This window comes from Dendropsophus ebraccatus, chromosome 7, assembly GCF_027789765.1.
Source record: "Dendropsophus ebraccatus isolate aDenEbr1 chromosome 7, aDenEbr1.pat, whole genome shotgun sequence".
NCBI lineage: Eukaryota > Metazoa > Chordata > Amphibia > Anura > Hylidae > Dendropsophus > Dendropsophus ebraccatus.
In genome coordinates, this window is record NC_091460.1 from 124,308,522 (window position 1) to 124,540,471 (window position 231,950).

Here is a 231,950-nt window from a genome sequence, read left to right on the forward strand (position 1 = left end):
ACACCATCTCTAAGCAGCCCCTCCAGCCAACATAGCCATCTCCCTGCCTGTCATATATCCAGATACATGTATATCTTCATTGGGCCCTAGTACCCCCCCCCCCCCAACCAAGGTAGATAGTGTGTCCCCATGTTGGGCATCTTCCTTACAATACCCCCCCCCCCCCCACCCCCTGTAAATAGTGTCCTCTACAGTAGGCATTAGTTATTCCACCCACGTGTGAATTTAAAAAATTAGCCATACTGGCCTGACTCAGCAGTCTTCCCTTCCAGTTCTCCAGCGTCTTCTCTCCTAGCTCTGCTCTTCCTCATTGCTGCGGCGGTGCATGAATGACATCACTTGTGCGCTGCCAATGCACTGATGGAGGGAGTGGCCTCTTGTGGCTGGAGGCACAGTGCTACAAGGGCGATTGGCAAGGTTGGGAGCCAATAGTTCCTCATCCTGTCAGCATTGGATTCACCTGCAAGTGCTCCTTCCAAGACCTGAAAAGTCATTTGCAGCACCTGTGAGGTGCCAGCCACGGCCACCGGGTGCTACAAATAATGCAAACTCATGGGGTCTCATCTATTGGAGGAGCCGGCCACAGGGCACCTTGAAGTGCCGGGCCCCACAGCAGTGGCGTGGTCTGCCTTCACTGGTACTGAGAACCGAGCTCAGGAAGTGCAATGCTAAAACCCCAAAACAAATGGATTTTTGGTAGTTTCAGAAGTGGGACAGACAGGTAAGTAATGCTATATCCTTCTGCTGCATGTTTATTCTTTTACCTGATGTAGGAGTACCCCTTAAATGTATTTCTTAAAGAGAACCAATCATGGTTGAAAATATTTTTTTTCCCTCTAATTAGATGTAAATAATTATTTTATTAATATTTGTAAATATAATTAATTTTTTTTACGGCCGCGTTTTTGAGTTATACACTTTTTACTTTCCTGTCTAGTGACGGCTCTTTTCAAAAGAGCCGGCGCAAACCCACAGAGCGGCGAGATAGGATCCCTTGATCCGTTTCCGCCAATCTGTTAATACACTGTGATCTTGCGCTATCCAGCACGAGATCGCTGTGTATTACTGTGTCCCTAATGTGTCTCTATAAGTGTCCCTTAATCTTACTATAAATATACAGACTGCCTTTGCAATCTGTATCTAATACTTTACCCGATCCTCTGTTCCCTGGCTATTCCGGTGGGCGCTGCCATCTTGGTGACGTCACTGAATTCCCGCGGTGCGTTCGCGCAGTGGAATGCAGTGACGTCATCAAGATGGCGGCGCCCGCCGATACAGCCAGGGAACAGAGGATCAGGCAAAGTATTAGATACAGACTGCAAAGGTAGTATATATCTTTATAGTGAGATTTAGGGACTCTTAAAGAGACACATTAGGGACAGTAGATAGATAGGTGATAGGTTCTCTTTACATGTTGGTCAGATGTACAACAGGAAAGGGCTCCTAGCAGCTGACTGTACAGTAATATACCACAGCAGTAATTTTATATTAATAGTAGCTGTAATAAAATATATTATACCAGTAATTTTATATTAATAATAATAGTTGTATAATAATATCCCATGCTAGTTATTTAACCCTTAGGCGACCCTGGATGTACCCGTACGTCCAGGGCCGCCTCCCCGCGTTCAGAGCGGGGCCACGCGGCTGCCACGCTCTGAACCGCCGCGATCCCGGGTGCCACATGTAGCCCGGGATCGCGGCTATTAGCGGGCACGGTGTGATCGCCGTGCCCGCTAATCAGGTAATCAGAGGCAGCTGTCAAAGATGACAGCTGCCTCCGATTACCGGCTGCAGATGATCGGTGGTGGTATAGTGGGGAGATCGCTCCTCCGGGACGTTGTCCAGGAGGAGCGATCTCTGTACCTGATGACGGCCGGGGACCGCTCCAAGATGGCGCCGTCCCGCTGCAGCAGCCGAAAGCAAACGAGTGCCGATCTCATTGATCTTTGCTGTATAACTATACAGCAAAGATCTCAATGACAAATCTGAGTGCATATACTAGAAGTCCCCCAGGGGGGCTTCTAGTATATGTGTAAAAGTAAAAATAAAAGTGATGTTATAAGTAAAAAGCCCCCTCCCCTAATAAAAGTCAAAATCACCCCCCTTTTCCCAGGTTATAAATAAAAATAAACAAATAAATAAATAAATAAACATGTTTGCTATCGCCGCGTCCGTAATCGCCCGAACTATTAATTAATCACATTCCTGATCTCGCACGGTAAATGGCGTAAGCGCAAAAAAATCTCAAAGTGCAAAATTGCGCATTTTTGGTCGCATCAAATCCAGAAAAATTGTAATAAAAAGCGATCAAAAAGTCGTATATGCGCAATCAAGGTATCGATAGAAAGTAAACATCATGGCGCAAAAAATGACACCTGACACAGCCCCATAGACCAAAGGATAAAAGCGCTATAAGCCTGGGAACGGAGCGATTTTATGTGACATATATTTGTTAACAATGGTTTGAGTTTTTTACAGGCCATCAGACACAATAAAAGTTATACATGTTACATATCGTTTTAATCGTATCGACTTGAGGAACATGCATAACAAGTCAGTTTTACCCCAGGGCGAACGGCGTAAAAACACAAACCCCCCAAATAAAAGAAAGCGTTTTTTTTTTTCAATTTCACCACACTTTGAATTTTTTTCTGGGTTCGCAGTAAACTTTATGCAAAAATTCAGCCTGTCATTGCAAAGTACAATTAGTGGCGCAAAAAATAAGGGCTCATGTGGGTTTCTAGATGGAAAAATGCAAGTGCTATGGCCTTTTAAACACAAGAAGGAAAAAAAGAAAATGCAAAAATTTAAATTGGCCTGGTCCTCTAAGGGTTAATATAAATACAAGTAGGTAAATAATAATAATAATACACCATTTTATATTAATTCTAGCATCTGTACAATAATATACTATACTATATATTTATATAGTTATAGTTATATAGTTATTATACTTTAAAAGTAGTTGTACCATTACCTCTTATATTTTATTTGTTCCTTTAAATTCTTTAGCAATTTTCAATATAAAATATTATCTTCCTATTAGTGTGGTAGAGTAAAGAGCAAGTTTCTTGTGTTCCAGTTGACCTTATGTGGCCATCAATGTGAGTGGGGAATATTCCCTGGATAGTCTGGAACAAAAACATGGAACTACTCCAGCCAAAAAGTCATTTGCCAAAACTATTTTCAGGACCATCATTCTGCAAGTATTAAATGATTCACCTTTTGGACCAAACGTCTGCCAGATATTTAATACTTGTGTTTGTAGATGCGTAGGTGTGTTTGTATTGTAATTTAACATGTAGGAAGGGAGGCAAGGTTTCATAAAACACAACGCAAGATCTATTGTAAATGTTATTATAATGATCATCATATAATAAAGTGGGAGGAAGGTTAGTGACAGTATATAACACTTACTGATATTTTAGTGTAATTGTAGCACTAGGAGCAGGACACATAGATATCACACATGTCATGGTCCAATTTCATGCAAAGGGAGACTGGCAAGTTGACAATACAAAGTGAATGCCAACTCTTTACTAAGCCATGTCTGTAATTTAGTTATGTTCAGTGGGGGAGTAAGTTAAGGGATGACCTGGGGTTATTTTTCAGTTAGGATACCTGAATCTTGCACAGTTTGTGTATCTATCTATCTATCTATCTATCTATCTATCTATCTATCTATCTATCTATCTATCTATATGTACCTTGGAGTAACTTGTATTGAGAGCATTTTGCAAGAAGAGCTCACAGTTTGTCAAAATTGTAACTTGGTTTAAGAGCATCGCCTTGGTTTAAGAGCTCCCTGTACTGAGGGGAGTGGGGGAGGGGCATGGTCTGCATAGATGGTCTACAGCACTGTTCTCTGACCTAGGAAGTCTCCCTCACCTTTCTAATCATAGCAGATCCACTTTAGGCTGCGGCTTACATCAGGGGACAGGACTGTGGAGGTAATCTCTTCATAGCTGTAACCCCTCTCTTCCCATACAGGGAGTGCTGTATTTATGTGCCCACATCTGTCCTGCTCATTCCTTCATACTCACTTCAGTCTCTGTCAGCTCTTGTGTTTCCCATCCTCTCCGTTCCTGCTAAAATGTGCATGCACTCACACTCAGCTATACACACTGCTGCTATAATGTGCCTGCACTCAGCTATACACACTGCTGCTATAATATGCCTGCACTCACACACAGCTATACACACTGCTGCTATATTGCGCCTGCACTTACACTCAGCTATACACACTGCTGCTATAATGTGCCTGCACTCACACAAAGCTATACACACTGCTGCTATAATGTGCCTGCTCTCACACTCAGCTATACACACTGCTGCTATAATGTGCCTGCTCTCACACTCAGCTATACACACTGCTGCTATAATGTGCCTGCACTCACACACATCTATACACACTGCTGCTATAATGTGCTTGCACTTACACTCAGCTATACACACTGCGGCTGCTACAATGTTCCTGCACTTGCACTCGGCCATTCACACGGCTGTATAGAAAAAGTTTCTGTCACTGTCCTCCTACACAGCTCTGTGATTCTCACTTCTTGATTACACCCCTTCCCCATTGCTGTCATTTGACCACACAGACCTCTGAGAGCAGCCCTGCTTCTCTACTCTAGCCTGTTGTACTACGCTGCTGCATTGTGGGGATCTGCAGTTCCATCCTGTATCTACAAACTGCTGCTGTATATTCAGGTTTATGCCCTTACTATACATTATACTCCACATGCTGATTGCAATACTGTACAGTAACTTATAATATCACATATTCAGCTGTTTCTAAATGTTTGTTTTATTTGTTTTACATGTTATTCAGAAAAAAACCCATAATTTTTGGGGTGTGGAACCAATTGTCTAATTTCAATGATTTCTTATAAGAAAATTTCCTTTGGTTTAAGAGTGGATTTGGATTACAAGAGCGGCCCTGGAACGAATTATGCTCGTAATCCAAGGCACCACTGTATATATATATATATATATATATATATATATATATATATATATATAGTGAGCTTTACATCTACGGGATCATAGCACAAGTCCTTTTTGCGGCCCAGAGACAGGAGCAGTCTTGGGTGCAGATGCGGGTGTCCCCCGTATTTTGGCTTTATTTCAGCACGAAATTCATACAGGAGTAAAACATGCACAGCATAAAAAAAACCTGCTCATCTGAGCGCTTGCTCCAGTCTTCTTTCTCCCAGGGCCAAACAGGGCTCATTCACACTACGGATTCGGCGTGGAGATTCCGCTGGGGACCTCCGTCTGCGGACTCTGCGCCAAATCCCTCCTGCTATGTCTTTGAATATACGATCGGGTGTTCCTCCCCATTGACTAGCTGATACAGAACAGCTTCTAAGCCCACTTCTGAAGTATCTGTCTGTCCGTAAGTTAGGAGTGATTATTATTGGTCTCTTGTAGAGTTCCTCCTTCAGCTTCTGAAATGCTTGTTGAGCCTCCCGGTTCCACTTTACTATGGTGGACGTTGTCCCTTTGGTGAGGTCTGTAAGAGGGGCAGCTATTGAGGTGAAGCCTGGTACAAACCTCTTATAGTACCCTGTTATCCCCAAGAAGGCTCTGACCTGCTTCTTAGATGTAGGTTGAGGCCAATGTCTAATGGCTTCAATCTTATCTACTTGGGGTTTGATTACCCCCCCCCCCCCCCCGCCCAATGTTGCATCCTCGATAGCGGGCCACCTTTAGCCCTATTGCGCACTTTTTTGGGTTTGCTGTAAGGCCTGCTGCCCCTATTGTGTTTAGAACTGCCTGTACTTTGGCTAAATGGGGCCCCTATTTGGAACTATATATGACCACGTCATCCAGACAAGTGGCTGAGTATTCTTTATGGGGGCGCAGGATGATCTCCATCAACCTCAGGAAATGTATGGATCCCCATGTAAACCAAATGAAAGGACAACATACTGGAAATGTCCCTCTGGAGTGGAAAAGGCTGTTTTTTTAAATTTGCTTCATCTGTGAGAGGAACATGCCAATACCCTTTGGTGAGGTCTAATGTGGTTATATAACAATGTGCTGATTGGTTCCCTTTAGCATATTCATGTATGCGGAGAATTATTATTGTTGCGCCCCTGGATTCTTGCTTTCTCTCTGGTGTACGCCAGCCGTATCCCCCACTCGCCAGATAGCTAATTAACACACATTACAAACTTATATAACTTTGTAATGTGTGTTTATAAGGAAAAATGTAAAACGCCAGAGTCGTCCTTTAATATATCCACTAGGTGGCTCACAAGCAGCTTGTGAACTGATAGAGTACAACATTAAGATAGGGATACTGCTAGAACACATTATATATTGGACTAAGTACACATTCCAAGTTTGCTAATTTGCCCATTTGCTCCTCCATCCCCGCTTGCTGCCGGCGTTATTCCATGCGTTGGCAGTGAGCGAGTGAGTACAGGGGGGCCGCGAGGAGCTGCCCGGATGATCACTTGATCGTCCGGGCAGCCCATAGCAGATAGCAGCGGTCTGTTGCCGCCGCTCCTATTCCACAAAGCGACGGCAACAGATCGCTGCTGTATTAGTCGTTTGTCTTTCCACATGTTTAAAGGCAAATGACAGCACTGATCGGCCGACATTGTTCATGTCGGCTGATCGATGCCTTCTATTAGGGTGGTTTTACACGGGCCGATGGGGGCCCGATAATACCTGTAAACAAGCACCGATTTGCTAGATCGGCGCTCGTTTACTGGGCCTATTACACGGCCTGATAATCGTTTAACAAGGGCTGCATGGACATTGTTACCGATGTCCTTGCAGCCCTTGCTTAAACTATATACTTTACCTATCCAGGTTCCAGGGCTGCTCCTGCGGTCCATTTCTCCCAGGGTCCCGCGCACTCAGCTGACAGGCTGCTCAGCCAATCACAGGCCGGGACCGCCACTGTTAGCTGACAGGCCGCTCTGAAGCCAGAGTGCGTGGGACCCGGGGAGAAGAGGACCGCAGGAGCAGCCCTGGAGCGTGGATAGGTAATGTTTATCGTCAGTCGCCGGCCGCACACTGCTATTACGCGTAGCGGTGCGCGGTCGGCTCCAGACAAATATAGGTTCTAACCTATATCAACGATCAGCCGATGATCGTTATCATCGGCTGATTGTTGTATTTATTACACGGAGTGATAATTGGCCGATTCGGACGCTTATCCTTCTGAGTAATAGTACCCTTACAAAGGACGATTATCAGCTGAACACGGCCGATAATCATTCCGAGTAATAGGGCCTTTAATCACTCTTATTTGCCTGCAGGTGTACCTATTTACTGTAGAAGGACATCACAGAATCTACAAGACAGTTACGGGTACAACCATGAAATAACAAATTCCCTTTAAGGCTATTAAATTGGCAAACAAGTTTGCAACCTTTCATTTCCTCATGCGGCAGTGAATGCCCTAGGCTTACATTCTTACTTTTAACACAGAAAATGTGACAAGAGGATTTGTCCTTCTCAACTAGTACCTTCATTACAAACTAACAACAAACTTGGGGCCCTATTACACCAAATAATTATCGGCCATACTTCCTGTTACGGCCGATATCATTTGGTGTAATAGGTCATGTTAAAAGGCAATGATCAGTCGACATATACGATGTCGTCTGATTGTTGTCTTAAATCTTTTTCTTTCAAATCAACTGGTGTCAGAAAGTTATATATATTTGGAATTTACTTCTATTTTTAAATTTCATGTTTTCTCATACTTGTCAGCTGCTGTAAGTCCTGCAGGAAGTGGTGTATTTTCTTCAGTCTGACACAGTGCTCTCTGCTGCCACCTTTGTCTATTTCAGGAACTGTCTAGAACAGTAGGAAATCCCCATAGAAAACCTTTCCTGCTCTGGACAGTTCCTGTCTCAGTCATGGGTGGCATCAGAGAGCACGGTGTCAGACTGGAAAGAAAACACTACTCATAAACTTGCCTATATGGACTTATATGTCTATTTACTGCCTGCCTATGCTAATGAATATGATTTGACACTACAAACTTATATTTTATGAACTGGCACTAAAAACTAATATTGTTTTATTAATTTATTTTGTTGATTGTTATATACATCTGTCTCATGCAACCTATAAATTACTATGATTGAGCAGTATAATAGCCGTACACTGAGAAAATTGCTGCTATTATGTTAATGCACTGACATAATGATATTTTAAACTGACACCACATAATTGATGGTGCATGAAAACATCAACGGTTCCCTGCATGTATACTTTATAATAACTCAGTGTTAAAGAATTACATAATCAAGATTAATCCTTTGCACAAGGGCCCTGCGGTCATATATAAGCCTGTGACCCTATCAGATTACTGGGTACACAGCTTAGTTGGTATATGAATCGGCAAACTTGTGCTCTGATTGGCTGCTGCATTCTTGCCCTCAATGGTTGAGAACCATGTGGGCCAGGTCAATATTGGATATATATTTCACACTTCTTTTACAACTTTCCCGCCAACAAAAAAACTTTTTTTTTGCAAGGGATTTGGAAAGTACCGTAAACTAGAAGTTTAAAGAGGTTGTCCAGAAAAAAATCGACTTTTCCCTGATCTACAGAATAGGGGAAAAGTAAGAGATCGTGGGGGGTCTGACCTCTGTACCCCCTGCCGGTCTCTGCATCTGGCCCTGTCTTCTGTCTTATGAATAAAGCTGCAGGTACGGCACATGACCCGCAGCTCTATTAATTCCTATGGGGATGCTGGAGAGTACAGCGATGTTTCGGCTAACGCGGCTCTTTCCGGTGGAATGAATAGAGCAGTGGGTCACGTGTCCTACCTGTGTCTCTATTCATAACACACAAGACAGGGCCTGATACAGAGACTGGTGGTGGTGGTGGGAATACGTAGGTCGGATCTCTTCTAGTAGTAGAAAAGTCCAACTACAGATATTATTTCTAAGCATTATGTAGCATAATAATTGTGCTAAACAATGTTGCAATACATTTACTGTACATATTAGGATTTATGGTAATCACTAGCCTCATGTGTCAGGCTATTGGTGAAAAACCATTCAGCAGGGATGGTTGATGCACCCTGTGCCAGTTAGTGCAGCCCCAAGGTAAGGCACAGTTCCAGGTCATATTTTGTAGACTGACTATTGAAGGAGTGGCTAAGCAGGATGTCACCCCGAGACTAGTCCACCTCGGATGTGGAGGCGGGATCGCTCAGCCAGGGACCCGAACATGGTTTAGGAGTACACAAGTTGTTTTCTCACTATGGGAAGCAATATGTGAAAAGTTATGTTATGAGCAGAATACCCCTTGAAAGTGACTGTACCTATTAAACTCCCATGTCTATTTGAGATACACTTGTGTCCGCACAATTTCAATGGGTTGCCAACTCCTACAAGTAATGTACCCACAGGACTGAGCACAGAACACTTCAGTGTTTCACTTTGGGTTTAAAACCTACCACTTACATTAGACATTTCAAGTGTACCTGTTATCATAAAAAAAAATTTTGACATGTCATAGAGACATGTCAAAAGTTTTGATCGGTGTTCAGACCTGTACCAATGTGAGAACGAGCCAGGGGAAGAACACACTAGGCGCAATACTCTGCCGGCTCTGTGTCACCTGATGAGTAGGGTTCCTAATGTAAGTCCAGGGTGCTTGACTTTTTTCACTGACACACAGCGTGGAGCGGACCGGGCTGCTGCACGGTCCTTTCCCAGCTCGTTCTTACAATTACTACAGGTCTGAACACTCAGACCCGGACCAATCAAAACTTTTAACATGTCTCAATGACATCGTAGAAAGGAGTCCAACAGCATCCAATAACTTCAAGATTTTACTCCATCACCAATCCAAATACAGCAATGTTTCGACCCATTGGGTCTTTGTCATGCTTGGCATTTGCTGGTCTTTACTGGGATATCCGACCTTCCAGCGGACATCCCCTCTATCTTACAGCTGTTCATTGGACCTGGTTCCCTGGTTCTGTTGGACTTTCATCCATTATTATGTCTCTATAACATGTCAAATATTTTTTATGTAGACAGGTACAGTTTAAACCTTCGGATGGCAATACTTTTCTGCATATTGCATATGGCGAGCAGTTTATCTTTATTATATGTGAAAAGATTTCTGAAAACGAAGACATAAAAGGTGTTTTCTTCATATTGTAACAGGTATATTCAATTGAGGATCTCGGGATAGGGAACTGAAGCATACACAACTTACAGTACTTCCTTCTTACGGTGCTTGGCCGGACAGTAACAACTGCCAACTAGTGAACCTTAAGAGATCATGTTTTAGATTAATCTCAGATGATCTTTTCAGGTAAGTCTACGCCACTGGAGAGGATCTCTATATATAACCCACGTCCTGATTGGCTGTCAAGTGGAGTGTTAATGTGACAGGGTATTGGTTTTTAGTCTCCCTAGCATGCATGAACTCAAGCTGGAAGGTTAATCAGTGCATTGTCAGTATATTGCTCTATTTATTACAGAAACACATAGCAGCGGCATAGCCACACCTAACTATTGCAAGTCCGAGTGAAATCATTGTGCTTCTTTAAGATGGTTGTGCAAGAGTTAAAAAAAACAAAAAACTTTCATCTGGCAGTAGTCATAAGTCTTTCGGGAAATCCCCAGCATGCCAAACTTTACTAGATACCATATTAGTTTCTATGTCATGACCCACGCACTAATATGCCAGGCTAAATTTATGAGTCACTATCTACTCTTCCATCCTCACATACAGGGAGCTGTCCTGATGGGCGTTACTCCATCTATAGGTGTGTGCACTCATTATAATGAATTAATTATAATATAAATCCGAAGAAAAAGAAGAAAAGAAGAGACGTAGGAGGCTCCAGCCAAGTATGTATGAAAAGGTGCTATGAACCATGTCCAAAAAACATGCATCATTCAAGCCAAAGAAAACAGAACACAAATGTAGTACACCAAAAATAGTTTTGTAAACAGTCAATATACTTTATTTCAACAAATTATAACTACATGAGTAAAAGCTAAAAAGATTTAGGTCAAAGGGAGACCACAATGGGGGAGATTTATCAAACATGGTGTAAAGTGAAACTGGCTCAGTTGCCCCTAGCAACCAATCAGATTCCACTTTTCAATCCTCACAGAGTATTTGGAAAATGAAAGGTGGAATCTGATTGGTTGCTAGGGGCAACTGAGCCAGTTTCATTTTACACCATGTTTGATAAATCTCCCCCAATATGTCCAATAAACACTGAGTCGCTTACTCCGGCTCCACAGCGACGGCATTTTACGTCACTCTCTTGCTTCCCCTGGAAAGTGAATTGTGAGGGAGGGGGTAGTACATTATTTTATGTTTTAACCCCTTGATGACCCCGGTCTCCAACCTTGTGCCATAAAATAACAAGACAATGGAGCCTCTGTTAAGGAATTTAGACATCTAATTCAAAATAGAAGCAATTTAGAAAATGAAAAGTGAGCACAGTGCTGCCTAATAATCATTTTTCATAAAACTTCACAGGTACATGGTAAATATGACATTATCTATCCTGTACTATGAACACCACGCTAGTGCTGCCATAGTTACCGTGGGTTGGGGGGGGGCAGGCTTAGTGAGCAGCCCGGGCCCGATAATAAATGTAAACAAGTGCCGATCTGCTAGATCGGCGCTCGTTTACTGGGCCTATTACATGGCCCGATTATCGTTTAACAAGGGCTGCAGGGACATTGTTACCGATGTCCTTACAGCCCTTGTTTAAACGTTATACATTACCTGTCCATGCTGCAGGGCTCCTCCTCCTCTGTGCTTCTCCCCAGGTCCGTGTGCTCCAGCTTCAGAGTGGCCTGTCTCAGCTGACAGGCCGCTCAGCCAATCACTGGCCACGGCGGTCCCGGCCAGTGATTGGATGTGCGGCCTGTCAGCTGAGACAGGCCACTCTGAAGCTGGAGCGTGCGGGACTACAACTCCCAGCATGGTGCGTAGTAATATACAGGACTACATCTCCTAGCATGGTGTGTGGGGTAATATGCAGGACTACATCTCTCAGCATGGTGTGTGGTAATATACAGGACTGCATCTCCCAGCATGGTGTGGGGTAATATGCAGGACTACATCTCCCAGCATGGTGTGTGGTAAGATGTGTAAAGGGAGTTGTAGTTCTGCAACAGATTACACACAGTACACTAGGGGCCATGTGTGTACATGTGACTCCCCTTATCCACTATAATGCTTCCTACTACTAGAGGGGGTGTGGTTAGCAAAGGGACCACAATTTGTAAACAGCCTGTAACAATCTGTAACTTTATTAAATGCATGTAAAAACCCCTTTTAATTTATTCTATTATGTGAATGCAGGATAACTTTTGATCCTGCAGTAACACTTTTAATCATAAGAGTAATGCTGAGTTTACACGGAACGATTATCGTGGAAATTTGCGCGATAACGATCGAATTCGAACGATAATCGTATGTGTAAACGCAGCGAACGATCGAATGACAAGCGAGAAATTGTTCATTTTGATCTTTTGACTTGTTCTTAAATCGCCGTTGATCGTTCGCCAAAAATTTGCCGAATGTTCCGTGTAAACAGTCGTCGCGCGATAGTCCAGCCGCCCGGCCCCCCGCTCATCAGCAGCCCCCTGCACCGGCTTGATCGCCACCCCAGCCGCCCCGATCGCCACCCCCGTCGTCCCGATCGCCACCCCCGCCGCAGCTCCGATCGCTACCCCCGCCGCTCCCATCGCCACCGCCTCTCTGATCGCCACCGCCGCTCCGATCGCCCCTGCTGCCGCTCCGGTGGCCCCCCCCCTGCCGCCGCTCCGATCGCCCCCGCCGCGAGCATACGTTACCTGCTCCACGTAGCAGGTCTTCGATATCCCCGGCTCCCCTCTTAAGTGCACTGATTGGCTGAAGAGATGAGCCGGGAATTTCAAACTGCTCCTCTTCAGCCAATCAGTGCTCCTCTTCAGCCAATCAGTGCTCCTCTTCAGCACTGATTGGCTGAAGAGGAGCAGTTTGAAATTCCAGGCTCCCCTCTTCAGCCAATTAGTGCAAGGCAGCACTGATTGGCCGTTTGAAATTCCCGCCTCCCCTCTTTAGCCAATCAGTGCTGCCTTGCATTGATTGGCTGAAGAAGGGAGTCGGGAATTTCAAACGGCTCCTCTTCAGCCAATCAGTGCTGAAGAGGAGCACTGATTGGCTGAAGAGGAGCAGTTTGAAATTCCCTGCTCCCCTCTTCAGCCAATCAGTGCACTGAAGAGCGGAGTCGGGGATGTCGAAGACCTGCTATGCGGAGCAGGTAACGTATGCTCGTGGGCGGCCAGGGCGATCGGAGCGGCGGCGGGGGGGGCAATCGGAGCGGCGGCGGGGGGGGGGCAATCGGAGCGGCGGGGGTGGCGATCGGAGCGGCGCAGGGGTCTGCGGTTGAACGTGGGGCCGGGCTGCGGAAAAGCAGGGGGCTGGGCTGCGAGCGGGGGGGCAGGCTGCGGGCGCGCGATCGCAAAACGATCGCAAAACGATTTTTCCGTACAATATATTGTACTGTCTAGACGCTGATCGTTATAAAAAAAAAAATTGTTACTTCGAAATCGTTAATCATGCGATCGGGCCAATTATCGCTCCGTGTAAACTTATTATAAGGGTCCCTTTACACAGAAAGATTATCTGACAGATTATCTGCCAAAGATTTGAAGCCAAAGCCAGGAATGGATTTGAAAAGAGGAGAAATCTCAATCTTTCCTTTATGACCTGATCTCTGTTTCTGGCTTTGGCTTCAAATCTTTGGCAGATAATCTGTCAGATAATCTTTCTGTGTAAATGGACCCTTAAGTTGCGTTTACACGGAACGATTATGGTTCAAATTTTTGCAATAACAATCGCATTTAAGCGATAATCGTTCCGTGTAAACACAGCAAACGATCAAGCGATGAGCGAAAAATCGTTCATTTTGATCTTTCAACATGTTCTCAAATCGTCGTTCATCGTTTGCTAAAAATTCGCAGATCGCTTTGTATAAACAGTCTTTCAAAGATTCACCCTATGTAAAAGATGGGCTAGAAGTGATCTTAAAAACGATCGTATTAAAGATTTACCTTACAATTTTCTTACGATTTTTCTAACGATTTATTCGTCTAAACGCTGATCATTATACAAACCAAATCGTTGCTTCAAAATCGTTAAACTATCGATTGGGCGAATTATCGCTTCGTGTAAATGCAGCATACTGGGTTCACACTACGTATATTTCAGTCAGTATTGTGGTCCTCATATTGCAACCAAAACCAGGAGTGGATTGAAAACACAGAAAGGCTCTGTTCACACAATGTTGAAATTGAGTGGATGGCCGTCATTTAATGGCAAATATTTGCTGTTATTTTAAAACAACGGCTGTTATATTGAAATAATGGCAGTTATTTACTGTTATATGGTGGCCATCCACTCAATTTTAACATTGTGTGGACAGATCCTTTCTGTGTTTTTAATCCACTCCTGGTTTTGGTTGCAATATGAGGACCACAATACTGACTGAAATATACGTAGTGTGAACCCAGTAAGTGTGCATACTTGTATTTACAAGTCTGTTTAATGCTGCATTTACACGAAACGATAATTGGCCCGATCGTACGATTAACGATGTTGGAGTAACGTTTTTTTTTTATAACGATCAGCGTTTAGATGGTTTGATATATCGTACGGAAAATTCGTTTTGCGAACGCTTAAGCCTATCTCACACATTGGTTAAATCGGCGAACGACTGTTCACACGGAACGATCTGCGAATTTTTGGCGAACGATCAACTACGATTTGAGAACATGTTCAAAGATGAAAATGAACGATTTCTCGCTCGTCGTTTGATCGTTCGCTGCGTTTACATGTACGATTATCGTTCGAATTCGATCGTTATCGCGCAAATTCGCACGATAATTGTTATGTGTAAACGCAGCATTACTCTCCGTCTACACAAGGTAATTAAAGGGGTGTTCCAGACCCTAAACATGTATGTTGTAACCTGTGGACAAGGAATACGTTTTAGGAACTGGAATAACTCTAATCTAAAGATAATGTAATGCGCTGACAATGTTACCAGGCTGTGTCCTTATCTACAAGCCACACATGCTGATTGGCCAACTCACTTCCTGCCGGGAGAGTTATAATAGAACTTGCTGCCACTTTGCTTGTGCTACTAGATTTCGCTTCCTCTTTCGGCTTTAATGAACACAGAACTTTCAGAAACATTTCCAAATCTCATGAAAAACGTTAGTTTGTTTTCCTATCCTGATTCTAACGTCAAAATCACAAACATTAGTAAAACATTTATACGCTACACTATACAGTATATAGTTATTCTGTATATATTCCGAGTCTATCCCAACTTTTTATATAGAGTAGAATACATATAGCTGTCACCCCTTTAACAACATAATAAACAGTAAAGTACTAGTAAAACCTTGCATGCTATATGTCCTCCTTGAAATACCAACATGACTTAAAGGGGTTATCCAGCGCTACAAAAACATGGCCACTTTTCCTCCTCTATTGTCTCCAGTTCAGGTGCGGTTTGCAATTAAGCTCCATTTACTTCAATGGAACTCAATTTCAAAACCCCACCCAAACTGGAGACAACAGTAGGGGGAAAGTGGCCATGTTTTTGTAGCGCTGGATAACCCCTTTAATGAGATATCAAGTAAATAGTCTGTACTATAGAAACTGGATAAAATCCAGACCACAGTAAGAAAGCATACACCAGGTATACCCTATGATAAAGCTGGAAATAAGGTCCATGTCATCACTGTCTCAGTCTAGTCACAGAGGTCATTATCCTATGTCACAATTCACTGAAGAAATAATGGGGCAGCTAAGCACTTCAGTTTGTTTCCTTGTTGCTCGTGCCTTACGACATATGGGGAAGGACAGCCTATCGTCTGCTGACATCAGGGGAATAGGGAAAACCTGAGTTATGAACTCCTTCTTTTAAAGGGGTTGTCCAATGAAAATGTTTTTCTTCAAATCAACTGGTGTCAGTAAGTTATATAGATTTTTAATTTACTTCTATTAAAAAAATCTCAAGTCTTCCCATACTCATCAGCTGCTGAATGTCCTGCAGGAAATGTTGTTTTTTATTTTTCAGTCTGACACAGTGCTCTCTGCTGACATCTCTGGCCGAGACAGGAACTGTCCAGAGCAGGAAAGGTTTTCTATGGGGATTCATTTAAAACCGAGACAGAGTTCCTGTCTCGGCCAGAGATGTCAGCAGAGAGCATTGTGTCAGCCTGAAAATAAAACAACATTTCCTGCAGGACTTATAGTATAGTATTAGACATAAGTACGTGAAGGTTTGAGATTTTGTAATAGAAGTAAATTACAAATCTTTATAACTTTCTGATACCAGTTGATTTGAAAGACAAAGATTTTCGCTGGATAACCCCTTTAAGCCCCTATTACGCGGTGTGACGGAGAGGAGCAAACGAGCGATGTCAGTGCTCGCTTGCTCCTCGTTCCCCGCTCGCTGCCGGCGCTATTACATGCGTCGGCAGCAGGCAGGCTGCAGGGAGCTGCAAGGAGGTTGCCTGGGTGATCGCTAGATTTTTCGGGCAGCGGTGTGCTGCCGCTGCTCCTATTCCACGGAGTGATGCCAGCAGATCATGGCTATCTTTGTCGTTTGCCTTTCAACATGATGAAAGACAATGATAGACAACGATCAGCGAACACTGTTCATGTCGGCTGATCGTTGTCTTCTATTATACCAGACGATTATTGGCTGTAACGGCCGAATAAGGCTGATAATTGATTTGTGTAATAACTGATTTGTGCCGCGATGACTGGAGGAGGATCGCGGCACGGATGCCCCATAATGCAGCCCAGCAGCAGAGATAACAGGAGTACAGAAGACAACTACTCGCCTACTCCCCCCGTGCCGGCTCACATGTCTGTGTTGCGATCATCACTATGACATGTCCTACTTTTTCGTGGAGCGGATTGTGGTGGGGATGGTTCCTAAAACTTTACTGGATGTGTGGATGCAGCCTTAGGGCTACTAAAAGCTGCAGGGGATGCCTCTTTGGAATAAAAGCCATTACTTTTTCTGCTGAACTATTCATATTGAAAATAAGTAAAAAAAAATTTAAGAGGCTTCTGTGTGCACTTCAATAGACACCCAAACAAGATAAATCACAATTACTGAACTATGATAGGAGGAGTTAAACATAGTGCTAGTGTTTTCTGGTAAATTCCCAGTTCCTCACCACTGAGCCTCCTTCAGGCTTCCTGCTATCAACAAATACTGAAATATTATAGTTAAAGTGCAAGTCTACAATTTTGAAACAATTGGGGAGATTTATCAAACATGGTGTAAAGTAAAACTGGCTCAGTTGCCCCTAGCAACCAATCAGATTCCACCTCTCATTCCTCACAGGCTCTTTGGAAAATGAAAGGTGGAATCTGATTGGTTGCTAGGGGCAACTGAGCCAGTTTCACTTTACACCATGTTTGCTAAATCTCCCCCATAATAGTCGTAAAATAGAAAAATATTACTAATTTGGCCCTTCACTCCCGGATTATTGCTGGCTGTGTTTACTACTGGTAAAGACATGTCTGGGGATCCTAACTGTAAACTCTTTCAACACTGTGGCTAGTGTCATAAACGAATATAACTGAAGTGAAACTATATAAAAGTGGTATTGATGTAATTATATTTACACAGGGAATTCATTTATTTCTCCTGCATGGTGTAAAATGAGGCCGGGTCCACATGCTGTAAAAACAGCAGCTGCTGTCTGTGATGTTCACCCAGCTGGTACTGCAGTACCGGGCGGATGAACATCACTTTATACGATTTAGAATGCAGGCACATTTGGGTGTGTCACCGCTTCAATTAACCATAGGACACAATGTAAAGTATGGCAGGGATCCACACTTTACATTGTGTGCATGGGCTATTTTGTGCGGCCACTGGGGAAGATTTATCAAACATGGTGTAAAGTGAAACTGGCTCAGTTGCCCCTAGCAACCAATCAGATTCCACCTTTCATTTTCCAAAGCGCCTGTGAGGAATGAGAAGTGGAATCTGATTGGTTGCTAGGGGCAACTGAGCCATTTTCACTTTACACCATGTTTGATAAATCTCCCCCATTGTTCACTTAATAGCGGCCGCACAAAATAGACATGTGAGTTTTATGTGCAGCTGCAGTGTATACAGAGTGTATACACTGCGGCTGTTGTTCTATTGAAACTAATCTTATTTCACATTTCAGTAAATAGCAGATGGTGTTGCAATCTGCAACAACAGACTTTATTTATTGAAAATATACATATACAGTGTGTGAACATGGCATTAAAAGGAAAAAAAAAATAAAATATATATATATATATGCAGCGAGCCGGGGTAATGGGAAGAGAGTGAGGGGAATAAGGAGTGGATGATGGTGATGGTAGTCTCTCCTGAGTGTGGCGCTGAGCTCCTCTGTGAGGGGATGCACTGAGGGCTGCAGGGGGAGAGTGTGCTATACCTGCAGGATGGCTGGAACTTTGCCACGGTCACAGGTGGGCACGAGGGCTTCTGCAGGTACAGGGGGAATCTCTGGAGCTTCCCGGGTATCTCTCTCTCTCTTCTGTGGCTGCTGCAGCGGTTTCTGTAGGGGGGGCTGCACCCGTGTGTAAGGTGGTCGGTAGTGTGGACTTGTAGTTCCCCCGGGGCCAACCCCAAAATACTGCTGCCTGGTAATATGGCCCTTGATGGTGGTGTGGTGCAGGTGGACCAGACAACAGGGAGACAAGGAGGGAGGCAGTGTGACAACAACTTCTTTACTGTAAGACTTGCAGGTGTTATACAGTCCTTTAGCATACAGTGATAAATACTGGCGGCTTTGACTGAGTTACTGTGCTTGTGAGAGCCTGGTGGTGTGTGGAGAGACGACCTGCCTCAGGTCCTGGTCTGCCAGTATGTGTGGGACGCTGGTGGGCACGGTGATCCTGTGGACTTTTCCCAATGGTGCTTGAGTCTGCTTTTCCCTTCCTGTCTGCCAGGGAGCTTCCTGCAAAATTACTGGGCCGGGCCTTAGGCCACAACTTTCGGGTCCCAGAGGATCCAGGGGTCCTAGTCAATCCTCCCTCCTACAGCCAAGTCTCTCCACTGGGTGTCTGTCTTTAGGATTCCCACTGACTGTATACGTGCTGGCCCTTTCCTGAGGGGGCACCTGACAAGCTGTCTCTCAAGGTCTCTCTTTCTCTCACCTCCAGCTGTTTGTTCTCTTGCTGCTCTGTGTAAGATCTTTCTCCTTGTTCCCCTCAGCAGCTTCTCTCTCTGTGGTGATCTCCTGAGGTGATGTTATTCCCTCTACAGCTGGTCACTTGTCTCACTAGTCTCTTGTCTCCTGTCTCAGCTAAGCTCTGCAACAGCCAGCCTTATATAGGGGGCCTATCTGCATAACCACACCCTAGCAACTTCCAAGCTTACCACACTACCTAGAGCAGTTCCCACTAAGGTCAGTAGATGTCGCTGTAGTGTGTTGTGCAGTGTAAGCATGTAACCCATCTCTGCCTGCCAGTTACTGGTACAGAGAAATACAAATAACAGTTGAACATAAGACATGTTACCTCCTAGAATAGACAATAAACTGCTTGTAGACAGGTGCCATCCTCAGCCCAGCCACAGGAACCATGCTCTGGTATACTACATATTCCCCCTCTAAAAATAAGCCGGCCTCGGCGACGGGCTGGGGCAAGGATGAAAGCTGGAAACACAAATAAAAGGCACCATACCTGTGTAAAAGTGTAAAAGTTTGGTTAGGCACATAGGCAAATATAGTGCAAACAATTTTGTAAACATAGTGGGCTCCTGCCCAACAGGGAACTCTTAAAGTCTCTCTATTGGCACTTAGCACAGCGTCCATATTAGAGTGCTTCTTTAGACAAGCAATACACATGGCTGCAATAACAGTGTAGTAGTGCAAATAAAACTCTTTGGCACATGACCTGGGCAGCTTCCATTAGAGTTTCACGGAAAAAAGTGGAACACTGGAGTGGGCAGTCCATGGCATATGTGTGTCTTTTTAACACACTAAACCCCAACAAAAACATAACCCCCCCCAAACAATAGCACTTTAAATGCAATAATGTGAAATAATCACTTTACATGGTGTAAGAACCAGGCACTTCACTTGAACGTTGCAGCACACATAAAACTTTATAAAAGGATACATTTGATCATGGCAGATGCCAGGCACATAGCACTTAAACGTTGCAATAAACAGTTAACTTGTAGTAGTTCCTGAGGTGAACTTGGGCATTCCTGCCATTAATAGGTCAAACAATACCTCAGACGAACTCAGCGCTGCTGCAACTTGTAGAGAGCCAAGATGGCGGCTCTGCCCTTAGCGCTGGATAAGGGTGGTCGCTCTTCACCTGGTGGGATTGGCGGAAACGCTGGTAGCTGTGCTGCTGCTACTCCAGATGGTGTGTGGGTGGAGGACTCGGCCGAGACCCCTGCAGGCACTGCTTTCTCCTCTCCGGTGGATGTGCTAGGACCGCTGAGCACCTTCACTCCTGGCGCTAAGTGCATATGCCAGGTGGCATTCGCCTCCACAATGGTGGTGGTGGCGACGTCCCGGACACCCGGAGGGCTTGTGGACCAGGTTACCGTAGACACAGGTTTTGCAACCACCAGGGTGGCCTCTGTAGTTGCGGGTGGTACCTCTAGGGTGACGGTAGGTACCGCTGGAGCTGTGACAGTGGGGACCGGATCAGGCGGAGCCGCTTCTGCAGCTACTGTTGGGGCTGAAGGGGGAGAAGGCGCTGGTTCAGCCATGCTGGCGCTGGGAGCACTCCCATCAGAGCCTGGGGGCGGTAGCGGCAATAGACGTAGGCCCTCTGGGGTCTCACGGAGGGCTACGGAGGGTCTGTGGGGGTCTTCTGACCAGTCCTCATCTAGGCCGCTATAAGTTGGGGGCGGTACCCTGGTGACACCCGCTGCCCACCACCCTCGGGGTCCCAGCATGGGGGTAAACTCCACCTGTTCTCCTGGGAACAGGGAGTGTAAATGTTCCGGCAGGTCAGGGTGTTTCACCGAAGCCCGGTTTACAAAATACCACTTGGGCCCGTGGTTGTCCTCAATAAACCCATACCCCCGATCCCGGCTGAACTCACGTACTGTCCCTTGCAGCCGTAAGGGGCGTGCGTCCTTCTCGGTGGGCTCCTTCAGCCTCTGGCGGATCTCCCGCTCTCGGTCCATCCTCTCATGATAGAACTGCCGATACTTCATGTCGGTGTCGGTGCTTGGCCGCTGTCGGGGCTGGGTTCCCTGGACTGTGTTGGCTTCCCGGATCTCAGTGAGGATCTGCTGCAGGCAGTCTTCGTCCCCAAAGCACCATTTTGGGATCACAGATTCCTCCGGGCTCGGTGGCCGACCGTCCATCAAACAGGGTTGTATCGCTGCCCCTTCCTCCCAGGGTATGAGGGGAACTTGGCACGGTGGAGCCTCTAGCGCCCCTGCCTCTTCTGGGTCGGCTGTCTCGAGCGCTGTGTCCGGAGGCATACTAATGCAGACCTGCTCCGAGGAGTGAGGGGCAGGCTGCGGCTCAGGCATGCCGTCCGGGTTGGCGGACATGGCGGATGCGGGAACTCTGGTCTCGGGTTGCTGCTTGCTCGCCATGCTGCTCGCTACTGAACCCTCTCCTCTTCCGGGCGGTCCAGGCTCCGCCCACTTCCTGTGTGGGACGGAGGTGCTCTTTTTCCTATGAGGCTGGGACTCACCCAAGATGGCGGCACACAGTGGACTCCGGAAGCGCTGTCTGTGCAGACCTCTAGGAGACTTGGCGGGCGACCGTTGCTGTTGTGGTGCTGCATAGCTGCTCTGAGGTGAGGCGGGACTTACTCTTTCCCGCGCTTCAGCGGAGCTGTAGTTAACCCCTTGAGGGGCGGTGCACTGCGACTGTGACGCAGCAAACAAATCCTTCTTCTTTAGGATAGTAGCAAAGTCTCTGAGAGCACAGTAAAGGTGGCACAGTGAAACAAACATGGTGGCTTGTAAAGTCTCTTTCAATAAAGCAAGGTCCATGCTGTACATCTGTAAATCCACGCACAGGGATATGGGTTCCATCTTCCCCCTCTTTTGAGCAAAGTTTCTCTCAGGCGAAACAGTTCAATAAAACAGTAGCAGAAACACTTTAGCAGTCTTTTCACATAAGCAGCATACAGTCAAAGTCTCTGTGGGTACAGGGTTCCCCCTCTTTTGCGGTTAGCACACACTTGAGGGCAGTTTTCTCACAGCTGAGGTGTTGGTACTTTGTGACAGGCACACAGCCTATCCTGTTCGTGATGCCAATTAGAAACATGCAGCGAGCCGGGGTAATGGGAAGAGAGTGAGGGGATTGAGGAGTGGATGATGGTGATGGTAGTCTCTCCTGAGTGTGGCGCTGAGCTCCTCTGTGAGGGGATGCACTGAGGGCTGCAGGGGGAGAGTGTGCTATACCTGCAGGATGGCTGGAACTTTGCCACGGTCACAGGTGGGCACGAGGGCTTCTGCAGGTACAGGGGGACTCTCTGGCGCTTCCCGGTATCTCTCTCTCTTCTGTGGCTGCTGCAGCGGTTTCTGTAGGGGGGGCTGCACCCGTGTGTAAGGTGGTCGGTAGTGTGGACTTGTAGTTCCCCCGGGGCCAACCCCAAAATACTGCTGCCTGGTAATATGGCCCTTGATGGTGGTGTGGTGCAGGTGGACCAGACAACAGGGAGACAAGGAGGGAGGCAGTGTGACAACAACTCCTTTACTGTAAGACTTGCAGGTGTTATACAGTCCTTTAGCATACAGTGATGAATACTGGCGGCTTTGAATGAGCTACTGTGCTTGTGAGAGCCTGGTGGTGTGAAGAGAGACGACCTGCCTCAGGTCCTGGTCTGCCAGTACGGGTGGGACGCTGGTGAGCACGGTGATCCTGTGGACTTCTCCCCAATGGCGCTTGAGTCTGCTTTTCCCTCCCTGTCTGCCAGGGAGCTTCCTGCTTCTGTTACTGGGCCGGGCCTTAGGCCACAACTTTCGGGTCCCAGAGGTATCCAGGGGTCCTAGTCAATCCTACCCCCCGAATGTCAGGAAGATGGGTGCCGAGGCCTACGTTAACTCAGCTCCCTCTTACAGCCAAGACTCTCCACTGGGTGTCTGTCTTTAGGATTCCCACTGACTGTATATGTGCTGGCCCTTTCCTGAGGGGGCACCTGACAAACTGTCTCTCAAGGTCTCTCTTTCTCTCACCTCCAGCTGTTTGTTCTCTTGCTGCTCTGTGTAAGATCTTTCTCCTTGTTCCCCTCAGCAGCTTCTCTCTCTGTGGTGGTCTCCTGAGGTGATGTTATCCCCTCTACAGCTGGTCACTTGTCTCACTGGTCTCTTGTCTCCTGTCTCTTGTCTCACTTGTCTCCTGTCTCTTGTCTCAGCTAAGCTCTGCAACAGCCAGCCTTATATAGGGGGCCTATCTGCATAACCACACCCCCTTCTAGCAACTTCCAAGCTTACCACACTACCTAGAGCAGTTCCCACTAAGGTCAGTAGATGTCGCTGTAGTGTGTTGTGCAGTGTAAGCATGTAACCCATCTCTGCCTGCCAGTTACTGGTACAGAGAAATACAAATAACAGTTGAACATAAGACATGTTACCTCCTAGAATAGACAATAAACTGCTTGTAGACAGGTGCCATCCTCAGCCCAGCCACAGGAACCATGCTCTGGTATACTATATATATATATATATATATATATATATATATATATATATATATATAATCAGTTTTTTTTTTTATTATGCCTCCCACAAGATTGTCCCACATGATTAAAGATTGTCTGAACTATTTAAAGGGGTACTCCGAAGAATTTTTTTTTTTTTTTAATTAACTGGTGTTATATAGATCTGTAAATTACTTTTATTGAAAACTAAAGTATTCCAGTACTTCAGCTGCTGTATGTCCTGCAGGAAGTGGTGTATTCTTTCCAGTATGACTCTGTCCATGTCAGGAACTGTCTAGAGCATGAGAGGTTTTCTATGAGGATTTGCTACTGCTCAAGACAATTCCTGTCAGGGACAGAGGTGGCAGCAGAGAGCACTGTGTCACACTGGAGAGAATAGAGGACTTCCTGCAGGACATACAGAAGCTGATTAGTACTGGAAGTGATTAGAGATTTAAACAGAAGTAATTTACAAATCTGTATAACTTTTTGACACCAGTCAATTTGAAAACATTCTTTTTTTTATTATTGCCAAACGTTTTGGTCACATTATATCCTAGATTGAAATGAATAAAAGAATACAATTAAAAAGTCTTGTCTCTGCCATATTGGTACCAAGAAGCTAAAGATCACCCTGCATATATGAGCCGCCCAGGTTATGATTGAAAGAAACACTCAGACATAGTTTAACCCCTTAATGATCATGGGCGTACATTTACGCCCCCACTGTCTGGGCCTTAACGCAGGAGGGCATAAATGTACGCCCTGCCGGGGTCCCGGGCTATGGAGCGGGCTCAAGATCTGAGCTCGCTCCATAGCCGGTGAGGACCAGCTGCTATCTGCAGCCAGGCCCTCACCCTCAATGGCAGGCCGCCGCGATTGCCATTGCCATTAACCCCTTAGACGCCGCAAGTATAGGTGACCGGAGCATCTCCAGTCACTTAGCGATCAGGACCCCCGCAGCGTGTCTGTGGGGGTCTCGATCGCATGGCCTGACTGCCGGAGGTCTCTTACCTTCCTCCGTGCAGTCAGGTCTTCAGTCTGCTGATAGAGTCTGCCACAGGCCGATAACACTGATCCCTGCTATGCTATGGCATAGCAGGAATCAGTGAATGTAATCTAGTGCAATAATGTAAAAGTCCCCTAAGGGGACTAAAAAAGTGTAAAAAACAAAATTAATAAAAGTTTTAAAAAATGCCCCAAAGTCCCTCCCCCAATAAAGCTGAAAATTACCCACCCTTCCCATTTTATACATAAAACACATAAAAATAATAAAGTTAACATATAATATACCGAAGCATGCATAATCATCCGATTTATTAAAATAAAACAATACTATTCCTGCAAGGGGAATGGCGTGAACAAAAAGGGGTAAAAAAAAACGCAGGGATTTTTTTTATTAAAAAAATAATAAAAAACAATCAATACGTTTGATCTAGAAATTTTTTTTACTAGATCATTAGAGATAATGATGCAAAAATGACACCCCATACCACCCTGTAGGTGAAAAAATAAATATGCGCTATAGGAGTTACAATGCGGCCATTTTAAAAATGCTTATTTGCAAAAAAAAAGTTTTTACTGCTAATAAAAATAGAAAAACGTTAGAAAACCTAATAAACATGCATATCGCTATGTTCAGACTGACCTATAGCAAAAGAAAAAATGCCAGTTTTACCGTAAAGTGCATTCCGTAAACATGGAACCCCCCAAAATTTGCAGAAACTCATTTTTTGACCCAAGTTCACCTCATAAATGATATTTTGGGGGTTCTGTAATTCATTTTATGGCAGATTGAAAGATGCCATTACAAAGTACGCCTGCTCCTGAAAAAAACAAGACCTCACATGGCCCTGTAGGTGAAAAAATGAAAGCGTTATAGGTCTTAAAAGGAGAGGAGGAAAAAACGAAAACGCAAATTTGGCAATTGGCCCAGTCCTTAAGGCCATTTCAGGCCCGGTCCTTAAGGGGTTAAAGGGGTTATCAAGTGCTACAAAACATGGCCACTTTCTTCCAGAGACAGCCCCACTCTTGTCTCCAGCTTGGGCGGGGTTTTGCTGCTCAGTTCCATTGAAGTGACTGGAGCTTAAAGAGGATGTACCCCCAGGAGGAAAGCCGGTGCCGCGTTCCGTTTTTCAGACCGCGGCCTGGTTCTCGTGCACGGCACCGTTCTATGCATCGGAACCGGACGGTGCTCAAGCACTGGAGGAAGGGAATTCCCTCCCCTCTATGACGCGGCTCCATTCATTCTAAGGGAGCCGCGCTATAGAGTGGAGGGAATTCTCTCCCACTGGGGGCGGCCCTGACGGTTCCGGTGCATAGAACGTCGCCGTGCACGGGAAGCAGGCCGCGGTCCAAAAAACGGACCGCGGCACCGGTTTCCCCATGACGGCGTTGTTCGATCCGTCGGTTCAGATTAAAGACCTCACCTGAACTGGAGACAAGAGTCGTGTTGTCTCTGAAAGAAAGTGCCCATGTTTTTGTAGCACTGGATAATCCCTTTAATCTCTAATCCCAAATGTGTTTGCACTGAGCCTCTGTTCACACATACACACAGTATTTTTGCTCAGTATTTTGGTCAATATTTTAAAACCAAAACCAGTTGTTGATTAAAAACACAGAAAGGCTATGTTCACACACTGAAATCGAGTGGATGGCCGCCACTTACTGGGAAATAATTACCATTATTTTAAAACAACAGCTGTTATTTGCCATTAAATGGCGGCCATCCACTCAATTTCAACAGTGTTTGAACATAGCCTTTATGTGTTTTTAATCCACTTCTGGTTTAAAAAAACTGAGCAAAAATACTGTGTGTGTGAACAGAGCTTTAAAAATGGTACAACGATGAGGGGGAAAAAAATGATTTGATGTTCTTCAGGGGATTTGAACTGCTGGCAGGTCTGTAGACAGGTGAGTTACCTCTAGACAACAGCTCCTACGCATTTGGGATCATATGGTCCTTTTACACGGAATGATAATTCACCCAATCGAACGATTAACGGTTTCGAAGTAACGATGTGTTTTTTATAACAATCAGACGGAATGATATATCGTTAGAAAAATCGTTATTGCGATCGTATTAAGATCGCTTAAGCCTATCTCACACATAGGGTGAATCAGTCAAAGACTGTTTACACGAAGCGATCTGCGAATTTTCAGTGACCAACCAACGATGATTTGAGAACTCGTTGAAAGATCAAAATGAACGATTTCTCGCTCATCGCTTGATCATTCGCTGTGTTTACACGAGCAGATTATCGCTCAAATGTGATCGTTATCGTGAAAATTCGAACGATAATCGTTCAGTGTAATAGGACCAATAGAGTAAGACATAAACTGCCTACAGAGAACTAATCTGCAATCAGAGATACTGGCTAACAGCTGAGTGAGCAGGGGGCCGGGCAGCACGGATTATACATAAAGAAGATGGAAGAGTGGTGAGGTGCGCCAGCGTGAGGCAAAAACAACTTCTCTTTGACTTTTTATTACAGTAGGAGACGTGAGAAGTGCATAATCTACTGCATGGAAAATTACCAAAAGGCACCATGCTCACTAGGGGTCTGCCAGCTACAGCACACTGTCAGCACCTTAGGCAGTACCTGGGAGCTGACAGATTCCCTTTAAGGGTACGTTCACATGTACCGGATCCGCAGCAGATTTCTCGCCACGTATTTGCAGCAAGACCCGCTGCAGATCCATGCCCAATACACCCTATGGGCAGACAAACTTGCAGCACGATGCACAGCCCGCCCCGTTAACCCCCCGCAGCCTATACTTCACCTGGTAACCGCTCCGGCTTGCTTCGTACTGCTTCACGTACTGCTCAGCCAATCAGTGCACTGATTGGCCGAGCGGGACGTGCCGGGAACCCCCGAAGCAAGCCGGAGCGGGTAGCAGGTTATATATACGCTACGGCGGCCGGGGGGTTGTGGATCCGTTATGTGTGAACGTACCCTGAAGGGGAACTATCAGCAGTTTTGACAAATTTAACAAGCTGATAGCCCCCTATTGATTACACTGCTAACAGCACGGGAACGGCACCGAAGAGGAAGGTAAGAGACATACCTTCATACTAGGCATCTCCTGTGCAATAAGGAGCTATCAGCAGGTTAGGTTCATGGACATTTTTACATTGTGTGAACATAGCCTTTAAGCTGTTCTAGTGCTTTGCTGTTTGTAGAGGACTATAGTATTTCTTTCCCTAATCTTAGCTCCCTGATGTCTGTAGTATGATTTGGAGGGCTAATGGTGTGTTTACACAGAAAGATTATCTGACAGATTTTGGAAGCCAAAGCCAGGAATGGATTTGAAAAGAGGATAGATCACAGTCTTCCCTTTATGACCTGATACTTGTTTATAGTCTGTTCCTGGTTTTGGCTTCTAAGATCTGTCAGATAAATCTGTCTGTGTAAATGCACCATTATGGGTGCGTTTACACAGACAGATTTATCTGACAGATTTTTGAAGCCAAAGACAGGAATGGATTTGAAAAGAGAAGAAATATCAGTCTTTCCTTTATGACCTGTTCCCTGTTTATAGTTTGTTCCTGGCTTCGGCTTCTAAGATCTGTCAGATAAATCTCTCTGTGTAAATGCACCATTAGAACCTTGCGCAGCTCTCAATTCTAGGCTTTCATTCGGCCAAGCTGGAGCTAAATAATAAGCCAACTCTCTCACTCACAATTACACACCCTCCCTGAATCCTGTGTGACAAACAAATCCGTCTCTGCTTTTATTATGGGATGGGCCAGGGCAACTTCCTGGTTTGTGTTTCAGGTCTGACTTGCTTGAGTTTCACAAGCCTGAGTGAGTCGCAGGTACTATCACTAACTGACAGATACATGACAGCCAGGCATGACCTACCGGGCACACAGGGCAAGCTGGAGGAACATTATGGAGGAGCAAGAGGATAGGGAAGATGACCAGACCGAAGGGGATGACCTGGAGTCTTTGGGGTAATGTAACAGATGTATATGATGCCATGTTTTGTAACCCAGGCAGTGAAGCTTGTAATACGTATTACACATGTGTGAGAGTATACATTAGGTGTGTACCATGTAATGACTACAAGCTATTACATCTGGTCTTTTTAGAATACCGTCCTTTTCTAACATTATTTTCTGAAAAACGGTAACGATAATGGCCTAAATCATATATATACAGTATATATGCCTTCATATTGATCAGTGCCATGTCTTACAGTACGAATTCACAGCTGAGAATTTGTCTGTATACATCATCTGTAGGGTATGTCCACACTACGTAAATCACATGGATAACTTGACGCCGCTCAGGCAGATTCCGCTGTGCGCCCAAAGAATGAAAAGGTTCATTCTTCGAGCGGACGGCACAATCTGCCTGACCATAGAATGGAGCCTTTGGGACTGGTGGAAATTCAAGGGGGAACCCGGGGGGCGAGCGACGGAATCTGCAGCAAGCTATCCGTGTGTTTTCCGTAGTGTGGACATGTCGTAAAAAAAAAAGCCTAAACAAGTGTATAAAAAAATAAAATAAAAAAAGCTCCAAAAATGTGTGCTTTTCAGCCCCCCATTGACTTTAAAGGGGAGTGTTCCAAACTGCCTGGAGGTGGTGCTGAAAAAAAGCAGTGATGTGGATTGGGAGGAATGAAGAAAAAAAAAAACGCCTGAAAAAAGCATACAGAATGCCTGTACTTTAAAGCAGGTTAGATGATAGCCCCCTATAGCGTATAGCGCCCCCATTATTATCAATGGAGCTAGCAGGCTGGACGACGCTCTGGGGGCGGGGCAGTGTTCCTAAAAGTGCGCCGGCCGAAGATAACTCCGACTAACAGCGCGAGAGCGACGCTGAGGAGGAAAGTAGGACACATACCTTCCTCCTCAGCGTCCCTGGCGCTATAGGGGGCTATCAGCAGGATAGATTCGTCCAGGATAGTTCCCCTTTAAAAACCACGTGTATAAACCAGGCTGCTTTGCATGCTGTTTTGGAGGCTGTTTTTCTAGGTGGTTTATACACGTGGGCCCAGATTTATGAAGTTGCCTGACACCTGCACTGTGGGGTTTTTCCAACAGTGTTTTTTGTTTTAGACAAATAGCAACCACTCATTCTGAGAAATGGATTGCTATCTGAGACACAGATTGATAAGTCTGGGCCACCGCTCATAGTCTAATTGCGCAATAAAGGAATCCTTGGGTGTTCTTTGCCCCCTAAAAATTTGACCACAGTAAGGCTATGTTCACACACTGCTGAAATGACGGCCGATTTTATTGGACAGACGTTATATTTGCTGATAAATGACGTCCGTCCAATAAAAACGTCCGTTGTTACAACGGTGTATGAGCATAGCCTAAAGCATTGCAGAGTGCAAAAGGTAAACATTATTTGTGCAAGAACTACATGGGTCACTTTATTTTACACTTAATATGAGGGGTTTCCTTGGTAAGTTTATAGCAATGGACAGTACATCAAATCTACACATCACATATGATTAAAATTAAAGGAGAAGTCCGGCTTCAGCCGACTTCTTGCAGGCGGCAGGGGAGAAAGTAGCAATGAAGTATTGCTAACCTCTCTCCGTAAAATTATGTTTAGCATTAGGGTAGGTTCACACAGGGCAGATACACTGGATTTTCTGCTGAAAATGAGATTTATCAAACATGGTGTAAAGTGAAACTGGCTCAGTTGCCCCTAGCAACCAATCAGATTCCACCTTTCATTCCTCACAGACTCTTTGGAAAATGAAAGGTGGAATCTGATTGGTTGCTAGGGGCAACTGAGCTAGTTTCACTTTACACCATGTCTGATAAATCTCCCCCATAGAGTTTACAGCAGATTTTCTACTGTGTAACATGAAGTGTTTGCAAAAAAACAACAAACAAGCTACCTGTCCTGACCTGGAAATCATCAGCTGAGCAGGCTTTGTAATACATTACATCATGGTGACATGTGTTAAAAATAATAATGCAGAATGACTAATTGGTATCTACATGTTAGGCCGGTTTCAGAGGCGCCTTGGCTCAAGCCCTGATGCCCAATCACTTTTAGCTTTCAGTTTGGGTCATTAAACCCATATTCAGGCCAAAACTTTTGGTTGTATTACAAATATGAAAATACTATATATTCATATTACACACATCGGAAACTGGCCTTAAAGGGGTACTCCGGAGAAGGAAAAATTATTTTCAGGTTAACTGGTACCAGAATGTTATACAGATTTGTAAATTACTGCTATTTAAAAATCTCAGGTCTTCCAGTACTTATCAGCTGCTGTTAGGCCTGCAGGAAGCTGTGTATTCTTTCCAGTCTGGAGAGCAGAAGAGGTTTTCTATTGGGATTTGCTACTGCTGTGGACAGTTCCTAACATGGACAGCAGAGAGCACTGTGTCAGACTGGAAATAATTCACCACTTTATGCAAGGCACACAGCAACTGATAAGTACTGGAAGATTTGAGATTTTTAGATGGAAGTAAGTTACAAATCTGTATAACTTTCTGACATGAGTTGATTTGAAAACATTTTTTTTCCATCGGAGTTTCCCTTTAAGTGAATGGAAGATGAGCTGCAGTAACCTAGTGCCACCACAGAGCCAATGCTTCCAGCCCCTTTTATTGTGTTCTGTCTATGTAAGAGCTGTGGCCCTGCTGAACAGATGTCCAGAGGGATGCTGAATGTGACATTCATGCCCTATCCTGAGCATAGGGGATAAGTGACTGATCATCGAGGGTCCAACAGATAGGACCTCCAGTGATCTTGAGATTGGGCACCCATGGGGTCTTATTTAGGAATTGAGAGATGAGTCACACATGCCCGGCTCATTCATTCATAGCTGAGTGCTGCCCTTGGCTATCTTTGGCAGTTCTGGGAATTTAGGTGATACCCCTTTAGCTATGAAAGTCTGTTAGGGGTTATCCAGCGCTACAAAAACATGGCCACTTTTCCCCCTACTGTTGTCTCCAGTTTGGGTGGGGTTTTAAAACTCAGTTCCATTGAAGTAAATGGAGCTTAACTGCAAACCGCACCTGACCTGGAGACAAGAGTAGGGGGAAAAGTGGCCATATTTTTGTAGTGCTGGATAACCCCTTTAAACTTTGATCCAATGAGAGTATTATCTGTAGTGAATGAAATTTTCCTTTGGATTTTGCAGAAGTGTTCAAGAATACAAATAAAAGTTCCTTTTTTAAGCGTTTACCGGAAACGTGAACTTAGCGAGGATGACATTTAAAGCTACACCCGGGTGGCATTATTCAAATTTTGACATCTGGAGTATGACATTCTAGTATGTGACTTTTTGCAGAAGTGATACGGATTTGGAAACCAATCATAAAACCATAAAAAGTACATTTAAGATTGGAGATTTATCAAAGGGTTTAAAATATCCAATGGTGTAAACTGCCCACAGCAACCAATCACAGCTCAGCTTTCAGCTCTGGTAAAAGAAAAGAGGAGCTGTGATTGGTCGCTGTGGGCAGTTTACACCATTGGATAATAAAGTTAATACTTAGGGCCGTATTACACGGCCTGATATTTCAGAGCAAGTGAGCGCCGGCCTATCGGGTCCCTGCTTACTGTTGCGGGAAGCTGCACGAGGGGGTCCCATAGGAGAGTCAGTCAGTCTGCTGTAGCTGCTCCTATTACACGGAGTGATGGCCAGCATGGTAACGCTATCGTTATCGGGATTTTATAGCTGATAATTGCTTTATGTAAAAATACCCTTAGGTTTCTCACACTGAAGAGCTGATTTGCCTGCCTGCATATTTGAAAACAATGGCAGCAAGCAAGCGAGTAGAATACATCAGTATAACTTCCCATGAGATTCCATGTAGTTTTCTTGTATAATTTATGTGTTTGCCTGAAGAGTTTTTCTACGTTTATGTATTAATCAACATTCGCATACACTAAGGCCTCATTCACACTTCTGCAAAATTTGTCTGTAATTACGGATCCACAGTTATGGACAAATTTATATCCCATTCAAATTTTATATTTCTATGTGCCTGTTCACACATCCACATATTTTTGTCCTATTTCGGATCATAATTGCAGCACAGACACACCAATAGAAGTCTATGGGATCTGTTTTTTTTTTTTTTGTTTTTTTTTGCCGACATTGTGGATGTTATCTCCATAAAAAGGTAACATAGGAGGGCAGAAGACGTTTTTATTTTTTATTTAGGCCTTATGCACACATCTGGTTACTGTATCCAGATTTCAGGAAAAAAAACTATTTCTGCACCCATAGACTTGTATTGAGCACAGACACCTGTCACTATTTTTTTTGAAAGGTGTCCACTCTGGAAAATAGTTCCGAAAATTATAGATCCTGTCCTATTGTCCTCCAGAATACTGCCACAGATGCCCCCATAGAAATTTATGGGAGCATCCAGAATTCCGGACAGCTTTGGATACTCATCTGGAAATTGGCCATAGGCACCCCGAGCCAGCATCAACACCCGGGCAAGTACCGCCAGGTTCTGCACCTGGCTCTTTAACTGTATGCGCTCCTGATTAGGCGCACATACAGTTAAACGTGGCACTGGGATTGACAAGGCGAGGAGCTATTGGTTCTTCACCCTGTCAATCACTCTTGTGCCCTGAGACAGCATTAAACCTCCAGCCACAAGAGGCCACTCTCTCCCCCAGCGCAGCGGCCCACAAGTGATGCCACTTGTGAGCTCACAGAGCAGAAAAAGAGTGAGAAGCATGAAGAGAGCACCGATGCATGAGGCCTAACAGAAAGGCCTGACAAAAATATTGGTATTTTTCTGTGTCTTGTGGCAGACAGTTTTTGCAAAATTGACATCAGGAAGTTGAATCATAATAATTGCCACCTTAGTTGGCACATCCCATATGGCTGCATTTACTGTTGTCACTTTTGCAAACAATGGCCACCACAAAAAGACAGAAAGAAGTAAATAGTGTTCGGCCATTGTTAACCTGATGTTTGGGAGTCATGGAGATCAGATAGATCACACATTGATAACAATAGGACACTAAAAACTACTAGTACTAGAAAACTACTTTACCTAAGGGCCCTATTCCACGGGACGATTATTGTTCGCATAATCGTTAATGATAAACGATTCAAACGACCGCTATTGCGAAAGACCTGAAATCATTCCCCCATTTACATGGAACGATAATTGTTACTTATGATCGTTCTTGCGGTCGTCTTGTCGATGCTATTGTGTTCGTCACTACTGCGAAAGACCGAATGACGTCTTATTCAATGCGAACGATTTTCAATGCGAACGAGCAACGATAAAAATAGGTCCAGGTCTTATTAAACGATCAACGATTTCTCTATCGGTAGTTAATCGTTAACTGCTATTCAACCGAACGATTATCGCTTAGATTTGAACGACTTAGCGATAATCTGAACGATAATCGTCGCCTGGAATAGGGCCCTTAGTGATAGTCTTAAATAAACTGTGGTCCTTTCAGTAGATGCTTTTACAGATAAGTGGCCGTAACCATTGTTTCACTCCATTGTTTGGTGTTAACAGCACACGCCTAAGGAATTTACATTTAAATTTAGCATAGGATAAAGTGATAAAATTCACAACACACAAACTTTAGGAGTCCAAAAATAAATTCTTAAGAGGATTGTTTGTTCATAGTTGCTATGTTTAGATAAAGATTCCATGAGCGTTCATGAATCCAAGGTGCTAGTAGGATCTACTACTACAGTAACACTTATGGGAATTTTTCTGCAGTATTCACAAGTGTTAGAGAGCCTGACCTTCTGCATTCTTTTTTCAGTGTCCTACTTTTTGGTCCTACTGTTGGCACTTATTTTTCTATAGATTATGCATGTTTCTTAACAGAGAAGTCCAGCGATTTTGATATTGGCTAATGGACAGCCCAATCAGCCAATTAGTGACTGGAGCAGTGTCCTGCCCCGGCCAGTCCATCAGCTGGGTCGTGATGTGTACACCCCAGAGATCCAGGAGCCTGGTGGGCGTCCAGAGGCCGGTCCAGAGGTTTATTGAAGCCGGAACACAGGGAGGGGAAAAGATGATACAGGGGTAGTGATGAGCAAGTACTAAAATGCTTGGGTGCTCGTTACTCGAGACGAATATCTCCCGATACTCGAGTGCTCGTTTCGAGTAACGAACCCCATTGAAGTCAATGGGAAACTCTAGCATTTTTGCAGGGGACCCAAGTTCGGTAGGGGGAAGGTCGTGTGAAAACCTGTCAACCTCAGAAAATGTTGAAAACACAACGGAAATGGACAGGAAACAGCAGGGGCAGCATGTATGCATGCCTCTGAGGCTGCCTAATGGCACCATTATGCCTAATTCTGTGCAACAGCCTGGTTAAAACAGAGGTAGGCATATGGACCACCTAAAAACTCAGCCTGACACAGCATGGCTCCGAGAACACAGGGAACCATTAAAACAGTGGTAGCATATCATGAACCAGTCAAAAATTTCAGCCTGACACAGCATGGCGGTGAGGACAGAGTGAACAAGGTAGAAGAGGTAGGCAGTCAGCCTTCCAAAAATTATACCAGACCTAGCATGGCAGTGAGCACACAGAGAACCATTAAAAGTGAGTGAGGAAGCAAGTGAGCCTCCCAAAAATTAGGCCAAACACTGCATGCCATTAAGCACATAGAGAACTCCCGGGAGCAGCAGTAGCCAACATGGATGCCAGTGAAGGCCCAGCAGTAGTCAACATGGATGCCAGTTAGGGCCCAGCAGTAGCCAACATGGTGGCAAGGGCAGGCCCAGCAGTAGCCAACATGGATGCCAGTTAGGGCCAGCAGTAGCCAACATGGAGGCAAGGGCAGGCACAGCAGTAGTCAACAATGGATGGCAGTAAAGGCCCGGCAGTAGTCAACATGGATGTCCATTACTGCTCTGGTCAATCCTGCCTTAAAAACGGCTACAACATCAAAAAAAGGTAGAAGTACTGGTGAATGAATGGCAGAGGACACCTGTAAGATAAGATGACATCCACAGATAATATGGTTTGAAATGGAGAACACCCCGTCCAACGAGCAGTGAAGTTTTATGCAGGTGTACTACAAATCCCAGCAATACAGTGTAGTACCAACTAGTTTAGAGGGGGGGGGGGGGGCTGTACGGTACAATCTGGTAGTGGCTGGACCTAGACACATTCTCTGACACCCCCGTCCAATGAGCAGTGAAGTTCTATGCAGGTGTACTACTAATATCCCAGTAATCCAATGTAGTACAGCAGGACCACCAGCCCCAAAATCAAAAAAAGAGTACACTGAGCACCTCTTAGGGGTCTGTATGCAACACCTAATGTCCCCTTTCTGCCAGCAGCCGATCACTACAGTGTGCTGCTGAAATCGTGGTAGCAGCACTGCAAGTCCCAGCCAGCAGTCTGTAGTAATACTATTAAAAAACGATTTGAAGCTCTGAAAAGGGCTGTATGTTTGTATTGCTAGTATATTCCCTGCCTACTGGAACGCTAAATCCTACACTAACACTCTCCCTGACCAGCAGCAGCTCTGCCCCTGATCTCTCACAGAATGCGTCTGGAGCGAGCACTGCCGGCGCCGAGTTTTATATGGCAGTGCGATGCCCTGGCCCCTGGGGGCCACTTCCGCAGTGCTGTTGGTATGAGCGGGCAATAACCGGGGCAGCTGCAGGGTGTATACTTGTCACGGTATAGGCCTAAGGGCGGCACAGCTGTAGGGCCGGTCTGTGGAATCTGCGGGTGGTGATGGGCATGCGATTCCTCGCTGCACCTAGTGAGGGCACCAGTTAGTGGACACCAATGCCAGGGTTCAGTAACAGCGGTTTTATTATAGATGAGGTAACTAGTAGCAACAGTTCTGTCCGGTTGCAACCGGGTATATAGCAGGCTTTGACAAACAAGGCAGGAGTGGTGCTGCATAGGCTGTGAGAACACGTGCCGGATGATGGGAGTGGGAGTATGAGAGGAAGTAGCGTTGCTGGGTGGATTAGCTTGAGACTATTACTTGCTGTGAATACTTGAAACGAGGATGAGAAACAACGGAATGACACCCAGATGAGAGAAGGGACTCCGGACACTTGAGCAGGCAGATACAGCCGAAGACTTGAATACAGCAGAGCACCTGATCCACACTTCTAGTGGTGAAGTGGGACCTGCGACTCGTCCAACTCCTCTGAGGAAGGAGAGAGACGACACACACCCTCCTTGCTTGGAAGCAGGGGGAAGACTCACTTGTTAGGAGGAAGTGGGAGGTCACATGGTTGCCCCTGGCCAGAGCTAGTCGGCCATTGGAGGAACCATGGTTACAGGGCACTGGCACAGTCACGTGATCAGCAGCCTTGCATACCACTATACAATGTAATAATACACAGGAATATATAAGAATATGCATGAGAATACACATAAACAGAGAATACCAGGGGAATACTAGCAGCAGTTGCAGTACAAACAATTACCAGAACAGGCATTGACATAGCAATAGAAAAGAGCATAATAGGAGTAGTAGTCTGCATGTTCTGGGACACTGCAGCAGGGTAATCTGATCTGGCCAACCAATCGTTGCTATCGACATGTATGGATCCCACGTCATCGCAGGATGTACCAAAGAGTCTCCTGCATGTTTATTGGCTGAGAAATAGCGCCCAAACTTACAGGAAATGGATGATGAGATTTTCTCGAGTATCGCAAGATGCTCGTCCGAGTAACGAGTACTATCGAGTACCTTAATACTCGATCGAGTACCAAGCTTGGACGAGCATGCTCGCTCATCAGTATACAGGTGCAGGTGCATCTCCTGGGACGGCAGTTTCGAGTTTACACCCTTCTTCCATAGACTGTACTGTACTACAAAGCTTGGTGTCATCTGCAAAGATAGAAACATTGCTGTAAATTCCATCCTCTATATCATTAACAGACATGTTAAAAAAATGTTATTCCACCATATACTAGTGTATTGCCTCAAAACTTGGGGACCTGGATGGGGCCTAATATTTTAAGTACATATATAATGATTTCAGATTGCTTAAAGGGGCCATTTAAAATATATTGCTGCCTTTGCATAGAATATAATAAACATTCTTACCTCACCATGCTCTCCGGAGTTATCCTACGGTGTCTTTGGGTCCTCCCACCGCCACTTCAGAGAAGTGACAGCCTGCTGTAGTCAGTGACTGGCTGAGCAAAGACACTGCATAAAGTACTTAAGTCAGTAAAGCAAATGCACCATCAGGTACATAGCTGCAATTTTTTTTACCTTAATAGATTGCCGCCGGCATGAGGATCCCGGTTGGTCAGTCCTTTTTCTTAATTGTCTCCCGGTTCCTGCGCTTAGCGTTGGGCTTTTCCTGAGCACCGGCCCACCCTGGAGCTTTGGGGGCAGGCCCGCCCCCAAGAAAAAGTGCAGAGATGTACCTGATGGTACATTCGCTTTAAAAACTACAATGTCTCAAGTATGCTAGGTATGTTTAAACTTGTAACAACCAATTGGAGAGTGTACTGGGCTGGCACCTCAGCAAATCCACCTGGGAGCACTACAAGCTAGGATGTAATGATTTACAGACAGTTCAGCAAACAGATCAAGTACGCTATGTAGTTACACCGTCAAGGCAGGTAAGTAAATGTGAATACGAACAGAGAAAGTACTGTGCCTAGGCCAGAAGAAGCGTCATTGGACGCGAAAACAGTCGTTTGCCTGGACGCACCTGCACACATCTCCCTCCTCATGTGAACTTTGTTCTACAATAAATTGGATCGCTTGCTTCAGCTAATTTGGTGAGTGCACAGTACTTTCTCCGTTCGTATTCACATATTTAAACTTTTATTGCCTACCTGGCAGCTTTAGTGGTTTGAATTGGCTAAGCTGGTGACAGAATCCCTGTGCAATTACCACCGCAGCGTGGGCCTCCCACTCGTTTATATAGATAGTTGTTCTAATGGTCATCTGCAGGGAACAGATATTTGCTCTTTCGTGGTACACATCCATCAATCCTTTAGCACCGTCAGGGGCCACACAGGGTAATCTGTATCAGCATCAGCGTTCATTGGGGTTTTCCCACAATCCCACATGGGTTTTGTTAATCCTCTCATCCCTGGTAGGATGTAGAGTATTTTTAGTCTCTACCAAGAACCTGCACTGGAACTAATCCTCTGCTTTGATATGGATATGTGACCTTCAACTATTAATTAACCTGGCTCCTAGAAAGCCATTTTTTGCCAGTAGATGTTTTAACAGTGGTTCTTTGACCTTTTCACTGGTAATATATATTATTTTAAGTGTAATTGTGTATTTGTGTAATTGGTTAAAGATTTAAAAGTGAAAAAAAAACACATTATGGGCCCTATTACACGGGCCGATTATCGTGCGAAAAATCGTTATATCGTTCAAATTTAAATGATAATCGTTCTGTCTAATTGCAGGCAACGATCGAAAAACGGTTCATGCGTTGGTGTGTTCCTGATTTATATCTATTTATCGGTAATAGTTTGCTGTATTTCCACATTCGTTCGCTCAAGTTCCGCATTTTTCACTTATTGTTCAGTTTAATTGCACATTGTTCATTGTTTTGCTGGGATCAGAAGGAATAAACGATTATAGAAACGATCGTAACTAACGACCATTGTTCTGTGTAATATGGTCAACGATTTCAGGTTAACGATAAACAATCTTGTTTGCGATCGTTTATTGTTAATTGTTAAAAATCGTTCCGTGTAATAGAACCCTAATATTAGGGAGACAATCCCTTTTAATAGTGGAGGACGATGATATTCATCTTCAGAGTCCAGTAGCGGACTATCATTCAATTTAATCCTAATCCATTGCTGGGATGGTTTCTTGAAAGATGAGCTGTGATTGGTTATTTTGGGCAGGTTTTTGAAATTTTTACCCATCCTTCCTTGCAAAAGTCTTCCAGTTCTGGGCCGTCTTGTATACACTTCCCTTACTCAGCTTTTGCATTTCGAGGTAGTAGTTTGTGAAATTTGAGATATGTTTAGGATTGGACTCCCCGAACTGTTTGGGTTCAGCAACGTTCTCCGAACTTGAGCGCTCGACATTTGACTCCTGGAGGCTGGGGAAGTTGGATATCCTCCTAGGGCTGCCAGGAAAACATGGATACAGTCTTTGCGAGTCAAATGTTGAGCGTTCAGGTTTGGAGAACAGAGCGTTGAGCAGGTCCGCTCAATGCTAATAATATATTTGTACAAGCCTTTTTACAGTTTATGTAATTTCCTACAGAATATACTGGAAAGTCATTAAATCTGTTCTCTCTACCCATGAAATGTTCCCTGTGCCACTGGCTGCAAAACAACCCCAAAGCAGTATTGATCCATGCTCATGCTTGGAGATGATTGGAGAGTTTTTCATATTGGTGACCTTTTTTTCTCCAAAGCTATATATGTTATACATGCTATATATGTGACCCTTTGCTGACTGTAAGGTCATTAAATATTACAAAATATACATTAAGTGGAACGATCCCCAGTGGGCAACCTTTCTTTCCCCAGTAGGGAATGAAATGTTATTTTTATTGGTATGTCTTAACAATATCATGTGAATACCAGTAGCCAAAAAGTGTGATTTAAAGAAATCCCCTTAGTAATGTAAGAATTGTACCAGATTTATTCAGATAGCTTAGGCTAAGTAGTGAGTACTGTAGGTATGCAAGCAAGTGGGATTGTGGGCAAGTGTGTACTGTGTTGCAGGAAATGATCAGATTCATGGGGGAGAAGAACAGCCCAGTGGTGTAGATTATTTTACCTAGGAAAAAAACTACCTACATCTATGTAGTATACCTCTGATTTTACCAACTTGGCCACCAGCTTTGCTTCTTGGAAAACCCCCTTTAAACTGTGTTAATTGAAGCACTTTCTGTTCAAACTCAAGTGTTGTTTGCATGTACGTAATATACCAACATCTTTGACTGGTCAGATTCATTCTGAAAACGCTGCTCTGCTGATAATGCCTCCATGAGTCATACTGTGGTAGGGGAAGCCCCCCTAACAATAGCTGTTCAGACAAAAGCCATAAGTCGTTTTGGCTGTGTCAGGAACCCTGGAAGAGATGTGGTGTGGTGCCCTGTCTACCAGTCCACTCTATGGGCCCTTATCCACAAGATGATCATCGAAAATCGTTAGATTGTTCGGAATTGAACGATATTCGTTTCATGTAATAGCAGACAACGCTTAAAAGGGCAACGAGAAATCGTTGATCGCTTGATAGAATTTGGACCTATTTTTATCGTTGATCGTTTACAAATCGCACATTGTTCAGTGTAAGGGTGGGTTCACACTACGGAATCCGCGCGGATAAGTTCCGGCGGATTCCGGCGTTCGTACCTGCTCACGGCAGCGCGTATATCCGCCCGTGCCATGGACACCATGCGAATTCTGTCGTCCACCGAAAGAAATAACATGACAAATCTTTTGGCGGACGGCAGAATCCGCTTGGCCATAGAATAGTGTCTATGCCATGGGCGGATATGCGCACCGCCGCGAGCAGGTACGAGTGACTGAATCCGCTGGAACTTATCCGCGCGGGTTCCGTAGTGTCAACCCACCCTAATAAGAAGTTAAGCTCTGAAACGAACGCAGTACCGACGACGGAACGACCTCAAGACCTATCACAAGTAATGATCACTGTTCCGTGTAATTGGGTGACCAGTTTCAGGTTATTTGCCATAGTGGTAGTTTGAAATTGTTTACTGTTAATTGTGATCAGGTACTTTCCCCCAGGTAGTCGAAATGAAGTCCGGCGGCTATTAGAGAACTAGTGATGTGGCACTGCGGGGAACAGGGATGGGTAAGTATACATTCTTTATTATGTTCCCCCACCACCTGCCTGTATTAGATTCCTAGTTGTGGCCGGAGTTCTCCTTTAACTAGATTAGATAACAAATTCATGACAAGCAGGATACAAAATTAAATATGGAAAAGCAGCAGATCTAAGACAATAAATAAATAAATTGCCAGGTATTAAGTGTCTGCAGTTTTCATCTGTCACCACAGGATAAAACTCGTAATAGAGCAAGTACAAAGTGAGCTCCATATAGCTTACAGTCTTCTGCACAATGTTATAGGCCACATCCAAATGAACCTGCTCAGCTGTGGAGGCCGTGTTACTCGAAGTCTTTCGGCATGTGTCTATCATCAGGGTTTTCTTGCTAGAGGTCATTCCCATGTGTTCAAGCTCTAAGACTATGGCCTAACAATATGGTTAATCAGGTGTTTTTCAGTTGCTCGATAGAAGATGATGATGATGATGCTATTAAATATCGACAATAAATACCTAGTTGAGTGCAAGCCAACCTGCTGAGCTTAAATCATATTAAATAGATGTTCTCATGGTGGACGGACATTCTCTAATGACAAGATGTCCACAACTAAGTCAGCCAATCTGCTTGGTGCTTGGGGGCCACAGCTGTGTGTTTTACAATATGTGCCAAATCTCATGGTGGTGCTTGACTGTGGATTATCACATAAGCTTTAGGTGCAAGCAGATCCCTTTCACCAGAACACTGTGGCCAGGGCTTTGTTCCCTCAATATGGCACATTGTACTTTCATGGGATGTTATACTGTAAATGATCTTATAAGACATAAATAACTTGGCATGGTGTCCATGTTGGAAAAGAGTGTTTTACACAACATAAAACTATGACATTGCTTGAAACGATAAAAAACTTTCTTTTCTAAATATACCTTTTGCAAGTTGTCATACAGAAACCTGGTATGTATGATTTAGGCTTCCCTCGGATACACATTTTGCATAGCAGTTTTTGGCCGGAAAAAAAAAGGCTGAAAAAGCTTCCAGCAGTTTTTCCAGCAGTCATGTCAATGATGGATGGGAGAGTGAAGGCCCTATTTCACGGGCCGACAGTGAAGCGCAAACAAGCGATATCAGCACTCGCTTGCTCCTCGTTCCTTGCTCGCTGCTGCCGCAATTCCACGCGGCTGCAGCAAACCGGTGAGTGCCGGGGCGTCCGCAGGGAGCTGCTGGGGTGGGGGGCTGCCCGGGTGATCACTAGATCGTCTGGGCAGCCCATAGAGGATAGTGGCGGTTTGCTGCCGCCGCTTCTTTTCCACGGGGCGACGGCAGCAGATCGCTGCTATCCTGGTCGTTTGTTTATCAACATGTTTTAAAAACAAAAGATGCAACCATCAGCCGAGATAAACAATGTTGGCTGATCAAGTAAGGTGGATATACTGTATAGACAAGAGCAAATTGATTTTATGTGTTTTAAAGACTTGTAGTTTTGTAAAAAAAAAATATATATATATTTTTACCAGGTGGTTCCATGAGAATCTGTCCCGACATGCCGCTGAGGCTCTTTTGCTTACGAACGGGCAGGATGGAAGCTACCTCCTGAGGAACAGTGACTCGAAGGAAAATGTGTACTCATTATCAGTGAGGTAGGTACAAGCTTGAATGCATTTTTTCATTCGGTTGTATATATTTAAAGGCTATGGGCACCTTTTCCACTTATTTTTTTAATAATTTGTTTTCTTAATACAAAATAAAGCAGCTTTCTAAAGCTCTTCAATAAAGTCTTTATTAAACATTTTCTGTCATTTAGCTGTTGTAGAGTTTAAAAACCATACGCCAGAAGTTCAAAATTCACATGCCAGAACAAATGGATTGAAAAGCGATCGAAAAAAATTACATGTGGTACTGATAAGAATCACAGATCACGTTGCAAAAAATATGTCCTCCCACAGCCCCATAGATTTAAAAATAATTATTTTTTTTTTACTCTGACCCTTAAATTATTTTTATACATTGCTATCCTTGTATAGAACATTATAAAAAGCCTATTCTTACCTAACCACGCTCCCCTTGGGTCCTTCTGCGGTATCTTGGAGTCCCTCCCCTGAACTCTCCAGCCTCTACTTAAATGATGAACTCTTCTCGGCCATGAAAGCCCGCTCTGCCAATAACCGACTGTAACGGGACTTCTTCCAGTCACAACTTTTTCATAATTTGCCAAAAAATCACCTTAAGCCCTGCACTTTTCTAACACCCATCCAATTACTACACAATTTAGAATTTGTAAATTTGCTGGATATTAGCCTAGTTTCCCCCTAGCATTTCCAGCATGCTCCCTGTTTGTTCTATGCTTAGTGCTCCTTATACCTCTGCTAGCTGTGTTGAATTGACCTTCAGCTCTGTTCCTTGACTCTTCTTGTTATCTGCCTGCCCTGACCATTTTTGCCTGGCTTTTGACTACGTTGTTGCTTGCTGATTTTGTACTTTGGTTGCCTACCTATTGTCACCTTGGACTGTCGACTATTCTTTATTGTGTTTGTTCACCTGTCTGGGTGTGGTGTCAGACTTGCCCAGGTAAGGGACTGTCACCCAGTTACCCTCTGCCACTTAGGGCAGCCTGTGGTAAGTAGGCAGGGACAGTGGGCGGGGCTCAGGTTAGGGTTCACTGTCTCTGTCCTATCTGTGTGTGTTCTATACGACTGGTCTGTGACACCATCATTGTGTAGCCAACACAATATTCCGATGAGATTTATTTGTGATGAACACAGGTAATATTATCTGAGCAGATGTCCAACATTGCTTATAGTGTCGTCATATCAGGAATAAGAACGAAAGTTTTACATCTCTAAAATTAGAAAATGTAATTTTATGCTTCATTAACCAAGCACAGATCCAAGTCTATGGGCAAATACCCAGCCTGTGTTTAGCATACTCCCACATTCAAGGTGATGGCTATATGGTTACCTTTTCTATTAGCACCATAAAACAGACTTGTCTCAATCTAAAGGCCATGGTAAGTAATGGGTTATGGAGAATGACTTATATTGGGTAACTTTTATTGTAAAAAGTACAAAACAAAACTTAAGCTTTTGCTTAGAATCTTTGTATGAATATTGAGCAATAAGATTGGCCGATGTTTTGCAAGTTATTTTGCCTTCCTCTAGATCAGTGGAGGAAACATGGTGTAAAGTGAAACTGGCTCAGTTGCCCCTAGCAACCAATCAGATTCCACCTTTCATTCCTCACAGACTCTTTGGAAAATGGAAGGTGGAATCTGATTGGTTGCTAGGGGCAACTAAGCCAGTTTCACTTTACAGCACATTTGATAAATCTCCCCCAATGTTCTCGGGTTCACCCCTCCTGCTTTATTTTCTTCATTCTCTTATTTTATTGGATGAATGTAATAGAGAAGTTTTTTTATCTTAATATAGAGATACTTAATAATCAGTGAATTCTGTCAAAACTGATGACAAATCAAATGGCAAATTAGTAAGTGTTTTATATTTCAGCATTCGGGGTGCAGACCCATTTATGTGTCTTCTATTACCTTCTTAGGGGTACTCCAGCGAAAATATCTTTCTTTTAAATTACCTCGTTTTAGAAAGTTATATAGATTTGTAATTTACTTCTATTTAAAAAGTCTCCAGTTTTCCCATACTTATCAGATGCTGTATGTCCTGCAGGAAATAGTGTTTTCTTTTCAGTCTTGACACAGTGCTCCCTGCTGCCAACTCTGTCCGAGTAAGGAACTGTCCAGAGCAGCAGCAAATCCCCATAGAAAGCCTTACTGCTTTGGACAGTTCCTGTCTCGGACAGATTCCCGTGCAGTTAGTAGTTTGCTCCACGGTCGGGTAAGACTGTTAGGAGCACTGGGGCACCCGCTAGGAGCACTGCCCGCCACCATAGCACCATTTTGGTTCCCCCCAACCCCCCGGTGGATTAGCACTATGGGGGGGTAGTACTCCTAACAGTCTCATCGGCCCCTGGAGCACATGTCTAACTGCACCGAAACAGCCCTAAGGAGGAAGGTAAGAGACATACCTTAATCCTCGGCTTCTCCTGTGCAATAGGGACACATCAGCAGGTAAGATTTGTCTCCCCTCTAACGATTTGAAGGGGTATTAGCAATGATATCTGATCAGTTACTTATCACTTGAAAGAGTTTGGCAGCATCTAAAATACTGCAAATCTATATTGAGTGTCCAGGTACATACATTTTATGTTTAGACCCAACCATGTCTTTGTCAAGTCTGATATTACATATCGGTGCTGTTGGACATGTCACAAATTAATTGAAATAACAGTATTTGCTTTAGGAATGCCGTCCCAAAACACCATTCACGATAGCCGCAGCTTAGAACTCGTTCTCCATTTCCTTGTAGAAAGATCGTTACACAGGTCACAGAGCATGCCTAGAAAATGCTCCCATTCTAGTGAATAAGATCTGCTCCTGTGCATTGTGCCTATGTCCATGGGGCTTGTTATAAAGCACATTTCTAACGCAGGGTTGCTTTTGTTTCAGAGCCAAGGACTCTGTTAAACACTTCCAAGTCTATCAGATTGGGACATCGATCAAGTTTGGATTCAATGAATTTATATCTGTGAAGGATTTTACTCAACATTTTGCTAATCGGCCTCTGATTGGAAGCGAATCAGGTAGGTTACGGTGGATCTGGTAGTGGATTGCTTTGCATTCTTTGCTTCTGTCTTGATTCTCAAGACAACAGTGTGATCGGTTCGGTCTACATGAATTCATCTACTGTAGGAAGGCTCAGAAATAGAGATGAGCAAATTTGCAGTAAGGCCCAGTTCACACTGAGCAAAAATGGCAGAATCCCGCCGTGCTCTGTGTCCTGCAGTGAGTGAATGGGACAGCGCGCGTCCGCTCCTGCCGCTCTCCGCTCAAAGAAATTACATGTCAATTCTTTGAGGGGAAAAAGAAGCGCGTGCGCCCTCCCCTTCACTCACTGCAGGACAGAGTACGGTGGGATTCTGCCATTTTTGCTCACTGTAAACTGGGCCTTACTGTAAATTCGCTCATTTCTACTTCTCAGCCTCCTTACAGTTGATGTAGTCTACGCTGTTTTTGCTCAGTGTGAACAGGGCCTAATAACAAAGCTAATCTCTTTTGTTAGCTCGGCAATTGGCTCGGAGAAATTTCCCAGGACTGGATCCAACTTTTCCAGGCACCCGGAGTGCCACTGACTTTAAAGGCAGACGGCGATTCTCTTCATTATTGCTGTAAATTCGCTCATCTGTACTGAGACGTAGAAATCTAATAATGAAAATAGATTGAACCTTGGTTGTTATGGTTCTGTCACAGGCCGTAGCCATGTTTTCCTGTCAGCCCTAAGGTGGCATCCATCTTCTGCAGCCGCGGCAAATCAAACACAGATCATTCCGGTTCGGATAATATTGTTGAACCTGAACATTTTGACAGGTTCGCTCAACACTACTTGATACTAGAAATCAACTTGGTCTGCTAGTTCCTTACTATTCACAGACCAATGGCCAAGCAGAATGAGTGGACCAGACTGGTTCACTTAGTCTCACTCCACTGTGTGGCCGCTCTAATGGGATTTAAAGGGGTAGTGCGGTGGTAAACAATTATTCACAGAATAACACACATTACAAAGTTATACAACATTGTAATATATGTTATGTCTGTGAATCGCCCCCTTCCCGTGTCCCACCACCCCCACACGTATACCGGGAAGTGTGGTGTATTATACATACATGATCCGTGTCGCGTCCGTCCTTTGTAATGTGTGTTATTCTGTGAATAATTTCTTAGCGCTGCACTACCCCTTTAAGGGGCCACCACTAATTCTGTTCCGTCTGCATCTATTTAAAGGGGTTATCCAGCCCTACAAAAAACATGGCCACTTTCTTCCAGAGACAGCCCCACTCTTGTCTCCAGCTTGGGCGGGTTTTTTTCTGCTCAGTTCCATTGAAGTGAATGGCGCTTAATTGCAAACCGCACCTAAACTGTAAACAAGAGTCATGTTGTCTCTGAAAGAAAGTGGCCATGTTTTTGTAGCACTGGATAACCCCTTTAAAGTTTCTTTGCCTGTTCTTCCTTGTTGAGCTCTGATGGGGGCTTTCTATTGAGACATACCTCAGGGAATACTCTTGATGTATACCTCCGATTGAAGCAAACAAACTAGAAATGAAAAGAGCCTAACTAGTGTTATGTCTCTTTATGATAGATTCAGGTATAATGATCTATTGAGACATTAGTCTAAACTGGATCAACAAGTAAAACTATACATTTACTCAGAACTAAAATTCTTTATAACTCTTGTCACCGCCCTATTATCCACAATTATGGAACCTGATTCACCTGTCATCATAAAGGATCTGAGCAGTCTTGATGGCTTCATCACACACTTAGGAGAAAGGAGGAAACTGTTAAAAGGGGTTTATCCAAGATTAAGTATTAACCCTTTCACGACCATGGGTCATTGATTCCTCAATGCCCATGTCGTTTTTGGACATCAGCTTATCATAATGATCCCATTAGCTGATGTCCTTATGTCTGCCCTCTCTCCTCTGTCCCCTGCCGCTGTCACAATCTTGTGACAGCGGCAGGGGAGAGAGAGGAGGGGGCAGAGCGCATGATGCGCGCCCTGCAGCGATGTTAATTTACTGTGCAGCGGCGGGAGGCGGTTAATTTTCTTTAAGATCATGTAAAACAAAACAGGTTTTCAATTGGAATAATTTTAAAGAAACGCACCTATATCTAGCTATTACTCTTAGTACAGAATCGGTGCCGAAATTCCGCGCGGAACCCCCGCACGCGGACTCCGTGCCGAATCCTGCCCGCTATCTGTTAGAATTGGAGGGCTCACGACTCTCCGCTCGAAGAATTGACATGCTGGTGTCTAAGAAGTTGTTTATTTTTAGGTAGTCAGTTATCCTTGCCAGATTTAAAAAAAAAAAGTTTTTATCACAGAGCCACAACTATTAAAGCGTCTACCAGTCCTCAGATTTCTAGTAATTTGGGTTATTTCATTCCTGAGAAAAGGGAAGCCATGTAGATTTGTTAGAGCAGCGTTACACAATGCTGTAAATCTTTCTGTATAATAGGGAAGAGAATGAGATTAACAGTATTTTTTTTGTTTAATTTTTTAATTTCTTATTCTGCTTTTATATAATTTTTTTTTTTTTTTTGCAAATATCTATTTCTTAGTACATTGTAAGAAATTTTCACATCATCAAGGGATCACTACAGGAAACTGTCCAAGCAGCAGACCCTGGCCCCTGACCCATGCGGGTTTTCTGTCTTATAGTGTATGCATAGGGAAAATTGATGAAGCACAGGACAGGACAGGTGCCTGCCACGCCCTGCACCCTGCACAGTGACGGGCACTGCAGTCCAAAGTTGGCCCCTCAGCTCTGTCACAACTGCAACCACTATGCCACAAGTAATATCCCTTTAGGGTCCCTTTACACGTACTGTATCACAGTGGACTTTGCACTGATACAATAAAGACACCATGCTTACCTGTCTGCGCTCCCCCAACAACCACCTGCTTGCTCCTTCAGGTTCCCTGCTCAGTAATGGCCTGCTCAGCCAATCACTGGGACAGCGCAGTGATTGGCTGAGCAGGCTGTCAGTGTGCAGGGGCCCAGAGAAGCAAGCGACAGCTCACGGGGGGAGTGCGGACAGGTGAGCATGGTGTGTTTATTTTAATGTCTCGGGAGCTGGGTAGTTAGCTTTTACTATGGATATGGCTCTATGTAGTCTTGCTGTGAGATGAAAATCCGCTGCCATAATGGAGGGCCATAGACTTTAATAGAAATCAATACCGTGGCGTATTTTACTGCGAAACTGTTGCAATACTGCATGTGCGAATAGACCCTCAAGACGTAAAAAGTACCTAAATCTCTGTTTATTGTTCTGCATTGACTTTCTACTTTCTAAATAGAGGATGATAAGAGGAGTAATATAAAGTAGCATTGTGAGCCAATGATAAAACCAAGTATGAACAATAGCAAAGATAGGCTATGCACTACCTGATAATCCTGGGTGCACAACCCAAACATACTAAGTAAATATAATACAGAGAGAAAGAAGTATGTTATAAAAAGAGCCAATATACCAACCATATGTATAGAAATATGCTTTATTAAAGGGGTACTCCGGAGAAAATATTTTTCTTTCAAATCAACTGGTTTTAGAAAGTTACTTCTATTTTAAAACCCTCAGGTTTTCCAGTACTTATCAGCTGCTGTATGTCCTGCAGAATGTGGTGTATTCTTTCCAGTCGGACACAGTGCTCTCTGCTGCCACCTCTGTCCTAGATAGGAACTGTCCAGAGCAGGAGAGGTTTTCTATGACAATTTTTTTACTGCTCGGGACAGTTCCTGACACAGACAGAGGTGGCAGCAAAGAGCACCATGTCAGACTGGAAAGAATACACTATTTCCTGCACGACAAACAGCAGCTGATAAGTACTGGAAGACAGGAGATTTTTTTAAACAAAGGTAAATTACAAATTTGTATAACTTTCTAAAACCAGATGATTTGAAAGAAAAAGATTTTTGCTCTAGCACCCCTTTAATACATAGATATACAGTGTATGACAACAAATCTCTACCCAGGAGTTAAACACAATAAAATCAAATCTAACCACCAGGGGCCAAGTATGTGATCTCAGCCCCCAAGGTCCAGCTATCTGTTCCAATATACGATATTCACTAAAGATGCAATAATGTAACAACTAGGCCTATATCCAAAAGTTATAAACCATGAAAACAGAGACAAAGATGATAAAGTGCAACAACAGAACCAACAGTACTAACATAAAGTGCAACAACAGAACCAACAGTACTAACATAAAGTGCAACAACAGAACCAACATAAACTGTAATAAAGTGCAACAACAGAACCAACAGTACTAACATAAAGTGCAATAAAGTGCAACAACAGAACCAACAGTACTAACATAAAGTGCAATAAAGTGCAACAACAGAACCAACAGTACTAACATAAAGTGCAACAACAGAACCAACAGTACTAACATAAAGTGCAATAAAGTGCAACATCAGAACCAACAGTACTAACATAAAGTGCAATAAATTGATGAAGAGTCAAATGTATCACCAATTCAGCAGAATGATAGTAGCCGACCACTGGACACTACGCATTTGTCTCAAAGACTCTCTGAGACATCTTTTTTTTTTTTTTATTAAAAGCCAAGTTTGGCAATTTACAGTATAAGTGAGCTGAGGCTGTATGTAAATAACCCAAGGGATACTGGGATGTTTGCTTGGGGTTCGGTATTTGGTGCCCATAGTATTACATTTCACCCTGAGAATACATTTGCCTGCTATCTCCCTCAGTACACCGTGCTTCTCTGCTGAAATGCCGCTTTAAAGAGGATCAACACCGGCTTTGAGCGAGTGGTTTAACTTACAAGCCCTATTGAGCCGATGCGAGTCGGAGGCTGCCAGCACAGATAGTGTTTTTGTGAGCTGTAGACACCTGTTGGATGAGGACTGGACTGCTACCACAAACCCATTGCACACAGGTCACAAAACAGCTGTCAGCCGCTACTAATTTTGTACTGTACTTAAGAAGGTTCAAATCCGAAGGCGATTCCTAGAGGTGAAAGTTGGTTTCTCCATCTGCCCGGGTGTTAACCCTTACAGGTGCGGGAACGACTAATGTCAAAAAATCTACAAGAGTTAAAAATATGATAATGTTAAATTAATTGAATAGTTCTTGAGTGTCCTCCCTAATACAGGCGACTAAGAGAGTCTTTAGTGCAGGTGCAGACATATGATATGAGTGACATTTACATGGACGTGCATTATTTGAATTTTGTCACTTTTTAGCATTTTTTTGTTATTTTTTGGTCTGGTCTTTCTGTGCCGTAATTGTTGGGAAGTGGGTGTGTGGTTTGTTGGGCATGCCTGTTTCTGCTTGATGCGCCTTTTATGACTTTTAGGCTTTTTTATATTCACACTGTGTATAAACAACGGCCGCTGTTTGACACCTTTCTGCGGCCGATATTACCATATCAGTTGCAGGAACATCATTTTATTGTAATTGAAATGCAGGCATTTTATTTGTAACTGCTCTCTAAATAAAGGGGTTGTCCAGCGAAAATCTTTTTTCTTTCAAATCAACTGATATCAGAAAGTTATATAGATTTGTAATTTACTTCTATTAAAAAATCTCAAGTCTTCCCATACTTATTAGCTGCTGTATGTCCTGCAGGAAATGTTGTTTTATTTTCAGTCTAACACTGCTCTCTGCTGACATCTCTGGCCGAGACAGGAACTGTGTCTCGGTTTTCTAAGAATTCCCATAGAAAACCTCTCCTGCTCTGGACAGATCCTGTCTCGGCCAGAGATGTCAGCAGAGAGCATTGTGTCAGAACAACACTTCCTGCAGGACATACAGCAGCTGATAAGTATGGGAAGAATTGAGATTTTTTTTAATAGAAGTAAATTACAAATCTATATAACTTTCTGACACCAGTTGACTTGAAAAAAAAAAAAAGATTTTCGCTGGAGTACCCCTTTAACCATAGAAGTCTATACAATGTACCGGCATACATTGTGTGGATAAAGCGAGAACAACGGCCTTTGCTCCTGCATTACTGGTCACACATAATTGACTAGTCAATTATTTGTGCGGCCGTAGGGGAACAATGGCCGTTGTTCAATACAGTGTGTGAACAACAGTTGTTGTCATGCAGTGCATTATTTTAAGGCTAGAACGGTCATTGTTTTAATCGCTAACAATGGCCGTTCTTGTCTTTAAAAAAAAATACACTATGCGAACATTGCCTTAAGCAGAATTTTTTTGCTTAGTGGGAAATCAATTGATAATTCTGATGTTATACCCTGACCGTGCTTTTACAACCCACATGCAACATACAACAACAAAAGTTTTATATGTAACTGACCCAATAATTCAAAGGATGTTGTTGTCAAGTTTAAAATGTGGTTAAAAGATGGTACTAAAATAGCTCTGGTGGGTAGCATGTGCGGTAGTATGTAAGCTGTAAATGTTGGCATCAGTAAAATGTGATACGTCACTGTATATACTAAATGAACAAAGACTTGGCTGCCACCTAGTGGAGACATTTGGATTGCAGCAAATATCAAATCCACATGGAGTTTCTGTATGTTAGAAGCAGAAGAATTAGCACATAATCATATGGGATTCATAATGGAAAATCTACATGTGGGTAAATGTAGTATAAAATCTGGGATCTCACAAAACTGAACAAAAAAAAATTAGAATCTCACTGTGCCCTTTAGTATCCAATATACAGAAGTTAGTAATGGTTCTTTTTCATGTTACGAATGATATTACAGTGAAACAAATTGACAATGCGGTTTATATTAAATTATACGTCAACAAATCGGCGTATAGAGAGAATAAAGATTATACTGCTCAGAGCTGAAATGCTAAAGGTCAAGAGGAACAATAACTGTATCTCCTGTTCTGTCACTGCAGGCACTTTAATCCTATTGAAACACCCCTATCCTCGAACAGTAGAAGAGCCGTCAATATATGAATCTGTCAGAGTTCACACTGCCATGCAGTCTGGACGCTCGGAGAATGACCTGGTGCCTGTGGCCCCTTCAGTAAGTACATGCCATCACTTGTTCCGTCATATGTTTTACACATACAGCCTGACAGATTCATGAGCCCTAGCTGTATTTGTTTGTTGCATTTACATTGGTTACTGGGAGACTATGGATTTTACAGCTTTATCTTAACCCTTTAAGGACGTGGCCCATTTTCGTTTTTACGTTTTCGTTTTTTCCTCCTTGTGTTTAAAAGGTCATAGCACTTGCATTTTTCCACCTAGAAACCCACATGACCCCTTATTTTTTGCGTCACTAATTGTACTTTGCAATTACAGGCTGAATTTTTGCATAAAATACACTGCGAAACCAGAAAAAAATTCAAAGTGTGGTGAAATTGAAAAAAAAAAACGCATTTCTTTTATTTGGGGGAAATGTGTTTTTACGCCATTCGCCCTGGGGTAAAACTGACTTGTTATGCATGTTCCTCAAGTTGTTACGATTAAAACGATATGTAACATGTATAACTTATATTGTATCTGATGGCCTGTAAAAAATTCAAACCGTTGTTAACCAATATACGTTCCTTAAAATCGCTCCATTCCCAGGCTTATAGCGCTTTTATCCTTTGGTCTATGGGGCTGTGCGAGGTGTCATTTTTTGCGCCATGATGTGTTCTTTCTATCGGTACCTTGATTTCCCATATACAACTTTTTGATTGCTTTTTATTACATTTTTTCTGGATTTGATGCGACCAAAAATGCGCAATTTTGCACTTTGGGATTTTTTTGCGCTGACGCCGTTTACCGTACGAGATCAGGAATGTGATTAATTAATAGTTCGGGCGATTACGCACGCGGCGATACCAAACATGTTTATTTATTTATTTATTTATTTATTTGTTTACTTTTATTTAAAACCTGGGAAAAGGGGGGTGATTCAGACTTTCATTAGGGGAGGGGGCTTTTTACTATAAACAACACTTTATTTTTTTTTTTTACACATATACTAGAAGCCCCCCTGGGGGACTTCTAGTATATACACTTGGATCTCTCATTGAGATCTCTGCAGCATAGATATGCTGCAAAGATCCATGAGATCGGCACTCGTTTGCTTTCGGCTGCTGCAGCCGAAAACGAACGAGTGCCGAGCCGAGGACGGCGCCATCTTGGACGCGTCCCCGGCCGGCATCAGTAACGGAGATCGCTCCTCCGGGACAAGGTCCCGGAGGAGCGATCTCCCCCACTAGACCCCAGGGAAACAATGCCTCCGGAAATCGGAGGCAGCTGTCAACTTTGACAGCTGCCTCCAATTAGCTAATTAGCGGGCACGGCGATCAGACCGTGCCCGCTAATAGCAGCGGTCCCGGGCTACTCGCGGCACCCGGGATCGCGGCACTTCAAAGCGGGGCCGCGCGTGCAAGTGCGGACATATGACGTACCGGTACGTCATATGTCCTTAAGAGGTTAAAGGGATACTCTGGAGAAATAAAAATGTTTTCAAATCAAGTTATACAGATTTGTAATTTTACATCTATTTCAAAATCTCCAGTCTTCCAGTACTTATCAACTGCTGTACGTCCTGCAGAGAGTGGTGTATTCCTTCCAGTATAAGATAGTGCTCTCTGCTGCCACCTCTGTCCATGACAGGAACTGTGCAAAGCAGTAGCAAATCCCCAATAAAAACTTCTCCTGCTCTGGACAGTTCCTGTCATGGAAAGAGGTGGCAGCAGAGAGCACTGTCTTAGGGTGCGTGCACACTAGGTAATTCCTGCATAATTCTGTCGCTCATACCCGCACGCGGTGGCGCACATCTCCGCCCGTGCCATGGACACTATTCTTCCGCCCGTGCATAGAATAGTGTATATGGCACAGGCGGAGATGCGCGCCGCCGCGTGCGGGTACGAGTGTCGGAATCCGCTGCGGGTCATACGCGGGAATTCCGTAGTGTGCACGCACCCTTATACTGGAAGGAATACACCACGTCCTACAGGATATACAGAAGCTGATGGGTACTGAAAGACTGGAGATTTTTAAATAAAAGTAATTTACAAATCTGTATAACTTTATGACTTAAATATAATTTAAGCCCTTTAATCTCTACTGATAAGAAGACAGGTGCTATACAGATGTAGCAGAGCTAAATTTGTTATTAAATTCCTATTTTTGTGCACTTCACTGCAATGTAAAGTAAAATGGTAACCAGTATCAACCAAATGCATTAACCGTCTAAGTTGTAAAAAGGCCTCTACAAAATTAGAGCTGAAAAATTCTCTTTTCCACTAGTTTTTATTTTTTTATTTGTTTATTTTTATTATTATCAATTAACACATTTCATTTATGTTTTTGTTTTCAGTTGGGCACAAAGGAAGGTTATCTCACAAAACAAGGAGGACGTGTAAAGGTAATAATCTTGATGCTAATTGGTCTACAATGTATGAAAGGGTTTTCCAAAAATCAAAAACCAAAACTCATTTAGGGTTCATTCACACCTACAGGATCTGCAGCAGATTTGAAGTTGCAGATTCAAAGCAAGCCTGCAGTTTCAAATTTGCGCCATCAAATCTGCTGCAGATCCTGTATATGTGACCGCGCGCTTAAAGGGATTGTATGAGATTCGAAAACGGGGAAAAGTGTCGGAGCTGCAGTACCAGACATAGCTCATAGGCAAGAGTTGAGCTGTTTCTAGAATAGGACATTCTATCAGGTCGCAACCTCTTAACATATTAAGGTTTATATAAAGGAAAACTTTCAGCTAGAAAAGACGCCTCAAACTGCTCACATAGCTATGTAAGTAGTGAGACCATCTATATATATCTATCCTGTATTGTAGAATATGTAGGAGACCGCACTTCCAAAAAGAATATCCACTTTATTCACACCAAGCATTGGAAATGCGGTCTCCTACATCATCTTGGATATTTCATACAAACCTGGGTCCGGTTTGGTGAGACTTGCACCCACAATCTTTTTTTCTTGTGCTGCTGAAAACCTGTTTTTTTGCATATCCTAAATTAGTTGTCTGAGGTGCAATCTTCCAAAAAAACAAAAAAACTTTTATTGCACCTCTTAAGTGTCATAGGGGCATGGCCTGAGCATTTTAGTGTATTTTGGTGCCCTGGCCATGCCTCTATGAAAGGTCAGAGCAGCAGTATGGTTTTGTTTTTTCTTCTTCACTTTAGGTGATTACAGCCTTAAAGTCCGGTGAATTTTTTTATTAAAGTATTGTATTGCCCCCCAAAAGTTCTACAAATCACCAATATACACTTATTATGGGAAATGCTTATAAAGTAGTTTTTTCCCTGCACTTACTACTGCATCAAGGCTTCACTTCCTGGATAACATAGTGATGTCACTTCTTGGATAACATGGTGATGTCACAACCCGACTTCCAGAGCTGTGCGGTCTGTGGCTGCTGGAGAGGATGATGGCAGGGGGATGGTCAGTGTCCCTCCAGTGCCCTGTATGCCTCAGTTTCCCCCTCCCATCATCCTCTCCAGCAGCCACAGCCCGCACAGCTCTGGGAGTCGGGTCGTGACATCACCATGTTATCCAGGAAGTGACATCACCATGTTATCCAGGAAGTGACATCACCATGTTATCCAGGAAGTGAAGCCTTGATGCAGTAGTAAATGCAGGGAAAAAAAGCACTTTATAATCATTTCCCGTAATAAGTGTATATTGGTGATTTGTATAACTTTTGGGGGGCGATACAATACTTTAATAAAATTCTTTGCCGGACTTCTCCTTTAACCAGCTACAATAAAGGTACGGTATGGATAGTCTTGCTGCTTAGATAGATATGTAGCCGTAGAAGTAGTTAGGAACGTCTTATCTAGCTGACAGTTTCCCTTTAAAATCTGTCTTAAAAATAAAGGATACTCACCAATCAGATCCTTTGCCACTGCTGTTCCATCAGTGCACGAGTCCCCTCTGCTCATCGCTCTCTGTTAATATATCAGCATGCAGGAAATATACTTCTATACTTATGCTTATACAATCACTGGCTGAGGCAGGTCACTGCTGCTGTTAGTGATTGGCTGAGGGGGCAGTTTGCAGGATCTGCAGGAAAAAAAGCAGACAGCACTCTGGACTGGGAACAGTTGGGTAGACAGGACAGGTGAGTATGCTTTTTTTTTTTTCTATGTTTGTAGCACTAGTGTCCTTTCCAAAAAGAAAAAAAAGTGTCCCCATACAACCCTTTTTAGTCGCTGTATAAGAAGTGACAGTATAATAGTAGTGATGAAAGAGTATAACTGCTGGCCAGCATCATTAGAGGAGTCTTTCACACGGTGATATTTCTGCACCAGGTCATCAGCCGTTGTGAGTGTTGTTTTCCTTCTGCTGAAATGCTTTTTTCTCGGTGATAAATCTAGACCCTGGAATAGCACTTGTATCCATTAACAATGTGACAATGTTCTTCTTGTGTCTGATAGAGCTGGAAAACCAGGTGGTTTATACTGACACGTAATGAGCTGAAATATTATAAGGACCAGCTGGTAAGTTGTATCACTTGTGTAGACCGCATACTCGTTAAAATGGAATAGGGATCAGTGGCGGGAGAGGTAGATGGTTTGTGCACTTTCAAAAGTGCCCTGTGGATTTATAATAAGATTCCTCAGTGTCCTATTATATGGCCCTATTAAGGCCCGATCAATATTGTAGACAAGTGCCAATCTGCTAGATCAGTGCTCGTTTACTGAGCCTATTATGCCGCGTTTACGCGAAACGATAATTGGCCCGATCGTACGATTAACGATGTTGGAGTAATGATTTTTTTTTCATAACGATTAGCAGCGTTTAGACTGTACGATATATCGTACGGAAAATTCGTTTTGCGATCGGTTAAGCCTATCTCACACATTGGTTAAATCGGCGAACGACTGTTTACACGGAACAATCTGCAAATTTTTAGCGAACGACGATTTTAGAACATGTTGTAAGATCAAAGTGAACGATTTCTCGTTCGTCGTTTGATCGTTTGCCACGTTTACACGTACGATTATCGTTCAAATTCGAACGTTATCGCGCATATTCGCACGATAATCGTTACGTGTAAACGCAGCATTACATGGCCCCATGATTGTTTCATTGGCTGACTGTTGTTTCTATTACACAGAAGGATAATCTGACGAATCGGGTCGATTATCGCTCCGTCTAATAGTGCCCTTACAGCTAAGCTTTTCACAGCCTGCTAATTTTTTAAAATTGAAGCTTTAATAAAGAATTAGGGAAATGAAGAATTTGTTTAATTAAAATGTAAGTTCAGTTTTTAGCTGGTCCAAAGGAAAGCTACACCCTGTATATGTACTACTTTCTTTGTCAGTGGTGTATATCTGTTTCACCAGTATCTAATTTACTAGTATTTTCCTGCAAATCCGTCAGCAGAATTCACATTGTTAAAACATACTATACAGTTTTGCACAAATCACTGTAAATTCATGGTGTTTTCTAAAATGGGTATAATAGGTCATTAGAAATGAGCGAACCTGGAGCATGCTGGAGTCCATCCGAACCCGAACGTTCGGCATTTGATTAGCGGTGGCTGCTGAACTTGGATAAAGCCTTAAGGCTATGTGGAAATTATGGATATAGCCATTGGCTGTATCCATGTTTTCCAGACAACTTTAGAGCTTTATCCAAGTTCAGCAGCCCCAGCTAATCAAATGCCGATCGTTCGGGTTCGGATGAACTTGAACCCGAACCCGGTTTGCTCTTCTCTACAGGTCATATTTCCCTGGTACTGTAGGCTGGGACCCTTAATCAATTCTACTGGTGAACCCTTGGCACCCCAGTCTGTGGGTATGGGTACACTACGGAATCCCGATGGAAAAACTGCAGCTCACACCCGCTTGCAAACTCTGGCAGCCGCGCACATCCCCGTGGCTCCCATAGGCTTCATTCTATGGTTTGCCAGATTCCACCATCCGCCCAAAGAATGATCGGGTTAATTCATAGAGTCTATGGGAGCTGCAGAGATGCACGTGGCTGCCAGAGTCCGCGAGCAAAGGAATCCGTGACAGGTGTTCCTTAGGGATTCCGTAGTGTGCACATACCCGAATACCGAAGCAGAGAATTAACCATTTGTTTTTCTTCCCTGTATTTGCACCCCTCCTTATAATAAAGGGGGGTATTCTAGCAATAGAGGAATATTAGGACATTGCTGTATAGGCCATGCCCTAGAATAGAGGCATGGCTTCCTCATCTTCAATTTTAACAAAACTGCACTCAGTGAAACAAAAAACAGTTAAAAATTTTTTTTTCCTATTTTGCTCTTTCTGCAGTCCCAGGAGCCAATAAAGACTCTGGACCTCAATGAGTGCAGTGCTGTACAGTTTGACTACTCACAGGAGAGAGTCAATTGCTTCTGGTATGTGATTTGTACATTTTTAGTCTTACTATAACACTTTGTCACTTTGTCAATAAAAGTTGACCTGCACATCTGATACAACTATTTTTACTACACAGGTGTACGCTGCAACCAGGGGCGTAGCTAATGTCTCTTGGGCCCTGGTGCAAGAGGTCAACTTGGGCCCCCCCTTACCACATACTGACTAATAACACCACATAATGACTAACACCACCGCTGCTACTGACTAATACCACCACATACTGACTAACACCACCGCTGCTATTGATTAACACTACCGCTGCTACTGAATAAAATCCTCTGTACATAGACCAATATCACTTCATACAGTCAGATAGAGGTGGACGCACTGTACACAGGCTCTATACGCCATATACATTACAGTGCAGTTATATGAAGTGATTCACAGGGGACGTCTTCTCTGATCAGAGTTCTTCCCTTTTCATCTTCTCCATCTGCCCTGGGCCATTATGAGAATTTCTCCGAGCCACAAATCTACAGAATCTGCCAGACAGACATATTAGGCTCCTCGCTCCTCACATCCTCATCTCTATACACACTGCACATCTGTAATGGCCCCTTTACAATCTCATTTAGTGGGTAGGCTGACACTGTGACCCGCTTATAGTACATATCCCCCTATTGTATACACCCCCCGTGTAGTCCACCTTATAGATGGCCCCCCAATGTTTCCCCCTTATAGATGGCCCCCTGTGTTGTCCCTATTATAGATGCCCCCTGTTATCCCCCATATAGATGGCCCCCCATTTTATCCCCCTTACAGATGCCCCCCATGTTATCCCCTCCTCCTGCCCCTCCATCATACTACTACCCCTTTCATCCTCCTGCCCCTCCATCATCATACTACTACCCCTTTCATCCTCCTGCCCCTCCATCATCATACTACAACCACCTCCATCATAATACTATTACCCCTTCATCCTCCTGCCCTTTCATCATCATACCACTACACCCCTCATCATCCTCTTGTTCCATCATCATACCACTACTCCTCTCATCATCCTCTTGTTCCTTCATCATCATAACACTACACCCCTCATCATCCTCTTGTTCCTTCATCATCATACCACTACACCCCTCATCATCCTCTTGTTTCTTCATCATCATACCACTACACCCCTCATCATCCTCTTGTTCCTTCATCATCATACCACTACACCCCTCATCATCCTCTTGTTCCTTCATCATATCATTACACCCCTCATCATCCTCTTGTTCCTTCATCATATCATTACACCCCTCATCATCCTCTTGTCCCTTCATCATCATACCACTACACCCCATCATCGTCTTGTTCCATCATCATACCACTACACTCCCATCATCCTCTTGTTCCATCATCATACCACTACATCCCTCATCATCCTCTTGTTCCCTCATCATCCCCTTTAAAACAAAAAAATCTATACTCACCTGAATGATTCCTCTAGTCCCCTAGTCATACGCTGGAGGGGCTTCCCGCGAAAGGAGGGCGGAGCTTCGTTGGACCTGTTTTTTTTTTCAACACTGTTTTTTTTTTCGCTCCCTGCGCCGGAAGTACTTCCCCCCCGGCGCACACAGAGCTCCCTGGGGAGCCGCAACACAGCCGGGGGCCCGTCCCAGCCTGCCTCTTGTGATCGCAAGCAAAACATTGCTTGCAGTCACAAGAGGGAGTGAGAGGCGGGCAGTGCAGTGGCATGGGGGGGGCCTCGCGGGCCGCCCCTTTCTAGCGCCCTGGTCACAGCGGCGACCGCTGTGACCATGGTCGCTACGCCACTGGCTGCGACGGCTGAAATATAGACACAAAAACATAAAAGTGAAACAGTATGCTGCCTGCAAATTTCTGCTTTTGTATTTGATGTTGTGCAGACATGTCAAAAATTTTGATTTTGGGTTGGATTATTAGTGCAGAGACCCCCATAGATGTCTAGATATAGGGTGAGGCTTCCCTGACTCGATGCTTACTCTAACTTGTATTGTGAGTCTATGGAGCCAGTCTCCTGCAATAAGAAGACTTTATGGTAAAGAGGACCAGGGCGATTTTATTATTTTTGTGATTTTTTTTTTTATTATATAGACGAGGAATGATGAAAATTCTAAAGCCCGCAGTGTCATTCCTAGTCTAATCTGAGGAAATACAAGAGAAGTGGAGATTCAGAGACAAGAGACTGTGGGAGTTCCCAGGGATCCCCTAGTAGTGCATCCAGCATCTTTCAGGCCTATAGATTTTGTGTCAAAGAACATGTACCGCACAGTAGGCATTGCAGCTTGAATCGATAAGCACAAGTGTCTGCTGGGAACCAACCAATGTTCACCCTTCAGTGATGGAGCAGAGAACTATTGTGATAACCTTGGAAGGCTTAGGGCCCTATTCCACCAGACGATTATCGTTCAGATTATCGTTAAATCGTTCAAATCTAAACGATAATCGTTTGGTTGAAATGCAGTTAACGATTAACGACCGAACGAGAAATCGTTGATCGCTTTATAAGACCTGGACCTATTTTTATCGTTGGTCGTTCGCAAATCGTTCGCATTGAATAAGACGTCGTTTGGTCGTTCGCAGTAGATACGAATACACTAGCGAAGAAATAGCGAAGAAAAAAACTATGGCAAATACGATCATAAGTAACGATTATCGTTCCATGGAAATGAGGGAACGTTTTCAGGTCTTTCGCAATAGCGGTCGTTTGAGATTGTTAATCGTTAACGATTATGCGAACGATAATCGTCCGGTGGAATAGGGCCCTTAGAGTGCAGCATAGACTTTTTCAGGGACCCTTCATATCCTACCTCCTATTTGGAGAGGCTTCTCCACCCACTCCATTCAGTACTTAAAGGGGTTGTCCAGTGGAAATCTCTTTCTTTCTGGCACCCTTACCATTGGCACACAATGAAAGTGGTGTTTTACTCTTTACCTTTTATATAGTTCATACGGTCGGATCCTGGTCCCTAATCAAAAATATTTGTAACCTCCTTCCATGTGCTATTTCCAATACTGGTGTTTTCTTATATACCAGAGAGACATCAGCAGATATTGTACATATAATTCCACAATATTCTGTATTATAAACTCACAGCTGACTATACACTCTCCCTCTACAGTTTAGTGTTTCCTCTGAGGACATACTACCTATGTGCAAAGACTGGGGCAGAAGCAGACGAATGGATAAAAATTTTAAGGTGGAAAATGGTAAGAAACCACGTTCCCTTTACTAATGGCTTTTGGCCTTTTAGATGTTGCTGTTGTATTTTACTGTAAATGCGTCACTTGATGAAATTTTGTAGCCATGGAGACCCGAGCTTCACCACTGATCCGATAGCAGCCCTCATGACAGCTATTCCACTCAAACATAACTTTTCATACGTTGCTGCCCATGGTGAGACAATTAATTCCATACTTATCTATTCAGTCTCCTTCCCCCAGTTCTGAGCTGCTGCTTTCTGCTGAAGACTGTGTGTAAGCTTTTCTCTTCATCTCCCCCTCCCTTCCCAGATGGCTGATGTAAACAGGTCCCTGGTTAGGCTGTATCTGCAACTTTGTAGTTTCTAATGTAATGTCGGGAAGGTTAATCTGAGGCCAAGTTGCTGAACTCACTATGATTATCCCTCCCGGGAATTACAAAGAAGCTACAAGGTTGCAGATAGACTTTTTTTTACATCAGCCTTCTCTAAAGGGAGGAGGGGGGATGGAGAGACAAGTTCACACAGTTTTTTTATGTCTTCAGCAGATAGCAGCAGCTCAGAACTGGGGGAAGGAGACTGAATAGATAAGTATGGAATGAATTGTCAGCAACATATGAAAAGTTATGTTTGAGTGGAATATCCGTCTAAAGGAAGCCTGTCCTGAGTTATATGCCTTGAAATAGGGATAGGCTTCCTTATTATAACAGCTATGATCCACTCTAAGATGCCGCAGCATTCCAGAGAAATGTCTTGGGGAAGAGGTAAAAAACAATTAGCAGGGTAGCCCCAGCCCCGCTGCACTCTATTGATAAATCTGGCTATATACAGATTGGGATAGACCTGTCAATCAGATCTAACCAGGAGAGAAGCCGCTAGATAAGTGCTAAACTATGATTTCTCTGAAATGCCACAGTATGGGAGTGAATCATTGATGGTTTATTGGGGATGCCCGAATGCCCATGCCTGTTTCATTTGGTTTGGGCAGAAAGAAACTGATGACAGGTCCCCTATACAAATGGGGCCTATTTTAAGTAATCATGATATCCCATAACATTATAATCGGTATTGATCTGAGCTCTGGGATCCCTCCTGATCCTTAAAATAATGGGGCAGGAAATGGGACATTTACCCTAAGGGTTCAAACCCACTTGGCGGATCTGCAGCGAGTCTCCTTGCTGCGTTTTTGCAGCGAGACTCGCTGCAGATCCCAGCCCTATACTTTCATTAGCAGAGAAACTCGCAGCAGGGATGTACATCCCTGCTGCGATTTTGCCTGCAGCCCTCCCCATTAACCCCCTTAGCCACCGGACATTATACATTACCAAGTCCCCGCTCCTGCTTGCTTCGGGGCTCCCGGTGTCTTCACGGCCTGCCCGGCCAATCAGTGCGCTGCGGCGGGGCAGCGCACTGATTGGCCGGGCGGAACGTTCCGGGAGCCACCGAAGCAAGCAGTAATGTATATCCTGCCCGCCCCCCTGCAGCCCCGATCGCCCCCCGCAGCCCCTGGCCGCACGATGTACATCCCTGCTGCGATTTTGTCTGCAGCCCGCCCCATTAACCCCCCAGCCGCCGGACATTATACATTACCGGGTCCCCGCTCCTGCTTGCTTCGGGACCCGGTAATGTATAGTCTGGCCGCCCCCCTGCTGCCCCGATCACCCCCTCAGCAGCACTGATTGCCCCCTGCAGCCCCCGACCACACGATCGCCCCCGGCCGCACAATCGCACCGCACCCCACACCCCGCGATCGGAGCTGCAGGGGAGCAATCAGTGCTGGGGGGGGGGGGGGGAAGGTGGCGATCGTGCGGCCGGGGGCTGCGGGGGGCGATCGTGCGGCCGGGGGCTGCGGGGGGCAATCGTGCGGCCAGGGGCTGCGGGGGGCGATCGGGGCTGCAGGGGGGCGGGCAGGATATACATTACTGCTTGCTTCGGTGGCTCCCGGAACGTTCCGCCCGGCCAATCAGTGCGCTGCCCCGCCGCAGCGCACTGATTGGCCGGGCAGGCCGTGAAGACACCGGGAGCCCCGAAGCAAGCAGGAGCGGGGACTTGGTAATGTATAATGTCCGGTGGCTAAGGGGGTTAATGGGGAGGGCTGCAGGCAAAATCGCAGCAGGGATGTACATCCCTGCTGCGAGTTTCTCTGCTAATGAAAGTACAGGGCTGGGATCTGCAGCGAGTCTCGCTGCAAAAATGCAGCAAGGAGACTCGCTGCAGATCCGGCAAGTGGGTTTGAACCCTAAAGACATATTTTAAGAAGGCTCATTACTGACATCTAGTGGCAGATAATAGACTCCTACATTGTTTTCTGTAACAGCACATATTAAAGTCTTGGTAAGACCTGCTGTGATGCATCTGAATACAGGAAAAGAAACTCTCATCCAGTCTGATGAATTCCCTTTTCTATGATGATTTTATATCCAGCCTGGTTTAATGCCTGATGAAGAGGAGGGTTGCCTCCTCGAAACACGCTGCCATTAAAGAATTGTTCTTAAAGGGGAACTCCAGGTAGAGGTTAAAAAAATAAAACTTCTGCAGAAGCATATAGCATTACTTACTTATCTATCCCAGTTTTGGAACTTCCAAAAATCCATTTGTTTTCGGGGGTTTTGTTCTGTATTGTGTTTCTGTACTTCCTGGTGGAGCAGTTCCCAGAATGCAGTACTGGTACCGGAATGCAATGCTTTCCCTTAGCTGTTCATCACAGTCCTCCACCCTGCACATTCTCCACCCAAATCTGTTGCAGAACATCTAGGCTGTGTTTACACATTGCAGTTTCATTGTGTTACTGAAATATTTGCAGGACTTTGTCATTTCATTGTGGTCCCACCCGCACAACACAAAGTTGCTACGTGTAACACCACACAGCACTGTATTCTCTACCTGTAACACCACACAGCACACTGTATTCTCTACCTGTAACACCACACAGCACACTGTATTCTCTACCTGTAACACCACACAGCACGCTGTATTCTCTACCTGTAACACCAATCAGCACACTGTATTCTCTACCTGTAACACCGCACAGCATGTTGTATTCTCTACCTGTAACACCACACAGCACACTGTATTCTCTACCTGTAACAACACACAGCGCACTGTATTCTCTACCTGTAACACCACACAGCACACTGTATTCTCTACCTGTAACACCACACAGCACACTGTATTCTCTACCTGTAACACCACACAGCACTGTATTCTCTACCTGTAACACCACACAGCACACTGTATTCTCTACCTGTAACACCACACAGCACACTGTATTCTCTACCTGTAACACCACACAGCACGTTGTATTCTCTACCTGTAACACCACACAGCACGCTGTATTCTCTACCTGTAACACCACACAGCACACTGTATTCTCTACCTGTAACACCACACAGCACGTTGTATTCTCTACCTGTAACACCACACAGCACACTGTATTCTCTACCTGTAACACCACACAGCAGGCTGTATTCTCTACCTGTAACACCACACAGCACTGTATTCTCTACCTGTAACACCACACAGCACTGTATTCTCTATCTGTAACACCACACAGCGCCCTGTATTCTCTATCTGTAACACCACACAGCACACTGTATTCTCTACCTGTAATGCTGATATTGGAATAAAGTAAAGAATTCTTTAAAAAAAATGTTCTTGTCATTTCCACGCACATATAATGATTAAGCATCTTTTATCTTTGAAGTTGAGCCCCACAATAAGGACTTCATCCGATATTATGTTACATGGGATATAGTGTTTATGCCTCGTTTTCTCCAGGTGGGATAGGCAGTGCCGGCTCTGATCCTCTCTGCCATTTAGCATCGTTTACTTGTGTTACTGCAGCATTTTTGTGAATACGCTGCAGTACTACAATGAAACTCCAACATGTGTGAACACAGTCTTAATTTTTAGGAACACTTCTGCACAATCAGCAAAATTGCAGCAGCTGCTTCTGGCTGGTCAGAGATGGTGAATCACTCAGAGAATTGGGGGATCCAGCCAAGCCTCCTGGGACATCACGCCCTGCTCCCTGTCCGCATTATCAGCTTGTGCTCAGCAAACACACACAATGTGAGACAGAGGCGTGGAATATTTGTCTCCTAAGGTGGGAGAGCAGTGGGAGCAGGAGACTATGTGGATTGGCCTTATGTGGAGTTCCCCTTTAAGCATCAGTGTGGAGTCTGTGTCTGTGTCCTTTGGGGAACTACGAGGTCAGGACATTGGGCTCTTGCTGAAGGGAGTGTGCCAGGACAGATCCACCAATTTTCTATTGTCTCCTTGCCCAGCCTGGTTCATGTACTCATGTCTATTCTTTCCCTGCACAATATAAGCGGCCTACCAGTGTCATCCATAACATTAGCTTGAGTAAAGTTTGTTTATCTTGTTGCTACTTTGAAAATACCTTAAAGGAGAAGTTCGGCGAAACTTTTTATGAAAGTATTGTCTTGTCCCCCCAAAAGTTATACAAATCACCAATATAGACTTATTACGGGAAATGCACATAAAGTGCTTTTTCCCTGCACTTCCTACTGCATCAAAGCTTCACTTCCTGGATAACATGGTGATGTCACGACCTGACTCCCAGAGCTGTGTGGGCTGTGGCTGCTGGAGAGGATGATGGCAGAGGGACATTGAGGAACACTGAGCATTCCTCTGCCATCATCCTCTCCAGCAGCCACAGCCCACACAGCTCTGGGAGTCAGTGTGACATCACCATTTTATCCAGGAAGTGACATCACCATTTTATCCAGGAAGTGAAGCCTTGATGCAGTAGTAAGTGCAGGGAAAAAAGCACTTTATAAGCATTTCCACTAATAAGTGTATATTGGTGATTTGTATAACTTTTGGGGGGCAATAAAATACTTTAATAAATTTTTTTGCTGGACTTCTCCTTTAATTGTTAGCAGTGCAGCTATAGCTACATGTATCTTTGGGTGACCGCCCAGGCTTTTGTAATGTGTGCTGTTTCTTTGTTCTAGTCTCAAATAAGAAGACAAACCATGAGACGATGAAGGCGACTGCAAACTATCTGCACTGGGCAAGATTCGCTCAGAGGACGTCATTGCTCAGATACACTGGACATTTACATTATCAATATGTGTAATAACCGATTTATACAGAGAAATCACATTATTCCTGGAGGGTTGTTAGTATTATTAACTGACAGATATAATGGAAATCCTAAGAAACATGACAGGTTTTCATAGATATAGAACTAGGCCCAAGTACTGGACATAGAATGCAGACTCTTGTTTTCCTATGACATATGACATGTAAAGTTTTTTTATTTTGTCAGATGAGATGAGATTTTGACCTATTCAAAGCAGCATGTTCATATGGGAAAAACTAGTCTGATAATTTAGCATAAAAACAAGCTCCTATTGGTTTAAAGGGATATTAAAGTTGTTGTTTTTTTTGTTTTTTTTAATCATACATTGCTGGAGCCAAGTAAAAAATTTTTGGAAAAAAAATCGTTACCATCCCTATGTCCCTTGCAACTCCTGTTGGTCCCCTGCCATTGGTCTCCTTTGCCTGACGAGAGCTCGCTCCTGCTCTGTCATACATGTGAAAGGGGTGGTAAGAATAGCTATGGAACTGGGTACCTTTACATAGTTTTTTTTACATACATTTTTTGAAAGTAAAGACATATACACTGTGTTTTGTGAACTCAGGAGTGAAGATGGCCATAGCTGGCCAATAGTGAAGTCTACGGGGGAATTCGGTAGAAATGGTGTCACTAGAGATGAGCGAACCGGGTTCGGGTCCATCCGAACCCGAACGATCGGCATTTGATTAGCGGGGGCTGCTGAACTTGGATAAAGCTCTAAGGTTGTCTGGAAAACATGGATACAGCCAATGACTATATCCATGTTTTCCACATAGCCTTAGGGCTTTATCCAAGTTCAGCAGCCACCGCTAATCAAATGCCGAAAGTTCGGGTTAGGATCGACTCGAGCATGCTCCAGGTTTGCTCAACTCTAGGTGTCACAAATTTGTCACATCATTTTTGCATACATTTTGTTAACTCTGCTGGAGGCAAAGAAGAGTCTTGGTGTATCACTCATGTTGCCTTTTAGCACGCTTCACCACTCCATCCTCTCCTTCTCCATCAATATTATAAATTGCCCAGTCTGATGCATGATCACGCCATCGTCCTGGTCTGCGCATGCGCCAATGAAGTCACAGGCTGTGCGCCTCCTGCATTGGCCGTCACCAGAAACGCCTATCCCATGGGTAGGTGACAAATGATTACAGTGGGAAAACCCCTTTAACTGTTACAATCATTTTAAGTTGTTGACATTTGTTTGTACAGTGTAATATTTAAGTATCCTTATTATAGAATGGAGTCTTGACATGTTAAGTGTATTGTTTACAATTTATTACGTAGAGTAAGAGAAATAAAATATATTTGTACTTTTCACATATTTACTTGTTATTCTGTACTTTCTGCTGTGATGGAAAAATGTCCGATAACGCAGGTTACTACTCTTTAGGGCTATGTTCACACGCTGTGAACAACCGGCCATTCCGTGACCCGGCCGGGTCACGGAACGGCCGGTCTTAGCCCAGATCATCCCGGCCAGAACTTAAGTACCGGCCGGGTGATCCTTCTGGCCGCGGAGCTCTGATGCGGGCGCATCAGCGTGCGCCCGCATCAGAGCTTCCCATAGTCCACAGTGAAGCAAGCGGACGGAGCCGCTTGCTTCACTGTGTGCACTGACAGGTCTTTCTGCGGCCGGAATTCACTGAATTCCAGCCGCAGAAAACTGACATGTCAGTTTCTTCCGGCGCCGCACGGGATCCCGTCCGGAGAGTATACGATGTGTGTACGCTCCGGCCGGGATCCCATTAAAAATAAAGCTATGTCCCACCCCGCAAAACTACGGCCGTAGTTCTGCGGCGAGAACTACGGTCGTAGTTTTACGTAGTGTGAACATAGCCTAAAGGTGTAGTGCAGCGCTGACTTTTTCAAAAAAATCTAAAACCACATGACAAAGTTGGCTTCTATTACGCAAGACGATTATCGGCCGTATTGGCAATTTGGGGGCTGGACCTTGACTCGTTAATCCAACCCCCAGCTCTGCCCCTGTCAGTGACGTGGGTGACGGTGGTCACATGATCTACAAGAGCATTACTGTCACACAAAAAAATGGACATGTCACACAGACCCTCACTGATCACTGAGTATAGCTTGGAGAAGCCTGTGCCTGTGAGCTTCACTTCCCATTCATAGCTCGTTCTGACATGTTGCAGGATCCAGGTTCTATAGACGTGTATTGTTTTCCTGGCTATATTTAGCGATTGGTGGGATAGTAATGTTTTGAAGAGGACCTATTGGCTTAGAAAATGTTAGCCAGCATAAAATGATCTGTATTATAAGGCCATGTTCACACAACGTGTGAGACCGGCCATTTTGTGACCCGGGCGAGTGACAAAACGGCCGATCTATGAAAAGATCATCCCTGCAGTACTGGCCTTATGATCTATCGGGTCGCAGTGTTCTGATGTGGGCGCATCTGTGCGTGCCCACATCAGAACTTTACACTGCACACTATGGAGTGTATGGCCAAATCCGCTCGCTTCACAGTGTGCACTGACATTGTTTTCTGTGGCCGCTATTCACTGAATAGCGGCCACAGAAAACTGACATGTCAGTTGTTTGCGGTGCCGCGAGGGATATGTGTATACGCTCCGGCCGGGGTCCCATAGACAGCAATGCAACGTATATTCTCATAATAATCATGCCCGCTGTACAACGGCCATGATTTTACGAAAATATATGTTGTGTGAACAGAGCCTAAAAGTGAATGTCTGTCTATCCGTCCTCTATAGGCAACTTAACCGCTCAACTGTTTGACCTCAAATTTGGCACCAAGGTACATTGGATGCCCACAAATGTTCGTGTAAAGGTACCACCAACCTTTGCCGGACATACACTGCAAACCCTGGTTCTCTTATCAGCCATTATCACAGCCTGTCCTATATAGGCATCCTGTAGCCTTAGATTTGGCAGGTAAGTACATGAGGTGTCCAGAAAGGTTTTCATAAAGTCCCTGACCTTGCTGAGTATACAGCGCTCATTTACCACTCTGCTTTGTTATCGGCCTTTTTCACAGGATTGAGTCCAGAGGATATATATACGCTGTTATCTATTATCCATCATTATCAGAAATTGCTGGCCTAATTGCTGGGTTATCCAGGATTAGAAAAAAAAACTGCTTTCATCCAAAAATCTAGCACCACACCTGGAGGGGAAGGGGGTCGTCCATGCGCCTACGCTCAGAGAACTGACATGTCAATTCTTTGAGCAAAGAGTGGTGGAGAACAAGACATCACGTTGAGACAGTGAGGCAGGCGGGATAACGAGCAAAGTCCGCGGCGCAGGTTCTGCTCGGAATTTCTGTTTTGCTCAGTGTGAACGGGCCCTAATAAAATAAACTTGAAATAAATTATGATTTATAAGTATAATAAATTATACTGCCATGTGCTGTGCCCCCTGAATATTATACTGCCACACACTGTACCCCCTGATTATTATACTGCCAGACACTGTGCCCCCTGAATATTATACTGCCACACACTGTGCCCCCTGAATATTATACTGCCACACACTGTGCCCCCTGAATATTATACTGCCACACACTGTGCCCCCTGAATATTATACTGCCACACACTGTGCCCCCTGACTATTATACTGCCATACACTGCACCCCTGAATATTATACTGCCACACACTGTGCCCCCTAACTATTATACTGCCATACTGTGCCCCCTAACTATTATACTGCCATACACTGTGCCCCCTGAATATACTGCCACACACTGTGCCCCCTGAATATTATACTGCCACACACTGTGCCCCCTGAATATTATACTGCCACACACTGTGCTCCCTGAATATTATACTGCCAGACAGTGCTCCCTGAATATTATACTGCCACACACTGTGCCCCCTTAATGCTATACTGCCAGACAGTGCTCCCTGAATATTATACTGCCACAAACTGCGCCCCCTGACTATTATACTGCCACACACTGTGCCCCTGAATATTATACTGCCAGACAGTGCTCCCTGAATATTATACTGCCACACACTGTGCCCCCTGACTATTATACTGCCAGACACTGTGCCCCTGAATATTATACTGCCACACACTGTGCCCCCTTAATGCTATACTGCCACACACTGCGCCCCCTGAATATTATACTGCCAGACACTGTGCCCCTGAATATTATACTGCCACACACTGTGCCCCTGAATATTATACTGCCAGACACTGTGCCCCTGAATATTATGCTGCCACACACTGTGCCCCCTTAATGCTATACTGCCAGACACTGCGCCCCCTGAATATTATACTGCCACACACTGTGCCCCCTTAATGCTATACTGCCACACACTGCGCCCCCTGAATATTATACTGCCACACACTGTGCTCCCTGAATATTATACTGCCAGACACTGTGCCCCTGAATATTATACTGCCACACACTGTGCCCCCTGAATGCTATACTGCCACACACTGTGCCCCCTGAATATTATACTGCCACACACTGTGCCCCCTGAATGCTATACTGCCACACACTGTGCTCCCTGAATATTATACTGCCAGACACTGTGCCCCTGAATATTATACTGCCACACACTGTGCCCCCTGAATGCTATACTGCCAGACACTGCGCCCCCGGAATATTATACTGCCAGACACTGTGCCCCCTGAATATTATACTGCCAGACACTGTGCGCCCTGAATATTATACTGCCAGACACTGTGCCCCTGAATATTATACTGCCACACACTGTGCTCCCTGAATATTATACTGCCAGACAGTGCTCCCTGAATATTATACTGCCACACACTGTGCCCCCTGAATGCTATACTGCCACACACTGTGCCCCCTGAATATTATACTGCCACACACTGTGCCCCCTGAATGCTATACTGCCAGACACTGTTGTGCCCCCTGAATATTATACTGCCAGACACTGTGCCCCTGAATATTATACTGCCACACACTGTGCCCCCTGAATGCTATACTGCCAGACACTGTGCCCCCTGAATATTATACTGCCAGACACTGTGCGCCCTGAATATTATACTGCCAGACACTGTGCCCCTGAATATTATACTGCCACACACTGTGCCCCCTGAATATTATACTGCCAGACACTGTGCCCCCTGAATATTATACTGCCACACTGTATATACCGGGCACACTGCAGCACAGACTCTGTGAGGAGCTGTATATACCGGGCACACTGCAGCACAGACTCTGTGAGGAGCTGTATATACCGGGCACACTGCAGCATACTCTGTGAGGAGCTGTATATACCGGGCACACTGCAGCACAGACTCTGTACGAGCTGTATATACCGGGCACACTGCAGCATACTCTGTGAGGAGCTGTATATACCGGGCACACTGCAGCACAGACTCTGTGAGGAGCTGTATATACCGGGCACACTGCAGCACAGACTCTGTAGGAGCCGCTTATCTCTCCTCAGACACAGGACGCGCTCGGGTCCTTCTGTGCAGCAGGGGGCGCTCACGGTACCGCAGCGTGTAAGTACATGGAGTGCAGGGCGCCTACGTCCAGTAAGAAGAAGAAGAAGAGGGAGCGGAGCGCGCAGACTGAGTGCAGAGTGTGAGAGAGCGGCGTGCACCATGGACACAGCTGGGAAGGTGAGCTCCGTGCGGGCTGCTATGGCGGCCTGCGCTCTTCTCATTGTCTGCACTTGAACTTGTGGCTTCTTGTATTGTGTAACCAGCAGATGAGATGAGGGCTCGGGTCCTGTATACTATATACTGGCGGCCATAGTCTGGAGGGGAGGCTGCCCACAAGTATATACGATACCTGCCCTGTCACCTGACTGGGGCTGATAGAGGGGGGTGCACTGTAGTCACGATCCTGCACCTGATGTTCCCCTCTAAGTAAAGAACAAGTCAGGAAATACCCCAAAATACACAGTCTTCATCTCCAATTAACTCCAATGGCAAATGTTCCAAAGATCACATGGATTACAAAGAACAGTGCTGAAATATGAGCTTGAATAGAAATGCATGTAAAGCCAGGTATTGTTCTCCAGCCAGGGATTCAAAGGCCGAGCATTTAGGTCTGTGTGAACATGAACTTAGGGCCGTATTACACAGGACAGTTATCGTGTGAAAAATTGTTATATTGTTCAAATTTAAACGATAATCGTTCTGTGTAATTGCAGGTAACGATCGAAAAATCGTATGTCGTTGGTCGTTTAAGATCGGAACCTAAAATTATCGCTAATCGTTCGCTGTAATTCCACATTCGTTCGCTCAAGTTCCGCATTTGTTCACTAATCGTTCAGTGTAATTGCACATTGTTCATTGTTTTGCTGGGATCCATTTACACAGAAAGATTATCTGCCAAAGATTTGAAGCCAAAGCCAGGAATGGATTTGAAAAGAGGAGAAATCTCAGGCTTTCCTTTATGACCTGATCTCTGGTTATAGTCTGTTTCTGACTTTGGCTTCAAATCTTTGGTAGATAATCTTTCTGTGTAAACGTTGTAACGATCGTGACTAACAACCATTGTTCTGTGTAATATGGTGAATGTCTTCAGGCTAACAATAAACAATCTCGTTTGCGATCGTTAAAAATTGCTCTGTGTAATAGGACCCTTATGGTCCTTTTACACGGAACGATAATTCGCCCGATCTCACGATTAACGATTTTGAATGAATGATGTTTTTTTTTTTATAACGATCAGCGTTTAGACGGAACGATACATCGTACGGAAAAAACGTTTTGCGATCGTTTAAGCCTATAGGGGAAATCGTTGAAAGACTGTTTACACTGAACGATCTGCGAATTTTTTGCAAACGACCAACGATAATTTGAGAACGTGTTGAAAGATCAAAATGAACGATTTCTCGCTCGTCGTTTGATCGTTTGCTGCATTTACATGTACGATTATCGTTTGAATTCGATTGTTATCGTGCAAAAACGAACGATAAATCGTTCCGTGTAAAAGGACCATTACTGTTTAAAGGATAGGTCATCAGTCACAGAAGATTTACACAGGTGGTTATCATCCAGGAGCATCTCTAGAAATGCTCCTGCGGCGGGTAATTGGACCGTGTAAAGGTGACATCGATCAGCTGATCACACTAAAGCCCCTATTCCACGGGCCAACTGTGAGGAGCAAACGAGCGCTGTCAGCACTCTTTTGCTGCTTGTTCCCCATTCGCTGCCACGACTATTATACACGGCGGCAGCGCGCGGGTGAGTACTGGAGAGGCCATGGGGCGCTGCGGGGGGGCGGGGGGAGATAGTGGGGGTCCGCTGACGCTGCTCCTGTTCCACGGAGAGACGGCAGCAGATCGCTGCTATCACAATCGCTTGTCTTTCAACATGTTTGAAACACAAATGACTGCAACGATCAGCCGACATGAACAATGTTGGCTGATCGTTGCCTTCTATTCCACGGACCGATTATCGACCGTAACGGCCAATAATCGTTCCGTGGAATAGGGCTTTAACCGTATTGTCATCCCACTGCGAGTATGTCATAGTCAGCGCCCTTAACCCCCCTCCCCCCCCCCGCATTGCACTGATTGGCTGAGCGTCGGAAGATGCCGGGAGCCCTCAAAGCAAGCCAGAGCCGGGACCTGGTAAAGTATGTATCCGGGCCACGGGGGTTTATCTGCTGCACGTCTCTGTGGGTAAACAGGGGTTTGTGCAGCGGAGGAAGATAAAGGAAAATATATAGCACAGATATGTTTATAGGATGTATATATCCTTGCTTTCAGTTTCCAGCTCACATGCAGCAGTCTATACTTACCAGCCACGTTGCTTGTGATCTGGCATGTGGTTCTTCGGCTGTAACTTCAGGCCCCGCCTCCAGAACCAGACACCAGATCACAAGCAGCATGGCTGGTAAGTATAGACTGCTGCTTGTGTTCTGGAAACTGACTGCACGGATATATACATATCCGAGACCCCAGTATATACCTATCTGTGCTGTCAGTTTCCAGAACTTCATTAGCAATACAAGGAACGTTCACGCAGCCCATCTGCTTGATTTCTTGTGCTGTGTAAAGGCACCACAAACAAGACGCTGATCTCGATTGGCGCTCGTTTGCCGACGAGACCCTAAGGGCCCTATTACACAGGATGATTATCACGCAAAAAATCGTGTTATCGTTCGAATTTTGTGTAATTGCAGGCAACAATGATCATTGATTTAGATCTGACCCTAAAATCATCGTTAACCGTTCGCTGTAATTCCACATTTGTTCACTTATCATTCAGTGTAATTGCACATTGTTCATTCTTATGCTGGGATCAGAAGGAGTAAACCATCGTCGTTCTGTGTAATATGGGTAACGATAAACAATCTTGTTTGCTATTGTTTATTGCTAATCATTAAAAATCACTAATGGTGTGTTTACACAGGCAGATTTATCTGACCGATTTTTGAAGCCAAATCCAGGAACGGGTTTGAATTAGAGATGAGCGAACCGGGTTCGGGTTCGTGGCGATCCGAACCCGAACGATCGGCATTTGATTAGCGGGGGCTGCTGAACTTGGATAAAGCTTTTAGGTTGTCTGGAAAACATGGATACAGCCAATGACTATATCCATGATTTCCATATAGCCTTAGGGCTTTATCCAAGTTCAGCAGCCACCGCTAATCAAATGCCGAAAGTTCGGGTTCAGATGGACTCGAGCATGCTCCAGGTTCGCTCATCTCTAGTTTGAATGGATTAGATTCATCTGATTATAGTCTGTTCCTGGTTTTGGCTTTAAAAAATCTGACCGATAAATCTGTCTGTGTAAACGCACCATTAGGGTCCTATTACATGGGGCGATTTTTAACGACTAATGATAAACGATCGCAAACGAGATTGTCTATCGTTAACCTGAAATCGTTCACCAAATTACACAAAATGATGATCGCGAGTTACGATCGCTATTACGATCATTTAGGGTCCGCTTACACACACAGATTATCTGACAGATTTTTGCAGCCAAAGCCAAGAATGGACTATAAACAGGGAACAGGTCATAAAGGAAAGACTGAGATTTCTGTTTTTTCAAATCCATTTCTGGTTTTGGCTGCAAAAATGTGGCAGATATGTCAGATAATCTTTCTGTGTAAATGGGCCCTTATTCCTTCTGATTCCAGCTAAACAATGGACAATGTGCAATTACACTGAATGACTAGTGAAAAAATGCGGAACTTGAGTGAACGAATGTGGAATTACAGCGAATGATTAACGATTATTTTAGGTCCAGATCTAAAGCAATGACATACGAACGATTTTTCAATCGTTGCCTGCAATTACACAAAACGATTATCGTTTGAATTTAAACAATTTTTTGCACAATAAAATCGTCCCGTGTAATAGGGCCCTTAGTCTAAGGGTTCATTTACACTGAAAGATTATCTGTCAAAGGTTTGAAGCCAAAGCCAGGAATGGATTCTAAAAAGAGGAGAAATCTCAGGCTTTCCTTTATGACCTGTTCCCTGTTTATAGTCTGTTCCTGGTTTTGGCTTCAAATCTTTGGCAAATAATCTGTCCGATTTTTCTGTGTAAATGGACCCTTACTCGTTTATCAGCATGCAGTCCAGGTGCATTTGATTCACAAAGAACAACATATAGGGATCTGTATCATCCATCTCTGCTCATCTTTACACCTTATGCTGCGTTTCCACGAAACGATAATTGGCCCGATCATACGATTAACGATGGAGTAATTTTTTTGCTTTTTTTCAAAACGATCAGCGTTTAGACGGTACGATATATCGTACGGAAAATTCGTTTTGCGATCGCTTAAGCCTTTCTCACACATTGGTTAAATCGGCGAACGACTGTTCACATGGAACGGTCTGCAAATTTTTTGAGAACGATCAACGACGATTTGGAACCTGTTCAAAGATCAAAATGAACGATTTTTTTTTCGTTAGTCGTTTGATCGTTCGCTGCGTTTACACGTACGATTATCGTTCGAATTCGATCGTTATCGCTCAAATTCACACGATAATAGTTATGTGTAAACGCAGCATTAGTTTGGTCATTATCTAAAATGTATTCTTTTTCCCTAGGTGATTACATGCAAAGCTGCAGTAGCCTGGGAGGCAGGAAAGCCACTGACTATTGAAGAAGTGGAGGTGGCAGCGCCCAAAGCTCACGAAGTGCGCATTAAGGTAACCTTTTGTATAGTGCCCTTGGCCTTTATAGAAATATGACAGGTTTCATGTGTTTTGTAGGGACAGGAATACAGTGCCATAAATGTTATAGTCCTGCCTGCCAAATAAGACTCAGTCTGAACTATTCCCTTTAAGCTGCTGCCACTACTAAGATCTTCATTGCCAATAATGAGTTTCTAAAGAACTAAACTAATGTTTTTCCAGAAATAATGTATAGAGATTTTTATTTTAGACAATTTCCTTGGAACGTCATGTGAAAAGCATTAGTGACAGTCACAGTCCTGTGATTGTTTATAGATCGTCTCCACAGCCGTCTGCCACACCGATGCCTATACTTTAAGTGGTGCTGACCCTGAAGGATGCTTCCCGGTGATTCTTGGCCATGAAGGAGCTGGAATTGTAGAAAGTGTAGGTGAAGGTGTTACCAGGGTTAAAGCCGGTAAGTGGAAATCAATAACGATAAGGGATGGTACGTGCGCAGTTATGAAGCTGTCATTCGTTTATTGAGTTAACTGCCAGGATCAGGTCACATGTTATGTCGCTAAGGCTGGAACCACACACAGCAGTTTTATCGGAAACTACCAAGAAGCAGAAGTCTTAGGGTCCATTTACACAGAATATCTGACAGATTTTCTGCCAAAGATTTGAAGCCAAAGCTAGAAACAGAGATCAGGTCGTAAAGAAAAGCCTGAGATTTCTCCTATTTTCAAGTCCATTTCTGGCTTTGGCTTCAAATCTTTGGCAGATAATCTGTCAGATAATCTTTCTGTGTAAATTGACCCTTAGGGCCCTATTACACAAAAGATTATCGTGCAAAAAACGTTATGAAGTTTGAATTTAAGCGCTAATCTTTCAGTGTGTGTATGCAGGCAACGATCAAATGACCAATGAAAACTTGTTTGTGTGTCGTTGATCACGTCTTCTGAGCTGACATGAAATCATTGTTAATCGTTTGCTAATCGTTCGGTGTGTGTACACATCGTTCATTCGTTTTTCCAATCATTTGTAACTAATGACTATGGTTCCATGTATTATAGTGAACGGTTTTGGATCATTAGCAAAAGCACTTGTTTATCGTTAATCAGAGAAAACAAAAAATCAATTTGTCCAATAGGACCGTAAGTCCTTCCATTTTACTCCACATCTGGCTTTGGCACAAAAGTGGCCAGTTTACAAAAAACTGCTCTGTGTGAAATCAGCATCAGTGTAAGGCTGGGTTCACGCTATGTTTTTACAATCATTTTTTTTTTTATCCGTTTTTGCAAAAAAAGGATGGAAAAACAGATGCATTTGTGTGCATCTGTTAGTTTTTTATGTTTTGTGTGTACGTTAAAAAAACAGATGTGGTTTGATCCTTTTTTTTTTTTTTAATTTATAATGGAAATCAACGGTAAAATTAATGCAAACAAATGCATTAGTTTTTCTATCCTTCCCCCCCCCCCCCCCAAAATAGATGATAAAAACTGATTGCAGTAATGTAATGTGAACCCAGCCTAAGAACAGATTAGAATGTACAAAAAAAAGTAGGATTTAGTAAATGATCAGTTTTTCCTACAAGCTTGTTTAAAGGGGTTATCCAGCGCTACAATAACATGGCCACTGTTGTCTCCAGTTTGGGTGAGGTTTTGAAACTCTATTCCATTGAAGTAAATGGAGCTTAATTGCAAACTGCACATGAACTGGAGACAACAGTAGGGGGAAAGTGACCATGTTTTTGTAGCGCTGGATAACCCCTTTAACTGCATATCATCTAGATGCAGAGATATAAGGGGTGAGCAGTAAAACTTGGTAGTGTATATATACTATATAGAAAAGCCCTTTCTGGTTTTGTATTTTTAAGGAGACAGAGTTATTCCACTTTATATTCCTCAGTGCGGGGAATGCAAGTTTTGCCTGAACCCCAAAACCAACTTGTGTCAGAAGATCAGGTAATATAAATTCATTTTGCCTTTGAATCCCTGTGAATATTGGTTATGCTATTAAAGGAGAAGTCCGGCTAAAAATTTTAATAAAGTATTGTATTGCCCCCCAAAAGTTATACAAATCACCAATATACACTTTTTACGGGAAATGCTTACAAAGTGCTTTTTTCCCTGTACTTACTACTGCATCAAGGCTTCACTTCCTGGATAACATGGTGATGTCACTTCCTGGATAACATGGTGATGTCATGACCCGACTCCCAGAGCTGTGTGGGCTGTGGCTGCTGGAGAGGATGATGGCAGGGGGACACTGAGGGACACAGGGCACTGGAGAGACACTGAGCATCCCCCTGCCATCATCCTCTCCAGCAGCCACAGCCCGCACAGCTCTGGGAGTCGGGTCGTGACATCACCATGTTATCCAGGAAGTAACATCACCATGTTATCCAGGAAGTGAAGCCTTGATGCAGTAGTAAGTGCAGGGAAAAAGCACTTTATAAGCATTTCCCGTAATAAGTGTATATTGGTGATTTGTATAACTTTTGGGGGGCAATACAATACTTTAGTAAAAAAATTTCACTGGACTTCTCCTTTAAATTACACGCTGTATGGATAAAAGAATGTGGGAACTTCTCTTATTTTTACTTATTTCACTGACAATCATTTTAAAATAAAATTTACAACGAGCTCATAATAGTGTGAATGGTCGGATAGCCTTACACTTACACTGAATACTTTCAACTCCTTTGATAAGCAGATTTATGTAGCCGGTTGCTCCAGTGACGTCATGTAGGTATCTTAGTTTTTTAGATACATGCAAAATGGGTCAGTAGTGCAGGAGAAAGGAATAACCCATAAATACTTTAAAGGAGGCACTCCAGGTAACCAGGATTGCAGTAAAAGTATTTTTTTGGTCAATAGACCTTCATCCGACTCTGTAGGAATAGAATAATCCTAATCAGTACACAAATATGTTACAAGGCGTATGTAGAAGAAAAAGGTACAAAACACAGAATACAGGTCAATACAGCACTTAGTAGCAGGTACCATTTAGATGTATATGTATGCTCACCTAGGACTGTTACCATTTTTAATAAATCTAATAAGCATTGTCTCTTCTGTTCAGAGTTCCTCCTTCAAGCTATGTTCCCACTCTGTAAGACACCAACCGTTCCGTGACCCGGCCGGTGTCAGAAAAGATAATCCTGATGATTATCCGGATGATCTTTACTACCGCTGAATTCGGATGTGGGTGCATCCGTGCGCACCCACATCCGTATTCCCCGCTGCACACAATGGAGCGTGCAGCCGGAGCTGCCATTGTGTGCACTGACAGGTTTTCTGTGGCCGCTATTCATTGAATAGCGGCCGAAGAAAACTGACATGGCAGTTTCTTGCGGCACCGCTAGGGATCCTGGCCGGAGCGTATACTATGTATTCACTCCCGCCGGGATTCCTTAGAAGGCAGCACTACGTAAGTTCCATAGTAATCACGGGCGTTTTTACAACAGCCGTGATTATTACGAAACTTACGCTGTGGGAACATGGCCTCAAACTGTAAGTATCTGGTTTTCATGGTCTGATAATAGAATTACATAATTCTTCCTTGTGTCACAGGATTACTCAAGGACGTGGTTTTATGCCTGATGGTACCAGCAGGTTTACCTGCAAAGGAAAGCAGATTTTCCACTTCATGGGCACCAGCACCTTCTCTGAATACACAGTTGTTGCTGACATCTCTGTTGCTAAAATAGAGGACTCTGCTCCTCTGGACAAAGTCTGCCTGCTGGGCTGCGGCGTGTCAACTGGATACGGTGCAGCTCTGAACACTGCCAAGGTAATCAGCTTCATGTTGGCTTTTCCAGTCCTTCTTTTTTTCTTTTTTTTTTTTCTTTTGGATCTGTTTCCTAAACTGAAAAACTTTTTGTGAACCACATTCACTTCCAACGTAATTGATTACGACCATCCAAATAATAAACATGCTCATTATTTATGAGCAAGCTGGTCTCCTGAACCCAGATTAGTTCTGAACTTTGCAAAAAATGTGATTCGCTACCGAACTTTTTGCAATGTTTAGGAAGATGGCAGCTGCTCATCTGGGGGAAAAAAGATATTCCTACCTGTCCGTGCTCCCCTGGTGTCCTCTTATGGCTTTCTGGTGTCTTAGCCACACCTGTAGAGTGATATTCAACTCAGCCAATCACAGGCTGACCGGGACGAGACAACACCGCATCCAATAATTGGCTATCGCTCTAGAGAAAAGAGTGACCGCTTACTCAGCCAATCACTGGCCGTGGTGCTGTCCTGTCCCAGTCAGCCTGTGATTGGCTAAGCAGGCTGTCACTATTGTTTCAGGAGTGACAGCCCGCTCAGCCAGTCATAAGCTGACTGGGGCGGGACAGCACCACGGCCAGTGATTGGCTGATAGGGCTGTCATTGGAGAAGACTGACATTAGGGGACCGAAAGAAGGTAAGTAAAAACAGCTGCAAGCGTTAAGACGTTTAGTGTGGTTTGTTAGTTTGGCGAACCTGCTGAGCTTTGTAAAAGTTCACTCTCCGCTATTTGCAACCTGCTTTTGCGAAATATGTCTGTACGATATTTGGCTTTTATTTTACTGAGTGGGAACCTAGCCTCAACCTTTTTAGTGTCTGCCATTTCTCAGGGAATCACTAACATTTTGTTTATGCCAGGTGGAACCAGGTTCTACATGTGCCGTCTTCGGTTTAGGTGGTGTTGGCCTCGCCGTCATCATGGGATGTAAAGTAGCAGGTGCCAAGCGCATTATCGGAATTGACCTGAACAAGGAAAAGTTTGAAAAAGCCAAAGAGTTTGGAGCTTCTGAATGCATCAGCCCCTCGGACTTCAGCAAGCCAATCCAGGAGGTGCTGGTGGAAATGACTGATGGAGGCGTGGATTATTCCTTCGAGTGTATAGGAAATGTTGGCGTTATGGTAATTAAAAAAAAAAAAAAATGTTTTGCTTTCTGTTCAATCTAGTGTAAAAGTTAAACCTGTGTGTGAACTTAGGCCAAGTTAATAAGTCATCTGCTGCATTTTGCAGCTGGTCACTGAGCAAAACCCTCTGTTATAAACTCATTGGCTGAAATCTATTAATAATGTAATATTTCAGTTGAGTTAAAGTGGAGCAGATGGCTATTTGCACAGGTTTAATAAATTAAATTGTACACTCACGGGCAATAAGATCCTGCTAAGAACAAATCCAAACAATGTCTCTAGTGAAACCACTCCTGCTTTTGCCATCACTTTTAAAGGAACCCTGTCACTGGTTTGATGCTGCCCTAACTGTGGGTAAGATGGAATAGTGAGGCCCCTATATTACAGTCCATAACTTACTCCAAAACACTGCTGTTGTGTTATTTTTCATAAATCAATTTTTTTCAAAAATCCATTTGATTAAACTATTCTGACCCCCCTGTAACTATTTTTTCTGTATATGGGCATTGTTTTTTGGACCGTGTAGTTTTTGCTGAAAGATATTTTTTGATCACTTTGTATTCTATTAGCACTTTTGGATTTCGCTATTTTTTATTTTTTTATTTAACCCATTGACCTGTATGGCTTTTTTTTTTTTTTTTTTTTTAAATACTTTTCAATTCCTCCTTGGGTCATGATTGCTTAAACTGATGACTGCTATGCATTTGCATAGCATTGATCGGTTACATCAGTGCTCTTCTGGCCTAGTCCAGTCCTATGGCAGCCATAGTAGCCGATTGCGGAGGTACCAATTGGGCTTTGAACCAGAGGGTCACTGTCTCAGTGAGCCATTTAAATGGTGTGACCCCTATTGATCACAACAGTTTTTAAAAGGGATTATCCAGCATTTGGAAAACATGGCTATGCGATTTCTAAAAGCTGTCAGCCTGCTGTGGGAGGGGGGAAATTGATCACAAGTAACAATTTACCTCTCTGCCTGCCTGTGGTGAGCAGCCGCCATGATCTCTGGGGTGTACGTGTCACAACCCGGCTGATGGACTGGCAGGACGCCGATCCAGTTGCTGAGTGGCCAGTCAGTCAGCCAGGACAGGCCCAGCCCCCCGAGTCGTGACTAGAGATGAGCGAACCGTCGGACATCTGAAGAACCTGCCCGTAGATTCCCAGGAGTGCAACTACGCTCCCGGGATCGCAGGCATCGCACTGGAGTGAGCGGCTTTCGGACTGAAAGTCCGAAAGTTCCGCTCATATCTAGTCGTGGCGTCATCACAATTTGGGGGGGGAGTGTTTGAATGACTTCCGGCAGTCCTGCCACTCGCCGCAGAAAGGGAGAGGTAAGTTCCTAACTGAAATCTCCAGACTCCGGCATTTTATGGCTATGATGTGAGCTCAACTCCTAAGCTCGCATCATATTGCCCCAAAGCTCCTGTGCCATATAGGCAACAAATGGTTAGAAACAGTATGGGAACATGGCTTCAGGTCACCGGGGCAGTCCCGGGCAGCTGCTTCATGTCCCACTAAAACCCTATACAGGAAGAAATAGCTTGTACATAATAACACCATGTACATTAAATGGCCACTGTATAGTATGTAGAACTGGGTATAAGGATGTGATCCTATTACTCTCTTACTCTTGTCTTTTGTACTTTAGAGAGCCGCATTGGAAGCTTGTCACAAAGGCTGGGGTGTGAGCGTCATTGTTGGAGTGGCAGCATCTGGGCAAGAAATAGCAACTCGACCATTCCAGCTGGTCACTGGGCGCACATGGAAAGGAACAGCCTTTGGAGGTGGGAATAACTGATCTCTTGTCGCCTCCAAAAGAAGCAGAAGATTGCCTGACTGTCTAATAATTGTGTTGTATGAAAGATATTACAGCTTTGTTTCTTCCTTTAGTTAATTTTAGATTTGTTTATAACCAAGTAGTTTTGTGACTTGAAGTAATCTCTCAGGTTGAGGTCTCTGGGGCTGGCCAAGTCTGTAAACATACTGGTAGACGTCACTGTTGCTATGAATTATCGTGTGTGTGTGTGTGTGTGTGTGTTTTTTTTGTTTTTTTTTACAATTTATGGGCATGGGGGAGCAACCAACCAACATTAAAGGGGTTTTCTAGGTAGGACTCTTCTAGGGGGTGATTGAAAAAACGAACACGTACTTACCTCCCTGGCTCCTGTGCTGTTATCTTTGTTTTTTTTGGGACGCATTGTGCTTTATGCTAGTGGTAAATTTTGGCTGATACATTGAAAAATTAGCATTTTAAAAAATTTTACATTTTGTTTGTTGCTAAGAAAGTATGTCGGCGTCACTTTTATAATGTCCCCTTATTTTATTTTTTATTTTTGAATTTTACAAGGCTTAGACCAGGGGTGGGAAACCTTTTCCCTGTTGAGGGACAATTGGGCGTTTATAAAATCATTAAAGGGCCATACACTACACAAACGCTGCACTCAACTACTGTACACGGCAGTGACCTAGTGTGGGTTGGCAGCAGCCGCAGCAAAGTATTGTGCCCGCTGGAATGGATTAACGCTACACTAAATTGCATAAGGGGTTATCAGGGCTTTTAAAAGTTGGTCTATCCTTAGCAGTAAGGGAATTGTGTGTCAATTTATAAGAAATGTTTACTTTTTTATTTTAATGCTTTTTCCTGTCTTACAGGTTGGAAGAGTGTAGACAGTGTCCCCAAGCTGGTTTCTGAATACATGGCTAAAAAAATAAAAGTTGATGAGTTTGTGACTCACACTTTGCCCTTTAGTTCAATAAATGAAGCTTTTGAACTGATGCATTCTGGGAAGAGGTAGGTTGAAATTTGAAACAACTTTTATACCTAATAGTTGTAGGTTTATGGCCATTATAAATGTAAAAAACATTAACAACAGACGACAATAGACAGACTCTCTCTCCTTGAGATGAATGTGAAACATCATTGAGGATACTGTGACCTGTAAAGAGGTCCTTCCACAGGGAACTCCTATTGTCTCCTCTATCTACCGGTGTCACGTGTTGCTGCAATGCTGTACAGATCACTTTACAGCAGCCTCCACTAATCACTTCAGACACAACAGGAAGTCTCAGCTTAGGGCCCCATTACACGGGACAATTATTGTGCGAAAAATTATCGTTCGAATTTAAACGATAATCGTCCTATGTAATTGCAGGCAACAATTGAAAAATCGTTTGTGTGTCGTTAACCGTTTGTTTAGATCTATAATTCCACATTTGTTCGCTGTAGTTCCGCATTTGTTCACTAATAATTCAGTGTAATTGCACATTGTTCATTGTTTTGCTGGGATCAGATGGAGGAAACGATCATAGTAACGATGATCGTAACTGACTATCGTTCTGTGTAATATGGTGAATGATTTCAGGTTAACAATAAGTAAACTCGTTTGCGATCATTTATTGTTTGTCGTTAAAAATTGCTTCGTATAATAGGACCCTTAGTTTTAGCTCCAGGATCTCAAGATTATTTTATAATATTGTTAGATTGGGATAGAATAGATAGAAATGGAAAATTTTGAAAAATTGTCGCAACAATTTCTTAAAAAATAAGTTTAACATAAAATCATTAACAGACAGCAGTAATCATGTTGCAGCCTGTCATTAAAGTGAATGTAACATCAGGCCCAGGCTAAAGCGCTGGAGGCAGCCCAACCCACCCCCAGTGGGAGGAAACCCCAGCCCCTCTATGATACGGCTCCATTAGAATCAACAAAGCTGTATCGTATAGGGGTGGGGGTTTACTCCCACTAGGGGTAGGTCGGCCAGCCTCCAGTGCTTCAGCCCGGGCCTGATGTTACAGTCACTTTAACCTCAGATGCCCCTGTCTCTTAACAAGTGTTTTCCCTTATCGCCGAGGTGTTCCGCTTACCTCTGTGCACCCTGCCAGCATGCCAGGCTGTGTGTAAAGATCCCGGATGGCAATGACATAGCATTAACCAGTGTAACATGCAATCTTATGATTCCATGTAAAAGTTCCACGGTGAATGGCGTAAATGAAAAAAGCACCAGGATTGCAGATTTTTTTTGTTTCATTATGTAGCATGACAAAAAATTATTGAAGAGCGATTATAATTATTTGCAAAAAAGTTATACTTTAAATAGTAAAACAGAAAAGCCATGAAAACATGCATATCATTGTGTTCGGACTGAGCTATAGAGTAAAGATACCCTGTCAGTTTTACCATAAAGTGCATTATGTAGACACAGGAACCCCCCAGAAATTACAAAATTGCATTTTATTTTTCCCTCTTTCACCCCATAAATAATTTTGGGGGTACCGTCATACAGTTTATGGTAAATTGAAAGGCGCATTACAAAGTACACTTGTTCCTGGGGGAAAAAAAGCCCTTAAAAGACCCTGTAGATGGAATATTAAAAGCGCTGTAGCTCTTTTAGCTCTGTAGCTAAAAAAATGCAAAAATGAATTTTGGGCTGGGTCATTAAGGGGCTAAAGGTGCCGCGATACTTGGGCTTTATCTCTTCAGTGTTTACTGCTGCTCGTGAATGCCATTGCCTACAAGCAGCAGTAAGCATTGAAGAAGTTGTCACTTGAACATGAACAGCTGATCGGTGATGTTGTTCACATTTAGACACCTAAGCTGATTTAAAATTGATGGCCTATCCTCCAAATAAGCCAATAATATAAGACTGAATAACCCCACTAAATTACATCCATTCTTAAATGGTGCCCACAAAATCTATAGTTAGGGTAGCTTCACACTTACCAGATCAGCAGCGGATTTCACGCTGCGAGTTTGAATTTTCATTCCTCTGCCAGTATGTGACCCGGCCCCTTTAACCCACCGCAGTCCTGGCCTGGAGCATACAATACCTGCTCAGCGCCACGGCTGTGTGTGAGGCTCCCGGCTCCCCACAGCCAATCAGTGCTGCCGTGTACTAATTGGCCAATGGGTAGCCGGGAGCCTCACACCCAGCCGTGGTGCAGAGCAGGTAATCTATGCTCCGGGTCGGGGGCTGCGGGATGCGGGGAGTTAAAGCGGCCAGGTCACATACTGACAGCGGAATGAAAATTCTGCTGCGGGTATGTAACCCATTCACTTCACACTACCAGGATCCGTAGCCGGTTTCGCTGTAAACTTGCAGTGTGAAATCCACTGTGGATCCGGTACGTGTGAAGCTACCCTAAATCTAAAAAAAAAAAAAGGATCAGCAGTTTGGAATATAAATTGCCTCTAACTGACTTTGAGAGTTGATGTGTCTGTTTTATCACAATTTACTCTGTATCTGTTCACATTACTATTTTGTTTTCATCACAGCATTCGTAGTGTTCTAAACTATTGAAGGATCCCGACCAACAAGACTACAGCACTAGACGATCAAGGCAATAGTTGGAGACCATAATTTTAGATACAGCAACAAGAAAACAACCTGTTTTTAGTCTTCACTGTTATCTTCATGTCAAACAGCAGCTCTTTTGTTCAGGCTGATATTTCTAATAAATATATTATGTTCTGTTGATTGGGCTTTTTTTCTATGGTTTTGGAAATAACTAATAACTGTCGCTATGAGAGGGCCTTTTTATTTTAAGCTAAAAAGAATCTGGTTGAAACACAGACCCTAATATAACTTGAGACAAAACCATATACTGGAAAGTAAATCCAAAAGGCTTGGGTAAAATTCACTGAAAAGAGATCAAGCCCCAGTTTAATGCTCTTGTAGGGTGACCAGATACTTTTCTATAACTTGTTCCTTCCCGGAGGAAGGTCTGGCTAGTTCACTGACGTTGAGACACGTCATGGTGTCTCTGAAGTGTTCTTTTGCATGTTTGATTTTCCAGGGGGCAATGTTCTAGAATACACTGGCGTCGATACACATGATGGTGTCTCTGCGGTGTTCTGGTTTATCTCCCTGAGGTCAACCAGCATCCTTTTGCATGCACTTAATAAGCATGTGCTCCCACTAGCCAGAAACCTACTCCACACTGATGAGGGGCTGATACCCGAAACAGCTGTCTGTGGATGCATACCTTGCTTAGGTGGTTCCCTTGATTGGAGACCTTCCTTGGCTTGGTTGTTTCTTTCCGGAGGAAGGTCTGGCTAGTTGACTGACGTCGAGACACGTGATGGTGTCTCTGCAGTAGTGTTTTGCACTTTTCTGTAACTGACAGTGATCCGTACAAACTAGTGACCATAATACACAGCCAAGTGATAAATTTATTAAAAGCTGGTGTAGTCCAGAGACACATGCTGGGAAAAGATAAGGTCCAATAAAGGACAGGGATAAGATACAGATACCATAACCTCATGCCAGGATGAAAGGAAGTAGACAATCCATGGAGTATGAACCGAGATCAAACATGTCCATAGTACTGAGGTCCGTACTGGAAGTGGCTTAGCGTAAGTGCCAGGCAATGTAACATGATGTACATAGAAGATCCTGAGAATGTCATGTACATGTTACTATACACAGGTTTGGCTGTCCAGGCATGATGCCAATTGTAGTTTTGCAACAGCTGGAGAGCTGAAGGTTCCCCATCCCTGATATAGATGCTAGGGTATTACTGGGGCCAGGTAAATGTAGTAGCCCAAGTGTATTTGCAGAATAAATACAGTAACACCTACCCAGAGTTTATGCACCAGACAGTGCTTAAAGGAGAGCTCCTGTAACCAGATGGAAGGTAGATGCACAGGTAAAGGAGAATCATGCAGCTCTATTATCCTGATTTGTTGCACTAGGCTTCTGGCTCTATTATCTGAGTAGTGTGTCGGAACACCTGTTGCATCTACAATAGGGCTGCAGCCGTAATATCTGACTGGAAAGCTGTATACTGCAGCCCCTCCTCATTACAACTTGTCTTAAGAGATCTGGGCTTTTGCTACCATCTTGGCCTTGTTTTTATCCCGCTGAGACTGAGGTAGAGGTAGCACCAGCTCCCTGCTTTGATGCAGAAACTCCATCTGCCCTTCTGTACAATGGAAAGATGAGGAGGGGCTGTGTGCCCAAATTTGACTGGCATGAGTAGCTGGGAAGTAGCAGAAGCTAGCACTGATTTGAGTCCCAGAAATCCTTACATGTGCCAGCCGTAACTGGAAAGCCTTTGTTAGAACACAATAGGCCTCATTTATTGACTATGCGTCAATTATAAGCTGTTATAGCTGTTGTTTTCGTTCATTAATGTGGCACACGCCCTATGTAGATCTGGAAGGTTTTTCAAAGGTGAAAATTAAAGCCCGACCATCCCACCACACTAGAAGTGGATGGTTTTTTAGAATATGACCTTTTGTAAATTCTTCGCTGCCTTCCTGTTCCGTGGGGAAGGTGGAGACAGCCTGAGTACCGTCTGGAAAACAGGGATACAGCCTAGGTAATAGGCTGTATCCCTGTTTTCCAGGCGGTACTCGGGCTGTCTCCACCTTCCCCACGGAACAGGAAGGGATCAGGAATCGAAATTACTAAGGTTCAAGTTTGATCTAATTTGAAAATTCCCGATGTTCGATCTCTAGTGGTGGGTTTTGAAGGACACATCCATGGTGTGCCCATTTGGCGGGTTTTTGGGCAAAAATGATGGGTTTGTCTGGTTTTTGGAAAAATTGTGTTGCACACCTTAAGTAAATCAGTCACAATGATTCTGTGTAATTTCTTTGTTTAAAAATACTGATCCTGTATCTTTCTCATAACCAGCCAAGTTTATGTGCAGAGTCTTCATGTCTGTCATTTGTGATCTGTGGTCTGTATGGTGTTTCTTCCATTCTTTTTCTTTTTTTTTGTTTTAATTCAGTTGTCTCCGGTTCGGTTGGATATGAATTTGTATAGTAATCTTAAAGTTTTTGTCTTAGTGTCATAGATTTAGATTTATCATATCTTGGCTTACATATGTTTCCAATTATGAGCAGTTAAAGGAGAAGTCCGGCAAAATTTTTTATTAGAGTATTGTATTGCCCCCCAAAAGTACAAATCACCAATATACACTTATTATGGGAAATGCACATAAAGTGCTTTTTTCCCTGCACTTACTACTGCATCAAGGCTTCACTTCCTGGATAACTTGGTGATGTCACTTCCTGGATAACATGGTGATGTCACGACCCGACTCCCAGAGCTGTGCGGGTTGTGGCTGCTGGAGAGGATGATGGCAGGGGGACACTGAGGGACACAGGGCACTGGAGAGACACTGAGCATCCCTCTGCCATCATCCTCTCCAGCAGCCACAGCCCCCACAGCTCTGTGAGTCGGGTCGTGACATCACCATGTTATCCAGCAAGTGGCATCACCATGTTATCCAGGAAGTGAAGCCTTGATGCAGTAGTAAGTGCAGGGGAAAAAAGCACTTTATGTGCATTTCCCGTAATAAGTGTATATTAGGGATTTGTATAACTTTTAGGGGGCAATACAATACTTTAATAAAAATTTTTAGCCGGACTTCTCCTTTAACCTCTTAAGGACATATGACGTACCGGTACGTCATATGTCCTCACTTGCACTTCAAAGCGGGGCCGCGAGGCGGCCCCGCTTTGAAGTGCCGCGATCCCGGGTGCCGCGAGTAGCCCGGGACCGCTGCTATTAGCGGGCACGGTCGGATCGCCGTGCCCGCTAATTAGCTAATCGGAGGCAGCTGTCAAAGTTGACAGCTGCCTCTGATAACCGGAGGCAACGTTTCCCTGGTGTCTAGTGGGGGAGATCGCTCCTCCGGGACCTTGTCCCGGAGGAGCGATCTCCGTTACTGAAGCCGGCCGGGGACGCGTCCAAGATGGCGCCGTCCTCGGCTCGGCACTCGTTCGTTTTCGGCTGCAGCAGCCGAAAGCAAACGAGTGCCGATCTCATGGATCTCTGCAGCATATCTATGCTGCAGAGATCTCAATGAGAGATCACAGTGTATATACTAGAAGTCCCCCAGGGGGGCTTCTAGTATATGTGTAAAAAAAAAAAAATAAAGTGTTGTTTATAGTAAAAAGCCCCCTCCCCTAATAAAAGTCTGAATCACCCCCCTTTTCCCAGGTTTTAAATAAAAGTAAACAAATAAATAAATAAACATGTTTGGTATCGCCGCGTGCGTAATCGCCCGAACTATTAATTAATCACATTCCTGATCTCGTACGGTAAACGGCGTTAGCGCAAAAAAATCCCAAAGTGCAAAATTGCGCATTTTTGGTCGCATCAAATCCAGAAAAAATGTAATAAAAAGCGATCAAAAAGACGTATATGGGCAATCAAGGTACCGATAGAAAGATCACATCATGGCGCAAAAAATGACACTTAGCACAGCCCCATAGACCAAAGGATAAAAGCGCTATAAGCCTGGGAATGGAGCGGTTTTAAGGAACGTATATTGGTTAACAACGGTTTGAATTTTTTACAGGCCATCAGATACAATATAAGTTATACATGTTATATATCGTTTTAATCGTAACAACTTGAGGAACATGCATAACAAGTCAGTTTTACCCCAGGGCGAATGGCGTAAAAACACATTTCCCCCAAATAAAAGAAATGCGGTTTTTTTTTTCAATTTCACCACACTTTGAATTTTTTTCTGGTTTCGCAGTGTACTTTATGCAAAAATTCAGCCTGTAATTGCAAAGTACAATTAGTGACGCAAAAAATAAGGGCTCATGTGGGTTTCTAGGTGGAAAAATGCAAGTGCTATGACCTTTTATGCACAAGGAGGAAAAACCGAAAACGTAAAAACGAAAATGGGCCATGTCCTTAAAGGGTTAAGCATATAATACTCAGTTTAACTCATTATTATTTTTTTTTAACATATGCAATAAATTCAACAGAGACTTGTTTTTTGTATCCTAGTGTGGTTGTGTGTTCCAGAGGATGGTTTAGTATGGATTGTAATGGAGTTGTGGCTATTTGTTGTTGAAACCAGGACTAACAGCATTACCAGTTATTGTAGTTCTAGGCTATGGGAACTCCGCTCTTTTCTGCTTCTGACAATATACAGAATTGGTGGTGACAGCAATTGTGTAAAGGCACTATTGTAGGCAAAGAGACGGCCTTGATTTGGGTGGAAGAACACATGGGTTACAGTGGTGCATAAATTGATAGGGGAGATTTATCAAACATGGTGTAAAGTGAGACTGGCTCAGTTGCCCCTAGCAACCAATCAGATTCCACCTTTCATTCCTCACAGACTCTTTGGAAAATGAAAGGTGGAATCTGATTGGTTGCTAGGGGCAACAGAGCCAGTTTCACTTTACACCATGTTTGATAGATCTCCTCCATAATGTGTTTTTTTTTTTTAATCAAGTAACCCATGCAGGGTATTAACAGACTGGAAAGAAAATGGAGAGCTTTTCATTCAGTAACATTTTGTACTAAAAATCAGTTATTTTAATGAAATAATAAAAAATAGAAAAAACCCTGTGTAGTGGGAATTAAGTACTACATCCCTTTTCCTTCATGGTTTCTGAAAACTTGTTTAAGGTATCATCCCCTTCTGGCCAAACAAGTAAAAAAGTTTTGCTGCTAAACATGTAAGTTTCCCTGCAGATAAGAGAGAGACAACACATGGGTAACAAACAGATTGTAGGTTTCAACAAGTGATAAATTCAGATGGTTAGATTATATTAAAATAAATTCTATTGCATTAATTGACTTGAAAAATTTGTCTCCTAATGAATCTTTAAAGAGGTACTCTGGCGATCCTCCCCCCCGAATGAATTGGTCCTGGAAAGTTATATAGATTTGTAAATTACTTCGATTTAAAACATCTCAAACCTTCCAGTACTTATCAGCTGCTGCATGTCCTGCAGGAAATGGTGTATTCTTTCCAGTTTGACACAGCACTCTCTGCTGACACCTCTGTCCATGTCTGGAACTGTCTAGAGTAGTAGCAAATCCCTATAGAAAACCTCTCTTGCTCTGGACAGTTCCTGTCTCGGACAGAGATTGCAGCAGAGAGCACTGTCAGACTGAAAATAATACACCGCTTATCAGAACGTACAGCATTTGATAAGTACTGGAAGGCTTGATATTTTTAAATGGAAATAATTAACAAATCTGGTAGCAGTTGATTTGATTTTTCACCAGACTATCCCTTTAAATTTTAAACTATTACTTGTATTTGCAAACGTTTAGATTTTATGATACTTACACTGAAAATCCTTCCCATACATTAGAATGGTGATTTATTATAAGGTATTTCATGTTGGTTTGCAGGGTAAGTGACTGGCTACAAGCCTTGTGATTCAGGAACTGTCTGTGGTCATGGATGGTTGAACGCATAATGTTTGCTCCTGCAAAGCAATGGACAAAACTCAACACCGCTACAATGGGATAGCTTATGTACGCATCAGTATATATGATGTACAAAGGTTTACACATCTGCATGGCCATAACTATGTTATTGCGGCACATCTTTTAACTTAGGTCCCGACTTGGTTTAAAGGTGTTGGCCACTTTATAGTAAAATTGCTCAGTGTACAGTATTAGTAGGTGTACTCACTGTATATACTGACAGCAGCTCCCTGTGTACCCCATAGAGCTAATATCAGACTCCCCTCCTCCAGGCTGGGCTGCCCTGCTCTGTGGTGTTTTGGTCCATAAGATGGCTGACATGGAGGAGCATGTGACCGTGACCGCCCCCCAGTGTCCACCACTGAGCCTGTATATGTCTATGGAGAACACAGTGGACAGGGCCTGGTCACATGCTCCTCCATGTCGGCCATTTTATGGACAGAGACAAAACAGAGCAGGGCACCACAGCCTGGAGGAGGGGAGTCTGATTTTAGCTCTATGAGGTACACAGGGAGCTGCTGTCAGTATATACAGTGAGTACACTTACTAATACTTTGTACTAACCTATTATATTATAAAGTGGCCAACCCCTTTAATCAAGGGGATCCCAACACAGTGGGCATGTTAGTCAACAGCGTGAACTGAAACTAGACTACGAACATGGCAAATTTATCACAGTGGCTCATCCTGTCTGATATGTTTGGTACAGCCTCATCATGTTTTCTTGTCTAACTTTTATGCCAAATTGATGTTGGTTTAAAAAAAAAAAAAAATTACGAACTTCTATCAGTATCGACTAAACTTTTTAGTGCAGCAGTGTGTTAAAGCGTACCAGTCACTACAAATAACATTTGACATGTCAAAAGGTATTGATCACAGCGGGTCTCACTGCTGTGTAGAGATGATCGAACAGCGCTAATGTTTAGGTTCGTACGAACTTGAACCATTGGTATTTGACTCCCGCAGTCTCCCTGTTCCGTGGAGAAGGTGGAGACAGCCGAGTCCCGCCTGGAAAACAGGAATACAGCCTAGACCATAGGTTGTATTCCTGTTTTCCAGGCGGGACTCGGGCTGTCTCCACCTTCTCCACGGAACAGGAAGACTGCGGGAGTCAAATACCAATGGTTCGAGTGCGTACGAACCTAAACATTAGCGCTGTTCGATCATCTCTACTGCTGAGATCCACTCCCCGGCTGGCCGCTCATTCCGTTAATATAAGTCAATGTTAGTCTATAATAAAATAATAATATAATGAGCGGCCGGCCAGGGAGTGGATCTCGGCAGTGAGACCCGCTGTGATCAGTAACTTTTGACATGTATGATATGTCAGAAGTTATTTGTAGTGAGATACAAACATACATATTCACTGTCTTTGTTAAGCAACACCTACTGTTCAGTAAGGCGTCTAAAACAAATAATGGATGTGTTTTAAATGAGAACTGTAGTAAAGAAACCCAGCACCACCCTATTGTGCCCCCCCAAAAACCCTAAATAATCCATGAAAGCCATATCCGAAACCGAAATCAAAAAACATATTAAAACATCCATCTTACAGAGGCTTTTCTGACTGACCTTCTTTGATTACATCCAAGATGGTAAAATTGTGGAAGTCATAGTAGTTGGCTTCTTCGCTCGAGTGTGTCAGCTGAGCCTTTACAGCTAAATAATAAGAAATAACATGTAAAACATGCACACAGACCACCACAGCAAATGGCATATATGGACGGGCAGGTAGCATAGACAGCTCACACAGAAACGCTGTGTACCCTTTCCCGCTGCCTGTATATACCTTTTTAGTAAATTAAAGCGACCCACAATCTGCCCCCCAAAACCGCTTGTACCGTCAGCTGCTTTTATTCCAAGATCTGTCCTGGGGTTTGTTCAGCAGGTGATGCAGTTGTTAGGGGAGATTTATCAAACTGGTGTAAAGTAGAACTGGCCCAGTTGCCCCTAGCAACCAATCAGATTCCACTTTTCATTTTCCAAAGAGTCTGTGAGGAATGAAAGGTGGAATCTGATTGGTTGCTAAGGGCAACTGGGCCAGTTCTACTTTACACCAGTTTGATAAATCTCACCCAATGTCCTTAAAAAAAAAAATTTAAACTTGCAGCCCTGTGTCAAACTGGTGAGGCAGGATTTTTCCTATTCATCACTTGTCTAAAACACTGCACATGTGCCTTAATGATCTAGCACATGTGCTATGTTCAGACAGGTGATGAATAGGGAAAATCCTGCCTGGGGCATTCCTAATAATGAAGAGGGCGAGAAGGAGGGACGGAGAGGCGGTGCAAGCCTAGGGCATAGACACTGTAGGCCATGCCAATTTGACATAGGGCTGCAAGTTTAAAAGTAGTTTTTTAGGACAATAACTGGTGCATCAGCTATAAGAAGGTACAAGTGATTTGGGGGGATGGGGTGGTGGTCAGATAGTGGGCACAGAGTCGCTTTAAAGACTACTTGAGCAGTATCTGTGATTGGTATGTGGATTGCCAGGATCCTGATGATCCACATACTGCTCACCGAGACTTTGGCTTAATAAAGTAGGAACGAAACGTTGCTCACTACAAAAGTTGTCTCTTTTTTCTGTGTTGTCTGGTTGGAACTTACATTTTCGTCATGATAAATTTCACTTTATCTGCAAATTAACAAGAGTGCCTTGGGTTTTCTTCTTGTAGGGTGTACGACAGCCACATGTAAATACATACCAAAGTCTACGCCTACTGTACAGGCCTTTTCTTGTAACGACTCTGCATCAGTCATTTGGCCTAGAGATGCACATTTTTCTGAAGAAAAAAAAAAATAGCAAACTCAGAACATAAAGTCATGCATCGAAACGAGTGCTAGATATAGTAGTTGTAGTATATAGGATTACATATTGCACTCAGTACCACATCATGAGAATGGGGAAATAGAATTATAGAATATTTTTTTTCCCTAGGTTGAACCTGATGGGCTCTTGTCTTCTTTCAACCTTATTAACTACGTCCATGGACGTAAATATTCAGGCCCTTTGCTATGACACTTTTAGTTTAGCTCTGGGGCCTCTAAGCTCATGGGCTTAAGAGCCTGTTCGTACTAGAATTGACATTCAATTCTTTGAGCAGAGAAGTGCGGAGGCAAGCGAGCCCTCCCATTCAAACATAGCAGGCATGATTCGGCGCTAGCACGTACAGGGTGTCCGCACAGAATTTTGCGCCGATTCTGTAGTGTGTATGGGCCCTAATCGTGTATAGAATTGAAGGAGTTAAAGGGAAACTATCAGCAGGTTTGTGCATACGAACCTGCTGAAATCTCCCACTAGCTGCCTACCTCCTCTTTCCAGCGCCACTTTTCTTATAGTTTCTTATAGTGATATGTTGTCACTTTAATAGGATCACGCTTGGTACATTTCCCTGCCTTGTGTGGGGCAGATCTCTCTAATGGTTCAGTGCATAAAAAGTGCATATTTTAAGATGCCTGAAGAGTTGAAGTTTTATGATATCGGACCTGTGGAACTATTTTCTTTCTGCTGGGAGGAAGGGCCAATTCTATTGCTACCAGACTGACCCACCAGAGGACTGGAGAATCCTCCGGTGGGCCCCCTGCTTTAGAACCTGCACTAACATTGACTGACAAGTCATTTCTTACTGGTTCTTTATTGGTGGGCCCCCAGAATCATTTCCTCTGGTGGGTCCCAGATACCCCAGTCCGACACTGATTGCTACACATGGGTTACAATTGCAAAGGCAATGGGATGGGGGAAGTGAAGCGCAGGGATGTGACTCTCAGCACCCTCGCCTAATTATGGTCATCTATTTTCTAAGGCTGGAAAACTCCTTTAATTTTTGCATAAAACTGATAAATCGTTTGCATTTGATAATGGGGTTGTTTTGGTTATTCATCCTGTTAGCCAATCAGAGGCAGGAGGCTACCTATGATGTATGTGTAGATTCAGAAGCACTTTGATTCTTCAGATACATTAAAAAAAGTAAATAAAACCTTAAAAAAAATCTTAACATTGCAGTTTATTTACCTGTAGCACATTTGCATGAAGACCCTTTGCAGATTTTTCTTAAATGGCCACTCTCTTTAGGAAGGTTATAAAATGTACTGCATTTTTTATCTGTATATAAAAAATTGATAATACACATAGTAAAGTCAAATGTCTTATGGATATTTATATTTATGAGGTTGGGTTTTCAAATACAGTGGTGCCTTGGATTACGAGCATAATTCATTCCGGGACCGTGCTTGATATCCAAATCCACTCTTACTTCAAAGCAAGTTTTTCCATAAGGAATCATTGAAATGCAGATAAATGGTTCTACACCCCCAAAATAATGATTTTTTAAATTCTGAATAACAGGAAAAACACGTTTAGAAAGTTGGATATGTCATATTATACGTTACTGTAGAGTATAGCCAAGCAGCATGTGGTGTATAATGTATAGTAACTGCATAAGAATGAAAAAACAGCAGCAGTTTGTAAATACAGAATGGAGCTGCAGATCCCCATAATGCAGTAGTGTAGTACAACAGGCTGGAATAGAGAAGCAGGGCTGCTGTCAGAGGTCTGTGTCGTCACATGAGAGCAATGGGGCGGGGAGAGGGGGGTTTAGAATGAACCAATCAGGAAGTGAAAATCAGAGAGCTGTGCAGGAGGACAGGGGCAGAAGCTTTTCTATACAGCAGTCTGAATGGCTGAGTGTCAATGCAGGCACATTATAGCATCAGTGTGTATAGCTGAGTGTGAGTGCAGGCACATTATGGCAACAGTGTGTATATAATCACTGATGAATAGGAAATGTAAAATATACCTTTTATTTCTTTTTCTTTAAAAACCAACGTGCCAAGAAAAATTGTATATTTGTAGATAATAAAAAACAACAACAACAACAAAAAAACACAAAAGAAAGGCAAATAAACAAGAGTTCATATGTACTCTATGTTGTCTTCACGGCCATCATCTCGCTGCCCATGGTTATTGTTATCATCCGTATTTATTAAAGCATTCCCATCTGACACACTTTATTGTACCAAAAAGTATTGCTAAATGTCTCTATTGCACTAATATTATTATTGCGGCCCTCATCAGAGCTGTTCACATGGAGATCCTGGCATGAAAGTCCCATCAGATGAAGAGCGAAACTAGCCCCTGAAGATTTATCATATAAGAAACGCGTAGGGCTACCAACAACTAATCTGAATGGATGCCGACAAACCAAAAAGGGAAGTTATTTATTCACCTTTATAATAATGTATGCATTTAAGAAAAGATTTGACATAAAAAGATGGACTGTGCACTTTATTAAATACCTGTTGCAGTAAAAGAAGAGGTTATGTGCAATATGAAACAAAGTAAAAAAATTGCAATAACTTTATGTGCAATAGTAAAACAAAGTAAATAAGTGCAAGAATATTAGTGCAATAGAGACATTTAGCAATACTTTTTAGTACAATAATATATGATAAAGTGTGCCAGATGGGAATGCTTTAATAAATGCGGATGATAACAATAATCATGGGCAGCGAGATGATGGCCGTGAAGACAACATAGAGTACATATGAACTCTTGTTTATTTGCCTTTCTTTTGTGTTTTTTTTTTTTGATTATGTACAAATATACAATTTTTTTTGGCACGTTGTTAAAGAAAAAGAAATAAAAGGTATATTTTACATTTCCTATTCATCAGGGATTATATTAATACAAGGAAAGAAGAGAATAGATATTATTCAGTATATACAACAGTTTGTATAGCTGAGTGTAAGTGCAGGCACATTATAGCAGCAGTTTGTATAGCTAAGTGTGAGTGCAGGCACATTGTAGCAGGAATGGAGAGGATGGGAAACAGAAGGGCTGGCAGGGAGCATGAAGGAATGAGCAGGACATGTGTGGGCACATAAATACAACACTCTCAGGCTGGGGAGAGAGGTTACAGCTATGAAGAGATTATCCCCATAGTCTGGTCCCCTGATGCAAACGCAAGCCTAAAGTGGATCTGCTATGATTTGGAAGGTGAGGGAGACTTCCTGGGTCAGAGTACAGTGCTGTAGACCCCGATATGCAGACCGTGCCCCTAACAAGAGATACAGGTGGATTACAAGACTAAGAGTTATATTATGTCTAATTTAGGCTTACTGTAATTAACCCGCTTTATCCATTCTGAAAATAAAAGGGCTCGCCATGTGTAATTGCCAGAACAAAAGCAAAAATTGAATATTTAGTTCTAGAACACCAGCTGCTCCCAATAAGGGAAAGGTGGAGGTCACCAAGATGAACATTTAAAGGAGACCTGTCACCCCCCGTGCCGTGGTGACAGGCTCCCGAACCCCATCTAGATCCCCTTATACGTACCTGATCCCGCCAAGTCCCGCTGCCGGAGCTGGTCCCGGGACGGAGATATCCCGGTCAGAAGCCGGCGCGCGCGCTCTGGAGAGGGGTCCGGCGTCCATAGAGAATGAATGGAGCCTTGCGCGCGCATCAGAGATGATGGCTTCTGACCGGGATATCTCGAGCAGCAGGACTCGGCGGGATGAGGTACGTATAAGGGGATCTAGCTGGGGGTCGGGAGCCTGTCACCCCGGCACAGGGGGTGACAGGTCCTCTTTAAAAGAGCTGTACACCTTTACACCTACACGATCCATTGTCATGTGGCTGACAAATTGATATATATGTTTCCCTCCTGCTCCGACCACCCATGATCACCTAATCTCACTTGAGTTTTTTACTGCATGACATCTGCACATTGTAAAGTCACTTCTTCAAAGCAAAAGTTGCTTTTTGCAATGGCTCTTTGCTCTGGACAAATTAATGCAAATCAGGCGGAGTAAAAAAATTTTCCCCACTCTCCTGTTGGCGCTTTTTTCAAAACGCCACCCAGTTCCCACACTCTGCGCCATTCTTGGGCACTGGCCCTCTATGCAATGGAGGTGCGCCTGGTACCCCCAGTGTAACGATGTCCCCTCCCCTTAGTGTTGCGCCTTTATTAGAATCAAGCAGAGCCGTGTCACCAAGGGGAGAAGATATCGTCACAGAGGGGACGCCGGGCCAACTTCCAGTGCATAGAGCGGGGCCATGCACAAGATCTTCACACTGTTGCCTGATAGGGCAGTGAAATTTTTTTTCACTTGGTACATTTACTTTAAGAAAATCCACTTTCAGCTGTCGCCAGTGCATGATGTCTTCAGTGCACGATATCAGAGAGGCTTCTGCTGCATTTACAAGGAGCAATAATTCGCCCAATCAATCATTTAACGATTTTGAAGCAACGATTTTTTTTTTTTATCGATCAGCGTTTATACAAATAAATCGTTAGTAAATTTGTTAGAAAAATCGTTATTATCGTTAAGATTGCTTAAGCCTATCTCATACCTAGGGTAAATCTGTTTACACAAAGCGATCTGTTAATTTTTAGCGAACGACCAACGACGATTTGAGAACATGTTGAAAGATCAAAATGAACGATTTATCGCTCGTCGCTTGATTGTTCGATGTGTTTACACAAGCTGATTATCTCTCAAATTCGATCGTTATTGCGAAAATTTGACCGTTAATCGTTCCGTGTAAACGCAGCATTTCTCAAGCTCCTAATATGCTGCACCTGGACCTGACCCTGCTTGATTGACAAACAAAGCTCCAAGAAGGGTAAGGGTCCTATTTCACGGGCTGAGGAGGGCCCGATCAACGATGTAAGCGAGCGGCGATCTGCTAGATCGCCGCTCGTTTACTGGGCCTATTCCACGGCCCGATGATCGTTGAGCGAGGGCTGCAAGGACATCGTTACCGATGTCCTTGCAGCCCTTGCAGCAATACATTACCTGGCGGCAGGGCTTGTCCTCCGCTCCATCTCCTCCCGGGGTCCCCCACGCTCTATCTTCTGAATGGCCGGTCAGCTGACAGGCCCCACTCAGCCAATCACAGGCCGCGGCGGTCCTGGTCTGTGATTGGCTGAGCGCTCTGTCAGCTGACCAGCCATTCAGAAGATAGAGCGCGCGGGACCCGGGGATGAAGACAGCGCAGAGAAGAAGCCTGGACAGGTAATGTATGAAGCTGCTGCTTCTTCTCAAATCGTTGGTTGCCCGCCGTGCACCGCTTTTCAACTGTAGCGATGCGCGGTGGGGGAACGATGATTTTAGGTCTGGCCCTAAATGAACGATCAGCCGATGACACGATCATCGGCTGATCGTTCTCTCTATTTCACCGAACGATAATCGGCCAAATGGGGCCGATCCGGCCGATTATCGTTACTGTGGAATAGGGCCCTAAGGGATGGTAGAGGAGGAGGTTTTATAATCCTTAGAAGATCAGAAACTTGTAAAAGCCCCTCCTCTTCCCCCGACATTATGCACTGGGAAATAAAAGCATTTTTCTATGTTCTGTAAGCACAGACTGATATATGAAAGGTATCATATGTCCCCTTGACCTAACATCTATCTAACATCTATCAGATTGATTTTAATATGCCTTAATAGAATGCATTGAAAGTGGGAAATTTCTTCATGTTTTACTATACCTAGTACCAACAGTTGTTGCAGTAACTAGACTCGGAGACTGTTTACAGGCACATAGGGAAAGTTCATTACCAGGATCATAATACTCATATATGGAAATGTCAGCCGGCTGGAGAAGTCCTATTTCAAAGTTTTTACGAATTCCGAATCCAATTTCAAAATCTTCATTATTTGGAACCTGTGATAAAATTATTAGGTAACATGGATGAGCATAAGAAACAGATATAGTAATGGTAAATAATAATAAGAAGTTACCTTGGTCAGGTACAGTACAACTGTTCCGTTAGATCCGGAGGTTTGTGTTTCAAACTTCATTATGTAATTTTCCACCTTATTTTCCAACTAAAACCAAAAGAGCGCAACAAATTAAATATTGAATCTTTCCCTTTAGATTTTTGAGAATTACAGTATTGTTGGCTTAGGGGGTATTCACACACTCCATAGATCACAGAAGCTACGGAGTGTGAAGCTGGGGGCTATCATCAAGAACTCCCGCGGTCATGGATTTTTATGATGCCGGGAAGTGAAAGTGTTAAAAGAATAGACAGAATTTTCCAGTTTTTTTTTTTAAACAGCACCTTGATGGATCTATTTTTTTTGTACAATACAAATCTATAGCAACAGTATATATATATATATATATATATATATATATATATATATATATATATATATATAGTATGTATATAGTACAGTCCCAGTTTTGCTACCATTTTCATTTAATAAATTTTGCATTTGACTCAAAGGGAACCAATCACCACAAAATCGGGCAAGCGGCTAGTAAGATAGCCTACTACAGTCAGTAGCAGTTTTCCCAGACATATAAATACTCTGTTACCATGTTACACATATCCTTGAAAATTAAGTTTGAATAATTCCAACAATATTTGTAAATTACTGATATCTAGTCATGTGGGCGGTCCTCTGTCTGCAAGTAGTCACTGATGGTGCAAAAATTCATCTGTAAACACGCCTCTCTGGGTATAATTCAAAACCTAATTCTAGATAACCTCAAGGCGTTGGAGATGTAGATAGATAGTTTTTATAAAATTCATTCCATGGTTCCCACAAGGTGAAGAATTTATCATGGGATCCCATATCCTACCTACACAGCTCTTCAAGACGTGCTATTTGCTGTACTTTGTTAATCCACTCACTTAAAGTAGGTGGGGAATCTTCCCTCCAGTGTAGTGGGATAAGCAGTTTCGCTGCCGATATTAGTATGGTTAGTAATTGATTTTTGGCTGGTGAGAATGAAGGAGAGGGAGCCCACAACAGAATGAGGGAAGGGTCTAATGGGACTGTACTACTGTGGTAGACAATATATGTTGAGTAGGCGTGTTTAAAGATGAATGTTTTTGCCATTGGTGACCCACATGACTAGATAGTGGTAATTTACATACAGCGCAGGAAGTTTTCAAACTTGATTTTGGGGGGGGGGGGGGGGGGGGGGGGCGGTGGATGTGTAACATGGAAACAAGAGTATTTATATTTCTAGCAACACTGCTCCTGGCTGTAATATGCTTTGACACTAGCTTTTGGCCTAATTTTGTGGTGATTGGTCCCCTTTAAAACATGTAGGCTATCAAGATTTTTATTGTACTTTTATTGGCTAATGTCAATGGTGTTATTAGGGGCATAACCAAACATAGAAAATGTGGCGCTGCATGCCGCTAGTTTATGTCAGGTAGCTAATTTTCTAGTAAATCTAAAAAAAGAAAAAAACAAACAAATTAGTATTTTGTGCTTTTATGTTTTACTGCTCTGCACTCTACCTTTTTTAGATCTTCAATGTTTGCTGTGAAGCCAGAAAGCATGGTTATTTCAATGAGTGTCATGGTAGCAGGTAAATCACCTTTGTACCTGTGTTGAAAAAAAAAATAAAATTCAAATTAGTACAACTTCTTAGCCTGAGGGAACTTTCACACATACAGTTTTATTACTTTTGTTATATGTACAGGATCTGCAGCAGATTTGAAGTTGCAGATTTGCTTTAAATCTAATCTGGGCCATCAAATCTGCTGCAGATCCTGTACGTGTGAACGCACCCTTAAAAATGTAGAACTGGTGATCTGTGTGGGTGAGGGTACTTCCAAACATGTCAAGGTAGCAACCAACATCTTAAAAGGCCACCCCGAATTGCAGGCATTCACTACTAGTGAACGCATAGGGACATGGTTTAGCTACATGTGTTTATCACTATGTGGGACCACCAAACAATTATCGGCTGATTAACGGCCGTTTCGGCCAGTAATAGTTTGGTTAAATAGGTCATGTTTAAAGGCAATGATTAGCTGACTTGCACAATGTTGGCTGATCGTTGTTTTTCAACACAGCCATTGTTTGCTTCATTGCTGTCTTCAATAGGCCAACCGAATGATCTAATGATTGTTTGGGCAGCCCCTCCAGCTGCTCCCTACGACCCCCTCCTATTCCTCCTTGCTTGATGTCTGTGCGTGTAATAGCACAGACATCGATAATATGCCCTTACACAACAGGGCAGCATAAATCACTTATATATTGATACCTTTATTAAGATTTGAAGGAAAGAACAAGTACCTAGTTCGCAGGTGAAGAGTATATGTATCAGCCTTTGTTTCTGTTGTAAAAAGCATTGAGTGTGAGAAAAGCAGAAATTATTAAAATAAGTATAAACTATTCACTTTTGAACAGTTTATATACATTTATAATAACCTACATGAAAAGTTACTTGAAGGGGTATTCCCATTTCAACTCTTCCCATTTCAACTAAAAGGCTAAAGGGGTTAGCCACTTTATAGTTAAATTGTTCAACTTACTGCCAATATCTCCCTGTTTGCCTCACAATGCTGATATTAGGAACTCCACCTCCAGGCTGTGCTGTCCCAATCTGTATGCTGAATCTGTCCGTAAGATGGCTGAGCATGGAGAAGCATGTGACCATGCCCCTTCCTTTGTGTCCTCCATAGGGATATACAGGTTCAGTGGCGGACACTGAGGGAGGGGCATGGTCACATGCTTCTCCATGCTCAGCCATCTTATGGACAGAATCACCATTTAGCATACAGACTAGGACAGCACAGCCTGTAGGGGGAGGGTCTGATATCAGCACCTGCTGTTAGCTACTATCAGGTCATAGTAATACTGAATTATGGGAAAGTTGTTATATTGGAGCATACCATGTGGTTTCACCTCTGCTTCTAGTGTGAATCCGTTGCACTGCTTTTCTGCATTTAGTAATGCTTGGTAAACTGTCATTACCTAAGGGACAAGCACATCTCAATGAAATACTGATACAAAGGTTTGGGCAAAATATCATCTTTAATATTAAGTGATATTCCAGAGAAAAAAAATGTTTTTAACTCTTTAATTTGGCGTTTTCAACCCTTGGATTTTGTCCTTAAGGACAGAGGCAATTTTCATCTTTGCCTTTTCGCTTATTCCTCTTCGTTCCTATTCCTAGTATCATTTTTTCATATTTTTAAAATATTTTTCTTACTATTAATTTTCTTCTGATAAATAATGGGACAAAAAAAAATTCTTAACAAATCTGCCAATTGCAAATGCTACGATATCAAATATGTTTATTTGAACATGTTTTATTTATTTGTATAATGGGAAAGGGGGGGATTTAAACTTATTGGGAGAGGGGCTATGTCATAAAAACTTTTTTTTTATAAGATATATGTGTGTGTGTATATATATATATATATATATATATATATATATATATATATATATATATATAAATTTTTTTTTTTAAGTGCCCCTAGGGGACTATTACATGCAATAATTTGATACACTGCATAGCATTGACAGTGTTATTGGTGCTTTGCGCATAGAGTCTGCCAGAGTAAAGCATTAGACCTCTGGCTGTTGGGAAAAACGGACAGTGACAGGAACGCAATCTGTGATATTTGAGGAGTTATTCTGTCCTGTCATTTTGGGGTTTTATGTCTTTTTTCCCCCATGAATAATAAGTACAAAAAACCCCCACCCCTTTAATTATGTACAACAGCACTTCAAAGTAAATCATAGGAAACTTACTGTTATGGTACCTTCTCCAGTTCCTGCCACCTCAATAGTGAGATTTTTATTAGCTGGAACCTGAGGGAAGTTAAGAATAGTTTTAACTGACAATGATACTTCATCTAACAATATAAAAAAAAAAATCGACAGGGGTTGTGATTTCAATCAGTTTTGCAATATACTATTTTTTATAATGAAAGTTCATAATGACTGCGGCTGTTAGACAAACTTTCATTATATGTGCTTAGCCTTTACATGTAGTATACAGTATGTGCTTATGGTTTTATGGGATTCATTTATGTTACCACAAGGGCCCTGGGGTTTATGCATTGATTTATTGCCATTACCCTCTGATTCATCAGGTTTATATATTTACATGTTTTACTGATCTGTCATAGTGTTTCAGTTTTATTATTTTACTTAAAAAATTCACTTTAACTTTACCTTTATATCTTACATTTTTTGAACTGATACTTTTTCCTCTCTTTTCTTTTGACCCATAGTGCAACACATGGGGCACATCAGTTAACCTCTGCATACCTCTCCCTTACTGGTGAGCTACACCTTTTCTTTTTTCTTCTCTATTTTATACTATAGATAGAATAATGAAAAAAATTGAATAAATTCTATAAAAAGAAATTGAATAAAAAATTCTTTAAAAAATGTCATTTTCTTATGACACATTCCCTATAAACATAGGGAATAGAGAGTAAAATTGCTTATGATCACAACCCTTATTGATTACTTAAAGTGTCACTGTCGTTCTAGCTTTTAAGATCTACATCAGCAGTTAACATTATTTTTTTTTTATTTATCATGGAGAACACGGCACTTCCTGTTTTCTGACTCTTTTTTTCAAAAAACATGAAAGTTAGAAAACAAGAAGTCCTGTGTATCCTGGGCCATCTGAGCACTCACATAGAGTAGACAGTCATGTGACTGATGGACACATTGAGCCGTGACTCTCTACTGGCCGGAATTCCTGTGTTTAATCTTTAAATCTTTAAACCAGCACAAGTCAGAAAATCTGCCTTCAGGAGACTGGACCTGGATTTCTGGTAAGTACAGCTTTGTTTAACATCATGACAACAAACAAACAAAAATAATGACTGTATATGGAAAACTTGCTTTATATCACCTCTACTGTTGATTAAGATTTTGAAAGTTATAACGACACTTAAAAAATGCCTCTTTAGGCTATGTTCACACTGCGTATATGTCCGGCCGCATATTTTCGCGGCCGGACATATACGCGGTAAACTCCGGCTGGAGATTTACGCTACTTGCGGCCGGCTACGTACGGACCGTGAACTTACGCCCGAAGTCTACTTACGCTTCCCGAGCTCCCTACGTAGCGATCTGACAGCGGTCTTTTACTTGGAAAGCTTCGCCTAGCCCCGGACACCCCACAGAGCATTTAGGATAGGCACAAAAAGCTGCAAAAATGAAGAAATCACCACTACGTACGGGACCGCATGTAACGCTATGGGCGTAAGTTACGGCATTTTCGTCCGCAAACAATGGTATGGGTCATTTTTTACGGTGCCGCATACTATCCGGACGTAAGTTCGTACGTAGTGTGAACTGTGCGGCCGTAGATCGTATACTTTCCATTGTACGCAAACTACGTAAGTCTCCGGCCGCTAATAAACGTTAATACGTTAATAAATCTGGGAAAGAATATTTTATATGGTGTGTATGTGTCAATGTAATGACAAGGGAAAAAACCAAGGCCAGGTATCAATCCACAGACAGCTGTTTCAGGGTGTTGCCCCTCATCAGTGTGGAGCATAAGAGAAACAGATCACTGATCTGAGGGAGACCAGCCAAAGAGAGCACTGCCGGCTGCGGGTTAAAGCACTCAATGCAGTGAAATCCTAGGTGCATTGCTCATCTGTTTCTCCTACAGAATGTGAATGTCTGTCTCAGCTGCTTTTCTTCTTCGTATCTACCACTACTACCATCACAATGTAATGGCGCATTAGTTTGTCACTACATGAGTATAAATAAATATCCACTACTTACCTTAACTGTCCTTTCCAAATACAAATCTTCATTTCTTATAGAATACTCCAATGGTCTTTGCCTTCCTTCTACATTAAGTTGGACATCTAAGCTTACAGTATGAGGGCTGCTTGTATCAATCTGGTATTGTGCCAAAGCCTGAAGTGCAACTACTGTGGCCTAAAATGTAAAACTGAAATGTGCATCTAAAATAAATTAGTCATCACATGATACATTTTGTTCCTTTATGTTTATTAGGTTTATTATGTTTAAGTAGGGTTAACGGGGTATTCTAGGAGAAAGGATATTTATAACTTTTGATATGTTGGTTTCCATGGTGAGACTAACAATTCCTACCATCCTTGTTATTATCTTTTCAGTCTCCTTCCCCCAGTTCTAGGCTGCTGCTTTCTGCTGAAGACACAAAATCTGTGTGTGAGTCTTTCTCTCTGTCCCTTCTGATGTATCTAAGTCCCTGCTGGCTGTATCTTCAACATTGCAGCTTCTTTGTAATGTTGAGAGGATTTATCACAGTAAGTTCATCAGCAACTTGACCGCAGAATAACCCTCCCAGTATTACAAATAAGCTAAAATGTTGCAGATACAGCCTTCCAGAGGCTTGTTTACATCAGCTGTCTCAGATGGGGGGGGGGGGGAGAGGGAGAAAAGCTCACCCACAGATTTTTGTGTCTTCAGCAGAAATCAGCAGCTGAGAACTGGGGGAAGGAGACTGAATAGATAATAACATGTACTGTAGGAATTATTAGTCTCACCACGGGCAGCAACATTTTAAAAGTTATGTTTGAGTGGAGTACCCCTTTAAAAATGTCAAGCCTTCCATTACTTATCAGTTGCTGTATGCCCTGGATAAAGTTGTGAAGTTCTTTCTAATCTGACACAGAGCTCTCTGCTGCCACCTCTGTCTGTGTCAGGAACTGTCCATAACAGGAGAGATTTGCCCAGGGGGTTTGCTACTGCTCTGGACAGTTCCTGATATGGCAGAGGTGGCTGTAGAGAGCACTGTGTTGGATTAAAGGAGAAGTCTGTGGATTATATAATGCAGCAGCCGGCAGGGGGGAAATTGATTACAAGTATTAACTTACCTCTTCCCGTGCCCGCAGTGAGCAGTGCGACCGGCCTCAGGACTCTCGTCGGAAAGGGATTTTCCTCCGAGTCGCGAAAAGGCCTGTCCTGACTGTCCATCAGCCGGGTCATGATGTGTCAGCGCCGGAGACCCTGGAGCCCGGCGGGGGTCCCGAAGCCGGTCCCGATACTCACCATGGGCACAGGGAGAGGTAAGTGAGTACTTGTAATCAATTTCCCCCCGCCTCTGCCAGCTGCCACATTTTATAATCCGCCAGACTTCTCCTCAACAACTTTCTACTCAACAACTTTTTGTATGGACTGTAATGATATGTCTATTACAGTAAATTATTTAATAAAAAGTTTTGAAGCACAAGAGGAATTTGTGCACAGCAGATCAGAGTATGATGAGGGGAGAAAGCATCCAAGTTATCCTACAATTTGCAGAAAGAAGAGGAAGTGGATCTCTGTGCTAGCGGCACAGAGCGATCACCTGTCCTGATGTTACTTTGTAAAAGTTAAGATTGTTATGATAAAGCAGTTTCATTTGCTAAGATGCAGTCTGGGTTATAATACACTAGAAAATAAAAATTACCTGCGTTGACCTGTATCCTCCTCCAAAACCTCTTACTCTCACCAGCCATTCTGCAATTTTATGAGCTTCTTCAAATTTTCGGAGCTTTAACTTTTGAAGAAGGGCATAGCCAGTGGCCTCCACAGTGTACAGGGACCTCCCAACTGGCCAGTAAGTCCCAGCTTCAGAAACAGAACAGACATCAATTATACAGACACACAGAAATGTAAAAGCTAAAACTGCCTTTCAAATAGAACAATAGGTAACGTTCACATATACATTGTGGCATAAGACATATGGGTTCATAGCGTAAGGTGTGACACTGTTGTAGATGCTTTATATGACTGATCTATGCAATATAACTGGTAATATGTCTGCGCATTCAAATCTGAGGGTGCCAGTTGAAACAAATATCAAAAGTAGAAGAATATCAACTGAACATCATTTGTCAAGTTGACAATCATTTTTTTGTGTGTTTTATTTATGCAATTTAAAAAACTTTCACAGTTTCCAACAAGGGAAATTTTAGTATACCATATCACTGCTGGACGTTTTGGTCACTCAAGACCTTTATTGACAGGGTATACTGCGTGCATGAATAGTAAGGACATTGTGTATAGGAACTGGATCTATGTGGATGATGGCTGCCGGTAACCTTCTAAGTCACCAGAAAAAAAAAATAAAGTCAGAAGTCAGGGAAAGGGTGATACAGCTACAGTTTCTCAGTCAGGGATATATAATACTATGTCCTATATTGTTACTATATTGTGTGGCTGTGTTGGTATATGAGGTCTTAAATTTTGTAGTTATTTGGGCACCATATTGAGAAACATAGAGGTCGATTAACTGGAGGAGGGCTAACTAACAGGGGGATGCCTAAAGTGGGGTCCCTACTACATTGCGGGATACAATATGCTAAAGGAAACTATCTGCTGGGGGGGATTATCTACAGGTGATGGCTACTGGAGAGGGGAGCTGACTACCAAGAGCAATTACCTACAGGGGATGCCTACATGGGGAAAACTACATATTGGGGGTGACTACATACCAGGAACACTACCTACAGGGTATTCAAGAGGTATTGGCTAAAGAGGTGGTGTCCTATGCAACATGGTATAAATATACTAGCAACAACACAAAGAGGGCAGCACTCCAGTATGTGTGAATAAAGTGATAAAATTATTCACCCATTATGTGCTATACAAGGTTTCAATCTCTCAATTAGATTTTTTTTCAAGTGTTGCTTGAAAAAGCTCTCATTGAGAGATTGAAACGTTGTATAGCACATAATGGGTGAATAATTTTATCACTTTATTTACACATACTGGAGTGCCGCCTTCTTTGTTTTATTGCTGGTGTGAAGTTAGAGACGGGGTCTGGCTGCTGGAGGTTGTGCACCCACCTGAGCTATTTGCCACACAGTGCCATTCAGCAGACGTTGTATACATTGTAAGGCTAAGTTCACAAACTTATAAATTCATTAAAAAACGGCAGTTATTTAATGACAGCGGGCAATTGCTTTCATTATTATGGAATCCCGGCCAGAGTGTATACACACTGTATATACTCTGGCCCGGATTCCATGTGGCCGTAAAAAAAAAAACTGACATGTCAATTTTGTGCAGCCGCTATTTACTGAATTCAGTGAATAGCGGCTGCACAAAATTGACTGTGTAGACAATGTAAAATATGGCTCCCAGCCGCACTTTACATTATCAGCTATAGTTAATTGGAGCACGGGCACACCTGAATGTGCCTGCATTCCAATTCAAAAGAAGTGATGTTCATCCATCCAGTACTGCAGTAACGGCCAGGTGAACTTCACAGACAGCGGCCGTTCTGTAACATGGCCGTGTTACAGAACAGCCGCTGTCTTACAGCATGTGAACAAGGCCTATAAATGTACTATATATTGTTATTTTAAATAAAGAATATATTCATCCAATGGAATATTAGAATAGAACCTTACGTTGTCAAGAAAATACTTACATTCACTTGCAAATGAATTAATAATATCTTCATTTTTAGTGTTTCCTACTAAAGAAAGAGCATAAGAGGTTATAGCAGCACTATATGCGTCTTTTAACTTTGGAAGTCCAGCTGCAAGATAATTTTCGGCTTTCTTTATTGCTTCTTCAATTTTCTAAAAAAAAAAATTAATGGAAATGATTGTTATGTATATTTAAATAAAAAAATAAATAATAATAATAATACTATAACACTATAACAACAATAATAACACTATAATAATAGTAATAACAGTAATAACACTATAACACCAAAATAGCAATAAAAACACTATAACACTATAACAATTATAACACTATAACACTATAACAATTATAACACTATAACACCATAATAACAATAACACTATAACACAATAATAATAATAATAACACCACTATAACACCATAATAACAATAATAACACTATAACACCATAATAACAATAATAACAATATAACACCATAATAACACTATAACACCATAATAACAATAATAACACTATAACACCATAACAATAATAACACTATAGGCCTGTGCAGGATGGACCACTTCATGAAAGGTCAAAAAAAAAAAAAAAGGTTTCGTGAGAGGTTTGCTTCAACATTCATAGTTGCTGGTTTATGGTTACATTAAGTTCCCCCCAATGGGTGCCGGATGGGTGGGTGTGTGGGAGGGAAGTTGGGTTCCAATGAGATTGCAGAATGTCGGGTTGCTGCTTCGTCAAGGGTAGTTTTGAAGCTCTCATAGTAATGATTATTGGCCAGACTTGGACAGAACAGGAAAGAGATCAATGACAGTGAAGAGTATCTATAAGTCAGCAGTTTCATCTATTATTCAAAAATAATGGCATCAGAATGAACATTTAATAAAAGCTATATAGTTTAAAGATGGAGTTTTTTTGGGGGGGTGGGGGGTGGGGGGGGATGAGGGATAAGGAGTCACTTTTTCTGTCTCCTGTTAAGGATCACATATTATATACCAGTTCCATATTACAAAACATAATTTGTACTTACTGGATGACCACATGTGTTTCCTAATTCAGCTAGTGCAATAAGTACAAATGCTGTAAGGGAGGATTTTGACTCTGCATATCCACCCTAGAAAGACAATAACACAAAAAGCTTTTGTTATAGCGTGTTACTTAACTCTGCAGTAGAATTTAAAGGGGTTATCCATATTATTAAAATAAATGGCCTATGCTTAGAGAAGACAATTAATATTAGATCACACAGATGGTCATCACCATGGTCATGTCAGGACAAAATGTTTTAGATTTATTGTCTAGGAGCATCTCTATAGATGTAGATGTATACTAATAAGAAGGCGAAAAAAGTCTATTCCTACAATATTTACTTTTCCAGCGATACATCGACTATTACCATGAAAAGACTGGCGCCACTGGGAAGCCGGTGCCGTGGTCCTTTTTTTTTTTTGAACCGTGGCCTGGTTCCACGCATGGCACAGGTCTATGACTGAGCACCAGCCCAGCCTAGGACTAAAGTGCAAAAGTTTTACACTGACAGACACAATACACTGCACTTTGATAAAATAAGCACATAGGGGAGATTTATCAAACATGGTGTAAAGAGAAACTGGCTCAGTTACCCCTAGCAACCAATCAGATTCCACTTTTCATTCCTCACAGACTCTTTGGAAAATGAAAGGTGGAATCTGATTGGTTGCTAGGGGCAACTGGGCCAGTTTCACTTTACACCATGTTTGATTAATCTCCCCCATAGAGTGGTGTATGCCAGCTGTATTCCCTGCTCTGCTGATGGGCAGGCAGAAGGGTGTGACAAGGTGGGCAGGAGTAGTGGCCTGCTCCCGCACCTGATTTATTAATTTTTACATCTGAAAAGAGGCGTTAGCCAGACAAAAATCTACACCCGCTTTAGCAGGGGGGTAAGGGACGACCAGCTGTCCTAAGAGGCGTGCACCTCTTAGTAAATCTGAGGGGTGGGGCTTTATGTACTCTTACTCCAGTCTTGCTAAATGTCCTATACAATATTTATTAAGAAATTAGTTTTTAGTAATCCTCCACCAGTGCACAGGCCCGCTGTAGATGCACACCTGAACTACGTTGTCTGTGCTCAGTCACTGAAATCTGCCAGCTCCAATCTCTTCCAAACATGTAAAACGTTTGTATCGCCCCTTGTCTCAGTCCTGACAATATCAGGAGAGGGTCCAAAACACAGAAAAAGTCTTTCCATTATAAGGGCCCGGTCACACTATGGGCAGATTCTGTGTGATCGCCCCCACCTGTGCTCCCGCTTGAACATCTGGCTGTCCCATAGGCTCCATTCTATGGTCAGGCGGATTCCGCCAGAATGTGCCTGAATAGAATGGAGCCTATGGGACAGGCAGATCTTCAAGCGGGAGCACAGGTGGGGGCGATTGCATGGAATCCACTGGATCTTATCCGCGACAGAGGCCCTAATTTTTATCTGTGTTCTACTACTGATTTTAGCCAAAAATACCCAACGAATACTGACCAAGATATTGATATATGTGAATCCAGCTATGTGCGAGCCCCAATTATCTTACCTGCATGGGTTTTGCATACACAGTTCCAAGCTCCTCAAATTCACCATTGTCCTTTTGTGTATTAACCAGCCACATAGAGCTATTACAGAGCATGTCTCTGTTAACATACAGTAAGTCTGCCTTAAAAGCCATTGAAAATATCTTCACTACATATGCAGTTAACCTGGATGAGAATAAGTTTTGTTAGTAAAACTGTAACTTTAAAGGGAAGCAATTGGCACATTTGTGCTGACCGGGAGCCCAGAACGGCGGCCCAAACCTCGCAGCCGAGGCTCTTGTGGTGTTGGGGGTTGATTGACAAGCAAGGGGACCTGTTAGAGCCCGCTAAAGGGCCTCCTTGCCTGTCAATCACCCTGCAGAGCGCACTGACAGGACAGAGAACCATGACTAGTCACAACCCAGATGACTAGTTCACGGCTCTCCTGCTTCACGCTGGATTACAAAGCATTTTACCCGACATGAAGCCTATGGAGCCAGGAACCCCCCCACACCATAAGAGATTCGGCTGCGAATCCGTTCTGGGTGCCCAGCACAAGTGTGCTGATTGGTTCCCTTAAAAAGGTAATTTCTGTGTTAGGCCATTTTCACACACTGTCTTTTGTGATTCCCATTGAAGTCTATGGAAACAACGGTCGTTAGTTCACACAATGCATTGAATAATGGCCGGCTGTCAAATAATGTTCTTGTCATTAATTTGCAGCCATTATTTAGCAAATAGTGGCCGTTATTTCATGTTGTTCACATATAGATTTTTTTTCACCATCCTTTCATTGTCTTTTCAATTAAATTCAATGAACCTTTTAAAATTAGCCCCATCCAAAAGGGCCATCATCAACCTGAAATAGAATAACGTATAAACGGCCATCACTGTAATGACAGTTGACAAAGTATGTTAATTAACCGCCGTAATTTGATGCTTACAACAGAGGCCGTTATTTTGAGCATCAAATAACGGCCATTGAAAATCGTTGTGTAAACACAGAACAGAGAAAGAGATTTTCCATGAAAAAAAAAAATCTATTGTTAGAATAGTTGATTGGCAGGATGCTGATCTCCACTGATCAGTTGTGAAATTGTGTTGGTATACAGAGCAGTGCTAAGGTGTGTAATCCCTTAACCCCTTAAAGAAGCAGTTCACTTTTTATTTTTTTCGCCCCCCCGGGTAGCCGCTGTCATGTATACTTACAGAAGATGATCGGTGTCCCGTTCCCGTCGGTCAGTTCCGTCCCGCGGTGCCGTTCACATCGGGCGCGCGCTCACTTCCGCCGGCTGCTGCGAGTCCTCTTCTCTGCCCAGTGATTATATGCCGGAAGTCACTCGCTTCCATGCATTCTCTATGGAAGCGCGTGACTTCCGGCGTTCAAATGACAAGGGAGAGAAGAGGAGTCACAGCACCGGCGGAAGTGAGCGCGCGCCCGATGTGAACGGCACCGCGGGACGGAACTGACCGACGGGAACGGGACACCGATCAACTTCTGTAAGTATACTTGACAGCGGCTACCCGGGGGGGAGAAAAAAATAAAAAGTGAACTGCTTCTTTAAGGACAGAGCCAATTTAGATTTTTGCGTTTTCGTTTTTTCCTCCTTGTGCTTAAAAGGCCATAGCACTTGCATTTTTCCACTTAGAAACCCACATGAGCCCTTATTTTTTGCGTCACTAATTGTACTTTGCAATGAAAGGCTGAATTTTTGCATAAAGTACACTGCGAATCCAGAAAAAAAATAAATGTGTGGTGAAATTGAAAAAAAAAACACATTTTGTTTATTTGGGGGAAATGTGTTTTTACGCCATTCGCCCTGGGGTAAAACTGACTTGTTATATATGTTCCTCAAGTCGTTACGATTAAAACGATATATAACATGTATAACTTACATTGTATCTGATGGCCTGTAAAAAATTCAAACCATTGTCAGCAAATATACGTCACTTAAAACCGCTCCGTTCCCAGGCTTATAGCGCTTTTATCCTTGGGTCTATGGAGCTGTCTGAGGTGTCATTTTTTGCGCCATGATGTGTTCTTTCTATCGGTACCTTGATTGCGCATATATGACTTTTTGATCGCTTTTTATTACAATTTTTCTGGATTTGATGCGACCAAAAATACGCAATTTTGCACTTTGGGATTTTTTTGCGCTGACGCCGTTTACCGTGCGAGATCAGGAAAGTGATTAATTAATAGTTCGGGCGATTACGCACGCGGCGATACCAAACATGTTTATTTATTTATTTACTTTTATTTATAACCTGGGAAAAGGGGGGTGATTCAGACTTTTATTAGGGGAGGGGGATTTTTACTAATAACACTTTTTTTTTTACTTTTACACATATACTAGAAGCCCCCCTGGGGTTAGGGTTATTCCCCCTGGGGGACTTCTAGTATAAGTGCTTTGATCTCTCATTGAGATCTCTGCAGCATAGATATGCTGCAGAGATCCATGAGATAGGCACTCGTTTACTTCCGGCTGCTGCAGCTGGAAGTAAACGAGTGCCGAGCCGGGGACGGCGCCATCTTGGAGCGGTCCCCGGCTGGCTTCAGTTACGGAGATGTTATCCCGGAGGAGCGATCTCCCCACTAGACACCAGGGATGACGCTACGTCCGGTAATCGGATGCAGCTGTCATGTTTGACAGCTGCATCTGATTACTGTATTAGCGGACATGGCGATCGGACCGTGCCCGCTAATACCTGCGGTCCCGGGCTACAAGCGGCACCCGGGACCCCCGCGGTTCAGAGCGGGGTCGCCGCGCGGCCCCGCTCTGAACGTCCTTAACGGCATCAGGGCTTAAATATACGCCCTGTCGTTAAGGGGTTAAAGTGGTTATCCAGTTAAGAAAAGTCAGTTTATGGCTATGTTCACACAACTATTCAACTCAAAATACTCAAAATAACGGCTGTTATCTAACATACTGCATATTGCAGTGACGGCCGTTGCTACATTATTCAAGTTTAGTTTAGTAGTTGTGTGAGCAACATAAAATAATGATCATTGTTCATTAACTAACGGCCACCAATAAATGTCCTGAATAGAGATGAGCAAATTTACAGTAATAATGAAGTGAACATTCTCATCAGCCGGCTGCCTTTTAACTCAGTGCCGCTCCTTCCTGGGTGCCTGGAAAAGCTGGATCCAGTCCCGAGAAATTTCTCCCAGTTTCCCAGGACTGTATCCGGCTTTTCCAGGCATCCAGGAAAGAGTGTCACGGATTGTCAGTTAAAAGGCAGCAGGCTGAGGAGCAGATTGCAGAGCACTGTGCTTAATTAGGGTATGTTCACACTGAGCAAATACGGCGGAATCCCCCGTGCTCAGTTTCCCGCTGTGAGTGAATGAGAGGACGCGTGCTCCTTCGCTGCCGCCGTCCTCTGCTCGAAGAAGTGACATATCACTTCATTTAGCAGAGAGCAGCGGTTGCGGAGGAGCGCGCACTCTCTTATAGACGTTAACCCACAAAGAGACAAAGAGCTAGACAAATATTAAGTGCACTCCACCATATAATAAGTACATAAAGATATATGTCCAGAAAAATATATATGTAATTTTTATTAGTTGAAAGTACTCATGTAAAACACTCACAAAAAACACCACTACACAATACACTTAAAAACATTTAAAAATTCCAATAAGGAACATGCAAGTCTACGGTCTACCCACACAATCAATAAAGGGTATCAGACCTACGGGGGGTAGCAAACAAATAATATTGTCAACATGACCCAAAAATAAATCAAAAATATCGGCAAAGCAACAAACCAAAATGCCAAACCATAAAAGATATATAGATGTATGAGGCTAAGAAATTTTGTAAAATATATGTCACCCAGCACTACACAGGCAGAAAATGTATATATTTCGGTGCCTGGATGGATACAGGGTCATGGAGCTGCTACCCCCGGCAAAGAACCCCACGCGTATCGTCACCCACGCGTCCTGACGAAGTCACCGGAGGGTGACGATACGCGTGGGGTTCTTTGCCGGGGGTAGCAGCTCCATGACCCTGTATCCATCCAGGCACCGAAATATATACATTTTCTGCCTGTGTAGTGCTGGGTGACATATATTTTACAAAATTTCTTAGCCTCATACATCTATATATCTTTTATGGTTTGGCATTTTGGTTTGTTGCTTTGCCGATATTTTTGATTTATTTTTGGGTCATGTTGACAATATTATTTGTTTGCTACCCCCCGTAGGTCTGATACCCTTTATTGATTGTGTGGGTAGACCGTAGACTTGCATGTTCCTTATTGGAATTTTTAAATGTTTTTAAGTGTATTGTGTAGTGGTGTTTTTTGTGAGTGTTTTACATGAGTACTTTCAACTAATAAAAATTACATATATATTTTTCTGGACATATATCTTTATGTACTTATTATATGGTGGAGTGCACTTAATATTTGTCTAGCTCTTTGTCTCTTTGTGGGTTAACATTATTGCTATCTAGACATTGAGTGGCACCCCCGTGATTTCACACAGTATTTGGTTGAGCCACCTGTTGTTTCTTATGCTTCACTCTCTTATAGACGGGCTATGGGACACTGAGACAGCCTGGATTCCACTGCGGAATTCCGCCTGTTTTACTCAGTGTGAACATACCCTGACTGTAAATTTGATCATTTCTGGTCCCAAACATTATTTTGGCAGCTGTTGTGAACTAAAACTGCAAAACCACTCCCAAAACAAGAACAAGCTAGGAGTGAATAGCTCATTGGGGGACTACGACTACCCACATAACTATTATTGGGTAACTTACATAAAGTGTGCACAGTATTTTGAGTTCTTAATGCTCAAACAGACATTGTGGCCTGGAAATGTGCACAAATCTATTCCCCAGCAGTATAGCTAAATAGTGGTGGTTTAGTGGCTGATCTGGTGACAGGTTCCTATTAAGAGTGATGATGCAAAAAAAAAAAAAAATCAGCTCTTACCATGTGCTTCCCTGAAAAGAGTCACCAGAGAAATGTGATATTTGGTTCTGATATCCTGTATGAAAAAGAACAAAACAGCTTTCTCATCAAGCTTACCATACTATATTAGATCAACATGCATACTGTTTTAGGCTATGTTCACACGCAGTATTTTTGCTCAGTATTTGGTTCAGTATTTTACAACCAAACCCAGGAGTTGATTGAAAACACAGAAAGGCTATGTTCACACACTGATGAAATTTAGTGGATGGACGTCGTTTAAATGGTGGCTATCCACTAAATTTCATTAGTGTGTGAAAACATAGCCTTTCTGTTTTCATTCAACTCCTGGTTTTGGTTGCAAAATACTGACCAAAAACACTCTGGGGAAGATTTGTCAAACATGGTGTAAAGTGAAACTGGCTCAGTTGCCCCTAGCAACCAATCAGATTCCACCTTTCATTTTCAAAAGAGTCTGTGAGGAATGAAAGGTGGAATCTGATTGGTTGCTAGGGGCAACTGAGCCAGTTTCACTTTACGCCATGTTTGATAAATCTCCTCCTGTGTTGAGGCTCATGGGAATATGTAGAGACAGCTAGATAAATAGCGCAGGTCGGAAAAAAGTGCAACATTGGTTTCGGTACGTAGCAAGTGAGAGGTCATTTGTCAAGAGAAAAAAAACAGCAATTTTTGCCTAACACAGCTCTAATGGAGAGCTTTTCTTTCTCCAAACATAATGTTTTTAATTTTAATAAAAAAGCTCTGTTTTCGTCTAATCTGTCCAAAAGACATTGGGGGAAATTTATCAAATTTATGAACCAGTATTCGACGGGTGAATATTTTTTTTTTATTCGGCCTGTTTTGATTATACACTCAAAAGTTCCCATAATCTGGGATTAGTGCCCAATTTATCATTTGCGACTTTTTAAAAAGCTGCACAAACAGGTGCGGGCGTACGTCTGGTCAGTACCAGGTGAATATGCATGCGCAATTTTTTAATTTGTGCAACATTTCTGCGACTTTTCGCCATGTGGTCAGACTGACACAGTATCTATATTCTTCAAATCAGTGAGATTACAACCCAATTTATATAACTTTTATTTTATTTTTCTTCTTTTAAAAATATTTAACTTTTTTTTTAAATAAATGTGTATAAAATTGCTTTATTCTGGCACTTATAATTGTTCATACTTTTTTTTGTCAAATCTGTTTTTATTGTGTGTGAGACTTATCCTTTGCACCATGATCTGTAGTTTCTAACGGTACCAGACATGCATATATTTGACTTTTTGATCACTTTTTATTCTATTTTTTCTGTGATGTGACATGACCAAAAATTATAAATTTTGCACTTTCTTCACTTATGTCGTTTACTTTGCAAGATCAGGAAAGTGATCATTTAGAAGATTGGGTGATCCCACATGTGGCAAATTTTTATTTATTTATATATTTTTTTATTTAAAAAATAGGAAAAAGGGGGGTGGTTTAAACTTTTATTATGGGATGGATTTTTTTTATATTACACTTTTTTGCTCCTCTAGGGGACTTCTATTAGCAATACTTTGATTGCTCATAGAGATTAATGCAGTACCTATGTATTGCATTGATCAATGTTTTCAGCTCCTTGTAGGAAGCCTTTAGCAATCGCCGATCCGACGCAGAATCTGAGGAATCCAAGCAGAAGCATAATGCCCCTATTCCACTGGTCGTTAAGAGGAGCAAACGAGCGCTCTTAGCGCTCGTTCCCCGCTCGCTGCCGCCGCTATTCAGCGCGGCTGCAGCGAGCGGGTGAGTGCGGGCGGGGCGGCGGGGAGTTGCGGGGGGGGGGGGGGCTGCTCGGAGTATCGATGATTGTCCGGGCAGCCCATAGGATACAGCAGCGTCTGCTGCCGATGCTCCTATTCAACGGAGCGACAGCAGCAGATCGTTGCTGTATCAGTCGCTTGTTTTTCAACATGTTGAAAAACAAGCGACTGCAACGATCAGCCGACATGAACGATGTCGGCTGATCATTGCACTCTATTCCACGGGACGATTATCGTTCGTAGCGGCCGATATCGGCCGAATACGAACGACATTCGTTCCGTGGAATAGGGCCTTCAGGCTGCCTCTACAAGGCATCTGCTCCCTGTGACTGTATCGATTGTATAGCCGAGCCGACCCCTGGACCACCAATGACAGGTTTTTCTGCTTTTAAAATGTCGCTGTCAGAACTTGAGCCCTCTGTATACCCCTTTACCTGGAATACAACGCAACTGTACGCCGTGGTGGATATGGAGGTTAAGGGGAGTCTGTCAGCGGGGTTTTCAAAGTTACAGTAACTAAAGCCCAGGCAGAGGTCTAAAGTGTCCATGGCTTATATCCTCAGAGAGGCCAGCGTTAGGAACCATTTCCTATTGAGGTCACCTTAACGTGGTCACATGGTACACTCTTTTTGTTAAAATGGTTTGCTAAGAACCTCATTTGAAAAAATCTTTAGAACAGTTTTTTTGTGTGTATGATGGAGGGAGTATATGCTGTAAGTCCTGACACTTGCAGGTTGCTGTCACAAAAACATGTCAAAAGTTTTGATAAGAACAACATAGGAGAAGCATGTGGCTGTGCGCTTCACCCCTCATCTCACAGCAATCTCTAGCCAGTTGCAGTAGCCGGCCAATCCACTTAAGAGAAATACATAGCTGTATGACGGGTAAAACACGATACCTTTATAAATATTATTAACAGCCGCTCTCCTTTTTTCAGCTCCAACAGCATCCCACCTTTTAGTGGCATCCAAATACTTAGTTAAAATGACATTTGGAGTCGTAGTGATCATGTTCTGTTCTGGGCAGCCAAACGGAACGTATATAAGTGATCCAAGATAGTTAGGATCTAGGATACCTAATAGAGTCTCTCCCATGATATCGCCTGAAACGACACAAAATTTTAAACTGAGTCGTATGAAAGCAAACAAATGTTGGTAATATTGTTTCTGTCTCAGTGTATATGCACTTTACAGAATATATATCTGAGACCGAGGTAAAATTTTTTTATAAATGTCTAAAAAAAAAAATTACTCAGGCTGGTTTCACGCTACGTTTTTTTTTTTTTTCATCCGTTTTTACAAAAAGCAGATGAAAAAAACGGGTGCATTTGTGTGCATGTTTGTGTACGCAAAAAAAAAAATGATGCGTTTTGATCCTTTTTTTTTTATAATGGAAGTCAATGGAAAAACGTATCAAAATGGAGGCACACAAATGCATCCGTTTTTTGTAAAAACAGATGAAAAACAATGTAGTGTGAACCCAGCCTAACCTTCGTATAGTTTTTCTTTAATAGAGAATATAATTATTTCTCCATTATTACTAATATAAATTATACCTTGTATACTAATGAAGTTTGAAGCATCGCTGTCCGGCACCATTTCTTCTAAAGCTTCGGTTTTGATGTATATCCGCTGGCGGCTTCCTGTTAATCACAATGCTCCAGTTAATCCATACAGTCTAGTTTCAATAGACATCTATGAGCCAGACATAATGTATGCAGCAGCCAGACCCCCACCAATAGCTAGAATTGGAGGATAATTATGGCAAGGAGCAATTTAAATGGTCCCTAGTTTTAGGAGGAAACAGTGGGGGTTTCACTAAATACTGTAACTGTTTAAGGCCTAGTTCACACCCTGTGTTTCTGGATTAAACAATGGCCGTTGTTTAATCACAGCGGCCAATCGCATTCGGCTGTATATACCACGTAGACACTCCGATCGGGGTTCCATGCGGCCGCAGAGAAAACTGCCATGTCTATTCGTGCGGCCGCTATTCATTGAACAGCGGCCACACAATATAGACTGTGTAGGCAATGTAAAGTGTGTCTCCGGACGTACTTTACATTGTCTGCTATGGCTAATTAGAGTGCAGGCACACCCGAATGTGCTCGGATTCTAATTACAAAGAAGTGATGTTCACCCGGCTGGTACTGCAGTACCGGCCGGGTTGAACATCTCAGACAGCGGTAGTTCTATGACACGGCCTTTTCATAGAACGGCCGCTCTTTTACAGCATGTGAACATGGCCCAAGGCTGGAATGGCTCTTCAAAATAAGACACCACATTTAAATATTCTAAGACAGTAGGAATCTAACCTTTAGGGTTTATTGTTAGGCTTTTAGCTTGTTTTCTCACAAGTTTCCCTTCTGGCTGAAAAATGAAAGACAGAAAATGGTTAAAAGTAATCAAAATTAAGAAATAAATCGGTTAGCAAAATTATACTTCCCCAACTTAGAGCTCTGGAGGGAGTTCTGCTGCTCCAAATAAGCCAAAAATTAGATAACAAGCACTTTAGACAATGATTGTGCCATTTATTAAAGCGACTCTGTATCCACCACCCCACCAAACTGCTAGTACCTTCCGTTTGATGAGTAAATCTTTACCGGTTGTGTCTTTTAAAATGTGCCCGGTCTCTTGGTTAGAGCAAAAAATTATCTTTTAGGGTACGTTCACATGTACCGATTCGCAGTGGAAATCCCACTGCAAGTTTTGCAGCAAGATCTGATACGAGTCAAAGTCCTGGCAGGTCCCTGTCACTACATACTTGCAGCAGTCTGAAAGACCGCAGCGAGTATGTAATGCAGCCGCCCCCTTTACCACTTTGGCTGCTGCTCGGCTCCTGCGCTGTCTGTTTATACATTAACTCTCTCCTTGCTTCACGGGGTCCGTCGCTTTAAATATATATATATTTTTTTAAGTGAAAACCAACTGCCTGTACTAATCAGACAGATCATGTGACAGATATTGAACGGCGCATGAGCGTTCCAAGAAAGTGGATGCCTGACGGTCCGTAACCATGGGCAACAGGTTATTACTCTAATCAGCACATAGGGGGATTAGTCAGTCTATATCTCTTAAACTATACATTTTAAGAAATGTTAGTAAATATGTTTCATTTAACACAATACAACCCCATAGAACTAGTTTTCTTTGTGACACCACCCCTTTAAGGGTTTTAATTTAGTGAATTTATTCCGAATAACGGATTAAATAATCACGGCACCTGCTGCTCAAATCCCTTGCCTTGGCTCAGTGTATTTACTACAGTGATTGGTTTCATTATAGCAGTAGATTAGTCATTCTATAATATAGTCATTTATAGCAGTAGAAATACATACGTTCATACCAAAACATGAAGCGTTTTTCTAACTCGGTCAAATGTTCGTTCACCGGTCACGGCAGCCAAAACGTCTATGTAAATTTCTGTTGCTTTGAGTGGGATTACAACAAAGTACACCACCTTGGATGAGTCTCCTGGTACTCTAACTGTTTCCTGGTATCCTCTTGATTTTGTAGCCAAACTGCATATATTTTCATTATAAAAGAATTTCACGTTGACCTGGAAATGTAGAGAAAAAGTAATAGAGATAAAGAGATAAAAAAAATCTTGGTCAAACGCAGAATCTTCCAGTTGTATAAGTAAAACCCCCATAATGGCGATCAGTTGTTTTAAGTGACTAATCATCTTTATCACATGAAGCGATAATCTGCCGAATTGGCCTGATTGCAGATTATAGCTCCGTGTATTAGGGCCCTAAGTGTAATAGACTAGTGTATTGAAAGTGCAATTTATTAATAAGTGAAAGGCTGGTCTAATTTTGGAGCCTGAGGCTTCTTGCTGCATGCAAAATTGTTGTATTGAGTGCTGGGGAGGGTTTAAAGTTAATATACCACTAGTACATCACACTGGAGGCTATCTCCCCTCTTCTCTGTGATGCGAATCCATTGATTCTAATAGAGCCACGTCACAGAGGGGAGGGCAGATTGTCACAGTTCATGCCCGTCAAACTGTGTGTGACCATAGCCCAAGAAGTCTCAAATCATATCATTGTATAATGTCATACGTGACAGGATCGGTTACTGAAACACAAAAAAAACTAACCTTAACTTCATATGGCCTATAGTTGTGAACCACTGCTCGAATCTGGACTTGTTCATTTTTTACGACACTATAAGGCATTCTCAGGTCAACAAAAAAATCTTTGAAGGTGGTCACTTCATAAGGTTCTGATACACATATGCCTGAAAAAAAAATTTCAACCGTCACTTACGTTACTTTTGTTATCTCATTTTATTCCTGAACATTGAACGTGTATTCCTCATCATGTTCTGAAATCAGTCCAAATGTTTTTATTATGTTAAATGTACAAAGTATTTTGTTCTGTACATGAGATTTAAATTTGACTGGTCAAAATTATCATATTACACAGCAATCAGGGAAGAAATAAATAACTTGCTGTATGTACTAAATAACATATTTCTAAAGTTCCTACTGGACCTGAACGGCACATGTAGAAAAGACAGTTGTGACGTGTAGCTACTGGGTACTAACTTTGACTTGTGCTGACAAAAGTTAGGAAACTCAAGAAAGTCCTTGGAGATCTGTTACCTATACTAGTCAATTTTGAAACAGGTGGTGAGTAAAACTTTCCTCTCAGGGTAGATTGTAGGCAGTCTTATGTGAAACCAGGATTCCCTAGCTCCAGTCCTCAAGAACCACCAACAGGTTAGAATGTGAAGCTATCCCATTTAAATAACACCTGTTATGTTACCTGGTGCACTGACTATAATTATATCGGCTTTGAAATACTAAGGAAATCCTCAAAACATGACCTGTTGGTGGTCCTTGAGGACTGAAGTTGAGGAACACTGCTCTACACAATGCCTTTGTCACTGAGCCCAGCCCAACTAGAACTTGTTGTAGGGCAACCATCTAACAGCAGGGTGACTGATTCTGAATTAGGTTCAGGGGCTTCAAAAGGCAAAATCTTCTCTTCACGTCAGGCTTGACCTTCTTGCTGGTACTGAAGACTTTAGTAGTTTGAATTTAGAGGCCTTAAGGGGAAAATATGTCTTTCTGTGGCTTGACCCAATCTCACACCTGATCTGTAGTGTAATACTGTAGCTTAGTTACTAACTTTAGCAGATTTAGGAGGACCAAGAAACATTTGTCGAATATATATTAGGAATGGACGGTAGGCACAGTAGCTGATGGTGCCTGAGACTTTTTTTTCCTTTCCAATTAGTAAAATGTTGGTGATCATAGCATTGTTTAGTCTTAATCCACATTACCTTTGTCCTTTCTAATACTGATTGCTTGTATTACCCAAGTGGTGATGGAATCTGGTAGGCTGAGAGGTAATGGTACATCGACAGTCCTAAAAATGAAAGAGATAAATGAGCTTACACAAAGACATTTTTGAATAAATTTATTCATCTATATAAATATCTTGTCCCACTCTGGCATTGTATATTGGTTGTCCCATCGTCAGATCTGTGAAAATGTGTTTTTCTGGCTCCAAGCTCTGCTATGGGTGAAGTGACCCAAACTGTGAGCCAAGCATCTTATAGTCTGCACAAGGAAGAATGCAACCAGGACTAGTTCCAAGGACTATAATAAAGAAAGATTAAAGGGGGAGTTCATCTATTTTTTTTCTTTCAAATCAACTGGTGTCAGAAAGTGCCAGAGATTTGTAATGTACTTCTGTTAAAAAGTCTCAAGTCTTCCAGTACTTATTAGCTGCTGTATGTCCTGCAGGAAGTGGTGTATTCTTTCCAGTCTGGACAGCATGAGAGGTTTCTATTGGTATTTGCAACTGCCCTGTACAATTTCTTTCACAGACAGAGGTGTCAGCAGAGAGCACTGTTTTAGACTGGAAAGAATCTTGTATTGTAAAGGAGACGGCACTTTTGCGATGGTGGTGCTCGTAGCGGGATGGCGTCCCAGAAGTAGTGGTTAAGAAAATCCCGGCACTCACCTAATAAATTTATGCTTTTTTATTACTTGCAAAACATCATAAAGCACAGGAGGACGCGTTTCGGCATATACCCTTCATCAGCTTATTATGTTTTGCACATAATTACCAAGCTTAACTTTATTAGGTGAGTGCCGTGATTTTCTTAACCGCAGACTAGAAAGAATAGCAGTAAATTAAAAACCTCTGGCACTTGCTGGGACCAGTAAATTTGAAAGAATTTTTTTGGGGGGTGAATTAACCCTTTAAGCTCCATAAACCCTAAGAAAGACATACTGTATACAACTTGGGCTTAGCCTACTCAAGTGTAAAGCCAGGCCTGCCTAACTGTTTAAGTACTATGCCTCCACCTCGTATACATTAGATTTGAATCTTCAGTAATGTGAATTTTAAGTTGTTTACAAGTTATCTCTTGTTATCTAAATTAATCACGAAATGAAAACCCCTTTAAACATTTAGGGGGGGGGGGGATATTTCAAACCTCTGCCCATAGGGAACTCCACGGAGAAGGCGCAGATACTTACCTACTCTGTGGCACACGCCTGCCGTATTCCCCGGTGGGTGGGCGGAAGGTTGTGGGGAGGTGGGAAGGAGTCGCGGCCTCCTCCCATGCCAGACTTACAGTAACATGATTTACGCATACTCGCAGGAGTAAATCATGGCAGAAATCTATACCTGCTCAGGAGCAGGTGTAGATTTCTGCACCCGCTGTATGGCAGACGCGGGTCAAGCCAGTTTCGCACGCTTCTTAGTGAGTCCGGCAGGGTAATGGAGACGGGGCCTAATATAAAAGTACGGGTTCACTGGTCTTCATAAATGTCCCCTTTAGAATTAAAATATAACACACAATACTATATATACAGTGTGTACTGTCTTTGTGTTATTTCATTCTTTATGCTCTTCTCACTTACTCATCTTTTGAATCAGATTGAAGGTGCAGAATAGTCCAGCGCCAGCTCTCAGGGAAATTGCTTCGAGGTGCATTGTCATATTCCAGATCTTCCTCACTGTCCTCATCAATAGCTAAAAAAAATAATAAATAACCTGCATTATTCCTGTAGGTTACCAAACATCTTTCTTTTCATAAACACTTTAGCCCTGGAAATGTCAGCAGTACCGTAGAGAGAAATAGTAGCGGCACTCACCGACTGAATTGAAATAATGCCTTATTTAGACCAAAAATACAAGGCATACACGTACTTCCCTAGACATACAGGTCCCCAGTGTACCCCGCTGATTGCAGGCATCGCCTTTTTTTAACTTTAGGATTGGCATCATTTTCTATTCTTCACCATCCAAGGTATACCAGTTGACAAAGGTCTGTGGACCAAGATATCCCTCCTGTGGTATACCTACCGTCATACAAGATATGGATCTATCTATCTTATGATCTACATGTGCTGTAAATTGAAGTCTATATGCATATATACAAGTAGATCTTTGAGTACTGAATAATTTTGAATGCAATTGATATTTATTTTTCAAGGTTCCCTAATGTTATATGATACAATGCAGTCTGAGGGTCTGATACTATACATAAGGCTATCTTATAGGGCTATAGTAGGGCCTAATAGCTAACAGCTCACCTTCTTTGCTCAAGACCACTTATAGTCCAGAATAGACATAAATCTTGTTAGAGGCATCTACTAAACAGACACTCTTTATAAAAAAAAAAATGTTTTCATGTTGGTAAAATAAAATACAACCTAACAGAATTACCTTCTTAGAGAAAGTAAAGACTTACACCTGTCCATCCCTAAGTCACCAGTAACTTGTTTCTTTAGCTCCTCCACATGTAGGCAGCACTCAAGGAACATGGCCACACATTCCTCGCCCTGCTCAACTTGTCTTCTTCTCTTACTACATGAAAGTCCTATAGGATTCTCATGCAATCCAGCCAAACAGCATGGTCTCAGGTGTGCAGGAGCCGCACTTGCTGTAAAACAATAAAATAATAAAGAGGTAAACCTGCATATTTTGTATGGGCACCAACAGACAACCACGTCATCTATCATCGTATTTTTCAGGGAATATTAGTTAATTATGATTAAACATTAATATAACTTTTAATATAACATTTCAAATAAAATGAACTCTATATTTAAGGTAGTTAAAACAATCACCTTTCTTTTGTTTTGCTTCCACTATTTCTATTGAACGACGACTACGTCTATGTGGGCTTGTAGAGCAGGAGAAATCTGGAAAACATACAAATTAGGTGTAAACCATGATAAATTAGGCATGGAAGGAGGCCACTCCTGGGATGGGGGGGGGGGGGGGGGGGGATGAAGAAATTAATTTGATGTCATGTTTTTAATAGAATTTAGCATGTGAAATAAATACCTTTACTTAAGGTCAATTCACTTGTGACTATATATATATGTATCAATGAATTAATGGAGCCGCATCACAGAGGGTACGGAGATTGTCACACTGGGGGTCGGGTGGCTCGCCTACAGTGCTTGATGCACGGGAACCAGGCCACGGTTCAAAAAAAAGGACCATGACATTGGCATCCCCGCACTAGCACTGGTCTATTCATGTAAAAGTCAAAAAAGTGATGTCCTAGTGGTACATTCGCTTTACAGTTTCAACATAAATTTAAAATTTTTGGTTGGCCTTAAATTAAAAATGGATCAAACTGAAGTGCTCCAGCCTATTACATCTGGTATTTAACACTGATGCCAAATCAGGACTGTAAGAACTGCCATCAATCTCTGCGCTGGATTGCTTGTTAATTCATTATTGTTAACAACACTATTGCGTAGGGCAGTGCTTCTCTATTCCAGCCCTCACGGCCCACCAACAGGCCATGTTTTGAGGATATCCCATACAAAGAACACTTGTGACAATACCTGATGCACCTGATGAGTATAATTATATCACCTGTGAAATCTTCAAAACATGACCTGTTGGTGGGGAATGAGGACAGGAATTGGGAAGCACTGGAGTAGGAGGTATGTGAAGCTATGAGGTGTCCAAATGTTGTTTCTAGGTGCTGTGGTTGCCACCGAATGTGTCATCTGACTGAGGGGTTAAGTGGCAGGATACTTAACCCTAATCCTGGCTATAACAGCAGAGCTGGCAGCCTCTATGCCTGTGTGCAGTGTCCCAGAACTGAGTTCCTTCTCTTGTTGTTTCCTCCAAAGTGTATCTTTATATCTGAGTCAGTCAATATGTTATTGCCTCTATTCTGGAAAACTATGGTCCACTGCAAACTGTATGGTGTCACCCCTCGCAGTATTCAGGTCTGCTGTTTTACTCATTTTCATGTATATTTGGTTCTATATGTCCTAATGGTGTGATGATGCAATGGTTTGGTGTCACGTGACTGTCCCCTGCTTCCATGGTAACCCCAATGGCCATCGAGCTTTGGCTGGGAATACCATGTGACTTCCTGTCCTACCTCAGTCTTCTCTCCATCTTTAGGGGAGAAGGGTGTGTTGCTCTGTTGTTCCTGAGTCCTATCTCTTACCTTCAAGGGGACAGGTTGTGTGTGTCCTCTCTCCACTGCCAGGAGAGAGACATGTGTGCTCTGCTGCTCCAGTGTTACTAGAAGTGTCCCGGTCCAGTTGGGACCTGGCTGTGTCTTCCTTCTAAAGTCCTAAAGATTCTCATCTTGGGTGCCAATTCTTTAGTCATTCCTCTCATCATCTCCCATCATCATTCACAGCAAGTATTTGTCTCAGCTTCATTCCTCCCAGTATCTTATCCTCAGTACTACTACTCCCATCATTCAGTACGCTACCATCACAGCCTATTGCAGCATCACCCATTGCTTTGCCTTATTCAAGTCTGCCTTATTCCCGGTTGCATCCGGAGAGACTGTTGCCACTAGTTACTACTGTTTCAATAAATGCACAACTACAGTTGTTTCTGAACCCTGGCATTGGTTTAATTATTGGTACCCTGACTAAGGACAACGAAGAATTGCTCGGCCTCTGCTTGGTCAGGTTCCCGGTTTACAGCTGCTATCCCTTGTGCCCATACCGTGACATACCATCAGGCAAGTGGCTAACCGGGTCCCTACACAGTACTACCACCTACTACTACTCTCAGCGGAGTGGCCCAGCGCATGTGTAGTGAGGTACAATTATAGGTGTTGTGTAAGCTCAGCCAAAGAGGTGCTTTGTTTATGTGGCTGTCTGTGTTCCCTAATGATTGGTGACCTGCCAATTTTTTTGTCGGTCCCTTGGGCTCTTGTCACAGTAGTCCTGAGTGACAACTGACCCACCCGGACTATCGGTACTGCCACTCACAGAAAGGGGAAAAATTAACCAAGCTGTACTGTTGGTGTGTATGGGTGCTGGTGTGTACGAAGTATGACCCGTATGAGTCCCAGTAGGAGTTCCAGTGTTGTAAAAATAGAACAGCTTTACTGCAGAGTTCTTTAGTACAATACACTTTTACAATATAGATAAATCTTTGACACAGACTTTAGTGCTGGAACTTGTGCTTGATGAGGTGCTTAGAGAAGTAGAGTAGGAGAGAGGTAGCTGTTGCGGTGCTTGAAGAGTTGAGTAGTGGAGAAGAGTTTGTTAAAGAAGCCCCAACCCATGGTAGCTATGTACTTTGCCAGAACAGGAAGAAATATACTTTGTAATGAGATACTATACTTGTAGTTGTGTTTATACTGTGTCTGACCACCTTGTGCCCTACGGTGTCGAGGGACCCATCCTGTCAGGGTACTACAAGCCCCAGCCATGGTTATCTGGGCTTAGCTAAGTGTCCAGGGGTGTCCTAGTTACCTGCACTGCGAGATAGGATACGTAGACCTTCTTTACGGTAGCTTTGCCTATCCAGGCTAGTTCCTCTTTTGTTCAGGATACTGCCCTGTGCTTTTTAGACGTGTTCTCACAGTGGGTTAGAGTGTTCCTGGACTCCTCCCTTTAAAGTGCTTAGCACTGCATACTGAACGTAGTGGTAGTAGGTAAAAGGGAGAGTGTGTGTGGAGAGCATAGATAGGTTGAGAACAAGAGAGCACCTCCTATAGGTTAGCACAGAACACATGGTACAATAACATTAACCCATCACTGACTTCAGCTGTGCAAGCAAGAATATAAGCATATAAAAGATACTGACATCTAGTGGCTAAACTGTAGACTACTTCATCACCACCTAACCCGGAGTCAGAACTTTGCAACAGGTGCATAAGGCACTTAACAGTGGGACACCACACCTACGCTATACAGTTATGCCTCTTGAAAGTAACTACAGTACATAGCACTAAAACTATACAGTAGATATAAGTGGTGCATGGTGTACATAGGTGTATTCCATTGTGCACAGGGCTGCATGATTGCTTTTTTATACTTACCACTTCTTGGTAAAGTTTTTATATCTAAACTGGTTGTAAAATCTATGCCAGCATCTTGAAATACACCCAAAGGGTTGGCTCCACTTCCGGCTGTGCACCCAAGGTCATTTTGCTGTACATCATCCCATATCTAGGTTTAAGAAAAGAAGTGTCACAATTATAAACCCTACTACTACTATTCTGTTCTTACACATGTATCTACAGCAGCAGAACAAGGGTCTGACAACCCCAGATCAGCAAGATCTGAAATAATTGTGTGCTGACTGACCATGCTGACTTGTGGCACTTCAGCTGTTACAAAATTACAATTGCCATGTATGGAACTACCAAAGAGACAGTGATTGGCTGAGCAGACTGTCACTCTCGAGATGAGTTCGTCTTGCAAGTGGAGGCAGCTGCGATCAGCGTAGCACACCATAGACCCATAGGAGAACACCGGGGGAGCTTAGACAGGTAAGTAGTCATAAATGAACTTGCAGAACCTCACTAAAACAGCTAAATGCCTGCAATCGTTACGCTGCTTTAGTTTGGTTAATCTTTGGTTAAGACAAACCCGAACTTTGCTTCAAGGTTCGTCAAACTTGTCAAACCAAACTTTTGAAGAGTTTGCTCATCTCTAACCAGGAGATATAACTCCCCTGGGCTGCAAAAGCCCAGCAATGTTCAGACCTTTCTAGCAAATACCCCTATCAATAAATATTCAAATAATTTGCTTAAAGGGGACCTATCAGCAGGTTAGACAAATCAATTTTTAAGCATCTGCTGACTTGTCTACTCCAAAGTGAGGCTGCACTTTAAACTTGCAAATATTATATCAGTACAGTACGGACTTTGTTCTGGATCTCCTATAACCTTAGTTAACTGATTTTAAAGCAAAACTATATACATTGATATTGCTTTGTGTCAAATGGTATAGCTATGTTCAGTACAAACCTTGTCCTGGGTGAGCCTGGATTTGTTATTTAGGACATATACTCCTTTGTCTACAGCGACTAAACCCACATATGCCCCTTTGTCTCCAATCAGATGGGGTTCTATCTTCTCCTGAGGTTTGTAATCACTACTTCTTTGCCTTGAAGGTGGGTTTATTTTTAGCTGTAAAGACAGGAAACAAAGTTAAACAAATTTTCTGGGAGACACCAAACTCACAGTAATTTCTCTGTGAGCTGAGACGTGCGTTGGGGTGTTCCTTGGGTAAGATCACCGCGCAGCATTCTCTGCACTTTAAATAACTACTTGTTCACCTCCAGCTTTATTTTCCTTTTGTATGCTAACATTTTTCTACATGCTGCATGTTTAGCTATGTCTAGAGATCTTTCCTTGATGTAATCTGCACTTGCCATTATTGGGATACTCTATCTTGATTGCTACCCATGCATCTGTATTTTTCTTTGTTTTTATGACCAGTGCTGTACTATGTAGGACATGTTCTACACACACTGCCTGTGAGCATTTTTATTTTTGCACTAAGCTATTGCATTTTGTTTATATGAATCTCATTGGCTTAAGTGTGTACAGGATAGGTTTCTATTCAGATGCCATGCAGTTCCTCTTCCCTTGCTGTGTGTTTTGTCCTACCTCCATATTTTACTATTAAGTATGTGTATTTATGTAACAATAATTTTTGTCTTCAATAAACTTTGATATATTTTTAACAAATTGTTTATGTGGCTCATGTGTTTGATTTTTTGGGGTTAATATCTGCTGTGGTAACGCATTTTGGAGCTATATTGTTCAGGATCCGTTGGGGTCATTTAGCAGAGGTTTTGGTAGATGTTAATTTGGTTGGTGACTGGTTTGCGCACCCCTTTTGTTTCCAACAGCAACACTGGAATGAAAACACGCTGTCATAAGTAAATATGGACAAAACAAGTTGGCGGGGGACACCGGGGATCTGTAGGAGGACACCGGGGACCTGTAAGAGGACACCGGGCGAGTGCAGACTGGTGAGCATAGGCTCTTTTTCATGTGTATTACATTGTGCGTATTTCATTTTATGTAGTTCGGTTCACTCATCTCTAATCCTATTAGATTGAGTATAATGAACTGAGTTATTTTTTATTTTATTTTATTTATTAAAGCATTACTGCCATTTGCAGTCCACTAATATTTTTTATATTTTCACTAACTCACCGCAAGTCATTTTTCATCTTTTACTGCCTTTTGTACTTTAGCAATAGACTTGTCCACACACTATGTACCTGATGAATTTCCAATTACTAGTGCTAATTATTGTTGGAAAGGAGAGAAGAGGGGTGGGGGCTCCTCCTGGTGCAATAAAAGATGATAAGAGTAACAAACACACAAGAAGAGAGTGTTGCACTCACCTAGTGGAGTTGTGCTGAATTATAGGCACAACTCTATGTCAGGCATAGTAGGTAGAACACCGCAGCTCCTGCCGGGGTACGTCCAAGGGAGTCGTACAAACAGTGATGAGGTATATCAGCCACAACAGGCTTTAGGACCATGTAGAATCCCGGCTTGTGTAGGGCGCAGGTGTCCAAATAAGTCACAGATTAGGGCAGTTGTTTCATAAAAAGGGATATTTATTAGGATCACGACGCGTTTCGGCCGCCAAATATAAGGTGGCCTTTCTCAAGTTTTAAAACTTGAGAAAGGCCACCTTATATTTGGTGGCCGAAACGCGTCGTGATCCTAATAAATATCCCTTTTTATGAAACAACTGCCCTAATCTGTGGCTTATTTGGACACCTGCGCCCTACACAAGCCGGGATTCTACATGGTCCTAAAGCCTGTTGTGGCTGATATACCTCATCAATTATTGTTGGAGATATAACAATGAGAAGAATACTCTATAATAAGGAGGATGATGTGATGATGATGTGCAAGGGGCACATATACTGTTCTTGCACTGAGGACCTCAGATGTCCTCTCCTGCTACTTTGTATTCATTTCTATAGGAAAAATGATAAGCATCACTGGAAATTGCTTTACATTGCTTTAGCCTAACAGATTTGTTCCACATATGGTCAGTTTATTATTGTGATACATAAGAAACAATTGTGGATCTCAAAGATATTGAATAGCATTCATTGCACTTAGCTTAGGGATCTTCACATCTTCACATTTGAGAGCCTCATCTCTCAGATATCACTGATGCAGGGGCGTAGCTACCATAGAGGCAGGGTAGGCAGTTGCTATGGGGCCCTTGCAGGAGGGGGGCCTGGGGGAGAAGGTAAGAGTGTGTGTCTTTCTGCTTAACCCATATGTACTGCAGTGTGTAAGTCACCCAATGTTTACTTACATGCTGCAACACAAAAAAAAGGTTAACAAGCAGAAGACAGAGATCTTTGCTTCACTGCACAGATAACGACCTCTGTTCTCCAGCTGCCAATCAAGTAGGAAAATGTGCAGAGCTGCATGCAGAGGTCATGGGTTATCAGTGCACCAGCAGTAAAGCATACTGTATATATATATATATATATATATATATATATATATAGTGCTTTGTGTTGTGCGTAGAGGAGGGGGGCACTTAAAAGATTTTGCTATGGGGCTCCTAGCTATGCCACCTATTGGTGCGTCTGTATGATATGTCACAACTAGAGATGAGCTGGAGGAGACGGATGCAGCCCTAGTGAGTTATGGAAAACGTGGATACAGCCATAGGATGGCTCCATGTTTTCCTAGACTCCCTTGGGCTGCATCCAACTTCCTCAGCAAAGCATTCGGCATGGAGCGAACCCGAACTTACTATAAGTTGGCTCTTCTCTATACACAATGTATTAGAACCTAAGGCGTCTGCACTACAGTATTGTGAATCGGATTCATACAATCTTTGACATCTCAGGGAGGTATCCGATTTTGATGCAATAACATGGTTACATATAATGATAGAAAACTGCTTTAATTCGCTCAGCATACATTTACTCAGTATAGTATAGTCTCTGAATTTGCAGTTCACCAACATATTACTTACAGTGCCCTTGCAGGTTCTTTTCATATTAAGCCAGACAGAATCAGAGACTAATTCAAAAAGTTTTCCTTCATGAAATAGATAGTAATAAGCCACAATTCTGAAAGAAGGTAGCATGTCTGGTGTCACAGCCATCCTTACTGCAGAGACAACTTCTCCTTCACCCCTCTCATGAAATATCGTCTGCAAAAATCTTCCTCTACTTGTAACCTTGTAGATGAAAAATGTCAGATTAGAAATTGCCGCCATCTTTGTTTATAAATATAGACATAATGAAATAGTATGTTTTTGTACTGAAAACTGTAAATATTTCTATTTGTTAAGATGAATAAAAACGTAAATATACCAATATACCAATATTTTCCATTGTTTATATTTGTTTGACCAATGTTAAATTATAAACGTTTAGAGAGATTTATCAAGCTGCCAAGTTTTCATACCTTATTTTATATCATATTTCTTGGTGCTTGTACCAGTAAAAAGTGATCTTTTATCATCTGTGGGAATTGTGCTACCTGGGCTGGGCTTCGCGGGCAAAGAGCCACTTAGCCCCACCCACAGCATCACCGTAGCCTGCCCCCCTCCATGACATAATCGCAGCCACTGGCGTGGGCCGACCTAGTGGCGCCTAGACCTTTAGGCCGGTCCTTCCAATGGCCGCTGAGGGTCAGGGCCGTTAATGGCACAGAGAGGTCGGGGCTATGGTGGCGCAAAATTTACCCTTTACACTTGTGTAGAGAAGTCATAATGCTAAAAGGGGGTAACAGTGTCACTTTAAAAAGAGAGTATATAGCAAAATTGCTTGCAATCACAACCCCTGTTGATTTAAAAAAAATTGTGACAGTAGTGACTATGCACACAAAATTATTGTTAACTAAATCTTTTTCTTTATTTTCCACAGACTAATAAGAAAAAAGGCCTGTCCTCCTCAGGAGCGCTCACTGTGAAAAGGCCCCTGTCAGTAACCGCTGGCAGCTCCCCATGCTGACACTGCTGACGGACACATAGGGGCTGTCTCAAGATCACCCCAAAATCAGGACTGTCCCGCCGGTGCTGTCTGATAATCATTTTTTAGAAAACTTCATAGGTACTTTGTAAACATGACATTATCTATCCCATAATTTGAGCATCATGCTAGTGCTGCCATAGTTACAGTGGGGTGGGGCGGGCACAAGCTTGGTTAATATCACAAGGCCTATGGAAACGTTAATCCGCTCCTGATTTCACAGTGTGTGAATGTAGCCCAAGCGTTTTGGGTATCGCATTCTAAAGAACTGGTGCAGTAAAGCATAGTCTTTGGAGATGGGAATGAGAAGTTCGGATTATGGAAAATTAATTTTAAATTGTTAGAAGAACATAGAGACCGTGTAGGATGGTAGACAGAGATGAGAAAGAAGGTGCAGAGGGGTATAGCACTCTAGGGAGCTTTGTGATTGAGTGTAAGGATTTTGTACTGTAGTGTGAATTTCATGGGTAACCCTTGTAGTGACTGACAGAAGGAGGAGGCATCAGTGAAATGGTTGGAGAGGAAGATGAGCATGCCTGCTGCAGTTAGGATGGACTGGAGAGGGAGAGCTTAGAGAAGGGAAGGACCATTAGTAAAGAGTTGAGGTAATCATGATAAGAAAAAAATCATAGTAACGGTGAGTGTAAGGGCCAGTTCACACGGAGTAAAATCAGTGGAATCCCACCAGCCTCCATGTCATACAGGCAGTCTATGGGAGGCTCATGCGACTCCTCTCTCCGTGCCTCTCCGCTCAGAAGAATTGACATGTCAATTCTTCCGAACAGAGAGGTGGGGAGAGAGGAGGCGCGCGAGCCATTTCGTAGACTGCCTGTATGACATGGAGGCTGGCGGGATTCCAACGGTTTTACATGAGTGGAGACAATGGCGTGTGAACTAGCCCTAGGTATAAGGAAAGGAGATGTTTATAAGGTGCACATGATAAGAGTGCAAGTGACTGGATATAGGGTATTAAAGAAAAATCTAGCATAACTCCAAAACAGCAGACACCCTGCTTAGAGGTTGTAGCAGTGCCAGAAACAGAGATGGAAATGTCAGGTTTAGGTCTGTTAGCAGAATATCAGAGAATTTCCTTACCAGAATGGTGAAGTATTTCACTTTTTCTTTTAAACTGTCTTCTGCTTTTATGTTTAAATTAATACTGACGCCATCATCCGCAATCTCACTATCTATATGGAGGTAGTTTTGTTTCCACATAGGTTGATATGCTTTTGCAGTCATTGTTACATTAGCCTGTTGTTCATCTTCAAGGTCTTTATCAGCAGTTTTGACCTAAAATAAATAAATAAATATTTTGTACAAATAGGTTAAAATGTCGATAAAAAAAACCCTTACATTAAAGGGGTAGTGCGACGCTAAAAAAATTATTCACAGAATAGCACACATTCCAAAGTTATACAAGATGACGTTTCGCACAAGATGGCGGACGGCCCTCGACACGGATGAGGTAATGTATAATGCACCACACACTTCCGGGTACACGGGCGGGGGTGGTGGGACACGGGGAAGGGGGCGATTCACAGACATAACATACATTACAAAGTTGTATAACTTTGTAATGTGTGTTATTCTGTGAATAATTTTTTAGCGCCGCACTACCCCTTTAAATAGTCATAATAATAATATTAATAATAATAATAAAAATAATCATTACTTAACAGTATGCAGTAGTATGCAGCATTAATCATGTAACTTTTGAGGGTGCGTTCACAGATACAGGATCTGCAGCAGATTTGAAGTTGCAGATCTGGGCCATCAAATCTGTTGTGGATCTGCTGCAGATTCAAATCTGCGCCATCAAATCTGCTGCAGATCCTGTACGTGTGACCGCACCCTCAATTAAACTACTGTTTATAGTGTTGTGGACACATGGGTTCTTATGTAAGGGTGCATTCACACTGCGGAAAACAAGTGGAAATTCTGAGCGGAATCCCCACCGTGGACTCAGCTTGGAATCCCACCTGCCTCACTGTCTTAATGTTATGTATAGGGCGTGGGGATTTCCTTCCTCAGTGTAAATGTAACCTAAATCTGACAGGAAACATAACAATAACATAAAAGACTATGAACACCTTTGCATTGAATGTTAATCTTTTATTTCTTAAAAAAAAAGAAGCAAAGTCTGATTGTAGATCTGGCTGTATACTTAATATCATAGCTATAATCAAAGGGGCTGTCCACTTTCCAATAAAAGCTAATAAATTCCTGTACAATGAGAGCCAATGTGAAGGACCACCTGCCTTGCTCCCCCAGTTCTGTCAGTGCACCTCGAACAGCGATTCCTTCTATATGATGGCTACATATGGAGGAATACGACATTCATGTCACTAAAGGGGACATTTATGAATGTTCCGCCTGAGGCGTATGCCAGGGAGAAGGTGCAGATTCGCCCCTTCTCCCTGGCATACGCCTGCCGTACACCTCACTCGCCCCATGGGTGGGCTGGGGGAGCTTGGGGGGGGGCTGACAAGGCTGGGAGGAGGCGTGGGTCCGCTGGTGCATCATTTATCATGATCCAAATCTACACCTGCTGGAAGCAGTACGCTGGGTGCAGATTCGGGTGCCCGGCTGGCGGGATTCAAATCCTGCCGGGGAAAACAGGGGGGGCCTTATATGAGACCGGTACTTGTACGCCGGTCTTCATAACCCCCCCCCCCCAAGTGTCCTCCATGCTCCATGCCATTGCAGTGTATTAAAAGAGTGGAATTTTAGTCTGAAACTCTGACCTTAAGATTTTTCACCAAAAATAATGGAGGGGTGTTAAAAATCACAATGATTCATATGTTTAATAGCTCTAAATAATAAAACTTACAGTTAGTGTTAACTCTTTTTGGCTGCCTTGTGTATTAATGTTCAGCTGTGCCAATCCTTCCTGCGTTGAACGTCCTTTATCTTTTCCACAAAGTACAGGAACATTTGCTGCCGGAGTCATGTCAGGGTTTTTAACAGAAACCTGTTGAATAAAATTATAGTCAGTGTCACGGCCCAGAGATATATATATATATATATATATATATATATATATATATGTGTGTGTGTGTATGGAGATTTATCAAACCTTGTGTAAAAGACCAGCGGAGTAGTTGCCCATAGCAACCAATCACACAGTTACATCCATTTTTAACCCTTAGGGGACACAGCCAGTTTTCATTTTTGCGTTTTCGTTTTTCCCTCCTCGTGTATATAAGGCCATAGCGCCTGCATTTTTCCACCTAGAGACCCAAATGAGCCCTTATTTTTTGCGCAACTAATTGTACTTTGCTATGGCAGATGTAATTTTTGCCTAAAATGTGCCGGGAAACCTGACTCGTTATATATGTTTCTTAAGTTGTTACGATTACAACGATATGTAACATGTATAACTTTTATTTGATTTGATGGCTTGTAAAAAATTAAAACCTTTTAAAGAAAATATATGTTCCTTAAAATAGCTCCATTCCCAGGCTTATAGCGCTTTTATCCTTTGGTCTATGGGGCTGTGTGAGGTGTCATTTTTTGCGCCATGATGTGATCTTTCTATCGGTACCTTGATTGTGCATATATGACTTTTTGATCGCTTTTTATTACAATTATTCTGGATTTGAAGCGACCAAAAATGCGCAATTTACCGTGTGAGATCAGGAATGTGATTAATTAATAGTTCGGGCGATTACGCACGCGGCGATAGCAAACATTTTTGTTTATTAATTTATTTATTTATTTTTATTTATAAAATGGGGAAAGGGGGTGATTCAGACTTTTATTAGGGGAGGGGATTTTGTGTTATTAAAAATACATTTTTCTTTTACTTTACACATATACTAGAAGCCCCCCTGGGGGACTTCTAGTATATGCACTCTGCAGCCAAAAGCAATAGAATACCGAGCCGGGATCAGCGCCATTACGGCGCAGACCCCGGCCCGGGATGGATGCGAGGATCGCCCCCCCCGCGCAATCGCGCCGCAGGGGGGCGATCCCCCCACTAGACCACCAGGTATGGAGATTAGCAAGTATTTAGAAGCAGCTGTCAACTTTGACAGCTGCTTCTAAGTACTTAATTAGCGGGCACGGCGATCGGACAGTGCCCGCTAATAGCCGCGATCCCGAGCTACATGTGGCACCCGGGATCGCGGCAGTTCAGAGGGGGGTCGCCGCGCGACCCCCCTCTGAACTCCCATAGCGGCACGAGGACGTTCAGTAACGTCCTGGTGCAGCTATGGGTTAAAAAGGCCGCTGTACCACCGCTAATAATGGCGTAAGCCACACCAGGGAGCGGAGTCTAAGCGGCCACTGGTCTTCACCAGTGCCCGCTGCAAGGCAGGATGGACATGCTGCGGCAGGCCCCAGGTAGCTAACCCTGGCTAGGCTTGCTAACAGTGGAGGGATAGGTGCAGCTGGAGAAACTTAGGTAGCCAGGTCCACAGCAGGACTCCCGTCAGGAACCACAGGCAACTGGGACACAGCAGGACTCACGGCTGGAACTGTAGACGGCAGGAGTCACGGGCAGGGGTCATGGAAAGCTGGATCCATACACTGTGGGAAGCATGCAGAGGCTCCAACACTAGGGTCAGGGCAGGGCTGGAATTTATAGGGAGGTGTTTGGTGCACACTAACAATCAGGATGCACTGTCCCTTTAAATCACAGAGGAGTGGCACATGAGCCGGCAGCAAGGACGCAGGAGCGCAGACACGTGAGGCACCTTGCGGGGCTGAAGAAACAGCAGCGCCAGCCCCCTGCATGTGGGGGCCAGTGTCCACTTGAGACCAGGAGCGTCAGGACTGGGAGGAGCGTCAGGACTGGGCGGAGCGTCAGGGGCGGCGGCCCAGAGAATTGTGGAAAGACAATTGATTCTGATAGCAGCCATATGCTGCCGCTGCTCCATGGAGTGGGAGTGGGGGCAGCAGAACTCCGCTATCCTCTATAGGCTGCCCGGACAATCTAGCGATCACCCGGGCAGCCCCCCGCAGTTCCCTCCGGCTCCACCTGTACTCACCTGCTTGCTGCCAATGCGTGTAATAGCGCCGGCAGTGAGCGGGGAAAGAAGAGCTTGTTTGCTCCTCTCAGTCAGCGACTAAAGCCCTGTGTAATAGGGGCATAAGATTGCCAAAGATAGCGAAGTAAAGCACTCAGCTATCTTGAGCAGTTCCTTAGTAAGGCTGGGTTCACACGGCATATGACACCGGCCGTTCTGTTCTGTGACATATACTGTGTGTATACACTCCGGCCGGGATTCCCTCAGAATGCAGTGCATGTAAGTTTTATACTAATCACGGCCGTTGTTGCAAATCAGCAACAACGGCCGTAATTAATACAAAATTTAAGTTGTGTGAACATGGCCTAAATAAGGGTGCGTTCAAACAAACAAGATCCGCAGCAGATTAGATGCTGTGTTCAGTTATTCAGTCAAATGTGCTACGGATCCTGTATGTGTGAGCGCACCCTAAGGGCCCTATTACACAGAAAGATTATCTGACAGATTATCTGCCAAAGATTTGAAGCCAAAACCAGGAACAGACTATAAACAAAGATCAGGTCATACATGAAAGCCTGAGATTTCTCCTCTTTTCAAATCCATTTCTGGCTTTGGCTTCAAATCTTTGGCAGATAATCTGTCAGATAATCTTTCTGTGTAAATGGACCCTAATGCTAAGTTTACACGAGACGATTATTGGCCGATCGCACGATTAACGATTTCGAAGTAACTATTTTTTTTTATAACGATCAGCGTTTAGACGGCATGATATATCATATGGAAAAATCATTTTGCGATCATTTTGTGATCGCGCGCCCGCAGACCGGCCTACCCGCAGCCCGCCCCCCCCCGCTCAACCGCAGCCCTCTGCGCCTCCCCGATCGGCACCCCCGCCGCTGCCGTCCCGATCGCCACTCCCGCCGCTCCGATCGGCACCCCCGCCGCTGCCGCCCCGATCGCCACCCCCGCCGCTCTGATCAGCACCCCCTCCGCCGCCGCCCCCACCGATCGCCACCTCCGCTCCGATCGCCACCCTTCCGCTTCCGCTCCGATCGCCACCCCCACCGCTGCTCCAATTGTCACCCCCGCCGCCGCTCCGATCGCCACCGCCGCCGCTCCGATCGTCACCCCCCCCCCATGTAAAGCCAACATAAGAGAATCAGTATGCATACAGAACCACCATTTATTCAAAAACTCAGAATACGATTCTCATGATTGGCGGGGGTTCCAGCAGTCGTACTCTTATTTATTATCACATAAAAACATAAACCAGCACCTGAATCTGAAGCTAAATCAATACACAATATTATTATTATTTCCTCCATTACAAATTCTTACCGTTAATTTAAATGGATTGCCAGGTTTGAAATAAGAAGGGGTCCTAGTAAATGCAATAATATACGGTGAGGACACAATCTTGATGTTGGTTTTGTGTGCTGTAACATAATCACCATCTGGAAAAAAATTAATCAAGGACTTAATATGGTTTTATAGACATTTGGGGGGAGATTTATCAAACATGGTGTAAAGTGAAACTGGCTCAGTTGCCCCTAGCAACCAATCAGATTCCACCTTTTATTTTCCAAAGAGTCCGTGAGGAATGAAAGGTGGAATCTAATTGGTTGCTAGGGGCAACTGAGCCAGTTTCACTTTACGCCATGTTTGATAAATCTCCCCTTTGGTATTTTTCTCAAGAAAGAAGGCTGTGCCACAAACAGCCATTTTTATGGTTAAAAACAGAAAGTTATACAGATTTGTAATTTTCTTCTATTTGCGGCGGGTCCCGCATCTCGGCGCTCTGGTGCCCGGTTCCCGGCAGCTTCCAGGTGTCTGACGCGGGCCCGAGACGTGACATCTCAGGTCCCCTCAGCCACTCAGTGAAGGAGGCGGGATCCGTTTCAAATACACTCAGATCCCGCCTCCTTCACTGACTGGCTGAGCGGACCTGAGACGTCCTGAGTGGACGGGAGCCAGGCATGGGAGCGCCGCAATGCGGGACCCGCCGCTGGAACCGGGGAGGTGAGTCTACGTCTTTTCCCTTGGCCCCTTCCTCCCCGGTCCCAGCAAAAAAGTGCCCCCCTGCTGGAGTACCCCTATAACACCACATGTTTCTCCAAATGCCCTTCCCGCTCCTGCCGCTGCTATTAACACATTCCCTACAGGATAAACAGTATACTTAAGGTTGGGCGGGCAAATTGCACTGTCCAGCTCCACACTGACCACCTGTATCTTAGCTCCACCTTATATCCTTCACATAGTTCTCCCACTGCACCACGCCATTTGCCCTACTTCTCCTGATATCTCTTGCCAGTGCTCATTAACCCCTTATATGCTTCTCATACTAGCCCAGTTATGGGCTCCCTTCGCTACACCTGGGGGCTTGCTTTCCAGCCTGAGACAATGCTCTCTGCTGCCAACTGTTTCGTGGCCAGGAATTGTCCAGAGCAGAAGAGAATTTCTATGAGGTTTGCCACTCATTTGGACAAAGGTGGCAGCAGAGAGCGCTGTGTCAGACTGGAAAGAATACACCACTTTCTGCAGAACATTTAGCAGCTAATAAGTAATGGTAGTCTTCCAGTTTTTTAAAAAAAAAGTAAATTACAAATTTATATAAGCTTTCTGGCACCAGTTTATTTGAAAACAGCTTTTCCCCTCTTGAGTACTCCTTTAAACAGTTCTCATTGAAATCAGCCATTCAAAGTTATGCAGGTACATGACAAGTCCTCCAGACTAAAAAAAAAGCTCTTTGTAAACTGCTCTTTGCCCTAAGGTGTAACTGTTGTTAAAACAACTTTTTGAAAACTTTCAAAATCAAAAGTAAACCAACAGTAGATATATATATATATATATATATATATATATATATATATATATATTATCGAGCTGTAAAACAAAGCTATACTTAGGTCAAGTCTCCTGAAGGCAGCTTTATAGTCTTGTGCTGGTTGGACTAAGCACATGAAGTCCCAGTCAGTACAGAGCTCAAGGTGTCCATCAATCACATGACTGACTTTTCTGTGAGCGTGCAGATGACCAGGACTTCCTGTGACTTGGAGTCTTTGAAAAAAAAAAAAAAAAGAGACCAAACACAGGAAGTGCCGTATTCTTCATCTGCCAATGATCATCTCTCTGCTTGATTTCATCATTATCCATAAACCAGTGGCCTCATACATATACACCAAGGGTTCTGACTTATACGATTAGATGTAGATGTATTTGTACTGAGAATACAAATCATTACGCTAATATCAATGGATTACTGGATGAAAATGTTTACCTGATGAAAAGACTGTCACATTTGCATAAATGTATTGTCCCAGGAGCTCATTTTCATTTGTGACGGCTTCCAAGAGCTGTTCTCTTTCAAGAGCGACGCTTCCTTTTCCATCATTTATCTGCAAGAAAAAAAAAGGAAATCCTCATAGTACCAAGTGAAGCGGGGGGGGGCCATGGTTTTGGGAGGTGCAACCCTAAAACTTATGTAGTATTTATTGTCATTATAAATGAATAGATTTAGGTTAAAGTGGTTCCTATTTTAGAAGTAGGAGTCTGTGAGAAAGGTATTTTGGTATGGGGGGAAGGTGGGAAGGGGGGGGGGGGGTATGAATAGATGTGTCTCCCTGCCGAACTATTGCTTCCTTTTTTTTCTCACCAGAAAAAAACTAACAAAAAAATCCTCAAAAACAATGAAGGCGTATTCAGGGCCGGCTCCAAGTTTTTGCCTCAGCAGGCCCCCCCCATCTATCCACTATGCACCCATCGTCCACACACTATGCACAATCACTTGAGACATCACTTACATACACAATCACACATTATTGACAGACACTGACTGTCTGAAACTTGACTGATTGACTGACTGACACACTGACTGACTGACACAGACTGATTGACACTGACAGCACTTACAGCTCAGTCTTCTCCCTCTTCCTCTCTGTTGGATTGCTCTCCACACTCTAAGGTTGAGGACCTTCGTATCATGTGATCAGGTCCTTCACCCTTTTCTCTCTCTCTCTCTCTGCAGGTCCTGCTCTATCTCCTGTGTCTTCTGATGTTCAGCCTGCTCACCCTGCACTACAGTGAGGGGGCTGAACATTAGAACACCTGGCTCCTCTCCCTCTCAGGGCCCCTAGAAGCGTTGTGGGCCCCGGCACTTGCCCTGGTAAGCTATGTGTCGAGATAAAGTAACTTGTCCTTTATTCACAGGATAGGGGACAAGTAAGAGATCATGGGAAGTCCGACCTCTGTACCCCCTGGCAATGTATTGGCCCGTGGCTCTTTTGTTTTGCATAGAGCCCTATTAGTGCTGTACTCGCATCACTCTGCTCTTTCCAGTGGCTCCATAGGAACGAAAAGAGCCGCGGGTCACGTGCGGTACCTGCAGCTCTATTAAAAACAAAGAAGATCGTCTGGGGGTACGGAGGTTGGACCCCTGCGATCTGTTACTTGTCTCCTGTCCTGTTGATAGGGGACAAGTTATTCTTTATCTTTAAAAACCTCTTTAATTCACTGTACCTCCACTCTTTTCGTAGATCCATGTAAGGTCTTCAATGTGTCTTTGAACAATACAAATGTGACAATAGCATAACCATTTACATTCTGACCGAACAGATACCTAAAGTAAGGTAAAAAAAAAGATAGGAAATGATTTACACAGCACATACCCCCAGAAATAATCATAATAATAATAATGATGATGATGATGATGATGATGAAAGCCATTCTTACCTGGCTTTAATATTTACAACCAGTTTATTCTCCCTGTAATAAAAAAACTTTTTTTCTGTTTCTAGCTCAACATTGAAAGTTGGAATCACTAAAACATAAAAAAAAAAAAACTATTAATATGGTAAAAAAAAAAATCAGCAAACAATTTAAAAAGCAAGTTTTATACAAGCTTATCTAGGCCCCAAACCCGCATACATTCATGCTTTCACTGGCCAACTATGCATGTTTATTTCAGTAAGAAGAAGGCCATAAGCTACTTAAAGGGGGACTCCAGCATTCTTTTTTTCTTTCAAATCAACTGGCATCAGAAAGTTATACAGATTTGAAATTTACTTCTATTTAAAAATCTCCAGTCTTCCAGTACTTATTAGTTGCAGCAGTAAGTGATATATTCTTTCCAGACTGACACAGTGCTCTCTGCTGCTACCTCTATCCAGGAACAGGAACTGCCCAATTCAGGAGAGGTTTTCTATGGGGATTTGCTCTGGACAGTTCCTGTCACGGACAGAGGTGGCAGCACAGAGCACTGTGTCAGGCTGGAAAGAATACACCACTTCCTGCAGCTTCCTTACAACAGCAGATAAGAACTGGAAGACTTGAGAAGTAAATTAAAATTTATATAAATTTCCGAAACCAGTTGATTTGAAAGAAAAAAAAAATAACCCCTTTAAGGGTAGCACTTATCTCAGCAAGTATCAGACAAGCTAAAACACAATTGACTTAGGGTTCTATTAGACAGGCCTGATAGGGGCCGGATAACAACTGAAAACGAGTGCCGATCTGCTACTGTAGATCGGTGCTCGTTTACTGGGCCTATTACACAGCCCGATAGTCGTTTAACTTGCAGCCCTTGCTTAAACTGTATACTTTACCTATCTACGCTCCAGGGCTGCTCCTGCTGTCCGCTTCTCCCCAGGTCCGGCGCGCTCTAGCTTCAGAGCAGCCTGTCAGCTGACAGGCCGCTTTGAAGCTAGTGCGCGCGGGACTTGGGGAGAAGCTGACCGCAGTCGGCTGATGGTTGTATTTATTACATGGAGCGATAATCGGCAATAGTACCCTTACCCCTACAGACATTATGGAGGAGATTTATCAAACATGGTGTAAAGTGACACTGGCTCAGTTGCCCCTAGCAACCAATCAGATTCCACCTTTCATTCCTCACAGACTCTTTGGAAAATGAAAGGTGGAATCTGATTGGTTGCTAGGGGCAACTGAGCCAGTTTCACTTTACACCATGTTTGATAAATCTCCCCCTATATTTCCAGCCAAATTCAATAGCCACAGCTGGCAGAATAGCGCACTGATTGGCTGAGCATCGTCTTTGACCAGGGAGCCGGAGAAGCAAGCTGGAGGGCGGGCAGGTGAGGTATGAATTTCTTCAAACGTCCGGTAGATGGTTAGTTAACAATGCAGAGGCCATAGGGAATAACTGTACCGCATATTCCAGTGTGAAAATTCGCTGCGGAAGTGGTATCTGTGGATGCACACTAAAAACAGTTTACGAAAGCAAAAAATATACATTTCAGCTGGTCGAGTCATGCTTTATTACCGAACAACTTGATAAAAGCTCACCATATTCTTGCACTTCGAACTGTGTGGTATATTCTTTCTGTTGTGCATGGCTAAATTTTGCAATAATTTTCCATGTCCCAAAGCTGAAAATAGAAATAATAGTAATAAAAAAATAATAAATAAATACATACCATATTTTCCGGCGTATAAGACGACTTTTAAGAAGATTTTTAAGGGGCTCGTCTTATACGCAGAAAATGTTAACCCCTGCCTGACCGCAGCAGGATTTACTAGCTGGAGCCCTGCTGCGGTCAGGCAGGGATTAACTGCAGTTGAAAAAAACAACAACAACAATCAACTCACCTGTCACCCGTTTCTGGCAGCCGTGCGTCTCCCATCATGTTCCTGGCACAGGCAGTGTGATGCAGAGACACTGCCTGTGGTGGAGGTCCCCGAGGCTCCCGGCAGCCGAGCATCTCATCGGAGAAGCTTAGAGACGCCTGTCTGCCAGGTGAGCTTCAGGAGAATGACAAAGGCTTCGGGGACTTCCGGCACCTCTGTCATTCTCCCGAAGCTCTCACGGCAGCCGAGCGTCTCTGAGCTTCTCCGATGAGACGCTTGACTGCCAGAAGAGCTTCGGAGATCTCCGGCACAGGCAGTGTCTCTGCATCACACTGCCTACGCCAGAAACATGACGGAAGACACGCAGCTGCCGGGAACAGGTCACAGGTGAATTGATTTTTATTTATTTCTAATAGTGGTCGCCGCATATGGTGGGGATGTGGCCGTTTTTTGAGCTCCCCCACTGTATAAGGTGACCATACCCAACGTATGTATGACAACATGTATGACAAACTATGCATTGTGCATGTCACTGCTGCTGTCATATAAACACCAACAGTGGAACAGGATTGTAACATAAAAAAGGTCTTGCAGGTCAAATTGTATATTGTAATAGATTTCATAACTACAGAATTTGAACATAAATTGGTTATATGCTTCATGTTTTGACACTTTTATCACATATATTTCCACTTGGTGCAAAGTTGCTAAAAATAGCAAAGAAACTTACGTGACCAATTCTGGAATCTTCCACATGACTGCTACTATCCCTTTAAAAATCCTCTTGTCTTCCCTATGAACAATTACTCCATTGGGGTTCTATAAATGAGTGAAAAACTACTTATAACGTGTTAATAATAACATTTTAGGCAGAAGATATAGTCCACCAATCGGTAGGACTGAGTTTAGCCCACACAATACTGAACACGCTACCTACCCTCTGATTAAATAGATGGACGCTAATAAAGAACATGATCATTATTAGCGGACGTCCATTTAACAAGATGGCTGGATTCCCCCACCCCATATGTTTCCGAAGTGGCAACATAGCCTGTTTTTTAATTTAAAATTAACTTTGCTTAACCCCTCCCCTCCCGGGCCACTTTTCGTTTTTGCATTTTTGTTTTTATCTCCTCGTGTTTAAAAGACCATAGCACTTGTATTTTTTGACCTACATACTCACATGAGCTCTTATTTTTGAAATTTGCAGTGACAGACTTGATCGTTCCATAAAATATGCCGTGAAACGGGTAATCAGCAGTGAAGTTGTAAAGAAAAGAAGCACTGATCAATTAGATCAGTGGTGGATTACAATGAGCTGCTGGAGCCGGTATCAACGTCATTGCCAAGCTGCGGCCCGGCCGGGTAAGATGAAAGTACCACCCCTCCATGATTGCATCGCTTTGACAGCTGCATCTAAATAGTTAATTAGCCGGGTGCGGCTGATAGCAGCCAGGAACCTTGTGCTACAGAGCAGCTCCCCCTCTTTGAACTCCCCTCACCCGCCGCAGGACATGCCGGCACGTCCTTATGCAGGAAGAAATTAAAGGACGGTGAAATAACTGTTGATCAAACTGTGTGTGAACAACTCAAATATTGGCCGTTGTTTGCTAAATAACGGCGGCGAATAAAATGCCCTGAACCACTAATTTGACAGCCGCTAAGAACAATGGCTGGTATTGAATACAAATGTTTGATCTGTCGGCAGTTCTTTGCATTAACTTCAATGGGGTTCACTGAACTCCGTTATTTTAAATTAATTTTGCAACCGTTATTTTACGAATAAAATTGTTGTGCGAACATAGCCTACAGGTGGTGAGATTATTATTTGGTTTCCTTTTTCCATTGTAGGTGCATTCATATGCAAGATGTTAACAAATGTCCTTAATCAATTCCCTAATCAATAGTCATTTCCTACTTTGCTTTGCCCTACTCTATTTTACTTGCCCCTTCCCTCTCTAACACAGGCCTGTCCTACACCCCCCATCATGTGGTCATACACCTATAGCCTACATCACCCAGTTCTGGGCCCTGGGACCCACCGTTCTTTTGGTTTTTACAATTTCTCATACCTGAAATAACGTGATGACTTCTTGTTCCATTGGATCCAAATTTTGGTCGGTGGAGAAAATCCTGTAGTTTACTAAAAACAATTCGTAAAGAAAGCCTCATTCTAGATTTTGTCTTGGAAAGACGACTTCTGTTATTAAAGACCACAACCATTTGATATAAATGCAGCCTGATATATCTCTACATAGTGATCAGTAAGGCTCTGTTCACATTAGTGTTGAGTGCACTTCTTGAAAGTGTAAGGGTTTCATAGGGGTTTTATGCCTTCCTCTGGATCAACACAGCAGGGTTTCCCTAGGTTGAACTCTTGTCTTCTTTCAACCTTATTAACTATGTTACTATCAACCCAAACACTCTGCATTTACCTCTCCGCATCTGAGGAAGGTGGATGCAGCCCAAGGTCTGCCTTGAAAACATGGATAAAGCCTATGGCATCCAACTTCTCCAGAGACGGGGAGTTAAATGCTGAGTGTTCGAGTTCAGAGAAGCTGCCAAACCCAGACACTTTCATGTCCACACTATACAGCCTCTCATACCAGAAGATATTAATATTGTATACAGTGAACACATACAGAACATAGGCTATGTTCCCACGAGATCTTTTTTTGGTGGTTTCAGTTTAAATAACAGCTGTTATATCAAAATGACGTCCATCATTTATACAAAAGTGATCGTCATTTTGAAATAACCGACGTTATTTAGACTCAAACGGACGAAAAAAAAGATGTGGGAACACGGCCATAGAATGTCTTGTCATTCACCATGCAGATAGTCTTGTCATTGAGTGTCTTGTCATTCGCCATGCAGATATATTTGGAATTACATTTTGTTTTTTGTTTTTTTTTACTATATGGGAAAGTGCTCACATAACGATTTTGAGGTAAAAATACGGCCATAGTTTTGATAATAACGGGGATGAATATCGAGCATGGTCATTATTTACAGCCAGAATTATGAAAAAACGTCTGTATTTTTACTTAAAAAATGTTGTGTGAACATACCCTAGAATGGATCCTTCAAAGCTGTCCCAACAATCCCTATTATCTGAACTCTTTACGTTATACGAATAAATTAGAAAATGTATACGACAGCTCTTATATTTTTATAATATTTATATTATATTTTTGTACAATCATAAATAACTCCATAAATAATTAAATTACCATTTTGGTTTGGTGTATAGATGGTTTTGTCTGTTTGGATGAAGATATACCCGGTGTGAGGGGAAACAAGGATGACTTTTTCTATTTCAAATTGTTGTGGTGAACTGGCGCGAACAATGACGTATTGTTTTTCATTGCTGTCAGAAGAAAGGTAATCATAAGGAATCTGAAAAATAGATAAAAAAAAGTCTTTAAGGCAACCCCTTAAAGCGTAACTCTCATTTTTCAGAAATCAATAAACATCACATAGTATAAAAGATTTTAATAAAGTCTAATAGTTTTTTTTAAAGGGGTTGTCAAGTGAAAAACTTTTTCTTTCAAATCAACTGGTGTCAGAAAGTTACATAGATTTGTAATTTACTTCTATTAAAAATTCTTAAGTCTTCCCATACTTATTAGCCACTGTATGTCATGCAGGAAATGTTTTATTTTCAGTCTCAAACAGTGCTCTCTGCTGACATCTCTGGCCGAGACAGGAACTGTCCAGAGCAGGGGAGGATTTCTGAGAAAACTGAGACAGAGTTCCTGTCTCGGCCAGAGATGTCAGCAGAGAGCACTGTGTCAGACTGAAAAAAAAAAAACATTTCCTGCATGACATACAGCAGCTAATAGGTATAGGAAGACTTTTTTAATGGAAGTAAATAAAAATCTATATAACGTTCTGTCAGCAGTTGATTTGAAAGAAAAAGATTTTCGCTGGACAACCCCTTTAAGCAAAAGAGTTTCCTTCTGTACTCAAAAAGCTGTTTTCCTACCCCTCCCCCCCTCACAAAGGAAGAATCAAGATTTCTGTGTCCATTAATGTCTTACTTTTAGTTTTGGAAATTGTGTTATCAGTTGTGCTGCAGGTTAAGGCTATGCTCACACAGCGTTAGAACAAAGGTCATTATTGCACTGACTAACTGCATTGAAATCGATGCAGAACGGCCGGAAATGATTGACATGTCAATTATTTCCATGGCCGTATCAAACAATGGCCGCAGTTCAATACATTATGTGAACGGCCTCTGCTTGCATTGACTTCAATGCAACATATTTTTTATGACAAACGGCTGTTGTCATAAAAAAAGTTGCGTGAACATAGCCTAAGAATGAAAAAAGGGACAGTATAATATACAGTATAGAGGAATAAAGGTCTATACTATCTATTTCATACTTTGATCTTTGCTGTTGCCAGATAGTTGTTGGAAGCCTTTAGCGTAGTATCTGTCTGGTTGAGGCTTTTATCATCCTTAGGAAAACTGTTCACCATGATGTTCACTGACAAATCCTTTTCAGGTGGACATTCGTGACACTGGATGATAATTTTCTCCTCATTTCCAGCATGAAGGATATTGGGAGCAATCAATACAAAGCTGAAAAAAAAAATTCAAGAAAGGTTAAAGATGTCGTGCACATCTTGTCGACCACTCTTAGGGGGCAGCCGCACAGGGGGCCATCTATTATAGGGTGCAGCAGCAGCACAGGGGGTCATCTGTTATAGGGGGAAGCAGCACAGGGGCCAAGTACAATCGGGGGACCACTCACAGGCGTCCATGTACTATAGGGGAACCACTCAAAGGGCGCCACGTAATATAGGGGGACCACTCACAGGGGGCTATGTAATATAGGGGGACCACTTACAGGGTGACATTTACTATAGGGGGACCACTCACAGGGGGCCATGTAATACAGGGGGGCCACTCACAGGGGAGAGGGGAGGGTGGAGGAGGGAGATCAGTCGCCAGCAGAGAGCAGAGAACAAAGGATTACACAGTGAGAGCTGTGTGAAAGCCGGTATTCAGAGGTCAGAAAGGTCAGTGCCGACTTCAGAGGAGTTAGCCCGGTGATGTAGTTGTAAATGAACTCTTTGTTGTCTTGTTTTGGTGCCTCATCTCCCTCCACCCCTCCCCTCTCCATAAGAGAACCATGAAGACAGGGGGGAGAGCTTTAAGCTGCTTCTTCATTATAAAAATGCATTTTTCTGCTAATGAACCCAATGACAAAGTTTCTTAAAACTACCTGTACTATTGATTTCTGCGACAAAAAGGGGCAGTTTATATGTTTATTTTTAATCCCCCCCCCCCCCATTTAAATGCACTGGAACAAAACAAGAAAGATATCCTTTAATCTCAGCAGGTATAGGTGATCCTGATTTTAAATTATACTGTATATTTACTTGTATTACTGTACAGCAAGATGAAGAATAGAATATAGTACTCACAACTTTTCAGCTGTAGATAGAGTAACACATAACTGGACTATCAGCAGAATCGGCACCACTGAGAGTGGCAGATTTTGGCCCATGATACTATTAGGTATCCCGATCAGTTGCTACTGAGTTAAAATTCTTGCTTTTATATGAATTCCTGATAAAAACAAATAAACTGAAAGTGCAAAAGTCAAAAGGTTGTTTACTTTTAACGTAACAACATTCGAAACCACGTGATTTCTTGTCTGCATGAGAATCGTTAACTAAGGTCTGGTTAAATAGAGCTATTTTCCTATGAGCATAATATGGGCACTCTTGAGAGAAGTGTGACAGCCTGTTCAGCCAATCACTGGCCGCGGCACTGTCCTTTTTCAGTCAGTGATTGGCAGAATGGGATTTTGGCCTCTACGGGGACTTTGGAGACCTAGAGTAGGATACCGGAGGAGCGTGGACAGGTAAGTATAGATGAGCAAATTTTTGAACTGCACTAAAACAGCTACACTCTTGCAATTGTTTGCAATCACGTTGTTCATTTAAGGTTCGGGTCTGAAATTTAGGTTCAAGTTTGGCAAACCTTCCAAAACGAACTTAAAAAGCTTTCTCATTTCTAATGCTAATCCCAGCATGGTCACCGAAATAATTGATCATAAATATTTACATAGTCAATATTTTTCTGTATTAATTTCAAAGAGTTTTTTGTTGCATTTTTGTATCTAGTAATTCTAAACTCATGGGCTCAGATGTACTAATGTGCCTGCTCCAGAATTCTTTCCAAAAATTGCCCACTGAACTTTTCCTCACATATGTTGTGCATTTTAGACACTTTACAGACACTTTTCTTAAAAAAAAAAAAAAAAGGACATGTCCTCTGCAAATCAGAGGTGTTCAGCCTAGAGTGTGACACTGCACTAAAAAATGCACTAAAATCTGGTTCAAAATTCTGGTATCTTTTAAAAGTTGGTCTAAATGCCATGACCCGTGGTGCTGGTACTGATGTTGGGCCTGCTGGTGGGTTTGTTGTTTTGGAGGCTTTTGTCACGTTGGCCAGCAGCGGTAACACCCACCTCCAGACACACGCCAACTGGACCTTGGTTTGGACAGATGTGTGGTGCAGAGTGTAGGTGCAGGTGTGACGGTAGAGATGACCACTTTAAACAACTGGTGGACTTTACTTGAAAAGGGGATCTTAGTGCAAACAGTTAGAAAACATTGCTCATGTACTTAGTGCAAAAATAGTCAATACCAATGCTTCAACAGGTGGATAGATAAGTTGATAGAAGAAGATAACAACAACAACAGGAGATAGAGACCAGATAGGAGGGCCTTTGCCTAATATACTTTGTACTCAGCCGCGATGTGGTAAAGTGTTGAGAAGTGTTTGAAGAAATCCTCATACTCATGTATGGACGAGTCTAGTTATCTCACCTAACCGCCTTCTGCCCCACAGTGTCTGGTGACCCGTCCTCTGGGGTAGTACCAGTCCCAGGTCTCCGGTCTGGGTGGAGCTGGCTTGTAGTGTCCTTCCTACAAAGCTGAGCACTTGTCAGTAGAGAGCAGCTGAACTTGCAGTGTGCTCTACTGTAGTATCAGCTAGTGTCAGGAACAGCTATACACACGTCCCGCCTGGCCTGTAGCCTGGCACTAACTGAGCTTAAGGAAATAGTTAGTATAAAAGGAAGCTTTTACTACAGAAAAGAAGTGTAAGTGTAGTTAGGCCTAAGTGATGTCTGCAGCTGTGCTGTGTGAGAGTGACATCTAGTGGTTGAAGTAAGGAACAGCGGCCAACCTGTCTTAACCTGTGACACTAGAAAGAAACAGCTTTGCAAGGTGTAATAAGAGAAAAGAAAACACGTAGTGGCACACTACATAAACACAAGTCCTTATTTCACGGCCCGATGACTTAGTGTAGGGAGCAAGCTGAAGCTTGGCGGACAACAGGAAGCACAGAGAGGTGAGTATAGGTTTTTTTTCACACAGTCATCAGCCGATGATTTTAGGTCAAGACCTAAAGACATGACCAGTCAACGATCATTGTCATCGATTGATTGTTGTCTTTATTACATGATGATCTGCCGAATTGGCCTGATTTGGCAGATTATCCCTCTGTGTGATAGGGCCCTCAGAGTGCACAGTCTTCAGAGATGACAGACTGTCTATGCTAAGTTTGCACATAGAAAGGTTTAGTACATCTGAGCTATTATAATGCACAATAACTGTGTTCAAAAATTTGCCATACAAGGGAGTTTTTTTTTTTTTAATAACAATTTTTTAAAATTTACCATTACATGTTAGGTCTTATCTTGTTCACATGTTCATCATTTGGCATATTTACCCTCAGTCATGATTATTTTAACCATCTTAAAAACAAAGAACAAAAGAAGAAAGTATTTTAATAAACAAGGCTCATTATTAAAAGGGTTATCCAGGGCTACAAAAACATGGCCACTTCCTTCCAGAGACAGCACTCTTGTCTCCAGTTCAGGTGCAGTTTGCCATTAAAGGGGTTATCCAGGGCTACAAAAACATGGCCACTTTCCCCCTACTGTTGTCTCCAGTTTGGGTGGGGTTTTGAAACTCAGTTCCATTGAAGTAAATGGAGCTTATTTGCAAACCACACCTGAACTGGAGACAAGAGAGGGGGAAAAGTGGCCATGTTTTTGTAGCCCTGGATAACCCCTTTAATGGCAAACTGCACCTGAACTGGAGACAACAGTAGGGGGAAAAGTGGCCATGTTTTTGTAGCACTGGATAACCCCTTTAAGCTCCATTCACATCAATGGAACTGACTTACAAAACCTGCACCCAAACTGGAGACAAGAGAGGCGCTGTCTCTTAAAGAAAGTGGCCATGTTTTTGTAGCATTGGATAACCCCTTTACTATGTTCAATGCAAAGGAAATCTGAACAATCTGGGAAGCGATAGCTAGAAATAGACAATCCCACCCGTCACTTTGCACAAACAGACATCCTTAAGCACCACTGAGGTTCTCAACACAATACCATGTGGTGTACTATAAAGCTTCCATTAGAGAATATCAGAGAATAGAACTTGATCAACTTCGACAAAATAAGAATTTTAGAAATAATTGCCGGAAGAAAAGACCACCTAGTCCAACTAGTCCGCCCTTATATTATTTTCTTTTTTTTAATCTTAGGATAATTAGATATATGTTTATCCGGGCAGGTTTAAATTCAGTTACTGCTGAAAGTTCATTTCAAGCATCTCCTCCTCTTCCAGTAACTAGCCTTAGATTGTATGCCCTTGTTCTTTTGTTCAGTTTCTTATGAAAAAGTGTTCAGGCCTTATTTAGGCCATTAAAATATATTAAAGTTTCAATCATGTCCCTGTCCCTTTTAATCCAAGATCTGTCCTGGGGTTCGTTCGGCAGGTGATGCAGTTATTGTCCTAAAAAACTACTTTTAAACTTGCAGCCCTGTGTCAAACTGGCTTGGCCTAGAGTATCTGTGCCCTCCCTCCTTATCATAAGGAATGCTCCAGCCACAGATTCTCCTATTCATCAGCTGTGTGAACACTGCACATGGGCTGGATTGTGAAGGCACCTGTGCAGTGTTCACTGCAGAGGAATAGGAAAAATCCTGCCAGTGGCATTCCTAATGATGAAGAGGGTGGGGAGAAGGGACTAGGGGTGGTGCAAAGTTGTGGGGCACAGATACTCTAGGACTAGGCCATGGCAGTTTGAAACAGGGCTGCAAGTTTAAAAGTTGTTTTTTAGGGCAATAACTGCATCATCTGCCGAACGGACCCCAGGACAGATTGTGGATTAAAAGCAGCTATCCAAAGGTACAAATGGTTTGGGGGGGGGGGGGGGACAGATTGTGGGTACAGAGTCGCTTTAAGGAGGACCTATGCAGACAATAAGGCTACAAAGAGCTCTAACCACTTTGGTTCAGTGGTGATAGACTTAAGGAGAAGTACCTGTGTCCACAGCTAAGAGGATTCGCCTTTTGCTGATAGAGGGCACTGAGTGACACAATCCAGAAACACGGGAACCACTGAAGGGTGAGCTAGCTATTGGGGTGACCCTATAGGTCCTAGCGAATTGCAGCAGAGTAATTCAGCTTTTCCTGCACTTTCCAAACTGCTGCGTGTTTGAGGCTCCTGGTGAACATTGCAGGGCTTTTAGAAGAGAAGCCAGCCCTGGCTGGCTGGTCCGGCCCTGGAAAGTCTCTCAGGAGGTAAGACTTATTTTGGCTCTGACTAGTATTAAAAACTGACTGACTGAAATAGTCTACACTTGGCCTGCTCCAGCTTCTCTATATATACCCCAGAAAGATAACTCATTGGTGTAGAGGACACAGGGAGACTGTGAGACTGACCTCTAATAGGTTTGCTATAGAGAAGAGGGACTTTTGTTAAGTACCCTTGACAGGGACTGGTTAACTAGCCAACTATCATTTGGTGGCAAACAAACAGGAGGGAAACATGAGTCTATGCAAGTACATTGTTAACCCTTAACATTTAGATGTTTAGCTGTGCTATGCAGTTAAAGAGAATACAGTGAGACACCTAGTGGTGGGAGTGCAGAAGACACCTAACTATCCACAGAACACTTATCCTATGGTTCATTTCAGTGTCGACCCACATAGAGACAGAACAGCAATGGTACAGTGGTTCTGGGACTGGGACATTGCACCTCTTGCAATTTTGCAATTCCTCGCATAATACTAAACAAGCATCTGGAATTTAAAGGATTTTAAGAATCTCTTGTAGTAAAACCAAGCAGTCAGGGTTGTTGAGGCATTGCTTATGGGAGGAGAGGAAACCAGACATTCCTCTCACCTCCTTCCTCAATGTAATGTATGTAGTGCTTTATAAGGACCTTAGTCATCACTAGTTTATATCACTAGGTGGCAGCATAATACCATGTTACACAGGGTCAGAACATAAAATAAGACAAATGGAATAACACAGTGAATAGAACACAATGCAATGGCAATGACACAAAGTAATGGCATTGCAGCTATATGGCAACAAATTTGTTATATGTAGTTGGATCAGTACCTTACCTTCATTCTAAGCACCATTTTCACTAATCTTCAATTAATTTATAAATTAGGTGGTTTGGTGCACTGAGGATGGGACTACCCTCTTCATGAATATTCTTCCGGCGATCACTGCACAGTGCTGTATTAATATTCATGAAGAGGGAGGACAGCTGGGTGGATCAGTGCACTAAGAGTGGTCTCCTAATGCTCGATTCACTTGCGATCTGTAAGACCTGCTGCTAGAGCAGGGGTGGAACAACTGTAGGGCTTAATGTGGTTTGTTGGTAGGAGATTAGTTTACAAAAACACCCAATAGTCCTCTTCAGGACTAGTAGTCTGTCAGCGGGACTGAATAAAACATATTCCATACACTTGTGGTCTGTTAGCTTACAGGGAGAGCTGCTGGAGAAGGGACAGAGCAAGTGGAGGGCTTGGTGTGCTTAGCTGGGTTCGGGTTGATTAGCTTTAAAAAACAAATAAACATAAAAAAACCCACAATAGTCCCTTTCAGGACAAGTAGTCTTGTCAGTGTGACTGGAAAAAAACTGGACTTTGGGTCCGCTTAATTTATCATTTTTCACGCTGAAAAATGATAAGGAGACCCACTCCACCTCTGAACTGGCATAGGTTTCCTCGGCGCACACACTTGTGTGCACAGGATTTATCTAGAGGCAGTGCTCCTCTGCATAAATCAGCGAAGCGTTGGGGATGCGAGGACATTTTTAGGCCTGGAGCAGAAAACGCCCGATTTAGTAAATGTCCCCCATTGTGTCTTCTGATACCTCTGTTTACCTATAAACACCTGAAGGTATCTATCATCAAGGGATAATTTTTTCTTTCATTGAACATGATATTTGCTGCACCAAAAACCCAAAACGTAATACAGTGGTGCCTTGGGTTATGAGCATAATTCGTTCCGTGCTTGTAATCCAAATCCTCTCTTAAACCAAAGCAAATTTTTCCATAAGAAATTACTGAAATGCAGACAGTTGGTTCCACACCCCCAAAATAATGATTTTTAAATTCTAAATAACATGTAACACAAATGAAACAAACAATGAGAAACAGCTAAATATGTGATATTATAAGTTACTGTACAGTATAGTAATCAGCATGTGGAGTATAATGTATAGTAAGTGCATAAAACTGGAAAAAAAAACAGCAGCAGTTTGTAGATACAGGATGGAAGTGCAGATCCCCATAATGCAGGAGCGTAGTACAACAGGCTAGAATAGAGAAGCAGGGCTGCTGTCAGAGGTCTGTGTGGTCACATGACAGCAATGGTGAAGGGGCGTGTGTTCAGCATGGACCAATCAGGAAGTGAGAATCACAGAGCTGTGAAGGAGGACGGTGACAGAAACTTCTCTATACAGCAGTTTGAATGACTGAGTGTGAGTGCAGGCACATTATAGCAGCAGTGTGTATAGCTGAGTGTGAGTGCAGGCACATTATAGCAGCAGTGTGTGTAGCTGAGTGTAAGTGAAGGCACATTATAGCAGCATTGTGTGTAGCTGAGTCTAAGTGCAGGCGCATTATAGCAGGAATGGAGAGGATGTGAAACACAAGGGCTGATAGAAACTGCGGGGAGCATGAAGGAATGAGCAGGGCAGATGTGGGCACATACATGCAGCACTCTCTGTCCGGGGAGAGAGGGATTACAGCTATAGAGAGATTACGTCCACAGTCCGGTCCTCTGATGTAAGCTTCAGCCTGAAGTGGATCTGCTATGATTTGGAAGGTGAGGGAGACTTCCTGGGTCTGTGTACAGGGCTGTAGACCCCGTTATGGAGACCATGCCCCTCCCCCACTCCACCTACCACCCAGTACAGGGAGCTCTTAAACCAAAGCAATGTTCTTAAACCAAGTTACAATTTTGAAAAACTACGAGCTCTTCCTGCAAAACTCTCTTAATCCAAGTTACTCTTAAACCAAGGTACCACTGTAATTTCAAATAATTCAAACAACGTGATGCAATTGATGACTGTCAGACAGTGACAGGCACCTCAATAAGTATCATTATGGGAAGAGTTCAGGTATAATTGCACTGTATATTTCAATCACCATAATTATGATATTTTATCTTATATACCTGACCTTGTCATCTGTTTATGACTTTTGAAGGTAAAGACAATAAAAGATAATCTATGTAAGTCAACATTTTTATTGATAATACTATACTATAGATAATGCAGATGTGTAATCAGCCGATTACAGGACCAAGAGTCGAATCCACACCAGCCATAATAAGCGCAGGAGTATTCAGATTTGCACACAGCGGTGCAACCAGGGATCATCCAGAGGTAGATGGCATAGTAAACATATACTCTTTATTGCAACGCGTTTCGGCCCTATATTGTCTAACGTGGGCCTTTATCAAGCTGTTGCATGAAAAATTAAAATAAATTAAAATACATGAATATATCCAATTAAGTACTTAAAGTGATTGTCCTTGCTTACAAAAACATGACTGGTTTCTTCCAGCACATTTCCTGTTCTAATTTTAGCTGTGATATTGCAGTTTCTTTCTATTAAAGTTAATGGAGATGAATTGTATGTGGAGCAAGAAGGGGTTATTGCTGCACTGGCTTTACATGTGTGGTGGTGAGATCACACTGCAGAACTGTGTACATTCTGCAGTAGATACACTGGTCTTTACACATGGGACAGCTGCACAGAGTTTATTGGTAGTGAGAGACAAAGGGAAGACTTGATTTACCCTTCGGCAGTGGCGTAGCTACCATAGAGGCAGGGTAGGCAGTTGCTATGGGACCCGTGCAAGAGGGGGGCCCAGGGGAGAAGGTAAGAGCTGTGTTCTTCTGCTTAACCCCTTATGTACTGCAGTGTGTAAGTGACCGAATGTTTACTTACATGCAGCAACACAAATATATATATATATATATATATATATATATATATATATATATATATATATATATGAATACGCGCGCAGTGCTTTGTGTTGTGCGTAGGGGAGCCCCTAATAAATTTTTGCTATGGGTCCCCATGAATCCTAGCTACGCCCCTGCCCTTCAGCAATAGTGTCAACCATCCAGACTCTCTCCCTCCCTCCTAAACATAGCCCATGCTAAGTCCTGACCTCACTTGCTGTGTCCTTTCCTGGTTTAGCTGTTACTAGAGACAGAAAAGCAGCAGCTTACATGGAAGACAGCTAATTGCTTTTTTCAGGACAGTAAGTTATTTTTGGTAAATAAAGTGGCAAATAAAAATGTTACGGATCACAGTCATAGGCTATCAAATGGAGGGAAGTTTAATGACAGTAACAATTTTAGGTATCACCTCTCCCACCCTACAAGATGTCACCACAACTTTCTTTAAACGGTTTCGCCAAACAGCATCTGAGTGCACTGCACATCCTTTTAGGATAATGCTGGAGGTCAGAATGAGCAACTTACCAGCCTGCTCCTTTAAAATATTTATTTGGTGCTCTGCAGTGATGAGTGCCGGAATGATGTCACTGCAGAACGCAGGCCCCACTCCTCATTAGGAAGGGTGGGCCAGATTGGTGCACTAAGGGTGGTACCAATGGTACCAATGTACCAAACCGCCTCATTAGCATATGGATTAAACTACACAGTTCCTGGTAACTATGCCAAAGATCAAGGTAAGAAACTTACCTTCATCTTCGGCACTCCATGGACTATAGGGACATATCAGCAGGTTAGATTCTTCTAACCTGCTAATATTTCCCTTTTATTGATAAGATAGTCAAAGCACTCTCTCATAGACCTCTCTGTACCTAAAATCTAGTGTTCCGACTGCCTCATTTGCTGACTGTGGGCAATAAATATTATATTCTGTGCTGTCTTAGCTTAACATTTAGCCCAATACTAATATATTTTCCTTTTCCTTTGCCTTCCCATAAGCTCAGTAGAAGTACCCTTCAGTCCTTCCCATTCCACCCCATTCTCCTTACGTCCTTTCTTTTCAGAGATATCCTCCTGAATAACATGGACAATAAGTAGTCCTCTTCATTATGTGCGTACGCTTAGTAGTCCTGGATATTCATGAGCGTCACAAAAAAAACCTCCGCCCATCAGCTGTTGATTGGCAGTTATCTATCCATGCTGTGTGTAGGCAGGTTTTTTTTTTTTTCTTACTAAAGAACGACGGTCATAAAAAGACTTTACATTAAGAAGATTGTATCAGAATCCTCCTCAATTTGTCTCTATCATATATTAGTACTGCAGTGTATGATCACCAAAGACAGACCTTCTTATCAACATGCGGGAAAAATGCTGTTTAGCTATTATACGTGAAATTTGAGAAGGTTGAGAAAATTCGATCAAAGGTTTCTTTCTCCCTGCAAGTAGAGATATGTCAGTGTAGAATAATTAACCTAGGGAGCACATATACATACTTATATAGGGCACAGTGTGGCATAAGACGGAATCTTCTGATGAATTCACTTTTTTATTAACTCCCTGACAGCACAGAAACAGAGATGGAGACGACAGGCAAGGTAAATCAAAGATTTTTTTTCTCTAGTACATTTACATTTATTTAACCCCTTAAGGACAGAGCCTGAAATGGCCTTAAGGACAGAGACAAATTTTATGAATATGACCTGTGTCACTTTAGTCATTAATAACTTCGGGATGCTTTTACCTATCCGGCTGATTCTGAGATTGTTTTCTCGTGACATATTGTACTTCACATTTCTGGTAAAATGAAGTCGATACTCATAACGAATCTTTATGAAAAACACCAAAATAACGTGAAAAATTGTGAAAAAATGCATTTTTCCAACTTTGAAACCTTCCTGCTTATACAGAAAATGGTTATGCCACATAAATTATATATTAAATAGCATTAGAAACATGTCTACTTTATGGTGGCAGCATTTATTAAACTATATTTCATTTTTTTTAGACAATAGAAAGCTTAAATCATTAGCAGCAATTTTCCAAATTTTCTGTAAAATTTCAAAATCAGATATTTTCAGGGACCTGTTCAGGTTGAAAGTGTATTTGAGGGGCCTGTATGTTAGAAAGCCCCACAAAGCACCCCATTTCAGAAACTGCACCCCCAAACTCTGCAAAAGCACATCCAGAAAGTGTTTTAACCCTTTAGGGGAGTCACAGAAATAAAAGCCAAGTGTGTAAGAAATTTGAAAATTTTTATTTTCTGTGCAGAGATTTTATTGTAATCCAATATCTTTTATAATGATAAACCTATTACCAGAGAAATGCACCCCAATATTGATTGCCCCGTTTCTGCAGTTTATAGAAATACCCCATATGTGGCCGTATTGCGCTATTTGACGCAACCACAAGCCTCAGATATAAAGGAGCGCCCAGTGAATTTCAACGCCTCCGTTATATTTGGTTATTTTTGACCGTACCACTTCAGGTTGGCAGAGTCTCTGGGGTGCCAAAACATTAAAAACACCCCTAAAGGGACACCATTTAGAAAACTACACCCCTCAAGGAATGTAACAAGGGGTGCGGTGAGCATTTGGACCCCAAAGGGGCTTCACAGATTTTCAGAACAATGTGGTGTAAAAAAGGAAAAATTCTATTTTTTACACTAAAATGTTGTTCTAGCCTTCATTTTTCATTTTTACAAGGGGATAAAAGAAAACAAAAAACACCAAACGTGTAGCGCAGTTTCTCCTGAGTACAGAAATACCCCACATGTGGACATAAAGTGCCAAGCGGGCGCAGGACGAGCCTCCAAAGGGAAGGAGCGTTTGGAAGCTGGATTTTACTGGAATGAATTTCAAGGGTCATGTCGCATTTACAGACCCCTCGTGTTGCCAAGACACTGGAAACCCCCCACAAGTGACCCCATTTTGGAAACTACACCCCTCAAGGAATCTAACAAGGGGTGCAGTGAGCATATGGACCCCACTGGTGACGGGCACAAATGTGGAACAATGTGACGTGAAAGGGAAAATTTTCATTTTTTCACTTTCTCGGCACAAATGTGGCCGTCATCAAGGGGTCCATATCCTCACTGCACCCCTTGATAGATTCCTTGAGTGGTGTAGTTTCCAGAATGGGGTCACTTGTGGGGGGTTTCCAGTGTTTTGGCAGCACGAGGGCTCTGTAAATGCGACATGGCGTTCATCATCCATTCTGGCCAAATCCAGCCTCCAAAATCCAAATGGCGCTCCTTACCTTCGGAGGCTTGCCCTGCACCCACACTGCACTTTATGTCCACATGTGGGGTATTTACGGACTCAGGGGGAATTGCTCTACACATTTTGTGTGTTTTTTTCTCTTTTAACCCCTTGTAAAAATGAAAAATTTAAGGCTAAACCAATATTATAGTGTAAAAAATGTAATATTTAATTTTCACGCCATATTGTTCCACATTTGTGCCCGTCACCAGTGGGGTCCATATGCTCACTACACCCCTTGTTACATTCCCTGAGGGGTGTAGTTTCCATAATGGAGTCAATTGTGGGGGGGTTCAACTGTCTTGGCAACACAGGGGCCTTTTAAATGCAACAAGGCCCTTGGAATCCATTCCAGCCAAATCCAGCCTTCAAAAACCAAATGGCGCTCCTTCCCTTTGGAGGCTTACCCTGCACCCACATGGCGCTTTATGTCCATATGTCGGGTATTTCCATACTCAGGGGAAATTGCGCTACACATTTAGTGTTTTTTTTTTATCTTTTAACCCCTTGTGAAAATGAAAAAATCAAGACAAGATCAATGATTTAGTGTAAAAATTAAACATTTTTTACACTAAATGTTGGTCTAGCCTTGATTTTTTTCCTTTTCCACAAGGGGTTAAAAAATGAAATGAACACAAAACGTGTAGGGTAGTTTCCCCTGAGTACGAAAATACCCCACATGTGGACATAATGTGCCATATGGGCACAGGGCAAGCCACCAAAGGGACAGAGCGCCATTTAGAGGCTGGAATGGAGGATGGAGGCCATGTCGCATTTACAAAGCTCCTGTGCTGCCAGAACAGTAGAAACCCCCCACAAGTGACCCCATTATGGAAACTACACCCCATAAGGAATCCAACAAGGGGTGCAGTGAGCATATGGACCCCACTGGTGATGGGCACTTACGTAGAACATGTGCCGAGAAAAGAAAAAATACCATTTTTTTCATTTTCACGTCCCAAATGTGGCCGTCACCAGGGGGCCATATCCCCGCTGCCCCCCTTGTTAGATTCCTTATGGGGTGTAGTTTCCAGAATGGGGTCACTTGTGGGGGGTTTCTACTGTCCTGGCCGCACAGAGGCTTTGTAATTGCATCATGGCATCCTCTAATGGGAATGGCAGCCATACCTACTTAGCTGGGGAAAAGGGACAATTCTAATTTATTTGGGGGTATTAGGCCAATTATTAGTTTATAAGGTTGGAAATGACAGGTGTCCATCAAATTCAACCTGTGTTGATCCAGAGGAAGGCAAAAAACCCTCGTGAGGCAGACGACAGTAGCCTCATCACTGGGGAAAAATTCCTTCCCGACTCCATATTGGCAATCAGAATAATCCCTGGATCAACGTGACCCCTGAAATAGGAATAAGGGACAGAATTTAGATAATGTAGAACTCCAGTGACGTGTGGTGCGCCTTGGAGCGATCCAGTATGCAGAGGCCGGGGTGATCAGCACAGGCGTCACACTGGAAAATGGTGTCTTTCCTGATCCCCCTGTTACGCCACACTCTGTACTTCTTCTGGGGTCTCCTGTTTTCCAGTGTGGGGGACGTCACCTGGAAAATGTTGTCCTGGTGCGATCCGGGGTCCTTCATATCCAGAAGCGCTGGGTCCGCTCCATGGCTGCTAAATATAAGGGCTGTATTACGGCTTCTGATATTTTTGGATTGTGCCGCAAGCTACAGTAGCTCGGGCAGCGAGGGACCAGAAGAGGGGGGCGCTGGTATAAATGTTATCCCCGTACGGGTGGTAACCTTTATCCAGCAGTGGGAAGATCAGTTCCTTGACGATCTCCCCACTAACTCCGAGGATGGGGGGGGAGGGGGCATCTGGGGGCAGGATTCGGGTGTCCCTTCCTTCATACACTGTAATGGTACATGTACACTGCGGAATGGCGAAGGATAACCCTTTGTGCATTCCGCAGCTGGCACCCGCCGGCGGACTGATGCAGGCGTGCGTCTCCGCTCGTGTCACACTCCATTGTATGCACGGGCGGATTCCGCCCTCTGTCCATAGAATGAACGTGTTTGTTCTTTGGACGGACAACGGAATCCGCCCGTGCATAACATGGAGTCTATGACACGGGCGGAGACGCACGCCTGCATCAGTCCGCCGGCGGGTGCCAGCTGCGGAATGCACAAAGGGTTATCCTTCGCCATTCCGCAGTGTGCACGTACTCTAAATCTGTAAGTGTACCCTGAGGTACTGTCACAGAGTTTGTAGAATTTCACGCCATACCGTCATCTCTTATTGGGACGGTACTGGCGGAAAAGACGTGTCTGGGGGGCAGCGTACGCTACGCTACCCCCAGACACGTCACTTGATGATGATGATGAGGATGAATGGAGGAAAGAAGGATCCCCCCCATTCATTCTCACTGGCTGTTTCGGTGTTGGAGGCAATAATAGCATATGCGTCCGACGCCGAAAACACCCTGGGGGCCATCTTTATACGGGGACTAGTATATGGGGTATGTAAATGTTTATTGTAAAACTTTATTTCATGTAGTGTAGTGTAATGTAGTGTTTTTTAAGTTTTTTTGACAGTAAGAAAATAATATCCCTACGCCAAGAAAGGAGCTGCTGATAAATGCCGCACTTACGTGCGGCACTTATCAGCAGACAGTGGCGGTAGGATATAGGGGGGAAAAACGCTCCTACGCCAAAAAGGAGGAGTTGCTGATCAGTGACGCACTTACGTGCGATGCTGATCAGTACTCAGCGGCGTTAGGGCGCAAAAAAAGTAAAAAAAAAAAAATTGGGGGGGAAAAAAAAAAAAAAATCGTTTTAACCCAAAGCAACTGATCAGTGAATGATATTCACTGATCAGCCGCTAGGGTGCAGTAGAGAGAAGATTGCCGGGGATTACCGAGGCCCGCCGAAAACGAAGACCCGAGTGTTTCCGAAGATTTCCGACGCTGGACGAACGAACCCAGAAGCGACGCAGATCTTCGCTCCGGACGGCCAGATCAGGTGAGTATGGTACACCTGCAGCACACACACCTGTTCTGCACCTCTCAGCTACCTAGCTGAGGGGTGCAGAACTCGGCAACACTGTCTTTTACAGTATGATCGCCGTGATGGGCCGGCCGGTACTGGCCGGCCTATCACGGCGATCGTGGGGGTGGCATCGGCGCCATCTTTGTTGGGGACACTAATGGCGATTGGTGCTATCTCGGACAGCACCAATCGCCATTGCTTTCCTGGCCACCGGGTCACCGATGACCCGGAAAGCTGTTTTCAGCTGCTATATGCTGATCTGTATTGATCAGCATATAGCAGCGATCATCGGCACGGGAGGGGTTAATCACCCCCCGTGCCGACGAGCAGAGATGGCCTGCTATACATTATAGCAGGCCATCTTCCCCGACCACTGTGTGTGAACACACAGCGATCGGGGAAACATCGGGCGTACCTATACGCCCGTTTGCGTTAAAGCCCACCCTGCGGGGGCGTATGGGTATGCCCGATGTCGTTAAGGGGTTAAATAACCTGGACTCAACCAACTGCAAGTGCAAACTAGATTTTAAATAAGAAACAAATCAACACAACAGGTGGTCGGAGCAACCCAGAGTGGCCTATATGCTGGCAATTGCCTAGCCACAACATAAACTATATGGTTATATGGAAAATCTACTTGCTAATTTCTTGATATTAGGGTTTTTTCTTACTTCTTTTTCGCTGCTAGATTGTCAATAATTAATATGACAGTCTGAAGAATTTTTTTAAAGGGAACCTGTCACCCCCCCATGCCTGGGTGACAGGCTCCCGACCCCCCGCTACAGCCCCCTATACTCACCTGATCCCGCCGGGTCCCGCTTCTGGATCCGGTCGGGTCACGGAGATCTCAGCCGCTGCAGCCCGGCGCGTGCGCTGAGCGATAAGTCCAACGCTCATGGAGAATGACGGAGCACTGGACTCTCCGTCATTCACTGATAGCACTGTGCTCATAATAATGGTCATACCTATTCTTCCCCGGTGTTCTCCAGCCTCACTCACCCCTAAAGCTTTTGGCCAAGTCTCTTCAGTTACAGGCGAGTCAGCCAATCACTAGCTGCAGTGGTGTCTCGTCTCGGCCTGTGATTGGTTCAGCAGCCTGTCACTGAAGAGACTGGACCAGAAGCATCAGTGTTGAGTGAGGAAAGGCTGGAGGACACCGGGAGGAAAATAGGTAAGTATGACCTTTATTATTTTTTACGAAAACAGCCAGGGCTGCACGGACATTGCAAACGATGTCTGTGCAGCCCTTGCTGAACGATTATTGACCTTTATATGGGCTTAGTAAGCAAGCAACTATCTAGCAGATTGAAGTAAGTTTACATGGAAATGTCGGCCCGTTTAATATGGCCCTAAGGAGATAAAAGCAAATGCTCCCCATGGCAATTGTATGAAAAAACCAGCAAAGGTAGCCTGTTCATCTATCTGAACAATGTCATATTCCCTGCTTGCTACCAGGGTCGGGCATTTCAAAGTTTTTATAACATTTACTTGTTTGTTCAGGTTTAGGAAACTCACACATCACTATTCCGTGCACGACAAGGTATTTGAAATATACTTGACTAATATTTTATTGTGAACCACAAAGTTCTTACCAATATAATGTGAATAGGACTTCTTTGCTATATACCATCTTTCTTTTTGCATGAAATTTTGAAGCACAACAAAAACACAGAAACCCGCATGTGTGAACATACTCCTAATGTAATTTTTTTTTTATAGGTGATTAAGTGCAAAGCAGCTGTGTCATGGGAAGCGAATACACCATTTTCTATTGAAGAGATTGAAGTGGCTCCACCTATGGCACAAGAGCTAAGAATCAAGGTATTTCTCTTCTCTTTACTCTCTGTAATGATTTACTTCTTTCCTGTGTACTTTAAGGGTGTTGAGTTTATTGCATTATTATTTTTTAGAATATGCATGTACAATAGCTAGGAACTAATGGTGCTTACAATATTGTCCAGGCAGCAATCAATCACTGGGCCAAACACATAGGCCCGGACTTATCAAAAGGTTTAAAATATCCACTGGTGTAAACTGCCCAGAGCAACCAATCACAGCTCAGCTTTAATTTTACCAGAGCTAAAAGCTGAGCTGTGATTGGTTGCTGTGGGCAGTTTACACCAGTGGATATTTTGCACCTTTTGATAAATTTCCCCCATAGTGGTCATGCACTGAATGTAACCTGAGTAACAGGTCTCCCAACACAACATTGAACAGCTGACACTGTCTTCACTTACCTGCATAGTGATATTCTGGAGTGATTAATCAAAAGTCTATCAGTTCTCTTAGGATTCTGTCTGTCTTAGTTTTATACTATTAAAAGGAACCAATCACCATATTTTGACCTCCAAACCTAAAAACGATTGATAATCAAACTCCGTCCATATCATATTCTCCTAACATATATTTCCTCCGTCTGTGCATTCCCGCTATCTGGTGAAAACATACTTTTATTATCTTCCGCGCTAGCATCGGGGCAGTCTTTCCTCCCTAACCAGCCATGGGCTGTGGGCTGTACTGCACTTTAATCACTCCTCTCTGGGCATGAATCCACCAATGAGTTTACCAATTTATTTTTCTTTCAAATCAACTAGTGCCAAAGATTTGTAATTTACTTTTATTTAAAAATCTTTAGTCTTCCAGTATTTATTAGTTACTGTATGTCCTGCAGGAAGTGGTGTATTCTTTCCAGTCTAGAGAGCAAGAGAGGTTTTCTAAAGGGATTTGCTGCTGATCTGGACAGTTCTTGACATGGACAGGGGTGGCAGCAGTAAGCACTGTGTCAGTCTGGAAAGAATACACCACTTCCTGCAGGACATATAGCAGCTGATAAGTACTGGAATACAGCTCCAACATCTACACTCGACTGTTTTCGTCTTCACTCTCCAGGGAATGTTTTGAGGCTATCTGGGGCATGTTCAGTACAGGAAACAGGCAGTGGGGTTTCATACTGCTGGACTGTACATGTCCGGCCAAGTGGAGATGTCGGAGCTGGAACAAACAGATGGGACGGCCTTTCTGTGACGTAAGGAAGCTACTGCACTGGGAATCAGGCCCAGAGAGGTGTGATTACAGTGCAGTACAGTCCACGACCCATCACTAGTTAAGACTGTGCCAATGCCTACTTAGAGAATATTTCCATACAGCGTGGGAGATAATAAAAGAATGTTTTGACTGGATAGCGGGAAGGAAGGAACGGACGGAGGCAATACACGTTACGAGAGTATGGAAGGAGCTTTATTAGCAATCGTTTTTAGGTTTGGAGGTAAAAATATGGGGGGAGATTTATCAAACATGGTGTAAAGCGAAACTGTCTCAGTTGCCCCTAGCAACCAATCAGATTCCACCTTTCATTTCTTACAGATTCTTTGGGAAATAAAAGGAGGAATCTGATTGGTTGCTAGGGGCAACTGAGCCATTTTTCTGGTGATTGGTTCCATCGCTTATGAAACAAAGTGGAGCTAGATGCTTGATCATTTCCAGATCTTAGCGACACCTGCTACTTGATTTGCAGACAGATTAATAAATCTGCGGCATTATGTCCATGTCATCTTCTCTGTTCTATAGACTGTACTTTACCACAAAGCTTGGCATCATCTGCAAAAAATAGAAACAATGGGGAAGATTTATCAAACATGGTGTAAAGTGAAACTGGCTCAGTCGCCCCTAGCAACCAATCAGATTCCACCTTTCATTCCTCACAGACTCTTTGGAAAATGAAAGGTGGAATCTGATTGGTTGCTAGGGGCGACTGAGCCACTTTCACTTTACACCAGGTTTGATAACTCTCTCCCAATATTGTTAATCCCATTCATCCTCTATATCATGAATAAATTAGAGAAAGAAGTTTTCCAGCATTAGAAAACACACAGTTACAGTACTTTACTGCAAGAATAGCACCACCCCTGTCCTCAGGTTGTGTATGGTATTATAATTCAGCTCCATTCATGTCAATGAAACTAAACTGAAAAACCCACACCCAAATGAAACACAAGAGTTGCTGTTTTTGGAAGAAATCAGCAATGTTCTTCTAAGCCTGGATAAGTAAAACAGTTCCAATACTGAACCTTGGGGTAATCGCTAGCTCCTCCCACCTGATCAATCTCATGCCATACCCCGGAATCATGGAGACCTCAACTATAAGGTTTAGGCAGTCTTGACACCAAATTATACTGTCTTCCTTTATATAATACCCTACAAACACTCGCTGTTTTTGCCTTTGCGATTTACAACCCCCCTGGACTCTTCTCTCATCTGTTAGGGAGTTCATTATGCTCTAGAATAAGAACGTTTAGTGGCCAGAAAATTCTGTGAGTTCTCAGGACTATTTTAAAATATAGCTAGTGAAGTAAAACCTTAAAAAACAAATTTTTACAAAAATATGTGATACAGGTAATTTTTGGATGAAACCTTTCCTTTAAAGACTTTTATATCAGCTGGCTTGCCCACATCTAGCATTATGAAGGGAGCTGGTGTCTACGTTCATGCTAGACTAGCTCCACCGTGGTCAGTGTTTGTGTTTACGGGCCATAAAGAATTTTTAGTAATGTGCTATACATAATTTATTAATATTATATTTAATATTGTAGCAAACAGGTGAGAACATGTTTTGATTTGTTGCACATATATTTCCTAGATTGTAACCACAGGAATATGCCGATCAGATGAAACCGCACGAAGCGGCAGTCTCGAACAAATTTCATTTCCAATTATTCTTGGTCATGAAGGTGTTGGAATTGTGGAAAGTGTAGGTGAAGATGTTAAAGATTTTAAACCAGGTATGACTTGGCTCTTTTGAAATTGACTTCTGTTTCTGTTGCTGCCCAGGTTTCCTAGATATTCCATGCACTAAAGTCGAATATCTCTGGGTCATATTTTCATGAGACACCTACAAACGCGAAAACATATATAAACTAAAAACAAAAACGCAGCCCGTCACTCCAAGTTGACCATTTTATTAAATGGGGAAAAAATGATCGCCAGTCATCTGCTATAGTCCCAAGAGTCTTGGAACCTGTTAAAAAATAAAATAAAATAAAAATAATTTTTAAAAATGGAGATCGGCCACCCTCTTTGCTTTTTGTCCTGGAAACCCAGTGGCATTAGAGAATTTGGTAAATTAAGTTATTTTCCCACTTTTCTGGGGTCACATTCTTTCTTTCTGCTTTTGTTGCACATTTTCTACTCTGCACACCAACATCCTCTCTGGTGTTTACCTTGTAGGGGACTTCCTGTTCCTGTGTATATTACGCCAGAGGGCACAGACATCATTCTGTACCATTGTTCTAATTTGAAAATCAAATCACTGAATTTTTCTTTCATTTTAATAGCTTGGGATAGGGAGGAGACTGTAGTCATATACATTGGTCTTAAATGGAAGCAGTAGAGCAAAAGATCCATTTCTTTCTGTCTCAGCAGCTTGCAGTTGAACATAATGGACTGTCCCTAATTCTCTAACAATCAGTATCGTACTTGCAGGTGACAAGGTTATCCCACTTTTTACTGGTCAATGTGACCAATGTCCCGCCTGCAAGGACCCAAGGAGCAATTTCTGCTATTTAAAGTAAGTATATCTAATATATATAATGTACAATAGGAAGGTTGAACATCACTGTGAGGATTTTAAGTCGGAACATAGGCTTCTAGCTTGTGGTTGCACCCACCGGCAGCCGAGTTCCAGGCTCCACTCACAGTAGATCAAACAAGAAACAGGCGACACTCCAGTATGAAGTGTCAACGTGCGACGGTTTTACTCTGCCATAGAGTCTTTCTCAAGCTTGAGTCAAAACATTGCACACACACGGCGATTATCGACCGTTACGGACGATAATCGTCACGTGGAATAGAAGGCAACGATCAGCCAACATCATTCATGTTGGATGATCGTTGCGCTTTTTGTCTTTCAAACGTGTTGAAAGACAAATGACTCGTACAGCAACGATCTGCTGCCATCGCTCCGTGGAAAAGGAGCAGCTGCAGAAGACCGCTGCTGTATGCTATGGGCTGCCCGGACCATCTAGCGATCGCCCAGGCAGCTCCCCGTGTTCTTTTGCTCCTCGTTCCCCGCTCGCTCCATAGAGCTTTCCCTTAGTTCTGGTCAGTCTCCCTGTCCAAAATATTGAAAGATGCCCACACAACATTATGCCACCACTACCATTCTTCCCTGTAGAGATGGTAATGGGCAGGGGATGAGCAGTGTCTGTTTCCTCCAGTCATGATGCTTAGCATTGAGGCCAAAAAGTCAAAATAATGACATTTAAGACCAAATAATAAAATAAAATAAAATATAGATAGTGTCACCAATAAGAGATCTAGGCAATCCACTCCTTGAAGCCCCATGCGTTTTGCTCTGTTGAAGCCAAACTTACCAGAACACATGGGGCAATAGAGAGCGGACCGTCAGGATCTCCGAGTGGTAAAACTAACCGTATTTCATTATTTCTTGATTCACTAGCATTGATTTTTGTATTGTGATCTCAACCTGGACAGACTTTGCACTTTGTACACTACTTATTTAGGCCCCCTTCACATGTCCGAAAAAAACAGCCGTATTTCCTATCAGGAAATCCGGACGGATTTCTCGACCCATACACTTTAGTCACGGACACCCTTCCGGATTTTTCGGTACAACTCCCATCATGACCTGTCAGCCAGGCATTATGGGAGTTGTAGATCTGCAAGTTGTAACCATCCAGTTTGCAGAACTACATCTCCCATTTTTTTCTTCTGATCAGGAAATCCTGAAGGATTTTCCTGATGGTTTCCTGAAGGTAAAAACGGATTACTGTCAGGAAATCCTGATACTTTCCTGATGACATTTGAGGCCTCCTGATCAGGTTTTCCTGACAGTAAAAACTGACACGGACGTGTGAATGGGGCCTTACATATATTGTGCCCATTTATTGTGGTAAATTCAGTCTTACTATTTTGGGGTCCCCTCTGAGGGCATGAGATATTGGTTGCCCTCATATATGGTGGGTTGGTTGTAAATGTTTTTAAAGGGGGCGGCTCTTTTTGTTGTCCTTTATGTATGGATTAATAAATTTTACAATTGTTATATGGAATATTGTGGTGTATATCCCCTTGCTACAAATATGGCTGTGTGACATATTATAATCAGTAAAATTATATTATATTTTTCTCAAAAGGAATCTTGATAATCTCTTCCATTAGTTTACTTGAACTACTAGGTAAATGCTCCACCCACCATGTAGATTGATTCTTGACACAACTGAATTGTTCAGTATATAATATTATACATATTGAGATCTTTACAATTCTCTCTCTTCCTCCAGCATGAGCAAACCTCAATGTCTTATGGCTGATGGAACAACTAGATTTACTTGCAAAGGGAAGCAAATCCACCATTTCATGAACACCAGCACATTTTCTGAATACACAGTTGTAAATCAACAAAATTGTACAAAAATTGCTGATGAGACACCTCTTGGTAGTGTCTGCCTCCTAGGATGTGGCTTTACTACAGGATATGGATCTGTCGTGAAGACTGCTAAGGTATAAAGTCTCCAAAGTAAAGATATGGCTGTATAACTAGAAAAGGGAAATAATCTAGCTTATATATACTGTATACAGTGGCTCTGACTAATCTGATATATCTAATGAGAATAATTATGGACCACAGTACAAGTTGTCCAGATGCTTATTGAAGCTAAATGTGTGTTTTGAAGGAAATAAGTAGACATATCTCACAGGGCTTATCTTCTCCATGCACAACGGATCAGGCATATTGAAACTCACCATGTTCCATCTCTCCTTAAAGCAAAATCTATCATCGGAGACCATTGAGATTCCCCCATAGACAATAGACCAGCTAGTCGCCCTGAAATTAAAATGGCTTGGCTGACTTTTACGTTACTTGTATGGTTAGGCGAATGTACCATCAGGTGCATCTCTTTGTGTTTTTTTTTTACCTTAGCAAATCAGCACTGGTGCAGGGATGGCAGTGGCACAGTAGTGACTGGCCTTAATGACCAAGCTCATTTTTCATAATCTGACCTGTCTCTCTTTATTTCATTATAACTCTGCAATGCTTCAACGTATGCTCACAATTCTGGGACTGTTTTCTCGTGACACATTGTACTTTATGTTTTTGTATTCAATCAGTCAATATTTTTGGTATTTTGTGGGAAAAAAGTGCAAAATGTTATGAAATTTTTTTAAAAAAATTAGCATTAGTATGACTTTGAAAATTTCTGCTTCTAAAAAATTAGGTCACACCACATAAATGAGTTACTATACGTTTGCTATGTGCTGGCATGATTTGGTTAACATATTTTATTTTCCTAGGATGCTACAAGGCTTAGAAGTTTATCAGCAATTTTCACATTTTCATGAAAATTTCAAAATTCTATTTTTTTAGGGACCAGTCCATTTGTGAAGTGAAGTGGAGCAGCTTGTATGTTAGAAACCCCCATACGTCACCCCATATTAAAAACTGCACCCCTCAAAGATTTAATTGAGAGGTGTAGTGAGCATTTTGACCTTACAGGTGTTTGAGGAAAGCATTTCTTATTAGGACATAAAAAATTAAAGATTGTCTTTTTTCCATTAATATTTTGTTTTAGTTTAAAATGTCATATTTTCACAAAGAACATATGCAAAAATTCACCCCAAAATTTGTAACGCAAGTTCTCCTGAGTACAAAAGTACCCCATGTGGGGGTATAAACCACTGTTTGGGCATATGGCAGGGCTTAGAAGGGAAGGAGTGTCCTTTTGCATTTTCAGTGTATATTTTCATGGAGCAGTTTCTGGGTGCAACATGCGCTTGGAGTGCCCCTGTAGTACCAGCAGAGTGGACCGCCCCCACAAGTGACCCCATTTTGGAAACTAAACCCTTCAAATGAATCATCCAGGGGTGTAGTAAGCATAAACACTCCCCAGGTGTTTGGAGAAAGTATTTAGCAGTGGGCAATGAAAATGGAAAAAAATTTCCAGTAAAATTAATTTTTGGCTTGAGATTTCTAATATAATAAGACAGACAAGGAAATAATACAAAAAATGTGTTCCCCAATTTCTTCTGAGTACGGCAGTACCCTATATGGGTCACAAACTGTTGTTTGGGGAAAGATGCTCTTCTCACATATTTTGTTGAAAGTTTTTAGGGACCATGTGCGTTTGCAGCACCCCCCCCATGATGCTATTACAGAGGAAACCCCCAGAAATTACGCGATTTTGGAAACTGGACATCACATAAAATTCTTCTAGGGGTGTAATGAGCATTTAGACCTCACAGGTGTTGGAGGAAAGTCTTAAGCATTTTGCCATGAAAGTTAAAATCTACATTTTTTACTTTATTATTTTATTTATGTTTTTACACTTTATTTATTTTATTTATTTTTACACTTTATTATTTTGTTCCCCTATGGGACTTAACGCTGCAATCGTTAGATCGCTAGTATACCACATAGCAGTACATCAGTGCTGCTATGTGCCATACCTGTCAGTTTTACACTGACAGCCTGTGAGACAGAGCCTGTGGCGCAATCTCACAGGTTACCATACTGGGGGCCATGTTTAGCAGGTACACAGTGCAAGCACACACACATCAGGGCCCTGTGATAGCTAGTATAACACATAGTAGTTTATCAGTACTGCTATGTGCTATAGCCTGACATTGACAGGTATAGCACATATCAATCCTGATGTACTACTATGTGTTATACTAGCTATCACAGGGTCCCGATGTGTGCAATCTATAGGATTGACAGGAGGAGGGAGCTCCCCCTGTCACCCATCGGGACCCGTGCAGTGTGATGGGGAGTCCCGACGTGTGGCTGAGCCTGCTCATAATCAGTGGAGCCTGGCCCCCCGGCGTATCTGCAGATCTGACCTAGTATATAGGAGTGACAGGAGGAGGGATCTCCCCCTGTCACCTATGGGGACCCTCACAGCGCGATCGCGGGGTCCCGATGTGTCCCCCAGCTTGTGGAATCAGTGCACCAGTAACTGCAGAAGCCTGTGAGATCGCACCGAAGGCTCTGTCTCACACACTAAGTGAAAGCCTGTCAGATCCTGCGGCGCGATCTCACAGGCTTCTGTGCAGTAGTTACTGTAGTGTAGTAGTAGCAGCAGTTACTGGTGCAATGATTCTACATTGCACATCGGGACCCAGCGATCGTAACTGCTGCTACTACTACACTACAGTAACTACTGCACAGAAGCCTGTGAGATCGCGCCGCAGGATCTAACAGGCTGTCACTTAGTGTGTGAGACAGAGCCTTCGGTGCGATCTCACAGGCTTATGCAGTTACTGGTGCACTGATTCCACAAGCTGGGGGACACATCGGGACCCCGCGATCGCGCGGCGAGGGTCCCGATGGGTGACAGGGGAGATCCCTCCTCCTGTCAATCCTATAGATTCCGCGGTCAGTACTGACCATGGCATCTATAGGGTTAAACTGACCGTCGGGGCTCAGGTGTGTTTCCTGGCTGTTGCTAGGAGACCCTGGGGCCTGCCGGTGCCCAAAAACAGTAAACATCACTGTGCGATTTTGCACAGTGCTTGTTTACTTTCATGACGTCCTGGGACATCATGATGCATTAAGCACTGGCATTTCATGACGTCCCAGGACGTCATTTTGGGGCAAGGGGTTAATGACCAAGCCGTTTTCATACTTTTTCATTGTCGCCTTCGAAGAGTTGCACCGTTGTTTTATTTTTGCCCACATAGCCAAATGGGATCTTGTTTTTTACAGGACAACTTATACTATATCTATATTGCCGCCATTCAGGTTCATGAAAGTTATTGATTGAGATTTATCAACCCTTTTTTTGGAGGAATAATAGAAAAAAATTCATTCCTTTTTCTTTTTTTTAAATATTAAACTTATGCTATTCAGCGTGCAGTAAAAATAACATAATAAATGTATTCTATGGCTCAGTATGATTACAGTGATACCAAATTTGCATCGTTTTTACTTTATTACCCCTTTGGCACAGTAGAAACTATTTTCTTGAAAAAAAAAAAAACACAACTAAAATTTTACCACATTGCAAGATTCATAACGTTCATATTTTTCTTGTGACATAGCTGTTTGCGGGATAATGTTTTGTGGGAAGATTGATACCAGCTTTCACACACACACACACACACACACACACACACACACACACACACACACACACACACACATGATCTCCTTTATGTTTTTCTGAGGCAGACTGACAAAATAAAGCAATCCTGGCGCTGTGAACCATGCGGTATGAATGACAGTAGAATTTTCTAGCTTGGGTCGTTACGGATATGCCAATACCAAACATGTAAATTGTCATTTTATCATGGGGGGGGGGGGGGGGGGTTGGGGGGGTGTCAGCGGCATTTCATGGGTTAAACTACCCGGAAGGGACGATTCTCTGCTTCAGGTACTTACAGTGAGAGTCCAGCTGTCACACTGACAGCTGATCTCCCGCGATACGGACACAGGAGTGTGGCATTTACTTATTCCAATAGGTCAGAATAAGGCCTGCTTCTTAGGTCAGTAAAAAGGCGTATTAGCGGTCACTAAGGGGTTAAGAACTGCCGCCCCCAGTGCCAGTCTATTCACGAGCTGTGTTAAAGGGGGGACAGGGATCCATCACACTGGGGGCCGGCGGGCCAGCCCCCAGTGCTTTGGGGCAGGCTGGTGCTCGTAAATAGACTGGCGCTGTGTGCGGGAACTGGGCGACAGTTCAAAAAAAGGACTGGGGCATCGGCATCCCTGTGCTGGCGCTGATCCGTTAAGGAAAAAATCTTAAAGCGATGTACCTGATGATACAGTTGCTTTATCGCAAAGGTATATTCACTTGGCAGATATACTGAGTTTTCTGCAACAGAAAAAAAAACATCGTTTTTTTAGAGATTAGCGCAATTCGAGCATGCTAGAGTCCGCTTGTTTGGCATTGGAATACCAGTGGTTGAGGATGCTGGATGCAGCTCTAGGGACTCTGGGAAAAGTTGCACTCATCTCTATTCCACAGCTGAGTGTTTTTGAATTTTTTCCTGCAGCATATGCATGTGTTTCCGTAAAGCCCTATTTAGAAGACTAGGGAAGTCACAAATAATATTGCAATGATTCTATAACATTAATATTTGCATTTTAACCTCTAGTATTTTGCATCGACCTCTAATTTTGTGCAGGTACAACCAGGATCGACATGTGCTGTGTTCGGATTAGGTGGAGTTGGACTTGCAGTTATCATTGGCTGTAAGTTAGCAGGAGCTTCTCGTATCATTGGAATAGATATTAAAAAAGATAAATTTGAAAAGGCCAAAGAGGTTGGCGCAACAGAATGTATTGCCCCACAAGACTGCGACAAGCCCATTGCACAGCTGCTGCTTGAACAAACTGGTGGGGGAGTAGACTATGTATTTGAATGCATTGGCAATACTGAAACTATGGTAAGTAAATGCCAGGAAATAACACACAACAATAAATCTGTTACCTGTCACTCTAGCACAATGGCTTGTAAGTAGCCACAACAGCTGAAGGCCAATTTCCGAAGAGCAATTATCACTTAAAGCGTAACTATCCTTTCATCAAATTTTTGTCAGCAGGGATCCGGATGCTGATACCACCGCGGATCAGCACAAAAATGTCTAGGCAAAACACCCCAAAAGATTCATGGGTAGGCAAGTCACGGCAATGGTTTCCATTAAGTTGAGTGACCAGTAAAACACTTGAATGCTCATTAATTGAGTTGAGCATTTTTCAAAGCTCAAATGCTAGATTTGAGTAACAAGGCCCAACCAAATCAATGAGAGACTCGAGCATTTTACCAGGTGCCTGCTACTCGAGAGCGGAGAGTGCGTTGATCATGTAGGGAATTTTACTTCTAGAAAAACAATCATTCGGAGTTAAAAATACAAAACATATAAAAGTTACATTGAAAAAATGTAATAGCTTTATGCAAAACACATTACAACTAAATACGAGGAATACTTGCAATTGCCAGCATTCTTCACATTACCTGGCTTATTTCTATGTGTTTAGCATAAAGCTATAAAATTTTTATCGATTTAACATCCCATGAAGGAACAAAATATAGAAAAAAAGTGTTTTTTTTAAGGAGCTATAACTGACAACCGAATTCGAGCACTATGCTTGCTCATCAGTAGTCTCCATCACTGTCAACTGCACTATTCCTAAGGCCAAATGAGGAATTAGAGTCATTCAGTTATTAATGAAATATTTGAATTCAACATCAAAATTTTAAATGTTCATTTGTTAAAGGAGAAGTCCAGCGAATATTTTCATTAAAGTATTGTATTGCCCCCCAAAAGTTATACAAATCCCCAATATACACTTATTACGGAAAATGCTTATAAAGTGTTTTTCCCTGCACTTACTACTGCATCAAGGCTTCACTTCCTAGATAACGTGGTGATGTCACGCCCCGACTCCCAGAGCTGTGCGGGCTGTGGCTGCTGGAGAGGATGATGGCAGGGGGACACTGAGGGACACAGGGCACTGGAGGGACACTGAGCATCCCTCTGCCATCATCCTCTCCAGCAGCCACAGCCTGCACAGCTCTGGGAGTCGGGTCGTGACATCACCATTTTATCCATGAAGTGAAGCCTTGATGCAGTTGTAAGTGCAGGGAAAAAGCACTTTATAAGCATTTCCGGTAATAAGTGTATATTGGTGATTTGTATAATTTTGGGGGGGTAATACAATACTTATATACTATAAAACTTTTCTCTGGACTTTTCCATTAAAGGGGTACTCTGGGCCGGGGGTATTTTTAAGGATTGCTGGGGAGGGGGTGGAAATTAGAGCCGGAGGTCACTTACCTCTCCCGTTCCAGCACCGGTGCCTGGATCGCGCCTCCCGGTACTCCCGTCCTGCGGCCACTTCCTGGTCAGAGCTGCGGCATGAGATGTGACGTCACAAGGTAGCTCTGCCATTCAGCGTCCTAGGCGGGACTTCGCTACGGCCGCTGATTGGCAGAGCTGCCTTGAGACATCACGTCTCATGCGGCAGCTCTGACCAGGAAGCAGCCGTGGGACGGGAGTACCGGGCGGCGCGATCCAGGCACCGGCGCTGGAACAGGGAAGGTAAGTGACCTCCGGCTCTAATTTCCACCCCCTCCCTGGCGATCCTCAAAAATACCCCCGTCCCGGAGTACCCCTTTAAAGGAAAAGTCCAGAGAAAAGTTTTATAGTATATAAGTATTGTATTTCACCCCCTCCCTGGCGATCCTCAAAAATACCCCCCGCCCGGAGTACCCCTTTAAGTTTCACATTTGATCCCGGTACTATGCTTTTGTCCTACAGACATCTGCCATACATGCAAGTCATTTTGCTTATGGAACAACAGTATTAATTGGAATAACAGGTTCATCAAAAACCATTACGTTTGATCCAATGGTATTGGTGACTGGACGCACACTGAAAAGCTCAGTTCTTGGAGGTACGGTAATGTATATTTTCTCATTGTTCCTACATTGCTACTTCAGTAAAAACTATACAAAAGATTTCTAGAGGAGGATTATAAGTCTCCTGTTGTTGTAGTCTGCAAACAAAGGGAAATTGGTAAAGTACAGTATAAGGAAAATACTGACCCTTACGTTAGTGAAAGGAGAAGTTCGGCGGGTGGGGCAAAAAATTATTATAAGCAGGGGGTGGGGGGAAATTAAAAAAGACAATGGGGGAGATTTATCAAACATGGTCTAAAGTGAAACTGGGTTCCACCTTTCATTTTCCAAAAAGTTTATGAGGAATGAAAAATGGAATCTAATTGGTTGCTATAGGCAACTGAGACAGTTTCACTTTAGACCAGTTTGATAAATCTCCCTCAATATGCTTACATGTACTGTTTTCCGCCCTGCACCGCATCAGCAGGCTGCCGTACCCCTGCCTGGTGTCCTCTTCTCCTGGTTTCTAGGTACGTCAAGATCCAGGTTGAACGTCACAAGCGGGTGGGACATTTCTATCACACAGCAGCAAAAACGCCACCAAACCCATTAAAATGTCACCGTCCGATATACTGCCGGAGGAGCCAACTGCTGGGGACTGCTCAGTGACTGGCTGAGTGGGGCATCTGTCACCCAGGTCATGACATAGCCGAAGGGGAGCTGAGAAAACAGCGGGCTGGGGTTCAGGAGCGGGACACGGTGCTGCGCAACTTCTTTTTTATGTTCTTCCACTCTGTGTGCCCACCAGGGACACAGAGCACAGGCTGACAAAGCAAAGAATGAGTGAAAAGTCTGGATGTCATTCACATAGCAAAACCAAGGGTAATTGTTAAATGTCCAGAAGGACCTGAGCAGAGAAGAGATGGGTGTGGTGCAGAAACAATTACCAGAGCAAAAGAAATAGAGCTATGTTCAGACAGTGTTCAGACTGGTGCAAATGAATCATAGAATTCAAATACAAAATCATGACTAACAGTGCAGTCTCCGCCATATACCACAAGTCTAGGACTGCCCTGAGGTCCAAACAGGCACAGGCAATATGACAATATGTCTTTCCTTTTTTAGGTGTGAAAACCAAGCAGTTTGTTCCACAGTTGGTTTCAGATTACAATGCCAAAAAGTTTGATTTAGACAAACTAGTATCACATAACCTAACACTGGAAAAGATCAATGAAGGATTTGAGCTCTTGCGGGCTGGTGAAAGGTATGTTTTGTTTAAGCAATGTATGCTGGCTATTAAAAATACCTATATCACATTCCGAACTTAAGTCAGAGAATGACAATGACAAAAACATTTAATCAGTTTTAAGTTTGATTAGGGATGGTCCAAACCCGGACTATCGGCAATGCCACGGCCTATGGCTGTGGCTGTATCCCGGTTTTCCAGGCAGTCCTACCGCTGTATCCACCCTTTGCATGGAGGTTTAAGACAGCGGGAATCAATGCTGAGAGTCCAGGTTCGCACGTACCCGAACCTCGGCAGGTTTGGAGCATCCCTAGTTTACAGGGATGGACCAGCAAAAAAAAAAAAAAACACAAGATGTCTCCCTCATATTTATGTGCTAAAAATAAAAAATTACAATAGAAACAAATTAGAAAAAAAACAAACAGTATGAGTATCTGACACATTCCCTGTAAGCAGAAGACATGCCTTTTATTCAAACTGAGCTTCCCATCTTTGTCAAGTTAGTTATTTCAAGATTTCAAGTTGGAAGAGGGATAACCAGCAGACTGGTGCAGGAGCTAACTGCAGGGACCCCCGACTAACAACAAGAATGAAGGTCAATTGTCTTAGTGAATAAAGTGGCAGCAGGCAGGTTCAGGGCTTGGCAATGTTTGGAAACTCATAAAGAATTGGTGGACCATAGGCCAAGCATGCATGCTACCCATCCATTCTTGTCATCGTAGGGGTCTCGGCATGTGACTAACTACATAACTACTAAATGACTTACATACTAATGTTCTGTGCCTGTAACCATGTGGTAGCTAATAAGTCAGTGATACCATGATTAAGTATTTAACATACCCAAAACGCCTTACTTGTGACATAGAGATTGTATGCAATAAAGACGTTTTGAATCTAGAATACCTTGTTGCTGAACCTACTTCTTGATGTGGCAGCCGATCAGTCAGATGGGAAGCTCAGTTTGGTGACAGCACTGTCTTACATAACTCCCAAAATCTAATTGTGCACTTTTAGCAATAGAAATTGGAGGTCAAACACTAGGTTTTACCACTAGATAGACCATTAAAAAGTTGTGCATTTTTAATGTCCTTTTTCTGGCTCACCAAGTGGGTAGGAAGGGGGGTATTGCATGAGGGAAGGCGTAAAATCTACTTAAGGTGGCCTCAGAAGCTCCGGATTCGTCAGGAAATTAAAGGGGTACAACAGCAAAAATCTTTTTCTTTGAAATCAACTGGTTTCAGAAAGTTATATAGATTTGTAATTTATCTCCATTTAAAAATCTTGAGTCTTCCCATAGTTATCAGCTGTATGTCCTGCAGGAAATGGAGTATTATTTCCAGTCTGACACAGTGCACAGTGCTCTCTGCTGACATCTCTGTCCGAGACAGGAACTGTCCAGAGCAGCAGCAAATAGAAAACCTCTCTCCCCATAGAAAACGCTCTGGACAGTTCCTGTCTCGGACAGAGGTGGCAGCAGAGAGCACTGAGTCAGACTGAAAAGAATACCCCACTTCCTGCAGGACATACAGCAGCTGATAAGTATGAGAATATTTTAGATTTTTAAATAGAATTAATTTGCAAGTCTAGATAACTTTCTGAAACTAGTTGATTTGAAAGAAAAATATTTTCTCTGGAGTACCCCTTTAAAGGAGAAGTTCAGTCAAAAGTATTTTTTAATATGTTATTACTTATGGAAAGTTAGACAAATTCCTAACGAACATTAATTATGGGAAATGCACATATAGGGCTATTTCCCTTATTTTAGTAGATCATGGAGTGTTTAAAGGGGTTGTCCAGCAAAAATATTTTTCTTTCAAATCAACTGATATCACAAAGTTATATAGATTTGTAATTTAGTTCTATTAAAATAAATTTCAAGTTTTCCCATACTTATTAGCTCCTATATATCATACAGGAAATGTTGTTTTATTTTCAGTCTGCTGACATCTCTGGTCGAGACAGGAACTCTGTCTCGGTTTTCTATGAATCCACATAGAAAACCATTTCTGCTCTGGACAGTTCCTGTCTTTGCCAGAGATGTCAGCACTGTGTCAGACTGAAAATAAAACAACATTTCCTGTATGACATATAGGAGCTAATAAGTATGGGAAAACTTTAGATTTTTTAAGTAAGTTTAGAAGTAAATTACAAATCTATATAACTTTCTGACACAAGTTGATTTGAAAGAAAAAGATTTTTGCTGGACAACCACTTTAGATTCTCTCAAAAACCGTGACGTCACGAATCAGGTGTAATTCCTATGGAGTGTCCAGCAGGGGGCGCACTATATGTAGAAGTCTATGGACTGCATTGAAGTATATAGAAAAGTGTGTAATGTAAAAACTAGACTTTATTAACCCCTTCAGGACCAGGCTAATTTTCGTTTTTGCTTTTCGTTTTTTTTTCTCTTTGTGCTTAAAAGGCCATAGAACTTGCATTTTTACACCTACAGACCCACATGAGCCCTTATTTTTGAGGCACTAATTGTACTTTGCAATGACAGGCTGAATTTTTGCATAAAATATGCTGCGAAATCAGAAAAAAATTATATGCATGGTAAAATTTTCTTTGGGGGGCTTCGTTTTTACGCTGTGTGTCCTACGGAAAAACTGACATATTATTTACAACGATATGTAACATGTATAACTTTTATATTATCTGATGGCCTGTAAAAAATTTAAACCATTCTTAACAAATATATGTTCCTTAAAATTGCTCCATTCCCACACTTATAGCGCTTTTATCCTTTGGTCTATGGGGCTGTGTGAGGTGTCATTTTTTACTCCATGATGTGTTCTTTTTATTGGTACCTTGACTTTTTGATCGCTTTTTATTACAATTTTTCTGGATTTGATGCGACCAAAAATGCGCAATTTTGCACTTTGGGATTTTTTTGCGCTTGCGCCGTTTACCGTGCGAGATCTGGAATGTGATAAATTAATATTTTGGGCGATTACGCACTCGGCAATACCAAACATGTTTATTTATTTATTTTTATTTATAAAATGGGAAAAGGGTGGCGATTCTGACTTTTATTAGGGGAGGGGGCTTTTTATTAATAATGACACTTTATTTTTAACTTTTACACTTATACTAGAAGCCCCCATGGGGGACTTCTAGTACAAGTGCACTGATCTCTCATTCAGATCTATGCTGCATAGATATGGAGCATAGACCGATGAGGTCGGCACTCGTTTGCTTCCGGCTGCTGCAGCGATCTCCCCACTAGACACCAGGGAAGAGCTGCTCTAAAGTCTTCAGATGCAGCTGTCAACTTTGACAGCTGCATCTGAATACTTAATTAGCGGGCACGGCGATCGGACCGTGCTCGCTAATAGCCGCGGCCCTGGGCTACATGCGACTCTCGGGACCGCTGCGTTTCAGAGCGGGGTCGCCGCACGGCCCCGCTCCGAACGCCCCCACCCGCACGAGGACGTACAGTTACGTCCTTGTGCGGGACGGGATTAATGGACTATGTGTATAGAATAATTTGGGGAGCAAGTGTCCTTGCTCCCCAAATGGAGGGCACCAAGCAGGGAGGGAGAGAGGTGCCGCTGCATCTAACTACCTCCTCCCTCCCTCCCTGCTTGGTGCAGTGGGACAGAAAGACACTACTACTCCTGCCATCATCTGTACATAGTATGAGCAGATGATAAGAGGAGTAGTAACAGAGAGATCCCCAGCACCAAGTCCCCACCTCAGCCGAAAAAGCAGATGATGGAAGGAGTAGTAGTAGTGTCTTTCTGTCCCACTGCACCAAGCAGGGAGGGAGGGAGGAGGTAGTTAGATGCACAGGCACCTCTCTCCCTCCCTGCTCTGTGCCCTCCATTTATAAACTTCTAAATATAGTGCGCCCCCTGCTGGACACTCCATAGGAATTACACCTGATTCGTGATGTCACGGTTTTTGAGAGAATTTAAACACTCCATGATCTACTAAATTAAGGGAAATAGCCCTATATGTGCATTTTCCATAATTAATGTACATTAGGAATTTGTCTAACTTTCCATAAGTAATAACATATTAAAAAATACTTTTAGCCGGAGTTTTCCTAATGATTCACCTTGTCATTAGTTGCCATCACTGGTGCCTCTAACTAGTGTCATTTATAGTATGTAACATATGTGGATTTTACAATGTGCATTTTAACTTTTTTTTTGCAGCATCAGGACAATATTGACACTTTGATACTGAACCCCCCACATCGACTGTTTTTGCATGATTGTACTGGAGATGCTGTAGGATTTCATGCATCTGTTCCTAATGTAATTCCAGAATTCGGTCATCTTTTGCAGTTCAAATAAATGTGCATATGGATTATGTGGAACACTGATGCCTTGTGATGTGTATATATAATCACCTGTACCAGACAACTTAAAATAAAAACTGTTCTACTACATTGCTGGTGTCATTTGTCCTACTTTAAAGGGAACCAATCAGCGCGATTGTGCTTATATGGTACTCTGCTGCACTGTACAGCTCTGCTATGCAGCTTGGGAATAAACTGGCGACATGCTCGGGAACTGGGTTAAAAAAAAATAACAAAAATTATACTTTTCAATTACTATTAGATGGGAAATAAAGGGTGATATATGCCACCTACGGTGGTCTTGGTAGGCTTGGTGAATAGTTTACGCCCTGCATCAAATTGGTCTGAACTCAAAGTTCTATTAGGCTGGGTTCACACTGTGTTTTTGCAATTGTTTTTTCTCTTCAAAAGGCATTTGTGTGCATCTGTTTTGATCTGTTTTTCTATTGACTTCCATTATAGAAAAAAAAGGGATCAGTTCTTTTTTGTACGGACACAAAAATGAGGTTGACTGTGTGTTTTTGTGTACGTTAAAAAAAACGGATCCGTGTTTTATAATTGAAGTCAATGGAAAAATGGATCAAAACAGATGCACACAAATGCATCTATTTTTTCCATCCGTTTTTTTTAAATAAAGATGAAAAAAAAACAAACAAACAAAAAATAAATAAATAACAGATTGAAAAAACACAGTGTGAACCCAGCCTAAGTGTCTATAAGTTTTTGGCGTGATCCCCTTGTTATTTTCAGTTTAGTTCCTATATGCCCCTAGTATGTTTGTAATGGCAGGCTTTTTGTCATTGAAACTATTAGAGATGAGGCCGCCCCATGTGTTCTCTCACCAACAATTACCTCTAAATCCAATCAGAATTGTTTTAGTATTCAGAGATTTACAGAAAACATATAAACAATATTACCCTTCCCGGTGGGAGATTACTAGCTTGAAAACTTATTTAGAACAGAAAATTGTATATAGAGGTTTTCATATCAATATAACCCCTAATTCTCAGCAAGAGTACCCTGAAATTTTACAAATTTTTCTTACTGATAATTCTTTACACATACCGGTCAATCACACAGTCACACCCTTATGAATGTAGACTCAGAAGTAGATGTTAACCAGATTCCAGATCCAGTCCGAGAATAGGACCTAGAGTGAGAGAAATACAACAATCTTCTGTTCAAATATGTACAGAACCTGTCAGTCTCAGACTACCCCAATACCAATGGCCCATCCAATATGGACTATGGTTCTGTGGCCTCATTGTCCTTATCCACAGTCTTACAATTTACCCCCGTTGCACCCCATCTTGTCAACACAACAGCGCCTTCAGTGTCATTGGGAGGCAATAGCCCTTCAAAGATTTGACATCTTTTTCTTTGACCGCTACGAGACAGAGATGAATGGGGATAGCAAAGCAAACAGCCGCACTGAATTGTCCAATAGACAAAGTACAATTTGACCAGTTTGCAAATTTACAATCTATCATAGCTTACATTCTGTCTCATTCAGAGCTCTGGTCTTTAAGGGTTTATCTTTTTATCCAAACCCCAACATTTTATATTTTTGAATGGACTGAAAATGTCAATCTATCTTCCGGTAAATTAGCTTTGCACAAAATGCATAAGAACCTAAACCTAAATTCCAGTTTTATTTTCAGGTGAAAAGTCCTTGAACAATTTTGTTATTAAAATGAAATTGGGGCACCTGCTGTAATGCCTTCATTTTCAGATTTGAAGCCTAGATTAGAGTTGACACTATTTTCACAATATTCCCATATTGGTTCATTTGTCCAAATAGTCAGTTATGATCTACTAAAACTTAATACACATCATAGACATCTTCTGTCCAATGTATCCATAAAAATGTCCATGGCATTACAAGAACTACACTGATATGATCAACTGATATGCAAACCATCAGATAAAGAGGGGTAACACTGTACATCTTGATGTAAAAGCCCTATATACAAATATAGAGCACGAACTAGGGGTATCCACTATACAACACTATTTGGGCATCAAAGGTACCCAATACTCTGGGCATGATTCATTTATCCTCACAATTTTTTTTACTCACATTTTTTTCTTTTTAAGTGGCAAGTTTATTTTTAATTTAAAGGCACCGCAATGGGCACCCCATTGCCCCACATTATGCAAAAAATACATAAATAAAAATTCCTCGCTCTGCCAATGTTGTCCCCATAATCACATAAGCCACTAGTTCCAATAGATTATTGTTAATCGGTCTTACACCAAAACGTTACAGACTTGACAGTGGCAACAGAGTTCATATGATCTTTATGGCTCCTTTACTACTAGTAATACTATACCACTCCTATCCTTGTTGTGTTTCTGCTTCTGTTTTAGATGTCTTTACATCATAGGCCCACCTAGCCAATCATTATCTGCAGAAGGGTCCGCTTTTAGCATATTGCTAATGGTTGTCCCTCTCATGTTACAATCATCAAGCTGGAAGTGGACGCACAGACATAATATAGACAATAATGTGGTCTGGAAGGTCATTGTAAAATTTTCTACTTATTTTTGTGCCTCTAGCCTGGCTTACACTATATATACATGCTTACCTGCCCATGCCTTTAAATGAAACTAATATCGTAGTATAATTGCTGTGGTTAGGCTAGCATAGCTATCCCAGAAGTGCTTATTATTTATTACATAAACCCTGACTAATAGGTTTACCCAACATCCAGTTTCCAGGCTACTTTTTAGTGAAATGGCATATTATTCATATAAAAAAATAAAGAACAGGGTTTACTATGGATATACTTGTATGTTTGAGCACTTGAAACTTTGCTTTGTCTGCAATCTTTCTTAAAACAAATGAAAGTATTTTGCACATGTTAGTACTATAGTAACTCAGTAACATAGACATAATCTTTTAGAAAAAAATGAAAAACATTTTTTATAGGTCACAATGAAGATCACTGTATGATAGATATGAACCCACGATGCACTGCCATAAAAATAAATTGCCACATTCCATGCACTAGCCTTATTTATTACAATAGGGCTTGTTCACAAAACTTAGCATTTATTTAGGGCAAGGCACCCCTGTGATTGTTATAGTCCTGGGATTAAAATAAAGCTGTGTCCAAAACCTAAAAAGTGTTTTGTGCATTTATTTATCAGTCAGTGTTTATTGTACTTGGACTTATTTAAAGTAGAAGTTCCGACCCAACCTAAATTAAAGTATGTTATTGCAATGTCAAAGATATACAAATTCTCAATAGACACTTATAACGGCAAATGCGCATATAGTGCTTTTTTTCCCTCCACTTACTACTACATCAAGTTTTCACTGTCTTGATAAAATAGTAACGTCACGACACACTGTATAAGTCCCTGGGGTGCGGGCTGGGCTCCTGCACCTCTGGGACTTATACAGCGGTGTGGTATCTCTTCTGTTCTGCGACGCAGCAGGAGGGCTCACTCTAGATCCAGCAAACAGTTGGGAGGAGGAGAGGAGGCAGAGCAGCACACACTCGGGACCAACACCAGAGGGGGATCCAGCTGGTGGCAGTCTAGGCCCCCAGAAATCAGGATGTTAGGCAGGCTGCTGTGATCGCACACACTACAGCACCCGCACAGCTTGCACCTTGATGCAATAGTAAGTGGAGGGAAAAATTGAGAATTTGTATAACTTTTATGTTGCAATAACATACTTTAATTTAGCTTTGGCTGCTCCTTTAAGTGAAGGTGGGGTCCATCCCATATCCAAAAGTCACACTCTATAAAATGCTGTTTGCAGCTCCGACTGCTTATTTTACGTGACAACTTCTCCTTAAATAGAGGTCATTGACAAAATATAGTACTAGCAATAAAAGGTAAGCATGGTATCAGACAGAGACTATGAACAATATGCACTGTGTAATGAACTTTGGAGTTTACTCGTAATGTTCTATGTTAAAGTTGATGGCTGTAGGTGGAGCAAACATAAACTCATAGACACTAAGGAGATCAAAGATTATGTAATGTCCTCATCAAATAAATTAGTAAATTATCCATGTATGTGTTATCAGCCTCCAATTACTGTATAAGACTTGAACCTTAAAAGTAGGGATGGTCCGAATCTTCGGTTTGGGTTCGTATGAACCCGAAAGCTCGGCATCAGATTCCCGCTGTCTGCCTGCTCCGTGCAGCATGTGGATACAGCGGGAGGACAGCCTGGAAAACTAGGATACAGCCTATGGCTATGGCTGTATCCCAGTTTTCCAGGCGGTCCTCCCACTGTATCCACCCTCTCCACGGAGCGGGCAGGCAGCGGGAATCATTGCAAAGAGTTCGGGTTCGTACGAATCCGAACCAAAACAGGTTCGAACCATCAGTACTTAAAAGGATTATCCACGGAGCAGGATTCTGGTTACCAGGGGCAATGAAAAATAGACCAACAAAACACAGCAATCGCTGAACTTAAGAAGATCAGCGACAACAACAAAAAAAAACAATGGAGTACTGACTCAAGAGTCTCCACTGATAAATTGCCCCCTATAAATTTAAATATGCCAAAAAGGGTGCGTGGAGCCTCAGTTACGAGTCTCAAAACACAGGAATAGCCAGATATCCCTCTCTCTAGAGAAGGAAACTTAGGTAACTGAGGCTCCAATGACCCTTTTTTGCATATTTAAATTTATAGGGGGCAATGTATCAGTGGAGACTCTTGAGTGAGTACTCCATTGTTGTTGTTTTCTTTTTTTTTTTTTCGCTCATCTTCTTGAGCTCAGTGATTGCTGTGTTTTGTTGGTCTATTTTTCATTGCCCCTGGTAGCCAGAATCCTGCTCCACACTGACGAGGGGCAAATACCCTGAAACAGCTGTCTGTGGATGGATGCCTAGCCTTGTACCCTAGTCATGTCGCAATACTCGCCACAGAGTTAGACTTTGACGCAAAAGGGGCCACCCTGGTATTTCCCTATGTATGTTCCAATACTTGCAACCGAGTGGGACTTAAGGGGCTATGTATCAGGGTGATTTGGGGATCTCCCCATTGAGGCACCCCTTGGCAACAGGCTTTCCTTCTCTGGAGGGATATCTGGCTATTCCTGTGTTTTGAGACTCGTAAGTGATGCTCCATGGACCCTTTTTTGCATATTTAAATTTATAGGGGGCAATGTTTTAGTGGAGACTCTTAAGTGAGTACTCCATTGTTTTTTGTTTTTTTCCCCCGCTGATCTTCTTGAGCTTAGTGATTGCTGTGTTTTGTTAAAATAATAGACTTATTATTATTTGTTCCCTGTTTTACAGTATTTGAGAAATGCATGCTATTGTTGTTTGTGCATACATGACATTATAATTAGAGAATGGTAAACCCCTGATTTAAGTTATTCCAATGGGAAAGGGGGTTACACTAAGCACCAGACTGCTGCTACTGATGCTGCTGCTATTGCTGCCGATGAAGACAAGCTAGAAGAAGAGGGAAAGGGAGATCACATTGCAGCTCAGTTTCATGTACAGAACAGGAGTGGTGCTGTTTTTGCAAGAAAGTAGCTGTGTTTTTTTTTTCTAATCCTGGACAACCCCTTTAAAATTTTAATCCTTGTTTGATGTTATTGAATTTTCTACATTTTTCCCCATACAATGATCAATTCTCTCTCTACTAGTGGTTGAAAGCAATAGATTTATTTACATGTTTCAACACACTGTACTTATGCAAAATTGTGCCAAAAATCTAAAAAAAAATCAGTTGTGTTTATGCAATTGTTTTTCTACACAGAAAAGAATGTATGCGGTGCTGTCCCGGTGAATGTAGGGAATGTATATGCAGAATGGAAAAGATATGAACACACAGTAGATGACATGTCAGCACATAAAAACTTATCTACTGCACAGTATATTATTATGAGTATAAATTGTGACTCTTGTGTTGTCTAGACCTTCAAAGGTGCACGGCAAGGTCAGATACCTTCACAGTGAAAGATAAGATATCAAGATAAAGATTAACAATAGTTATTGAGGTGCCTGTCACTGTGAACTAGCGAGGAGTGAACATTCCGATGTTCGGTTCGGATCCTGAACATGAACATAAAAAAAAATTATCATGATCGGCTTGTGTTTGCCGAACAATCATGAACATATAACGAACATACTGTACAGTAGAAGCGTATTTTTCGGTCTACGCACATACATACAGATTATCAGGTGCAAAGCGTAAATTACGCCAATGCGTACGTTCGTAAATTACAATATGTTCCAAAATGATCGTTATAACCAATTCAATCTGAACAAATTGTTTGTGATCGGCGAACACAACCAATAAGTGTCATTTTCATATGAACATTTACAAAATGTTCGTTCATCAATACTGTGTGCCAGCAATTGACTGCATTAAAGGGGTACCCCAACAAAAATATTTCAAATCAACTAGTTTCAGAAAGTTATATAGATTTTTAATTTATTTCTATTTTTTTTAACAAATTAAGTTTCCCTTACTTATTAACTGCTGTATGTCCTGCAGGAAGTGGTGTTTTCTTTTCTCTCTGACACAGTGCTCTCTGCTGCCACCTCTCTTCATGTCAGGAACTGTCCAGAACAGTAGCATATCTCTATAGAAAACCTCTCCTGTTCTGGACAGTTCCTGTCAGAGATGGCAGCAGAGAGCACTGTGTCTGAATGTAAATAAAACAACACTTCCTGCAGGACATACAGCAGCTGACAAGTATGGGAAGACCTGAGATTTTTAAATAGAAAATTACAAATCTATATAACTTTCTGACACCAGTTCATTTGAAAGAAAAAATCTTTTGCTGAACAACCCCTTTAACCCTAAACCACCAGTCAACTCTGACCTTGTGGAGAGCCTGGAGCTTTAAACTCTTATTTTTTTTTGGGAAAAAAAATCTGAAAATTGAGAGGTTTAAACCTCTAGGAAGGAGTTTGAACTATTATTCTGCTATTGCTACTGCGACTACTGCTACTACTGCTATTATTCAACTAGGAAAACCAAAACAGGAGGCTGCAATGCTAAGTCATCGCCACCAGATGGCTCTGTGTGCCCAATTATCCCAACAGGAGCTTTGCATTTTGTTAATCCCTTTATAACAAATATAAAAGATCTAAAATGAGAGAGGGGGCTTGAGACTACAAGCAATTACATGGGATCTGACAAGTCACAACCATTGCTACCACTCTGTCACTGTACCCAGTGGTTTGCACTGTGCACTGTATGCATTTTCGTTTGAGGCCAAATAAAGGAGCAAAATCACTTGTGTGCAGAGTTTTTTCTAGTCTCCCAGCCGGGTCACAGAACAGCTGGTGTTACTGAAGATTATCCCGGTAGGTACTGTAGGTACATTTCTGTTGAATTGGGATGTGGGCGCATCTGTGTGGGCCCACATCCAAATTCACCATTGCACACAATGGCGAGTGCGGCTGGAGCCGCACGCTCCATTGTGTGAACTGACATGTTTGTGCGGCCGCTATTCAATGAATAGTGGCCACAGAAAACTGACATGTCAGTTTTTTGTGCAGCCAGATGGAAACCTGACCGGAGCGTATACTATTTGTTTACGCTCCGGCTAGGATTCCATTCATTCAAATACAAAATAGGTTTAGCATATATAACGGCCATTGTTGCAAATTGCATCAATGGCTGTGATTTATGCTAAACATATGTTGTGTGAACATGGCCTAAGGGTGCGTTCACACTAAGAAAAATAAGCGGAAATTCTGAGTGGAATCCCCCGCCATGGATTTCGCTCAGAATCCCGCCTGCCTCAATGTCTCGATGTGCGATGTATAGGGAGCCTCCACTCTCTATGTCTGTCCGACATGACGGGAGATTCTGAGTCGGCGGCGGGGATGCCACTTGCAATTTTCGCCTGTTTACCCTTATTGTGAACTAATGAAAATGAGAAAAGCCTTTTGAGCTGTACTACTATCTTGAACTGCTACTTGGTGCTATTTATCTCTATAGGGTTAAATTCCCACAAATTATATATGTATATATTATCACCTTACTGTTACTAAACTAATATTATAATACCAATGCACAAATAAGCAATAATAGAAACATAGAAGGTCGTTGGCAGAAACCCCCCTGCTCCATCTATTCTGCCCTTTTAGTATTTCCCTTCTTATTATCTCAGGATAGATATATGTATATCCCAGGCAGGTTTACATTCTGTTATTGTAGATTTACCAACCACATCTGCTGGAAGTTTGACCTAAGCATCTACTACTCTTTCAGAAAAGTAATATTTGCGCACATTGCTTTTGATCTTTCCCCCAACTAACCTCTCACTGTGTCCTCTTGTTCTTTAGTTCAGTTTTTTTTTTTACTAAAAACACTTCCCTCCTGAACCTTATTTAGTTCTTTGAATATGCAAAAGAAGAGCCCGTGGAGCCTCATCCAAGAGTCTCGAAACACAGGACTAGCCAGATATTCCTCCGAGAAGGACCAAGCCAAAGGGTGGCTCCTGTAAGGAAACCACCAAAACCACCATATTAAGTGGCCCTATAAGTCAATGTAATGATAAGGGAAAAACCAAGGCCAGGTATCCATCCACATACATCTGTTTTGGGGTGTTGCCCCTCATCAGTGTGGAGCAGGATTCTGGCTAGGTGGGAGCAATGCCTAGTAGAGCCATAAGAGAAACAGATTGCTGATCTCAGCCAAACAACAACACTTCCGGCTGCTAGTGAAAGCGCTCAATGCAGTGAAGTCCTAGGTGCATTGCCCCCTGGGAAACATGAATATGCAAAAGAAGAGCCTGTGGAGTCTCAAAACACAGGACTAGCCAGATATTCCTCCGAGAAGGACCCAGCCAAGGGGTGGCTCCTGTAGGGAGACCACCAAAACCACCATATTAAAGGGGTTGGCCACTTTATAGTAAAATAGGTCAGTACAAAGTATTAGTAACTGTACTCACTGTATATACTGACAGCAGCTTCCTGTGTACCTCATAGAGCTAAAATCAAACTCCCCTTCACCAGGCTGGCCTGCCCTGCTCTGTTTTGTTTCAGTCCATAAAATGTCCGACATTGAGGAGCATGTGACCAGGCCCTGTCCCCTGTGTCCTCCATAGACACATAAAGGCTCAGTGGTGGACACTGGGGGGCGGGGCATGGTCACATGCTCCTCCATGTAAGCAATCTTGTAGACCAAAACACCACAGAGCAGGGCAGCCCAGCCTGGAGGAGGGGAGTCTGATATTAGCTCTATGAAGTACACAGGGAGCTGCTGTCAGTATATACAGTGAGTACACTTAGTAATACTGTACACTGAACTATTTTACTATAGTTAAGTGGCCAACCCCTTTAAGTGGCCCTATAAGTCAATGTAATAACAAGGGAAAAATTAAGGCCAGGTATCCATCCACATACAGCTGTTTTGGGGTGTTGCCCCTCATCAGTGTGGAGCAGGATTCTGGCTAGGTGGGAGCAATGCCTAGTAGAGCTATAAGAGAAATAGATCCCGGAGGGATATCTGGATAGTCCTGTGTATTGAGACTCTTGGATGAGGCTCCACAGGCACTTCTTTTGCATATTCATGTTTCCCAGGGGGCAATGCACCTAGGTTTTCACTGCATTGAGCGCTTTAACTAGCAGGTGGCAGTGTTATCTTTAGTTTCTCTTATTTAGTCTTATTATCTTATTATATTATTATCTGTTTCTCCTATTTAGTCCTTTAACATATAAAGGTTTGCATCATGTCCCCCCTTTCTCTTCTTTCCTCCAGACTATACAGATTCAAATTCTTAATTCTTTCCTGATAAGTTTTATGCCTAACACCACTATACAGTGAAAAAAAATGATAGTACCAAACTATTCCCATACTACCACCAAACTGTTGTTACTGAATAAAAATCATTATACTAAGATTAGTATTGCCCAACATAATGTGTTGGATACCAGTTCTGCACAGACATCCTGCAGACTGTATATAAATAATCACATTACAGTTACATCTGCAGCATCCCTATACTAAGTAGGGTATCTGCTGTTAATGACGGTCATCAGTGATCACCCGTCACTGCAGAGCGCCAAATAAATATTAATAAAAAGAGGCAGGTGAGTGGGGCAGATTCTATACCCTGGGAACCTTCACACACAAAGTGTGGAAGTCTAACGTATGCAATGTGATCCATGACATCATTGCACCACCTGAGCTGGGATGCTGCCATCCTTAATGCACCCTGGCAGACTTAAAGGGGTACTCCAGTGATAAAATTTTTCTTTCGAATTAACTGGTGTAAGAAAGTTATACAGACTTGTAATTTACTATTATTTAAAAATCTCCAGTCTTCCCATACTTATCAGTTGCTTTATGTCCTGCAGGAAGTGGTGTATTCTTTCCAGTCTGACACAGTGCCCTCTGCTGCCACCTCTGTCTGTGACAGGAACTGTCCAGAGCAGGAGAGGTTTCTATTGGGATTTGGTCACGGACAGAGATGTCAGCAGAGAGCACTGTGTCAGACTGTAAAGAATACACCCCTTCCTGCAGGACAAACAGTAGCTGATAAGTACTGGAAGACTTGAAATTTTTAAATAGAAGTAAGTTACAAATCTGTATAATTTTGTGACACCAGTTGATATGAAAGAAAAACAAATACCCAGTGAACCTGTGTCAACCCCCCAAATAAGATGTTATTTTTATGAAATACCTAAGGGTGCCCTGATCATACACCTTTTTACAGTTTCTTGATACACACTTCTGTTCCCAAAATTTGTGGGTTGTATAATGTGTCTGACAATTTAGGTAATAGTCAAGTGGGCGTGTACTTAATTGTAATAATGGGAGTGAATTTAAGGTGATGGGAGCGATTAGGGGGTGTGAATTTTTACATTGATACCCCTTGACTGTGTAATCACATTTATCATCTGATATTTACTCCCTTTATGACAATTAAGTTGACATCCATGTGACTATTAACTAAATTGTCAGAGACACTATAAACCCACATATCACAGGGATGGAAGTGTGTAACAAGAAACTGTTAAAAGGTGTGTATTTAGGGCACCATATACTATTCAAAAATCAAAACATCTCATTTTTGGGGTTGACTACAGATCCCCTTTAAGAAAAGTATGTGACAGGACAGGGAGATAAAGGCTATCAGCTTTTCCAAAATAGCCTGGCACCAGTAAGTTTTAAACAAATTGCACAAATGATTTGACTTGTATGAGACTTGATATAACAGGACTAAAGTCACTGTGTATCCCGAGACCTGCATAGTTCTAAAGGGGTTATCTGTTGCTACAAAAACATGGCTACTTTCTTCCAGAGACAGCACCACTCTTATCTCCAGTTTGGGTGCAGGTTTTGTAATGCTGCGTTTACACTAACGATAATTGGCCCGATCGTACGATTAACGATGTCGGAGTAACCATTTTTTTTTTTCATAACGGTCAGCGTTTAGACGGTACGATATATCGTACGGAAAATTCGTTTTGTGATCGTTTTGCCTTTCTCACACATTGGTTAAATTGGCGAGCGGCTGTTCACGCGGAACGATCTGCAAATTTTTTGCGAACGATCAACGACGATTTGAGAACATGTTCAAAGATCAAAATGAACTATTTCTCGCTCGTCGTTTGATCGTTCGCTGCGTTTACACGTACGATTATCGTTCGAATTCGATCGTTATTGTGCAAATCGTTCTGTGTAAACGCAGCAAACCTCAGTTTCATTATAGTGAATGGAGCTTAATTTCAAACAACACCTGACCTGGAGACAAGATTGGGGCTGTCTCTGGAAGAAAGTGCCCATGTTTTTGTAGCGCTGGATAACCCCTTTAAGTGGGCGTTTACCATTTGCAACATGTATCAGAATTGTGCATGGTGAATTCTCAAAATACATGCATATTTGTTATGCCCATGAGAATGTTACAATCCACACAAATTATGTAATATGGATGCAAAGCACTGTGTGAGAACGACCTAATACTTACTACCAAACACTAACTTAGGGGGAGATTTATCAAACATGGTGTAAAGTGGAACTGGCTGAGTTGCCCCTAGCAACCAATCAGATTCCACCTTTCATTCCTCACAGACTCTTTGGAAAATGAAAGGTGGAATCTGATTGGTTGCTAGGGGCAACTGAGCCAGTTTCACGTTACACCATGTTTGATAAATCTCCCCCCAATTGGCCTATTAAAATAATAGAATCTTGTGTCCCCGTATATTGTGCCTTGATGCCCTGAGCTCAGCAGAATACATTGGCAGCAGCTGCTGGATTCCGCATCATGTGACTGAGGGTGGGTTCAGGAAGAGGAATTGTGTATGAGAGACGCTGATCCCTTCTACCACTGACACAGACGGCATATTGTCAGCATGGACACTGCAGGAAAAGTAAGAGATATATTAATTGCAGCAGTATTATTAGATATTTGCAGACATCATACAAATAACAGCACAAATAAAGGAAACTGGAAAGATACGCAATATACCTAGTAAATATTCACAACATGAAGTCTAGTCAATTCCTCATAGTTTTCAATATCTGCTTTCTGCTGATCGGTAGGAACCTTCATTGTTCCTTTAATAATAATAATAATAATAAATAATATATATATATATATATATATATATATATATATATATATATATATATATACTCATCAGTACACTACACCATAGGTATAGTATATCCTCCAATAAATTTGCCCTGTCATAAACTGATGTATATATTACAGTATGTTATCCAGCATTACAAAAACATTGCCACTTTCTTCAGCACTACTCTTGTCTCTAGTTCAGATGTGGTTTGCGATTGAAGGGGTTGTCCAGCAAAAATTGTTTTCTTTCAAATCAACTGATATCAGAAAGTTAAACAGATCTGTAATTTACTTCTATTAAAAAAATCTTAAGGCTTCCCATACTTATTAGCTACTGTATGTCCTGCAGGAAATGTTGTTTTAATTTCAGTCTGACACAGAGCTCTCTGCTGACATCTCTGGCCGAGACAGGATCCCTGTCTCTGTTTTCTATGAATCCTCATAGAAAACCTCTCCTGCTCTGGACAGTTCCTGTCTCAGCCACAGATGGCAGCAGAGAGCACTGTGTCAGACTGAAAATAAAAAAAGATTTCCTGCAGGACATACAGCAGCTAATAAGTATGAGAAGACTTGAGATTTTTTAATAGAAGTAAATTACAGATCTATATAACTTTCTGACACTAGTTGATTTGAAAGAAAAAGATTTTTTGCTGGACAACCCCTCTAAGCTCCATTCATTTCAATGGAACTGAGTTACAAAACCTGCACCCAAACTGGAGACAAGAATAGAACTGACGGAAGAAAGTGGCCATGTTTTTGTAGCACCGAATAACCCCTTTAATAATAGTCATGGCATGTGTTTACTTAATAATCATTGTACAATAGCCAAACCCACACCATAACCCCATACAGTATATCTACTATAAAGACCAATACCACTATGTAGTGCCCATATAATGGTCATATACTACTACTACATTGTCACTAATATGACATCATATTATTACACAAGCCAGTGTTTGTACCCAGTCACAACATCTCATTGGATGCAAGTCTTCAGCCTACACACATGCATCTCACAGCTCACTTCTCTGCCATTGTATTTAAGTGCGTCTGTGTCTGGGGGATGCAGATGCAGTATGTCTGTTATTTTGTATCTAATGATGTATTTAAATGTTGATGATCACTGTATCTTTCTATAAATTTAGGCAATAGCTTTGCAGGGAGCAGTTGTCATATATGTAGGCATCTAATATGTCACTTTATTGTAGGTTATAAAATGCAGAGCAGCTGTTGCCTGGAGTGCAGGTCAGCCACTTACCATTGAAGAAGTGGAGGTGCAACCACCGAAAGCTCATGAAGTCCGAATAAAGGTAGTATGTTTAGGGTATGTTTAGGGCGTGCTAAGTGATGTAATGTTCTGGTTATTTAGAGAGGTCGTTTAACCAAGGCGGAACGCTCTAATGACTTAGACTAAGGACACTGATGACAGGTTCCTGTTGTGTTTTCGATACAGTGTCACAGATTATCATTGTGGGACCTGAACCAAAAATCTGCAGCAATTCTAACATTGAACATTTAAGCGAATGTACCACTAGGCACATGGCTTTGTGTTTTTTACATGAACAGACCAGCGCCAGCACGGGGATGCCGGTGCGGTGGTCCTTTCTTAGAACAGTCACACAATACCGAGCATCAGCGAGGTATGAAGCATTGGAGGCAGGTCCGCCGCCCCCCTGGTGTGAGGATCTGCCCTCTGTGACGTGGCTCCATTGACTGTAATGGAGCCACGTCACGGGGGGAGGGGAAATAATCACACTTGGGGCCGGCATGCCTGCCCCAATTGCTTCATGGTGGGCCGGTGCAGAGAATAAACCGGCACAGTGTGCGGGAACCAGGAGGCAGTTCAAAAGAAGGAACTCGGCAACAACATCCCTGCTCTGGTGCTGGACTTTTCATGTTAAAAACACAAAACGTACCTAGTGGTACATTCACTTTAATATTACCTAAAGCTTATTATCATTTTTACCTTATACAGATAATTTACTCAGGAATATGTCGGACAGATGACCACGCGTTGCATGGAAGTTTCCATAATATTGATTTTCCAGTCATTCTTGGTCATGAAGGAGCTGGAATAGTTGAAAGTGTTGGTGAACTAGTGACAGAATTTAAACCAGGTACGATTAAGAATTTGAATACATGAACATGGCTATATTTATGTGAACCCTTTATTTTTTGGGGGGTGTTGTAAATACTGTAAGTTACACAGAGCTTTACTGTGGTTTTGCATAGTACATGGCATGCACATTGGATTTTGTAAGGGTATGTTACTACTGTGGAATATGTGCGGAAATTTCAAGCGGAGGCCTCGTCGTGGACTCCGCTTGAATTCACATGTCAATTTTTTGAGCGGGCGTCAGGTTGAGCTTGAGAAAATCATTGGGACAGGCGAAACATCCAGCGGAGTCCACAGCATGGCCTCCACTTGAAGTTTCTGTGCATATTTCGTGGTGGGAACACCCTAACGTTGCAGAAAAAAGGAAGCCAATGGTTCAGGACATGTCGTGGATCCGTTTTAGATGGTTTTTTTTTAGTTTTGTAGCAAAATGTTTTATACACTGTGGCCTCAGAGGGAAGGATACCATATAAATGTATGCCTAATACAGAGAACCAAAATAATAAGATTGTTCTAACAGAGCCGCGTCATAAAGGGGAGGGAATTGAGGGCGGGCCGGCCTACCTCCAGTGCTTGAGCACCAGCCGGTAACCGTGGATAGAACGGCGCCGTACATGGGAACCGACCAGTGGTTCGAAAAACGGACTGTGGCACCGGCTTCCCCGTGACGGCGCCGTTCTATCCCTGTGTCAGGTTAAAGATGATGTACATGGTGGTACATCCTCTTTAAAGAGACTGCAGCTTACATACTCTCAGCAGGATGACAATTCCACTGCGAGTGTGTAATCCTATTGAAACTGACAGGAGGGGTATCACAGCGGATTGTGAAGCTGTATTCTCTACCTGTTACACCACACAGCACACTGTATTCTCTACCTGTAACACCACACAGCACACTGTATTCTCTACCTGTTATACCACACAGCACGCTGTATTCTCTACCTTTAACACCACACAGCACTGTATTCCTTACCTGTAACACCACACAGCACGCTGTATTCTCTACCTGTAACACCACACAGCACTGTATTCTCTACCTGTAACACCACACAGCACACTGTATTCTCTACCTGTAACACCACACAGCACACTGTATTCTCTACCTGTAACACCACACAGCACGCTGTATTCTCTACCTTTAACACCACACAGCACTGTATTCCTTACCTGTAACACCACACAGCATGTTGTATTCTCTACCTGTAACACCACACAGCACACTGTATTCTCTACCTGTAACACCACACAGCACGCTGTATTCTCTATCTGTAACACCACACAGCACGCTGTATTCTCTACCTGTAACACCACACAGCACGCTGTATTCTCTACCTGTAACACCACACAGCACGCTGTATTCTCTACCTGTAACACCACACAGCACACTGTATTCCTTACCTGTAACACCACACAGCACACTGTATTCTCTACCTGTAACACCACACAGCACACTGTATTCTCTACCTGTAAAACCACACAGCACGCTGTATTCTCTACCTTTAACACCACACAGCACTGTATTCCTTACCTGTAACACCACACAGCACACTGTATTCTCTACCTGTAACTCCACACACTGTGTAACACCAGATCACCACACACTGTGATACCGTGATCCCCTAACACAACACACTGTGTAACACCACACACTGAAACACCACACACATATAATACCGCACACTGTGTTCTCTACCTATAACACCACACAGCACGCTGTATTCTCTACCTGTTACATCACACAGCACACTGTATTCTCTACCTGTAACACCACACAGCACACTGTATTCTCTACCTGTAACACTACACAGCACGCTGTATTCTCTACCTGTAACACCACACAGCACGCTGTATTCTCTATCTGTAACACCAGACAGCATGCTGTATTCTCTACCTGTAACACCGCACAGCACGCTGTATTCTCTACCTGTTACATCACACAGCACACTGTATTCTCTACCTGTAACACCACACAGCACCCTGTATTCTCTACCTGTTACATCACACAGCACACTGTATTCTCTACCTGTAACACCACACAGCACACTGTATTCTCTACCTGTAACACCACACAGCACCCTGTATTCTCTATCTGTAACACCAGACAGCACACTGTATTCTCTACCTGTAACACCACACAGCACCCTGTATTCTCTACCTGTTACATCACACAGCACGCTGTATTCTCTACCTGTAACACCACACAGCACTGTATTCTCTACCTGTAACACCACACAGCACACTGTATTCTCTACCTGTAACACCACACAGCACACTGTATTCTCTACCTGTAACACCACACAGCACCCTGTATTCTCTATCTGTAACACCAGACAGCATGCTGTATTCTCTACCTGTAACACTGATATTGGAATAAAGTAAAGAACTTTTTTATTTTCATTTCCATGCACATTATGATCGAGCATCTTTTATCTTTGAAGTTGAGCCCCACAATAAGGCTCTGATCCTCTCTGCCGTTTAGCATCATTTACTTGTATTACTGCATCATTTTTGTGAATACGCTGTAGTACTGCAATGACACTCCAACATGTGTGAACACAGCCCTAATTTCACTGCACACTTCTTCACAATTAGAGAAATCAGTGAAACACCTGCTTCTGGCCGGTCAGAGATGGTGAATCACTGAGGGGATTGGGAAATCCAGCAAAGCCTCCTGGGAGATCACGCCCTGCCCCCTGTCTGTATCATCAGCCTAATCTCAGCAAACATACACAATGTGAGACAGAGGCATGGAAGATTTGTCTCCTAAGGGGGGAGAGCAGAAGGAGCAGGAGACAATGTGGATTTGCACAGGGGCCATTTTTTTCACTTCCTGGATTTCTATCAGCTACCAGTGTGGCAGAACTGTACAGGTACGGTAATACATTGTATAGACACATATATTTAACTTTTAATGTACCTTTAATAGAAAACAAGTTTTTCTTATCCGGAGTTCCCCTTTAAACTTTATTGGCCACAATTTTATTTTGTGGTCCGTCATTGCAATAGTGTTACACAGAGACGGCAGGGAACGTTAAAATGAACTGCAGTTAAACCTGCTCAATGAGGCTGACTATATACAGTACACCTCAGTGCTGTGCAACATAAAGCATTACAATCACTGCTTCAGATTCACAGTAGGTAAATTTTATTATTGTTTTTTTTTTTCACAAGGTGACAAAGTAATCCCACTATGTATTCCTCAGTGTGGAGAGTGCAGTTCTTGCCTTAGCCCAAACACCAACTGCTGTCTAAAAACACAGTGAGTATTTGAGCAGATAAACGTTGATTTGAGGGTACAAACCCACTTGACGTATTTGCTGCGTGAATCAGTCTTAAAAATAAGCAGGCAAAACGCAGGTTGGCTTTATACAATTGTTCTGCGTTAAAATACGCAATTGCGTATTTTTGAAGCGTGAAGCTACATGCGTTTTTCGCACAGGTTGTTAACAACTGATGCTTTGCTAACAACAAGCTTCACGCTTCAAAAATACGCAATTGCTTATTTTAACGCAGAACAATTGTATAAAGTCAACCTGCGTTTTGCCTGCTTATTTTGAAGACTGATTCACGCAGCAAATACGTCAAGTGGGTTTGTACCCTAAGAATGATTTACGCAGCAAATACGTCAAGTGGGTTTGTACCCTTAATGGTTTTCATCTTAATTCTTCCCATCTCTTCATAGTTTGAACCTCTGTAAGTTTAAAGGGGTACTCCAGTGGGGGTGCACTTTTTTACTGGGATCGGGGAGGAGGTGGCAGAGGAAAAAGACATCCACTCACCTCCCCGGTTCCAGCGGCTTCTCAGGTCTGCTCAGCCACTCAGTGAAGGAGGCGGGATCTGAGCGGACTTGAAACAGATCCCGCCTCCTTCACTGAGTGGCTGAGCGGACCTGAGATGTCACGTCTCGGGCCTGCGTCAGACACCCGGAAGCGGGCACTGGAGCGCCGCGATGCGGGACCCGCCGCTGGAACCCAGTAAAAGTAAAGTAAAAAAGTGCCCCCTCACTGGAGTACACCTTTAATTGTTGGATTGATTTCAGAATATTTGTAAGATACTTTTTTATTATTTAAAGCAAATGTATCATTAGGTACATTTGCTTTAAGTGTAGCATATCAATTGAATGGCGCCAGTGAGGGGATGCCAGTGCCGTGGTCCTTTTTTTGAACCAGGCCTATTGCTGGGCACTGGCCCGGGCTGAAGCACTAGAGACAGTGTGATGAAACCCCTCCCCTATGAAACCCCTCCCCTCTGTGACACGGCTCCTTAAGAATTAATGGAGCTGTGTCACAGAGGGGAGAGCAGAACGTCACACTGGGGGCAGGCGGGCCCGCCTCCAGTACTTCAGGCCGGGCCCGTACCCAGGAATAGACCGGCGCCATGCGTCGGAAACGGGCTGCGGTTCAAAAAAAGCACCGTGGCACTGGCATCCCTGCGCTGCCACTACTCTATTGGTGTAAAAATCTTAAAGCGATGAACTTGATGGTTCATTTGCTTTAAGGAAAATTTAACTTTTTCTCATGAGGCCATTTTCACGACATGTGTTGAGCATATGACTGAGGCATTGCAATAAAAAAAAAAACTACATAAAGCAATACTCTTGAATGCAAAAATGCATGCAGCAATATGCCTTATGTCTATACTGTGTATGTATATATATATATATATATAGCTATGTTCACAAAACGGCTTTCCTTCTCCATTTAAAATGACGTCCATTATTTTATTTCTCTTCCTTCCTTTTTCAATTCAGCATCAGTGAAACTCAAAATGTAATGCCTGATAAAACAACGAGGTTCTCGTGCAAGGGGAAGGTTGTCTATCACTTTTTATGGACAAGTACTTTTTCAGAATATACTGTAGTGCCTTCCATTGCTCTTGCAAAGATTGATGACAGAGCCCCACTAGATAAAGCGTGTCTCTTTGGTTGTGGATTTCCTACTGGATATGGAGCAGCTGTCAACACGGCCAAGGTAAGAAATTATTATTATTATTCATTTTTTTTCTACATGATTTTTAATCATAGGAACAGTAATATAGATCTGTACAGTTAGTATTATATGTGATATTCCCTTTCACCATTTTGCTGAATGCAGCTATGCTCAATTGACATCAATACAATAGTACTGCCATCTCAGTGAGCCTACCTTTGTTGCTGATGTAGTGGTGAGAAAGTTTGTAAAACAATGGCGTAAATATATAACAACTGTGCGAGATCTGGTTAACCCATAACAACCAATCAGAGGTCAGCTTTTATGTGTTAAAGGGGAATTATCAGCAGGTTAGACAAATGTAACCTGCTGATAGCCCCTTATAGCGCTCGGGATGCTGAGGAGGTTAGATTCGTCTAAACTGCTGATAGTTCCCATTAAAGCTCTGATGAAATCAAACCTGAGCTCTGATTGGTTGTGAGAACTCGTGCCATGTGCCAAAACTATGTATTTTTTATTGCACAATAGTTATATATCTGTACACCGTGAGTTGACATAAGGAATAAGTACCAATTGATGATGAAATCTAAATAAACCTTGTTGTGTAGGTGGAGCCCGGGTCTACTTGTGCCATATTTGGCTTAGGAGCCATTGGGCTGTCAACCATTATAGGCTGTAAAGTATCTGGTGCTTCAAGAATAATCGCCATAGATATAAACAGCAGCAAGTTTGCAAAGGCAATGGTCTTCGGTGCCACTGACTGCCTAAACCCTAAGGATTACAGCAAGCCCATAGAAGAGGTGATAATTGAAATGACAGGACATGGAGTCCATTATTCTTTCGAATGTATTGGAAGTACAGATACCATGGTATGTATGTGTACATTGATCTGCTTCATTGTATAGTTATTTATGAGGCATTTGAAACATGCAAGCTTCATAAAAGTTTAATACCTCTACAGGAATAGTGTATAGTGTAGGGACAGCAATCAGCACTGCTACGTGCAAACCATGACAGTTTAAAGTGTACCTGCCGTTATAACTTTCAAAATCGAAATCAACAGTAGATGTGATATAAAGCAAGTTTGTCATATACAGTCATTATTTTTTGTTGTTGTTATCATGCTGTAAAACAAAGCTGAACTTACCAGAAATCCAGGTACAGTGTCCTGAAGGCAGATTTTCTGACTTGTGCTGGTTGAAAAAATAGACTAATTTGTTTGTGATCTGCACACCAATGAAAGCTGCTCTTCTCTTCCAGCTATTTCTCTCTTTCTTTCTCCTTGCACTCTCTTCTCCACCACTCACAGGAGCTGTTATACACCCTGTAGGATGTTGTCATATGTGGAGAGGAAGTGTACACCCACACTTAGTCAGTTCTCATCTGTTTCTCAGTGGAGCAAGACACACAGATCAGGCATCCCTGCTGAGTTAGCCAGGGACCTGGCTCTGCCAGGTTCCCCCGTCCGGGACAGACCAGCTGTAGTGTACAGACACTCATGGAAGACACAGAGACTCTTCTTTTTAAAGCAACACTTCTACCTAAGATGCACTGCTAAACACTTACAGAGAGGACAAGTCAGAGATCACCCCAACCCACGCAGTGAACGTCTCTAAGTGCAGGACAGTATCCTAAAGCAGAGGAACTGATCCGGATAGAGCAAAGCAGCTAAGAGCCTCTGTACTCTATCTCGCAGCACAGGTGAAACCAGATAACTTTGGACACCTTGCTCAACTTAGGTAATAAGGTCTAGGGCTTGTGTCACCCTGATAGGACAGTTAACTCGACACTGCAGGGTAAAAGGTGGTATAGCGTCAAAGGTCGTCTTTTAAGTATTCTCAAGTATACTTCTTCTTCTAAAGTTCTGGCAGAGCACATTACTACATTGGGTTGGGACTCTCACGACCTACTCCTCTCCACTATGAATTCTCTCTACTCTTCTCAGCACGCAACCAAGCCAACACTGCTACGCTATTCTACTCTCTTCCTCATCAGCTCTCAGTACAGATTTAGTCAAGTCAACTCTGTATCAGTCAAGTATTACTCACCTGTATCACAAAAGATTCTTAAGTAAAAAGGAAGTTTATTGATTCTATCAGGACTCAGTGATTATTATACCAGCCGTGATAAGCGCCCAAGGGACCCATCACAACCTGGCAGGTCACCAACCATTGGAGAAAGGGTAAAGCCGGCGACAAAAACTAAAAGCAGGTGTGCCTCCATACCTGTGTGCTAAATCAGCACTGGCGTCACAACAACCAACCACCTGACTGAGCTATACTTTACCGACCAACCACCACAGTAGTGGAGTCACACAGTACCATCTAGCAAGTGACCGGTCGCAGCTGCAACACCACACAGCAGCCCACCACCACATAACTACAAATATCAGCTCACAGGTCTTCAAAAAGTATCTGTCACCAAAGCTAACTCTCCTATACTGCAGCCATAGCCTTCAGACACATTGAGATGATTTCTTAAAGTATCTCACCTCTAAGTTGTCTGTAAATGTTATTGGCAAGAATGTTCTTCCTTTTTTTTTGGAAGTCACATCACATTTTATGCTGTATTCATGTTTTCCAGGACTCCCTAGGGCCCCATCAAACCTCTTCAGCCACTGGTATTGAAATACTAAACGATCGGACTTAAGCATGCTCGAGTTGGGCTCATCTCAATTCTTAACTTTTTATTTTTTATTTTTAGAGAGCAGCATTGGAGTGTACCCACATGGGATATGGAACCAGTGTGATTATAGGCGGGGCACCTCCAAACACACACATAACTTTTGATCCATATCTACTCTTCACAGGTCGTACTTGGAAAGGAAGCATATTTGGAGGTAAGACTTTATTGATGAAACTTAAAAGAAGGCAACATTTTGGAGCTGCTGTAGACTATATTAGAGAACTGCTTAAAACCAATTCTGTAATAATCAGAACTGATAGTCTGGGTCAGATTATAGGCAGGATACAGAGGGCCTGTGGTCTTGGTCTCCACCACACTGGGGACCTAAGGGGCTTCCATCTTTTACCCTTTACAATGTCCATTCAGTGATCCATATTTAGAAGAGATCCATATTCAGCCGGACTTGTGATGCTAACTCCCCAGAGATCCCAGAGCCTGGCAGGGATCCCGTAGCTGGCCCCGCCACTCACCGTGGGCTTCTCCTTTAATGTTTAGCTGTACCTGAAAGGATTTAACATGAAGGGTTTAAGCAATAAGTTCTGCTAACCTGGTTTTAAGCTTCCTTATTTTATATCCAACACATTTTAATTTGCAGACTGTGCATTCAGTGATGTAAATAAACAGGATTACTGTCACAGTTCATGGAACTCATAATGTTAAATGCATTTAAGATTTTATGACATAGGCATACTTGGCATACTTGGCTCATATACAGAATATCCTCTGGATATTGGCAAAATAACTGTGCATGCAAGTAGATGTCACAAGAAATAACCTATTCTGTCAATTAGCTTACCAGAAAGTGAGGAGCTAGCTCTGACTTATAATAATACCTGGCTGCTAGAGGTTACCACTAATGGACTGGGCAGTCCAGCTCTGGCTAATACATACTTGTTATTGCACTCAGAAGAGTGATTTCTGCTGTTGTGAAGGCCACTGGAAGCATACTTATGTTTATCTGCTGAATTAGGTCAATTCGGGCATATATCATTCCATGTAATAAAGACAACGATCAGCCGACGAACCAATCATTGACTGACCGTTGTCTTTCAACATGTTTAAAAATCAGCTGATGACAGTGTAAAGTAAAACAATAACGTTTATACATGCCAAGTTATTTATTGTTATATAAACAGTGGATATGTGGCTGTAAACAATACATTTCAATGGGCGAATGAACGATCCAGCTATCGTTTGTGTGACCTGAACGTACAATTCATTGTGCCTTGTAGAGGGTTGATCTCTCTTTTCGGTACTCCTTTGCTGCCTACTACCGGCATTTGTTAAGGGCCCTAAGAAAGGGTCTGCTTTTTTTAATCTTTTGACCAAGATCTTTGCCTAAAGCTTAATATGTCTGTTAAGAAGAGTGATCGGTCTATAATGTCCAGGTTTGTTGGACTTGCTGGCATTAGGGATAGTTATATTCATAGCTGTGAGCATTTCTTGGGGGAATTTGTGGGTTGTTACTGATAGGTAAAACATTTTATGACGATAAGGGACTAAAAACATGAGAAAATCTTTTATAGTAGTCGATTTCTATATTAATGAGAGCCCTAAGCCATGTGTACTAGTAAGTTAGCAGTACGTTTACAGGCATTGAATGAGCGACAATACTTATAAATTAAGCTCTTCTTTTAAATTTTTAGGCTGGAAAAGCAAAGATTGTGTTCCCAGATTAGTTGCTGATTACCTATCAAATAAATTTAATCCGGATGGATTGGTGAGCCACACTTTGCCATTTGACCACATCAATGAGGGTTTTCATCTTTTGCAGTCTGGACAGAGGTATCAACATTTTCATCATTTTCAAGTATTTTTACTTATTGTCAGTTTGTTATATTTTTTTCACGCACATAGGTGGACATTTATTATTTGCCGCAGTGGGCATTTTGTGGCGCAGAGGACCAACTTGTGAATAAATATACTCGCAAACACTTGTTTTGCTAATAATTTATTCACATGTGGGCTCTCTGCACCACTCGCGCAAGAGGGGTGGGGGTGGGGGGTGTCCAAACGCAGAGAGGGCACAGCCTCTGCATGTGCCACAATTAACACTTTTACACCAGAGCTGGCATAGGTTTTACTACCTGCACATGCTACACATACACAGGGACAAACATCGGCGCTGTGCGGGGACATTTTTAAGCCCAGCACTAAAAATGCCCATCTTAATAAAAGTCCCCCATATTCTTTAAGGTCAAATGCCTTCACCCGGCTTGCCCTATGCTAAGTTCATATAACTGACATCAAATTTGTTAATATCTATTAGCATGATTGTAATGCTGCCTGGCAACACTTGGCGGCATCTGGATTCTTACCTTCCTGGTCCCAATCCTGCCTGCTCTGCTCACTACCTCGGGCTCCACCACACCTCTAGCTAGCCTCGTCTTTGCTCCTCTTTGTCTTTGCTTTTATTCAGCTGCCCCTGCCATACCACCTCTGTCTATTAGGGTGGACATGCATCTACTTGCCTGGGATTTAAAGAGCCAGTGTATCATCACCTAATTCTGTTTCACTTGCCCCAATTTAAGGTTGCTTCACCTGTTACTCCTTACCTGAGCATTGTTGGTCCCTTGTATTCCTTTGTGAAGGTGTGTTTTTGTCGCTGTTATTCCTGAACCATGCCTGTTTTCCGGATTACATGTGCCTGTCTGGTCCCTTCTGTACTGTTTGCTTCTCTTGTCACCAACTTAGACTGTCTGGCTTGCATCTAAAGCTGCATGCCCTTATCCTGCACCTGATTGACTATGCTGTTGTCTCTTCCCTGGTAATGTGCTAATTCTCTCGTTGATGATCCAGCTTTCTGACTAAGCTTATTTGGCCTTTTACCCAGTTCCTCGCATTCATTGGCAACCAGCTGCTACTCACGCAGGACCACACTTATGAAGTGACCTGGTGTCCTCTAGCCTCAGAAGTCCAGGGTGAAGACCTAGAGGACAATAGTGGCCCTATTACCCTAAACGATTATCTGCCTTACTTGGCCAAATACTGACCTTTTAGGCTGATAATAGTTTAGTGTTTTAGGACATGTTGAAAAGCGATCCATGATCAGCAGACATGCACAATGTCGGCTGATCATGGTCTTTCAAAATAATGAAAGATTCAGATTTTTGCAGCAATGGTGTAATAGGAGGGCCACCAGAGGACGATCTAAGGATCATTGGGGTGACCCCTCCAATGCTCCCTGCTCGCTATCAGCAGGGCCGTATTTACCACTAGGCACCGTGGTCCGGTGCCTAGGGCAGCACCTTGCAGGGGGGCAGCACCAGGGAGCAGGGGGACAGAAAAAACAAATTTTTTTGTTTTAATTTTTTTAGTTTCCCTCCTCCCGTTCAGACTTGCCAGTAAATCTGATGTCTTTTTCAGGGGGGTATGGTGGTATTGGTCAGGTCTGGTATCACCAATAGGTGCGTGAATTTGGGGCGTCTTTAGGTTTAGTGCCTAGGGCAGCAGCAGGTATTAATACAGCCCTGGCTATCAGTACATGTAGTAGCATAGGCAGCAAGAAGGAAACGAAGGGGAAGCCGGCGTTGAGCTGATAGGTCAGCACTCACTTACCCTTGAACACTGTGCAGTGTAATACACCATTCCTTGGTGTGGCCCATAGCCAAATCAATTCCGTAACACAGTGGGTTCACATCCATCGCCCAATAAATTATCCTGTATAACAATCAAATTACAATTATACAATTTCCTGAACTAATTGCAGCATTAGAAGTGATAAATATTAACGTAGAGATTACAAAAAGTGGAAAAATATTACCATTCTGGGAAAAGCTGAGGTTATGTGCATAATTTTCTATGCACATTTTTTATTTATTTAAAAGGTATCTGTAGACATTTGCAATATACAGAATATTTAGAGAAGGATTGATAGAAAGATAAATGGATGGTTGCATATATAGATACACAGGGAGGTATATATTCACCTTCCCAAATGATTGTTTATTAATTATATATACCTTTTTTTTTTTTTTTTTTTTTTTTTTTTTTTAAAGCATTCGTACAATCCTGATGCTTTAATCCTGATGTCTGGCAGTATCCTATCTACACAGTTAAAGAAAACGGAAATATTTAGGATTTAGGAGTCGAATTTATTCTATAACTCAATAATGTTCTTTTATTCTAATAAATAAAGTTTACCATGTTGAAATAAAGTGTTTTTTAGTAACATACCATGAATGCTATATAATTTTTTGGTTTAGTATCATACTTGTCATCTATCAAGGACACAACCAATGTTAAAGCTAAAGCGACTCTGTACCCACAATCTGACCCCCCAAACCACTTGTACCTTCGGATAGCTGCTATTAATCCAAGATCTGTCCTGGGGTCCATTTGGCAGGGGATGCAGTTATTGTCCTAAAAAACAACTTTTAAACTGGCAATAGAATGTCTATGCATTAGGCTGGCACCACCCCTCCATCCCTTCTCCCCATCCTCTTCATCATTAGGAATGCCACTGGAACATTTTCTCCTGTCTGAACATTGTACAGGTGCCTTAACGATCCAGCCCATGTTCAGTATTCACACAGCTGATGAATAGGAGACGATCTGCCAGGAGCATTCCTAATGATGAGGAGAGTGGGGAGGAGGTACAGAGGTTGTGCCAGCCTAATGCATAGACATTCTAAGCCTCGGCTGTTGGGCACAGGGCTGCCAGTTTAAAAGTTGTTTTTTAGGACAATAACTGCATCACCCCCTGAACGGACCCCAGGACAGATCTTGGATTAAAAGCAGCTATCCGAAGGTACAAGCAGTTTGGGGGGGGGGTAAGATTATGGGTACAGGGGCCCTTTGGGCTAATGGCCCTCTGCGCCAGTGTGTAATTCAGAGTCGCTTTAAAGGACAGAAAAACGTAGTCAACACTACTTTTCTGCACGTTAAAAAAACGCATCCGTTTCAATCCGTTTTTTTAATGTAAGAGAATGGAAAACGTATGCAAACGGATGACACACAGTTGCATCCATTTGTGCATCCTTTTTTTGCTTTGTTTTTTCCGTAAAACGTATACGTTAAATGGATTGCAAAAACGCAGTGTAAACCCAGCCTTATAGTGCTAAAATGCTGGATTCTGTCACCCTCCCTATGCTGACCTTTTTACAATGTTCTAAGACCTACTCAGTCAGCTCTCCTTCCCTACACTGACAATAACTATGAATTTTCCTAACTAAATTCAGATGCTGTCCCTGCTCATTTCACTCTCCCTACTGAACGGCACAAGAATCAGGAAAGACTGAGAAAATTCGCCTCAGCGTCACGTTTTTATAGCATGTACATAACCTATGTAATGACGCTAATCAGGGGCGTAACTACCACTATAGCAGCCATAGCGGCTGCTATGGGGCCCGCCGCATCAGGGGGCCCATGGCCTGCTCCTGCAATACACTGGGCCCCCTGAGCCGTCATCATTTGCAGCACCGGGTGGCCCTGCTGGTCTCCTGGGTTTTGCAAATGTCCCTTTAACTGCAAGCACTCCTGACCAGAGCTAGCAGTGTAGTTATGACTTCACTTGACCGTTTAGTGGTCAGTCGGGGGGCCCAATCAAAAGTTTGCTATGGGGCCCAGCCATTTCTAGTTACGCCCCTGACGCTAATCGTACAGCCAATCACAGTAATGCCAGTAGTGAACATGGCTACTACATTACCTGATGTGCCTTTCTTCCCTACACATTCATTTGCTCTTTCAAATTGGTGGGAGGAAACTTACCCATTTGGGTACATACGAACAATTATCGTCATATTCGTAGGAACATATGAACATTTACGAACATGTTTGCTTATCACTAATCCAAAATTCCAGAAATTAAAAGAGAAGCCCGTCTGTTTTGAAAACCCAGCAGTCTGCAGGGGCAGGGGAGAATTTGATAACAAGCAGGAAGTTACCTCTTCCCCTGCCTGCTGTGAGCGGCGGGACAGGCCATGGGACACCCGCTGGGCTCCTGGATCTCCAGGGTATAAATGTTATGACACGGCTGATGGACCAGCTGCTCAGCCAGTCAGTGACTGGGATGGGACGGCATTTTCTGGCGAGGATCCCACGGCCGGTCTTGACACTCACAGCGGGCATAGGGATAGGTAAGTTTGTACTTGTTATCAAATTCTCCCCTGCCGACTGATGGATTTTCAAAACACTTCATATGTTTGGAAACAAGTATAGCTGTCAAGGATCTTTATTTACCCATAAGAATAGGAGGCCTGGGATTTCCTTATTTCTGACTTACTACTATGCTTTCATTCAAGACCAAAATACTGTACGTCACAAAAAAAAAAACTAACAATGGGTATTAATTTATCAATGTATCTCAACCTCCTCTTTATCTGAAACAGCTTTATGGCTAACCCTACTGCAGATTCCCATACATTCCTATCAGCCACAATACCTCATTATATAAACATGTTTACAAGCCTGGGACTATAATCCCTTTGTTTTTGTTAGATGTACATCGTTTTATTAATAGTTCTATTCAGGATAGTGTCTTAACAACCTAGACTAAAACCCAGAGCAATGCAAAGACCCACCACTGAGCTCAAGCATTGTCTCATGCAAAATACCTGCAAAGTATTACTCACAACCAGAATCAGGCCTTTTAAGTTGAGAAAAAATGGCCTTCCACTGAGAAACTTGTATATAGTCTAAGGAGATTTGCTCTCAACCTAAAATGACTCTCATGCAAGAATGGACTTTTAAAGAGAGAGAAAAGGCCTGATTCTGGTTGGTGGTAATGTGGTGTCCCGCCATGGGTGTTGCTACTTTGTACACCCCTTGCAAAAGCCTTTACTTCAAGTAAACGTGGTAATGAAGTAGTACCTAAGTTTTACCACAAGATGTTTGTATTATTATTTGTATAAGCACTTGTACTGTATATTGCACAGCTGTAGTGAACAAAGGGTTATTGGTTGTTTGTCATCTGCGGACCAAAAAGTGTACCCCACTGACCGCCGTTGCTGACTCGGACCGAAGACTCTTCTTTATTGTGTTTGTTTCGTCTGTCTTTGTTTTGTGTATCACCTGGTGTAGGAAAGGGACCGTCATTGTGGTTGTCCGCGGCTGTTTAGGGCCGTTGAGGCAAGTAGGTAGGGACAGAAGGTGGGTTCTAGTGGCTAGGGCTCACTGTCTTGTCCTGTTCCCTACCTCGGTCCAGCGCTTTCATGACATCTGCACACTCAATGAAATTGAAAACAGTTTTGAACCTTAAGGGGGTTTTGTCTTGTAAAGCAGTAAAAAAGCAGTGTTTTTTTTTTCCAATCATGGTAGAACTGTAGCCAGGAGATAATGCACCACTGAAATTATAAGTCTTTTTGGATGGCCATGGGCTCCCCAGGAGCTCAGTGCCCCGTGTTACCGCTGGATATGGACCTATTATAATCTGCTACTGACTGTGAGCCCTAATTAGTCCACCAGTCACCAATTACGGCGCCAATTGGTCCACGAATGAAAGTATAAAAGGTCCTTAGTCAGTCCACATAAGTTATCCACTAGGACCTGTGTCGGTCCCTGCTAATAGGACCTGTGCCCATCCCCATAAGATAAATAATACAGAAACAGAAACCATCTGCACAACAAAAGGGATATAACAGCAAATCACATCCCAATATCTCAGGTAAATATTGTCTGCCGCCTTGTGGTACAGTGATACCTTTACACCTAACCCAACGCGTTTCGATCAATATCTTTACAGTGATCTCATCAGGGGCTATAAGGTGGCATGTATATTGTGATCATCAATTATGTCTCAACACAGTAACGTTCTGTCATTAGATATGTCACATTACAGTTTAGTCACATATGATAGCATGCAATTATATTGTGGTTCAGTTTACTCATTAACACCCGGTGTGGTGACCCAGGATACTGTATGTCTGGTCTAGCAGAGGCTATCACAGTTCCTGTGTGGTCCCTTCTTCGGTGAGTGCTGAACAGAGCATCCATGTGCCAACAACATGTCCTGTCCTGGAGAGTTCTGTTCCTGTGGCACCTTGGTGATTTTTTGTGCTTATGCTGTTTACTATGTGAGATTAGGCATGTGATAATTTAATATTTCAGGTGATTCTGCATACAGAGATAATGAATGTTTATTTTTCTTTTATTTATGTTTTTTTCATTTGTAGGCTATGTTCACACAACGTATGTGTTGTAAAGATTTATACAACATATACGTTGTATGTGAATGAATGGAATCCCGGCCGGAGTGTATACACATAGTATACGCTCCGGCTGGGATTCCATTCAGCCGCACAAAAAAAACTGACATGTCAGTTCACACAATGGAGCGTGTGGCTCTGGCCGCAAGCTCCATTGTGTGCAGCAGTGAATTGGGATGTGAAGATCTTCAATAACTCCGGCCAGGGTCACAGAACAGAAGGAGTTATACATAGTGTGAACATGGCTATAAAATGCGAAAAGTGGGGTAACTTAAACCTTTATTATGGGATGAGATTTTTTAAATTTTTACATAGGGATCATTGCAATACATACTGTAGTTATTAATCAATATAATCTGAGTTTGATTGCCTCTGTTTTCTAAAGACAGCCTGAAGGGATCACTGAGTCCAGGACAGCGCTGAGAGCCAGATGAGGAGTGATCACTCTGGGCGGCTATTAGCAGGAGCCCCCCAGCTACTGAACGGCCCTGTGCCTTTAAAGGGTTAAAATAGGGATTTTTGCTAAACCTGACTGAATTAGGCCTCATTCACATGTTCAGCCATTTTTCTAGGCCGCAAAATCTCATGCTATTTTTTTCTCTTTGATCTGTGGAAAACCCTCAATATTTACGTATTTGCATCAGTTTCCATTTTCATACAATGTGGACATTAATAGTTTACATAGATGCGATCTGTGTTTTTTTACAGACATGTCACTACTATTGGTAATCTGTACGGCAATCACAATCTGGACAAAAACAGACTGTATGAATAGCCCAATAGAAATCGATGATTACGGATCCGCAATTACAGACAACTATACTGAATGTGTGAATAAGGCTTCAGTTAAGGGTATATATGTTTAGGTTCCCTATCTCTTAACCAGATGGAGAAGAGTTAAAAAGAGCATCTCTCAGTCTAAAGGACCTGTCCTGCTTATGATAATGACAGAGTTAAAAGGCACAAAACTTACTATGTGTTTTTTCTTGGCACTGGCTATAAAATAATGTTAATGTATAACCATATCAGACTCCTTACCTCTGGCAGAGTTTTGGCTAAACAATCAAAGCTCGCACAGTACTTTTTATTATTCCCAATGCAGCAATATCATTAGGCCTTACAGTTTGTACACATTACCAAAGGAAGAACCAGTAAATAGTTGGTTTGGTGTTGGCCCACAAAAGGTATATCCAATCCTCCACTCTACAGTACAAATAAACATAAATATAAAATATTATTTTGGGATTAAAGTACTTTTCTGATAAAGAACTTTATGATATTTTCAGACAAAGGTCTTTATCAGTAGTAAGCATATCTTTCTGAATCCTTCTGATCTAGAGAATGTAGTCAAAGTAGAAAAGAGTAGGGCATTTTCACATTTTGCTTTGTCCATATGCCCCCAGTATGCATCAGCAATCTGTCAAACAGATATATAACAAGGCATAATCCCAGCCAGCCAATTAAGCAACCAATCACAGCTCAGCTTCCAAATATTAATGAGCTCTGGTGAAAAAGAAGCTGAGCTGTGATTGGTTCCTATGAGCTACAAAGAACATTCTTACTATAAGGCTATGTTCACACATCGTATGAGAACCGGCCGTTCCGTGATCCCGGCCGGGTCACGGAACAGCCGGTCTGTGGCTGGATCATCTCGGCCGGTACTTTCCGGCCACAGAGCTCTGATGTGGGCGCATCAGCGCTTCCCATAGCGCACAGTGAACCAAGCGTCCGGAGCCGCTTGCTTCACTGTGTCAACTGACAGGGTTTTCTGCGGACGGAATTTACTGAATTCCGGCCGCAGAAAACTAACATTTCAGTTATTTGCGGCCCCATATGGGATCCCGGCCGGAGAGTATACGATGTGTATACGCTCCGTCCGGGATCCCATTAAAACTAAGGCATTGTTCAACCACGCCAAAAGTACGGCAACAACGGCCGTACTTTTACGTAGTCTGAACATAGCCTAAGGGTAGTTCCACACATACTGTATCTCAGCGTATTTGATGGTGCAGATCTGCAGCAGATCCACAGCAGATTTGATCTAAATAACTGAACACTGCATCAAATCTGCTGCGGATCCTGTACGTGTCCTATTACACAGAGCGATTTTTAACAATTAACGACTAACGTTAAACGATCGCAAACGAGATTGTTCACCATGTTACACAGAACGATGGTGATTATTTACGACCGTTATTACGATCGTTATTGTGGGCGATATTACGATCATTAATGGTGCGTTTACACAAAACGATAATTGGCCCGATCGTACGATTAACGATGTCGGAGTAACGATTTTTTTTTATAACGATCAGCGTTTAGACGGTACGATATATCGTACGGAAAAATAGTTTTGCGATCGTTTTGCAATCGCGCACCCGCCACCCGACCCGCCCGCCGCCCGGCCCCCCGCTCATCCGCAGCCCCCTGCGCCGGCTTGATCGCCACCCCCGCCGCTCTCATTGCCGCCGCTCCGATCGCCACCCGCTGCTGCCGCTCCGGTCACCCCCCCCCTGCCGTCACCGCCGCCGCTCCGATCGCCCCCACCGGCCCACGGTCATACATTACCTGCTCCGCGCAGCAGGTCTTCAGACATCCCCGACTCCGCTCTTCAGTGCACTGATTGGCTGAAGAGGGGAGTCGGGAATTTCAAACGGCTCCTCTTCAGCCAATCAGTGCTGCCTTGCAGCGGGGGGGGGGGGCAACCGGAACGGCGGGTGGTGATTGGAGCAGCAGCAGCGGCGATGAGAGTGGCGGGGGTGGCGATCAAGCCGGCGCAGGGGGCTGGGGAGGAGCGGGGGGCCTGGCTGCGAGCGGGGGGCCGGGCTGCGAGCGGGGGGCTGGGTGGCGGGTGGGACTGCGAGCGGCTGGACTATCGCGCGACGACTGTTTACACGGAACGATCGGCGAATTTTTTGCAAGCGACGAACGACGATTTGATGACATGTTGAAAGATCAAAACTAACAATGTCTCGTTCGTCGTTTGATCGTTCGCTGCGTTTACACGTGCGATTATCGTTCGAATTCGATCGTTATCGTGCAAATTCGCACGATAATCATTACGTGTAAATGCACCATTACTCCATCTGATCCCAGCAAAACATTGGACAATGTGCAATTGCACTGAACGATTAGTGAACAAATGTGGAACTTGAGCGAACAAATGTGGAATTATAGTGAGCGATTTGCTTGCAAATACACACAACGATTATTGTTTAAATTCGAACTATATGATTTTTTTTGCACAATAATTGCCCAGTGTAATAGGGCCCTAAGGGCCCTATTCCACGGGAAGATTATCGTTTGGATAATCGTTAACGATAAACATTTTCAAACGACCTGAAATCGTTCACCCAATTACACGGAACGGCGATCGTTACTTATAATCATTTTTGCTGTCGTCTTGTTATCGCTATTGCGTTTGTCGCTACTACGTCTTATTCTATGCAAACAATTTGCGAACGAGCAACAATAAAAATAGGTCCAGGTCTTATTAAGCAATCAACGATTTCTCGTTAGTCGTTTAATCGTTAACTGCTATTCAACTGAACGATTATCACTGCGTTCCGAACGATTTAACGATTATCCGAACAATAATCGCCCCATGGAATAGGGCCCTAAGGATCCATTTACACAGAGAGATTAGCTGCCAAAGATTTGAAGCCTAAGCCAGAAACAGACTATAAACAGAGAACAAGTCATAAAGGAAAGCCTGAGATTTCTCCTCTTTTCAAATCCATGACTGGCTTTGGCTTCAAATCTTTGCCAGATAATCTTTCTGTGTGAATGGACCCTAAGGGCCCTATTCCACGGGCCGAGCAACGATGTACACGAGCGCCGATCTGCTAGATCGGCGCTCGTTTACTGGGCCTATTCCATGGCCCCGATGATCGTTAAGTGAGGGCTGCAGGGACATCGTTACAATACATTACCTGTCCGGGCTTCTCCTGCACTCCGTGTTTCTCCTCGGGTCCCGCGGCGTAGCATCAGCAGGACCCCCGCCTGTGATTGGCTGAGTGGTCTGACAGCTCAGTCAGGCCGCTCCGGAGCTGCTGATGCTGCGAGCGGGACCCGGGGAGGAAGACTGAGTGCAGGAGAAGCCTGGACAGGTAAAGTACGGCGCTGCTTCTCAAATCGTCGGTCGCCCCCACGCACCACTATTCCACCGTAGCGATGCGTGGTGGGGGACCAATGATTTTAGGTCTGGCCCTAAATGAACGATCAGCCGATGAGACGATCATCGGCTGATCGTTGTCTTTATTCCACCGAGCGATAATCGGCCGAATCGGGCCGAATGGGGCCGATTCGGACGATTATTGCTCCCATGGAATAGGGCCCTAAGACTGCTTGATTAAACTCTCTCACTGTTTCCATGTGGGACTCAAAAATCCAACAAAATTATTCCTATGGAAAATGCTGGGTGACAGCTGACACTAACTAGAGACAGAGGCATAGCTGCCATTATCTGTTGAGAAAAATGTAATCTCTTTGGTTGTGTAACTAATACTTTATGTTTATTTAGAAATTATCAGACTGTTTCTTCAGCATCCTGTTCACCTTATTTAACCTTGATGAAAACATTTCGCAATCAGAAAGTAGCTTAGAATTTCAGTTTCTGGTTGACCTTTAAATCCGTTGCATCAGTCGCATTTGTTGGTAGTGGCAGAGCTCCACTATATACAGTGTTTGAATATTTCAAATGTTTCAGCAACAGCTGATGGTTTTGAATTTTATTTATGTAAGTATTAAGTTATGAATTCCAGTGAGATCAATAAAGAATTTCACATGATTCCATATAAGCTAACCCCTAAAAATTTTTGGGGAAACCAAAAAATTTTTTCATAATATTTGAAAGAGGAAGTACTTAGCAGTTCTTGCTGCAGTGTCCCAGTACCCGTTTCCCAGCTACTGTGTGAATACAGTTGCTATGTGGCTGAGATATACCTTACTTAGCACTTTAAAATGTGTTTGCATATTGTATATTCTCTGTATGTGTTGCTGTATTACTCGTGACACTGCTGCACACTGCTTAACAGCATACATTGAAGGATGTTGTCAGTGCAAGGGTAAATATTTCTGTTGTGTCTCTACCACACCTAGTCACATGTAGAGAAATAAGATGCGTTGGTCACATGATGCATCTGAAACAATGAGATTAGTGCCTAGTCCATTCCCTGACAACCAACAAAGGGGTGGTCCCAAATCAGTCTAAACCATTTTTAGCCTGGCCTTTGAAGAAATTTCACAAAAGCCTTCTGGCAATGTCTGTCTCTTCTTTTGCTTCTGGAGGTCTCTTATTTATGCTGCCTGCACTGAAAGTTGAGAGATGACAGCTGCTGAATAGCACACCGACAGCTGAAAGAAGCAGTGTGGTAGGTAAGTTTTTTTAATATATGCATGGGGAGTGTCAAATAATATATAGGGGCACAGTGGGGCCTATAACACTACATGGGGGCAGAGAGGGGACCTAATACTAAATAGGGGTACAGAGGGGACCTCACACTATAGCATGGACCTAACTAATATATGTTGACACAAATTACAGCACATGTTCTCACACATGTTCTCACCTATACAGAACCCTGGTCATCACACCAAACGTCGGCTGCAAACCTCTTTATTACTCTGGAAATGCCTTCACAAGATTTTGAACTGTACAAAAAGTTGTGACCATTCTGTGCAGGCAATTTAAATACCTCTTCACCAATATGCATTTATGTTGCCATAGGTGTGGCACATGCACTTCACAAAAATAGAATAGGGCACATGTAGCTCTTGTGGCAAAAGTAGCTTCCTATGAGTCAGGTAGGTAGAGATCTGTCAGACCACTCCAATGACTCAGCACCCAATTCCCTGATGGCATGATTCAAGATGCACTAAAAGGCTATGTTCACACAACATAATATTTTAGTAAAGAACGGACGCTGATTGCAATGGAATCAGCGTCCGTTCTTTACTGCAGGGGCGGCATTGTATTAAAGTCAATGCATTGCCGTCCACTGTGTTCACACATCGTTCTTTAGAACGGGCAATAAAATAATGTACCTGCCTACTATTTCCGGAAGGAGGTGCGTGCACGGGGACTGCCTGAAATTTCGGGATTCAGCTTAGGTAATAGGCTGAATTCCGGAAATCCAGGCGGGCCCCGGGCACTCTCCTCCTTCCCCACAGACCGGGAAGACATCAGCAATCAAATGCGGCAGGTTCGAGAATGTTCGAGTTCGATCAAACCTACGATTTTCCGATGTTCGATCATCTCTACTCATAACCCTAAATGAGACCCAATTCACACAGGTGACAATACTATCCTAAAAAATGTAAACAAATAAACTCATGTGCTTATACATACATCAGGCAGGTCAGGGGAATTAGCAGACGGGTAAGCGTTGTCTCTCCAGAGTGGCCTCACACCACAGCATCGTTGGCTCATGTCGCGTAATCGGGCCCAATCACATGAATGCCCTGGATTGCATTGGGTCTGTGCATGCGCCGTGTGGATGGTTGAAGATGCACTCTGCACCAAAAATGCGCCAAAACTCTGATGCCAAATAGACCTCTTTTATTTCCACTTATACCAATTAAAGTTCCACTTGACAATGAATAAACAAATTATTATATCCATATTCAATTCAAATAGTGTCCAATATGCTATTATTAAAATACCCAATATAAATACATTGGGGGAGATCTATCAAACATGGTGTAAAATAAAACTCGCTTAGTTGCCCCTAGCAACCAATCAGATTCCACCTTTCATTCCTCATAGACTCTTTGGAAAATGAAAGGTGGAATCTGATTGGTTGCTTGGGACAACTGGGCCAGTTCTACTTTACACTATGTTTGATAAATCCCCCATTTGTATACCAAAAAGAAGCAGGCACTTTCCCACAATTATATTTTTTTATTAATATATTAGCAAATAATTTTAATTTACATAAAAACGTATAAGGGATTTACCAATATACCAGTCTGTCAGAATTATGGCTATAATTATCCTTGATCATACAGTCTCATAAAGTTTATATCCAGTATAGAAACATTTGATTTATATCATAACCTGTTGATACAAATTGCTTATTTACATTGAAAGCTGGCGGAAAATTAATTATTGCAATCTCTCTCGGCTTGTGGCAGCGAGAACAAAGCATTCTACTTATCACACCATATCTAAAATAGTAATTTGTATTCACTAACTGATATAGATTCACAAACTTCTGTTTTACTAGAATGATATGATGCCAGCTGGCAGTTGAAGGGCCCTACCATTGCAGATGATAAGCACTTGCTTCTCTTATCTCTAGATTTACTGATTTGCTCATGGTGTAAAATTATGCACCAATTAACTTTAATATATACTAGTGGTAGATGAAATTCTGTTTCTATTACACAACTCTAAATAAACATAGATTTAAAAAAATGATGCAGCAGCCGAAAGCAATCGATTGCCGATCTCATGCAGTATAACTAAAGTGCATAGATCTCAATGAGAGATCAGTGTACTTATACTAGAAGTCCCCCAGGGGGAATAACCCTAACCCCAGGGGGAATAACCCTAACCCCAGGGGGGCTTCTAGTATAAGTGTAAAAAAAAAAAAAAAGTGTTTTTATTAATAAAAAGCCCCCTCCCTTAATAAAAGCTTGAATCACCCCCCTTTTCCCAGGTTATAAATAAAAATAAATAAATAAATAAACATGTTTGTTATTGCCACGTGTGTAATTGCCCAAAATATTAATTAATCACATTCCTGATCTCGCACGGTAAACGGCATAAGCGCAAAAAGATCCTAAAGTGCAGAATTGCGCATCACATCAAATCCAGAAAAATTGTAATAAAAAGCGATCAAAAAGTTTGCATGTCAAGGTACCAATAGAAAGTACAGATCATGGCGCAAAAAATGACACCTCACACAGCCCCATAGACCAAAGGATAAAAGCGCTATAAGCCTGGGAATGGAGCGGTTTTAAGGAACGTATATTTGCTAACAATGGTTTGAATTTTTTAAAAGCCATCAGATACAATGAAAGTTATACATGTTATATATCATTGTAATCGTACCGACTTGAAGAACATATATAACAAGGCAGTTTTACCCCAGGGAAAACGGCGTAAAAACAAAAACCCTCCAAAAAAAACCCAAATGTGTTTTTTATTCCAATTTCACCACAAATTTAATTTTTTTCTGCTTTTGCAGTGTACTTTATGAAAAAATTCAGCCTGTCATTGCAAAGTACAATTAGTGGCGAAAAAACAAAGGGCTCATGTGGGTTTCTAGGTAAAAAAAAAAAATGCAACTGCTATGCACAAGGAGAAAAAATGAAAACGCAAAAATTTAAATTGGCTCTGTCCTCTAAGGGTTAAACCAGAATAGGAACAAAAACACAGATGTTAAAAAGACCCTCCCCAGAGTCCACTTCAGTGATTACAAATAACCCAAAGGATAGACATGAAAGCAATAAAAAATAGGGACGGAAATAAATGGGTACTGTCATAATAAAAACCAAAATAAAGCTCAAAATTTGATTTGAATGCACTGCAATGCTCGACAATTCGATTGAATATCGAATCCCACTGAAGTCAATGGGAGATGCATGCTTGATTCTTGAAAAACGAAATTCGACCGCTTAGAGGTCATCAAGTCGACAATGACACCTCATAAAATGATGCAAACACCTCTGGAATGCAGCTAGAACAGCAGGGGAAGCATGCCTGGTTGCATCTAACATGCCCAAGATGCAGTATTACGCCACTATCACAGGCTCTCAACAATGAACTCCAAACACAACATAACCTCTCTTTAAGGGTACAAACACACACGGCGTATTTGCAGCAAGTTTCTCGCTGTGTATACGCAGTGAAACTCGCTGCGAATCCTGTGCCTGTGTATTCAATGGCAGACAAAATCTGCAGTTTGTCTGCAGCCCACCCCATTAACCCCCCGGCCGCCGGACATTATACATTACCGGGTCCCCATTCCTGCTTGCTTTGGGGCTCCCGGTGTCTTCACGGCCCGCCCGGCTAATCAGTGCGCTGCGGCGGGGCAGCGCACTGATTGGCCTGGCGTGACGTGGCGGGAGCCGCCGAAGCAAGCAGGAGCCGGAATCGGGTAATGTATGCCCGGCTCCCTGCAGCCCCGATCGCCCCCAGCCCCCGGCCGCACATTGTCCCCAGCCACACATCGCCCGCAGCTCCAGGCCGCCCAGATGGCCCCCCCCGCAGCCCCGATCAGCCGCCCACCCGCAGCCCCGATCAGCCCCCCCCCAGCCCCGATCAGCCGGCCGCCTGCAGTCCCGGCCGCTCCGAACACCCCCCCCGCAGCTCCGATCGCCGGGCAATTGGGGCTGCGGGGGAGGGGGGCTGGAGCTTATACTTTACCTGCTTCCCGCTCCGGCTTGCTGAAGACACCGGGCCCCCCGGAGCAAGACGGAGCCGGGATCAGGTAAATTATATGCTCCGGCGGCCGGGGGGTTAACGGGGCAGACTGCAGACAAAATCGCAGCAGGGATTTTCATCCCTGCTGCGATTTTGTCTGCTATTGACTAAACCAGGACAGGATACGCAGCGAGTTTCACTGCGTTTACGCAGCGAGAAACTCGCTGCGTATACGTCCTGTGTGTTTGTACCATAAAGTGGAAAAAATACAAGGGAACCTTCTTTCCTCTACATTAGCATGGACAGAAAATCACTTTGCCTATGACAACCGCAGATGGCATAGGTAAAGGGGGGAAATCAAACGGCACCCACCGCTAACTGTCTTTGTGTGTGTGATGTGATCAGACATGTCCTGTTTCAATTTTGAAACTCATATGGCACTTCCATACACCTTTCATTGCACATAAAGTGGTGTGGGTCTCATGGAAACCCTGTAAAAATTGAGTATAAGGCCCTTGAGGTGGGCCCTTCAAAAATTCAATTTGATGACCTTAAGGTAATCCCTCCAAAAATTTAATTTGATGACCTAGAGGTAAGCCCTCCAAAAATTGAGTTTAATGACCTTGAGGTAAGGCCTCCAAAAATTGAGTTTGATGATCTTGAGGTGAGCCCTCCAAAAATTGAGCTTGATGACTTTGAGGTTAGCCCTCCAAAAATTGAGTCTGACAAGTTAGAGTCAAGACATTCAAAAAATTGTGCTTTTTGTTACCCAAAATGAGTTTGAGAACAGCCTGTTGACATCTTTCAACACCAGTGCTGCAATGCTTCCAGCTAGCAGCTGAGGGCAATTTAGAAGGAGAAGGGGTTGACCAAGCTCTCATAAAGGGTTGCGAAAACCCTGACAGAACCAGGGCCCGAAATCTGTGTGGATGGCAGGTAGGCTGTTCCAGGGTGCGACCTTGTCCCGGCCTCCACAACGTTAACCCAGTGCGCTGTCAGGGAAAGGTAGCGTCCCTGGCCAAAAATGCTTGTCTACGTGTCGGTGGTCAAGTGGACCTTTGCGGTAACTGTATTACTCAGGGTGTGCTCGATGTTACAGGAAACAAGCTGGTGCAAGGAGGGGACGGCTCAGCAGGAAAAATAGGGACCAAATACTGAAGGGACGACAACTGCCATCAGGTTGTGGAAATATTCAGTTTCCTCAAGCCTAAACGGAAACATCTGCAGGGCCAGCAGTTAGGAGATGTGGCAATTTAATGGTTGCGCATTTGGGTGAGTGGTCGTGCACTTCCACCTGCGATAGAATCACTGGGATCCTCCTGCCCAGTGGACATACCAACAGCCTCCCTTGCTGACAACTGTGCCTCGTCATTGGACACTCAAGTGGCCGGTCCACACCACCAACACCCGAAGATGGTGGATACTCCAGTGTTTAAGCATCAGTACAAACAAAATCTTCAGGTACCTCTTGCGATTCTTACAGTACTTGCGAGGAGTCAAATTCAGGAAAAGGACCTGTGAAGAGTTCCTGGGAGTGGGCAAGGATGGGATCACTCGTTTAGTAACATAGGGCCAGTTGGGAGGAAGGAGGATCAGATTGAGGTTGCTGCAGTCCAGACTCTTGGCTATCTATTTGACCACCTGCCTGCTCTGCTCTAGCTTCAACAGCAGTGTACCACGCCTCTGTTTAACTGGCCGATGAAGCCAGGGATGCTGGCTGAGCGGAATCCTAGCTGCCCCTAAGCAGCAGGCATTGTTTTCCCCTATGCTTGCCCATAGCTTGTGCCTGCACCCTCATCTCTGCATTTCAAAAGGTATAACTCAAGGCCCTATTACACGGAACGATTATCGGCCATATTCGGACGATACCGGCCGTTACGGTCGATAACCGTTCCGTGTAATAGAATGCAACGATCAGCCGACATGAACGATGACGGCTGATCGTTGCAGTTGTTTGTCTTTCAACATGTTGAAAGACAAACGACTCATACAGCAACGATCTGCTGCCTTTGCTCCGCGGAACAGCAGTGACAGCAGCAGACCGCTGCTATATGCTATGGGCTGCCCGGACGATCTAGCGATCACCAGGACAGCCCCCTTACCTCCCTGCGGCCTTCACTGCACTCAGCCGCTCGCTGCTGCCGCGTGTAATAACGGTGGCAGCGAGAGTGGAACGAGAAGCTGATAGCGCTCGTTTGCTTCTCATAGTCACCCCGTGGAATAGGGGCTTTCCTTTACACCATCTTAAAGGATATTAGCACTTAGTACACACTAACCAGTGGTTTGAACTTTAGTTTTTCTTTCCTTCCCTATCTTAATGAGCTGATAAATGTGCAGGTTGACTTAAGGTCAAGGCCAAATCAAGGATCAGAGTCTCTGGGCAGCAGTCAGGTTTCATAACTTCCTGTGGGAGCAGAGACAAGCGGTGGTTATATTTGGATTATATTATATTATATAATGGTCACACATTTTTTTTTTAATCATAGACCATAATATACAGTAATTTCTGTTCAAATGCAACATGTTTGTAACCTGTCTACAATTGGTTGTTCCTAATTCCTTTCCCACATTTTTGACAAATTTGTAACTGGGGGTTATCCAGCGCTACAAAAACATGGCCACTTTCTTCAAGAGACAGCCCCACTCTTGTCTCCAGTTTGGATGCAGGTTTTGTAACTCAGTTTCGTTGAAGTGAATGGAGCTTAAAGGGGAACTCCAAATAAGAAAAACTTGTTTTCTATTAAAATTACATTAAAAGTTATATAGATGTGTCTATACATTATATTACCGTATCTGTGCGGTTCTGCCACACTGGTAGCTGATAGAAATCCAGGAAGTGAAAAAAATGGCCTCTGTGCAAATTCACATTGTCTCCTGCTCCTTCTGCTATCCCCTCTTAGGAGACAAATCTTCCATGCCTCCGTCTCACATTGTGTAGAAGCAGGTGCAGCACTAATTTTACTGATTGTGATGGGTGGGGGACTGTGATGATCAGCTGAGGGAAAGCATTGCATTCTGGGAACTGCTCAACCAGGAAGGACAGAAACACAATACAGAACAAAAAACCCCAAACAAATGGATTTTTGGTAGTTTCAAAACTGGGATAGGTATGTAATGTGTTATGCTTCTGCAGAAGTTTCATTTTTTAGCCTCTACCTGAAGTTCCCCTTTAGTTGCAAATCACATGTGAAATGGAGACAAGAGTGGTGTTGTCTCTGGAAGAAAGTGGCCATATTTTTGTAGCACTGGATAACCCTTTTAACCCCTTCACATCAGCCTTATGGCTATATACATCCCTGCTGCACATGCTCCGTGCAGCAGAAATGTATAAATAAACGTTCCTGACAGTGGAAGGGTTATAATGTGTGCAGGACCGCTTCAATGCAATCAGCCCTGCACACATTACTGTCCCCAGACCCACGCATAATGACAGGCAGCTGCGGTCAAGCATGAGGGCCTATTTTTTGCACTGTGAATTGCAGTTTTTATTGGTGCCGAATTGGGGTAGATGGGACATTTTGTTTGCCTTATATTCAATTTTTTCTAATAGATGATATGACCAAAAAACAGCAATTCTTTTGGTGGTATTTTTTGTTTACGCCGATCACTGTGTTGGATCAATAATGGTTTATCTTTGTATTTGAGGAGACCTATATAATAAAAATAACATGTCTGTTTTACCGTAAAGTGCATTGTATAACAACGGAACACACTCAAAGTTTGCGCAATTGCATTTGTTTTAAAATGTTGTCATGAATAATATTT

General features: G+C 42.9%; 5 protein-coding genes and 2 long non-coding RNA genes across 12 annotated transcripts; 4 read left to right on the top strand and 3 right to left on the bottom strand.

Annotated features, from left to right (window-relative positions):
* Window positions 1-28,449: 28,449 nt before the first annotated feature.
* Window positions 28,450-68,892, top strand: DAPP1 (dual adaptor of phosphotyrosine and 3-phosphoinositides 1). The gene is made up of 9 exons (XM_069976790.1): window positions 28,450-28,630; window positions 42,886-43,008; window positions 45,885-46,018; window positions 52,842-52,972; window positions 55,271-55,318; window positions 57,351-57,413; window positions 59,199-59,284; window positions 62,390-62,477; window positions 67,447-68,892. Exons 1-9 carry the CDS (start codon window positions 28,530-28,532, stop codon window positions 67,477-67,479), a joined length of 807 nt encoding a protein of 268 aa, XP_069832891.1. The 5' UTR covers window positions 28,450-28,529; the 3' UTR covers window positions 67,480-68,892.
* Window positions 68,893-73,017: 4,125 nt separating this feature from the next.
* LOC138797756 (alcohol dehydrogenase class-3) lies at window positions 73,018-88,009 on the top strand. Its single transcript, XM_069978360.1, has 9 exons — window positions 73,018-73,152; window positions 77,555-77,656; window positions 77,957-78,098; window positions 79,500-79,587; window positions 81,199-81,418; window positions 82,273-82,533; window positions 84,185-84,320; window positions 85,189-85,327; window positions 87,810-88,009. Exons 1-9 carry the CDS (start codon window positions 73,135-73,137, stop codon window positions 87,832-87,834), a joined length of 1,131 nt encoding a protein of 376 aa, XP_069834461.1. The 5' UTR covers window positions 73,018-73,134; the 3' UTR covers window positions 87,835-88,009.
* On the bottom strand, window positions 77,855-81,886 carry LOC138797757 (uncharacterized). Of its 2 annotated transcripts, XR_011363988.1 has the most exons (3): window positions 81,702-81,886; window positions 80,308-81,493; window positions 77,855-78,050 (listed from the first exon to the last, which is right to left on the bottom strand). It is a non-coding gene; the product is annotated as an uncharacterized lncRNA (long non-coding RNA). The 2 variants fall into 2 exon arrangements; XR_011363987.1 differs by having other exon boundaries at window positions 80,308-81,886.
* A 4,797-nt stretch (window positions 88,010-92,806) lies between the features above and the next one.
* On the bottom strand, window positions 92,807-154,473 carry LOC138797758 (A.superbus venom factor 1-like). Of its 2 annotated transcripts, XM_069978362.1 has the most exons (41): window positions 154,378-154,473; window positions 153,331-153,529; window positions 152,175-152,340; window positions 151,014-151,084; window positions 149,672-149,760; window positions 148,660-148,742; window positions 147,088-147,175; window positions 146,875-146,974; window positions 145,637-145,754; window positions 143,698-143,813; window positions 140,220-140,360; window positions 138,485-138,679; window positions 136,387-136,593; window positions 133,380-133,541; window positions 132,447-132,576; window positions 129,253-129,327; window positions 128,874-129,065; window positions 128,041-128,152; window positions 126,447-126,532; window positions 125,257-125,396; window positions 124,501-124,713; window positions 123,470-123,524; window positions 122,711-122,797; window positions 122,054-122,257; window positions 119,372-119,426; window positions 114,448-114,610; window positions 112,917-113,000; window positions 111,884-112,037; window positions 109,916-110,076; window positions 108,259-108,417; window positions 106,252-106,311; window positions 105,384-105,465; window positions 104,785-104,824; window positions 104,001-104,088; window positions 102,481-102,567; window positions 102,298-102,403; window positions 97,748-97,837; window positions 96,441-96,518; window positions 95,308-95,394; window positions 93,593-93,734; window positions 92,807-92,982 (listed from the first exon to the last, which is right to left on the bottom strand). In XM_069978362.1, the coding sequence occupies exons 1-41, from the start codon at window positions 154,458-154,460 to the stop codon at window positions 92,874-92,876; spliced, it is 4,857 nt and encodes a 1,618-aa protein (XP_069834463.1). In that variant the 5' UTR covers window positions 154,461-154,473; the 3' UTR covers window positions 92,807-92,873. The 2 variants fall into 2 exon arrangements, with proteins under 2 accessions (XP_069834463.1, XP_069834464.1); XM_069978363.1 differs by lacking the exons at window positions 92,807-92,982; window positions 93,593-93,734; window positions 95,308-95,394; window positions 96,441-96,518 and having other exon boundaries at window positions 97,750-97,837; window positions 102,228-102,403.
* Window positions 154,474-163,705: 9,232 nt separating this feature from the next.
* Window positions 163,706-188,478, top strand: LOC138797015 (alcohol dehydrogenase 1-like). The gene is made up of 9 exons (XM_069976791.1): window positions 163,706-163,851; window positions 170,232-170,333; window positions 173,149-173,290; window positions 173,991-174,075; window positions 175,808-176,027; window positions 180,651-180,911; window positions 182,787-182,922; window positions 183,992-184,130; window positions 188,276-188,478. Exons 1-9 carry the CDS (start codon window positions 163,834-163,836, stop codon window positions 188,298-188,300), a joined length of 1,128 nt encoding a protein of 375 aa, XP_069832892.1. The 5' UTR covers window positions 163,706-163,833; the 3' UTR covers window positions 188,301-188,478.
* Window positions 188,479-200,486: 12,008 nt separating this feature from the next.
* LOC138797759 (alcohol dehydrogenase 1-like) lies at window positions 200,487-214,825 on the top strand. 3 transcript variants are annotated; one of them, XR_011363989.1, is made up of 9 exons: window positions 200,487-200,733; window positions 202,151-202,252; window positions 202,918-203,059; window positions 206,230-206,317; window positions 207,809-208,028; window positions 208,595-208,855; window positions 210,570-210,606; window positions 210,690-210,825; window positions 212,318-212,406. XR_011363989.1 is itself a non-coding variant. In XM_069978364.1 (9 exons), the coding sequence occupies exons 1-9, from the start codon at window positions 200,716-200,718 to the stop codon at window positions 214,692-214,694; spliced, it is 1,131 nt and encodes a 376-aa protein (XP_069834465.1). In that variant the 5' UTR covers window positions 200,492-200,715; the 3' UTR covers window positions 214,695-214,825. The 3 variants fall into 3 exon arrangements, 2 of the variants coding, with proteins under 2 accessions (XP_069834466.1, XP_069834465.1); XM_069978364.1 differs by lacking the exon at window positions 210,570-210,606 and adding an exon at window positions 214,670-214,825 and having other exon boundaries at window positions 200,492-200,733; window positions 212,318-212,456; XM_069978365.1 differs by lacking the exons at window positions 208,595-208,855; window positions 210,570-210,606 and adding an exon at window positions 214,670-214,825 and having other exon boundaries at window positions 200,490-200,733; window positions 212,318-212,456.
* LOC138797761 (uncharacterized) lies at window positions 210,817-214,330 on the bottom strand. 2 transcript variants are annotated; one of them, XR_011363991.1, is made up of 2 exons: window positions 214,230-214,330; window positions 210,817-211,172 (listed from the first exon to the last, which is right to left on the bottom strand). It is a non-coding gene; the product is annotated as an uncharacterized lncRNA (long non-coding RNA). The 2 variants fall into 2 exon arrangements; XR_011363990.1 differs by lacking the exon at window positions 214,230-214,330 and adding an exon at window positions 213,227-213,431.
* Window positions 214,826-231,950: the final 17,125 nt, after the last annotated feature.

Excerpts from the sequence above, each read along its gene's own strand:
- LOC138797756 (XM_069978360.1), top strand. Across the intron at positions 78,099-79,499 it reads TGTTACCAGGGTTAAAGCCG|GAGACAGAGTTATTCCACTT; the intron begins GTAAGTGGAAAT and ends TGTATTTTTAAG. Across the intron at positions 81,419-82,272 it reads CAGCTCTGAACACTGCCAAG|GTGGAACCAGGTTCTACATG; the intron begins GTAATCAGCTTC and ends TGTTTATGCCAG.
- LOC138797759 (XM_069978364.1), top strand. Across the intron at positions 203,060-206,229 it reads AGTGACAGAATTTAAACCAG|GTGACAAAGTAATCCCACTA; the intron begins GTACGATTAAGA and ends TTTTTTCACAAG. Across the intron at positions 212,457-214,669 it reads CTTTTGCAGTCTGGACAGAG|CATTCGTACAATCCTGATGC; the intron begins GTATCAACATTT and ends TTTTTTTTAAAG.
- LOC138797015 (XM_069976791.1), top strand. Across the intron at positions 170,334-173,148 it reads CACAAGAGCTAAGAATCAAG|ATTGTAACCACAGGAATATG; the intron begins GTATTTCTCTTC and ends TATATTTCCTAG. Across the intron at positions 176,028-180,650 it reads CTGTCGTGAAGACTGCTAAG|GTACAACCAGGATCGACATG; the intron begins GTATAAAGTCTC and ends AATTTTGTGCAG.
- DAPP1 (XM_069976790.1), top strand. The coding sequence starts at position 28,530 with ATGACCTACCGGGCACACAGGGCAAGCTGGAGGAACATTATGGAGGAG. Across the intron at positions 55,319-57,350 it reads AACAAGGAGGACGTGTAAAG|AGCTGGAAAACCAGGTGGTT; the intron begins GTAATAATCTTG and ends TGTGTCTGATAG. Across the intron at positions 57,414-59,198 it reads AATATTATAAGGACCAGCTG|TCCCAGGAGCCAATAAAGAC; the intron begins GTAAGTTGTATC and ends CTCTTTCTGCAG.
- LOC138797758 (XM_069978362.1), bottom strand. The coding sequence starts at position 154,460 with ATGGGCCAAAATCTGCCACTCTCAGTGGTGCCGATTCTGCTGATAGTC. Across the intron at positions 125,397-126,446 it reads CAGTATTAGAAAGGACAAAG|GCATATGTGTATCAGAACCT; the intron begins GTAATGTGGATT and ends TTTTTTTTTCAG. Across the intron at positions 119,427-122,053 it reads TGTTAATAATATTTATAAAG|GATATCAGAACCAAATATCA; the intron begins GTATCGTGTTTT and ends TTTTTCATACAG.